We start from the raw sequence: 288,358 nt of genomic DNA on the forward strand, positions 1-288,358 counted from the left end.
CCCTACTTGGAAAAGAATGTAAAGTCTCGTCTGTTCTTAGTAGCAAAAGAACTGTCTCAAAAAGATGGAAAATTGATCTCATTTTACAGAATCTCGCATTTTACATAAAGTTTATAGTTGTACAGCTCTTCATGCTTCTCCTACAGATTTCATGTTTGATTCCTGGTCTGAGATATTGACAGCCAAAATAATTGGACAATATCAACGCGGTAGCTCCCGAAAATGTGTGGGACAACACTATGCAATGCAACTGTGACCACGGCTGGAGGCTCATATGGAACAAGTTTTAGACTGATTGGAAACCAGTCCCATTTGGATTCATTGTTTTGTTCGAGTTCTAAACAACTCCGATAGGGTCACTAAGCACTAAGGTCCAGTGCCCACGGGGCAACTGTTTCAAGACAGAGGTTGGAAACTAGTCATCTGCAACTGGTTTACAACCAAAATGAAACGTGTCTCCTCCCACGGGACGCGAGTGGTTGTGGATCAGTTGTGCTTATCTAATTGAGCAGTGCAATGTGGTTAACTATGTTGAGTCCCGACGAGGAAGACTTAATTTATTACTATAAGTACCGCAGGTTTCGTAGAGTTCAGAGGGAGCATTGGATCCATCCCTACTTGGAAAAGAATGTAAAGTCTCGTCTGTTCTTAGTAGCAAAAGAACTGTCTCAAAAAGATGGAAAATTGATCTCATTTTACAGAATCTCGCATTTTACATAAAGTTTATAGTTGTACAGCTCTTCATGCTTCTCCACTTCTCCTACAGATTTCATGTTTGATTCCTGGTCTGAGATATTGACAGCCAAAATAATTGGACAATATCAACGCGGTAGCTCCCGAAAATGTGTGGGACAACACTATGCAATGCAACTGTGACCACGGCTGGAGGCTCATATGGAACAAGTTTTAGACTGATTGGAAACCAGTCCCATTTGGATTTCCTTGTGGGCAGGCCCCCACTCTACTTCAAGGCCATGGTCGCAAAACAGTTGAGTGCGCAATCGGTTTAGTAATTCTAGTCTCAAAACAGTTGCCCCGTAGGCGCTGGGCCTAAACAAATCCAATCAAATTGCGACTTAATAGCGTGTAGACCTGAAAGCCGGAGTATTGTCTTGTGATATGAGATTCTAACCAAATTAACTGTTAGAGTTGAAACACCATACAATTTCCAGAACTATCTTTTTTTACGAATTTCACGGGACAATGAAAAAAATATGTTATATTCTTAAGAAATGGAAGATCATGCTCGTGTACAACATTATGTTCGAATATTATCCTTCCGATAAATGAACAAGAAGGGATTCAAAGAAAATTGGAACTTTATCGGCAGCTAATTTGGTATGGGGAAGGAGGGGTCCTCCATACCCCATTTTGTCCCCCCCCCCAGCTGAAACTTACTTCCTTCAAAATTCTTGTCAAAATTAAGATAAGCCTGCATAATTTAAATATCCAGAGAAACGGATCAGTTTTCTTTAGTGTATCTTTTCCTTTATGGTACTATTTGGCTCATTTTTCACTGTCATTTTCACTTGATTTGGGAAAATTGGCTTCAACTTTGCCCCCCCCCCCAGGATTTTTACGAGATTACGCCACTATTCATCGGAGGAGGAAAAGAGTGAAAGCTTGAACAGATTGGCTTGGACGAGGAGTGTGTGCAGAAATATTGGCCTCATACGGCATGGTGCGGCAATGAGTTGTTAGCTGTAGCAGATAAAAGAATCCTTTGCTTTTATTAAAATCTTGCTATTTTTTTTAAATAAATCATTTTTTATTTCTTTTCCATGTGTAATGCGTAACAAGTCAGCTGTAATAATTCAAAAGGTGTTAAGGCACATTAGTGTGAAAACTAGATTTACAGTTCCATCCCTCCTTTAGTCCAAACACTGTTCTCCTATTTTATCTAGCTCTGAAAATATTCAGAGGTTTCTTTTTTTCATAAATACGTTATATCTGTCTTCTTGCTGACAGACAGCTGGAAATCGGAGAATCTGGTATCAAAATTGTCTTTGTTCTATCTTCTATGCCAAGAAAAAATGCCCTGTAGAAACAGATGATCCTTATTAACAGTCAAAAATTTCACAACCCACTAATCGACTTTTTCACTTTCCTGTAAGACTGATATCTCGTAACACCTTTTGAATTATTGCAATCAAAGATGGACTTTCTCAGAGATGGCCTTGGATTTCATCTCTCATTAGTTTCATCAACTCGCTGCGTTAATTCTTTCTATTAGGGAGTTATATTACTGCTGACACATAATCGTGGCACTAGGCCACTTGAGGCCAACAGAGCTGTGCGTGCTCATCCTCTCCTACACTCTGTTCAGACTTTCGCACTTTGTTCCTTCTCAAGAAGCTCCTAATTCCTTTAAACCTATGGTCATGACCTCTTTCCACCGCAATCAGAGACGTTCTGCTTTTTATTTGGCCTCCTCATGACCTTTTTCCACCCCAATCAGGGACGTCCTGCTTTTTATTTGGCTCCCCCCCCGCATGACCCCTTTCCACCCCAATCGGGGACATCCTGCTTTTTATTTGATCCCAGCTGGAACGCCAGAAGCACAATTGTTGGCTACACATTGTCTTTTATACTTAAAATCTTGAATTACTTCACTCAGTCAGGTGAATTGGACAGAAAAAGCTGGATAAAGAAGTTATTTTTACAAACTCCTTTTCAAAAGTCTTAATTCATCCATTTAGAGCGTTCAAAATACACTTAAGTTATGTTCTGGTGGTTAGGGTTATATTTTTATGGGAAAGTCCTTTTCAAAATTCTTAATTCATCCATTTAGAGTGTGTTCTATAAAATACACTTAGGTTATGTTCTGATGGTTATGGTTATGTTCTTATACAGAAGTCTTTTTCAAAAGTTTTAATTAATCCATTTAGAGTGTATTCTAAAATACACTCAGGTTATGTTCTTATGCAAGTCCTTTTCAAAAAGCTTAATTCATCCATTTAGAGTCTGTTCTAAAATACACTTAGGTTATGTTCTGATGGTTATGGTTAGGTTATGTTCTTAGGCAAATTCTGGCATGAATGTGCTTGAAAACGAAATTTGAAAAAGTCTTCCTAGAAAATATCTCGAGAAAAGATGTCTCCCTTGAATATCTTTCTAAAAGAAAGATTTTAGAAATCATTTTATTTTACTGGTGCATTTTTGTTCCTAAATTCATGGCGCCATTAAACGATTAAATAAAATATCAATAAATATGAAGGAGTTGACAGAGAAATTTTCTTTTATCATAACCATGAAAAGTAGGATCTACTACATTTCCTTAGCTTATGTTTAATATTCGGTCAGTCAAAGAAGTACCTAAACTATTCGTTGACAATTTTTATGGAAAATATAACATATCTAACATATCTGCCTCGAACATCTAACATATCTGCCTAATCTCAAACTACATTTCCTTAGCTTATGTTTAATATTCGATCAGGCAAAGAAGTACCTAAACTATTCGTTGACAATTTTTATGGAAAATATAACATATCTAACATATCTGCCTCGAACATCTAACATATCTGCCTAATCTCAAACTACATTTCCTTAGCTTATGTTTAATATTCGATCAGGCAAAGAAGTACCTAAACTATTCGTTGACAATTTTTATGGAAAATATAACATATCTAATATATCTGCCTCGAACATCTAATATATCTGCCTCATCTCAAACTACATTTCCTTAGCTTATGTTTAATATTCGGTCAGTCAAAGAAGTACCTAAATTATTCGTTGACAATTTTTATGGAAAATATAACATATCTGCCTCGAACATCTAGCATATCTGCCTCATCTCAAACTACATTTCCTTAGCTTATGTTTAAAATTCGGCCAGTCAAAGAAGTACCTAAACTATTCGTTGACAATTTTTATGGAAAATATAACATATCTAACATATCTGCCTCGAACATCTAACATATCTGCCTCATCTCAAACTACATTTCCTTAGCTTATGTTTATATTCGATCAAGCAAAGAAGTACCTATACTATTCGTTGACAATGTTTATGGAAAATACAACATATCTAACATATCTGCCTCGAATATCTAACATATCTGCCTCATCTCAAACTACATTTCCTTAGCTTCTGTTTAATATTCGATCAGGCAAAGAAGTACCTAAACTATTCGTTGACAATTTTTATGGAAAATACAACATATCTAACATATCTGCCTCGAACATCTAACATATCTACCTCATCTCCGCATCACCACATCTTCCCACCAGATGCTACTGTGAATACCCGAATTATGCCAAAGCTGAAATTAGATCCGTAGAATTCAAGACAAATCAATATCGAAACTCGTTCGCTTCTTATTCTGTAGAAATGTATAATAAGTCAATGATTGATATATGTAGGCTATATCTGTGTTTTTGTATTTTTCTTTGTTTTCCTTTGACCATGTAAATTATCCTCTCGAAGCACACATGTTTCAGAGCCATAATTGACTACTATCATTACCATAGCTTCTAATATCATAATCTTAGTTCTTACACTTATTTCCTTTTCTTCCAAGCTTTTATCAACTTTGAAAAAATACCCTGAACCTTAACTGTTCCACTTTTTCAATCGCCACTGTATGCGACATTCATAATAATACTTCCTAGGTAAGTGCAGATATGTTTTGGTCAATTTTTGCGTTACCTGAAATCATCTCTTTAACCTCATTTACTCCTATTTCAAACGATTTAGCCTTCTTTAAATTCATGTCCTTTTGCTAAGATTTTCATCTAGAACACTCAAATTCCCTGTGCAATTAAGTCTAGAAGGGTGTTAACTTTGCATTTATTACCAAGTCTTCTCACAGTCTTTGCCATGTTCCTTAAGACAAACTCGTTCAATATAAATGGGGATAAGGCATAGTAGCCCTACTCAAGTCCTGACTCCTCGCATGCACTTGGATGCAAAAATAAAACGGGAAAAGTGGAGTTGACCCAATTTACCCCATTAAAATTCTGTGACAATTGTGGCTTTTGCTTTGCTCCCCCTCATTTCCCAACCATCATCACTAAGTCTGAGAATGTTGGAATACAATTCAACAACTTACAGCAAATGAAGGGAGATAATTTTTTTATTATGGAGGGAACTATTTCTTTAGTTTAACACCGGCTTCGTATAGATTGTATCCCCCTCCCCACACTAGAAAAATAACGTTCACCACCTATAATAATCCCTCCCCATGCCAAAAAAAGAATCTTTACCACCCATATCCTCCTTCCCAATGCCTGAAAAATAATCGTCACCACCCATATCATCCTTCCCTATGCCAGAAAATAACCTTCACTACCCATAGCCTCCTTCCCCATGCCTGAAAAATAATATTCGCCACCTATATCCTCCCTCCCCATACCAAAAAAATATTCTTCATCATCCATTAACCAGTTAACACACGTAAGCTCTTTAACATAACTCCTCAAGTTGTAGCATGAAGTGTGAGATGAGATGAGATATACATTTATTAAAAAAGAAAACAAACACTATTGTGATTCCTCCATTGTGATAAAACGTAAAGTTCGTCCTCATGTCTAGATTGGGTATTTTGACCTTATCTGTGAATTAGTAAAAGAAAGTTATGCAACCAGTGACAACAGCGGTAGAAAAAGGGTGTTATTAAAAATAAATTCGTGTAGTGATGCTGGGCTAGAATAGAAGTAATTGGCTTATGAATAGCTTATTAATAAAGATGACCCCAAATGGACCCACTGGGATGGGGAAGGAAGCGCCTGCCCTCCATTTATTATTAAAATTAACAGAAAGCAAATTTTATGTAAAATGACGCACTCCGTGTTCGACTGCCATTGGATAGTGTGCATGCAACATTCGTCATGCCCGTATCCAGGGGGAGGGAGAGGGTTTGACCCTCCCCCCCTGAATGTTTGTCTGACTCGTATAAACCTAACAAAAATGGACATAAAACAAATTTTGTATGCGTGTTTTGAGTTTTTTTTTTTGTAACCCCCCCCCCAAAAAAAAAAAAAAATTAGTAAAATACCCTCCAAAAAAATTCTGGGTACGGCCTTGATACGGGCCGCATCTATAAAATCCATTGGTCCCCAAAAACTCTAAGAATAGCAGCAGTGAGAATAGATGAAAGTATATAAAATATTATTTGAATAGTGGTGTACAGAAAACGTCAGAGAACTAATTTTACCACCTCCCGCTCCGTACCTGTGTTGCTGTGGTCATTTGAAGTGTCAGAGCAAGACCTGCTGTATGCTGACAAAAAGTAATCAGGAAACTCCTGACATAACGCATAAAAAAGACAATTCAAAAGCATGAGCGGTTTTTCCTATAACAAAAACAAAAACTACAAAATCCAAATCACATTTAATAAATAGTTTCAAATTCAAATAAAACTCAAAATGAAAATACTCCTATGAAAGATCTCCAGAAGTCAAAACACTCATTGCCACCAAGTAAATAATCGATTACGAGCATAAAATTCACTGGGATGCATAATACACAAATTGACATAAAACTTTTGATTGAGGCTCTATGATGCCACAAGATTTTGATTCTTTGGATGCTGGTCTAACGTACCAACAAGACTAATATACAATTACGTAGATATTTAACAATAATATAAAGGCGTAAACATTTATATTCCAAAAATTGGAACTGATAAGAGCGGAAACTTAAATTTCTCTGGGCAAAAATAACAACGGCATCTAACTACTTTGATTCAAAATACAATTTGTAAAAGAAGAACAGTTTTTTCCCATTCCAAGATAGTGTTGAAATAATGGGACTGGTTCCGATCCCTTCTCCTGTGGAGGTTCATGCATCAGTCGATCCAGCTTGCATGATTTAGGGCTAAAGGGTACCCATGACCAGGGAGGTACGCAGAGGGGAGGTGTTGGGACCTACCCCCCTTCAATCCAATTGTTCGATTTCTTGGCATCTCTTCGAACTATCAAAGATTTTTTTTGGCCTTTTCCCCTCCCAAAGTCTTTTTATTTACCAGAAAAATCACAAAGCAGTGATAAAAGCTAATTCAAAATATTTATTGTTTTTCTTTTTTTTTCCATTTTACTTTACTTTTAGAAGAAGATAAAATAAGAGCACAGTGTTGCCAAGTGCACCCGACTTTGCAAGGAAGGATACTCTTGCCAAAAGGGCGCGATAAGTTAAATTTGTATAAATTCTTAACTCTGCGTCCAAATGAGCCTTTGGGGTGAATAGCAAAGTGTATTATTGTATGTATGTTTCACCATCTTATATTATATATGAATATTTTATAATCAATGCCGAATAGTTTTCAAAGAAAACAAATCTACCCACATTCGTACAAATTCAAGGCTGGATCCAATAAACTTAGAAATTTTTAGTAAAATCCACGTTATACCAAATTAAAGTTAGGTTTTAGATATTTTAAGGTTGAGCTGGTTTGTATTCATTTAGATCTACTGTGAAAGGCTGCGATGTTAGAGGTAAAATTCGCTATTAATTCCGATTAAAGCTATGTCAAAGGCCTAAAGTTTCTTGTCTTATCAGTTCCCCAATTTGTTCGTGTTCTGCTATAGGCAGTTGACCGACCTATTCTAGAGAGCAGTTTCATCGGAATCATTCTAATGCAGCTTTTGTATGACTTGCTTCATTTTGAAAGTTCCGAAGGCCACCACCTCACTCAAGGCTGTATACAGGGTCAATACTCCCCTCCTCCGAAATGTTTGTTCGACTTGTAAAACGTAACTAAAAATGCATATAAATTGTTGATGCGTTTTTTTTCACCGCTGTTAAAAATGAGCCAAACTACAAATTCTTAGGATCACCTTCTACTTTTTCAGAAGAAACAATTTTTCATTAAAATCTTTCTTGAGATTTAGATAGAAATTTCATCTTTTTCCCTTTAAAGTATAATGGACATCAAAATAAAAAACGTTACCTTTTGGACCCCTCTTAGTTCTATTCAAAACCGCGATTTTTTTTTTAGGTTGTCTCAAAATTGTGAAATTTTAAGCTATTTGGTACCATCTGTTTTTAACATATTTTTTGCTGATTTTTCTTCAACGTTTCTCCTTTTTCAATTTAGTGCCCGCTACTGCCATAACTACAAATGGATTTTTTTTTATTCAAAAGGGAATTCCCAAATTTCCCTAAAATTTTTCAAAAACCTACAAAATTGTGTAAGTTTCCACATTAAAATTGTGTAAGTTTCCATATTTCTATAATTCTTCTTTATTTACTATTTTGTTTCTTTAAACACTATATAATCAAAAGTTAAGAAATAGGAGATTGTCCCCTCACCCAATTGACGTCCCCGCTTCCGACTATTACTTCCCATTTAACTTAATTTTTACGAAAAAATGGTATCAGAAATTATAATGACAAAAGAATCATAATTTTTATTTATGTTATCTTATATTCAAACTTCAAGAATATTTTATCAATATCGGCCTAATTTCTTGCTAGAATCAACCTAATATATCAACCAAACATTGACCTCGTTCATTAGCCAGGAGTCGGTACATATCTTAAAATAATATAGGCCTATTGTTACTAACGTAGTAAAAAATGACTTAAGTCAATTGCTTTTTTAAGTCCGTTGATTTTGAATTGAAGTTATCAAGTATTTTGAATTGAAGTTATCAAGTATTTTGGGCAGGTTAGGTTAGGTTAGGTACATCTGGTGTTCTTAAAACCCCCACTTTTAAAGTTTAGGATTACTTAAGAAGCGTTTTTTGGGTCTAGAAGGGTAGTACATGTCAGTTTGAATCGATCGATTTTTCAAATGGATAATTCGCTCAAAATTATACTTCTTCAATCATTTTTCTTGGAAAAATAATATTTGTTCGACAATATAAATAAATAAATACAATATGAAAATTAAAATGGAGAAAATTAAAAGTATAATAAAAAATAAAAAATCTAATTAGTTAAATCTGCCAATGCTAAAATAAAAAAATATATAATAATGATAATTTTTTCTCTAAAGTTTCGCTTATATTTCTTGAAATTGCTAACAATTCTTTAACATCATTTGTAAATTTCTGTTACTGTTTTGTTTTTTACCACAAACCTTGGGTTTGTTCGCAGTGAAAGATCGTATAATACACAGAACAATGTTGCCATATTTCATATGGGAAAAAAAGCAATTGCCGATCTAAATCCCCCCCCCCCCTCACGAACTTTTATATTACAATAAATTGAAATATACAATAATAGCAAATTACTCCGAAGAATACAGCGTATCAATTAAACAAGAAAAATGAAAATGCTGTGTTTGACACAATAAATAGCAATAGAAATTAATAATCTTCCATCAAAAAACTTCGAAATTCCTAATATATTACACACTTCGTACCTCACTATCTTCAATAAACATCTAAATTTCACAATATTCCTTCAATAACTCCATCGCAGCGCTATAATCTAAAAATAAAGCCAAGAATGTTGGTAACAGCTAGCCATAGTGCACCTTTCACTCGCCAGGAACTATAAGAGAGATAAATATTCAGAGATGGGGCGATTTTTGTCACCTTTTTGAGATTCCTTTCCTAGCCAAGAGATGGCGTAATTTTTGAAGATTAGTCCGAGTTATTTGGTCGTTTGGTTTCAACCGTAATGCTTCCAAATAACTTTTCTCTGCTTCAATTAATTGTCCATTTACGTGTAGCATGGCCCCAAGGTTCATATGGCTGGTAGGCTCCTGCAAAAAAAAATAGCATAAAATACAGGAAGGGGTAAATATATTTATTCGGGGGGGGGGGAGTTGCTAAAGAGAAGTCCAAACTTGTTTAAACACCAAATAATGGCAAATTATAGTAATTATTATCCCCTTTGAAAAGTGTTTTCGACATGCTAACCAACCATCCACTCCCTCCCTACCCAAAAAGCTTTTGTTTGCTTAAAAATGAGCACCGATTGGGCTAAGTATATTGTCAATATGATGATAATTTTATTAAAGTTCATTAAGCCATGCACAAAAACTTAACGATAATACAATATGAATCTTTAGCAAAAAGTCACGAAAGTGGCGAAAATTCACGAAATAAGTGGGAGGGAGCTAAATATGTTTTTATTAATCTATGCAAAGGCAAATTTTTCGTTTAAAAAAAATCAATGAACACATCACAAAAAGACATTTTTCAATGAAAATACCTCAAAAAGGTATTTTACAAAATATTAGGAGGGGGAACTAGGAAGATACATCACTTTCCTCGCCCCTATTGACGCCACTGCTTAGAATGTTTAGAAGTTTCTGCTTTTCAGAAATGCTTCAAATCCTCTTTTCGTGCTCAGATATAATCAGTAGTAAATAGAGCTTCTGAAATCAAAATTATTTTTGATGCATCTTGTCTACCTAAAAAACTTCCCTGTGCAAACAAATAGTCCTTAATAACCTTTTTTTTACTTAATAACGTAAAAAAAGTTACGTAAAATAACGTTTTTAATAACGTAAAAACTTAATAACTTAATAACGATTATTTTCACTCCACTTTAAAATTGATATAACATAAAGCCTTCTGAAACACTGTAGTGGAAACAAAATTAAGTGATCTAATGAAAATAATTGGAGCAAATACTTAGGAACTTTGAAGCAGCTAGAAGTGAACACAATGAAAGTGAACTTCTTTTTTAAGACCCTGGTATGAAAACACCTTTAGGATTTGGGACTTCTCATTCCTTCTTCTTTCTATTTTCGTAAGACATTGTTACTCTGTTGAAGCTAAGCACTACCTACCTTCTGTATGAGGATTGTTTACTAAATAGATGTCGTAATTTTAGGCCCGTTTCCGCTGTCCCAATTTTCTTGACTCACGGAAACGGAACTATTAACTAACAAAAAAAAATTCACTAATTAAACACGGTAACAATTACATTAATTGGGCGAAAAACTTAAATATGTAACCTTCAAATGGAGCTAAGACCCTGTGCCTCTGGTGGCACAATGAATTGACCTCCCTAGATTTTGAAAAATACATTTTTTTTTTTCATTGAAAAATAACCTTTTTGGTATTTTATTAAAAAAGTCAAAAAAATTGACCCCCTACATTAAAGGAAATCCCGCCCCATATTTTCAAGAACTGGCGCTACAGTCGACCTCAGCTTGAAAATCCGTAGCCCAAGGCTTGATCCCAGCTGCCGCAGGGCCGAGTATCTTAGTAGTCAAGATGCGTCGCCAATCCTCAGACTAGACTAGAGGTACTGGCTATCTTCAAAATGTTCCTGCCCCGTGACACTACTATATATATAAAATAAGGCACTGTGTAGATGTATTCCCACGGATATGGAAACAGGTCATAGTAGTCCCAATTAGGAAACAAGGTAAACCACCAGATCCAGTGGTGGATCCAGGGGAGCGCCTCCCCCCTCACGTCCTCTAAAGTAGTGTAATTTACTTAATTAACGCAATGTTGCGTTAATTAAACTTGCTCCTAACGCGTTTATCGGATCAACCTATTTTGCCCCCCCCCCCTAAAAAAAAGTCCTGGATCCGCCGCTGACCTGATCGAATAAATTCTTACAGATAGACACTCGCTCCTACGCTCGTTCTCAGGAAACAGCTTGAAAAGAAGCAAAACGACGTTCTACAATTGATCCTATATTTTCAACACAATTTGCCTATATTTGTGTTTTTTCGAGGCTGTCAACGTTGAGGGGTACCAACCACAAAAACTGAGTGTATGAATGGGCTTTCTCAAACACAAAGCAAAATATATCTTCAAGGCAATAAATTCAGCCTTGGGATGCTCAATTTGCTTTTAATAAAATATATTATATAAATTTTGATTTTTTTTTTTTACATTTTTACAGTGGAATAGTTGCAATTAGCGAATTATGAAAGCACTCGGCGAAATAGTTCTGAAAACCAACAAGAAATTACTTTAAATCTCAGATCATTTTTAAGGTTCTAAAACCGTTTAGATGAACTTTACCCTCCGGAATGACTTTGACATTATTGTACAAAATATTTCTAATTTCTCCAATGTCTTTTCAAGCAGTTTATTTAAGTATTCATCAATAAGAAAATGGATAAACGCGTGGGAAGTTTTTATTTTGGAACTTAAAGACTTTAAGCATGTCACCGTTTAATGATTCTTTCCAAATACATAAAAGAATTAATGAGAAATAAAAAGTAGCTGTATTTTTATTTCATTTATTTTTTGGTGGGTAGCTTCAACGAAAGTAGCTTTTGTTGAAGCTATTTTGAAGCAGGTTTGTTGAAGCAGGTTGAATTTATTTTGTTATTTAGTTATAGTTACATATTTCAAAAATATAAAGCAGATATAGCACCAATGCAATGATCATCAGGAAAAGAGAACAGGTTCGATATTATTACTGACTTTGTGAAACATCAGTTAATAGCATTATTCGTCACCAAACATAGTGCTTTGTGCTAATTGAGGAGTTTCCCACTTTTAAAAAGGCTACACCAGGTTGCGTACACCATGGGTGGAGTGGGGGTCTAAGAGAGGAAGCTGCCCCTTCCTCATCCCTAATCTCCTCCTCTTGGTCGTAGAAACTTAAGAGGATGCTCATTCGATCGGAAATTGAGAGTTCAAGTCCTTTTTTAAGTCAAAAGTCATTGGAGACCAACCAGCCTTTGCCCTAATACTGTTTTCTATAACTGGTCCTTATGTTACCCCTTAGGACATCTGATGGACATTTTGAGGTATCTATTTTGTATTTCCTTGTGACTGCTCAATTTTTCGTGTGGGGGAATTTCCCATGGGGGATTTGTCCGGGTGCAATTTTCCGCGGAGGGGGGGGGGATTTTCCGGCGGAAATTTTTTGCGCAGGGGTAAACACCGGCTCCCCAAAAATTCAAGTGGGCAAGTGTTGAATTTTGTAACAAGTAGATGGCATTTGTTTAGCTAAAAAATGCGAGTTGTTAGAAGAAAATATCCAAACGTTAGCCCATTTTTCTTCATATTACCTTTCCGGTAATATGATCTCGGTAATATGAATCGGTAATATCCCGGGATTTATCCGGGTGCAACTTTCCGCGGAGGGGGGGATTTTCCGGCGGACATTTTTTGCGCAGGGGTAAACACCGTCTCCCCAAAAATTCAAGTGGGCAAGTGTTGAATTTTGTAACAAGTAGATGGCATTTGTTTATCTAAAAAATGCGAGTTGTTAGAACAAAATATCCAAACGTTAGCCCATTTTTCTTCATATTACCTTTCCGAGGCAAAATCCTTCGATGGTCCTTCAAAGGATTCATTTATTTTTTCCCCTGGGTGTACATATAACACCGTGAATAAATTTTAAAGAGATTTCTGTTTGCAACTTATTTGGAACGGCATGTGAACAATGTTTCTAGATTGTTTTGCTTTTTTTCCTCTTTAACATAGATAGACTTATCTATCAACAAATGAAATGACATCATTTTTATACAATCCTAAAAAGGGCCTATCCCAGATTTGCCTCTCAATCACTAGGACTATCTGTCTTGGCTTTTTTCTACAATTAGCTATGCCTTGATGCCTACTGCAAAATACTTGATTTTGCTCTTGTTTGCTGTTGGTGATAAAATTTTATTTTCCAAACTATATCTCTAACTATAAAATCCAACTTACGAGGTTCGAAAAATTAGTTCGACTCCGTTTATCAGCTTTGTGTACACCACAGTTTATATAATTAGCAGTATGATCATTCTCTATCTCACCCATTATAAAAACCCGGACCGGGGTGCGAGTGCTCCGGAGAACGTTTTTGCAGATATAAACATAGGCGAAGTCAGATTAGCGGGAATGCAGGTTAGTCTGTTTACGTATTTTTACATCAAAGTGCATTGAAACTAAAATACAAACGGAAACAGGCTAACCCGCATTCCCGCTAATGCAGAAATAAGTGGGAGGAGCTTTTTGTTCACGAAGACCAGAAATGATCTGCGATAAGCTTACTGGGTATATTCTGTCTACTGTGGTGTACACATTTGTGTATCTAACCTATATGCTAAACAAAATTAGCAAATAATCTCAGAAAATAAATGTTTGGTCTGGTCCTAAAATAGAACCTAGATAATAAATCGTAGAAAATGTTTTATAAGATACCAATTCAAATAGATAGGCTATGGATACTCCAGACATGAAGGAAGGGGTCCAAAAACCTTCACATGGGGGTGGAGTCTAACAAACCTAAGGAGTAATATTAAGTACAGATATCGAAAATCTTTTGCGTTTCAGGTACTTGTCCATTATTCAGAAAACAACAAGAATTTGGATCTGCAATATCAGATAATAACCGGTTTATTGATGTCTGTACTCGGAAAGAATTAGCTTCGGCTTCGAGGAAAACAACATTGTAGCTATATTTTAATTAAATATTTGGTTTGTAGTTTGGTAAGGTTATGTTACACTTTGCATGGAGGCCCGCTGTACTTAGCCCCCAACCCCTAATGCGCAAATATACAGCCCGAACTATATATATATCCTACCTATCTCCCAAACGTCTCAGTTGTTTCAACCCGTTTACCTGTAAATTGTATCAACTTGGGTGTTTTCTGAATAATGGACAAGTACGGCTCTTTAATCCAAACATTTTCCCCTTTCAAATTTTCCTAGGCGGTTTCTATAATCACAAAGGGGGAACTACCCCCCCCCCCTATCCTGCTACATAAAAATAGAGAAACTTACATTAGGTCTCAGTTGAACGGCTTGTCGATAGAAATGCTCAGCTTCTGCGTTTCTACCAGCCTGTCGAAGCGTATTTGCAGCGTTAAATACTGTTTCATACTCAGACGGGGCTAATTGAGCTGCTATTATGTAGAGTTCAGCAGCTTCTGTATGTCTATCTGTTTCGCTTAGAAATTGACCTGAAAAAATGGGAAGTTATTGGTTATAGTCATTTCTTTTTTGCAATTAATTCTGAAAAAACGAAGTTTTTCTATGTTTGTAGATCTTAGAAAACTAGTGCTTTACTGAAAACACAAAACCGACACAACAAAACAGGATTAGGAGCAGAAAAACCCTTAAGTAGGCCACAGCAAATAAAAGACTAATTTATAAATCTCTTGATAGTCTTTTGCCGGCCATGAACTTAATAAATTTACGATACATCTTTAAATCTCTGCAAAACTCAAGCAAGCTTAATTTTCAGCAAAGCGTTAGTTTTTTTTATCAATCTACAAACATGGAAAAATATCAAGAGCTAGATTCCAATGGTGCAATCTTTATTTCGTTCCAACACCATATTCCAGCGGTTTCAGGCTCTTTTTCGAAATTCCCATAAATTTGTTTTCAAAATAACTTCTTACTACTAAGATTACTTAAAATTATAGTTACTTTTCCTGAGTCAACTAAAAATGTAAATATTTTCTCACAGGACAGTTTTTCCTTTAAAAGCGCGTTTTGAAAAGCTATTGAACATTGCAGCTATCATTGAACCATGATTTGGAACTCAGACAGATGATTTGGAACTCAGACTCTTACAGATGATGTTTTTCGGAAACTTACTCGCGTTATCATATGGAGATTCAATAAAAAGTGAACTCACGCCAGAAAATTGTAATTTCACAAAGTCCACTAAGATTATACTTAATGAATATTACTTTTGGGTATAATTTTGTATAACTAGTACTCAATTTTCATTAGCAAGCATGACAACTTTTTGGTAAGACATGAGAATAACTATGCAAAATAAAATAAAACAACATCAAAGTCACCATTTACATTTTTTCCGCTACAGACGCATTTAGCAGAGGCGTGGGTAGGTTTAGATTTTCAGCGTCTGGAGGCAGTGTTAGTTTTTGCCCCCCCCCCTCTTAACAAAATAAGTTGATCTATGTTTCGTGAAATATATGTTATGTCTAATCTTCAAAATCTCTTTTAAATCATTAATTTAATTCTAAACGGGGTTCCGACAGATGCTTTGCTCGGGGACGAGAGTGCCCCTTGCTTCCCCTCTAGCTACACCCACTGGTATTTAGGGCATATTTACGTATGAAAAAGAAATACAGATTACTTTTCTTGAAATAGTGTTTTCTTCTTATTGTTATTATTATTTATTCGGTGTAAAAATTAACGGTACTTGTGTAGAATCGGATAAGTGCGCGAAAAGTGAAGTTTCGTTAATGCTAGTGAAATAAAACAAAATAGGATGAAAATACAAGTTTATGAGCAAAATTGGGCTATATATTTGCGAATTAGGGGGGGGGGGGGTAAAGCAAAGCATATATTAGATACGTGTTTGTACATGTTGAACACAGTTTATAGAATTAGCAGTATGATCATTCCCTATGAGTATGATAATTAGGGGGGGGGGGTTAAAGCATAGCATATATTAGATACGTAACCTAACATAACCTAACTCAGCATAGGTAACTTTTATTCCCCTTAAACCCCAACAAACTAAAGTTTAAATATAGTTCCCGGAGTTAGAAACCGTTTATCTATACCTCACTAGTCAGCGGATGCCGTGTTTATCAATAACATGTTTGACATTTTGATGCTGTCTTTTATCGCGCACTTACCAGATCCTACACAAGTACCAAATTAACTAATCTGTTTACGGTTATGGACAGCTATCTAATGATGAACGCAAGTATACCAGTTAAAAAAGCTGCAAACCCCTAAGTACGTAACATCCTTCTTCGATAGCTTTCATGCAAAAAGAACTTGGATCTGTCGCGGAAACCTGAAATTTTCATTGAATTTTTCTTCGTTCAATAATAATAATTAGACGGGCCACATCCCGCTACGGCAATAAATAACGTCCGACTAAGAATACCCCGGGTTTTGACAGGTTGGGTGCCATTTCGAGCCGAGATCTCCCGAACCTATATGATCAGAACCCATACAGACAGACCACCTATTGTACAGCCTGACAGATACTATTGCGACGTGAAAAGTTTTGGAACAGCTCTATTGCAACTGGAAAAAAATTAGTTTAATAAGCAGGTGGAAAGGTAGTCAAATTAAAGGAAGGGCAAAAAAAAGGTTTTAATAAAATAATAATTCGATGTAAAATAAATTCCTGACAAACCGGAATAGCCACTACTCGTACCAATTTGTAAAACACTTTATACGTGCTACAATTTCAGTCGGAAAAAGAAAATCACAGATGGTCTAATGTTGACTTTTTTAAGGTTTAGTTGCACTTTAAAATGTCATCAAGAATAATATGTATTTTTGTAAATGGTAATAAGCCCAAAAAGCAAAAAGACTGGGCACTGTCATTAAACATGAAAGCAGTTGCTCAACTTGACATTTAAAAAGCCGTAATTGATGGGTATAGGCAGCTATTTTCCTTAAGGGGTGGGCAAGCAGCCAGATATAGAGCCAAATTTACCGTCTTTTATTAAAACTTTACACTCGCCTCTCATGAACTGCGAATTTTCTTAAGGGGATTGTACACCCTTACCTCCGTGCTAAGCCCAAACAGCCCATAAGAAACAAAACATATGTAAGGGTAGCTGAAATGTTTTTTTTTGTTTTGTTTTTTTTTTCAGCTAGAACCCAAATGTCCAATTGAAATTTTTTTTTTCTAAAAATCAAAGCTTGAGCACAAATTCTATTTTGCTACAGGAAAAAATTTTTACTAAAATTTAGGAAAATTGCTTTTTCAATGCTAAAATCGGAATTTATACATACTTATTAAACAGGTAACAAACTGAGATGGTGAAAAATAATAAAAAAAGAAAAAAAAATAGCTTCACTTTATTCTTTGGCATCGTTACTTCCATCTAATATCGTCAAACTTCAGTTATTTCTACAAATAAAAAGACTTTCTCGCCTTTTGATACTATCATTTATAACTTTAAAATAAAAAAAAAAAAAATAGCTTCATTCCATTCCTTGGCATCATTACTGCCATCTAATATCGTCAAACTTCAGTTATTTCTACAAATAAAAAGACTTTCTCGCCTTTTGATATTATCATTTATAACTTTAAACTGGACTTCTGCAAAACTTGTTATTTGACATCTTCCATTCGCGCTCCTATTCTAACGTGAATAACATACCTTACTGTTAAAGAACATATCTTCTAATTTAGAAAACTCTGGCTAAATTGAGCATCCAGCCTTAATTTATCAAAATTCAAATAAATATACTTCCAGCAGTAATGTGTTCAGCTCGACTGTTAATCCACCACAAGTTTAGAGCAGCGTTGTCTACGGCGGTACAATTGTACCGTTTTTTATGCAAATTTTTAGGTCCTGGTATAATTCGGTTCGTTTGGTTTTACTTGATCATTTCCGACTCGGATATCTGTTCAAGTTTGCAAAAAAAATTTCTTCTTGTTACGGCAAACTTTTAACCTGCTGTTCAGATGGTAAAAATTATTCTCTTGTGGTACAATTTTGGTCTGAAAACTAATACAATTTATTTTAAAGCATCGACAGCGGGTTTGGAACCGTGATTCTGACGCAATAACAGAGAATACATATATGAATTTCTGAGGCCAAGTTCGTATCAGGGGGATTGGGGGGTTTGACCCCCTCCTCCGGAATGTTTGTCTGACTCGTAAAAAACGTAACAAAAATGGATATAAACAATTTTTTGGCGTTTTTGAGTTTTTTGTTTATCCCCCCCCCCCCGGAAAAATCCGTGTGTAAAACACCCTCCCCCCAGAAAATATCCTGGATACGGCCCTGCCTGAGGCGGTTTGGTTGAAACATAGCCTATGGTTCATTTAATATTTTTCCCTTAAATTTTTTGGAAAAGAACATGAAATATGTGCCGATTTTTTTTTTTATTCTCAAAGATCTTTGCTCTTTGACGTTCTATTTAGGAAATTAAATAAAAAAAAACAAGTTTTTTTAAGTGAAAGTAAAAAGCGACGTTAAAACCTAAAACGAACAGAAATTATTCCGTATATGAAAAGGGCTGTCCCCTCCTCAACGCCTCGCTCTTTACGCTAAAGTTTTTTATTGTTTAAAAAAATAGAGTTGTGAGAAAGTCAAACTTTAAGCCAAGCTTCTGAATAATTTCTGTTCGTTTTAAGTTTTAACGTAGCTCTTTACTTTCAGTTAAAAAAAACTTGTTTTTTTTATTTAATTTTCGGACGTTTTTGAATTAGGCTAATGCAGGTTTTGATTTTGGCTTACCGTACATGAATAATTAAAACAAAATTGGCATACTAATTTTACTTTTATTTGGTCAAATGGCTTTCTTGAAAGTTGTTTACTTTATTTACGAACGTTTTTATTAGTAATAAATATACGTAACTTACGAATTAACTTACGTAGCGAACTTCTATATTCATATATTTTTAATACGTATATTAGGGGGTTCGCCGCCTACTCAATACCTCACTCTTTACGTTAAAGTTCGAATTTTATTCCAGTTCTTAAAAAATGACCGCTTAATCACAAAGGCCGTTAATTAGAATAAATAGCTCTTATAAGAGTACTAAAAAATATCTTTGGCTTAAAGAGCGAGGTATTGACTAAGGGGCGAACCCAATCATATGCGTAGTATTTTCTGTTCGTTTTAAGTTTTGGTGTTGCTCCTTACTTTCAGTTGAAAAACTTGTTGTTGTTTTTTTTTTTTTAATTTCTGATCTTTTTTTCAAATAATGCTGGGAAATCCGGCGCCCCCTTCATAGCAATGTCCCTTCCTCCATGAAAACTTCCTCCATGGAAAGATCCTCCCACATAACCCCCGACCTCCCCCAACTACCAGAAAAAATCATTCCTGAAAACGTCTGTTTACTTCCCAATAACCAATACTATATGTCAACATTGGGTAAAGTTCAAAACTATCAGCTCTCCCCCCGGAGAATTTGGGAGATTAAGTCATCCTAAAAGACATAGTTATCATATTTTCGACCATACTGAACACAATGGCTATCTCAAAATTTTGATCGGGTGACTTTGGTAAGAAAATTAGCGTGGGAGGGGGCCTAGTTGCCCTCCATTTTTTTGGTCACTGAAAAAGGGCACTATAACGTTTAATTTCCGTTCCAATGAGCCCTCCCACGATATTTTAGGACCCCTGGGTCGATACGATCACCCCTGGGGAAAAAAAACAAACAAAAAAACAAATAAACACGCATACGTGATCTTTCTTCTGGAAAAAATACAAAATTCTACATTTTCTCAGATAGGAGCTTGAAACCTCTACAGTAGTGTTCTCTGATACGCTGAATGTGATGGCGTGATTTTCATTAAGGTTCTATAACTTCTAGGGGGTATTTCCCCCTTTTTTGGAAAATCAGCCAAATTTTCTCAGGCGCGTAACTTTTGATGGGTAGGACACTTGATGAAACTTATATATTTGAAATCATAATCTGATTCTTTTGGTGTATCTATTGGTATCAACATCCGGTTTTTTTAGAGTTTCGGTTACTATTGAGCCTGGTCGCTCCTTACTTACAGTTCGTTACCACGAAATGTTTGATACAAAAGGTGTTATTTCAAAACTACACAGCTAGTTTCTCAGTTGGTGTTATTACTGTTAATGACAACGTTAGGATAACTTTCAGAGCCTGGATGTAAATGCTCCACTCGGCGCCATGAAATCGGTCGCATAGGCGCGACTTCCACCGCTAATTGAGAAAATATCCTCAATTTGGAAGTCTGTATGCGATTTTAGCGTGTCAGCATTTGTGCACGATATTCCGCGGTTTGGGCCTCGGGATAAACGAAATTTGATCAGCAAACTGAATTGCAGCATTATCGAGGTGGTAAACAATTAGAAGCAGTGTCATTCGATTCTCCAGTTTAAAGATGTATGTTTTGAAGCAATAAAAGAACGCAAGAAGTGATTTCAAAGAGGTAATAATGATGAGTAAAATGGTGTGAATAGACAATGTTGTAAGCTGACTATGTCTGAGATGCGGTTAGTATCTAGAGAAATTTTAAAAGCTATTATATTTCGTGACTAGACTCAATAAATTCGACTTCGATCACTTTTCAGAAACTATCATTACTAAAGAAAAAACAAAACTTTTATGGAGAGTTCATATTCAACGTAGACTAGAAAATTTACTGTAAACCCAGGTCATCGCCGGAAAAAATGCTGCAAATAGCATTATTCGTCAATTGCTTCAATAAACAATTTGTATTGCCGTTATGTTTACTCAAGATTTTGTTGTCGTCGAATTTTTTAAGCCATTAGCCTTTCAGTTAAATTATCACTTTCATCTTCTGTGGCTGTTGTTTACGAAAAACACCCAGAAAAGTTGCTAAAAAAAAGAATTGAAATGTTTTGGTTTGTCAATTTTTATAATAATTGAACTATAATCAGTGGTGTCATCTGGAGGGAAGGGGTTTTGCTATAGTTTTCCCATTAATTTTTTTACCCCCCCCCCCCCGCCTATACTCTAAAAACATTTTTGTTGGGGTATTTCAACACAAAAAGGACTTCTTTGGTTTTTTTCACTGGAAAATTAAAAAAACAACACATTTTTTTCCTCCTAGATTTTAATAATACGTTGTGCCCCCTCTTAAATTCCCACAAATTAACGCCAGTGAATAATTACCGAATTTGGAAACAAAATTGCCATGACAAGATAATATTTCTCCTGTGTAAATCTAGGATGGAATACATTTAATATAATTTGATTTTTACTGAATATATTCAGATCAAGATTGTAGCATAGGTTGGGGGCATGTAAAAATAAGCTGAAATGATACCGTAATTTTATTTTTGTTATGTTTTTTTTTGGGTGGGAGAGGAATGTTTATTTTGTGGCTTCTTCGTAGAATTGGAATTTTAAACAATGTTTGTTTTTAAATGGTGTAAAGTGGCCACCGTAAGTGGGGACCTCCTGTAGCGGTAGGACGTCCTCTCTGCGGGAGAGTATTTATTTATTTATTTTTTAGTGGTAGTAGTACAATAATGCGAAGACCACTCTTCGGCTGCTATTTTTTATGAATTTTAGAGTTGTATGTGGGATTTTAGTTTTTTTGTAAATGTTTTCTTTTTATTTTCCATTTTATTGATGCCACTGAGAGGAGAGGAGGTGGCATTAAAAAAATAATAGCAAAAAAAAAATTGCGGGGCATCTGTCATTGGTGTTGTGTAACCCCATGGGGTTACGTACAAAGTTGTTTCCTATATCAAAGGTTTGGATGCATGGCCAGAGTGATGGGTCTCAAATCTAATACAGAGAGAAGAAGGCAAGGTCGGAGGTGCAGGAGGTTTGGCAAGTGTCCGGAGTTAAGACCACCACCAATAGACGATACAGAAACTATTGGTGGGTGCAAGGATGGATCTACAGCAAAATCTTGGGGTGGGGCAATGTGAAAAGGGCGCTAATAATTGACCAAATTGACAAATTTATTTCAAGAAAAGTGAAAAAAAAACAAGGAATGAGGGTGCCAGAAAACATCTTGGGGGAGTGAGGTCTCTCTGCCCCCTGGATCCGTCAGCGGGTGGGTGTTCAGCAGGCTTTCTTTGCGTCTTTGGTACTTCTTTCGTGGCTCCATTTTTGACTCCATGCAACCTTGTCAAAGACATACGCAGGAGGGTGTTCCCCGGGTCCGAGCTCTCCCCACCCAAAATCCAAACCTTTCTTGACTTTCTGGGTAGGTTACTTTTTATTCAAATTATCAAATACAATTTATCATTTTATAATTACCCCCTCCCTGAATACCCCCCTAAAAATGCTGCAAACGTGTCCGATCCTTGTGTTTGGTTTTCCTAAGTGCCTAATGCCTCTTTGAGTGGACTTAATTAACTCTTTTCTATATTGAAAAATAATAAAAAAATAATTGTATCGTTGGGCACTTTTCAGAAACATTTCATCCATCCTACTGGAGAATCCAAACCACCCGACAGAATTTTTTCCTTTCAAGTTTTATATCTCTACACAAAATTTCAATTTTTTAGCGTTTGATTTCGTGCCCAGGAAAAGTCCAAACTATTCAGCACATAGAAAAATCTCGGCTACACCCACAGCTCATATATAATCTCCTTTTGCAGATCTTATCAATTAATAATCCCCTCGGGCACTTGAGAATTTCCTCGCAAGATTTTTAAGACTCTCCTATCAAAAATAATCCCCCCCCCCTCATGAAAACCCAAGCTTTCTCATCATGAATTGAAACACTAAATTTCAATGTAGCATTTCTATCATTGCGTATTCGTGTTTTAATGTCAAATAGAAACTTGCATGTTGGCAACTTGTAGTCACAGCGAGAGATCCTACTAGGCTACTAGTCATTTGTCTAATACAGCCAGTAGCGCTTGATGTACTAAACCAACTCTCAGCGGGAAAGCAATCCTGTTCATGGGTTAAGTGACATTTACGATCTTACTTAGATTAAATAAAAAAAAAACAAGTTTTTTAAACTGAAAGTAAGGAGCGACATTAAAACTTAAAACGAACAGAAATTATTCTGTATATGAAAGAGACTGTCCCCTCCTCAACGCCTCGCTCTTTACGCTAAAGTTTTTTATTGTTTTAAAAAATAAAGTTGTGTGACAGAGTCAAACTTTAGCGTAAAGAGCGAGGCGTTGAGGAGGGGACAGTCTCTTTCATATACAGAATAATTTTTGGTCGTTTTAAGTTTTAATGTCGCTCCTTACTTTCAGTTTAAAAAACTTGTTTTTTTTTTATTTAATTTTTGAACATTTTCAATTAATGCAGGTTTTGATCTTGGCTAACCGTACATGAATAATTAAAACAAAATTTTCATATTACTTTACTTTTATTTAGTTAAATGGCTTTATCGAAACTTGTTTAATTTTATCTACGAACGTTTTTATTAGTAATAAATATACGTAACTTACGAATTAACTTACGTAGCGACCTTCTATATTCATATATTTTTAATACGTTTATTAGGGGGTTCGCCAACTAGTCAATACCTCGCTCTTTAAGCGAAAATTCAAATTTTGTTCCAATTCTTTAGAAATGACCTCTTAATCACAAAGGCCGTTAATTAGAATAAATAATTCTGATGAAAGTACTAAAAAATCTTTGGCTTAAAGAGAGAGGCATTGACTACGGGGTGAACCCAATTATATATGTCATATTTTCTGTTCGTTTTAAGTTTCGATGTTGCTGCTGTTGCAGTTGAAATACTTGTTTTTTTACATTAAATTTATGATCTTTTTTTAAATAATGCTGGGAAGTCCGGCGTCCCCTTCATAGCAATGTCCCTTCCCCCATGAAAACGTCCTTCATGGAAAGATCCTCCCACATAACCCCTGACCTATCCCCCCCCCACTACCAGGAAAAATCTCCCCTGAAAACGTCTGTATACTTCCAAATAACTAATACTCTCTGTTAACATTGGGTGAAGCTCATAATTTTCAGCCGTCCCCCTGGGGCGTTCTGGGAACTGAGTCATCCTGTCGCATAGACCTGAAATGTTGCAAAACCGGCTAAACCAAATGGCTATCTTAAAATTTTGAGCAGTTGACTTTGGGAAAAAAATGAGAGTGGGAGGGGTCCCAGTCTCGCTCAAATCTTTGGTTTCAATTTAAAAGGCCACTATAAATTTCAATTTCCATTCCAATGAGCCCTTCCACCATTTCATAGGAAAACTGGGTCGAAACGAACACCCCTGGGAAAAAAAAAAAAAAAAAATAACAAACCACCCGTGATATTTCTTATGGCAAAAAATGCAAAATTACAAATTTTTTTAGATGGGAGATTGAAACCTAGAAATTACGGTTATCTGATACGCGGAATATGATGGTGTGATTTTAATTAAGGTTCTATAACTTTTAGGGGGTCTTCCCCCCTATTTTCAAAAATCAGCCAAATTTTCTCAGGCGCGTAACTTTTGAGGGGTCGGACTAAACTTGATGAAACTTATATATTTGAAATCAGTATTAAAATATGATTCTTTTGATCATCTATTTGTATCAAAATAACGTTTTATATAGGGTATATATAGGGTATATTGGGTATATAGGGTATATTGGGTATAAATATAGGGTATATTGAAACATATTCAGTGCTATAAATAAAAGTTCAAATGAGGATAAATCTTTTAATAGACAGTGATAAATTTTCACAAAAAATAATAGATATTTTTTACTTTATTTACTAGATATATGACGGTCACTGCATATGTGACCGAAATATCTAGTTTTTCTTGTGAAAATTTGTCACTGTCTATTAAAAGATTTATCCTCATTTGAACTTTTATTTATAGCACTGAATATGTTTCAATATTTGAATTAATGCAGGTTTTGATTTTGGCTCACCGTACATGAATAATTAAAACAAAATTTGCATATTATATTTGGTTAAATGGCTTTCTCGAAACTTGTTTAATTTTATTTACGAACGTTTTTATTAGTAATAAATATACGTAACCTAGAATTAACTTACGTAACGAACTTCTATATTCATAAATTTTTAACACGTATATTAGGGGGTTCGACCCCTAGTCAATACCCTGCTCTTTAAACTATAGTTCGAATTTTTTTTCCAGTTCTTTAAAAATAACCTCTTAATCACAATCAGTTGATCAGTTGAAAAACTTGTTTTTTTATTTAATTCCTGATCTTTTTCTTTAATAATGCTGGGAAATCCGGCGCCCCCGTCGTAGCCATGTCCCGTCCCCCATGAAAACGTCCTGCATGGTAAGATCCTTCCATATAGCCCCCGGCCCTCTCCTTCCCCACCTACCAGAAAAAAATCTCCTCTGAAAAAGTCTGTATACTTCCCAATAACCAATACTATATGTTAACATTGAGTAAAGTTCATAGCTTTCAGCCCTCCCCCTGGGGACTTTGGAAGATCAAGTCATCCTAAAAGACATTTTTATCATATTGTCGAATATGCTGAACAAAACGGCTATCTAAAAATTTGGATCGGGTGACTTTGAGAAAAAAATAGCGTGGGAGGGGGCCAAGTTACCCTCCATTTTTTGGGTCATTGATCACTTAAAAAGAGCACTATAACTTTAATTGTCGTTCCAATGAGCCCTCCCTTGATATTCTAGGACCTCAGGTTCGAAACGATAACCCCTGGGAAAAAAAACAAAAACAAAAAAACACAAATAAACACACAAATAAATAACCACGCATCCGTGATCTTTCTTCTGGCAAAAAATTGAAAATTCCACATTTTTGTAGATAGGAGTTTGAAACATCTACAGTAAGGTTCTCTGATACGCTGAATCTGATGGTATGATTCTCATTAAGGTTCTATGACTTATAGGGGGTGTTTCCCCCTTTTTTCGAAAATAAGGCAAATTTTCTCAGGCACGTAACTTTTGGTGGGTAAGATTAAACTTGATGAAACTTATATATTTGAAATCAGAATTAAAATCTGATTCTTTTGATGTATCTATTGGTATCAAAATTCCGTTTTTTAGAGTTTCGGTTACCATTGAGCCGGGTCGCTCCTTACTTACAGTTCGTTACCACGAACTGTTTGATAGAAGAGCATATGTTATCTTACTAGTTCACAAAAATTTGGAACTATAATCGATGAATCTTAGAAGTTAATTAGAAGAGCATATGTTATCTTACTAGTTCACAAAAATTTGGAAATATAATAGATGAATCTTAGAAGTTAGTTAGAAGGCAATATTATAATTTAGTTTTTAGTGTGAAGTTAATTTTTAAGATAGAAGAGCATATGTTATCTTATTAGTTCACAAAAATTTGGACCTATAATCGATGAATCTTATAAGTTAATTAGAATTAAATATTAGAATTTATTTATTAGTGTGCAGTTAATTTTTAATATAGAAGATCATATGTCATCTTAATATTTAAAAAAAATTTTGAACTATAATCGATGAATCTTAGAAGTTAATTAGAAGGCAATCTTAGAATTTAATTCTTAGTGTGCAGTTCATTTTTAATATAGAAGAGCATATGTTTTTTTATTGTTTAAAAAAATAGAGTTGTGAGAAAGTCAAACTTCAGCGTAAAGAGCGAGGCGTTGAGGAGGGGACAGCCCCCTTCATATACGGAATAATTTCTGTTCGTTTTAAGTTTTAACGTCGTTCCTTACTTTCAGTTTAAAAAACTTGTTTTTTTTATTTAATTTTTGAACGTTTTTGAATTAATGCAGGTTTTGATTTTGGCTCACCGTACATGAATAATTAAAACAAAATTTGCATATTATATTTGGTTAAATGGCTTTCTCGAAACTTGTTTAATTTTATTTACGAACGTTTTTATTAGTAATAAATATACGTAACCTAGAATTAACTTACGTAACGAACTTCTATATTCATAAATTTTTAACACGTATATTAGGGGGTTCGCCCCCTAGTCAATACTCTGCTCTTTAAACTATAGTTCGAATTTTTTTTCCAGTTCTTTAAAAATAACCTCTTAATCACAATCAGTTGATCAGTTGAAAAACTTGTTTTTTTTATTTAATTCCTGATCTTTTTCTTTAATAATGCTGGGAAATCAGGCGCCCCCTTCATAGCAATGTCCCTTCCCCCCTGAAAAATTCCTTCATGGAAAGATCCTTCCATATAGCCCCCGGCCCTCTCCTTCCCCACCTACCAGAAAAAAATCTCCTCTGAAAAAGTCTGTATACTTCCCAATAACCAATACTATATGTTAACATTGAGTAAAGTTCATAACTTTCAGCCCTCCCCCTGGGGACTTTGGAAAATCAAGTCATCCTAAAAGACATTTTTATCATATTTTCGACCATGCTGAACAAAATGGCTATCTCAAAATTTTGATTGGGTGACTTTGGGAAAAAAATTAGCGTGGGAGGGGGCCGAGTTGCCCTCCATTTTTTTTGGTGACTTAAAAAGGGCACTAGAACTTTTAATTTTCGTTCCAGTGAGCCCTCCCACGATATTCTAGGACCACTGGGTCGATACGATCACCCCTGGGAAAAAAAAAACAAACAAAAAACAACCAAACACTCAAATAAACACGCATCCGTGATCTTTCTTCTGGCAAAAAATAGAAAATTCCACATTTTTGTATATAAGAGCTTGAAACTTCTATTGTAGGGTTTTCTGATGCGCGGAATATGATGGTATTATTTTAATTACGATTCTAGAGTTTTTAGTGGGTCTTTCCCCCTTTTTTCAAAAATAAGCCAAATTTTCTCAGGCACTTAACTTGTGATGGGTAAGATTAAACTTAATGAAACTTATATATTTGAAATCAGAATTAAAATCTGATTCTTTTGATGTATCTATTGGTATCAAAATCCCGTTTTTTAGAGTTTCGGTTACCATTGAGCCGGGTCGCTCCTTACTTACAGTTCGTTACCACGAACTGTTTGATAGAAGAGCATATGTTATCTTACTAGTTCACAAAAATTTGGAACTATAATCGATGAATCTTAGAAGTTAATTAGAAGAGCATATGTTATCTTACTAGTTAACAAAAATTTGGAACTATAATCGATGAATCTTAGAAGTTATTTAGAAGGCAATCTTAGAATTTAGTTTTTAGTGTGCAGTTCATTTTTAATATAGAAGAGCATATGTTATATTATTAGTTCACAAAAATTTGGAACTATAATCGATGAATCTTAGAAGTTAATTAGAAGGCAATCTTAGAATTTAATTCTTAGTGTGCAGTTCATTTTTAATATAGAAGAGCATATGTCATCTTACTAGTTCACAAAAATTTGGAACTAAAATCTATGAATCTTAGAAGTTAATTAGAAGGCAATCTTAGAATTTAATTCTTAGTGTGCAGTTCATTTTTAATATAGAAGAGCATATGTTTTTTTATTGTTTAAAAAAATAGAGTTGTGAGAAAGTCAAACTTCAGCGTAAAGAGCGAGGCGTTGAGGAGGGGACAGCCCCCTTCATATACGGAATAATTTCTGTTCGTTTTAAGTTTTAACGTCGTTCCTTACTTTCAGTTTAAAAAACTTGTTTTTTTTATTTAATTTTTGAACGTTTTTGAATTAATGCAAGTTTTGATTTTGGCTCACCGTACATGAATAATTAAAACAAAATTTGCATATTATATTTGGTTAAATGGCTTTCTCGAAACTTGTTTAATTTTATTTACGAACGTTTTTATTAGTAATAAATATACGTAACCTAGAATTCACTTACGTAACGAACTTCTATATTCATAAATTTTTAACACGTATATTAGGGGGTTCGCCCCCTAGTCAATACTCTGCTCTTTAAACTATAGTTCGAATTTTTTTTCCAGTTCTTTAAAAATAACCTCTTAATCACAATCAGTTGATCAGTTGAAAAACTTGTTTTTTTTATTTAATTCCTGATCTTTTTCTTTAATAATGCTGGGAAATCAGGCGCCCCCTTCATAGCAATGTCCCTTCCCCCAGGCCCCCTTCTGTCCTGGGCAGATCCTTCCATATAGCCCCCGGCCCTCTCCTGCCCCACCTACCAGAAAAAAATCTCCTCTGAAAAAGTCTGTATACTTCCCAATAACCAATACTATATGTTAACATTGAGTAAAGTTCATAACTTTCAGCCCTCCCCCTGGGGACTTTGGAAGATCAAGTCATCCTAAAAGACATTTTTATCATATTTTCGACCATGCTGAACAAAATGGCTATCTCAAAATTTTGATTGGATGACTTTGGGAAAAAAATTAGCGTGGGAGGGGGCCTAGTTGCCCTCCATTTTTTTTTTTAAATGAAAAAGGGAAATATAAATTTTAATTTCGGTACAAATTCGCCATCCCACTATTTTATATGCCAACTGGGTCTATACTAAAACCCCTGGTAAAAACTAAACACAACACAAAAAAAAAAAAAACACCAAAAAAAAACCCATCCGTGATCTTTATTATGGCAAAAAATGGAAAATTCCACATTTTTGTAGATAGGAGCTTGAAACCTCTACACTTGGGTTCTCTGATACGCTGAATATGATGGTGTGATTTTCAGTAAGGTTCTATAGCTTTTAGGGGGTCTTTCCCCCTTTTTTCGAAAATCAGCCAACTTTTCTCAGGCACGTAACTTTTGATGGGTAAGATTAAACTTAATGAAACTTATATATTTGAAATCAGAATTAAAATCTGATTCTTTTGATGTATCTATTGGTATCAAAATCCCGTTTTTTAGAGTTTCGGTTACCATTGAGCCGGGTCGCTCCTTACTTACAGTTCGTTACCACGAACTGTTTGATAGAAGAGCATATGTTATCTTAATAGTTAACAAAAATTTGGAACTATAATCGATGAATCTTAGAAGTTAATTAGAAGAGCATATGTTATCTTACTAGTTCACAAAAATTTGGAACTATAATCGATGAATCTTAGAAGTTAGTTAGAAGGCAATCTTAGAATTTAGTTTTTAGTGTGCAGTTCATTTTTAATATAGAAGAGCATATGTTATCTTACTAGTTCACAAAAATTTGGAACTATAATCGATGAATCTTAGAAGTTAATTAGAAGGCAATCTTAGAATTTAATTCTTAGTGTGAAGTTCATTTTTAATATAGAAGAGCATATGTAATCTTACTAGTTCACAAAAATTTGGAACTATAATCGATGAATCTTAGAAGTTAATTAGAAGGCAATCTTAGAATTTAATTCTTAGTGTGCCGTTCATTTTTAATATAGAAGAGCATATGTTTTTTTATTGTTTAAAAAAATAGAGTTGTGAGAAAGTCAAACTTCAGCGTAAAGAGCGAGGCGTTGAGGAGGGGACAGCCCCCTTCATATACGGAATAATTTCTGTTCGTTTTAAGTTTTAACGTCGTTCCTTACTTTCAGTTTAAAAAACTTGTTTTTTTTATTTAATTTTTGAACGTTTTTGAATTAATGCAGGTTTTGATTTTGGCTCACCGTACATGAATAATTAAAACAAAATTTGCATATTATATTTGGTTAAATGGCTTTCTCGAAACTTGTTTAATTCTATTTACGAACGTTTTTATTAGTAATAAATAAACGTAACCTAGAATTAACTTACGTAACGAACTTCTATATTCATAAATTTTTAACACGTATATTAGGGGGTTCGCCCCCTAGTCAATACCCTACTCTTTAAACTATAGTTCGAATTTTTTTTCCAGTTCTTTAAAAATAACCTCTTAATCACAATCAGTTGATCAGTTGAAAAACTTGTTTTTTTTTATTTAATTCCTGATCTTTTTCTTTAATAATGCTGGGAAATCCGGCGCCCCCTTCATAGCCATGTCCCTTCCCCCCTGAAATCTTCCTTCATGGAAAGTTCCTTCCATATCGCCCCCGGCCCTCTCCTTCCCCACCTACCAGAAAAAAATCTCCTCTGAAAAAGTCTGTATACTTCCCAATAACCAATACTATATGTTAACATTGAGTAAAGTTCATAGCTTTCAGCCCTCCCCCTGGGGACTTTGGAAGATCAAGTCATCCTAAAAGACATTTTTATCATATTTTCGACCATGCTGAACAAAATGGCTATCTTAAAATTTTGATTGGGTGACTTTGGGAAAAAAATTAGCGTGGGAGGGGGCCTAGTTGCCCTCCATTTTTTTTGGTCAATTAAAAAGGGCACTATAACTTTTAATTTCCATTCCAATGAGTCCGCCCAAGATATTCTTGGACCACTGGTTCTATACGATCACCCCTGGGAAAAAAAAAAAACAAACAAACAAACAAACAAACAAACACACAAACAAATAAACACGCATCCGTGATCTTTCTTCTGGCAAAAAATGGAAAATTCCACATTTTTGTAGATAGGAGCTTGAAACCTCTACAGTAGGGTTCTCTGATACGCTGAATATGATGGTGTGATTTTCATTAAGGTTCTATAACTTTTAGTGGGTCTTTCCCCCTTTTTTCGAAAATCAGCCAAATTTTCTCAGGCACGTAACTTTTGATGGGTAAGATTAAACTTGATGAAACTTATATATTTGAAATCAGAATTAAAATCTGATTCTTTTGATGTATCTATTGGTATCAAAATCCCGTTTTTTAGAGTTTCGGTTACCATTGAGCCGGGTCGCTCCTTACTTACAGTTCGTTACCACGAACTGTTTGATGAAGATTTCACATATTATTTTCATACTGTGGTACAGAGTCAAATAGGTGCTTCTCCGAAAGATCTAGTTTGGTAAAGAATATGTTGGTGGAGCAATTTCGGCTGCAGTAATTCAAAAGACGTTTTGTAAATTAAAATATATCCATTGGCAGCTCTGGTCTCTCTAGCTCCCGGAGCGAAATTTATATTAGCCCCCCCCCGTCTTCCAAAAGTTTTGAGCCCATATTTTAACAAAATTTTCCGTCTATTTAAATCTGACTTTTCGTACTTTAGCCCCTGCAAAATGATAAATTAGCACGTCCCAATTAATTGTTTCAAATTTTTCGCGTTCTATGCTCATTAACGCTAAATCATTTAGTCGTTCTTGGTCCATAGTCAATCTGAGGTACGTTGATATTACTTTTAACTAAACGACCACTCATTACTTGCCACTAATACTGTCATTGCTAGGTTTTGCACCCCTAAAATTTCTGTGCCCTTGGCAAGTGTCCCCTCTGTCCCCCCAAAACCATTTCTGAATATATTCCTTCTCATGTTTTACATTCGGTCTCATTCCCACCACAGCGCTTGAAAACCTGGGAACTTTAATACAAAGTCGTATTGTAGAGGCTGCATCGAAGCTTTCAAAATCGAATTCAAGGCTCACCGTTTCATGGCCAAAACCATGGAATCCCAGAAGAGTATGCTTAACTTGTTTACTAAATGTTTTTATTTGCTTTTCGCATGTTCTGTTATTATGTTAATTTTTTATGTTCTGCAACGACAAGCTAGCGCTTTTTACACTAAAACACACCTTGGAATAAATAGTAGCGTCAATTGGCGGAGGGGCTCTGCCCCCTGGATTTTCTTACCCCCTAGGTTTTGAAAATATCTTTCTGTGGTACTTTCATTGAATATGCTTTTTTCGGCATTTTCATTAGAAAAAAATGAAGAATTAGCCCTCCTGCTATACATTGAAGAATACTTTTACCCCCTCCTTTATTTTCATAAATTGATGCCACTGGGTGCAAAGAAGGATCTTGTGATCCTGTTGAATCACTTCATATGATGACTTTTAAAAATCAAATTGCTAATTGTTTAAAATAAATACTCTACTAGCTGAAAATATACCCCTTCAGAATTCATTTTTTTTTTTTTTTATTTCGTTTCCAACAGATTTTATGTTCTCTTAGTTAATCTACTGCTGATCATTATTATTTTATTTCATTTAAGGGTAAATAAGTAAGATCTAATAATAGTTCTTAGACGGAGAGGGTAGTATCGATTATATCTTTGGCTCCTGAGCCCTGATACACACAATTGCATCAATTGAAGAAGATTGAGGGGGGCAAATTGCATTTTTGTTAAAAATGTAGTGGGGTAAATTTTGTGTTTTTTTTTTCGATCATTTCAATGAAACTAAGGAAAATGGGATTTTTCAATGAAAATACCTCGAAAAAAGTATTTTTCAAAATTTAAGGGGGCACGAACTCTCCCTTGACCTTCCCCAATTGACGCTACTGTATCTCCAATAGCAAGGCCATATCCAGTATTTTATTTTCGAGGGGGGGGGGGGTTACCACAAATAAAATTTGTTTATATCCATTTTTGTTACGTTTTTGCGAGTCAGACAAACATTTCGGGGTGGTTTTCCCAGATAAATTTATCTGATCATTACTAAATGTGCAATTTTGTTTAAAAGCCCATACATACGCGTTAGGATTGACAGTTAAAAATGGGCCCTTTACAAAGATTCCTATAAAAAATCGAATATCTATTTTTATAAAAGACGGAGAACGTGCAGGCAAGAGCTAGGAAAGGAGGCTCCTATGGTCCATAAACCCTTCTTCTAAAACAGGAATCCTAGTTACGGCAGGCTTGTGCAGTAATTGATTAAAGGGTGGGGCTAAAGTCATGGAAACGACAAAAACTGCATAAATTACAGAGGCATTGCAACAACAATAAAACTTTCCAGAACCTGCAACGACAGACCCTCCCACCCCTGAATACGTGCCTGCAGGCCATATCCATGGTTTTTGGAGGGGGGGGGGTGGTTACAAACGGATTTTTATTCGAGGGAAGGGTTTACAAAAAGACTTCAAAAAACGCATCGAAAATTTGGTATATGTACTTTTGTTACATTTTTACGAGCCGTACAAACATTTCGGGGGGGGGGGGTCAAACCCCTAACCCCCCTGGATACGGCATTTCGTGCCAAAGTTGTCCTAAGAAACCGTTTAATTAAGATTCTCGTGTTTTGCTGAAATATTAGCACACATTATCTAAGTGAAAATCGTCAACAACAGAAACTAAATAAGATCACGACAACAAGCAATTTGATCCAAGGTGAAAATTTAAAACCAAAGCTTCACCTGGCTATTAAGATTCTTCCGAAAACAGGAAAGGAACATGGGTAAGAGTATTAGCAGCCATGTGCGAAAACCAGAGAATTTGGCCAGATGTGTGTATTTAGGACTTATTAGAAAGACTTCCCAAACAACGTAGCTTTATAATAAACGCTATAACCGTCACGAACAAAGGTTATCTTTATCCTTTCAGAAGCTAAAATGATTATAGCTTCACTATTGTTTTCTCTTTTTGAGCTGCAAAACACAGGAATGGCTATTAATTGTTACAGCTAAATAAGACAGTTAGATCCATAAAGGTAATTTCCTAAAAATTAATACCCAAATCATTAACATGACCCGTGTAAGATTAAACTGTTTTATGAAATAAATTCACTTCATTCCACAATTAATCAGAGATATGATAGATAAGATAAGATAAGTTTTATTCTTCATTAAATACACATACAATATTACATGTTATTAATCCCTCAAAGGCAAACTGTTGCCGCTTAATATAAATTACTGTGCCTGTTCATGCATAAGTGTGTGCTCAAAGACATAGGAGACAACCTTTATGTATAATTTATTTCTATAAAATATGTGTTATGTGCCAGTCCAAAAGTCGTGATAGGCTGTGGAGTCGCTTGGAGTATAAACGTGTGCTCAAAGACATAGGGAACAACCTTTATATGTAATTTTATCTAAAAAATATGTGTTATGTGTTACTTACCATACTAATGATACATTATGGAGTCACTTAGATCATAAACGTGTGCTCAAGACATAGGGAACAGCCTTTATACATAATTTATATCAATAAAATATGTTTTACGTGTTACTCACCATAATGGTGATGAACTGTGGAGTCACTTAGAGCATAAAAGTGTGCTCAAAGACATAGGAAACTACCTTTATGTCTAACTTATATCTATGAAATACATATTATGTGTTACATCACCATGGTGGTGATAGACTTTGGAGTCGCTTGGGGCATAAACGTGTGCTCAAAGACATAGGAAACTAAATTTATGTCTAAATTATATCTATGAAATACATATTATGTGTTACATCACCATGGTGGTGATAGACTTTGGAGTCGCTTGGAGCATAAACGTGTGCTCAAAGACATAGGAAACTACCTTTATGTCTAAGTTACATCTATATAATATGTGTTATGCGTTACTCACCATAGTGGTGATAGACTGTGGAGTCGCTTGGAGCTAATTCCCTTGCTTTCGTGAACCATTCTTCAGCTTCAGCAGATTTACTCTGCAAAAGAAAAATAGCTAAATATCCACTTTAATTTATCCTTTTGTAGTAAATGCAGTCAATTTTACCTGCGACCCATAATCATCAGAGCCATGAATTCAAAAGATTCTAACTCTGTTCTCAAGTTCCGAACCTCGCCCATTCCCTAATTGTATGACTTGAAAACTCCTATGAAGACAGTTCTTCTACTTGTCTACCCTTGTTTAGAAAAAAGAGGAAGAAAAAAGGTCAAGCGGGGTTTAGAACCTGCTCCTCCTGGACTGAGAACCTTGATAAGTTGATAAGTTCCTGATTTATCTTCGAAGTTAAAAAACTGTGGTGTAGGAATGCAAGAACACTTTCTTGGGTTCCATTTTATTTGGGCTATAGATCCATTCCTGAAAATTTCGTTCGGGAAATATAATAATTTTATGAGCTCACAAGACGCCACTGTTAAGAAGGTGAGGGGCGTGGTTGTAGAAACTTAATGGATTCGGCACGCAGGGACATGTGCTAGAGAGGAACTTTTGGGCTTGAACCCTCCCCCAAAAAGGGGAGCCGTTTTATTTTAAAAATTTTTACTTCAACATCATTATATTTTTCATATACTGTAGTCCGTTTATTTTTGGCACTTGTATTCGAAGTTATGTCCCTCCCCAAAAACATAACCCTTTTTACGTGCCTATCAAGACCTTTCAAAGCGAGGCACCCGGGACAAGCTTCCCTGGATGTCGTCGCCAAGAGCGCCTTGGTTGGCGCTACCGGGGCTTCTTTATTTATGTTTGAGTCAGGAGGGGGGGATAATAACTTTTGTCCCTGGGCGCCACCAACCCTAGGAACGGCCCTGGTAAATATCTACACCAGTGGTTTTCAAACTTATTTAAACACTGTACCCCTTTTACCCACGAGACATATTTGGTATCCCTTCTTAGTTACCGGTACTAAGTAAACTATGCCATTCCTAGAGTTAAAAGATTGTTTTATTTCTTTGTTGGCCGGCCGCGTACCCCCTAAGAAACTTTGAGAACCCCCAAGAGGTATGCGTACCACAGTTTGAGAAACACTGATCTACCCACTAACCTATTTAGTTTATTTGGCAGCCTTGGAGAAAACGTCAAAGGGAGAATAGACAGAACTAGAGGTATGTAGGCATACCAATATGACTACTTTGGGGTTTCCATGTCTCCTCGATCCCGCAGAAAGTCCCCTGACGTTCCTCGACAAAGAGTGAGCTGCTTGTGAGTATACATAATCAATAATGAACCCAGGTCTCCTTCTTTAAGACTCAGCAGGTTATTCGTTTCATTCTCACTAATTTAGTCGGCCTTGCTAGCTAATGAGGTGGGGCTCTCACAGCCAAGCTTAGGACACTGAAATCACTCATGAAAGACTAGGGCACGGGACCCATTACTATAACAAGCCCAATAATCAACTACATCTGGTGGCAATAGAAATCACTTCACAACATGACCTACAAAAGAAGTGTTAAGTGTGCAGCCCCTGTGATTAATAGTTCAAAGTCCTTCATAACACTTTTTATTCCTCGTTTTAGTCATTTTTCGAATCTCAAAGATAAAAGTTTTAAGTGCCCAGTCACTTTCTAATTAGTTCAACCACTAAATTTATATTAGTAAAAAAAAAAAAACTGACACAAAGCTACAGTTTTAAAACTACAATCAGAAGCAATGTCGTTTTTATACTTAAAAGGGCTTCGGATACAAAAATCATTTTCAGAAGAAAATAAACTCCTACACGCTACTCACGTATTAAAATATATGTCATTTTAATGATTACATTCTAGGCTACAATCGGCTACAAACAATGTTTATGATAAATTCAAAACCCGAATTTCCGCATGGTTTTATGTCTTATACTCTTCGCCAAATTTAATGACGGACTTAAAGAAACTTCGGCAATTCTTTGCCACATACTAAAACATCAGACAAGAATATAAATTCTTTTAGTATCTAACTCACGATAATTATTTACCAACGCTTTTTTCATAAAAATTGTAACTACATTAACAAGGGCAAATCTTAAGGAAGACAAAGATGCATAATTCAAGTCTATTATTTTGTTGCGTTTTATTTTTGAAGCTTAAGAATTTTATAAGTTATCGTAAAGAAAAAGTTGTGTCTTCACTGCATGCGGTACATTTAATGGCTGATTTAATATAGATTCACATGCTCTAACTTTCCGTCTATGGCACTTTGTTACATTCAATGTTTATTAAAGAGACATATTTTATGTATAAACAGATTTATTCCAAAAAAGGATGCTCAAAATTTCGGGGTTTTATAGCGTCAAACCAAGAAAATGTGTGTCTTCACTGTATGCGGTACTTCTGACTGCTAGGCTATTTAATTGTTTAGACACGTTTTGTGCTGGATTAACTAAAGTATGCACGTGTGTTGGGTGTCAATGAAGTGGGATCTCAATATAAATTTACCATAGCCATCTCCACACAAGACAGGACAGGAAACAAGCACAGAAGCAGATCTGTTGGGCTGTCCTTTGCCTTAGCCTCGTAGCCTTATCTACATATAGTTCGATCTGGAGTTAAGGGCATACCTTCTCAAATCTTGAATACACCTAGTCCAATTGCAAAGTAAGAATTTTTTCATCAGGTATATTTTGTGAGATATGACCTAGCATCTACAGGACTAAAAACGGCTCTCAAAGAGGGGTCACCCTATTTCCGCCACCTTGTGTAAAGCACGGAGCCTCCCGTGCGCCCGCACACTTCCGTTGTGCGTGTCATATTCCTTACAGTGCTTGGCACAGTTCTACCACGCTTGGCACGCTTTCGCTATGCTTGGAACCCACCTGCTGTACGTGATTTCTGAAAGCCGGCGACCCCACCTATGTCCATTTAAAAACAGAGTGGCGAAGATGGGAAGAAAACGGATTTCGGAAAACCCATTGACGAAATTCCGTATCTCCAATCATTTCTGCTTTTCCAAAAACGATGGAAAACTTGCAAAAGCAGATAGTAGGTTTTGGCAGACGTCAGCCGGGCTATAACCAGTGGCGTCAATACAGGAAATGTAGGGGATGGGGGGGGGGATGCGCTTTTCAAAATATGGGGGGTGAGCTGTATCAGATATTGTGCTACTATATAGCGACTCGAATTCAAGAGAGTTCTATAGCTACGGTGCTATAGTAACCGTTAATAGACACGTAATTTTAGGCTTGATGATGTAACTGGACATTATCCATGCGAAAATACAAAATAAAAATCCATTTGTCAACGGAAATACCCCCATTTTTTTTTAACACAGAGGAGCGAAGATGATGGATGGGGAATCCCCCCAATTGACACCATTGGCTGTGACAATTCAAAAGACGACATGCCGCAGGTCATGAATTTTACTTGAGAGCGACAAAACTGAAAGAATACGTTTCGGGTTTTGGATTGTTAATGGCGAAGAACTATCTGTGCCAGAAAGATTTTATTGAACCTTGAATTAGCTTATTGCTTATTCAGAATATATAAAATTCATTAAGTTTAGTGTTACCCATCAAAAACTACGAGCCTGAGAAAATTTGCCTGCTTTTCTAAAAAGGGGGGAAACACGAGAAGAAAGATCACGGATGTGTGTTTATTTTAAAAAAAAATTCCAGGAGTGATCGTATCCAACCAATTGTCCTAGAATACCAGCAGAAGGTTCATTTGAACGCAAATTAAAAGGGCCCTTTTTAAGTGACCAGAAATATTAGAGCGCAGCTAGCCCTCCCACGCCCCCTTTTCCCCCAAAGTCGTCCGATCATTATTTTGAAATTGCCATTTCGTTCAAGCATAGTTGAAAGGTCCAAAATTGGGGATAGCATGACCCCCACGGCCCTGGGGAAAGGTCTGTAAGTTATTTTGTTTCCAGGGTGAATTTGCCAGAATTCCTATACGTAATTCTTTTTATTTGCCTTAATTTCTCTTTGCCGGCGCAATTTTACATGGGGAGATGTTAAGGGATGTTAAGTCCGGGGGAATTTTTACCAGTTTGGAATTGTCCAGAGAATCTATCCGTGAGGGGCGGGAATTCTACTGGAGAAATTCTCCATTGCGAAATTTTCTGCGGAAACAGCTTTGGACTAGGGGGGGGGGGGGGGGGGTCCCAGAAAAAAATTCATGGAGGGCGGGGGGGTCCGGCATGATTTGAAAAACTATCAGAAATTAAAGTCCTTTTCAAATAAAAGTGTGCTAAGAAGAATTTTTAGGGTGGAACCGTCCGCAAGAAATTTTCTGGAGGAATTTTTAGCGAGAATGGAATTTTCTGGGGAAAGTTTTATGGTAGGGGGGGGGATATTTTATGTGGGATATTTTTCTATTGAGGGATTTTCCGTTGGGGAATAAACTTCCCAAGGAGGGGGCAAGATTTCCCGGCATTATTTAAAACACCGATCCCAAATTAAAATATATATTTTTTTTTTAACCGAAAGTAAGGAGCAACATTAAAACTTAATACGAACAGAAATAATTACGTTTATGAGGGGGGAGGGTTGTCCCCTCCACAATACCTCACTCTTTACGCTAAAGTTTGACTTTTTGTTCCAATTCTTTAACTAAGACTCTTGAAACACAAGGGCCGTTTAATTAGAACTAAAAGAAGCCTTTTTAAAAGTAGTAAACAACTTAACGTGAAGAGCGAGATATTGAGGAGGGGCAACCCCCCTTATATACGTTATAATTTCTATTCGTTTTAAGTTTTAATGTTGCTCCTTACTTTCAGTTGAATTTTTTTTTATATTTAATTCTATGTCACAAACTGAACATTACAAATTTGTGTATTTTAGAAAAGGAAATTTTGAAAAAAATAGAACCTTCAGAAAACCTTTTGCAGACCCTTTTGCACTCCCTACAAGGTCTGCATAGCACCCTTGACTCGAAAATTTTTGTGGAGTAGGCCTATATTTAATATACGCATATTCAGCATGTTTGAGCTAGCGTATTTCTCTAAGCATCAGTCGCCACCACTCAAGAGCTTTATCATCCAATAAAGTTTGGAACAAGTGTATTTGTCCTCTCATTGTATATCTGCAAGGGCAAAAAATATTGTATTTTGTGAAACTGATATTTTAATTATGCTAGATACTAACAGGACCAGGAAGAATGCTGTTAATGTTGTCGAAGCTTTTTGAAACTTCTATTGTGATGAACTTTTATTGGCTCTTTTTATACATATATGTTAGCCTGCATATTGTATCTGTCTGTGTATTGTATTCTATTTGTGAAGACCAAGTTGAGATTATTGTCTTATCATTTTTATTATATTATGATGGCTTGATATAGACGTACGTATTTCAAGCCGGGGGGGGGGGTGGTAGAGAGGAACTGTCATTTCCTTTGACGGAATATGTTTTGACCCAAATATTTGGTGCTAATGATTTTGTCGAGGCATTGTTTGTGCATGTTTGTAATCAGGAAGACGGAGTGCCACTCTTCTGGCATTCTAGAGAGGCTTGCTGATTTTTTGTTGGGGTTGGAGGGGGGGGGGGGAGAACTTCTTCTAGGAAGTGTAAGAGTGTCTAAATAATTTATCTTATCCCCCCTCCCCCCAAAGGTTTAGATTAATTTTATCCGGAATTTTTCTTGTCTCCTTCCCCAGGCTCCTGCCTGGGAACCTTTGAAAAAAAAACACTAGAAAAAAAAACAAGAACCTTTTGAAAAAAATAGAACTACAAGCATGTTATCTGGATCTCAACATGCAGACAAGACTAATTGATCGACTTTATTTCATTTAATAGGGCAGGTTATAAATACTCCTTTGATAAAGAAGTGTCATAGTGTTTTTGTTTTCCCCAGAGGTGATCTTATCGACCCAGTGGTCCTAGAATATCGGGCGAGGGCTCATTGGAACGGAAATTTAAAGTTCTATTAAAATTAAATTCTATTAAATTAAAATTTCTATAGACATGTCTAAGAGCTCTATCTTAGAGGTATCAAGTTGTTATGTGCAAAAACATGAAAATTTGTGTTGTTTCTTTTAGAAAGTTGATCAAAGGAGGTCAATCATCATCCATGACCTCTTTTGAATCACGACAGCCATGGTCTTGCTTTGCCCCCAACTATAGGGCTACTTTACAATTTTCTTGGAAATAAGAAAAAAGCGAGCATTTTTTATTTACAGGGTCTTTATCCATTGTCACACTAGCAGATGCATGTCTATGCAGATGTTTATAGAAACATGTAGATACGTGCAGTTGGACAGGGACGTACACGGAGGGGAGGTCTCGGGACTTGCCCTCTCCGATCTCACCGATTGATTCAGAGGGAAGAGGACGCCCTCATTCCTTTTTTTTCTGTTTTCACTCTTTTTTAAAATAAATTCGTCAATTCGATCAGTCATTGGTGCCCTTGTCACATTACCCCCGCCCCCAAGATTTCGATCTGGATCCGTCCCTGTCCAATCCTAATCTTCCTTTGATTTTTGGACACTTTTTAGTAAAATTAAAAAAAAAATTCTTTTTATTATTGCCCCCCCCCTCTCAAAGAAAAAAAATTCTTACGTACCAGAGGTAGGGGATACGAGGCAAGGTTTGGACCAAATATGTTTCAGTACCTCTAGTTAATCTTTATGTCAAACCGAGGATCGTAATCAAACAGTTCGTTTTAACGAACTGTAAGTAAGGACCGACCCGGCTCAATAGTAACCGAAACTCTAAAAAACGAAATTTTGATACCAATATATTCATCAAAAGAATCAGATTTTTATGTTGATTTCAAATATATAAGTTTCATCAAGTTTAGTCTACCCATCAAAATTACGCGTCTGAGAAAATTTACCTTATTTTCGAAAAAAGGGGGAAACACCCTCTAAAAGTCATAGAACTTTAATGAAAATCCCACCGCCAGATTCAGCGTATCAGAGAACCCTATTGTAGAAGTTTCAAGCTCCTATCTGCAAAAATGTGGAATTTTGTATTTTTTGCAAAAATGTGGAATTTTGTATTTTTTGCCAGAAGAAAGATCACGGATGCATGTTTATTTGTTGTTTTTATTGTTTTTTCCAGGGGTAATCGTATCGACCCAGTGGTCCTAGAACCTCGTAGGATGGCTCATTCAAACGGAAATTAAAACATATAGTGCCCTTTTTAAGTGACCAAAAAATGGAGGGCAAATAGGCCCCCTCCCACGCTCAATTTTCCCAAAGTAACCCGATCAAAATTTTGAGATATTTATTTTGTTCAGCATGGTCAAAAATACAATAACTATGTCTTTGAAGATGACTTAAACCCCTCACAGTCCCCGGGGGAAGGTCTGCAAGTTATGAACTTTACCTAATGTTTCAATATAGTATTGAGAAGTATAGAGACATTTTCAGGGGGGATTTTTTCTAGTAGTTGGTGGGGGGGGGGGGTCGGGGGTTACGTGGGAGGATTGTTCCAAGGAAGAAGTTTTCATGGGGGAAGGGACATTGTTATGAAGGGGCCACCGGATTTTCAAGCATTATTTTAAAAAATGACCAGAAATTAAATAAAAAAACAACAATTTTTTCAACTGAAAGTAAGGAGCAACATCAAAACTTGAAACGAACAGAAATTATTATATATATGATTGGGTTCGCCCCCTAGTCATTACCTTGCTCTTTACGCTGAATTTTTTTTTTGTACTTTCATCATTTATTCTAATTAACGGCCTTTGTGATTAAGGGGTCATTCTTAAAGAATTGGAGCGAAATTTGAACTTTAGCGTAAAGAGCGAGGTATTGAATCTGGGGCGAACCCCCTAATATACGTTATAAAAATAAACGAATATTGAAGTTCGTTACGTCAGTTACGTCAGATCAAAATTTCGAAAAACCCATTTAGCCAAAAAAAGTAAAATTAACATGCAAATTTCGTTTTAATTATTCATGTACGGTGAGCCAAAATCAAAGCTGCATTAATTAAAAAACGTTCAGAAATTAAATAAAAAAACAATTTTTTTTTAACAGAAAGTAAGGAGGGACATTAAAACCGAACAGAAATTATTCCATATATAAAAGGATCCCCTCCTCGACGCCTCGCTCTTTCCGCTAAAGTTTGACCCTGTCTCACAACTTTATTTTTTTAAACAATAAAAAACTTTAACGTAAAGAGCGAGGCGTTGAGGAGGGTACAGCCCCTTTAATATATGGAATAATTTCCGTTCGTTTTGATGTCCCTCTTTACTTTCAGTTAAAAAAAAACTTGTTTTTTTATTTAACCCCGTAGAAAGGAGGCGCACTGTAAACTTAAACACTTATACATATACTTAAACACTCGTATGCGAATAGCCTTTTATTTATTGGCTAATATACTTGAATCAAATATACGCACAAGGGGAACATAAAATTAATTAACACGTATCAATCAATAACTAATGAGAAAATTAGACACTCTAGATAAAACTCATAATTAAACTCAAATAACTATTTAATTTAAGAAGATCGCGAATTAGTTTTAGACCATTTTAGGGGGGTCTTGACACAAAATGGTTGAGGTTCGATGATCTAGCTAAAATAAAATACATAATTTTATACACAACATGGAGAAAGAGGGGAACAGAATTATTCCGCAAAGGGATTTTGGAGTTTCAGCGGTCAATAATATTTACAGTTTAATCGCTTCACTGCACGCAATATTTTAGTTCCACAAGAGCAGCTTTATTCTTCAGACTAGGGTTCTTTCAGACTTCCTCAATCGATGCTTAAATCAAAGTTATAGGATATTACAAAAAAGGACAATAAAGTTTCTGAAACGTTGAGGTCCAAGGTATGAGACATTCCAAAATAATTTACTTCTGATGTTCTATTAGTTTTTTTTAGAAGAGTTTTTTTTCTATTAGTTTTTTCTATTGTTCTATTAGTTTTTTTTAGAAAGGGATCATCACCAAGTCCTTTTCCACAAATTCATATTTTCAAATGTGTCTTTTGTGCTCTTTTTTATGCAGCAAAAAAAAGAGTTTTTGTGCTGCAAATACAGGCTAATTAAAATCTATTTTTTAACTTGCCATTAAAAAGGCTATTTTTAACCTTTGATTAGCGGGCTCCGATCAAGACCGTCAATTGAGAGGGGCGAGGGGCAACATTTTAGATGGACCAAATCCAAATCACGCTAAACAAAGAGGCTAATTATATGAAACAAGACCATATCCAGGGGGTATTTAGGTTTACCCCCCTGAAATGTTTGTCTGACCCTCCAAAATTCATGTGTTATTTTGTATACCCCCCCCCCCGAACAAAAATCCTGGATACGGCCCTGCTATGAAAATTTACTGTAAATCACAGAGGGAACCATAACTATATTGTATTTTAATGGTCCGGGGCCGCATCTTTAAGAACTTTCCTTGATTCATTTTTCTTAATTTTAGGATTGCGTGCATATAGTATTCCTAATTAGAGGACATGTTAACGTACGTGAGATTTTTTTTTTTTTGGGGGGGGGGGATAAAAAAATTATTTTCTGATTTGAATACGACGCCCCGGAAATTCATGAAAACTTAGGCTTTCAGAGGGGGGGGGGGGAGCCACGACCATATCTTTCAGAACGTTTCTTTATTCTGTTTTCTCAATTTTAGGAGTGTGCGCCCATGGTATTCCTACTTAGTAAATCCTTATTCTGACCAGGAACGTACACAGATGTTTTTGGGGGAGGGGGAATAATAAAACAAGTTTTATTTAATAATTTGAATAAGATCCCCCATCCCACACGTACGTCACTAATTGTAACCTATTTAAGTGTGGCCCTGATAAGCATATATAAAAAACCTGGAATGAAAATTTACAGTAAATCACAGAAAATCATAAATAGGAAATTTCTGAGGTCTCGGGTCGAACCTTTAAGAACATCAAGGACGTATCCAGGGGGGGGGGGGAGGGGGTACTCGGTTTAAGCCCCCCCCCCCCCGAAAGGTTTGTCTGACTCGTTAAAACGTAACAAAATGGACATAAACAAATTTTGTATGCGTTTTTTTAGTTTTTTTTTTTGTAAACCTCCCCCCTAAAAAATAAGTAAAACTCACCCCCCCCCCCCAACGAAAATCCTGGATGCGCTTTTGAAGAACATTTCTGGATTAATTTTTCTCTATTTCCAGGATTTTGCGCATATGATATTCTCACTTAGGAAATAAATATTGTGACTGGCTGCAACTGTAACCATGAGAAGTCATATATAAAAATAAAAAAAAATTAATACTTTTGAAGGAAAAATAACCAAAGAATCTTACTTGACGGGCAAGAAGTTTGGCATATGTCAAATGAGCTGGTATATGATCAGGTTTTACCCGCAATGCTTCCTTATACCAATATTCTGCTTCCTCTAACTGATCAAGCTTGAAATAGGCTTCCCCAAGCATATTATATAAGCTCTGAAAAAAAAAAAAAAATAGTAAGAGTTTTTGTAATTTGGACGTTTTCTTCTAGATTTCATCATAAACACTTTAGTTACAAGCATCTATAATTTCAACAGACCGTTCAAAAAATGTTCAAGATGCATCTATGGTTTCAACAGACTGTCAAGAACAAGTAAATCAATATTATTTTAAATTTTAATATGAAAATGGATAATACTGCTGAAAAAATATTCCCATTAAACTAAACTTCTATAAAGACAGTATTCTTATAAAAAAATATTTCTATTTATATTAAGTTTTACTGGAGCAGGTATATGCCCAAGATCTTTTTTAGGAGTGGCGGTAATTTCAAACAAGGTCACAGAAAAAGGTAAATTATATGAAAAAATGACACATTATATGAAAACGGTCTTCTAAAAAAATATAGATAATTGATACTGAATATTACTTATTGATTAGGTGTCCTAGGCCATAGAGAAAAAAATATTGTTTGAACAACCCATTCCAAAACTTCACGAAAGTTCGGGCCATAGAATGGCTACGTACTCATTCCTAGGGATGGCCAATTTTTTGGAAGATTTTTCGGATATGTATTTAGGGGGTTACTCACTCTTTACGCCCAATAAGTCCTAAAAGGTTAATGTTCCCACCTGAAATATTTCGCACCAAACTTACGGCTGTAAATTGATCTGAAAGGACAAGATATTTACAACACAAGATTTACTAGCTTTAAGTGCTCAAGAACTGACACTATAGACAAGAGCTCAAGAACTTTCTTCGTTGTGCTGAAGAGCTCAAGAGCTCATTGTGGCCCTTTACGATACAGAGCTTTAAGTAAGAATAACAAGAAATTCCTAGTAAGGAATTAATTCCCAATTCCTTACTTGAGGTAGAGCTTCTGTGAAATTTAAATAGATGAAATAATTACGAAACTATAATCACAAAATACAAAATAATTACAAAAGATGTTTACAACACTAGATTTATTAGCTTTAAGTGCTCAAGAACTGACACTGTAGACAAGAGATCAAGAACTTTCTTCGTTGTGCTGATGCTCAAGAGCTCACTGTGACCCTTTACGATACAGAGCTTTAAGTAAGAATAACAAGAGGTAATTCCTTATTCCTTACTTGAGATAGAGCTTCTGTGAAATTCAAATAGATGAAATAAGTACAAAACTAAACGTAAGAGCTGATTCCTCACCTGAGGTTGATAGTGACTTGGCATTTTATGAATGGCATCACTGTATACTTCAATGGCTTTGTGATGTAGTCCTTCGTCAGCATATAATCTTCCTAGATTAAATAGCGCAGATATTTTCGTAGATTCGTGTGTTCGAGGGTCTTTCAGACCAGAGCCATCTATTTTAGAACATTTCAAGTACACTTCTACAGCCTCCTCCTTTTCCCCTAGAATGGTATTCGTTGCTAAATAGAATATCAGATATGAGGCCAATTGTATTAAAAACAAAAACTAAAATGGTACAGAAACAAGTCCGATCTTCAAACAAGTCCGACAATGGACAAGTCCGATCTTCAAACAAGTCCGATCTTCAAGGAATTAAACAGAAACTTAATAACATTACAAAACAAAATTCAACAGAATTTAAAAGACAAAAAGAGCTAAAGTAATGTGTGAAAACAACCAAATCGAAAGTGAAAAAAAATTTGAGTTTTTTTAGTAAAAGTCAAATTGAGATATGAATTATTATTAAAAAAGTAATAATTTAGGGGATAAACCTTTTTCGTATAATGTTACACCTATTAGTTATAAGGGGCTAGCCCCCGCGGAAGTGATACCATTTGTCTCCCAAGATATTTGTGACACCACTAACATGGTGGCGAGGAGAGGGGAGAGTTTCAAGTTCCTAGTGTTGGAGGGGGTAGAAGAATTGGTTAAAGACAGAAATGACTTTCCTTCCCATTGATATCAATGTTTTCATAACTGTGTTTTCGAATGACAGATGGCCATGTAGAACAGAAGAAGTTATTCCGACACATACGCATCTAAAAATTACAGGCCAGATTTGCATTTCCTGCCGTCTGATTCCTAATTTTTAGAATTTAACTGGAAAAAGAACAAAAAACTAGAAATAAAATTTTAATTAGTTATAAAACCAAGGGTTTTACTCTGAAAGTTTTCTAAAATCAAGGGAAACAATATATCTGAGATTCGTCATCCTTAGATGTTGCAAAATATAATCATATGCAAACCAGTACAATGATCTCTGCTCAACTTCCCGTATGTCAGGTCTGTTTGCGGCAGGCAAAGCCAACTTAACACCACGTAAAGCACGCCTCCACCCCACGTTGCGTGCGTCACCTGGTGTAAACGATTTAAGAAAGTAGACGACCCCTCGACACAGAAACTTTAATTTTTGCAGTTTTTTTCAGTCAAATTCTGAAAAAAGCTGTTACTGGGAATATCCCCAAAACTTCTTTTTTGTACTTGTGAATTTTTAAAAGTGGAATGGCCACATCTAGGCAAGTTACAGGGGGAGGGCTTTGAAGTTGCGCAAAAAGGCAAAGTTTCGAAAGTGAATAGCCTAGATCTTGTTTTATATCTATGAAAGCAATCTAAGTGTTTCCTTCATTGACTTAGATTGCATCTCATTATGTCCACAGATGTCAAAACAAAAGCACTCAGTGATCCATCTTCTTTTTTTATTTCTAAGCACAGCAAGTTTCTCAGGTCGGATGTGCCTGTGCCGTAAACTAAATAACAGATGAAATATGGTAGGCTACAATACCACTGGTATCCTAGCTAGCTGCAGCATTAATGAACAATGAGATTATTGGAAGCACATTTTCACTCATTTTTTTTTTTTTTTTTATTTATTATTTTTTTTTAATGGATACTCCCACACAGAAAAACCAAGAGGCTGGTAGTACCTTTCGCATCAAATGGTATTTCAAACCTGGGCTTTACTGTATCCGTCGCCTCGGCTGGTCATCTGACGATAAAACTTTTATTATATATTATATAAAATATAAAAAATAATATATAAGGGACTTGATTCAAACGCCATAATTGTAATGGCACAAAAGCTTACACAACATTTTGCATCTTGCCACAGCCTTTCCTATACAATAACAAAATTCGGTCTACATTTGTTCTCGTCTAACAAAATTCGGTCTACATTTGTTCACAACAACAGAAAGCCCGTGAACGTGACTATGACTAACTTCATCGTACGAAAAGGCTCTTAGTGTTCCTGCTTGTGTTTGAGTATCAATAATAAACTTTGAATACTAGCGGCAAATTTCAATGCATTTTTTTTTTTAAGAACCCCTTACAGACCCCACATAAATTAGAAGCTCGACTATTGTTTGTTTTTTTTCAAAACGCTAAGATGATCTGAAGAATTGGAAAATTAATTAATAACATGAGAACAAAAAAGGAACCTGGCGATTATTTCGCATAAGCAAAATAAAAAGCATCTTAGGTAATTTTTAACCAATTCTAAAATTATCACTTTTAACGCAGATACATTTTTATTTTTTATAAATTTACACAATTCTTATAAATTTATTTATTTATTTTATAGGTTTATTTTTTTATAGATTTACATAATTTACAGGTATTGCAACATAATCAAAAGAGAACCAATAAACTTCAAAACACTAGTTTTCACCAGGGGCTTCAATACATGAAAACGTAGAGTGGAGCAAAATGTGTTTTTCAAAATCTAGGGAGGGGGGCGGATAATTTTGCAATTTTTCTATTTTTCAAATGAAAACACCAAAAGCAGGGTGTTTTTTCGATAAGACGACCAAAAAAGAATAATGTTTCAGGTCTGGGGAGGGAAGAAAAACTGCCTGGGCTGAATCCATCCCAACCTCTTCCTTGATGTATACATAATGCACACGATCCCCCATAAGAAAAATGGATGTTCCACTGCACTTAATTGACCAATTTCAAATTTATTACTCAATCAATTCCATGATTGGAAAATAAAAATCAATGTTGAATTCAGCATCAGCGATCGGGAGGGGGGGGGGGCTTCAGTTCTGTCAAACAGACTTTTTTAATCCCCCTTCCAGGACGTAGTTCCCCTCTTCTAAAATAAATTCTTCATTTGAACGAGGAATAAACACCTTACCTCACTGTGCAGGGGCGGATCTAGAGCAAAATCTTGGGAGGGGCGGCAATGTGACAAGGGTGCCAATGAACAAAATTTTCGGGGGCCCAGTATGACAAATGTGCCAATAATTGACAAATTAATTGACCAAAAAGGGGCGACAGAAAAATCTTGGGGGGAGGATCCCCCCGGCCCCCTGGATCTGCAAGTGTCACTGTGAATAGATTTTTCGCCCTACAGCTTACCTAGAAGAGCGTAGACTAGACCAAGGTTTAGATGTGCCACTGCCATGCGTGGTCGGTAGTTGATGGCATTTTTATATGATGTAATAGCTTCATCGTATCTCTTCAATTCTTGGTATAATATTCCTCTGTAAAAAGAAAAAAATAACAATTAAACGGCATAAATGGTATACGCGATCAAGATTTAAGAGGTTTCATGGGTTAGCCAGTGGGCTTCAGTTAAGTTGATTCTTCTTGCTACTGTACCATTGCTGTTTTTTTTTATCAATATTAATTTTAATCCTCGGCAGAGAAGTAAATAATAGTCTAATTAACAATGCAACAGATTAAGTTTGAGTTTTCGCTCTTTTTTAGGCAAAAGGAACAGATTTAAGAGGTTTCAAGATAAATGGGTTGAGAAGTACCAAGAAAAAGATTTAAAGAGGTTTCATATTTAAGATGCCCTAAAAACAAGGTCTAGTAAAATTAAATTAAGTTAAGATGCTTCAGAGGTTTCACAGTAAAGAGGTCCTAGAGGTTTCAGATGTAAAAAGTATCAAGGAATTAGCTTACTTTCAAGGGCGGATCCAGGATTTTTTTTTTTCGGAGGGGGGGTTACTAATTTTTAACTCAGTTTTCGACTAATTTTACTGATTTTTACCTAGGTTTTACCAATTTTCGACTTATTTTTGACTCGGTCAAAAATTTCGGGGGGGGATGGTTCAAACCGGGTAACCCTCCTGGATACGGCCTTGTTACTTTGAATATAAATTTAACTCAGAGGATATCAAATAGCACATTACTACTACTAGAATACGGTCAAGAAATACTTTCCTACAGCTCAAGCTTTAGACTCAAGGGAACAGAGAAGTTGTTAAAAATCTTGCAACTCAAAATAGTTCTTTTTGATGGCTTAATAGACCGCTGGAGAACTATCAGGTTTTTAAAAGTAAGGTTATTTAGCTTCCTTTAGTTGCATATATTTAATTAACTAGCCTATGTGACCGACTTATGACCGACTAACAACTTCACAGATGTAAACCAATGAAATTAAACTACACTTTCGAACGCGGAACTATAGGAAAATAGCCCCTCTTTTCATTTTTGTTTTCGATTACAAGATCATAGCGATCCAAAAGATTTAATAATTTTAGTTTTTTTTTTGTGAAGTTGGAACAATCTGGAGATATGCCTTTTAACATTTAAAAATATCTATTGGAAGAGCCCAGACAGTGGAGCCATTTCACAAAAATTTAGAGGGGGGTTAAATGTTATTTTTCAAAATATAAGATGGCGCAGATTTGTCACTTTCTCCGATACAAAATACCCAAAAATGCAGTTTTCAATGAAAATACACCAAAAAAGTTTTTTTTTTTCAAAATCTAGAGGGGTACATGCCCTTCCCTGTCCCCCAACTGACACCACTAAGCCCTCTAGACCCTCTGAGTATCGCAAGTCCAAGAATTCATTTTAAAAATAATATACTTACAAATTATAATGAACGTCGGCCATGTTTGTGCGGTAGCTTAGAGCCTTTTTGTACGCCCATTCAGCTTCTGATTTCTTTCCCTGAGCGCTGAAAATATTTGCCAGGTTGCCATAGGCTAGAAAACAAAAGTTTGACATTGAGATTATCTTATACTAACAGCAGAAACTCAGCCAGGGACGCGTGTAGGGGGATGTCGGGACCTAGGCCCCCCGAAACACAAAAATTTTCAAATTTCTGGTCATTTCTAATTCAATTTCTTTTGTTAAATTATTAAGCCACCCCCAAAGAATCCCTGCGAACGTACCCGTGCTCATGAATTTGGTAAAAAAAGAAACAAAACTTATGGTATGCCTTAGACCTTTGCTCTTTTTTGAATTAAATAAAAAAAAACAAGTTTTTTTAACTGAAAGTAAGGAGCGACATTAAGACTTAAAACGAAATCTCTGTTCGTTTTAAGTTTTAACGTCGTTCCTTACTTTCAGTTAAAAAAACTTGTTTTTTTTACTTAATTTTTAAAGTTTTTGAATTAATACAGGTTTTGATTTTGGCTCACCGTACATGAATAATTACAACAAAATTTTCAAATTCATTTTACTTTTATTTGGTTAAATGGCTTTCTTGAAACTTGTTTAATTTTATTTACGAACGTTTTTATTAGCAATAAATATACGTAACTTACGAATTAACTTACGTAACGAACTTATATATTCATATATTCTTAAAGCGTATATTAGGGAATTCGCCCCCTAGTCAATACCTTGTTCTTTAAGCTAAATTTCGAATTTTGTTCCAATTCTTTAAAAATGACCCTTAATCACAAAGGCCGTTAATTAGAATAAATAGCTCTTATGAACGTACTAAAATATCTTTGGCTTAAAGAGCGAGGTATTGACTAGGGGGCGAACCCAATTATGTACGTAATATTTTCTGTTCGTTTTAAGTTGTGATGTTGCTCCTTACTTTCAGTTGAAAAACTTTTTTTTTTATTTAATTTCTGGTCTTTTTTTAAAGAATGCTGAGAAATCTGGCGCCCCCTTCATAGCAATTTCCCTTCTCCCATGAAACTTCCTTCATGGAAAGATCCTCCTACATTACACCCAACCCACCCCTCCCCCCACTACCAGAAAAAATCCCCCCTGAAAACGTCTTTATACTTCCCAATAACCAATACCATATGTTAACATTGGGTAAGATCCATAACTTTCCCCCCCCCGGGACTTCGGGGGATTAATTCATCCTAAAATGCATAGTTATCATATTTTCGACCATGCTGAACAAAATGGATATCTCAAAATTTTGATCGGGTGACTCTAGTAAAAAATGTGCGTTGGAGGGGGCCTAGTTGCCCTACATTTTTTTGGTCACTTAAAAAGGGCACTAAAACTTTTAATTTTCGCTCAAATAAGACCACCTATGATAATCAAAGATCACCGTGTCGATACGATCAACCGTGGGAAAAAAAAAACAAAAAAAACAAAAAAAAACAAATAAACACGCATCCGTGATCTTTCTTCTAGCAAAAAATGCAAACTTCCACATTTTTGTAGATAGGAGCTTGAAACCTCTACAGTAGAGTTCTCTGATACGCTGAATATGATGGTGTGAATTTCATTAAGGTTATATATCTTTTAGGGGGTCTTTCTCCCTTTTTTCGAAAATCAGCCAAATTTTCGTAACTTTTGATGGGTAGGACTAAAATCGATGAAACTTATATATTTGAAATCAGCATTAAAATCTGATTCTTTTGATGCATCTGTTGGTATCAAAATTTCAGTTGAAAAACTTGTTTTTTTATATTTAATTTCTGATTTTTTTTTAAATAATGATGAGAAATCCGGCACCCCCTTCATAGCAATGTCCCTTCCCCCGTGAAAACTTCTTTCATTAAAAGATCCTCCCATATAACCCCCGACCCACCCCCACCCCCCACTACCAGAAAAAATACCTCCAGAAAACGTCTGTATACTTCCCAATAACCAATACTATATGTTAACATTGGGTAAAGTTCATAACTTTCAGCCCTCCCCCTGGGGGCTTTGAGGGATTAAGTCATCCTAAAAGACATAGTTATAATAATTTTGACCATGCTGAACAAAATGGCTATCTCAAAATTTTGATCGGGTGACTTTGGGAAAAAAAATAGCGTGGGAGGGGGCCTAGTTGCCCTCCATTTTTTGGTCACTTAAAATGGGCACTAGGACTTTTAATTTCCATTCCAATAAGCCCTCTTACGATATTCTAGGACCACTGGATCAATACAATTACCCCTGGGAAAAAAAAAAAAAATAAATAAAAAGGCATCCGTGACCTTTCTTCTGGCAAAAAATGGAAAATTCACATTTTTGTAAATAGGAGCTTGAAACCTCTACAGTAGGGTTCTCTGATACGCTGAATATGATGGTGTGGTTTTCATTAACGTTCTATAACTTTTAGGGGGTCTTTCCCCCTTTTTTCGAAAATCAGCCAAATTTTGCGCGTAAAATTTGATGGGTAAGATTAAACTTGATGACACTTATATATTTGAAATCAAAATTAAAATCTGATTCCTTTGATGTATCTATTGGTATCAAAATTCTGTTTTTTAGAGTTTCGGTTACCATTGAGCCGGATAGCTCCTTACTTACAGTTCGTTACCACGAACTGTTTAAACGGGTCGTGGTAACGAACTGTAAGTACGGAGCGACTCGGCCCAGTAGCAACCGAATATTCAAAAGACGGAAATTTGATATTGATAGATACATCAAAAGAATCTGCTTATTTTGAGATTCATACATAAGATTCATTAAGCTTAGTGTTACCTATCAAAAGCTACATGCCTAAGAAAATTTGCCCGATTTCCGAAAAAAGAGGGAATCACCCCCTAAAATTCAAGGAATCTTAATGAAGATCACACCATCAGATTCAGCGTATCATAGAACCATACTGTAGAGTTCAAGCTCCCATCTGCAAAAATGTGGAATTTTGTATTTTCTGCCAGAAGAAAGATTACGGAGGTGTTTTTCTTTCCAGGGGTGATCGTGTCAAACCAATGGTCTAAGAATATCGGGAGACGGCTCATTCAAACGAAAATTGTACCCTTTTCTAGTACCCTTTTTAAGTGACCAAAAAGATTTGAGTTCAGATAGTTCCCTACCACGCCCCCTTTCCCGCAAAGTCGTTTGATAAAAATTTTTATAGAGCCACTTTGTTAAGGCATAGTTGAAAGGTCCAATAACTATGCTTTTGGGGATAACATTACCCCCCTCCCAGCTCCTGGGGAAAAGGGCCGTAAGTTATGAAAATTGTTCATTGTTTATGTATAGTATTCGTTATTGGGAAGTATTCGGACATTTTTGGGGGTTGGGGGGTATTTTAGGCGGGGGCTGGGTTTCCACGGGGAGAATTTTCCGTGAGGAGGGAAGTTTTCGGGGGTGATACTGAATTTTAAACCGGGGGAATTTGACAGAATTCCTACATGAAATTCTTTTTACTTGCCTTACTTTCTGTTTGCCTACTCAATTTTGCACGTGGAGATGTTCCAGAGGAAAAACCCGATGGAAATTTTTAGTTGGGTTGGAATTATCTGGAAGATTTTTCCTTGGGGGGTAGTATTTTTACGGAAAAATTCTCCATGGGGGGATTTCCCGGAGGGAATGTTCCGGAGGGAGGCATTTTACGCGGAATAAATTTTCCACGGAGAAGATTTCCGTAAGGGGAGAGAATTTTAACTGGAGGGAGAGCCAGGTTTCCTGGCATTATTTCAAAAAACCATCAGGAATCAAATAAAAGAAAACTTTATTAACTGCAAGTATAAGGAGCAGCATTAAAACTTAAAACGAACAAATTATTCCGTATATGAGGGGGGTTACCCACCCACCACCTCAATACCTCGCTTTTTAACCTAAAGTTTGACTGATTGTCCAAATTTTTTAAGAACAGCTCCTGAAACACAAGGGCCGTTTGATTAGAATAAGAAGCTTTTTTCGGTTTTTGTCAGACGCGGTAAACCCACACTGGATATGGCACTGGCATTGTGATGGTGCAGAACTGGCAAGACTATAGCAGTGGCGTCAATTGGGAGGAGGCGGAGGGGGCATGTGCCCTCTCTAGATTCTTTCCTCTTGATTTAAAAAAAAACACCTTTTGGTACTGGTGCGTTATAACGACATTCCTAAAGAAGTCAACTTTAGTTATTGCTAATGAAATAAAATAAAATAAGATGTATATATAATAGTTTAGAAACAAATTTGGGCTATATATTTGCACATTAGAGGGGGGGGGGTAAAGTATACCATATTATATACGTAACCTAACCTAACCTAGGTAACTCCCCCCTCCTAAACCCAAAAAGACAACTGTTTAAATATCGTAAACGCAATGAAAACTACGCTTTGCATTCCATTTCTCAATAGCGGTCTCTTGAAAATAACCCGTCTGGCGGGTTTTGTCTCTCATTAGTATATAGAAGTGTCGTTATTATGCACCAGTACCCACCATATTTTCGTTGAAAAGATAAAAAACAACATAATTTCCTCCTCCTCCCAGATTCTGAAAAAAATCCATTTGTCCCCTACCCCCAATTTTCTTGAACTGACGCAAATAAGATCTAGTAGGGATAACTAAGCGTAGAGAAAATCTAGGTGATCATCTTTTACATAAAATAATAAAAATCTAAATTATTAAATTTCAAAAATCGTAAACCCTAAGTTTTATCCGGAATAAAGTCCTAACCAGTAGACATGAATACACAAGTAAATTAATCTACCTTTTTATATATAATTATGTATAACTACATTTCCACCATGTTCAGCGAAAACCAAACATGTCAATAAGTTGTCGGGTAACCTGCATTTTAATCAATCCGTCCGTCTTATCTAGTAATTTTACTTTTATAAGTAATTTTAAATCATTTTTTTTTTGCAACTCATGGGATGAAACCGATTGACTTCTCAACCTTCCTTTTAGGCCTAAATACCACATTTCAAGAAGCCGTATCATTTGATGCGATATACACTTACGACAACCAGGGCCATAACCAGGGTTTTGTTCAGAGAGGGTTATTTTTTTTGGGAGGGGGGGGGGAATGTAAGCAAAAAAATAAAAAAAACGCATCAAAAATTTGTTTATATACATTTTGTTACAATTCTACGGGTAGAACAAACATTTCGGGGGGGGGGGGTTCTAACTCCCCCTGTATATGACCTTGACGACGGCATCACCATATACGTTTTGTGCGGTTAGTGATTTTTATTTGGTTCCTTTCTAAGAAAGACGAGGCTTTTCCATTCGGGAAAAACGGACGATTTATAACGTAATTTATGTATTTATAATTTATTATTTATTTATATGTTTTATTTATTTATACAATTTATATATTCATTATTTAAAATGTAATTTATACTTGCAATTAATTAAGAGCCACTATACAAAAAAGTTAACATCATGTTGTTTTCAAATTTAAAATGTATTATTTATTTTGGTTTCAATTATTTACTATTTATTTGTTAAACTTTGCTATTTATTAGATGCGATAAAATTTATTCAAAACTAATTAAACAGACATGAATGCACAGTAGGCTACTAATCCCCAAAAGGCTCTTAGGCCTATAGAGGGGAAGGGTATATTATGAGTTACTGAACCGCTAAATCGAAAAGAAAAAATTATAAATATAATAACTTTTCTAACCAAAAAAAAAAATAAAAAAAGAAGAAAAAGTTAAATTGATCAAATATTCAATTCTACACAAAAAAGGAAAAAGGAAAAAGATGCCGAAGAAGCCAAACGTTTTGTATAGTTTATAATTATTTATATATTTTATTTATTTATATAATTTATATGTTCATTATTTATAATGTAATTTACAAAAAGGTAAAGGTAAAGAATACGGCATTGGACTTTACAGTCCCTAGCGGCGGTGCTGATCTCCGTTTCGTGGCCCTTCAGTCAGGAAGTGCAATGGGGGGTTGGGAGACAGCCAACCTGTGCTTTCGCACGCCCTTCCTGTTTACCTTCCCCAGATTTCTCCAGGTAACCATTTAAAGCTTGGTTTACTCTAGCGGGGTTTACGGAGTCACACCACTGACCTCCGTCTCAAACCAAATATTTGGGTGCACTAGGATTCGAACCCTCGTCGTCTCGCACAAAGGATCCTAAGTCCAACTAATTATGAGTCACTATACAAAAAAGTTAACATCATGTTGTTTTCAAATTTCGAAATGTATTATTTATTTTGGTTTCAATTTGTTACAATTTTTTTGTTAAACTTTTCTACTTATTAGATGCGATTGAATTTATTCAAAATTAATTAAGCATACATATGAATGCACAGTACTAATCCCCAAAAGGCTCCTTGGCCTATAGATCGGGAGGGAAATATTACGAGTTACTGAAGCACTAAATCAAAAAGAAAAAAATATATAAATATAATAACTGTTCTAACCAAAAAAATTAAAAGAAGAAAAAGCTAAATAGATTAAATATTCAATTCTACACAAAAAATGAAAAAGGAAAAAGATGTCGAAGAAGCCAAAAGTTTGTTTATTATTTATTTATATATTTTATTTATTTATATAGTTTATATATTCATTATTTATAATGTAATTTACGCGTGCAATTAATTATGAGCCACTATACAAAAAAGTTAACATCATGTTGTTTTCAAATTTCAAAATGTATTATTTATTTTGGTTTCAATTTGTTACAATTTATTTGTCAAAACTTTGCTATTTATTGGATGTGATAAAATTTATTCAAAATTAATTAAACAGACATATGAATGCACAGTACTAATCCCCAAAAGGCTCATAGGCCTATAGAAGGGGGAGGGGAATATTACGAGTTACTGAAGCACTAAATCGAAAAGAAAAAAAAATCATAAATATAATAACTTTTCTAACCAAAAAAATGAAAAGAAAAAAAGTTAAATATATTAAATATTCAATTCTACACAAAAAAGGAAAAAAGGAAAAAAATGTCAAAGAAAAAGCTAAACGAGTGACAAATTCAAGCTAATTCGGGAATCTTGCTCCATGCAGTATGACTAGCCGTTGCAGGATTGAAATACGGAGGGAGTAGAAGCATGTTTTTTTGAGTGCTTATTTACCTTTGTACTATCTATTTTCAAGATAAAAAAAAAAAAAAAAAAAAAAAAAAAAAAAACAGGGCCCTTGTAAAGAAAGCATTTGATTGATTTATATTTGAGTCACATAGAAGCCAAAAACAATTGGTAAATTTTTTGTTGTTCATATTATTAACTAATGAATAAATTAAAAATACCATTTGATACCTTTTTTTATGCTCTTTACAAACATAATATTCAATTTTGTTGGAAATGTATTTTACCCCCCACCCCTATATATACCAATACAGGGTTTATATTATCACATTAGGGGGGGGGGGTTTAAGTTACCTCTCATTTACATAAAAAATAAAATTTACCCCCACCCCCCTAATGTGCAAATATATGTCCTGAATTGATTTATATAGGGGTAGGGGTAAAATTCATTTCCGCCAAAAATGATTATTATATTTAGAAAGAGCATAAAAAAAAACATCGAGTGGTATGTTTACTTTATTCATAAGTCAATGATATGAATAAATAAAAATTTACCAAAAAATTAACTACAATTATTCAATGCCCAGCGATTTTAGCTTCTAAAACACTTTGTTGCCCTTAAATTTCTATATTTATAATTATGATCATTAAAGGTCACAAATCTCTTCACTAAAAACAATTTCCACGCTCAAACCTACAGAATTTATGTCTTTTTTCTTTTATATTTTAGAATAAGACAGATCACCTTCTTTTCATTGCAAAATAGAGAAAAAGAAATAATACATGAAACTTGGCATATGACTTCTACAGTAGGCCCTGTAGCATTATCCCCTGTGAGAGTACCCTGGGATGAAATGTGCACTGCATTTACTTCAGCCCGATTAAAAACAAAAAAGAAACAAATTAAGAACAAAATTTAGAGATCTGGGTGGAAGGTAGGGACAGGGAAATTTTCGGGCCCTTCTTACTTGCATTATCAATCATTTAATTTATTTATTAGAATTATATTTTAGAGAAGCTATTGAGAGAAGTTTCATACTATCAAGACAACACCTATTCATGGAAGAAGGAACTTGAAACAAAAGCCTATTTTACGGTCCTCTGCTTTCGGTAGCAGTACCAATAATGGTAGTACCAAAAAGTACCAATAATACCTATTCATAGAAGAAGGCACTTGAAACAAAAGCCTATTTTACTGTCCTCTTCGCTTTCGGTAGCAGTGCCAATAATAAAATCCCATCAAAACACCCATCAATCCCAGTAATTCAGAGAGATAAATAAAAACCATCATTTCGCCGAGATTTACTTGCTTATGGAAACGTGTTTCATGTTTTTGCTTCGAAAATGCCTCTTTGAATTCTAATAAACATGAGACTGGAAGATAATATTGCTTGTTTTAGATTCCATATTGGAGTTTGATTGAAATTTGTAGGTGAATGCAAAACTTGAGGATGAAGTTTTTATAGAAATTATTTCATCGTAAATATTCTAAAATATTCATGGTAAATATTCCAAATTTAAATCACCAAGTAGTTTTGAAAACTAAAATTGATATGAAAAACAAAAATAGATAATAGTCTATTATCTTAGACTTATTTTATATGCTTTAGCCCAACTAAGGAAAAACGAAACTGAAACTCCATATCTGTCTGGATACATTTTATATTGTTCAATATCGTGTTTCCGTTTTGGCAAATCTTACTTCGTATAATTGTTAAGTATCCATGACACATCGCCAATCACGTGAGGTTATACAATGGGCAGCTGATGCCAGTATTTTTACAGGTTATTTTTATAATCAGATTCAGCTGTTTTTTTTATCATCATAAGGGGGTTAATATTGCTTTTTTTAGCCTGAAGCCTGAAGGCAAGCAAGCATTTCTCATTATATATGGATTGCATACAGTCAATCCGTTTTATTAGAAGGTGACAGATTGTATACTCAGATTGGAGAGTATACTGTTCTGTCTCAAAGCTGGAGGATTGAGTTGAAACTTTCAGGAAAAGTTATATCCGGGGGAAGAATGGGACTTAAGGGGCACATAATTTTGTGTCTGAAGGGAGGTACAAAGTATTTTTATCCAATCTTCAAAAAAGGGTATACGGTCCAGTCTTTTTTTTATGCCTTTCGTCATGATCTAATTGATTAAACCATGATCAATGATCTAATCATGATCTTAACAAGAGAAAAGGATTTAGAACCAAAACCCACAAAAGCTTGTGGTAGTATATGTATCAAAGTATACGAAGTCTAGAAAAGTAAATTCTAAATTTATTCTATCAAAGTTAAGTCACTCAAATTAAAACATTTAACTTCCGTTATGATTTAACCACTACAGTATTAACCCTGCCTGAAGAAAATTTTTCTTGAAATTCTAAATTAGGTAAAACAAAATTTAACCTAAAGGCTCGAATTTTAGAGAAGTAAATATGATTCGGAAGAAATAAAACTTTTACATATTTTGAGAACTAAACAAGAAAATGGAAAAAAGACCAGACAAATCGATTGGGCACTTTGAACTTACTGAAATTGGTTATTAATCTCAAATCGACAAATATGGAACATAATACCTTTCGGACAACCGCAGCCAAACTGCAAGATCAATTACCAAGAAGTTTGAGTTTTCATTAAAAACTTTGAACAACAGACCAAAACAAAACATTTGGTTCACTAACAGAGCACCGGATATTTCTAAAGCACTTCAGGAACTGCTTAAATTTTTGGGCAATGAAAGAATTAGATGAAAATTCAGGAGCTGCACTGAATAAAAATGTTTTAACTATCTTAAGGAAATTCATTTTTCAGAAAGCGTGAAAAAGAGCAATAAAAACTTACAATTTTAAGGAGCTCATGACCAGGTAAGCAGGCTAGGGGGGGGGGAGGTATCTCTGGATCTCCTCTCAATTCTCATAATCCTAAGAATTTTTCTATAATTTTTTCCTTTAAATTCAACCAATTTTGTTGGGTCGTTTTCAAGTTTGTCCCTATTCCCCAGAATATCAAGCCCTCCAAAATAAATTCCTGTGTATTTACCTACTTACAAAACTAACTGAATTTTACGATATTCCTTTAAACCAAAATTAATAGAATTGCAAGCTGAAAGAATAAAATTTTTACTTATCGGCCTAAAATTTCTATCCTCCCGATGTTTTCAAAACATATCACCTATAGCGACTTAGATCCTTCAAAACTAACGAATCGTTACTAATCTCGTAGAGGGGATAGTTAAGCCTACCTTATGTTTCCTTCCCAATGTTTGTCCAACAAAACATACCATGAAGTTATAAAGTACTAGCTAGATATAAACATAGGAGTCGAGCTTGAATAGTTTAGCCGTTTATGGAATAAAAGGAAGAAAGAACGATATTTTGATTCAAAGACAGAGGAAAAAATACCTTTTGGAGGATTAACCGCAATCCCAGCGCGGTATAATTTTTCTTCATTGCTCCAGTCAATATTCCGAGTCACAGTTCTAGCAAAAAACACAGAAATGAGAATAATTATTGCTGAGAGAAGAAATTTTTTTTTAGTTTCAGAACGACTCCACTTCCGCAGCAAATCACAACCATAGCCAATCATGAGGCAAAATCCCATGCTGGGTATATATAAAATTCTTTCTGCCACAACAAATCCCACATAAAAAAATAAATTGCTTGCAGGTATAAAAGGGACAATTACAATTAATAAGCATATCACAGCTATGTCAACACCATCATAAAAATAGTTGACACTTATATTCAGTTTTTCTAAGTCATAAGTTATCCGAAAGGGGGATTTCCGCCTTTCTCCAAGCTTTTCAAATAATATTTTCATAAAATATGCTAAAGAACAGTAAAACGCTAAAGTTAAATAGTTTCGTGTGTCATATATTGAATTCACAGTTGGTATACTTTCCATAGACCAATCGAAACTCAATAGGCTGGGGTTTAACAGTAGCCAAAAGTTAAAAACCGGAAGGTATAAAAACGTGCAAGCTCTTGTTATTATTGATTCACTGTCCGAAGCAGGATTGTCAGATGGAGAAAATTCTGGGGGTTTTGTTCCCATTATCAACAGCCTTCCTCCAATCAACGATAAAACCGCCAAGGCTACAGCCAATGTAGGCTCCATCAAACTTTTTGAAAATTTCTGAAAAAAAGAAAGAAAAATCATAAGCATAAGCCATTAATGGAAAGTCAACACATTAAATAGCAGGATATGCGACCGAGTGTATGTATAAGCCTGTTTAAATTTACACACACACATACCCATACGCAAACAAACACACACACACACATACCCATACACAAACAAACACACACACACACACACACACACATACATATATATATATATATATATATATATATATATATATATATATATATATATATATATATATATATATATATATATATATATATATATATATATATATATATATATATATATATATATATATATATATATATATATATATATTATATATTCTTGCCCTTTGGGTGGGAAGAGATTATTTTTCATGAGGAAGAGGGGTGGGGGGGAGTCAAAATCACAAAAAGAAATTTTAGCCCACTTTTTTTCAAGGAATCTTCCCTTGTTTGTGTAGGTATGAAAATATTTTTAAATTAGGTAACCGTTTTTCGAGCTTGGGACAGCCTTCCTGATGCAAACTTAAAAGCTAAATCCACAACTGCTATTGCAATTTTTCTATCCTTCATGATTTTGTGTAGTGACTGCTTTTTTACCAAATTCATTATTTTGATTTTTTCCTAAAAAAAAATTTCACTGTTAAAAAAATATAAATTTTTGTGCTGAATTTAAAAACTTCGTTAGATTTATTTAAAACATTCTTTTTTAGTTTACACTACCACTGGCATAATTGCTCAAACCCTTTCACAAACAGTGGCCTCATTTACGTGGAACAGATGGGTATTTGAGCCCCCCATGGATTTGGAAATATTTTTTTTTCATTTTGACTAAAAAGGCCTTTTTTATTTTCATTGAAATATCCAAAAAAAGCAACAAAATTGCTCTCCTCCTTAGATTTTGAAAACAAAAGTTCGATACAACCTACATTTCCGATATTTGACGCAACCGTTTACAGGAGATGGGTTTCCAGGTATTTTTCCCTTCCCCGAATTGTTTTAGCTTCATCATTAGTTACCTTTATAGAAATATTATAGTTATAGGTTATAGAAATATTTTTATTGGAGAATAAAAACATCACTCGATAAATCGAAATCTACTAGTTTTCCCTGTTAGCCGCAAAACGCAAGTTAAAAAACGAATTAAAAATGACTAAAAATAATTATTTTTCCTGTTCTAACTCTTATGAATTTAGCCCATTATCCAGCTATGTTATAAAAACTTCCTTTCAGCATTTGAAATTGGGAAACCATAAAGCACTGTTACATGTTCCATTTCAGTGCAATGAAAGTCTGAGTTTTTGTGATTATAATACCTATTTAGATGTAATTTTGAATTAAATTACTTCTAGTCTGTTTTTACAGATTTTTTTTTTCAAAGCAGAAATGCGTAAGCAGACATACATAAATTTGATGCGTTGCTTTACCTCGAGGTATGATGGGGAGACAATTTTCTTGAAATTTCTAATGTATACAAACTTGCACCCCCCCCCCTGATTGGTTTGAAGAACCCCTCAAAAATAAAAGATCCTATTTTGACCCGTTTCTCTAGGAGAAAGGGTTTGGCCCCCCGCCCGAAGGGTAAGACCTATTTAAACTTATGTAGAGAACGTATATTGTATTTCGTTTTTATAGCAAACCAGGAATGGTCATCTGTCATCCAAAATCAAAACACTTTATCTACACTTTTTTACGGTTTTCAAGCTAAAAATACTACATATGCAGGTTATTGGCCTTGCTGGATCGAAAGGCTAAGTCTCTGAGAATCTAAAACTTTTTCAAATGCTGACCAATGGTCTGCGTAGCGCAGGCACCGATCTTCTAGTTTTCTACTTTCGGCCGAGAGTGCAATGTGCGGTTGGGGGCAAATCATCCGAAGCTTCCCGTGTCCCCCCCCCACTTCTCAAGGCACTCATTTAGACCTGGGTCGACTCTGGCTGAGCTTACAAAGTCATACCGCTGACTCCCGTTCCAAACCAAATAACCAGCCAAATCAGGACTCGAGCCTTTGTCCTCACGGACAAAGGCTATCCGAGGCCGCAAATTGTTCCTTTTATGGTCTAATCTGGTTTTGAACAGTAGATACGTCACTCGATACCTTTTCTTATACTCTTGGATAATTCAATCATCGCTTCTAGGGAAAATTACATTTTGAGCCCTTAAAGGGCTAAAAGGGCCCAAAACTGCTTATAGTAACCAAATGTTAAAAATATGTTTCTAAAACAAAAGTGAAAATGATGTCACAGTAAAACGTCATTTTTTAGGGGTTTCTAGCTCTTTTTGAAATTTCTGCAAATTGGTTTTCAAAATAACATTTTACTGTTAAGACCAAGGAAAATAATAATTATCATTCCTGAATCAGCTACAAATGACAATTCTTTCTCACTAGTCATTTTTATTTTAAAAACATGTTTTTAACTTTTGGTTACTACGGGCTGTTTTGAGTCCTTTTAGCTCTTTAAGGGGTCAAGATGTAATTTTCCCTGGAAGCAATTATTGAATTATGAAAGAGCATAAAAAATGGCAATTTTAAATTGCCTATTGCCAATTTTAAATTTTCTTCTGGAAAAAATGTTCTGAAAAAAAAAAAAACCTAAAAGCTCTATAACTACTTGGCAAATTAAAATAAAGACTCGTGAAACGAGTGTAAGTCATGAAACCCAATTCCCCCCTCCCAAATTTCAATTTCTCATCATATTTCTGGGTAAAGCTAGAAGGCGTTGGTTGTTTTTCCCACAGAGGAATTTGAGTTCCTCTCTTGACAGTTTACCATATTTTTCCTGGAAAAAGTTTCAAGTGAATGTTAAGCTATCGATATTTCCTCAGAGAAGTATGTAACGCATCAGCTGCATGACCATATTAAAAATTTATATTGTTTATTATCAAAATAGCAGAAAGTTATGAATCTCCTTTAAGTTAGGGGCGTAATTTGCTATGGGGCAGGGGAGGGGGCAACAGCCCCCTCCAGACCTAAGTATGCCCTCTTCCAGACCTCAGTTCCCCCCATCTGAAATCTAGTTTCTGCAAAAAAAAACTTGTCAAAATTAAGATATGCCTGCATAATTCAAGTATCCAAAGAAACAAGTCAGTTTTCTTTTGTATATCTTTGCCTTTATGGTAATATATGACTCATTTTTTAGTTTTCACCGTCATTTTCACTTGACATGGGGAAGTTGGCTCCAACTTTGCTCCCTCCCATGATTTTGACGAAATTACGCGACTGCTTTGAGTGGAAAACAAAGAGATGTATCACGACAGAAAGTTGGAATTTGGTGTAAGTTAGCAAAAAGAACTAAAAGTAAGCACTTCCCTAAATTTATAGGATAATGATACTTATTAAAGTGCATCTTGAGATTTTATTCTTGAGTCTAAATTAGCATATACAGCAAACATAATGAATTCTTCCTTTAGGGTCTTCAGAGTATCCCCTACGAAGTTCTGTTGAAAAAAAATCCCAAATGCACAAAAATCGAGACACACAGCCTAAAAAGCAATTTTTTAAATGGAGTGCCCCATAAAACACTGGCAGTGCACATCTACGCGAAGGATGCTACTACTGCTGGTTTCAAGGCTGTCTGCTTCAATTTAACAATTTGACGGCTGAAATCCAAGCTTAACAAAATGGGGTTACTAATCCTGGTTTGAAGTATAACGGTATACTATTAGTAGCCTATGGTAGCCGATTTCACTGTAGGAGATACAAATTCCTGGGCGCATCAGATTCTTTGTGTCCACTGTGAGTATATTTATCTTGTCACAAACAGTGCTTACAACTGAATGCACTAATGTCACCTGATAGGTTTACACTCGACTAGAATGTTGAAATTTTCTTAAGCAAAAGGAACAAGATGGGTAACATGGGAATGAATAGTAAATCAGTACAATAGAAGATTAGGAGATTATTCCTATTTTGTTAGACTAACCATTAGTCACTGCAACTGCTTTCGAGCCCTTGACTACTGTAATTTGTTGCAAGGTACTGCAGCCCATTGACGGTTTTTAACATTAAAATCACACTGACATGTGGTTTAAAAATAATGCTTCTATTCTACAATGCATCGTGATAAGCTGAATTCCCAAGAAATAAATTCACCGAAGTTTAAAACGTTGATAATGAACCTTTAGAAAAAAAAGAGGTACTTGTCTGTTAGCCAGTAGAGACTCCAGAATTTGGATATATAAAATCAGACAAAAACCGGTTTATTGCTGTTTGTATACAGAGGCAATTAGCTTCGGCTCAGTGGAAAACTACATTGCAGCTATTTTTTAATAAATAATTAGTTGATATTTTGGTTAGGTTAGGTTACATTTTGCATGCAGCCCCGCTATACTTAACCCCCAACCCCTGCATTGCGCAAATATACAGCCCAAATTATGTAAATCCTATCTACCACCCAAGTGTTTCAGTTGTTTCAAGCCCTTATCTGTAGATCCAAATTCTCGAGTGTGTATTGGCTAACAGATAAGTACCGAAAAAGATAGTCAGGTGGTACCTAATGGTCACGTATACAGTTTTTACAGGGGAGGAGTGGTGATCCACTAGAGGGGTGAGGTGTTCGTCAAAAACAAAACGACGTGCGTTTCGTATAAAAATTATGAAAAAACTAACAGAAATCATATGGGAGCATTTTGTGGGAGGGCCGAAGCCCAACCGAGGTTTTGCCCAGTTGCCAAACGTTTGAACCAGGTTGCGTGTGCCACAAATGGTAGGGGTGTGGTGCATAGGAAGCTACGTGTCGTGGAGTACGTGACACTTCTAGATGTATGTCAGGTGTTGGAGATGTACGACAAATAACGAAGAACGAAAAAATTATTGAGGAGAAGACCCACACTAAAAGAGCAGGGTATTATGAAGGTAGCATTTCCGATGCAATGTATTTGATTTAGTGCAACAGAATTACCCCTGGCAAATATGTGTTGAGGACAACAAGAGGAGCATAGAGAAAATCCAGTTTAAACTTAACACTTGCTATAGAAAAGGTTGAGATAGGTGTTATTCCGGCATCATTGCTTCATTATTTGTATTGATAATTAATATCAGATAGCACTACATCCAGTGGCGTAATTTCGTCAAAGTTCTGGGGGGGACATAGTTGGGGCCAATTTTCCCATATCAAGTGAAAATGACAGTGAAAGCTGAAAAATCATCTATATATTACCATAAAGGCAAAGATATACTAAAGAAAACTGGCCTGTTTCTCTGGATACTTGAATTATACAGGCCTATCTTAGTTTTGACAAGATTTTTTTTTGCAGAAACTAGATTTCGGCTGGGGGGTGGGAGAGAAAATTGAGGTCTGGGAGGCAAACTTGGGTCTGGAGGTGGCAGTTTTCGCCTGCCCCATAGCAAATTACACCCCTGACTAGATCAGGTCAGGCACATGCGCAGAAATCTATTGAGGTGGTAGGAAAAAAAAACGACAAAAAACAGGCAGATTATTTAGAAAAACAAGAAATTATCCAAAGGATCGTAAAAATATTAACATTTCAGTGGGGTAGAGGGGGAAAGAGCCCTAAGTCTTCTCCCTCCAAGCGTATGAGCTTGCAGGGGATAATAGGAGACATACAAAAACAACCTAGGTCTTTTTGGCCAGAATAGGCCTGAGAGAATGAGAATACAAGTTAATTGTAGAACTGAAATAGCTCTTTTAGCCCAACTGTTCAGAGGACAATTTAATAAATGTCATAAAAAAAGTAAAAAAAATCAAGGGGAAGATTCATTGTTTTTTGTAAATTTTTACTATGGTTTTTAAACTTCAGTGTTTACATTATTGTATTAGCAGGTTAGAAGCAAATTATTTAATTATATTTTCTGATGCCCAATTATTTCCTATTATTGTGTTAAGAAAATAGGGAACACGCAATTTTATGCAATTTGTATTAGCCTACCATTAGTTCAGAAAGGAGCACTGTGTTAAGCCCTTTTATGTATTGCGAGCATTTAAGGGGTTAAATTTATTATTATATGTTATTTAAACTTGAAGGTAATAATATTAATAACAATTAAGCTATGCAAAAAAGTGGACTTGACCGCAAAATCTTCTGAAAAGGCGTTTCAGAAACGGTTCTTATCGGTTATAGCGCCCATGTTAAGTTCTTCATCTAAGTAGAACCTGTTTTTCTGACTAATCCTTATGAAATATCACAAAATATGATGAAAATATGATACTTTAGAAACAAATTTGAGCTATACATTTGCACATTAGAGGGGTGGGGGTAAAGTATAGCAGATCGGCATGCAAAATGTGCTAAGTACAATTATTCTGCATATTATGAGGTAAGAATTGTTTTCTAACTTCACACTGTCCAAATACTAAATAATTTTTTCTAATATTTTTATATCATAAACTACCATCAGTTCTTTCGTTTATTTAATATCTTGTTTACGACATTCTATGATTATCATTCAACGAATAATTGAAACATGAAGATACAGATGACTTACCTACAGCGATGAAATTTTGCAGTTATTTATCATCTATATTATGATTCTAGAAAATAACATATACATCAACAGATCAGTAAAAACTGTGGCTTCATAGTTTATAATATAAAGTTTTGATATCTTGCTGTAGCCAAGTTGTTATTAATAGTATATTATAAGATTCGATTTTATAGTTACAAAACTGAATATTCTTCGAAATAGGATTGGTTTTATCAAATTTTCAAATATTCACTTCTGCCAAGATTGGTGCTTTCCACTATTGCTAATGACGTCATAAATTGAAAACTTATTAATAGTTCAAATAGTTAGTTTGACTCACACAAACTGAAATCAGAATGAATATTTAAACAGTTAAAAGCTCGTAAAAGCAGGTAATGGGATCTCTTACTTTGGTGTGATTTACAATGAAGATTCGAAGACTGAGAAGGGGCATAATTGGAAAAAAAAGATACACAATGATAAATATCAATGCATTAATGATTCCGTGTTACCACAAAAAGAAGCTTTTCTCTCATTTTATTGAAGAAATAGATTTTCATGCTATGAAAAATAAAATGAAAAACCTAGAAAAAAAAACTGGGAGATACTGAAAATAACTCTGTCAGTTCTATAGCTCTAGGTCTGACAAGCACAACTGAATGTAGTCTGCAAACAAATTTCGAAGGTGACACTGGATATACATGACAAAATGAGAAAAAAAATAGGAAAAAGAATAAGCGAAGATATTTCCCGCCAGTGAAAAAAATTCCCTTATTTTACTGAAAAAACATTTTCCCTTTCTTTTTTCACTGTCTAGAAATTCCCTCGTTTGGTATTTTTGTTTTATTCTTTTTGTACTTATGCATTATCTGGTACACGACGCTATATGCTGTATAGGGAAATACTAAAGGAATCCAGTCAAACGGGTATTTGCAATAGATAAATAGATCGCAAAGTGTGGTTTGTCTCTGCGTTTACAATATTTAAATTATTGTGTTTTTTTTTGGGGGGGGGGGGGGGAGGAAAGATAACTAGGTTAGGTATTTAATATATGCTATACTTTACCCTCCACCCCCCCCCTTAATGTGCAAATATAGACCCCAAATTAGTTTCTAAACTATTATATTTTCATCCCATTTCATTTTATTTCATTAGCATTAACCAAATTTGACTTCTTTCGTGTACCATATAATGCATAAGTACCTTTTTTTCATTTTGCGAAGAAGTCGACAGAAATCATCCAACCTACAGTAAAAGATAGATGCAGCGTTTCTTAAACTAAAAATGGGTATATTTATTTAATACGGGTGAATATGATGAAAAATTTCCGGGTACTCCCGTACCGTACAATCCAGAACACACTCGAGAAGTCTTTCAAGAGCCTAAAATGTAAGGGCCATTGTATCAGGATCCGAATTTCACTGACACGCATGAACTTATTGTTCTTAACCGGATTTTGATAATTCGAACTCAAAATTGAGCAAAATTTTCGGACAAGATCGAGTATAAACTTACTCTACCGTTATAGAGTTTATAATACTCAAGTTCGATCATTACCCACTCATAAGACACGTCACCTATGCCGAAAAATTATTTTCCTTGTTTTTCAAAATGGGGTGGGGGTGGAGTGTTGAAACCTACTTTTTAAGGTTTTAGACCATGGTGACCTCAACACAGCACTTTTGATTTCAATTTGCCACCCTTTCTGAGGAGTTTGAAGCTCAACTTGAAAATTTTCGAAAATCCGTTTTCGCAATAATTGTTTACCCGAAGTATATATATATATATATATATATATATATATATATATATATATATATATATATATATATATATATATATATATATATATATATATATATATATGTATATATATATAATATACATATATATATATATATATATATATATATATATATATATATATATATATATATATATATATATATATATATATATATATATATATATATATATATATATATATATATATATATATATATATATATATATATATATATATATATATATATATATATATATATATATATATATATATATATATATATATATATATATATATATATATATATATATATATATATATATATATATATATATATATATATATATATATATATATATATATATATATATATATATATATATATACAAATATACGGAGCTATATAATACTTATCATTCCTAAGTCCCTTTTTAATGAAAAAATTTAGTACTTGTTAAGAATCCAGAAAACAAGCGAAGAATCGCATCTAGAATCTAATGAAATCCTAATGAAAACAGGTTTCCGCTGCCTTGTGAGGTATTGCTGACTCCGTGAAATAGTTTAAACTTTAGTTTTTTGGGGGGAAGGGGCAAAAAAAGGTACATAGGTTAGGTTAGGTTACGTACTTAATATATGCTATGATTTACCTCTATCCCCCCTAATTTGCAAATATATAGCCCATATTTGTTTCTGAACTATTATATTTTTTCGTACTTGGTTTTATTTCATTAGCATTAACGACACTTCACTTATCGCGTGTTTACTGGATTCTTAACAAGTACCAAAAACTTTTTCTCACTAGATATTTATTCCCAGACATGTTTTGAAAATTTCGGTTACTATGGGTAAACATAGTATGGGTAACAACGATTATTTACTATAATTTTTAAAAACGCGAATTTCGCATCTGAGAATTTCGGTTATATTTTATACAGGCTCTGTGAAACCGACCGTACACTTTCCTTATTAATTCAACGCACATTCAAGCCATTATTACTATTTGCAAAATATTGCAAAAGAAAAAAAAGTTCACGACTTCCTAGATTTACGAGAGAGTCAGTGAAGATCTTTATGCCAAGGGTAGTCATTTGAAGCCATCTAACATTTCTTTAACCAACCAGGAACAAAGTTCAATTATTTCTCACATAAAAGGAAGTCATAATCACGTCGTTTTATATTGATTTTGATGATAGGAACGAAATGGCAAATGCAAATGATCTTTATAATCGCATGCTTTTTGTGCATATAACGAGCGGGGACAACAAAAACCATTTAAATCGCGATCGTTAGAGCCAAGTAAGTGTCTACCAACAACGGAACTTCTAAATAAGCTATTTTTCCACAATCGTAAACACAACCAGATTGAAAATTTATTTTCTTTTGAATGAAACGTATATAATTTATTTTTATATCTTAGTAGCTTCTATTACTGCTGGACACCTACCTGTTATAATCATCCTTAAGGGAAAAAAATCACCAGCAGGGGTAAAAAGACGGTAAAGATCTAGATTAGGGGCTATTGAGAAAGAAACATTCTTACTTTATAATATGCAGAATAACTGAAGCTAACATATTTTGCATGTAGCCCCGCTATACTATAATCCCCGTCCCCTTAATGTGCAGATATATAGCCCAAATTGTAAATTTCTAATACATTTTGCCACCCGTCACCTTTGTTTTTCCGGTTCTTGTTTCGCCACATTTGATTCAATTTACTGGTACACGGGCTGAAACAAGAGAGACGCATTGAGAGAATACATGGCAAATATCTAATTTCGGTTATATGTTTACAAATTAGAGGGGGGTTGGGGTAAAGTATGGCGAGGCTGCACGCAAAATTTGTTAGCTACTTTTACTCTGGATATTATGAGGCAAGAATTGTTCTTTTAACATGTTTCCTTCTTAATAGCCCCTAATCTAGACCTTTACCGCAAATACTTTGTGATCGGGGGAAATGTTATGTACTGCTTTAATACTGCCCCCCCCCCCCCTAAATTCTTGTTTGTGTTCATCTATGTCAGTAAATTTGACTTTTCCCGCATCTGAAAATGTATAAGTGATTCAAATATTCCTTACCAGCCCTGAATATGTTCAAAACAGCCATACATATTCAGATGTTTACCTGAATATGTTCAAAAATACAGGAGTTACTTCTGTGGTGGATTTAAGCAAGACGAAGGGATGGTTTTGAAACTAACGCAAAATATGGGCGAGTTATAATCAAATATGAAACTATAGAAGCAATATCGGTATTTTGGAGGGGGGGCCTAATTCAAATAATTGGTTCTCATTGGATCAAATATTTGTTTCTCGATTATTTATTTTTTAAATAAATCCATATATGGTCTCATATGTAACATTTTACTGGATAAAAGTTGAATTTTAAGTCCATAGTCGAGATATTAGGCTATTACAGTTATTACATATATACATGTTATTTAAATCCCTTTCTGAGGTGAAAGTATTTTTTAATTTTTTTTTTTGTGGATATATTTGTTTATCCCTTCTCCATACCATGCCCTGGCATTTGAAGTGAATGTGGTTGTGCAATTTTTTTTATTAATAATTGATATTAAATGATACATATATATATATATATATATATATATATATATATATATATATATATATATATATATATATATATATATATATATATATATATATATATATATATATATATATATATATATATATATATATATATATATATATATATATTCCTTTCAATCTATGCAAATTTTAACATTTTGCTCGCTAAAAATATCGAGATCGGTGCCAAGGTACCACTTGGAGAGGATGTGGTTGTGTTAAGTTTTATGTTAATAATTCATATTAAATAAATAAAAGAAATAAAAATATACCCTTTAAATTTATGCAAAATTTAGCATATTGTTTGTCAAAAATATTGGGGTAGATACCAAGGAAATAGAGTGACATTCACTATAAAAGGACTTACGGGGGGAGAGGAAAATCTATGTTTATAGACAAACAAATCATAATCACCTTTATAAAACTTTACTGCATATGCTAGAAATTTTTGTTCGCTCACCAAGTTATCATTATCATTATTCCCTTGTTTTATCTTATCTGGATAATATATGAATAAATGAATAATTTCTTAATATATTGAATAATTTCATAATATATGAAAAATTAGCAAATCTTTTATAATGTGTCCGGCATTGTCCGGAAAACCAAGGGAAAACTTCAGCTAAATGACCAATAGGGAAATAGAAGAAAAAACAAGGAAACCAATAAAGATCTAACTCAAGAACAAAAAGTTGATAAAAAAAAAACTGTTCCGACACCACTTGCTTAATATCCTTAAACCCATAAGGATCAACAGGCTGTTTTTTCGCAGTCCGTACCCATACTGAAACTCATTAAGACAAGTTTGGTGTGCCGAACTGAAATCGAAATTTTCTCAAGTCCAACCAAAAACTTTCTTTAAAAAAAAACCTTGAATACATACCTTCTATATAATGCAAGCAATATATTTTTACCAGTGCACAAATAGGAAGTTTTTATTTGTTTTAAACGCAAATTTGCCCGTCACGCAGAGAAATACTGGTTGACATTCCCCTCGTTTTTCTCGGCTGATTAATTTTGTTATTCATTGATTATTTTTTCTTCTTTATCATATGTCAAATAATCTAGGTGGGCATATGCCCCCAATCAACACCCTCACCCCCAGATTGACGACGCTGATTCGACTACAAGGACGTTTAAAGCCATTATCCTAAGAAACAGAATACCCATTTTTCAGGGCATTCAACAATTAATGGTTACAAGGTACTATTGGCACAAATTTTTTTTTATTCAATATGTTAGTTCTGGAGAATAAGTGCAATGATTGAATCTTGGTAATGCCTACATAAAATTTTCAAAAAATCGGCGGTTTCTATTAAAACCAACAGGAAAAAATACGTTAGGAATAAGATACATACTTTTAATAATATTTCATAATTAAAGGTAACAAGGGGGCACCATTTCCTTCCTTTTCTTGTAATAATGTTGAGGAATGACTACGAGTCCTAGCAATATGTGAAATAATATCAATTATTATAACATCAAATAAAGCCTTTAATTTAATTTTAGTAATAATATCAAATATCAAATAAAGTAATAAACAAAATTATTTATAACGTATAAATAATTTTCATAAATAATTATAATAATATAAATAAATATAATAATAATAATTATAAAATATAAAATATAAATAATTTATTACAGTATAAATGAAGCCTAGTAATAATTAAATCAAATTGAGTCCTACTTATATGTGATATTAAAGAAATTGGAGATTTCCATTTTAATCAGCAAATCAAAAATAAAATATGTTAGTAGCAATGTCTGCACAGTGAGCAAAACACGGTTTATGCAAAATTCGCAATTGATCCTTATAATAGAAATGTTAATACCAATAACTACCTAACACTAAAATTGTCTCTCCTCCCTTCCTACCTTTCACTCTACCTCTTTCTCCATTATCAACCTCCAATATCAATCATTGAAATAAATCGCACATTGTCCAGTTTTGCCCATTTATTTGCCCATTCGATATTATTTCCAATTTGCCCATTTTTTTTGTCGAGCCATGAATGATTCCTGTTCCTCCCTTGGCATGTTTTAAGCAAATCATACTAACTATGTTCTGTCTGGGGCAATACATTTTCTGTCTGGGGCAATACATTCAAATCTCATCTAAAATCATTAAAAATATCACAAAACCGTGCAGTCAAGGCCACATATTGCCTCCCCACGACATACCCCTCAACAGACCTATACAGAGACACTGGAACAATTATCGAATATAATTCCTCAATGTCTTTCCAGGTACTTCGAACTTTGTAGCACAATTCATCAAGAAAGAGCTCTCCGCTGCAACCAGTATAATTTTATGTTACCGAGAAGAAGACTTACTAGGTCTCAACATTCTCCAGTTTATAGAAGTATTTCTGTATGGAACTCAATTAATGAATCTATTAAATCCATAAAACCATTTGGCACACTCCACAAACGATACCTCTCTTACACAGTATTTGATACTGCATGAGTTAATGTCTCAATTTTTCTTTTGTATCTTATCCTCTAACTCTCCTTCTTTGACTCCATCTCTTCTCAATTATTTCCTTTCTAATTCCTTATCCCTCTCTTATGTTATCAGCTCTCCTCTTTACATTTCGTAATGTGATATAAATTTGTTTACCAATATCAGGTGTGACTCGCACAAGCATTGCTTTGAATCGAAATGTTCATGTTAATTGTTTCGTTTGTTCATTTATTTAAAAATAAAAGGTTGATTGATTGAACTAATCTATATTTTGTTCTCTTGGACTTTTACCCTCTCCCATCCCCCCTTTCACTCTACCTCTTCTTCACACACCTCTCTTTTTCTTCTCCGTCACTCGTGGGTGCAGGTTTACTTCATAAGAGGAAGGTGAGACTAGCCAGGTTGTGACAAAAACTGTTTCAGTACCTCTAAGTCAAAGACTACCAAGCAAAACTCTATGTACTACTGACCGAAGATCTGGCTGACTTCGTATTCTTTAGACAGGAGGAGCGATGTGGGGGGGGGGATAAGATGCATAGAGAGAGAGCGAGAGAAGGAGAGAGAGAGAGAGAAAGAGGGAAATTGTGGACTAGTTAATCTGCCTTGCTTAAAGCATCCTTTAAGAGGACTAGGAATAAGTAATTTTGGGCACGAGATAAAACTGACATATTGGGAATACTACATGTCATTTGTTCCAATAATTAATATTAGAGCCTTGTTTAAAGCATGCCCATGGAGAACTTGGAGTTAATTGAATAACTATGCAGTCTTGTTTTTCATTCCTGATTAATTTTTCTACATACATTATTTTTTTGCAAAAAAATGCCACCTCTTCAATTTGAAAGCCATAACAAATGTTAAAGTTACCCATGACTGTATACTTCTGCATTTTCATTTTATTTAGAAATCCAAAGGCAGAGTAGTCAAAGACCTCATTAAAATTTTCAAAAAAGCGAATTACCCCCCTCCCCCTCATGGTCTCATGCCAGAGAATTTATTGACGTTGATCTAAGTTTGCGATTAAAAAAAAATGAAGAGTGTTTAGAATACCAGGTTTTCACTGGTTAAATAAAATCTGAAATTGAAAGGTGACTTACTTGAATGAAATCTGAAATGCTTCTCACTCTGGAATGAATGAATACGTCATAAACATAGCAGACAGCTAGAATTGTCACTCCATGCTCTTTGGTAAGCATAGAAAAGAGAGCACAACATATAGTGCAACCCAGGAACACATACTTCTTGACTAGAACAGATGGAGGAATTTGACTTCCCTCTCCGTAAACACTAGGTGTACTCCTTCCACTACCGCTTGGAGACTCACTCTAAAATAAGATTTAGTAGAACTAAATAGAAGACCTCAATTAATTTAGATACATATGCTGCAAAAGAAAACAATGGATGGAGAAGTTCGACAATGTGAAGATAGCCCAGTTATTATGCACCGCGCGAGCTTCGCGTTTTCAAAAATCGCGAAATTCGCGTTTTCAAAAATCATAGTAAAGAATTGTTGTTACCCATACTATGTTTACCCATAGTAACCGAAATTTTAAAAGCATGTCTGGGAATAAATATCTAATGAGAAAAAGTTTTTGGTACTTGTTAAGAATCCAGTAAACACGCGATAAGTGAAGTGTCGTTAATGCTAATGAAATAAAACAAAGTACGAAAAAATATAATAGTTCAGAAACAAATATGGGCTATATATTTGCAAATTAGGGGGGGAGAGGTAAATCATAGCATATATTAAGTAGGTAACCTAACCTAACCCATGTACCTTTTTTTGTCCCTTCCATCCCAAAAAACTAAAGTTTAAACTATTTCACGGAGTCAGCAATACATCATAAGGCAGCGGAAACCTGTTTTCATTAGGATTTCATTAGATTCTAGATGCGATTCTTCGCATGTTTTCTGGATTCTTAACAAGTAGTAAATTTTTTCATTAAAAAGGGACTTAGGAATGATAACTATTATATATATATATATATATATATATATATATATATATATATATATATATATATATATATATATATATATATATATATATATATATATATATATATATATATATATATATATATATATATATATATATATATATATATATATATATATATATATATATATATATATATATATATATATATATATATATATATATATATATATATATATATATATATATATATATATATATATATATATATATATATATATATATATATATATATATATATATATATATATATATATATATAAAGGTTTCAGGTTATATATATATAAAGGTTTTTATATATATAAAGGTTTCATATATATAAAGGTTTCAGGTTTCATGAAACCTGTGAATAATTATTCTGTATTTGTTTTTCAGATTAATTTTCCTATGCCCAAAAATGAAGCCTTATGGAGAAATATCGACCGCTCTTAGGGGGCTCCCAAACCACATGGTTGAGTTCAAACGTAAGCCGTATTCAAATCCAATGCTGTATTTCTATATTAAGACGCTGCGGGTCTGCAAAATACTTAAAAGATAAAAAATCATCCGCAGCACAAAAGAAGCTCAAGAAGTCCTCTGCTACAGCACAAAACCAAAATGCGATTGCGTGAGTAAGCCTATGGAACGTATCGTGCCCCGGTACGTAGAACCCCTGCTGTGGTTTGCCCCCTTCTTTTACATTGATATTTCCAGTAAAAAAAAAAATAGATTGGTGGGTGGGGGCACAAAAATTCTATGTCCAGACATTGACAGGCCTCGAAAAGTGATTACTTTGGCAGACAATCAACTTTTCAAAAGGCGGCCCACTGTTGACCACTCTCCTTATTATTTTTAATCACGGTCATCAAAAAAATTACTTATTGTAACATGAGGTGAGCAGGGTTGACGGCATAATACAGGTTCATAAAGAGCCAAGGACGAAGGGCCCTAAGTTTAGATAATGATTTAGAAGTATTTTAGCGTCTAATCAAGTATAAAACAGTGCTAAAAGAACACTGAACTTAGTAATCAAAAAGTGCTAAAGGAACACTTAGCTTTGTAACACAATACGAAAAAAACCGTTTGTATGTTTCGATACAAAAACTTAGTAAGGATTTAGGGTGATATATCACCAGCAGGATGGAGAAGGAGCATGCATAGCTGTGCTGGCCTCACGCAGCTTGTTACTACAGTAAATTGTCAGTAGTAGTAGAAGTAGTCGTATTACCAACAGACGCCACTTTAAGACTTTGTATGGGTAATAATGACTGAGACAATATAACTTATTATTCATCCTCAAGTAAATATGTTTCCTTATGCACCTTCCATGGGAAACATAAACGTTAAAGTTATGAAATCAGTTAATCACTTTTCGTCCGAACGAATAAACGTTCAAATGGGGATAAGTCCATTTATTCAGAGAGTGAAAAAAGGTACAAAAGTCTAGATATTTCAATCACCTATACAGCAATCGTCATCAGTAGAAATATCTAGACTTCTGTACCTGTTTTCACTGTTTAAATAAATGGAATTATCCCCATTTGAACGTTTATTTGTTCGTCACAGAAAGGCAGTGTTGTCTGGGAAAAGGATACCTAATTTAAGGTATTCCTTCGAAAATGTACTTTTCATAAATACTCTATCGCGCATTGATCATTATGTTTTAAATTACTGCCATTTTATTTAAACTGAAGCTGAATTAGTTGAGCAAAAATTCTTCTGATTCAAATTCTTCTAACCAATTCTTCTTCAAAACCCTTTTAAAAAATTAGCCATTAAGTCCTAATAACTTGCATCTTATTTAAAGTAAAGCTGAATTAGTTGAGCGAAGATTCTTCTTATCTATATTCTTTTAATTCTTCTAAAAATTCTGATCATTAAGTTTTAATTATTGGCATCTTATTTCAACTGAAGCTGAAATAGCTGACAAAAATTCTTCAAATCCAGATTCTCCTAATTCTTCTAAAAAAAAATACTCCTAAAAAATTGATGATTAAAATCTAAATAATTGGTCTTATTTAAACTGAAGCTAAACTAGTTTGGCGAAAATTCTTCTAATCCAGATTCTACCAATTCTTCTAAAAGTTGTTCTAAAAAAAATTGATCAGTAAGTCCTAAATTATTTGCATCTTACTTCAACTGAAACTGTAATAGTCCATTAAGTTCTAAATAACTGGCTTCTTATTTAAACTTAAACTAAATTTGTTGAGCTAAAATTCTTCTAATGCTTCTAAAAACTTGATCATTAAGTCCTTTGTTATTGGCATCTTATTTAAACTGAAGCCGAATTAGTTTAGCGAAAATTCTTCTAACTCTTCTAAAAAATATTTCTATAAAAAACTGATTATTATGTTCTAAATGATTGGCATCACATTTAGCCTAAACTGAAGCTGAATTAGTAGAGTGAATTTTCTCCTAATGGAGATTCTTCTAGTTCATTAAAGTTCTATTAAGTCCTAATTCATTAAAATTCATTAAGAATTTATTTTTAAGTTCTAAATAATTGACGTCTTATTTAGACAGAAGCTGCATTATTTAAGCGAAAATTCTTCTAATCTAAATTCTTCTAACTGTTCTAAGAAATTCTTCTAAAAATATCATCATTAAGTCCTTTATTATTGGCATCTTATTTAAACTGAAGCTGAATTAGTTGAGCGAAAATTCCTTTAATTGAGATTCTTCTATATTATTAAAATTTTAATTCATTAAAACTCATTAAAAGTCTATAATTAAGTTCAAAATAATTGAAATCTTATTTAGACTGAAGCTGAATTATTTAAGCAAAAATTCTTCTAATCCAAATTTTTCTAATTCTTTTAAAAAACTGATTATTAAGTTCTAAATTATTCGCATCTTATTTAAACTGAAGTTGAATTAGATGAGCAAAAAATCTTGTAATCCAGATTCTCCAAAAAATTGATCAAGTTCTAAATGATTGGTATCTTATTGAATCTAAACCTGATTTAATTGAGCGCAAATACTTCTATCCAGATTCTTCTAATTCTTCTAAAAAATTGAGCATTAAGTTCTAAATTATTAGCATCTTATTTAAATTGATGCTGAATTAGTTGAGCGAAAATTCTTCTAATCCATTAACCTACCAGAACAAATTTTTACATGAATTTTTACCGATCTACCAAAATATTTACACTACTTATAAGTCAGACGGTTTTTTTGCTCATTTAACTCATTTCATAACAAGGTTTGTGCTGATAACAATTACTTGATGATGTGTCGCTAGTTGTGGCAATTGGATAATTATTTGGTATGTGGGTGGCTATACAGCTCAACAGACACAAATGTTCCAGAAGTTATCGCCAAAATCTATTGTTTAATCTGGAATTAAAGCAGAACCGGACGTTCGCTAGTGCCAGAGACTAATTTCGTCTTTTCTTTAATAATTGATGTATTCTAGATACAGCTTCTTCTATTGAAAGACCACATACAGAGATATCTATCAGGCTCTTTCTACATTAGTATGTTGTCATGTGCGTTATGGATGTTTAAAAAATTGCTTGAACGTAACACAAATAAACAAATTTTGTGGTGTTCCAGGCTTCTTTTTCTTTAGTTTGGCAAACACCTCAACGGATAAGGTAACAAGGCCCTAGCCAAATAGGTGAGAAGGGGGGGAGAGGGATTCAAGGTTTTTTTTATAAAAATAAATAAATATAAAAAAAAAAATCAAGAAAATCTAAGAAAGTGAGTGTGATTTTTAGTCAGTTGAAAATTTTAACCCACATTGGTCAAATGCTCCCCGTAAGCTTGACTTAAATACGCTCCAAGACCACACTGGTTATACATGACTTTTGATAAAAAAAAAAAAAAAATTAAATAATTAAGAAAACCAAGAAAACTAGGGTAATTTTCAACCAGTTGAAAATTTTAAACAGCATTGGTCAAATGCTCCCCGTAAGTTTGAAGTAAATACGCTCTAAGACCACACTGGCTACACATGGCGTTTGCTGTAAAAAAAATAATAATAATACAAAACCGAAAAAATATGGGTAATTTTTGACCGGTTGAAAATTTCAAACAACATTGGTCAAATGCTCACCTTAATATATATATATATATATATATATATATATATATATATATATATATATATATATATATATATATATATATATATATATATATATATATATATATATATATATATATATATATATATATATATATATATATATATATATATATATATATATATATATATATATATATATATATATATATATATATATATATATATATATATAGAGTACCGGGCTTCACCGCCGGGCCCCGGCATTTGGCACGCGGCAGGCTTCTATATATGGATTCTCATTGTCACTTTTCTTCTAAACAAAGACAATTTGAGCCTTTTCTAGATGTCATGACGTCCAAATGGACGTTAAATTAGAAGTAGTACCATTTCAAAATCTCAGTTTCTTTTATTGGACCTTTGACTTTTGCCTCGGCTTGTCTTTTGTCATTATGAAAGACATGTCGCCAAACCGTTGTTTCTTTTAATTGTTCAAGTGGTGGGACAAAATCTACTTTTTCTTCCAGCGATTTATCATTTATAACAATTGTCACTTTTGATTTTTTGCGTCTTGTCTCATTTGCCAGTCCAGGTTTTTGATTTTCACCCATTGCGAATTTAAAATGTTTGGTTCATTTTACTTTGGCTTGTCTTTTTTCACTATGAAATACACATCGGCGGACTTTTTTTTTACAAAGGTATGGTAGGCATTGATGACCTTATCCATGTCAAAATCCCAAACCCAATCATCATCGCTATTATTTTCAATTTTGAAACGTTTTGATTCTCGCTGTCATTGATCTTCTAACCCTGTTTTTCTTTCTTCTTCATTTTGGATTTTCATTACTACAGACAATTTGCCAATGCCCTTTGCTTTAGCTGCCCTTACTGGCATCGTTATCATTTACAATGTTGTCACGTTTTGATTCTCGCTGTCCAGGTTGTTGATTTTCACCTATGTCTTCTAACCGCGTGTCTTTGCTCTTCATTTTCATTTTTGACTTGCTCAGATTCTCGGTGTCGCTTATCTTCTAACAGCGTGTGTCTTTGATCTTCATTTTCATTTTTGACACGCTCTAATTTTCGTTTTTGCATATCTTCTAACCGCCCGTGTCTTTGCTCTTCATTTTCGTTTTTGACTCGCTCAGATGTCGCCCTGTCTTCTAACCGCGTGTTTCTTAGCTCTTCATTGTCATTTTTGACTCGCTCAGATTCTCGTTTTCGCAAATCTTCTAACCACCCGTATCTTTGCTTCATTTTCATTTTTGAGGCGCTCTAATTCTCGATTTCGCGTATCTTCTAAGAGCCCGTGTCTTTGCTCTTCATTTTCATTTTTGACACGTTTTGATATTCGCTGTTGCATATCATCTAACCACATTTGTCAAAATACGGAGCCGTTTTTGTAAAAAAAAATACATACATGCACAAATATACAATTATTGCTCGGTTATAATATATATATATATATATATATATATATATATATATATATATATATATATATATATATATATATATATATATATATATATATATATATGTGTGTGTATATATGTATGTATTTACAAGTAAGAAATCCAAGAAAACGAGGGTGATTTTCAGCCAATCGAAAAACGGTTTGAAGAACAGTAGAAAACATTATTCTTTTTATTAAACGTCATGTAGGATAGTGTGGTCTAAGAACGTATTTGAATCATAGTTTACAAAGCAGTTACCAGAAGAAAAAGATTAAGCATAAACAAATGTGACACATCAACTATTGAATTGGCGGTGAGTTTTGTTCGTTTTCTATTTTTTTTCCTTTTTGAACAGAAAACCAACATATTTCTATTTTAATAAGGTGTTATTGCACACTTTAGTCTGATTCCGAGATTACATGTTTTTTTAGTTAGTTGATCAAAATTTTCTGTTACCCAAGAGACCACCTTAAAACACTAAAACATTTTTCTTAGTTTGACCCCACTTCTCTAAGGTATAGAAAAAACCTTTTTGGAGCAGAATGCTGGCATCAGGACCAGGGTTGCCACGTGTAGCATGAACGTGTTATTTTTCAACTACTTTATTACGACTAGCTCTGTAGCATATGCTCATGGTTACTAAAATAGTGCTAAAATAGAAAGAAAATATTATTTTAGCACTATTACAGTCAATTTTTTTTCTATAGCATCGAAAATCGCTGTGTAGCACGCACATTTGGGCAATTGTGGCATTTTAGGAACTGACCATGGTGGCACCTTTAATCGGGACTGCTCGATCGCTGACTTTTAAAATCTTTCGGGTTGCTATTTTGTCTTTCCCACCACACAATTCTCCTTTTTATGCTTTTTTCAAATATACTGATCGCTTCATTATATTTAGGGGGGAGTAAGTGAAGTAGTACACCTTTAGTAATAATACAAGTAAGTATTTATGACCATTTTAAGGTTGTTTGCAAAATTTCTGATTACCATTTTCTAACAAGGAAAACTTTAACAAGGTCACTTTAAGGACTCAAAATAAGCATTTTTCTGTTTTCTCAATTGCTAATGGAAATAGAAAAAAATAGCGTTTTTCAATACCCCTCCCCCCAAAGAGAAGGGGGAGAACTAAAATTTTTGTAAAAAAATCGTAATAACAAGAGGCCTTTACCTTTAACTTCGGGTGAGTACCACTTCCATGGATGGAAATTGTTCTAAAAATCAAATATTTTCTATATGCTAAAAAAGCTAACAAGAAAAATATCGATGCACCAATGTCAGCTCTCCCAACAACGCCAGCAACCGCTTCGGTATGAATGGGGTGAGAAGCGAAGATGGCACCACTTATAGCGCATGGGAATGTCTTTCTAAAAATCGTTCTTGCAAACTTCGTAAAAAGAGCTGTCGCAACTGTATGCAATATTATATTCACTAAATGGAATCCGAATGGTTTTAAGTCATGGAGAAGAACATTTAAGCGGAAAGAAAGAACAGTTAGAGGGCGATAGCTTTTATGGGAGCCACTGTGGGTTAATGGGGTTCCCCAGAAGTCGTCAACGAAAATCTGTGAAAGTGGTGTCGACGGTTGGACATCAGGGTTGGTTTTAATGGCTCGACTGAAAAAAAGAAAAGAATTGGTAAGCAAGACAAGTATTGTACCTAAAAGATGCATATTTTAGTTTTAGAGATCAAGAACACTTTTTTCCCAACATAAATGACGAAAAACCAAACGAACATGGAAGTAGCCAATTAAAACGTTTCTTTTTTCTGGAGACAGATTCATCTTCTTTTACACATATTGTTGGAAGATTTCCTCGTTAGCTTTGAAATCGAAGTTCAAATCTTAAACAAAAAAAATTAACTTGAAAAAAACTATAGCACGACATTGGTTTTGATATTTGAAATCATTTTTTTAGACTGGAGTTAGAAGTAATTCTAAGCGTAAAAGAAGAACAACTTAAAAAAACAATGGAAGCGACTGATTGAAAAGAAAACAGTTAAAAAAAAGTAGAGGGCGATGCTAAAACTTAAAACAAAAAGGAACTTCCCTGAAAGCGGGGACACTCCTCTACCCACCCAGCCACCTAATATTAGCGCTAAATTATCGGTAGTTGTATGATATAGCCCCTACCTAATATTCTTGAAATATGTTTCTCTGACACTCAACCCTAATGAAATATACCAGAGTATGATAAAAATATAGCCTAATACTTTATAAACAAATTTGGGCTATATATTTGCACATTAGGTGATGGGGGTAGGCTAAAGTATAGTGGGTCTGCATTCCCAGTATGTTAGGTACAATTATTCTGCTTATTATGAAGTAAGAATTGTTTTCGTACTTCACACCGTTGAAATACTTTACTCCCCCCCCCTTAATGTCCAAATATATAGCCCAAATTATATATTTTCCATCTATCCTGTCACTTCTCTTTGTCCTGTCTCACGTTAAGCTTAAAGAAACTAACGAAAAAAAACGGTTCTATAATGCGCCAATGAATGAACAACTTGAGCGGTAGGGGCTATATCATATAAGTACCAAATTATTTGCTTTACTCAAAATTCGATATGCTAGTTCTAACAGGTAGGAGCCCGACAAGTGGATGGAAGGCAATACTTCAAAGAAAATACCAAAATCATGCAAATACTATCAAAAATGTAAATAAGTACACGAACAATTGCGCAAATTTGAAGATTCAGGGGTGATTAGGCCCAAAGCCCCTCCCCCAACCCTATGTACGTCCTCGACTCCTAAAACAGCTAATTAAGAAGATTTGTGTTTTCTAAATATTCGAATAGCATACACTATTGAAAATGTCGTTTTCAATTAAACTTTTTTTTAGTTACACCAAATTTTTATTTGTGTTCTACATTATTTTTATTTGCCATGTCCGCAGTACTTATGCCATAACTTTTTTCTTCCATAGACGTTGAAACTTCTAAGCATATCAGAGTTGATAATCTGAAGCAATTTGAAAGGGTTACTCTGTACCATTACCGGTTCGCTAACTCCGCGATAATAGACCGAAAAAAAAAATCTCACTGGCTTCAAAAGTAATCATTAAACAATTAGCAAATTCTCAAAGATCCCATACCGGTTTTCCACAGGACATGGGCGCCCATAGGCTGAATTTTAGGGGGGGGGGGCTTACCTGGTCTTATCGGCACTTCGTTTTGAGCTTATAGGTAAATCAAACTGACAATCCACAGTCATTTGTTTTTTGTCTTTTTTTTTTTTTTTTTTAGTAAACCCTATGTTTGTTTCGGTTATTGAGAAGGTATGGGGGTTATCAATTCTAGTAATGTCTTTTTTTGCTCGTTTTGTTTTTGAATCGACAATTTACTGTAATTTTCGTTTATTTTAAGCTTTATTTAGTTGTTGATAGTGATTTGTGGTAGTTTTACGCTTGGAAGATTATTTGACTTTATTTCTGCCCATTTTTGACTCAATAGAGCTCTACATTTCTTTGAAAACTTATTCTGTGGAAAGTTTTTTTTTTATTAAATGACACCGTCATTCATCCAGAAGAGGGGGGTTGGCGCCCCCCCTCTTATGGGTGCCCATGCCCCAGGAAAAATGTGCTTATTTTAAAAGCTGAATGTCGTAGTTTTCAAACTGTGGTATGCGTGCCCCTTGGGGGTACGCACAATTTTTTCGAGGATCCGTGGCCGACCAACATAACTATGTTATTTATATGGTTTAGGTTGTACTACCATGCTAAAGAAAAGGCATAAGTCGAATGTCATATTCAGAGTTATATTTGTATGTCACTTCTGGTGCGGATTTTTTCTAACCGCAAGGATTCAGATATGAATTATTCCGTTCAGGTATGTAGATCCGATTTTTTTTTGGGGGGGGGGATAATAAGAAACAGCATTTGTTTTAGGCTATATATCTCTCAATGGCACTTGTGCGAAATACAAGTCAAAATTGCACACAATTAAAAAAAAAGTAAATTTGTTCATAGTGTGATCAAAGCTAGACAAGAAAAACAAATTAAAGCCTCTCTTATTTAAGGCATCTAACAAGGAACATGTCAAGGGGGAGGGGGATTTAACAAGTTATAACTCCCCCCCCCCTCTCCCCGCTCGAAACTTTTTGTCTGACTCGTAAAAAGTAACAAAAATGCTTATAAACAAATGTTTTATGCGTATTATAAAGTTTCTTGTACCCCCCCTCCCCTGAATTAAAATCCTTGATTCGGTCTTGCCTCTGGCATACTTTCTCTGTGTTTTCTCTTCTTTTCTTTTTTTTTAACAAAATCGAGCTTCGTCCGTAAAGCTGGATATCGTAAAAGTGCAATCAGTGGTGGATCCAAGGTTTGGGGAACGGGATGAAAACTGTCTAGAATTTTTATGACCTTAAATAAAGGAGCATTTTCAACGAGTCCCAAAAAATGACCAAACCCCCTCAAATGCAAAATTCACATTTTTGAAAAATTTTTCGAAGTTCGCATGCCAATCTAGGATGAAATTGTGAAGGCCTCTACGTTCGGCCTAGTTCAGTAATATTATTTTGCTATATTTTTGCATTCAAGTCATCAAAAATTCGATCAGAAACAACAAATTCACATACACCCTGTAAATTCAGATGTTATAAGAATGCCACTTACAGTTATTAATATAATGTTTTGCCCTATCTTCCCGAGAAATGTTTTCCTTCTTTTGGAAGGGAAAATCCACAAGGTCAACAAACAGCTTTTAAAACCGAAACCATGGAACACCAATGAAGAAGGTCATGCGGACCAGACCTCCAAAAATAGCGCATGTAAATTATTGAGACCATTCTGCGGCCTGATAATTTGGAGGACTTGACAGCAACTTCACTGGCGGCCCTTTTAGGAACAATGAATAGAAAACATTATGACATAGACATTATCACATTATGACGTGTTTACATTTTATGTCATTCTGTCACGATCCTTTCAGAGCTGAATTCTGCATGTGTCACCGCGGTTGCCACTAGATAAAAAAATTAACCAAAAGGAAATTTCCCTTTGGTTGATATATATATATATATATATATATATATATATATATATATATATATATATATATATTATAAGTATTTTAAAATATTATTTTGATCCGATTATTATTCATATGGCCACGCTGTGTAGCGCCAAATCTACTATAAAGATCAGACAGGGAGGGTTTAATATGGTGCAATCAAAGAAAAAGAGTTATAATCTCTTTAAGCTGTTTTCATTTGAAGCATCGACTCAACAACATCAAACTTGTTTGAAGACAGCGCGTTTTTTGATCGACAATAGCAAGTATTAACATAAGAATTCTCTCTTTCAAAGACTAATCTTTCGAATATGCATAAAGCTTTAATAGATTTTTGCGATATAAGATACTTTTTATCGGTCCTATAATCACTGTGTTATTATCCGTCAGATTTGGAATTATTTCCAAGCGTGGCTGTAAGGAACAAAAAAGACGGGGCAACGTATAAAAAATTAAAGAGAAAAAACTGATAGGGAATACTTAATCGAAAGACTTGACAGGGATTTAATTTAAAGTATTTCGGTAAGAAACTTTCTTCTAGTGTAGAAAAAAAGCATGAAGGTCACAAGCAACATAGATCAAATCAAATATATAAAATTTAATTCTAATATTTTAAGCCCCGTGTTAAACAGATTATTTTCGTAATAGGACAAGGATTATGGCAAAGGGGTATGTTCCTCTGATATCCAATTTTTAAAAAGATGCATCAAAACAATTTTCAAAATTAAGATTTCAAAAGCCACGTAGTTTTTGTTTACCTTCATGCGTTTAGCTGTAGATTAAAATATATTGCACGAGCTGTGCAAGTTTGAGCCATTTTTACTTTATTTATCAGCTCGAATTTTATTGGAATTTCGACTAAGAAAACTGGTCTATAAATTACTGTCCGCATCCTCCGTACACAGTGGCGGTTCTGGCCTCTTTTGCGCCCGGGGTAAAATTTTAATTTAGTACTCCCCCCTGCCCCCAGAAATTTTCAGGTTAAATTTCAACAAAATTTTCATTTGCTAACAACATTATTTTCAATTTTTAATTAATTAATAATTTACTTTTTAATTATTATTACCTTAATTTAATAATAATTATTATTTAATTGTTTTTATTTATTTCATTTTATTAATTAATTAAAAATTTAGTTTTTAATTCATATTATCTTGATTTAATTATTATTATTATTGAACTATTTTTATTTTCATTTATTTCTGAAAAAATAATTAATAATTTAATAATTACTTTGATTAATTAACTATATCCCTCTTCTTTATTTTAATAAAAATAAATTTTCAAATTTACAAATCATTAAAACCGAAGGATTATTTATTTGAAATGTTGCGCCACCAAAAATTTCTGTACCCGGAGCAAGTATCCCCTCTGTCCCCCCTAATCCTGAAACTGTGTACATATGATTTAAACCATAAAGAGAATTGAACTGTCGTAAGCATTGAGCCTATAGCTTTTTCAAGCCATTATAATTAAAATCTTAATTTTCTTAGAAAAATTCGCGAAATTACTTGATAAGCAGCCAATAATGTGCTGGACATGAATTCTTTAGATTTAACATTGCTTCATGAAATAGGAAAAAGCAAATGATATTACTGTTATCCTCAGCAAAAGTTAAGATAACCCTCGAAAAAGTTTGAGTCGATGCATTCATATATGTTTTCAATCTTACCGGGATTTCTGAAAGTTATATAAGTTTTGTGTTCTCGAAGAAGAAACAATGTTCCTGGGTACAGCCCCTTCTCCTTCAAAAATGGGGTCCACAAAAGGGCCAAGACACAATTTTCTTTTGCTGGGGGGGGGGGGGCTCAAAACCTGTATCCTAAGTCTAAGAGACAAGATTACTCCAAAGTAACAGGAAAAAGAGAAAACGAAAATTGGTTCCCTCCAAAACGGGCCTGAAAAAGGGGTCAACAAACTTTTTCTCATTGCCACTTCTCATGGAAGGATGGTCACAGAAACTTGAGAGAGGGCTCATTCGACAGTAAAATGAAAGTTCTAGTCCCCTTCTTAGGACCCCACAATTGGTTTGAGAGCAACCAACCTCCCTCCGGTGCTTTTTCCTGCTGCCCGGCCACCGTAAGTCCCATGATACTTCGTCCAATTTTCAAATAGTCATTAGTCTAAGAAGTATATTTCCAGGGTCAAATAACCCCCGCAGCCCAAGGGACGATGGCCCAAAGTTATGTGAATTAGCCGTTGTTCACAGACAGGTTTTAGTTGAAAAGCAATAAAGGATACTTCGCTAAGTCAATATTCCCAGAAGTTTCATAAAGGTAGCCTGGGGAATAAATCTCGAATTTTAAAATAGAGGAGGGAGCAGAGAAGGGATATGCATATTTGGTCTCAATCTGCTCAAAAGTGTTGCTACTTTAAGCCCCTTTGGTATTTAGAATATATTCACAGCGAAGTAGCAATGTAAATTGAATTGGAACTATCGAGGTCACCCTATCGAATTGAAAATTACATAATGTGTTGGAGGATTGAATTGACTTAAATTTTGAGTCAGCGGAGATGGCAGAGGTAAATATAATCAAGTAATCCCTCCCGAGTGTATGTGCGGTCAATAGTATGTTTCACGTCATTGTAAAACAAGTCGCTCAAACATTATCTTTCTATTTAAAATTAGTAAATTCTTAGTGTTCCAGTCCATTTTTGTCATTCCATGAATCCTTATTTTGTATTGTATCCTTACTAAACGGACGAAGAAGTTCGTTTTATTGGGGGAGTGAATTTAGTAACTAACCCGCTCCAACTTGTCTTTCTATTATAGGCTTTGATCTCCGTTTTATTTTCATTTTTTCGCTCATTGAATTTCTACTGGTTGATTAGTTTAGTATGCACGTTTTGAGAAATTAGCCAAAGAATAAGGAGCTTGTCCCCGAATGGGGTGAGAGGAGGTCATAAGGAAGGATATAAGGGAAACTGGAACCTCTTGGGAGTGCGTAAAGAGGTAGATTTTGAATAAGTTCGGATGGAGACTAATGTTCATAGCTGTTTTGGCATCAGGTGGCTTGGTGCTCTAGTGAGTTATTAATAGTAGTAGTATAATTGATTAGCACCGCTAAATAAAAGTTCAAAAAGGGATACAATCCTTTTAATAGATAGTGTTTCACAAATAGTGATAGAAATTAACAAAAAATACCAGATATTTCGGTCACATATGCAGTGACCGTCGTCAGTAGTAAAACTGAGTTTTACTACCCATGACGTTCACTGCATATGTGACCGAAATATCTAGTATTTTTTTGTGAATTCCTATCACTGTTTGTGAAGCACTGTCTATTAAAAGGATTTTATCCCTTTTTGAACTTTTATTTATTGTCATGGAAAGGCAGTGTGGTCTCCGAAATTATCGACTAGCACGACTTTCCTGTTCAAGCTTCATTCATTCATTCATTTATCTCTCTCTCGCTCTCTCTCTCTCTCTCTCTCTCTCTCTCTCTCTCTCTCTCTCTCTCTCTCTCTCTCTCTCTCTCTCTCTCTCTCTCTCTCTCTCTCTCTCTCTCTCTCTCTCTCTCTCTCTCTCTCTCTCTCTCTCTCTCTTTTCCAGTAGCCATAAATGAGCAGCGGTACTTTTTGTCATTTTCTGCAATAGAATTGTTGCAGTGAAGTAATTTATCTTTTAGCGTGCTTTGAACAAAACCGGCATCAACGGACAGGTAGACAAATGAACCCAAGGTTGAATGCAAAAAGCCTTAACATTGAATATAGTTTAGCACATATAAGTCACAGTGATGTGATGGATCACCTGTTTAAGCAATTGTCGGAGGTTTTTTGGCTAGGAAAGAACTACAGGAAGCATTATCTGAGCATACATTGTCATAGAGAAGTCAATAAAAAGTTAAGAACAGTGAATTAAAATTATGAGGTATTAAAGCAAAATAAAAAGCTGACAACTTTCTCATAAGAGCCATTGAATAATGGCGCAGATCAATCTTGCTTTGTCATTGCAGTTTCTTCTTAATCTCCTCCTTTCTCAGCAGTGTTGCAAAAACACAAACAAATGTTCCAAAAGATAGCTAAATAAAAATTAGTTCCTGGCGTTTAGCTTGAATTTGCATTTGCCAGTCGGATTTGTAATGACTACTACTACTACTAACTCACCGCAACACCAAGCCGCCTGATGCCAACACAGCTACGCACGCTCCTCCTACACCCCAATCTATTCAAAACCTCCCTCTTTACACCCTCCCAAGAAGTTCAAATTTCCCTTAAATCGTTTCTTACGACATCCTCCCATCCCTTTCGCGGCGACCCGCTTTTCGCTGGGCCCTAGACGGGACACTCATTGGCAATCTGTCATTCTTCATCCAAAGAACATGTCCTAGCCATCTCCTTCTCATCTTTTCTCGGATTACAGACATAGAAAGCAGGATGGAATCACATTTTTCGTACAGCTTACTGTTTAAAACACGATCAGTCGGACGGGTATCCAAACCCTCCTCTGTTTCCGGAGCACACAGAACATTTCTTGACCAATGTCATCACTGTAACGTCCAATATTCTAATCATAGATCGCAGACTTATCTTCCTATTCTTCCTAACTTTTTTTCAACTGTGAAAAAAAAGTAAAATGAAAGACAAAGAAGACCACGCACTGGGCCTTTGTTATTCTACTTTTAACATATTCACTGCACCCACCATCTTTACTAATAATATTACCTAGGTAGGCTAATTGAAGCAGTCCACTTGATCGACCTTCTCATTACCCAATATTACTTCTTTACCTTCACTTATTTTTAGTCTTAGCAACTTACTCTTCTTCACATCAATTTTCGAACCTATTCTTACACCCTGAACTCGCAAAAACTCTAAAAGTGCATTCATTTTGCTAACATTTTAATCTAAGGTGCTTAAAACTTCAACATAATCTAAGTCTATGAGAGTTTTATTTCCCTATTTGATTCATTGTTCTCTCATTCCGTTTTCTGTGTTCCTTAGGACAAGTTCAACAAAATGATCCATGTAAATGGGGATAGAACGCAACCCTGATTAACTTCTGATTTAATACGAAGTCAGCTAATAACCTCATTACCTATCTTAACCGCAGCAATGTTATTCTGGACCATATCACTAATCACTTTAATGTATCTATCTGGTATACCATACAAGGATAGAACAGCTAAAGCTTTCTATCAACTGAATCAAACGCTTGCTCATATTCTACAAAACTCAGGACTAAAGCCGTTTAATGTTAAGCCGTTTAGCCGTTTGAGTTTAAAACTCAGGCCGTTTGATGACTCTGGCACTTCTCAATTATTAATCTGAGAGTGGAAATTTGGTCGACGCATCCTTTAACCTTCCTGAAAGCATAATGTTCATCTCTTAAACTTTATCTACGACACATAAAAAATATCATCATACTAAGTAATTTTTCCTACAGAAACCAGGCTAACGTCTCTAAATTACCAAAATCACTTTTATCACCTTTCTTATGGAGGGGGTTAATTAGCGTAGAGTTTTCCTAAAATCGCTAGGTACTTCCATTTTTTCAAAAATGATATTAATAATCTTGAGTAACTTATCTGTAACCTCACAACCACCATATTAAAAAAAAAACAACTCATTTACCTCACTGTCAGCACCTGAGGCCTATTATTTTTTAATCATTTTATTACTGTCACTAATTTTTCCTCTGAAAATAAATCTTCCTTCACATCCAAAGTGTCACAAAATGTTTCATTCTTTTCAGTATTTTTTCCTGTAACCCTATCACGGTTTAGAACATTCTCAAAATGTTCTGCCCATCGTTCTTTAACATTTCCCTTCTCACTAATTGTGGCTCGGCTCCTATCTTTAGCTGGGACAAGTCCAGATTGACCATTCCCTCTCAATTTATTAAAATGCCAGCACAATATTTTACTATTATGCTGTCTGGCTGCATCTTCCAGATCATCGACAATTTTACCCATGGCCTCCACTTCACATCTCCTTAACTCACATTTTAATACTTTCTCCACTTTCTTTACATTCCGCTTATTTTCCTATGATCCATCACTCAAATAATTCTTGAACAAGCCCCACCTCCTCTCTATTAAACATAAAGCATTTTCACCAATATCCCTAGCTGCGTTTTTAGCTTTCTTCTCTAAGACACCATCAGCGACTTCGCAAACTATTTTTTTTTCATATTTCCATCCATCTTCTATGTTGTCAAATTTTAAACTATCAAGTTTAGCATTCAACTGTTCCTGGAAAGTTTATTTCATATTCTCGTCCTGGAGTCTACCAACGTCACAGCTTCCCGGAAGTTAGTCACCCCTCCGAAATTTTAAACTATCGAGTTTAGTATTCAACTGTCCCTGGAAAGTGCATTTCATTTCTCGTCCTGGAGCCTACCAACGTCACAGCTTCCTGGAAGTTAGTCACCCCTCCGAAATTCTTTGAATCAACCCTAGACCTTACTAGATGATGATCTTTACTTTTAACATCAATAACACCACTCCTACATACCCTAGCATCTCGTACTGACCCTGACAGTATTCGGTTTACAATAATATAATCAATAAGGTTAGCTGTCTTACCATCATGTGCATACTATGTTAACATATGGGCCATTTTATGACCAAATACTGAATTTGTTATAACTAGATTGTTATACCTACAAAATTACAGCAGTCTGAAGCCATTACTGTTTTCTTGTCCTACGAAAAATTTACCTTGGTTATTATGCGATCTATCCCTATTTCTACCGACTTGGGTAATAAAATCCCTAATAAAAATACCATATTTCTACCTAGGACCCAGCCTATATGTTCCTGCAGAAGTAAGCAAAATTCATCTGAGTCACTACTATATCCATTAGTCGGTTCAAAGGGGGGATATACTACTATTACTGATACCTTGCACTTTTTAGTCATAAAATATGAGACTGGCATTCTATTGTTAACACCTTTCCAACCTAAACAAAACTTTGTAGCTCCCTGATTCATCATGAGCCCTTCTCCCTGCCTATGCACACCAGCATTCCTGTCTGGGTTAACAAATTCTATATCACCTAATTTCAGGTTTCCGCCTAGGGATATGAATTTTCGAAATTCCTGATAAGTCCAGTTCGAAGCGTTGAATTCTTCAGTCAAAATGTCGACGCGATAGTTGTTTTTTAACGTCGCAATTTTTTATAGTTCTAAATAATTGAAATTATTATAACCTCAGTAAAAGCAAAGATATAAGAACAAGTCCAGGACGGGAACTAACACATCTTCTCAAGTCCACACGAAGCGCATAAGCCGCCTTATACAGCAAGAACTCCCTGGGACCTCCAGTTGAATGGAGGCTTCATACAATCCTGACCCCATCTAGGTCACAACATGGACCCAGGCCGACCGAGTCCGTTGATTTTTGAATTAAAATCAAGTTGCCATCAAGCCTGGGCTAGTTCGAGAAAAATGCCAAAATAGATAGTCTGAGTGAGAGGCAAAGCTGGCATAAGCCTTTTTCAGGATTGTGCTCTCACACTTGGCGGTACTCTTCTATCAACAAGAATCGAAATCCTGCACAGACAACCTCATGCCTATTACCTCCAATTCATTATGTAGTCATGGCTACAAAAATTATGTTACTACAGGTGGGGGGGGGGGGGCATGTCTAACACACAGATTCTGTGATATTCTTCTTGTTTTATTATTTGCTTGTCTATTCACCAGTTGATTTATTTCCTGTACTTAACCAACAACTAAGCGAAATAACCAATTCCGTTAAATCCATCATTACTGTTCATTTTTCTACACAGAGATATTCAATAATTAATGAGTGTTTAGTGCTACTTTGTCAGGCAATATTGCCCATTATCCCCACAATCGAATCATGAACTCAAAAGCTTAGCGCATGTCAAGACACAGACTCTGTAGCGTTCATCTTATTTGCTTGTCTATTCACCAGCTGATTTATTTCAAGTACTTAACCAATAACTAAGCGAAAAAACCGAATCCGTTAAATGCATCATTACTGTTTTGTTTTTCTACATGGAGTAATTGAAGAAAATAAAACTTAGTTAAAAACAGGAGAAGAGATTACAGGTATTTCTGGTTTTTTGAAGCCTTATTTAGGAATGGTATCAGTCGCTCCTTGAGCCTGCTTATTGCCAATAAAAATTTGCCTAATTAGCCAAGATTTTCACCTCAAATGAGAGCCGGCTTTATCTTGTCCCTTGAGGCAGTGTATAACAGATGCGTTGTTGAATAGCTATCGACTAAGAGCAAGTGTTGAGGTTGGCATTTTCTTTTAGCATTTATTAAAATTTCATTGGCTTACTATTAGCCTTCTGTTTTGGAATGTTGATCGAGGCCGTATCCAGGGGGGTTAGAGGGTTGGACCCCCCCTCGAAATATTTGTCGGAATCGTAAAAACGTAACAAAAAGGAATATAAAACAAATTTTTTATGCGTTAAAAAAAATGAAAGCCCCCCGCCCCCCGAAAAAATCCTGGATATGGTCCTGATGTTGATAAATATCTGTCTTTTCTTTCTGTTTTGGCTGGAAAATCTTCGATAGCTCAAGAGGTTGCTTCTCCATCTGGTGAATATTTCCTTGCATTTCGTGAAATATCTGTAGCTTCTAGTTTTAAATTTGAGAACGTACTGTATTCTAGTAAAAAAGAAGTTACGATCTACGTATATATCAATAAGTAATCATTTATTTTACAAGTAGGCTTTGACAACATATCATGGCGTCTTTTTTTTAGTCAGTGCAAAAACCCCACATCAAAAGAGAATTTCGGACTACTAGAGCCAAGCATAACTTGAATAGGGCTGCCCTTCACTAAAGTCAATTTTGCCGTGGAAAGAATTTATTGTTGTGAAAATACTGTAACTTCATTGAGGATGTATAACCAAGAAGGAGATAGACGTTTCAGTTAAAAGCTAGGGTTAAAAAAAGGCCAAAAAGGATGTTTTGGTAAATAGGTTTTAAATGAAGCTTGTCTACTTTCTCTCCTATCTAAAAAAAATGTCGGTCATACCTCCTCCCTAGGTGAAATCCAGACTATAACCATCAAGCTTAAATGTAGGGTTGGGGGCTTGATGCTTGTGCCTCTCCTGAATTGTTGACATTTTTTAGAATGATTTCTCAAGCAATTTTCACATTTCTAATGAACACCTATTTTTGCCTTTAAATTTTTTATCCTCTCCCCGCGCTCCCGAAGGAAACTCTTGCTTATATACCTGATATTCACTAGCTGCGATCCCAGAGAATCCTCTACTAAGAAGCGGACCGAAACAACTTGTCCTTAATAGCAATGAAACACATAAAATACATTTCTTAGTTTTTTTTTTACTCTCGTGTATCATTTATGTTATGTAACATAAAGCCATTTAAGTTATTGCAGCCGAGAACCTCAATATGTTTTTTAGTCGAGCGTTGGCGCTGGATGGCAACCATATACTGTTAACAAAAAAACTGTTACCAAAATATCCAAATATTTTGGATATCCAAAATATATATCCAATATATAAATATCCAAAATATTCATAAGTTCATTAGAATCATTAGGTTTTATTCACATTCCTTCATTGTTTGGATTAATTCAACCAAGTGTACTATCTAAAGCCATAACAACAAAATAACAACTCGAATCTAATACAGAATGTCATGTTTAGATTTTTTTTTATTGATGGCATGGATCCAACCTTCCCTTGAAAAATCCCGTCTTTTTTTAGTTCCCCATGATTTATCCAGTAGGACTGCTTTGAGCCGTCAAATAAATTCCTGGAAGCTTGTCTGTAATATTTATTTAGCTAAGATCTCCGAAAATAGGATAGCTCTCTCCATAAACTGAATATGTCGTTCATCAGTAGGAAATCATTTATACCGACAATGAATTCACAGCGGCTAACAGCCATATAGTCGCAGATCAGTTGTTCTGTCAACATTTCGCAGCACGAGATCTCGTAGATATTAACCACTTGACGCTGACGGGCTGCCTTTAAAAGAATGAACACAGTACCCTTTGGTATAAACCCTGCGGGTCCTTTACAAGCAATATTGTGATGTCATCAATAAGATCAAGAATTGCACACTCAGCTTCAACTTGATTTACGCACCTTTCAAACACGGTACGAAAACTACAATAAAAAAATTGTTACAAAGCTATATCTCGGAGTTGAAAACAGGGCACGAATGTCAGAAAGGTCGGTCAGGGTTATGTGAGGAACTTGTGTGACAAACCTATACACTCACTGACAGAGGTTTTTGCAGAGAACAAGGCTGGAGAATAGCATCAGTCTGAAAAAGGTCCTCAAATTTTTTAGGAGGTTATAAAATTTTGGTAGCCATGTGCAGTTTTCGTCTTCCTAGAGGAGGTACTATATCCTATTGGCTTTCATCCCCCCTCACTATGACGGTGAAGCGAAAGTTTCCCCCCTCACTTTTTGGTGAGCCAATGTATGAATGATTATATTTGATACCTTTAAAGCCGTATCTACCCTACAGAGACTTATCCGACGTTCTTCGATGAATATAGAGTAGATCTATCTGAAGCGGCCCCTAAAATCCATAAGAAAACCCCACTTCTGCGTAAAGAAAGCCAATTTCTGCTTCATAATGAGTACCCTTTCCCAAACATCAATCTTGGTACAATGCCATTTGAATCGAAAATAACCAAAATAGTAATTCGTAGGGAGTTAATAAGAAATTTTGCAGAAATCATAAAAATATCCAGATTTTGAGGGAAGGGGCACGAGCCTCATTCTTTTTTCCTCCTGATCTATCCGTGCCTTCTGGCACGGATAGATAAGGAACAAAATCGTATGACCTTCGGACGATAACCTTGACCCTGTCCCTCCTCCCTATAGGCGTATCTCTGCCTTAGGAACGCTTTTCGCTGCCAAGCTATATTCACAACAGTGACCGGCGTCTACCCCCGCCCCCCCGTGGAAAATAAGGCTTTCCAAATTTGAGAATTTTATTTGAGTTTTGTTTCCGTAGGGAGAAGGAATTTTGATACTTGTTTAAGACAAAGAAAAGTGACAGAATATATGGGGAATATATAATTTGGGCTATGTATTTGCACATAAGGGGCAGTTTGAAGCCAGAAAACAATTCTTACTTCATAATATGCAGAATAAGTGTACCTAACACATTTTGCATGCAGACCCGCTATGCTTCACCCCCCCCCCCCCCCCTCCCAATGTGCAAATATATAGCCCAAATTTGTTCCTAAAGTAACGAAGAAACTAATGAAGAAACCGGTTTGTTTTCGTGTTTTACACATCGTAAACTTGATTGAGCGGCGTATAATAGCCTGCACAAGAACCTAAATTTTTCATGGAGAGAGAGCCGGAGTCCCTGGTATTATTTAAAAACGACCAGAAACTAAATTAAAATCACATTTTTTCAACTGGAAGTAAGGAGCAACATCAAAACTTAAAACGAACATAAATTATCATGTATATGAAAGGAGTTGCCCCTTCCACATGACCTTGCTCTTTATGCTCAAGTTTTGAATTTTTGTCCTAATTCTTTAAGAACGATTCCTGAAACACAATGACTGTTTAATTAGAATTAATTTTAAAAAAACTTTTCCCACAAGACAAGTTTTTCAAAGGAAAGTAAATAGCTCCATTAAGCCAAGAATGAGCAAAAACAAACAAACAAATGACCGTGGATTGTCAGTTTAATTGACATATACTGATATTTCTTGCTTAAGGTTTGGATAATTTTTCATTTATGAAAGTAAGAAAGGTGAAAACACTCAAAACGTATTTTGTTTTCAGTAAAGCGCAAATTGTGTTCTGGTCACTGCCTATGAATAATAAGCTGTGTTTTAAACAAGAACTTGCTCTTTACGCTAAAATTTTGACTACGTTTTGACGTAATAATTTAGGTTCGCTTTAAGGTCTGCTCCTTACTCTCAGTTGAAAAACTTGTTTTTTTTTATTTAATTACTTACAGATAGTATTTGTTAATGGGAAACATGAGAAAAGTAAAGAGCCTCGTTAAACCAAAAATGAGCAGAAACAAAGTCAAATAATCTTCAGAATGAAAACTATGGAGTCTAATAGACAAAAATATATTAATAATTTTTTTCTATGAAAAAGACTATGTCAATAAAAATGAACAGAAATTAATTAAAAAAAATTTTTTCTACAAAACAAGCTTGTCAAACAATAGTAAAGAGCCTCATTAAGCCAAAAATGAGTAAAAATAAATTCAAATAATTTTCCAAGCGTAAAACTACCACGTAAAACCCAAACCGAACATAAATAACAATAAATAACAGATTCAAACTCAAAACGAGCAAAAATTCATGAGTAGGTCTGACAACCCCCACACTTCCTCAAGACTAGAACAAAATTTGCACTTTACTAAAAACAAAATACATTTTAAATGTTTTCATTTTTTTTCACTTTAATAAATGAAGAAGTATTAAGACTATAGGGAATAAATATCAATATATGTATATTAAACTGACAATACACGGTTATTATTATTATTATTTTTTTTTTTAATAAAGTGCAAATTATGTTCTGGTCTTGAAAAGACATGGTTGTTGTTAGCCCTACACCTTTTAATTTTTGCTCGTTTTGACTTTGAATAGGCTATCTATTATAATTTCAGCTAGTTTTGAGTTTCAATTATTTATTAAGGGTGATTTGAGGTAGTTTTACATTTGGAAGATAAGAAAGACTAACTTGTAGAATTTGAAAACGCTTTTGTCCGTAAAAACTTAAACAATAAGAATTTGTTGGTTCCCAAAACCAACTATCGTTTCAAAGGAAAGCTAAACCTACTTAAACTTTTTGATGTCATATCGGTCATATGTTTTTGGCTTAGTTTTGATGATTGTTTGCCTATACTTTTTCTTCTTCAATTTTTATAATTTGGCACCCGCTACTGCTACAAGTTACAAAAGTTCCTACGGAAGTTCAACAAAAATGGATTTGCGGATTTTATTTCTAAGTTTTTAAGATCCTTTTGGTCTGTAAATTCCTCTTTTTCCCGTTCCTTAGCACTTTTCAACGAAACTAAAAAAAAAAAACTAAAATAAAAATCTCAAATTTGGAAACATTATTTTCCATGGGGGGGTTATTTTCCGTGGGGGAGTCTTTTCTGGGAGGGGGGGGGGTAAACGTCTAGACCCATTTAGAACATCTTTTATTTATCATTGTACACGTACAGGGGAATGTTTTTTCGGGGAAATGACTCACTGAGGAGGGAAGGGAGGGGAGAATGCGATCAAATAGGAAAAAACAACAGTTAGTATATAGGTCACGATCTTCTGAAAAATAAACACGTTCTCGAATAAGAATACGCATACCAGGTCGGTGTAAAATTTACAGTTCACTGCACATGTCACATAAGCGAGTCAGTTTCGCCAGGGTCCCACATGTCAGCGAGGCATCATCTGGCAACATTCAACATAAATGATGTGTTACATTAATTTCAGTTTAAACTGAAATTTCAGTTACAAAAGAAGCTTGTGAGATTGGAAGGATTGCCACGTAGCTGAAAGCTACCGACAAATACACAAAAGAAAATTCAGTTGTAAAAATATGTAATTTTGTTTGACGAAAAGCATCGAAAGGTTGTCTGGAAGAGGGCGAAAATGAAAGACGGATGGGGGAGATAATACAAATTTTGTAAGGAAAAACGAAAAACCCGCTACTATAAGTATTCAAGAGGTAACAGATAAATTATGCTAGGCCGTTTCTAAACAGCCAACCTTAGGATAGCTAGAGACATAATCTTTTCGAACGGTATGCATTATTTACTAGCGCCAGGAATAAACAGAACGTGGATTGAATTCACAAAAAAAAATAAAATATTTCATTGGTTCTACCCCTATTGGGGGTTGAACCGGGTATACTTCATAGAAATCAGGTTGTAGAGTGACCTACAAAAATCGGGTTCGAATCCGATTGAGTACCTATTGTCATTGTCATATCTAGACCTAGACGGTAAAGTGTCTCGCAAAAAGAGATATAAATAGGCTAAAGCACATTTCCTAGACAAACTTGAAGCCGCACGGGTAAATATTCCAGAACATATTGAAAGTGAGCTCTTTGAAAACATGCTGAAATACTTTTTTTTATATAAAGCAGTTCCCCTTTTTTGCTAAGTGTGTAAGTACCCTCTAAAGTACAGCGCTATCTGTATTGAATACCCTTTAAAGCATCCTCTAAAGAATTTTGGGGTTTATGCAACTTAAAGATAATGTCATGCAAAAATGCACAAAAAAATATTTCATAATTTTATGTTATCAATCGATAACATCGTAAAACTTAATATTGAGTATCTTAGATTTCTAACAAAGAATCAAACAGTTCGTGGTAACGAATTGTTTGATTCAGAACTGTTTCAAACTGTTTGAGTAGGGAGCGACCCGGCTAAATCAAAATTTCTAGTGCCCTTTTTAAGTGACCAAAAAAATTGGAGGGCAACTTGGCCCCCTCCCACGCTTATTTTTTCCCAAAATAACCCAATCAAAATTTTGAGATAGCTATTTCGTTTATATTAGTCGAAAATCTAAAAATATGTCTTTGCGGATGACTTAATCTCCTAAAGTATTAAGGGGAAGGGCTGGAAGTTATTAACTTTGCCCATTACTTACATATAATATTGGTTAATGGAGAATATGCAGACGTTTCAGGAGGAATTTTTTTCTGATGGGGGGGGGGGTTGGAGCAGGAGGCTACGGGGGAGAATCTTTCCATGGATGATGTTTCCTTAGGGGAAGGGACATCTCTATGAAGGAGGCGCGGGATTTCCCAGCATTATTTCAAAACGATCCGAAATTAAATAAAAAAACACTAGTTTTTTCAACTGAAAGTAAGGAGCAAAATTAAAACTTAAAACAAACAGAAATCATTACGTATATGAGGGGGTTCGCTCCCTAGTCAATACCTTGCCCTTTTCTCTAAAGTTTTTTTTAGTAGTTTCAAAAGAGCTATCTATTCTAATTAATTATTCATGTATGGTGAGCCAAAATAAAAGCTACATTAATTCAAAAACGTTCAGAAATTAAATAAAAAAACAAGTTTTTTAAATGAAAGTAAGGAGCGACATTAAAACTTAAAACGAACAGAAATTATTCCGTATATGAAAGGGGCTGTCCCCTCCTCAATACCTCGCTCTTTACGCTAAAGTTTGAATCTGTCACACAACTTTATTTTTTAAAACAATAAAAACTTTAGCGTAAAGAGCGAGGTATTGAGGAGGGGACAGCCCCTTTCATATACGGAATAATTTATGTTCTTTTTAAGTTATAATATCGCTCCTTACTTTCAGTTAAAAAACTTGTTTTTTTTATTTAATAATAAACAAGCACACATATTTGTGTGTGTCCCTCATGTACATTTGTGTCCCTCACTGTACATGAAAAGAACATGGTAGAAAAAAATCATGAGAATTCAGGAGGGCCAGACATGATCCTTACCATATTTCCACCTTTGTATTTGAAGATTGCTTAACCTTATCTTTACCGAGTGACACGGATTTTTTTTTTTAAGACAAAGCAGAAAGTAAGCAAAGTTTGGTTAGTCCAAATATGACTAATTAAACAATTAAATACAATCATTTCAACAAGCTTAATTCTAGTACTGTTTAGAATTGGTCGCTGGTTGTTAAGAAAATTTTGGGTTCTTAGGATGATTACTTGTTCATACAGAGTAGTTCGAAGTCCACCTGTTTGCTATAATTAGTCCTCATTTAGTTACAACAGTTGGAACATAACTTTGAATTTTTAAAACTAGGTTAAATTCAGGTACATTCACAAAAGGGACTGCCCAGACTGAGCGAACCCACGAAATTAAAAAGTTAAAGCATAAGAAAGGAGTCGAGTTTGTGCTAAAGTTTTTCGTGATATATATATAAAAGTTAAAAAGATAAACGTTAAAGTTAAAAAGTTATAGCACAAGGGATGAGTTGAGTCTGTGCTAAAGTTTTTCGTGATATATATAAAAGTTAAACATAAAAAGATAAACACTAAGTTAAAAAGTTCAAGCACAAAGGAAGAGTCGAGTCTGTGCTGAAGTTTTTCATGATATATATATATATATATATATATATATATATATATATATATATATATATATATATATATATATATATATATATATATATATATATATATATATATATATATATATATATATATATATATATTTATATATATATATATATATATATATATATATATATATATATATATATATATATATATATATATATATATATATATATATATATATATATATATATATATATATATATATATATATATATATATATATATATATAACAGTTAAAATTAAAAGGATAAACGTTAAAGTTAAAGCATAAGGAAAGAGTCGAGTCTGTGCTAAATTTTTGTGATATATATATAAAGGTTAAAGTTAGAAAGTTTGTTTTTTAGGGGCAAACAGTTAAAAAAAATTAAAAAGTTAAAGCACGAGGGAAGAGCCGAGTCTTTGTTAAAGTTTTTCGTGATATATATATATATTTGAGAACTTAAGATGAAGTATGTTGGGGATATTTTACGCTCCAAAAAGCAATATCCATTTAACTAGACCAAACTTTGGTTCTTCAATCTAGACTTTTTGGATCGGCGTAGTTACAGGGCTCTATAGCCTCCATAAAAGCGGGATCTTCTAGTCGTTTTGAGACAGCATACGGCCATAGCATAAATATTATTTTATAATGTTATAATATATTATAATGTTATATTATTATGTTATAATTATTTATGAATATTGATTTATTTTAAAAAATAATATTAAAAATCTATTAAAATTATAACATCAATATGGATATATTATATTATTAATATTTAAATATCATTAAATTTAATAGTTATGCTGTGGCCTAAGTCTTATTCAGTTTATAACATTCGAAATACTTCCTGGAAAGAACTGAATTTTATTGAGGAATAGCATCGGCTATTCGAACGTATACAGGAATAGCTTTAAAGAATTACAGAATAATAAAAGCGAGATGGTGTGCGTGTAACTGAACCACAAGCAACTGAACCACCGTGTAACTGAGCCATCGTGCAACTGAACCCCCATATAACCGAACCCCCGTGCAACTGAACCCTCGTGTAACTGAACCTTCGGGCACCTGAACCTCCGGGCACCTGAACCCCATTTAACTAAACCCTAGTGTAACTAAACCCCCGTGCAACTCAACCCCATTTAACTGAACCCCCCTGTAACTAAACCCCGTGTAACTGAACCCCCGTGCAACTGAACCTCCGTGCAACTGAACCACCGTTCAACTGAACCACCGTGCAACTGAACCACAAGTGCAACTGAACCACAAGTGCAACTGACACACCGTGTAACTGAACCATCGTGCAACTGAATCACCGTGCAACTGAACCCTCGTGTAACTGAACCATCGCTTAACTGAACCACTGCACCGAAGCAGATAATTAACCTTTTTCAAGCCAAACGATAAACAGCTACGAGCGTAGAAAATACCACAAAATGAAAACAACAAAATAAGCAAAGTGGTAAAAAAAAATTACAGTATGTAGACGGTGAGAGGTGCCGTTTACCCCCCCCCCTCCCCTGCAAAAAACATCCCTTTAGGAAAATACCCCGCGGAAGATAACACCTCATGGAAAATACCCCCTCCCAGAAAATACCTACCAGTGGAAAATCCCCCCCCCCCGAAAAAAAACCTCTTGCGGTTGGTTAGTCTCCAATCACTTTCGTCTTATAAAAAAGACTAGAAATGCCTGGGGATTATCAAACAATTTCTCCCTCCGTCCTCCTTTCGTCTCTCCCTTAGAGCTAATTCTGTATTTATTTGAAGGCTCAATGAGAGCTGAGATGTTTTGGCATCAAAATGCACACTTTGAGGTATCTCCCTCTCTTCCTAGCTATAAAACAATCAGATAACCCCATTGCAGAAGTTTCAGTTCCTTTTTAAGTCTTTTTGATTTGTCTATTGCTTACAGGTTCATTTGTCATTGGGAAACACACGGAACTTTTTTGTGTGGGAGTTTTCTGGAGGATCTTTCACGAGAAGAAAGTATTTGCACGGAGGGGGGGGGGGCAAGATTTACACATAAATTCCTCTTTTCCACTTCCCTTAGAACTTCTCAATTAAACTAAAAAATAACACGACTCAAAGATGATTTTTAAATTTTGAAAACCGTAAATTCCACGATGGGAGTATTTTCCAGGTGATGAGGTTTCCGTGGGTGGAGGAGGGAAATTTTCCGTGTGGGAGGGGGATAAACGCTTAGACCTGTAGAAAGTGACAGGGTGAAGGGAACCCCCATTAACAGACATAAAAAAAGAGAAATAAATCTGGATTTAAGAGTTTATGACGTCCAATTTTCTTTGTTTTTGTGACAACAAAACAGAGCATTTTTATGCATCATCTTGACAGTAATTTATATAAAGACTGAAAAAAGCAAACAATTCCAACAAGATTGAACATGTAAAGATTCTAACTTGTGTTTTACCCAATGTAAGTACGGCGGTTGAGTTGCACGAGGGTTCAGTTATATGGGGGTTTAGTCATATGGGGTTGAGTTGCACGAGGGTTCAGTTAAAGGGGGTTCAGTTGCATGAGGGTTCAGTAGCACGAGGATCAGTTGCACGAGGGTTCAGTTGCACGGTGGTTCAGTTTCACGGTGGTTCAATTGCACGGTGGTTCAGTTGCACGATGGTTCAGTTGCACGGTGGTTCAGTTACAGGGTTCAGTTGCTTGGGGTTTAGTTACACGGTGCTTCAGTTACAATGGAACCAAGCGAGATTTTCAAGCTTCTCTTGGGAATTCTTTCTTGTTCGAGAATTGGAATAAAGATAAGTCTGGAAGCAATGGTGTATAAGAACGGGCTTATTTTAATACACACCAAAATTGCTAAAAAAAAAACTAAAAGAACTAAACTAAAAACTAAAAGAACTAAACTAAAAACTAAAAAAATTAAAAGAACTAAACTAAAAAGTAAAAAAACTAAAAGAACTAAAGTAAAAACTAAAAAAACTAAAAAACTAAAACTAAAAAAAAACTAAGCATCCTAAAAGATACAGAAAATTACTAAAAATACCTAAATTTGGTGCTAATTATTGTGTAGTTTGTTTAGCTAGAGGTAGACATTTTTTTCTCAAATATTTCTGATTCTGATCTTCCCAGCCTCATATAAAATAAAAATGCACTTGTATAAGTACAACCAATGGATATAAATTCATTATAGAAACCTGTATCACTTTTTATTTTCTAAAAATAGAGGGTGAGAGGCAGTGTCTTATCCAAGGTTTTTTTTTCCGGGGGTATTTTACACAAAGGTTTTTTTTGAGGTATACAAAAACCTCAGAAAACTCATAAAAATTGTTTATATCGATTTTTGTTACGTTTTTACGAGTCAGACAAACATTTGGTGGGGGGGATCAAATCCCTTAACCCCCCCCCCCCCTCTTGATACTGTCTTGGTGAGAGGCCCTTTCGTTTTTTGGCATGGTGATACGCAAATGCCGAAAATAAAGCAATGCTCGTATAAATTTTATGCTAACTACGACAGAGACCATGAGAGGATTCCATACCCGGTTATATCAGTCCCAGTGACTACTCAGAAAATTTGAAAACACTGACCTAAAAACACCTCTTTCCTGGCATTAAAACCCCACGAAAAATTCCTCAACCCCCTTACTAAAACGTTCTATTAGCTGCTATTCCCCAAGTAGTTGGACTTGGGTAGCTTTAATACTTAAATTAATTATTGGACAAGATGTTTTGCTTATTAAGAACTAATTTAACTAATTTTCTTACCAAGTAGCGCATGGAAGTACCCCATTTGAAACGATGTTTGCCATGCGTGGCGCGAAGAGATAAGTGTTAACAGAAGTTTTTCACGCGTGGTCAAACAGTTTGTGCTCCAATATGCGGTACACCACGTTGTGGAAAGTGGTTAACCTCCCGAATGAAACTACTACAGGGGCTTTTCGAGTATCAGTTGTTTTTGTTTCGATTAAATTTATTTCTTCCTCCTAACTTGTTTCTGTTAACAATTATGGCTCTTGTGTGATTTTGTTCAGGCTTGATAGCCAAAACTGTTGTCAGGCAGGTACAATTTTCACTACGCCTAAGTTAGCACAATGGTGTTATAACGTCTCGAAGCATCTTCCGACACATAACATTATAGTGCTAGCTACTTATGAATTTCAACTACTATAAGGTTGAAATTTAGCTTTCAGCAAAATCAAGTGCAATAAAATTTGCATTTTTGATAACTTTTTATTTTTTATATTCAATGCCGGTTTTCTTCGAGGCTAATTTAAAGGAAGTTCCTACTTTAATCGAACATAAAACTTTGCGCACAGGATGAAAGGTCTTAACTGCAGTTTTTTCCAAAATGCGCTATAAATCCAAAAGATTCTTCAACAAAGAGTTCGCAAAAGTTTCTTTTCTGCAAAAGATCTACAAAAGTTTTGTGAAGAGTTTAGCACAAGTTTGTCACGTGTGCTCGGACGGATCATCCGGGCAAGCATCTTTCAGCACCCGGGCAAGAATGGCAGTTGGTGCCTCCCGGTCAACAAATACAATATAGATATCATATTATGGTTATTTTACTTCTCTAAAGACTAAATCCATTTATTGCATTTTTATCTAACTGTTTTATTATCATTAAAATTTTTTTATGTTCCTAATATGTGCAATAAGGTTCAATAAAAACTCTAAGATTCCGCGTAACAGTACTTTATTGATGACACAGGACACAGTACACATATAATTTAAATTATTTATAATCAATTTTTTCCTTTAGATTAGAATTCAACTTTACATACTTTTCTCGAAGTAAATGTCTTTATAATGTCTTCCTATGAAAGCTTTGAAACCATATCATGTTCTTATGTGGATTAAACTAAAGTTAGTCAACCGCTGCTAGGTCGCCCCCTTTCTAACATGGTTTTAATTAACTTCAACTTGCCCAAGCTTCTTTCATCAGTATGAACTTTACAGGCATAGTTAAATAGATCTTCAAGGCAAACTTGATCAAATCAAAAAGTGCCTTGCGATCCGGTGTCCCTACGAACCAGTGCCCGGGGCAGACTGTCCCTCTTGTCCCACCCATAGATTCGTCCCTGCACGCGTGGTAGAAGAATTGTCACTCCTAGATGTAGGCTACACCAGGTGACGCAAAGTGCCAAGGCATAAAGGTGAAAATGGAAGCCCCCTTGCCCATCCCTAGATCCGTCCCTGCGTGGTAGAAGAATTGTCACTCCTAGATGTAGACTACACCACGTGACGCAAAGTTCCAAAACATATAGGGGAAACTGGAAGTAGAAAGACATAAATGGGAGACTGGCCATAATTGGGATAAATATATTTTTTATGGTCATTATTAGCGCCAATATTTAGGCTGTCTCTAGCAAGAACACATCCAAAGTTTTTGCTCGGGGAGGGGGTGGGGGTGTTTTTGGGGGCGTTTTACACAAAAAAACTTCAAAAAATGCATCCAAATTTGTCTATAAGCATTTTTGTTACGTTTTTGGTGGCGGGGGGGGGGGGCCAAACCCAGTAACCCCCCTAGATACGGCCTTGGTCTCTGACTAAAAGTTACATAACATAGTTTTACATACTTAAGGACATGAAGTCACATTATTCAGCAACAAGACTATAGTTTTTGTAGATTTTGAATCAATGAACAAAAAAAACTTGTCCCGCGAAAAGCTGTGTTTTTGCTGGTTATACAAGGCCCGTTTTTTAGCACTAAGATCTTACATCTTTCTACAAAGATTATCGTTTTTTAACTCATCTTTCTTCTAAGATCTTACAGCTCACTGATGTTAGCAAAAAGTGGGAAGACCGCCACTGTTTTGCCATATAGAACAATGACGAGAGAACTTTGATGATCTACTCATCATTGTTCTCAAACCGCTGATCAGAGCAGAATGATGAAAGACGTTTGCAGAAAAACGACCAAAGATGTAAGATATTTGTTCAAAGATTTCACTTTTAAGCGTTTTCTCACAAACGTTTTAAGATCTTAGCACATTGATGAGTGAAAAAACGCCCCTATACTTTCTTTCGATTTGGACTTGGTTAAGAGAGAAAAAAAAAGCGAATCACATATACGAATAAAATTGGAATCATGAGAAAAATCGTTAAAATCTTTGAGTTTCCAGGGGAGGGCAAGGACCCTGAGAACCCTGTGTTTGTATCTTGCCTGAGACTAGCTAAGATACTACCAACAGTAGTTTATGTAAAAATAAATACGTTCAAAGATTAAACTGGTTATATATAACGTCTGACAAAAAGCGAAGAAAAACATATGAAAATAATATAAAAAACATATCAAACCTATCAGAAACCAAAACGAGGGTTATTTTTAGCCAACGAAAATATAAAGCAGGTATTTCGCTAAAGACTTTCTACTGTCAAACCGTGCTCAACACTCAAAAAAGGGAAGAAAAACATATCAAAATAAATATAAAACAGGTATTTCGCTAAAGACTTGTGCAAACCGTGCTCCTGCAAAGCCGTGGTTTCTCAATGATTTACAATATTTAAACGATTGTTTTTTGGGGTTTAAGGGGGGAAAAGGTACCTAGGTTAGGTTGCGTATTTAATATATGCTATGCTTTACCCCCACCCCACCCCCTAATGTGCAATTATATAGCCCGAAATAATTTATAAACTATTATATATTCAGACTATTTTATTTTATTTCATTAGCATTAACCAAACTTGACTTTTTAGAAATGTCCATATAATGCACCAGTACATAGAATAGGCCTACACTTTTTTTTGTTTTAAGCTTTAATGTCATTAATTATTCCCATTCGCTAAACCTTTTTCTGGAATTTATGTTTTTTGTTATACTAAGTATTATCCTAAACGGCCTTTGTTAATGTATGTACCCTCCCCCCTCCCACTCAGTAGTACCAATCGGGGGTAGAGAGGAGATTGGGCGCCATCCTCCCACCTAGATTTCAAAAAATACTTTTTTGTATTTGCATTGAAAAAATCAAAACAATAACAAAATTGTCCTTCTCCTAGATTTCGAAAAATATATTTACCCGCCCACCTTGCATTTTTGTGAATTGTCACCACTGTCCTGACTCTTCACAACAAAGTTTTAATCCTGGTTTAGCTTTAGTCATCTCAGAGCACCATAACAAAAAGCACCAGAGCACCATCTGTATTTTAGAAAAGGCAAAAGCTGGAATTTTACAAGCAGCGGGGAGGGCATTTACTTTTCTCTTTGTCTGCCAAAACAACTCAATATAGATAGCTCTATCGAATACTATTGCTTTGTAAAGAATACATTGCCTATAGTAATCTCCACCTAAAGGCATCAAGGACCGTAGAATCGTAACATGTAATTTGCCTGCATTCAAAGCAGAAGGGGGCTTCACCATCATTAATTGCTTCACATCCATGTTGGTGGAACAGGTTTCCAATAGTGATATAGGACACGATTATCATTTTATTACCATTTGCTATCGCAGTCGAATGGCTCTTTGTCTCATCATAGATCTGAGTTAAATCGACATGGTTCAACAAGTGGTTTCTCGTGTAAAACGATTTTGTCTCTGGTAGTGAAAAAACCTTAATTTTTAATGCTTGTGTCGCTCCAGAAATGGAAACAATGTACACGTTTTAAAGCGGTCCTTACACGATGCATAACATTTGGTGGTAGCATTGTCAAGGTCGTTGGTGCACGAAAGCCTAACCTTTAGGGAGGTATTGGAAGATATTTCTCTGAGGTTGTGAGTCTGATTCTTCAAAAGTGTTTATAGGTTCAACATTTTCTTGGGGAGTTGGAGCTTTGGGCCGATTCCAGGGAGACGGATGACTCATTTTACCTTACCCAGGACTTGGAGCAGTTAAGGTTCAACGTTTTGGTTGTGTTTTTAGGTTCAAAGTTTTCTTGGGGAGAGAGAGGGGGTCGGAGCTTTGGGTCAATTCTAGGGAGTGGAAAACTTAAAGCAGTTTTAGGTTCAACGTTTTGGGGGTACATTTTTAGGTTCAATCTTTTTTTGGGGGGAGGGGGGGGGCTTGGAGCTTTAGGCCAGTTCTAGGGAGACGGAAGACTGCTTTTTACCTTACTCAGCACTTGGAGCAGCTTAATTTCATGATGAAACCGTTATACTCCATGGTGTACCCTTTTCCAAATGACTCCTGAGCATTACGCTGATCCAGTAATGACTGTTTACTCTGATCTTTGTTCTGGTTGATAATTAAATTTTTAAAAAAGTTTTTTCAACTGAAAGTAAGGAGCAACAACAAAACGTAAAACGAACAGAAAATATTCCGCTTGTGAAGGGGCTGTCTTCTCCTCAATCCTTCGATCTTCAAGCTAAAGCTTTTTAGTATTTTAAAATGCTTCTTATTCCAATTAAACAGCCCTTGTATTTCAGGAGTCGCTCTTAAAAATTCGGACAAAAGTCAAACTTTAGCGTAAACAGCGAGGTATTGAGGAACGGGCAGCCCCCCTGACAAACAGAATGATTTCTGTTGGTTTTAGGTTTCAATATTGCTGCTTACTTTCAGCTGAAACAGCTTCATGGAAAATTTTCCCCACGAAAAATTCCCCCATGAAAATTCCTCCCACGTAAAATCCCCCCGGACAACTCCATCTTCGCTGAAAATTCCCCCAAAAAATTTCCTGCGGACAATTCCACATGGAAAATACTTCTTAGTATACTTTCATTTAAAATACCCGTGTTTTTTTATTTTGTTTCTGTTGGTTTTTTAGATCATGCCGCAAATCCCCCCTACGTCAAAAATTGTCCCCAGAAATTTCCCCATTGAGAATTTCTCCCGCGGAAAATCCCTCTGGGGAATTTCTCTACGAAAAATCTCCCATTCCCGCGGAAAAATCCCCCGGACAACTCCAACACCGCTGAAAATTTTATCCGGACAATTATCCCGGAGTATCTTCATGCTTCACATGTAAAACCGAGTCGCAAACGAGAAAGCAAAACGAATAAAAAGGATTTCGTGTAGGAATTCTGGCAAATTTCCCGGTGTAAAATTTCCCTAGAAGTTCGGGTGAGGATTCTGGGTCATTTTGGAGCGTTCCCTTGCCCACTGCCTATAACTTGGTTCCAACATTTGGTACAAAACATTAAAAAAAAAAAAAAATGCTGCAGGAACTTAAAAACGGATCGTACCTTGTACCTTAGCCATAAGCTGCTTGAAAACTGAGCGGTGACCGATTTTGGCCAAATTCAGTTCTCCATAACTTTCCAATCAACATAAATTACGAGTTAAACATTTTACAGATCTACTAGTATGTCGAAGTATCAAATAAAGTACAGCGATTAGGCAAAACTAAAAATCTTTTCCTCTATTTTCGGTTATTTAGAAATTTTGCAAAACTTTAAAAAGATCATCAATGTTTAAAATAGATTTCAAATAAATAGGTTATTATAGCCAATATCTCGACAAATCTGGACCGTTGGCTGGTCACGAACGAAGTCAATAGAATAAAAAGCCTATCATAACTAATAAATATGTACTTTTCGGGCTAAGTTAATTTCGTTTTGGGTCTTCAGATTTTTCTTTGTCTTATTTTTTTTCCCCTTAGAGCGTGTTAGTTACTTATCTGAAGTAAAAAATGCATTACATTTAAGAGCTGAAAATTTAGCAGTTTTGTCAAATGAACAGACATCAGTTTTCGATGAACATTGTTTAATGATGGCATCTTAAGCCATATAGAACATTTCCGAGTCATTTTAAACTCTTTTGAAAAAGGTCAGCCTAATTCACCCGAATAAAAATTCCCCTTCAGTTAGTTATTAAATAAAAAAAAACAAGCTTTTTAAACTGAAAGTAAGGAGCGACATTAAAACTTAAAACGAACAGAAATTATTCCGTATATGAAAGGGGCTGTTCCCTCCTCAAAGCCTCGCTCTTTACTCTAAAGTTTTTTATTGTTTTAGAAAATAGAGTTGTGAGAAAGAGTCAAACTTAAGCTTAAAGAGCGAGGCGTTGAGGAGGGGACAGCCCCTTTCATTTACGGAATAATTTCTGTTGGTTTTAAGTTTTAATGTCGCTCCTTACTTTTATTTTAAAAAACCTGTTTTTTTTATTTAATTTCTGATCGTTTTTTAGTTAATGCAGCTTTTATTTTGGCTCACCGTCATTGAATAAGTAAACAAAATTTGTGTAAAAATTTTACTTTTCTTTTGCTAAATGGATCTCTAAATTTGGTTATGACGTAATTTACAAATTAACTTACGTAACTAACTTCTATATTCGTATATTTTTCTTCTGGCAAAAAACACAAAGTTGCAGATTTTTGCAGATATGAGCTTGAAACCTATGTAATAGGGTTTTCGGATACGCTAAATCTGACGATGTTATTTTCATTAAAACTCTTTCACTTGTAGGGGATGTTTCCCCCCTCTTTAAAAAATCGGGTAAGTTTTCTCAGGCGTTTAGCCTTTGATGAGTAATACTAAACGTAATAAAGTTTATATATTTAGAATCAGCATTATAAACACATTCTTTTGATACATTTATTGACATCAAAATTCCGTTTTTAAAAGTTTCGATTACTATTGAGCCGTATCGCTTGTTTTTTTTTATTACGTATATGTTATTACGTATATGAGGGGGTTCTCCCCTTAGTCAATACCACACTCTTTACGTTAAAAGTAAAAAAAATTGATTCACAAACCCCTGAATCACAAAGGCCGTTTAATTAGAATAGATAGCTCTTTTGAAAGCACTAAAAAAAACTGTAGCGTAAAGTGCGAGGTATTGACTTGGGGTAGAACCCCCTCACATACGTTATAATTTCTGTTCTTTTTAAGTTTTAATGCTGCTTCTTACTTTCAGTTGAAAAAACTTGTTTTTTTTTTTATTTAATTTCTGATCATTTTTTAAATAATGCTTGGAAATAAGGCGCCCCCTTCATAGAAATGTCCCTTACCCCAAAGAAACATCCTCCAGGGAAAGATTCTCCAGAGTAACCCCCTCCTCTCCAGAAAAAAATCCTTCCTGAAAAGTCTGTATACTTCCCAATAACCAATAAATAATGCTGGCAAGTCCGGCGCCCCCTTCATGGCAATTTCCCTTCTCCCATGAAAACTTCCTTCATGGACAGATCCTCCAACATAACCCCCGACCCACCCACCCCCCACTACCAGAATAAAAACCTCCTGAAAACTTCTGTATACTTCCCAATAACCAATACTATATGTTAACATTGGGTAAAGTTCATAGCTTTTAGCCCTCCCCCTGGGGACTTCGGGGGATTAAATCATCCTAAAAGACATAATTATCATATTTTCGACATTGCTGAACAAAATGGCTATCTCAAAATTTGATCGGGTGACTTTGGGAAAAAAATAAGCTTGGGAGGGGGCCTAGTTGCCCTCCATTTTTTTTGTCAATTAAAAATGGAACTAGAACTTTTAATTTCCGTACGAACGAGCCCTCCCTAGATATTCTACGACCACTGGGTCGATACGATCACCCCTGGGAAAAAAAACAAAAAAAACAAATAAACACGCATCTGTGATCTTTCTTCTGGCAAAAAATGCAACATTCCACATTTTTGTAGATAGGAACTTGAAACCTCTACAGTAGGGTTCTCTGACACGCTGAATATGATGGTGTGATTTTCATTAAGGTTCTATAAGTTTTAGGGGGTCTTTCCCCCTTTTTTTGAAAATCAGCCAAATTTTCTCAGGTGCTTAACTTTTGATGGGTAGCAATAAACTTGATGAAAGTTATATATTTGAAATCAGCATTGAAATCTGATTCTTTTGATGTATCTATTGGTATCAAAAACCCGTTTTCTAGAGTTTCGGTTACCATTGAGCCGGGTCGCTCCTTACTTACAGTTCGTTACCACGAACTGTTTGATTTTTAACCGAATGAACTTATATTATGCAAATAAATGTAGACCTAAAAATTTTATGTTTCAAAATTTTCATTAAATTTTGGAGGGATCATTTTTTATGTGTTTGGTATCACTTTCACCCAGATCGCCTATTTCCTTCCCTCTCGCCACTCTTCCCGAAGTATAGACCCTTAAAATGAAAATGACGCGTGTGTGCCTGGCTCATTAAACAGTTCGTAGTAACGAACTGTAAGTAAGGAGCGACCTGGCTCAATGGTAACCGAAACTCTAAAAAACAGAATTTTGATACCAATAGATACATCAAAAGAATCAGATTTTTATGCTGATTTCAAATCAGCATAAAAATAAAAAGTTTAGTCTTATCCATCAAAAGTTACGCCTGAGAAAACTTTCCTTATTTTCGAAAAAAGGGGAAACACTCCCTAAAAGTCATAGAACTTTAATGGAAATCACACCATCAGATTCAGCATATCAGAGAACCCTACTATAGAAGTTTCAATTTCCTATCTGCAAAAATGTCAAATTTTGTAGTTTTTGCCAGGAGAAAGATCACGGATGCGTGTTTAGCCTATTTGCTTTTTTGTTGTTTTTTTTCCCAGGGGTGATCGTATCGAACCAATGGTCCTAGAATATTGCGGAAGGGCTCATTCAAACGGAAATTAAAAGTTCTAGTGGTGTTTTTAAGTGACCAAAAAATGGTGGGCGACTAGGCCCCCTCCCATGCTCATTTTTTCCCAAAGTCACCCGATCAAAATTTTGAGATAGCCATTTTGTTCAGCATGGTCAAAAAATACAATAACCATGTCTTTGAGGATGACTTAATCCCCCACAGTCCCCAGGGGAAGGCCTGCAAGTTATGAACTTTGCCCAATGTTTACGTATAGTATTGGTTATTGGGAAGTATACAGAAGTTTTCAGGTTTTTTTTTTGGTAATTGGGGGGGGGGGGGTATCGGGTGTTACGGGGGAGGATCTTACCATGGAGGAAGTTTTTATGGGGGAAGGGACATTGCTATGAAGGGGCGCCGGATTTCCCAGCATTATTAAAAAAAAAACGATCAGAAATTAAATAATAAAAAAAAAATCAACTAAAAGTAAGAAGCAACATCAAAATTTAAAACCGAACAGAAATTAATACGTAAATGACTGGGTTCGCCCCCTAGTTATTACCTCGCTCTTTACACTAAAGTTTGTTTTGTACTTTCATCAGAGCTATTTATTCTAATTAACGGCCTTTGTGATTAAGGGGTTATTCTTAAAGAATTGGAACAAAATTTGAACTAAGCGTAAAGAGTGAGGTATTGACTAGTGGGCGAACCCCCTAATATACGTAATAAAAATATACGAATATAGAAGTTTGTTACGTAAGTTAATCCGTAAGCTACGTCAGAACAAAATTTCGAGAAAGCCATTTAGCAAAAAAAGTAAAATTAATATGCACATTTAGTTTTAATTATTCATTTACGGTGAGCCAAAATAAAAGCTGCATTAACTTAAAAACGTTCAGAAATTAAATATGAAAAACAAGTTTTTTTTTTTAACTGAAGGTAAGGAGCGACATTAAAACTTAAAACGAACAGAAATTATTCCGTATATGAAAGGGGCTGCCCCCTCCTCAACCCCTCGCTCTTTACGCTAAAGTTTGACTCAGGCTCACAGCTTTGTTTTTTAAAACAATAAAAAGCTTTAGCATAAAGAGCGAGGGGTTGAGGAGGGGGCAGCCCCTTTCATATACGGAATAACTTCTGTTCGTTTTAATTTTTAATGTCGCTCCTTACTTTCAGTTAAAAAACTTGTTTGTTTTTTTATTTAATACTATCAAAAGGTACATATCAGACTACTATAAAGGTACATATACTGCTACTAATACTGCTGCTATTACTGTTACTACACCTTCTACTACCACCGCAACTACTGTGATGCTAGTACTATTAAGTCTAAGTCTATGAAGGTAAAATTTTATAGAATTTTGATAGCAAATTCGAACTAAAAAACGACACTATATGCATTTAGATTGTCAAAATAGCGTATCTTAAGAATTGATTTGTGTATTTAAGTTGGAACTCTCAGAGAATACTTAAAAGAAAAATAAGTACGAATACCTTAATACATTTTCCTGTTCTCAAGTTAAACCTATCCTATTCTCAAGTAGAAAGAGTATTGAACCTATCAATTTAAATCAATAATAAATCATATTGAGACATTAATTTAATGTTATAATAAGCACAAAACTGTTCAAAAACTATAGGACAAAAACTGAGCTTTTTTGTCCTTAGTGATTACTTCAAATATTTTCTTTTTTTCCTTATCTGTTTTTGTCAGTAGGGCTTTACGGATATAGTGCTTCATGTTTTAGGTTCACTAAACTAAAACTGACCACAGATGATCAAGCCTACTGCAGATTCCTTTCACCTGCTCCAATCCATTTTGCAATAGTCGAACATTTTCTTCATCTTTGACAAAATCAAGGAAACATTGTAGAGACAGTTTCTCAACACCTTCAGGGTTCATTCCTACCCCTAATCGAGATAAAAATTTACAAGAAATGTGAAAAATTCGACAGCACTCAATTCTTCATACGGTTGTCTAAGGAACATTTCAACTTGTTGCTGAAGTTCTCTAGTCTTGTGCGCAATTGACGGCATTAGGTCCCTTATATCTGATATAGTCACTGGGACAGAGTTTTTCATACCCATAGCATTCAACTCCAAGAGTTTCAGAAAAAGAACCACAAATTTTGTGAATGATTCTCTAAACTCCTTGAAAAAGGCACAAAACTGATATACTTGTTTTGTCTTCTGTTTTATTTTGCATTTTAAACTCATTGTAATTTTCAATCAATGAAATAGCGTCATCTATTGTAATTTGAACAAGCTTTAGCTTGCCCCCCACTTCATTTTAACATTTGTTGATGAAGGTTTTGCGTCATTAGGGCTTTCTTTGTCCTTGGCAATTTCTTTAACAGCTTTGTTTTTCTTTCCTTTTGCGTTTTTAGTTCCTTCTGCAGTTGGATCGCCCTCTACTCCATTTTCAAAATTTACTGATGAAGGTTTTGTGTCACTGGGGTATGAAACGAAAGATCCCATTTCTGTTAAATCTTTCCTTACGACATCCTTCAACCCTATCTAATCTTTGGCAGTCTTGACATCTTTGGAAATCTGTCATCCTTTATCTGCAGTACTTGTCCTAACCATCTCAACTTTTCTCTCATTATAGCCCTAGAAAGCGGGATTGAAGCACTATTTGTTTGAACCACATTGAACCTACTATTTGAAATACTGTCAGTCAGTCGGGAACCCAAACAATCCATAGGCAATTTCTCTGGAAAACATCTAGTAATTTTTCCTTCGTTTGCCGTAGTGCCCACACTTCAGAACCATACTTGACCAATGTCATCACTGTAGCTGTCAAAATTTTAAACTTGGTTCTCATATTATCTTCCATTCCTTTCAAACTCTTTTCAACTGTGAAAAAACACGCTGGGCCTTGGCTATTCTACTTTTAACATTTTCACTTTATCCGCTATCTTTGCTAACCATACTACACAGGTAAGTGAAGCTATCCACTTGGTTCTTAGTCTCGTTATCCAGCATCCCCCCTTCATCTTCACTTATCCTTTATGTTCTTATTCTTCGCTCGTAAACTTTATGTAATTATGTAAAATTATAAAATTATGTAAAATTATGTAATTATGTATTTTGCATTATGATATTCAGATTATTATATGATATTCTAAAAACTTGCTAAGGAATCATAAACCTTAAAGAATAGTGGGATGAGGCGAAGATACGTCTCAAAAATGAACCAATAGAACTCATAATCATAATATGTTACGATGATGTCTCTTTCTCTCTGTGATTGCATCCTAACAGTTGAACTGCTTTTTGTGATGACTAAGTGGATTTGTTCGTATTATTTTATGTTTCTTGTTTTTTTTTTAAGTTTTTCAAATTACATAAGATGCACATTTTTCTACTGTATTTTTTATTTTTATTGCTTTTTTAAGTAATTATTGCGCCCAAGCATTCAATATGATTTTTTTGTACCTGAAAGTATAATAGACATTTGAGCATTAATTTCCTCGGAAGGGAAAAAAATTGAAAATATAGGAAACATACGAGTGAAGGCTATGAAAAATGTAAGAAATTACAGGGTAAATCGTGAAAAACTCATATTATTCGTTGGAAGGGCACATGCCAGGAGCCTCCTACTTGTGACTCATCATTTTCTTATGCTTGCATAAGGGGTGAAATTTTTGAACAAGGCACTTGTGAGCAAGACTCATAGTTTATGCCCCTACTTGGTTGGGGGCATAAAAATTTGAAATCTAAAGTCTAAATTACATTTTTTGTACAAAGAAGTCCCAAGTTGAATGTTTGCTGCTTTATTTCATTTTTAATACCCAATTTTTGAAATGATATTTAAGATACCAGCTCGTCCCTGTGTACCCTATATTGATACTTTCTTAACAAGTTGTGAAAACATTAGTATTCACATTTATTGTCTGTATTTGTTTCCGTTTGAAAATGACAAATGTTTACAATAAAATATTGCATTTCTTATTCATACTTAATCGTTAAGACTCGGAAAAACAAATTACAGATTTATCCCAATATTGCACGTTTTGGGAAAAGGTCTTGGATGGCTGCAATACGAGATCTAGCGAACAGGTGCATGCCTAGGAAGAGGTTCAAGCTCTTTTTGAAACTGAAATCTCTGTTGAAAGCCCTGGAATGGCTGAATAGGATCAAAAAATTAAGAGAGAAAAAACGGGTTTATATTAGATAAAGCAGTGGATGAACAAATATGACAATTTTTTCTTAATTTTTTATTGGAAAAGCAGAGTGAACTAAGAAATTACTTGCGTATAGCCTACGGGTGGCAAAAGGCAAATTCAATTTTATTATTTTTGAATTTAGCAAAAAAAACATGCTAATATAATTACGCAAAAAAGAAATTTGAAAATTGTAAAAATAATTGTAAAAATTACAAACACATGCAACAAGGCTAATCACACAAAAAAGTTAAAGTCGCTAAATTTAAACTCTGCGTTGAAAGATAAACGCTTTTAGAGATTTCAAATTGTAAAAGAAATAGATTTTTGTAAACAATTTTTTTTTTGTTCCACTGCTTTATTTAAATCAAACCCATTTTCTCTCTCATAGTTTTTTTTTTGTAAATGGAAAAGCAGTGTGGCCTCAGAAATTATTTCTGAATAGGATCCATAAACACTCATTGTGCACACGCTGCGTGCTCGTCATAGGACCTATCTTATGCAGGGTCGTCTTATATGTTTAAGAAATACGTGTTTCTTATTCCTTCCCCTCGTTTTATTCTGTCAACGTTTTCGCCTTTTTACTTCATGAAATAATGTTCAATTTTATAAAATAAATATTGTCAGAGGATTCAGTAGGCTTTATTGTTTATCTTATTAATAAAGATTAAGCTTACAAACCGTTGTTTACCATATATCTAGGCGCAGATTGGATTTTAAAACTTGTAAGGGTACTGGTACATTATATCTAACCCACCGCTATACACGAAAGAAGTGAAATTTGGTTAATGCTAACGAAATAAAATAAAATAGGATGAATACATAATAGTTTAGAAACAAATTTGGGCTATATATTTGCACATTAGGGGGGTGGGGTATAGCATAGCATATATTAGCATATACGCAACCTAACCTAGGTACCTCCCCCCCCCACTAAACCCCAAAAAAAAACAGTTTAAATATTACAAACGGAATGATAATACACACTTTGCAATCAGTTTAGATAGCAAATAGGAAAGTACCTATATATATATATATATATATATATATATATATATATAGATATATATCACTCAGTGTTATAAAAATTGAAAACACCTTTTTTAAAGCTATTGTCTTGACTCCCGTCGGGCAAGCTGAAAAGAGGTACCACAGTAATTTCAAACTATTTTTCTTTGATTTTGTTACAACGTTCCTGTCGGAAATTATATTACCTTTATTATTGTTCCTTCAAACCAAAATTGATATTCTTTAGATAGTGCAATCATTGGTTTATATTAAACGGTAAAATAGTATAAAAGCGCTTTATAAAATAATAATAAAAAAAAAATTATATTTTGAATATGAAGTACCCAGAAATTCGGGGAAATCTTGCACTTCAGGAGGTGGCCCGAGCTTCCCCCGCCTGCTTACGCACTTGCAAAATGATAATTGATTGAAAAACAAGAAGTTACAGGAAGAATATAAGGGGTACAAGAAACTTATAGAAATTTGCTAGTCAAACTATTCAAACCCCCCTCCACAACCAACGAGGAATGTTTTCCCTGTGAAGTCTTTTTTTTTTTGGGGGGGGGGGGGCGTGTGTCAGCCCATGCTCCTTGAATCTCCAGATGTGGACCCCTCTTGCCCCCCCCCCCATAAAAATGCTGGAGCTAAGCCTCTCTGTATGTCAGACTAAATCGGAGCTAAGCCTCTGTATGTCAGACTACATCGCCATGTTTTAGCAAATCAATATGCTAAGATCGCTTACATTCTGACAGGAAACGATTTTAACGACAATCTGAGGATTCTGATCTTACTTCTCAAGTTCTCAAGCCGTTTTTAGTAAATATATTTCTTTATTCTACTGTGATCAGTGGTAAAAGAACTTTGATACGATTGTCATCAAAATTCTCCGTTCAATGTTCTATTTGACAGAAATATTTCATTTTTTTTTGCCAAGATCAATGAGTTGTAAGATCTTACCACTTTGGTGAAGCAAAAACGAGGCCAATGTCTCATTCTTTAAGGATTAAAAAGTATTTATGCATCATTTAATTCCAAATGAAAACTAAATAAAATCCCCGCGCATCAAGACCAGGTAGTTTTAAATAAATTCCAGATAAAAAAAATAACTATAAAAATCTCTACAAAAAAGTTTAGGGGAAAATAAATGGCAAATTTTTCGATTAACTCACCAATGAGATAGCAAGAAAAGAAATGTCTTCAGCATCAGATTTTCAACCTGAACCCAAATATAACATTCATTTGCGTCGAAAATGAGCTTTACCGACCAACCACCCACCCCTCCTAATGGGCAAATATATACCCTTGATTGTATACATGCAATAAATGTTCCATTACTTTGACAAACCGGTAAATCAATTTGAAGAAAAGTGTGACTTACCGTGAACTTAGTACATATACACGACTGAGGGTATATATTTTTGTCATAGGGGGGGGGGGGTTGTTGAGTTCATTTCTGACGCAAATGAATGTTATATTGGATTCAGTATGAAATTATGATTCTAAATGTTTGTCTATTACTTGGCTATCTCATTAGTGAGTTGATCAGAAAATTCCGTGAAAGATAAGAAATTTCAGCAATTTAACCTCCCCCTCCCCAGGATAATTCCCCGCTGCTCAACCCCCTCGCTCCCAAAATAAAAACGAAATGTTTATATGGATCCGGTGTTTTGTGATTTTATTGCCCCAAATTCTCATTCAACCTTATAGAATAAAAGCTATCAGAACTCTTAAAACTACGGTCCAAGGTTTTGCTAATCTCATGCGACATTTGCAACAATTCCAAATTCTCTCCCAGTAGTAAACAAGCAAATAATGGCAGGAGAATTGCAAAACATCAAATAAAATACTATTTTATTCTTTAAGAGCTCCGCCCATTTCCTAGTTACAGCCAATCAGTAATGAAAGGGTTGGTCGGATGCATTTATGCTAGTTGCGCAATATTCATAAAAAAAAAATCAGTTAAATTAAAATTGGTAGATTTACATTTTCTTGGCAACCGTCAAAGTGAAATTGTCAAAAAATTTAATATTTGAATTGTTGATGAGATACGGGTTGCACAGTATTTTTCAAAGAAATAACAAGATTAAATAGTCCGGGTCTCGAAACTCGAATACAGTGATGTAACGAAACAAAATTACTTATTTTTTAAGGACACTTAAATGTCGATTCTTTGTACTTGTATTAGTTTTAGCATTTTTGCAGTGTTATGGAACTAGGAGTTTCGTTTAGCTGCAGCAATTCAAAAGCCGGTATATTACACATAAATTTTACAAAAGAGCGAACGTTTCGGGTTTTACGACTGATATTGACGTCACTTGTACGTTATCTGAAGATTTTTGACGATGTCGGAAAGAATTTACCTAGCCTTCAAAATAAAATATACATTATTCTTATATCAAAGGCTAAAAATGCCAACTGTTTCTGTATATTAGAAAAGGCGATGCAACTTATTTTGCAAACAATAGGACCTCCTAATTGTCTTGACACTCTAGGAACACGGATTAGAATAACCGACCGAACATAATTTGCTTAATAGGATGGGTAATGAACTGTGGCATTAATTCAAGAAAATATAGGGGGGGGTCGGATATTTATTAAAATCTGGGGTGCAATTTTGTTTTTTCGATTTTTTCAGTGAAAATATGAAAGAGAGAATTTTTCAGCAAACATACCTAAATAAGTTATTTATTAAAATCTATGGGGAGGCAAAACACCTAGAGGGGAGCACCCTCTAATTGGCATTCCTGGTTATAAATACAACTTTAAAAAGTGTCAGATAATGCCTTTTGAATTACCACACTGAGCTATACTCAAGGGTCTGTGATGTTTGATAGGGTTTCGATGTCTTTTGTGTTTGACTTGTTTTTGATGTCTTATCAAAGAGAAAAGAGAGAGCCTACTTGCGAGCAATATTGTAATTCAAAACATATCGTCATTTTTATAAACTCAAAATCTCGTACAAAAGAACCAATGGGCTTTTGTGGTTTTTTTGACGACCCAAAATTTGACTTACGAACAACAGGTAAAAACAAAAATGGGTAAGAAAAGCTGGGTTATTTGCCTAACCTTACTGACTTACACTTAAAGGATAATGTAATGGGCTAAAAAAACCATAACGACCGACGTCACAAAAATAAACCAATGAAACAAAAACATATTTTTAACGCAGAAATATTAGAATAGTAATCTCTATGACATATAAATAGTAACTATTCTGAAGTGGTGGGGCCAAAGTGAAAAAGTCATAGCCTGAAATCTTGAATCCTGAGCAGGGTTGCCACTTGCCATCCCTAGTGATTTATCACTATTTCTAGTGATTTTTATGGTATTTGTCGGTTATTGGAAATACATTCAAGAATTACGCTTAGGTTAAATCTCAGAAACCGGTTTCATAGCTACAAAAACAAGTGATGGATGATACAATGCATTGGACTTATATAATTGGGGCTATATATTTTCACATTAAGAAAAGGGGGGTTAGGTTAAGTTAGGTTGGGTTTTACCTCATGTTTTGTTATATTTCATTAGGATTAACCTAACTTCTCTTCTTGGGTGTGTTTCCAAAAACCGACAAGTACCATTTTTATATTGCCTAAACAAAACAAAAAACTACTAAATCAGCACATAAATCACTAGGTTATAAAAACAAAATCACTAAATCAAACAAAAAATCATTAAAATCTTGTGATTTTTTTCACCGGCTGGCAACCTTGATCCTGCGATCACTTTTATCTATAAATCCGAATCTCACAACCCAATAGTTTTCTTAATATTTCAAAATCTCTGGCGTTTATGAAATGCAGTATAGGAAAACTGAAATATTTCAAATACTTCTGTTTTCCTAAATATTGTACGAAAATCTTTGAAAATTTAAACAGAAAAAGGCCCGTTCACAATGGGATTTTACTAATTACTAGCTAGCACAAATTTGAGCTTATATCAGAACTTTTTCCTAAATTTTTCTGCCAAATATAAAATTCTATGAAAAATCTGATTTGCTCAAATTAGCGCAAGCTAAATCTCAATTAGTAAAATATCATTGTGAATTGGCCTAAGAAAAATGAAAAGGTGTGTTGTCTCTTTTACATCTCAAGAGGTGACTGAGAGAAATGAATATTAATTTGAGCTCAAGCACGTACACAAGATTTTTTTTCTGGGGTGGGGCCACCCGTGGGAAGGGTAATAACAAATTAACGAATTATATTTGAAAGTCTGAATAAGAAGTGCCCAAAAATTCAGGAATATTTAGGACCTCGTGGAGGCCCGGCACCGAGACCTTTCTGTTACGTACATCCCTGCGTGAGCAGGTCACCGCTGAGAAAAGTTTCATTAAATAGCAGGTAATCTGCAACCTAACTTCATATTTAATCTTTTGGACTGTTTTGCCCTTTTTTTGACGATTTATTCCCAGACTGGGACTAGGCTATTAGCTACTAAAACTGGGAAATTTATTTCGTGATTGATTTATTTCGTGCAAACTAATGATGCCGAAGCAAACCGTCGAAGCAACAAGATACAAGAAACACAGTTTGTGGAACAAGAGAATGCCCTCTACATTCTCGATAAAAGAAACAACATCAAAATATGACATCTCTTAAGATGCTCACTATGACTTTGAGGCTGGACATGGGCCAAAATTTGCTCCCTTCTACCTCCAAACTACCTAGGAAAATCTTACAGATGAAACTGGGAAATAATTGAGAAAGACCAGAAAGAATAATAAGAATTCCATGAATTTATCTAAGAAACAACAGGCGGCGTTTCCGAACGGCATAAATTATAAAAGAAAAAAGCTAGGTGGCTAGGGTTAAATTTATTTTGGATTTTAAAGATAAATACTTCATATTTCATAACAAGTCAGTTTTACATGAAGATACAATTTCAAATTCTGAGAGGGCAGTACTGTATGTGTCCTTTCTTAAACAATGATTGCACAATGTGTATTTTAGATGTAGCAGCACATCGGGTAAAGCCATTATTTGCGTTTCTTCTAGCCTATAAGTTTATGAAACAGCTACTTGTGCAAAACAGCTTAATTTCAGCCAGTTTCAGTCTCACATAAGCCTGGAACACAAGTTTTCCTATTTCCGAAGAGAACTAGGACCAGATACGCCCAATGAAACTTTTTTTGGAGGAGGAGGAAAGGAAAATTGGAAAAAAAAAACACAAAAAGGAAAAATGTAGGAAATTATAGGGAAATCATAAAAAATATTGACGTTTTAGAGGTCCAGGCCTCGAAATAATCATTTTAAACTTTATCAAACCTTAATATATAAAAATTGTGCACTATTTAGATTTATTTCAAGTCTTATTCATGGGAGCTCAATCCCCAAGTAGAATTTGGGGAATACAACTAGGGTATCTAGCAGTGGCATTAATTAGGAGAAGAGGGGCAGGAGAACATACCCCCCTAGATTAAAAAAAAAATACTTTTTTGTAGTTTCGTTGGAAAGTGGCCTTTTGGTATTTTTGTTAAAAAAAAAAAACACCCCTAGATTCTAGAAATACAATTCCCCCCTCTACTAACACATTCGTGAATTGACACCATTGGTGTCTAGTCCCTTAAAATTGGCAACCATGCATACAGCTTTACTTTTTTTCCATCAAACCTATCACAAATAAACCAGCTGTACAATCAAACCCATTATCTTATTTATTTAGGGCTTAAGATAATTCAAATAAGGGGTTGAGGCATAATGGTTGACGACTGTTCTTTATCAGAACACGAAAGGATTGGATTTCGGGGTATTGGTTTTGCACAAGTCCTAGTAGAAAGCGACCCGTGTTACCCGATTAGGCCAAATTAGAAAAGCAAGCATTGGTAAAAAAAAAAATCCGTTAAAACGTATCGTTTTTTAATCTGATTCTAAATAAACAGCTTCCGTCGAAGTTAGAATTACCTGCAAAAGCTAAAATCTACAAGAACGTTCACCTTTGCTCAAAAGAACGTAAAAAAGGGGAAACTCCCTCAAGAGTGCGATGTAATCTAGATAGAAAAATAACACCCGTGAATGCAAGATTTTCGAGACTTTTCGAGTCATATTTTAAATCCCATATCCCAAATTTAAAATCCCATATTTTAAATTTTAAATCCCATATTTTAAATCATTTTTTTTTTTTTTTTAAAGAAACTTTCCTGTTTATTTTTCTTTTAAGCGATCGTACTAGGTCGCAACGATTATTATGATCATCGTAGTAATACAATTTTTTTTTCGTGCAATCGTATTGAATCGGGAGTCATGGCGAGCTAAAAAGAAGTCTTTGGGCGGGTCTTTGAATTAAGGGCTGGAATTTGGTCTCTTGGTGAAAGAGGAAAGTACATGGATAAAATTAAAAAAAAAAGTGTTCGTGGTCCTGCAGTGTATGTGGACGTGCAGATACTCAATATTGTAGACCAAACGCTTTTTTGTTCCTTTTTACTTAGTATATGTTGCTGAAGTATTTATTTATGTTTTAAAAGTCGTCATCATTCAATTATTTTATTTTTTGACATGGCCCTGTGACTTTTCCAATATATATATATATATATATATATATATATATATATATATATATATATATATATATATATATATATATATATATATATATATATATATATATATATATATATATATATATATATATATATATATATATATAAATTATGTAGCAATTACTAGTGCAAAACTGCTCAAATTTGAAACACTTTGCATACTTAGCTGGTTGCTTGGTGTTGTTAGCATTTTGAATTTCATGCCCCCTCTTCTTAAAAAAAAACATTTCGTTAAATATTTAATTTAATAATTACGGATTTACCAGCACTTACCTACTTCCTTTCGTAGGTGGAAATAGGATGCTAATTTCAAGGCAGTTAAATTGACACGCAGGTTACACAGAAGCCTATTATTAAAACGGCGCCATGGCTCTATAAAGAACAGCAAAAACGTCGACAAACGTTGCTTCAGGCATATTTTATTCCACATAAAAGGCTAGGAAATTTTAAGAATTAGCAAAATATATTCTTTACAATGCAATTACATAGGTGGAGTTGAAAAGGATTTTAAGCCAATTATAGAGCATAAAATTTGAGGAGGGATAATTTTAGATCCATAAAAGCCATACGAAGCATGACATCAGTCATGTTTCTTCAACTCTGAATTGCACCTAAAGACTAGGTAGACCGATTTTTGGCGAAGAATGGCTTTAACAGGTCGAATACCTAATGCACACAACCACTCAACACAAATGAATACCAACAACTATTAGAGGTAATTAAATACAGTCCATTGTCCTTGTAAAATAAATTGTCTTAATGCCTAATGACAACGTGAAACGAGTCATGGAGTCTCTTTGCCAAACTGTTAGAGCCTTTACTTTATTTTGGTTGGCAATGCAAAGCAATAGCAAAAAAAAGTTAGTTAGGTTTTCACGATCAACTTTGAGGCTTTGCTTAACAGTATAGGAAGTTTTACTTCATTCCTCGAGAAAGTTTCCTTTCAATAGTTTTTCATACTCTTTGGCGGAGGAGACACAATCAGGGGCGAATCTACAGTATTTTCACTGGAGGGCAAGAGGGGTCCATATCCGGATGTTCAAGGAGCATGGGCTATATAATAACTTTTTCTCCACATTATTGGAGGGGCAATTTTCTCTTTGAAAGAAAAGGTTTTTGTTGTCTGTCAGTCGTTGGCATCAAATCATGATATTTAGGACGGGCTGAATATATTTTTATATATCGAGAGGGGGGGGGGCAAACTTTCATTTTTTAATGAAAATAAAAAAAAATGCATTTTTCAACAACTAAAAAAATGATTATTTTTTTTCGAAATCTAGTGAAGGGCAAAAAATCTAACGGGCACAGGCCTCCCTTTCAATTGACGCCACTCCTGCCAGGGATGAATATAAGTTACAATCGAAAGCGATCAGCTATGTTGAACGTGGGGCAAAACTGAAGAAACGAAGCCATTCGCACTTTGTGACACACAATTTGCAGACCCTTGGCTTAATCACAGTGCAATACAGCTTTCTTCTACCAAAACTTAGTACTTAGACAAAAATTCGACTCTGAGTTGAGGATGCACCTCCCCCGATCTCCACACCGAAAGTCCAATATCAAACTCAGACGTTATTTATCTACTATAGTTTCTGAGATACGTCAGAGTATCTACAGAGGTAAGAAGGGATTTTACACGCTTTCCACAGAAACCTAAGCACGGACATACAACTTAGTAACTACGTTCAGAAGAAGACGACGTGACGGAAGACAGAAAGAAGACGGGATTCAGTTTCTGCTGAGGACGCCAGATGCAACCTAGCGCTGTCGTGTAGACAAGGCAATAGAAAATAAAATATGAGCAAAACTTAAGTTTGCTTAACTTAAATTAATTTCAAGTCGTATCTTCACCGTAAATTGGCGGCAATGTGTATCTTTGGTTAAAGGTCAGAACGGCACATTTGTACGGTAAGACCTGTCTAAGCGGAAATTCTTAAATATTTTTTCTGCTTTAAATAAGCTTAGTAACACCAACAGCAAAATTAGTGAAAAATTATTTAAAGTTGGGTTAAAATTACTACACAAACAAAATATGCTCTAACTCTTTAAGCTTTCCGACAATGTTATAATACAACCCATTTCTAACGCCTTAGCTTAAAAAAATTGTAAGAGAAAGCGCTTTATTCCAAGCAAAAAACCAGGATTATCCTTCTTAACACCACAATATACCATAATTAAATTAAGGTTGTATGAAGAATAATATATTGATTTTAAATCTTCGAGTACAGACATTATTTTGCAAGATGTTTCGCAGCACCATCTTTTCGTCAGGTTTCTTAAAGTAAAAGAAATAAAGATAGAAAAATGACGAAACATTACTTTTGTTATAAAAAATCTTTAAATCTAAAGAACCACACTGATAATGTATAATTGTTTCAATAACGGAAGCAATTCGTTCCTTTTGAGTTTCTTCCTCTGGTGTTAAAATTGTATCATTTGTATTTTCTGTTATATAATTTGTTTTTTTGTCAGCTCTTGACGTTTCCGTTCTATAAAGCATATGAAGTTTTGTACGAGCTATTAAGTTGGTCTTCGGAGTCTAGTAATGTTGGTATATCGCTGCATTTAAAATTGGTTGCTTTTAAAGCAAAAAAGTTAGAGAAATAAGGTAAAAGTTTTTCAGAAAAGCTTTCAATTACTGAAAAGTTTTCACGCAGAAAAACAGAGTGAAATAAAACCGGAAAGGCGATAACATTTAGCCAAGTTTTATACAAAGGCTCGCGAACAGGAGCTAATTGGGGGGAAGGGCATAATTGGGGGGAAGGGCATAGTAAAAATGCAAATTATATACAAGTATGGAAGCTACTATAGATATCATGACATCGGAGGGCCCGGCTATGGGGCTAACCGTTCGCGTATGTTGCCGGTTATGGATATATCTTAGTATAAAATTAATGGTTACCCAAATGATGCTTTGCGTCACAATGAATTCAGAAGTTTTGATTGTGGACGGTTGATATTACATTATGAATACCAATGATTTAAACATTGACTGAATTCTTTATGTCTTATACCTTTTTGAAATAAATTTTATTTACAAATGTTTCATCGTTGCCTTTGCAATTCTGTAATTTAAAATACTCATTTCAGGCAAATAATTTTACTAATGAAGTTGTCTGCTAGAAGTGTACTCAAGTATTTATTTCAGGATAGGTGAGAGGTTGGGAGAGGTTGGGAGAGGTGATTAAAAGAGAAAAGAGGAGGTAGATTATACAAAATCACAATGCAGAAAATCATGAATTTTGTGTATACGGGCCCCGAGACTTCTCCTACGTATTTGCCTGTTATTAATTTTTTGGAAATGAATCTTTCAAAAAACATGTTTCAGAATTGCAAATACATACTTCAAAATATTTGCAGCCAGAATAAAAGGCAAAGAAATGAAAATTTATCCTGTATATTCAAAAGCTTGCTCTATGTTTGTAACGTGTTGAAAACCTATATTCTTCAATATATCATAGTATAAAATATAATCCATTGGACCACGTTTCTTCTTTTAAACGGCTTATAATTAGAGCCTAGATACTTACCGAACTGAGATATTTACAACCTCTCCTGTAGAGTTAAACATTAGTTTGTGTTCGTTGCATTTTCAGAGCTTAGCGAAGGCTTTAAAATTGTGTACTCAGTGACGCTGTTTGATGATTAACTACTTTGTCAGGCCCACAAACGATTGTACGAAAGAATGTTTCTGATTCTTTAGGCATATCAGTTGGTTATGACAATAGAACTTTTCAGAAAGAGATTGGCTACAAAACGCAAACAACAAAAAAAACATGTTTGAGGATCCAGGATATAAAATATGCGATCTAAGGGGGGGGGGACTCACTTGACGCTAATGTACACCAAGAGGGACAGAGCCAGCAGGGTCAGAGGCAAAAATTCCTTTGCAATGCCAGTGAGCCCCCTTGCTCTGATTAAGGTCTGTTAAGGATATTCCCAGAGGAAGGCTATTCCAAGTTTCACATAGGCTTTACATCGATTTCTGAACGTTAAGGGGGTGCTGAATTCCAGAAATCACGTACGTCAGGTGGTGCGTGCCAAGCGTGGTGGAAATGTGCTAAGGATTGCGGGACCGTGCAACGCGTGGCAGAATTGCGGCACACATGGCACTCCAACATTTTATGCAACAGGTGGCGATAAGTTAGCAGACCCTCAAAGGGCGGGGCCTCACTGATCCTCCTCAAATCGCAACACAAATCCTACCTCAGGGAGCTCATCATTTTTATCATCCGAATGTGCTTAGTTTTGAGTAGTCTATTTCTTAGAGCTCCAAATGAAAAACCTATCTGATATTTTCGTAATTTTACGACCGAGCGTCAATGAAGTATTTTAATCTTTTTGCAAAGATTGTCTTACTTTTCAGTGTATATGTGGCTAATGTGGCAATTCCCAATTTTTAATTAGCCTACTCAGACCCGTCGACAAAAAAGGCACCGAGACACAGAACGAAGATATAGATTCAAAAGAGACCCCCGCATTAGGGAAATTACACAGACAAGATTAGAAATTACCAGAGGAGTCTCGATATCTCAAGGGGCGTACGTGCATGGTTTATATGTTTTTGATCGCACCGAAAAATATATTTAGTTTCGTCTACTCTTCATGTGTTTCAATTTAAAGATAGAGGCGGTTCTGGCCTCTCTTGCGCCGGCACGAAATCTTGATTAGTGCCCCCCCCTCCTGTGTCCCAAAATTTTCATTCACTAATGAAATTTTGCCAACTGCATCCTAGACTTTATTTTGATATAAGTTAGAAATTACAAAATGATTTTGTTTACGTCGTTAAGATTTATGCGCCCTGGGGCAAGAACCCCCTCTACCTGAAGCCACTTCTTTTTAAGGATTCCTTAGCAATATAATGAGGTCTTACCACAATGAAAAATATCGGCAGGCTCCCATCAAAAAATTCTTGACTTGACTAAGCAAAGCAAAAGTAGTGGGAACATTCAATGTCATAAACAACAAAAAATGAGTCTTAAAACGAAAGTAGAATTACTTTAAAACTTAAAAATAACAGAAACGATCCTACATATGAGGGAGACTGACGCTCACCGCAGCCTCCCACACTTTACGATAAATCTGACTATTGCTCTCCTAAAAGCGTTTCAGTGTGCAGCAGATACAGCCAGGTGGAAATGGCAAAGCTTAGGTATCGATTAACTTTCATAACACTTCAGCCAAATATTTTAATGTTTGGAGAAATTGCAACTAAATGGTTCCCTACCATTATCCAAGTGATGTGACGAAGAAGTTAGAGCATATCGAATTTAAGCGTAAAGAGTGGGGTGTTAAGGCGAATTACTTTTGATCTGAAGGACCTCCTAGCGTAAATTTGGAAATGTAGGAATTTCACGTACACACCTGCGCTCATTTGTCTTAGGCAAGTCGATGAGGCTTATTTACCTCTCAATGTATTTTTTCGTTTCTTACAGTTTAACCTTGGAGTAGAGGAAGGGTTGGTACTTGTGTATTATACGGCCAACACTGAAGTTTACGCTGTGAAAAACTCGAGAACAAACCGGTTTCTTCGTTAGTTTCTTTCAGCTTAGCGTGAGACAAGACCAAGATAAGGGACAGAATGTATGGGAAATATATAGTTTGGGCTATATATAGTTGAACATTACGGGGATGGGGGGTGGTGATGGCGGTAAAGTATTTGGACAGCTTCAAGTTAGAAAACAATTTTACAGAAAACAACTTTATAATATGCAGAATGATTGTACCTAACACATTTTGCATTCAGACCCGCTATACTTTACCCCCTCCCCCCCCCCAAAGTGCAAATATATAGCCCAAACTTATTTCTAAAGTATTATATTTTCATTATATTTTATGATATTTCATTAGGATTGAGCGTCAAAGAAACATGTTCTAATTAAATGAAGCACTTGGGTGTTTGCCGTATAATACACAAGTACCGAGGCGTTAACTAAAATCCATAAAATTCCTTGGTTAGGGGCAAAGTACAGGTAGCCTCATTTTTAAATAGTTTCTCCACCACAGAAATGTTCAGAAGAAAATTTTGATTTGTGGGATCCACTTAACCTCCTACAAAATGGAATACCTGATTTTTATCCAAAAATTTGTGTTTCACGAAGAGAGCCTCATAGGCTTTGCGGATGAGGGATGACAGATTGTCAAAGACCGTCATTTTCGGCCATCCATCTAGGGTGAAACGAAAAGCAGGTCGTTCCAAATGAGGTGGAAAGAGGTCGTAATGTAAATGGAAATAAGTTAAAGAAAATTGGAACTTCAGTATTTTTACAAAAGAATTTTTCGGGGAGGGGGGTTAAAAAACTACAAAACGCATCAAATATTTGTTTATATTCATTTTGTTACGTTTTTTTTACAGAGTCGGACAAACATTTTGGGAAGGGAGGGGGTTCAAACCCCCTACCCCTCCTCCCTGGCCTTGCAAATAACTCAACTTTAAACAATCCATGTTGACAAAAGCACCGTCAGAGCTAATTTTCCGGTCTTCCCAATATACAAGTGCAACGCATTACCCCCTTTTTTTATGAAGGTTGTCGTGTGTGATGAAGACATACCATTCAATTTAAGCTAAGGAGCCGACAGTAGAACCAATGGTGACCACAGTAACTGATTTCACAGTAACTATAAAAATGTCGGAATATTTGGATTGCCTTTGTGTAGGCCGACAAAGAGAATCCCGTTAAGGGGTTTGAAGTCAATATGCATATGTCAACTACTACTTGACAAAACTTGTGTTTGCTTTATGTAATGAAATATCAATGAAGAGTGTGTTGCTCATTTTAGCAAAAATACTAAAATAAGCCTCATGCATAACCGAAGTAGTGGGGGAGGGGGGTAAAGCCGTCTGATATGCCCAAAACTGTATATCTTAATTTACTAGTTATGTTTCAAATGGTTTTTTTTTATGTTATGTTTTCTTTTTTGCACCCTTTTGAGATTGTTCAAAGGGCGAAGGGCAGGGGACTTCAAAGCTTCTCGATTGGTCTAAAAGTTTAAGTTTTCATTTTTAAAGATTTCCCCTTTAATTTTGTTCTAAATTTCTCATACAATTTGTCTGCTTTTGGCACTCAGAACCCCAGAGTGGTCCCAATTGTAAATTTTAATCACAGTTCCTATGTCTTTTCCACATATTTTCCTCCTACATACGCATATGCCATTTAACTCTCAAAAATAGGCGCTTGGTCAGAGCTTAATTTCAAAGACGGGCACAATACTTCTGGGAGAAGGGCATGTTTCAAAAACAAGCGAATTACACAAAAAGAATGAGAACCTATTGGGGGAACGTGAAGATTCCAGGGGAATGGGCTAAGGTTTAAAATCCGCCTCTCTTAACACAGGCCTGATGTAGAATAAATAAATAAAACTCTTTGCGAATATATCAGACCGAATGATGGGTGTTAGATAAAGATAAATGTCCCAGTAAATGACTTGAAAAAAAAAAAAAAAAAATTACAATATATCTGCAGACACTTATCTAAACCGCCTCAACATTTGGAAAAATGGCTTCATTAAAGATATGATTTTACTAATCCAAAGAGGGGGGGGGGACAATACACCAAAGATACGCTCTTTATAAACCCCCGTGAAGGCCACGATCTATTGTCTTCCTATAATACCTAGATTTGTTCCCCAAATTTTCATCAAACTTAATTAAACCCACTGACAATATTTAGTTTATGGACGAACTTGCCACAGATTTTGTGAAAAAGATGCATTTTGTTTAAAAACCAAATATGAAAATGCAATTAGTCCCTAATTTTCTCGTTCCTTTCTTTTTTTTGGATGAGAGAATATTTAAAAACATAACAAGTTACCTTGGGGGAGAGGGGAGTGGAGAAAAATTAGAAAAGATACGGGTTTAAATTATAATGGTACTTGTGCATTATAATTACACCAGCGCTATACACGAAAGAAGTCAAGTTTGGTTAATGCTAATGGAATAAAATAAAATTGGATGAATATATAATAGTTTAGAAACAAATTCGGGCTATATATTTTCACATTAGGGGGTGGGGGTAAGCATAGCTTAAATTAAATACGTAACCTAATCTAACGTAGGTACCTCCCCCACCCCTAAACCCCCAAAAACAATCGTTTAAATATTGCAAACTCAATTAGAAACCCCGCTTTGCCATCAATTTATCTAGCAAATGCCCGTTTGTCTGCTTTCATGTCTGGTTTCCTTATACAGTCTATAGCACTGATTTAGTTATAATGCACAAATACCAGTATGATTTGCTCCTTGTTTCCCACTTTTAATAAAAGTTTATACGTAAATTTTCTCCGGTAATTTGTCGTACTTCTTCTACGTCACAGGTTTTGCAGAATAGGATATCAAGAAAAATGTCGAAAAGAATCTAGTTAAAACAGAAAGGATATATTGATCACACGCCAATAAATGTTTTTGACTTAAACAACCAACTAGCCCGGATCAGTATTGCCAAATTAGGCATAATTTCGCCATTCGGGCGCATTTGTGAGGTGATGACACATTAAATTCTTCCAATCAGCGCATTTCCAAAGGGATTTTGTCGAAAACATAGCAGCTTTGATGCATTTTCTCTTAAAAAATGGTGCTTTTGGCGCATTTTCGTTTTTTTTCGCTGCGCTACTTCATACCAGATATCTAGTAACGCTGGTCAATCCTATCTTTCCATGTTTGACAAACTGAACATTCGTCAAACTGTGTCTATATTCAAAACAATACGTTAAACGCACTTTTTGTTGCACAGAAACTAAATCAGTGAAATAAAGATGAAAAACAGTGATATTAGTATACAATTCTGTTGGTTTATACTACCAACATTGATCGACTATTTGAGACAAAGGTTACCGATTTAAAATATTTATTATTATTTATTAAATTGTCTTTAAAACCTTCAGCTGACATGTTTTAAAATCTTATCTTAAATATTTCAAAAAGCAAAACTAGAAGTAACTAAACATATGATTTCAACAAAAGTAATATACAAGTGGCAACCCTGGTTGTAACTGATTAAAAACAATTTCAAATCGTGTTTTCATGATTCGTCTAAAGTAATGGATTCACAATATAAAACTTCTGTTCAAAAAGTCTGGTTTACTCACGCTGGTTTTTAATAGAAATCTTTGAAGCTATCTAACTCATCCGCCTGAATATCTGATAATGTTGGTAAATAGGAGTTAAATTGCAGTCCAAAACCTTTACAAAAAGCCACTTTTCAACAAGCTTGTAAAATATTCGTATCAAGAAAATTACCACCATTAGACAAGAAATGAATTGAGTATGCCACAGAATTTGACATTTTACAATGGATTTTGAAGTTGACGGTAGTAAATAAAAGGTTTAAGATGCGTGTTTTACTCTTAGGGTTAATAAAGTGTAGGCTATCCCTAGTTGATGTAACTCAATCGTATTCCTTCTTCGTTTTCGTTAGGATGAAGCGGAGAGTTCCTTTTTTGGGTCTTCCATCAAATTTTTCTTGGAAGTGTATTTTAATACCTAACTTCTAAGAATAAGTTTAAATTTATTGAGCTTCCAATGCCGAGAGGGCTTCCACTTTGAGAAATCACGTACACCAAGTAGCACGTGCCAAGCATGGCGTAAATGTACTATGCATGGAGGAAAATGAGCCAAGCAAGACAGAAATTGTGCCAAGCATGGCAGAACTGTGTGGCACAAGTGGCGTTCTGATGTTACATCAGGTGACGGAAAGTGCCCCCCCCCCTCACTCAATGGTATATAGATCTACATTTTGTCGTAAAATCTACATTTTATTTTAATAGTGCAAATAGATATCCACATTTGATCATATAATTGGTTTCCCCTCTGAGGAGGGATGAAAACACACATTATAGGTATAATTTTATTTCTTGACTTTATCAATGTTAATAATTAAGCCAAGCTGTAGGCCTTTCCTCAGCTCAAACGACTGTTTCAACGGTTTTGTAGCTTGACGAAACTTTCAATGACAGTCTTCCTGTGGCAACTAAAACACCAGGCCTAGTAATGAGTCTACTTATAGCTATTTACTTACAATCACAAGTAAAATTTGTCTGCTTTTGCTAGAGTTGTAATTTCTATTTATGGTTGCAAGCTCTTGAGGGAAGGGATAATGCTAGTTTTTCTGTTTCAATTAAAGAAATGTTCAGTTTTTTTCCGTGCAGGCATTAAACGCAGTAACTTCTGTTGTTCAACGGCTGTCAAAACACAGCTTGTATATCAGCCGACTTCTGTGAAGTAAACATTAAGAGTGTTCTTTGGACTACTGCCTCATTGCAAAGAATAATTCATCACAGAACAATGCTTGTTCAAGTTCATTTATTTACAATCACAAAAAAACGCGAAAATTAGACACTCCCGCCACCCAGCAGGATCCACGGCCTAAAAACAAGGAAAGAGAAAAGATAAAAAAAAGGGAACTTTTTAGGCAAATAAAGTCCTTAGCTCTGTTAGATTATTGGATTGCTGTAAAAAAAAAAAAAAAACTTCACCCGTTGCTAATTTGATGCTGCTACCTAAGACAGTTTGGCTTTATTCGAGATAGAAATTAATTTCCGAGGAAATATTTCTGATTTTCTTGCAAGAAAACAACCGCAGAGATGTCTGTTCCGACCAGGTTTGCCACACTGTGAGAAACAAAATCACTAAATTTTAGTGATTTTGTGGTTGATTTAGTGATTTTCTTCAGTAATCTAGTGATATATATGCTAATTTACTGATTATTTTGTTTAGGCAATGTAAAAAATCGCTAGAAATAGTGATAAATCACTAAGGGTGGTAATTCTGGTTCCGACTTTGGTTGTATAATCTTAATTCCACGAAACGTTGAAACATTAAGATCTATGACAAAGGATGGGAATTTTCACCAAAACCTCATGGGTTCCCACGTGTCTAAAAATCCTGTATGGCAGAAAAAAAAACGCAGATACTGCACAGACCCAAAGATTAGGCCTACAATGATAAGCTAAAAATTATACAGTAAATTAGCCAGCTCCGGAGGCAGCCACATAATTTTTAGGGGACGCGAAGTTTTAAATAAAAAACTTTTCCAGAAAAAATTTCCAAATACTATAAAATTTGGTTATGTTTATACATTTTTGCTCAGCCACTAAGGGTTAGGCCTCCTACGAGCATCCAAGTCCTTTCCTTCCTTTTTCTATTATAAGCTATTATTCAGCTTTTATTCAGCTATTATTAATCAGCTTATGGGTTATTTTCAGCTTTTTCCTTCCTTTTTCTATTATAAGCTATTATTCAGCTTTTATTCAGCTATTATTAATCAGCTTATGGGTTATTTTCAGTAATATTCTCAGCTTCAAAAAAGCCTCGATTATTTATTTTATTAAACTTTAATTTTAGAATTAGAAAGATTCGAATTTATTTTACTGTAAAACTTGGTGTAGTCCCGTGAATCCCAACTTGGGGCGGGTCTGTGCATGCCTATAGTTTCCACGTGCTATTGCAGATTTCTGAATTCCTATAAGGTTAATATTAGTGTCAATAGGTTATATCCATGATTCCCAACGTGGAGCGCAGGCCTCACCGGTGGGGCACGGCAATATTTTTGTGAGTCATGCACAGGAAGCGCATCCTTCGGCTGACTATACTTTAGAGCCTGAATTTTGAAAAAAAAAAATTCATGTGAACGGAGTCACATTCAAATGTACTTAAAGAGCGAAATGACACATGATAGTATTACAATGACAATATACATTGTATAAAAGGTGTTGTATTCGGACAATATTTTTCATTAGTATATATATACCAAGTTAACGGTCTTATAAGCTTCCTTAAGGTGAATATACGCAAAATTTTGAATAACAAATTTTGAATATCATTAGGAGGGCATCAGGATTTTAGAAATGCCTAAGTGGGACATAGGCCAAAATCGCTTGGGAACCACTGCAAGGGCGGATCCAGGATTTTTTTTCGGGGGGCGGGGTTACTCATTTTTGACTCAGTTTTGACTAATTTTACTGATTTTTACCTAGGTTTTACTAATTTTCGATTTATTTCCGACTCGGTCAAAAATTTCGGGGGGGGGGGGTTCAAACCGGGTAACCCCCCCCCCCTGGATACGGCCTTGAACCACTGATTCCCATATAGTCTAATTTACCATCCCTATGCCCTTCCATGGAAGTGGGGTAGGTCTGTACTCCTTAGAAATAAACTATTCTTAGGACGGTAGAAACCGCGGATATGTTAGTAATTTTAATTGATTATGCATTTACTTGTGTATTTTAGAACTCTTGTTGAAGCTAACATGCTATACAGGTTTTATTATGTATTTTTGTTTTCTTTTTTTTTTGCCATTTCAATAAGCCTACGGACCGCAATAATGATCACTTTTGGATAATCACGGCTTTTTTAAGAATTTTATTTATCCTAATTTTTGGTTTCTTTTGCAGTTATATTTCCATTAAGTCCATTTTCTCTCCTTCTCTGATTCCAAATTCGTGCGGAAAGCATGATGGTTTGATTTTCCGGGAAACCAAGCAAAGGATTAATTAAAATCTTTAAAATAAATAATCACAAAACTTCATTAGTTTTAAAATATTCCTTTCTGAGGGTGAAAACGTAACAAAAATGACCAAGAACAAATGTTTGATGTGTTTTTCAAAGTTTTTTTGCATCACCCCCTGAAAAATTCCTTCTATACACCCCCCCCCCCCCGAACAAAAAATCCTGAATACAACCCTGCTAAGGGTTGCCACTCACCAAGGGGAAACGAATGTTGCTGAACATTGAACTTTCTTTCATGTAATACAGAAAAGAAAATAATATTAATTTCTCATCTTTGCTCATTCTCTTTAGCTTTCATATTTATCTTTCCTTTAAGGACAACCGTGCAGTTGCAGCGACCCTCCATTAGTCGAATCTTTGGGGAATTACAAAACTCTGATTGAAAAGGACAAGAAGTCACAGTAAAATCCAAACATTCGTTGTTATCAGAAGAGGGAACTATAGAACATCATTGTTCCTACTTTACCACGTTGTGATAGCGACCTATTCCGAAGAGCCTCGCCCACCTGGGATAGAATTCTACTTTATCTACTTGTGGCTATCTTGGAAAGGGGTTAGGTTAGGAAAAATAAAACTTTCAGGGATGGGTCTTCAGCAAGGCCGTATCCAGGGGGGGAGGGTTACCCGGTTTGAACCCCCTCCCCTCGACATTTTTGACCGAGTCGAAAATAAGTCGAAAATTAGTAAAACCTAGATAAAAAGTAGTAAAATTAGTCGAAAACTGAGTAAAAAATTAATACCCCCCCCCCCCCGAAAAAATCCTGGATCCGCCCTTGGTCTCCAGGCTAAAGTATGTCCCCGAAGGTATTTTGAAGTACCTACCTCCACTGCTCCCTCTAGAGGGTCCTGACTGATGATTTAAAAATATGTGTGTTATAAAAGTGGAACCTTTCAAAATAGATCTTCTGCTTAAAAAGAAGTACAAAAAATTGTTTTCAGCTGCATAACTTTGCTCAATCCCAATTTATAAGGTTTTAAAGACATGCAAATACATTTTGTAAATTTTGAAAAAAAAGCATTGATATGGCTTAAAATTCTACTCAAATAACAGGAGTTGCATTTACAGAACTAAAGCCAGAGAAAAGGGAAATAATAACTGAAAATTAAGGTAGACTGTTGTTTTGTCAAAATTTCAATAGGTACCTGTCATGTAGGCAAATTTCAGGACACTCTTTGAGGGAGAAAAAGTGGAGGTAGGTACTTCAAAATACCTTCCCGGGACAGTCAAAAACCAACTTACTGTTTTTGAATGCCAAGCAACAAAACCTAACAACCTAACAAAACCACAACAGCAGTAGGCCTAAGACATGGTGTGCGGTTTTGGCAGATCTTCATTCACTGCCTCACCTCGCTAGAAAGCGCGATTTAAGACGAATCGAAGACCTAGGCTTTTAAACACTGTATATACATTTATACAGTACAATCATTCCCTATCTCAAGCATTATACAAAACCGGACCAAGATGCAAGTGCTCTGGAGAACATTTAAAGAAGTATAAACATAAGCGACATTAGATTTTTTCATGGGTAGACAAGTCAGAACGTGAAACGTGAGTTTCACGTTCACGTTCAAGTTTCACGTTCTCTTGAACGTGAAACTTGGCTTCACCTTTGTAACACAAAACTTTAAAGAATTTAAATTTAAATAAATTTGTTCCAATAAATATATATATATATATAAATATTGGGATATTGGGCATGCCAATGCACCACAATTATGCAATTGGACCGAAGTTTCTACCAACATACAAATAGCAAGCCAAATTATTGATCCTTATAGAAAAAAACCGGAAAGATATAAAATATTTTTTTCATGAAAATGACTAGCCTATGTCAATAAAAATCGAACAGAAATAAATTAAAAAAAACTTTTTCCACAAAACAAGTTTTTCAAAGAAAAGTAAGAGCTCCATTAAGCCAAAATGGGCAGAAATGAAGTCAAGTAATCATCCAAGCGTAAAACTACCACAAATCACTATCAATAAATAAATTAAACTCAAAACAAACAGAAATTAGGATAAATAGCTGAGTTAATCTCGAAACGAGCAAAAATTAACGTTAGTAGGGCTGATAACCCCCATGCCCTCTCAAGACCAGAACATAATTTAGGCTTTTCGTTTTCAGTATTTTGTATTTCGTTTCAGTAAAGCGCAAATTATGCTCTGGTCTTGAGAAGGCACGGGGGTTATCAGCCCTACTAATTTTAATTTTTGTTCGTTTCGAGTTTGACTCGGATATTTATTCTAATTTCTGTTCGTTTTGATTATCATTTATTTATTGACAGTGATTTGTGGTAGTTTTAGTCGTAAGTCAAAATATGAACAACGAAAAATTTACTTAGATGATTACTAACAGGGCCGTATTCAGGATTTTTTTTTGGGAGGGGGGGTAGAAACGCGTAGAAAAATTAATTCATTTTTGTTACATTTTTACGAGTCGGACAAACATTTCGAGGGGGGGGGGGATTCAGACCCCTAATCCTTCCCTGGATACGGCCATGGCTACTAACACACGGCCTAAAATAGCAAACTATACTACTGGTAAATATATACCAAATCATATTATTGAGTTTCAAATAAAGTGATTATACCATTCGATGCCTCTTTTTATGCTGATTACGAATATAACAGCCATTTCTATCGCAAATGAATTTTAGCCCCCCCCCCCTTTATATGTCAATTCAGGATATATATTTGCACATATGGGGGTTAGGTTAGGTTAGGGGGGGGACTGAAAATAATTTCCGATAGAAATGCTTATTATATTCGTAATCAGCATAAAAAAAGGCATCGAAAGGTGTATTCACTTTATTCCTAACTCAATAATATGATTTGGTAATATATTTACCAAACTACTTACCAGTCATCATAGGCAAAGTCTGCATCCAAAGTATTCAAATACAAGAGAAAAGCAAGGACGGAGCAAAGAAGCACAATGCGATCCATAGATCCATTAGGCCTGCATTGTTTCCTAACAGATTTTAATGTTTCTAATTTTTCACACAACTGTTCATGATACCCAAATATACAATACTGATATGCAACAGACTGAGCTTTACACATGTTTGAAACAACACTACTCTTAATGAATGCTTAAGAGGGAACATCTAGCTAAGACGGTTGTTGTACACTGCCTGCCGGCCAACAACTGTCTTATATCTACCCGCCCACTTTGAAGCTTTAACCTGATGAAAGGGGTCGGAAGAACCATTCGGAAACATCGACCAGAATTTACCTGGAGATGATCATTTAAGTCAACATCAATCAAAACCCTCACCAATCATCCAAGTTAATGAAAGGATTACAAAAAAAGATATCGAACTTATTGCTGTTTATTTAATCATGAACCAAGGAAGCTATTTACTTCAAATATAATAACTGATTACAGTAACAAGCACTACACCCGGTGGCGTCAATTCGCGAAAATCTATGGGGGCAAACTTATTGTTTTTAGTTTTTCTCCAGTGAAAATGCCAGAAAAGGTGGTTTCACAGAAAATACCCCCCCCCCCCAAAAAGTTACATTTCAAAATAAATGTGGGGGGGGGGGTAAAAAGTCCAAAGATCCCTTTTCCTCAATTGACGCTTCTGACTACACCAACGTTGCAATTGCTTCTCAAAGCGAAAAAATTATGGGCCATAGTTTTTTTTCTCTTTCTATTGTCCTGATGCGACTTCTTTTCTTTTATCCTTCTTAGCCTTTTTTCGTTCTGTGACCAATGTCTTCTTTCCTTTTTTTTTCTCTATGCCCACCGTTTAATGTTGTGTTCCTGTCAACTGTTGAATGTAAAATTTTGTGTCTCTCGTAACTTGTGTTAAACGTATCAACTGTCGATTTATTGACTCATCATGTGATCAGGGGCGTCAACATGAGGAAGACAACAATGGCGTCAATTTACGAAAATGTAGGGGAGGGGCAATATTAATTTTTATAAACCTAGGGGGGCAATTCCGTTGTTCTTCTCAATTTTCTCAATGAGAATACCAGAAAAAAAATTAGTATTTTCAATAAAAAAAGAAGGTGTTTTTCAAAATATAGAGGGGACGGCGAAAACCCAGACCCCCCTTAGATTTTGAAAATATCTCTTTTTTTGTATTTTCATGAAACATGCCTTTTCTTGGTGTTTTCCTTGAAATATTTATTTTTCTGGCATTTCCATTGAAAAATTTGAAAAAAAACAACTGTCCCCTCCAAGGTTTTGAAAAACAAACTTTGGCCCCTCCCCTTCATTCATGTGAAGTGACATCCCTGCATTTGATAATAAATAAGTAAATTTCGCCAGGTGCGGATCCAGTAGAAGGTGAGGGGGGCCCTAGCCACCCAAGATTTTTTCCTGTACCTTTATTCCTTTTTTTGTTTTTTACTTTTTTTAAATAATCTTGTCAATTTAGTAAATTACTGGCGCCCTTGTCACATCCCCGTAAGATTTTGCTCTAGATCCGCCTTTGAATTTGGCTCCCCTATTTCCCTGACAATTCAGCCTTTTATGGGTTGTTTTTACTCATTTATCGTTTATATTATTGATTGTGTTTTAATCTATTTATTACATCTCAACCCCACTTCCAAAAAACCTTAGTTCAATGTTTGCAGCGTCATTAGTAACTCGACAGAGCCAGATAATACCTAGAGTAATTCCTCTGCTCGAATCTTTCTATCCCTCAGCCTTATTAAGAGTTTCCAACTTTGTTTCATACGAAAAATTTATGTATATATACACACATATATATATATATATATATATATATATATATATATATATATATATATATATATATATATATATATATATATATATATATATTTCGAACAGGATGGTGGTCATGGAAATTGTGTCTTAGTAAAGAGCTATACTTGCCCCATAATACGCTAAATGTAGGAAGGAGGAGAACACGTTATGCAAAAGACTCTGTTATTACGATGACTTGAAAATTTGTATGAGAAAGTTTGAATAATGTAGAAAAAAAATATAAAAATCTTCAAAAGACACGTACTGGATATGACCCGTTAACTGAATCTATTTGCCTCTCTCCCAATCAGTGACCCTTTCAATTCTTTCTCAAACAGTAAAATGTTCTTTTTTTACTACCCCAGCCCAGGGTCATCCTGAAAATGTTCGTTCGTCTTTTTTTTTAAGATCCTTTTCCAGTTGGAAACGAATCCTGTTCCTGTTGCGTCGAAGTACCGTCTTTATAGGCTTGAAATGCCATTTCACGAAACCAGTCCCAAAGGCACTATGCAACACTTTCAAACATTTCATGGTAACGAACAGTAAGTAAGTAAGCTCAGTAAGTAAGCGAACAGTTAGCTCAATAGTAACCGAAACTCTAAAAAACGGAATTTTTATACCAATAGATACATCAAAAGAATTGGATTTTTATGCCAATTTCAAATATATAAGTTTCATCGACTTTAGTGTTACCCATTAAAAGTAATGCGCCTGCGAAAATTTGCCTTATTTTTGAAAGAAGGGGGAACACCCCGTAAAAGTCATAGAACCTTAATGAAAGTCACACCATCGGATTCAGCGTATCAGAGAACCCTAATGTAGAGGATTTCAAGCCCCTATCTGCAAAAATGTGGAATTTTGTATTTTTGCCAGAAGAAAGATCACAGATGCGTGTTTATTTGTTTTTTTGTTTCTTTTCCCCAGGAATGATCGTATCGATCTAGTGATCCTAGAATATCACAGGAGGGCTCATTTGAATGGAAATTAAAAGTTCTAGTGCCCTTTTTAAGTGACCAAAAAATGGAGGGCAACCAGGCCCCCTCCCACACTCATTTTTTTTCCAAAGTCACCCGATCAAAACTTTGAGATATCTATTTTGTTCAACATGGTCGAAAACATAATAATTATGTCTTTGAGGATGATTTAATCCCCCGCAGTCCCCGGGGGAAGGGCTGCAAGTTATGAACTTAGCCCAATGTTTACATAAAGGCTATTGGGAAGTATACAGAGATTTTCAGGGTGGATTTTTTCAGGTAGTGGGAGGGGTAGGGCTGGGGGTTACGTATGAGGATTTTTCCATGGCGGAAGTGTTCATGGGGGAAGGGAAATTGCTATGAAGGGGGCGCCAAATTTCCTTGCATTATTTAAACAAATGATCAGAAATTAAATAAAAAAATTTTTTTTTTCGCTGAAAGTAAGGAGCAACATAAAACTTAAAACGAACAGAAATCATTACGTATATTATTGGGTTCGGCCCCTAATCAATACCTCGCTCTTTACGCTAAATTTATTTTAGTCATTTCATAAGAGCTATTTATTCTAATTAACGGCCTTTGTGATTAAGGGGTCATTCTTAAAGAATTGGAACAAAAATTCGAACTTTAACATAAAGAGCGAGGTATTGACTAGGGGGCGAACCCCATAATATACGTAATAAAAACATACGAACATAGAAGTTCGTTAAGTAAGTTAATTATTAAGTTACCTATATTTATTACTAATAAAAAAGTTCGTAAGTAAAATTAAACAACTTTCGAGAAAGCCATTTAGCCAGAAAGCCATTTCGAGAAAAAGTAAAGTTAATATACAAATTTCGTTTTAATTATTCATGTACGGTGAGCCAAAATCAAAACCTGCACTAATTAAAAAACGTTCAGAAATTAAATAAAAAGCACGTATTTTTTTAACTGAAAGTAAGCAGCGACATTTAAACATAAAACAAACAAAAATTATTCCGTATTTGAAAGGGGCTGTCTCCTCCTCATCAGTAGAAGTGACCCTAGTACTCGTGACGGGACTCCTTATATGGGCATAGAATACTGACGGGACTCCATATAAGGGCATAGCCTCCCTAGGGAGAACACGTGGTTAATGGGGTCAATGACCTCTTTTTCCAAGGTCGATTTATTTGATGTTTCTATGTGTAATAACTCCGGAACGAAGGTTGCACATGCGCATTGAATTCTAACGGGAAACAATGTTATTGATCTAGGACTCGAGGGGGAAGTGAATTTCCGAGAAATTGATTGCGTAACCTAATCTAACCTCATGAGCTCGTGACGGGACTCCATATATGGGCATAGAATACTGACGTGACTCCAATTTGGGGCATAGACTAATTTCTTGACTCCCAATTTTTGAAGTTACAACTGACGGAACCCCAATTTTGAGCATGGACAACTGACGGATCTCCATGTATTGACATGGGATCCTAATATATCAACACGTATTTGAAAAGAATACAAACGAGACTCCATATATGGGCATGGAATACTGACCCTACACCATATATGGGCATAGACTCCGAACCCCACACCAAATATGGGCATAGCCTCCCTAGGGAGAACACGTGGTTAATGGGGTCAATGACCTAAATTTCCAAGGTCAATTTATTTGATGTTTGTATGTGTAATAACTCCGGAACGAAGGTTGCACATGCGCATTAACGGGAACAATGTTATTGATCTAGGACTCGAGGGGAGAGGATTTCCGAGAAATTGATTGCGTAACCTAATCTAACCTCATGAGCTCGTGACGGGACTCCATATATGGGCATAGACTACTGACGGGACTCCATATATGGGCAAAGAATACTGACGGGGCTCCATATATGGTCAAAGACTAATGACGGGACTCCATATATGGGCATAGAATACTGACGTGACTCCATTTATGGTCAGAAAATACTTACGGGACTCCATATATGGGCATAGAATACAGACGGGACTCCATATATGGACATAGACTACTGACCCTACACCATATATGGGCATAGACTCCGAACCCCACACCAAATATGGGCATAGCCTCCCTGGGGAGAACACGTGGTTAATGGGGTCAATGACCTAAATTTCCAAGGTCGATGTTGTTGTTGTTGTAAGTGCATGCTCTCAGCGAATGTTATGAGTTTCCCGGAATTTGGAACACCTGTGCTGTCGACCTCAATTCACCTATCGTGAATCAATTATTCCCCTTAGAAACAACAAATTAATTCCCCTTTCTTGACAGATCAATCAACCAATGACATCATCTGTCAGACTTTAAAAATTTTCGCATAGAAACGATTCTCCAGGACAATTAATATCTTTGCCTCGGAAACAACTCTTTTGGTCGAACTCCAAAGGATATTAATAGCCAAAGGCCATGGAAACAATTCTCCAAGAAACATCTTAGCGATGAATTATTTTAGCGCGGGAATCCGGTTTCTTATTAATTTGAAATGCATTAGCGCATAGATGTCAAAAACAAAAGGAACACGCTGAATTACGTTTGGGGATTATTTGGGCGAAACTGTATTAGACAGGTTATGGAATTATTTCGGCGAAACAGTTAGAGACATTTTAAAAGATGATTTTTGAAGATATTTTAGAAGAGAATTTAATGTTGAAACTCTGTGGTCATTATAATACACAAGTTTCATATAAACAGTGTTGTGAGGTCCTCTAACCCAACCCCAAAGGGTTCCAATCCTCCTACCCCAACCCGGAAGGAAGCCCCCGGTCCTCAAAGGCCCCCCAAGCTTCCAAAAGGCCACCGGCGCCCCCAAAGGCCAACCCAGACCCTCAAAGACCATCCCCGGGCCCCCCAAAGGCCCATCGAGCTCCGAAAGGACCAACGGGGTCCCAAAGGCCCTCCACCGGTCCCCAAATGTCCCCCAGGCCCCCAACTGCCCCCCCCCGGACCCCAAAGGCCCTCCCTGTGCCCCAAAGACCCTCCCTGTGCCCCAAAGGCCCTCCCCCGGCCCCCAAAGGTCCCCCGGACCAGAGAAGCGCCGCCGGGATGCGCCGTGGGCCAAAGAAGCGCCGCAGGATGTGCTGCAGGGATGCGCCGCGGGTCAGGAAAGCGCCGCAGGGGATGCGCCACGGGGAGGCCCCGCAGGAAAGCGCCGCAGGATGCGCCGCAGGGATGCGCCGCAAAAAAAAAGTAAACTAAAAAGTAAAAATTCCGAAATGTTATCCCCCAAACGCCATCCTCAGACCCCCAAAGGCCCTCCCCTGGTCCTCAAAGGTCCCCCGGGCTCCCAAAGGGCCAACCGCCCCCAAGGGTCCCCCGGGCCCCCCAAAGGTCCTCCCCCGGTCCCCAAAGGTCCATTGGGCTCCCAAAAGACCACCCGACCCTCAAGGGCCCCGGACCCCCAAACGCCCTCCCTGGGCCCCAAAGGTCCTCCCCCGGTCCCCATACATGCACACAAAAACTTACACACACACAAAAACTTACACACACACACAAAAACTTACACACACACACGAAAACATACACACACACACGAAAACTTACACACACACGCCAAAACTTACACACACAAAAACTAACACACACACACACACAAAAACTTACACATGCACACAAAAACTTAAATTCACACAAAAACTTAAATGAACACAAAAACTTACACACACACACACACAAAACTTACACACACACACACACGAAAACTTACACACACACGCCAAAAATTACACACACACAAAAATTACACACACACACAAAAACTTACACATGAACACAAAAAAAACTCACACACACACACACACACACAAACACAAACACACAAACACAAACAAAAAAAAAACAAAAACAAAAAAAAACACGAAAACTTAAACACACACACCAAAAATAAAACACACAAAAACTTACACACACACACATACACACACAAACTTATACACACACACACACAAAAACTTACACACACACAAAAACATACACAGACACACAAACACACACACACACACAAACTTACACACACACACACAAAAAACTTACATCCACACACAAAAGCTTAGACACACAAAAACTTACACACACACACACACAAAAAATAACACACACACAAGAAAACTAACATTCACAAAAAAACTTACATTAACACAAAAACTTACACACACAAAAACTAACACAAACTCACAAAAAATTACACACACACACAAAAACTTAAACACACACACACATGAAAACTTACACACACACTCCAAAACTTACACACTCACGCCAAAACTTACACACAAGCACAAAAAATTACACACACACACACACACAAAAACTTACACACACACACGCGAAAACTTACATGCACACAAAAACTTACATGCACACAAAAACTTAGACACACACACACACAAAACTTACACACACACACACACGTAAACTAACATACACACTCAAAAAGTTACACACACACAAAAAATGACACACACACACACACAAACAAATACAAAAAAACTAACACATGAAAACAAAAAAAACACACACACACACTCACAAAAACTTTCACACACACGCACACACACAAAAATTACACACACACACACACGAAAACATACACACACACGCCAAAACTAAAACACACACAAACTTACACACACACACACACACACAAAAACTTACACATGCACACGAAAACTTACATGCACACAAAAACTTACATGCACACAAAAACTTACACACACACACACACACATAAAACTTACACACACAACACACGAAAACTCACACACACGCCAAAACTTACACACACACAAAAACTTACACACACACACACACACAAAAACTTACACAACTAGCTAAGGGTAAGTGGTTTAAATATGAGCCATTCTGTTGCGAAAACACACAAAAGTTAGAAAAAATACAAAATAATCCTTTATTACCTCTGCAAAACGGCTAAAAATGAAGAATTCATACACATTTTCAACTAGCTAAAGTTTTTTTTTGTGTGTGTGTGTACGTTTGTGTGTGTGTGTATGTGTGTAAGTTTTTGTGTGCATGTCTGTTTTTGTGTGCATGTTAGTTTTCGTGTGCATGTGTAAGTTTTTGTGTGTGTGTGTGTGTGTGTGTGTGTGTATTTGTTTTTGTGTTTTTATTTTTGTTCGTGTGCTTTTTTTTGTTCGTGTGCGTGTGTTTGTAAGTTTTAGTTTGTGTGCGTGTGTGATAGTTTTGTGTGTGTGTGTGTGTGTGTGTAATTTTTTGTGTTAATGTCAGTTTTGTGTGATTGTAAGATATAGTGAGAATGTGTATGTTTGTGTGTGTGTGTGTGTGTGTGTAATTTTTTGGGTGTGTGTAAGTTTTTGAGTGTGTGTGTAAGTTATAGTGTGTGTGTGTAAGTTTTCATTTGTGTGTGTTTTATTGTTTGTGTGTGTGTGTGTAAGTTTTAGTGTGTGTGTGTAAGTTTTAGTGTGTGTGTGTAAGTTTTTGTGTGTGAGTGTAAGATTTTGTGAGTGTGTGTAAGTTTTTGTGTGCATGTAAGTTTTTATGTGCATGTAAGTTTTCGTGTGCATGTGTAAGTTTTTTGTGTGTATTTGTGTGTGTTTGTGTGTGTTCGTTATTTGTCGTGTGTGTGTGTGTGTAAGTTTTTGTGTGTGTGTGTAAGTTTTTGTGCGTGTGTGTAAGTTTTAGTGTGTGTGAAAGTTTTTGTGTACATGTAAGTTTTTGTGTGAATGTAAGTTTTTGAGTGTGTGTGTAAGTTTTTGAGTGTGGGTGTAAGTTTTTGTGTGTGTGTAAGTTTTTGTGTGTGTAATTTTTTGTGTGTGTAAGTTTTTGACGTGTGTGTGTGTAAGTTTTCGTGTGTGTGTGTGTCTGTAAGTTTTTGTGTGCATGTAAGTTTTCATGTGCTTGTGTTTGTTGTTGTGTGTACGTTCGTGTGTTAGTTTTGTGGTTTGTGTCAGTTTTTGTGTGTGTGTGTATGTTTTTGTGCGTGTGTGTAAGTTTTGTGTGTGTGTGTAATTTGTGTTGTGAGTGTAAGTTTTTGTGTGAATGTAAGTTTTCGTGTGCATGTAAGTTTTTGATTGTGGGTGTAAGTTTTTGTGTGGGTTTGTTAGTTTTTGTGTGTCTAAGCTTTTGTGTGTGGGTGTAAGTTTTTGTGTGTGTTTGTTAGTTTGTGTGTGTTTGTGTGTGTGTGTAAGTTTTTTGTGTGTCATTTTTAGCCGTTTTGCAGAGGTAATAAAGGAATATTTTGTATTTTTTCTAACTTTTGTGTGTTTTCGCAACAGAATGGCTCATATTTAAAACACTTACCCTTAGCTAGTTGAAAATGTGTATGAATTCTTCATTTTTAGCCGTTTTGCAGAGGTAATAAAGGATTATTTTGTATTTTTTCTAACTTTTGTGTGTTTTCGCAACAGAATGGCTCATATTTAAAACACTTACCCTTAGCTAGTTGAAAATGTGTAAGAATTCTTCATTTTTACCCGTATTGCAGAGGTAATAAAGGAATATTTTGTATTTTTTCTAACTTTTGTGTGTTTTCGCAACAGAATGGCTCATATTTAAAAAACTAACCCTTAGCTAGTTGAAAATGTGTATGAATTCTTCATTTATATCCATTTGGCAGAGGTAATATAGTAATTTTTTTTTTTTTTTCGTACTTGTGTGTGTTTTCGCAACAGAATGGCTCATATTTAAAACACTCACCCTTAGCTAGTTGAAAATGTGTATGAATTCTTCATTTTTAGCCGTTTTTCAGAAGTAATAAAGGACTATTTTGTATTTTTTCTAACTTTTGTGTGTTTTCGCAACAGAATGGCCCATATTTAAAACACTCACCCTTAGCTAGTTTAAAATGTGTATGAATTCTTCATTTTTAGCCGTATTGCAGAGGTAATAAAGGAACATTTTGCATTTTTTCTAACTTTTGTGTGTTTACGCAACAGAATGGCTCATATTTAAAACATTTACCCTTAGCTAGTTGAAAATGTGTATGAATTCTTCATTTTTAGCCGTATTGCAGAGGTAATAAAGGAACATTTTGTTTTTTTTCTAACTTTTGTGTTTTCGCAAAAGAATGGCTCATATTTAAAACACTTACCCATAGCTAGTTGAAAATGTGTATGAATTCTTCATTTTTAGACGTTTTGCAGAGGTAATAAAGGATTATTTTGTATTTTTTCTAACTTTTGTGTGTTTTCGCAGCAGAATGGCTCATATTTAAAACACTTACCCTTAGCTAGTTGTGTAAGTTTTGGCGTGTGTGTGTGAGTTTTCGTGTGTTTGTGTGTGTAAGTTTTGTGTGTGTGTGTGTGTGTGTGTGTAAGTTTTTGTGTGAATGTAAGTTTTTGTGTGCATGTAAGTTTTCGTGTGAATGTGTAAGTTTTTGTGTGTGTGTGTGTGTTTGTAAGTTTTTGTGTGTGTAAGATGTGGAGTGTGTGTGTTAGTTTTCGTGTGTGTGTGTGTTAGTTTTGTGTGTGTGTGTGCAAGTTTTTGTGCGTGTGTGTGTGAGTTTTTTTTGTGTTCAAGTGTAAGTTTTTGTGTGTGTGTGTGTGTATAAGTTTGTGTGTGTGTGTAAGTTTTGAAGTGTATGTGTGAGTTTTTGTGTGTGTGTGTGTGTAAGTTTTGTGTGTGTGTGTGTGTGTGTAAGTTTTTGTGTGCATGTTAGTTTGTGTGTGCATGTAAGTTTTCGTGTGTTTGTGTATGTTAGTTTTTGTGTTTATGTGTGTGTGTGTTTAAGTTTTTGTGTGTGTGTGTGTGTCTGTTTTTGCGTGTGTGTGTAAGTTTTTAAGTGTGTGTGTTTGTTTTATTGTGTGTGTGTGTTTAAGTTTTTTTGTGTGTGTCTTTTATTGTTTTTGAGTTTGTGTAAGTTTTTGTTTGTTTTTTAGTATTTGTGTGAATTTTATTTTGTTTGTTCTTTTTATTTTTTGTGTGTTGGTCTAAGTTTTTGTGTGTGTGTGTGTAAGTTTTTGTGTGTCTAAGCTTTTGTGTGTGGATGTAAGTTTTTTGTGTGTGTGTGTGTAAGTTTGTGTGTGTGTGTGTGTGTGTGTAAGTTTTTGTGTGTGTAAGTTTTGTGTGTGTGTGTGTGTGTAAGTTTGTGTGTGTGTGTGTGTGTGTGTGTAGGTTTGTGTGTGTGTTAGTTTTTGCGTGTGTGTGTGTAAGTTTTAGTGTGTGTGTGTGTGTAAGTTTTGTGTGTGTGTGTGTGTGTAAGTTTTCGTGCGTGTGTGTGTGTGTGAGTTTTTTGTTTGTTCATTTTTAAGTTTTTGTGTGTGTGTGTGTGTGTGTATGTTTTTGTGTGTGTGTATTTTTTTTCGTGTGTATGTTTGTTTTCGGTTGTGTGTGTGTGGGTGTTATTTTTTTGCGTGTGTTTTTTTTAGTTTTTTTGTGATTGTATGTTTTTTTGTGATTTTATGTTTTCGTGTTCTTGTGTTAGTTTTTGTGTGTGTTTGTGTGTGTAAGTTTTTGTGTGTAAGTTTTTGAGTGTGTGTGTAAGTTTTAGTGTGTGTGTGTAAGTTTTCGTGTGTGTGTGTAAGTTTTTGTGTGTGTGTGTAAGTTTTTGTGTGTGTGTAAGTTTTTGTGTGCATGTATGGGGACCGGGGGAGGACCTTTGGGGCCCAGGGAGGGCGTTTGGGGGTCCGGGGCCCTTGAGGGCCGGGTGGTCTTTTGGGAGCCCGGGGGACCTTTGAGTACCAGGGGAGGGCCTTTGGGGGTCTGAGGATGGCGTTTGGGGGATAACATTTCGAAATTTTTACTTTTTAGTTTACTTTTTTTTTTGCGGCGCATCCCTGCGGTGCATCCTGCGGCACTTTCCTGTGGTGCCTCCCTGCGGCGCATCCCCTGCGGCGCTTTCCTGACCCCCGGCGCATCCCTGCGGCACATCCTGCGGCGCTTCCCTGGCCCACGGCGCATCCCGGCGGCACTTCTCTGGTCCGGGGGACCTTTGGTGGCCGGGGGAGGGCCTTTGGGGCACAGGGAGGGTCTTTGGGGCACAGGGAGGGCCTTTGGGGGTCCGGGGGGCAGTTGGGGGCCTGGGGGACATTTGGGGACCGGTGGAGGGCCTTTGGGACCCCGTTGGTCCTTTGGGAGCTCGATGGGCCTTTGGGGGGCCCGGGGATGGCCTTGGGGGGTCTGGGTGGGCCTTTGGGGGCGCCGGTGGCCCTTTGAGAGCTTGGGAGGCCTTTGAGGTCCGGGGGCTTCCTTCGGGGTTGGGGTAGGAGGATTGGAACCCTTTGGGGTTGGGTTAGAGGACCTCACAACACTGTTCAAATGAAACTTGTGTATTATAACGACCACATAGTTTCAACATTAAATTCTCTTCTAAAATCTCTTCAAAAATCATCTTTTAAAATGTCTCTAACTGTTTCGCCGAAATAGTTCCATAACCTGTCTAAAACAGTTTCGCCCAAATAATCCCTAAACGTAATCAAGCGTGTTCCTTTTGTTTTTGGCATCTCTGCGCTAATACATTTCAAATTAATATGAAACCTGATTCCCGCGCTAAAACAATTCATCGCTAAGATGTTTCTTGGAGAATTGTTTCCATGGCCTTTGGCTATTAATATCCTTTGGAGTTCGACCAAAAGAGTTGTTTCCGAGGCAAAGACATTAATGACTTGGATCTATTCCTGGAGAATCGTTTCTATGCGAAAATTTTTAAAGTCTGACAGATGATGTCATTGGTTGATTGATCTGTCAAGAAAGGGGAATTAATTTGTTGTTTCTAAGGGGAATTATTGATTCACGATAGGTGAATTGAGGTCGACAGCACAGGTGTTCCAAATTCCGGGAAACTCATAACATTCGCTGAGAGCGTGGACTTACAACAACAACAACATCGACCTTGGAAATTTAGGTCATTGACCCCATTAACCACGTGTTCTCCCCAGGGAGGCTATGCCCATATTTGGTGTGGGGTTCGGAGTCTATGCCCATATTTGGTGTGGGGTTAGTATTCCATGCCCATATATGGAGTCCCGTCAGTATTCTATGCCCATATATGGAGTCCCGTCAGTATTCTATGCCCATAAATGGAGTCCCGTCAGTATTCTATGCCCATATATGGAGTCCCGTCAGTATTCTATGCCCATATATGGAGCCCCGTCAGTAGTCTTTGCCCATATATGGAGTCCCGTCAGTATTCCATGCCCATATATAGAGTCCCGTCACGAGCTCATGAGGTTAGATTAGGTTACGCAATCCCATTTCTCGGAAATTCACTTCCCCCTCGAGTCCTAGATCAATAACATTGTTCCCGTTAGAATTCAATGCGCATGTGCAACCTTCGTTCCGGAGTTATTACACATAGAAACATCAAATAAATCGACCTTGGAAATTTAGGTCATTGACCCCATTAACCACGTGTTCTCCCTAGGGAGGCTATGCCCATATTTGGTGTGGGGTTCGGAGTCTATGCCCATATATGGTGTAGGGTCAGTATTCTATGTCCATATATGGAGTCCTGTCAGTTTTCTATGCACATATATGGAGTCCCGTCAGTATTATATGCCCATAAATGGAGTCCCGTCAGTATTCTATGCCCATATATGGAGAACCGTCAGTATCCTATGCCCATATATGGTGACACGTCAGTATTCCTTGCCCATATTTGGAGTCCCGTCAGTATGCTATGCCCATATATGGAGTCCCGTCACGAGCTAATGAGGTTAGGTTAGGTTACGAAATCAATTTCTCAGAAATTCACTTCCCCCTCGAGTCCTAGATCAATAACATTGTTTCCTGTTAGAATTCAATGCGCATGTGCAACCTTCGTTCCGGAGTTATTACACATAGAAACATCAAATAAATCGACCTTGGAAAAAGAGGTCATTGACCCCATTAACCACGTGTTCTCCCTAGGGAGGCTATGCCCATATATGGAGTCCCGTCAGTATTCTATGCCCATATAAGGAGTCCCGTCACGAGTACTAGGGTCACTTCTACTCTCATCGCCTCGCTCTTTACGCTAAAGTTCTTTATTGTTTTAAAAAATAAAGTTGAGAGACAGAGTCAAACTTTAGCGTGAAGAGCGAGGCGTTGAGGAGGGGACAGCCCCTTTCGAATACGGAATAATTTTTGCTTGTTTTAAGTTTTAATGTCGCTCCTTACTTTCAGTTAAAAAAACTTGCTTTTTTAATTTTTTTTGGCGGGGAGAGGGGGTACAATAAAACGTAAGAAAAATACATTTTTATGCATTTATATTACGCTTTTGCAAGTCAGAAAACATTTCGGGGAGAAAGGAGGTTCAAGCCCCCTAACTCATACCCTGAATATAGCCTGGGTCATATGTAGAAGCTTATTATAAATCCTTCCTTGTACAAACAACTGTTTGTCGATAAAAGTCGAAAGTCCAAAACGTGTTTCTGAATTTGTTTGCTCCACTTTATATTTGTGTAACATGCCTCATTTTGAATTACTGCAGCAAAAATTCGGATAAAAGTCGAAAAGTCCAAAACGTGTTTCTGATTTTTTTTTTTTTTCGCTTCACTCTATTTTTGTGTAACATACCTTCTTTTGAATTGGTGCAGCAAAATTTACTACATCAGTAATAACTGCAACTACTGCAGCAAAAATTCAGATAAAAGTCGAAAAGCCCAAAAAGTGTTTCTGAATTTTTTCGCTCCACCGTAAATTTGTGTAGCACACCTTCTTTTGAATTACTGCAGCAAAAATTTGGATGAAGTGCAGCAAAATTTAGTGCATCAGTAATTACTGGAATTACTGCAGCAAAAATTCCGATAAAAGTCGAAAATCGCAAAACGTGTTTCTGAATTTTGTCGCTCCACTCTAAATTTGTGTAACCCACCTTCTTTTGAATTACTGCAGCACAAATTTGGATGAAGTGCAGCAAAATTTAGTGCATCAGTAATTACTGGAATTACTACAGCAAAAATTCCGATAAAAGTTGAAAATCGCAAAACGCGTTTCTGAATTTTTTCGCTCCACTGTAAATTTGTGTAGTATTCCTCCTTCTGTGTTACTGCAGCAAAATTCGAATGGAGAAAATGCATATAATATGTCCATTAAACTCTATTTGATTGGCAGATGGGCCACCACAAGGGATTTATCATTCTTGGGTGATCTTTTTTGAGTATGAAAAAACAGATTATAATAAATATTAAGCGTCAAGAAATTTATACTGACAAGTAAAAAATTCGAAGAGTAGATTCATATCATTACTTCTGTATTTCTCTTGTTTCAATTTTGTCATTTCGCGTCTATATTGATAATTTACGATGAAAGTTTGGACAAAATATACATTATATTGCTCATTTGAAACATGTTTCTCGATTGAAGATTTTAAGATTTTACGTTTAATGGCATCTGATTGAAATTATTATTCAATTATCTGCCTTAATACCTTTTAGTGACATAATAAAATATCATAAGGTGCTTGAAAATATTTAGAACTTGCTTATATCTTAAAACCAACACTGTGTTTATTATTTTCTTTTAATATGGCTTCAAGATAAGTTTACAAAACAAACATAAAATTTGCGCGCAACAAGTAAATATTGTTTCAAAATGGTCATAAAAGTAAATCAAAGAAAAAACAATACATCGGTTGTAGAATACCTAAATAAATCAAAAATATCCTTTTCTTCATTAAAACCAATAAAAATATTCATTTTGAAAATTATCTGGAGATATATACTGCCCACAAATCTATTTAAATCAAAACAACACATGTGAAAATCTTATTTATCAGAGAGTCTTAAACTCTTCGAGAATGAGATCAAAGTAAAGGTTAAATTTTGGTAGAGTTTTTTTTTCAAAATTGGTTTTATTTTCTGAGAAGGTGGCAATGGGGTTCACGAATCATCCAAAAGTTAAATCCAATCATATTATCATAAATTTTGCACCAAAATGGCTATTGGATTCAAAATTTAGCATTTTTCAGTTCATCTATCGCCATTTTTGGAACTTTGTCATTTTTGTCATCTCATTTTAATGCCAGGTTGATATGCTCTCCATGATTAATGAGTCTCAACACTAACAATTTGATAAGGTCAAGTATGGTATTTAATGAAAAAAAACAAACAATAAAGCTAAGGAAACGTTGCTAGGCATATTCCCCCTGGAAAATCCTCCCTAAAAAATTACCCGGAACCTCCCCTACCCCTTTGAGAACCTTCCGGAAATTACCTCCCGTGAAAATTCCCCCACATGAAAAATTGAACAGCCACAGAGAAAGTATGACAAATAAAAATAATGAAGAAAAGTAGGAATTTTGGAATATCCTACCAGCAATCAAAAATATAGGCAGAAATGTGTGGTGTAGTATATCATATAGCAGTTTAAGATGAAGGTTAAGGTAAGATAAGATATAAGATAAGGTCGCGTGTGATGTCGCCCCCGAAAGCAAACTTAATAGATATCTTGAAGCTTTTGAACTAACAGATATCTCATGATTTTGATTCGATGTCATAGGGGTTAGATGAGGGCTGGATAGAAGAAAAGGAAGGGAGAGGGAGTCTTCCTTCTGCTTGAGCTACCTGATTGTCCTCTGGTAGCCTTCGACCTTGAAAAAGGACACTATAACTTTCATTTTCAAATCGAATGAGCTCCTTCCTAAGTTTCTAACATATACCCTTCCTTTTGAAGTGGATGGGAAAAACATTTTGTTTTGGGCTGCATTTTAAGAGGAATCAATATTTTTTTTTAAATTATACTTCTGCATTGGGTTTCCCTCTGCCCAAGGTTTAATATAATTCTCAGGCAAATTGAAAAAACCGACCTTTTTTGACCCCCCTTTGTTAGAGGAGGGACCAATTTCAAAGGGACCACTCCTTTGAATGATTTTTGTCCATAAGTCCATTTGACCCAAAGACAAACGGCTGTAAGTTTCAAATTGATAAGGAAGAAAAGTTTTTATGGCTCATTTCAGGACCCTCACCCCCCCCTTTACCACAGCAAAATGTTGATGATCTTTTTGACCAAAAACCGGCTATAAAGAAAAGGCTCCAAGACGGCTCTGGGGACTATCCAATCACGTTTGACCTTTAAAACGACACTAGAACTCTCAATTTTCGGTAAAATCAGCATTCTCCGGAGTTTCTCAGACCACAAGGGGGGTTGAGGATGTGGGAGTACCTCTCCTATACGGAGTAAGTTTTGCTCGTTTTAGGGTTTGATTTCGCTCGTTATTTCATGTAATAATACTTGTTACTGTTGGTTTAATAGCAGAAAAGGGGTTATGTTTGGTCTTGTTTGTCTTATCAGCTAGGAGCTCCTAGGGATCGTTTACTAGGCCAAGATGTCAAAATAAATTTCGCTAAGGGTATTCTCTGGAAACGGCATGTGTAGCTGAGTAAATCAAAAGAAGCTATGTACATTCGTAATTTCCCATGAACTGATGAGGTGTGAGTTGAAACTTCTAAGGAGTGTTAGATGTCGATTGGACCTCAAATTTTCAATTAATGGAGGAAGCAGAGGTAAATCGAAAGACTCTATGTGCACCCAATTATCGAAATAATTAGGTCATAGTCCCCTTTTTTTTGCAGAAATATAGTAGTCCCGTGATATTGCTATGTTTTAATTCAATTCAATTAATTAAAATTGAATTAAATTGAAAAAAAACTCTGTATAAAAAAATTATGATTTGAATAACATGGAGACAAAGCTTAAGTCAGAACCAAGCAAATTTAAAATTGACAGAACTCCTTATTCCAAATAAGGAAGCGATAGTTTAAATAAGAAAGTTTTCAGGAAGTCATTAAACCCTGTTCACAAAAAAATGGGTTGTATATCGTCTATTAGGCGTATATCAGAAGATTTTCAGTCCGAAGCACCTTTAAGTGGCTGTTTTCTTCTTCTTTTTAGTGTCCCTATGGACTTAGCCGTAACTATACTTTATGATACCAGTTCACCCCTTGCGATCGGAAACGCGTCCCCTAGGCGATATATCAGAAGATTTTCAGTCCGAAGCACCTTTAAGAGTTTTTTTTTTATTTTAGATAATATGGAATCAAACTCTAAATCAGAAGCAAACTTAAAATTGACAGAACTTCTCATTCCGAATAAGGTCTGAAGTACTTTTAAGAGTAATTTCATTGGTTTTTTTTTTATTATTTCAATAACATGGAGTCAAACTCCAATTCGGAATGAAGAAAATTTAAGAGCAACAGAACTCCTTCTTTTAAGTAAGTAAGCAATTTAATTTCTTTAAATTTTATCTTACCCTGCTATGATCTCTCAAAATGAACAGAAATTATCTCATATATGAGGGAGGCCGCCCCCTCTTTAACACCTTGGTCGTTACACCAAAGTTTTTATTGCTTTCAAAAATCTTTATTATTCCAATTCAATGGCCCTTGTGTTTCAGCATTCTTTCTTATTTAGGGCGTTCATATGGATTGAAAATTCTGCGAGACCTTTGATCTTCTACGCGGCCAGAGCCATCGCGACCTCTACATTAAGGCTCTCTGATGTTTAAATAAACTGAAACATTGCATATTAATAGAAAATTAGAAATACAGCCATTTAAAATCACTGAAAACAAAGTTGCTGGTAAAGTTTGTCACCCCTCCCCCTCCTAAGAAATTTTCTGATGAGACTCGTGACGTCCCGTCTTTTAATTTTCCATCTTTGTGCCTGTAGACCTGTGAATATAATATAGTATGCTGCACATAAAATGGTTAGACATCAATTTCTGCCCCCTTCCCTAGAATTAATTCTGTATTTATCTGAAGGCTCAATAAGAGTTAGAATGTTTTGGCATTAAAATGCACTCTTTGAGGCAACTACCTCCTCCCCCAGCCTTTAAAATGATCCATCGCCTCTCCTTCCTAATAGCTGATGATACGCACTTACACATCATAGCATGTAATCTTATGAAATATGAAGAAAATTAGCTTAGTTAAATGAAGCTTTAAAATAAATGTTAGACATCACTTTCTGCAATAAGTAGGGAGGTATCCCCCACAGCCCCCTTACTTAGGCTTAGTCCAAATGAAGAAGGTTGAGAGATAAATTAACAACCCCCCATGTCCTTGCTATATTTATCTGAAGACTCATGGAGATTTGGGAGATCGGAAATGCGCTCTTACATCTGGCATTCAATGCCTGCCTATACAATGACCAACCGCCCCTTCTTCATAATGGCTTATGTACAAGTATACGCAATTCTTCGTTCTTTTTATTTGTATTATTCTCTATTTGGCTGCTCAATTTCATATTTGGGGATAATTTTCTTGGGGGGAGGATTTCAGGGGGAATGTTTCGGGGGATTTTCCGGAAATTTTTATGGGGAGAAGTACGAAAAACAAAATAATAACAACAATAATTAAAACAATGACAACCTTCAAAATAATTAAGCCCACGTAGGCCTGCAAAGAGCCGAGGCTGGGCCGCGGGGACAAACAAATTTATCGTGATGCTTTATCCTAAAATATTTTCATTGTTATTATTAATATGAAGACGTCATTTTTATTATTATTATGACGCAAATGAAGGTGGAAGGGCCTAGCAGTGGCTGTGAGTATTGGAAGCAAAGAACTACACGTAATAGTAAAATGGTATTTCCCTGTAACTTTGTTTTCAGGCAGTGTTTCAACTTTTCTCGTCAAACAGCCAGTCAAACTTCAGCGATTTTACTTATCTTCCTTTTTTTGTCGGGATATACATTGGGAATTCGAAAATAGATCTTCCGAAAAACAGGTGGAAGTGGAAACACTGTTTTCAGGTTGTGTATCATGGCTCGTTTTCCTGCCTTGTGGCTTTGAAGAAATCACTCAGTATTCAAGCGGTTACTGTTAAGCTATTTATACGAGTTTTAATCAGGCGCATAGACATAAGCTTTCTTTGATAGATCCATTGAGGGGGGGGATTTCACCAGAATAGATTGATAATACTACAATTGCGTGATATTGGTGAGTAAATCGTGTTTGCCTGACTGAATTATTATGAAGTGACCTATTTAGCAAAAAAAAAAAAAAATACAATAATAATAATAACAAATTATTGTCTGTATCGGTGTTGTTAGATGTGAATTATGTTTGTTGATTTTTTTTCCTTTTTTGTCTATTATCTCTCTGTTCGTTTCATAACTAAGAAAAAAAAAATCACAAGTCAAGTTTTTCGAAGGAAAAAAAAGAGCGGAAAGTACAGAGACAAGCAGAAATGAAGTCAAATAATAATTCAAATGTAAAACCAACGTAATTCAACAATTAAATAAATGATACCCAAAGCTCGAGTGGTCTAAAGCAGGGTTGCCACCCTTGCTCACTTTCGTAGTTTTTGTACTCTTTTTTACCTCATTTCACTCTTTCCCTCGACAGACATAAGAATTGCACTCTTTTTGCCAATTTTTTAGCTAAAATCACTCTTTTTTCACTTTTTTACGAGGTGAAGATAGAAAAAGTTCTAGCGAAATAAAAAAATTCAAATTAAATCATTCGATTGCAAAAAATAAAACTGCTAGCCGGTGTGATCTCTTTTATCTATGCCTGTGCCTTCCGCTAGATCTCCAGTCGTCTTTCCAGCATTTCCAACTATTTAAAAAGAAGTAGATCAAAGTCAAATTATCAAGTGGAAACGTGGATATTGTAAATTCAAATTCAATAAAAACAAGGTCAAAACTGTATGGTGCAACCATTCTGCTTGGAAATGGGAAAGTGAGCATGCAGTAAGGTGATGGAGAAGGGCCGACCAAAACAAACCTTTTCGAAGTCTACTTCTGCAAAGACTTTACCCCTATGCCCCATTTCAAAGCATGAATGGCCCATCCCGGCTTGTGATAGAGTTTTTTTTTTCTGAAATAGTCTTATCTTACCAGTCAGGTGCCCAAGAACTTTTTTGGATGGGGCCCATGCTATCAAAATGACAGAAAAGGGTATATTATGAGAATATGGGGTAAAATTGTAACTTAGGGACTTCTTGTTATCCTGAAAAGTAGTTGATTTAGGTGAATGACACTTTCAGAAATAAATCCAGGGCCAAAAATATAACCTGGGAAGATATTGATGAGTCATTATGTCTACTCTATTTTTATTTCTTGGGATTAGAGGATTGCATGCATGACAGGTTTTGCAGAGGGTGAAAGCCAAGAATATTTTCTCTATAGGCCTGAACCTGAAACTATATTAATTCAGACAAAAATGATGAAGACGAAACTTTATCTAAATATTTTATGAAGCAACTATAGTTCTGTTAAAGGTCTAAGATTAAAATTAAAACATACAAATTTATAGCAGAGTATTAAATTTTAGCCCTAATAATAACAAGGGTAGCGTTCGATTCTTTTGATAGAAGAGCTTTAGTAAAGGTTTTATCCGTGTATGGTATACCAGACAAATACATTAAAGTGATTAGTGATATGTACGAGAATAACACTGCTGCGGTTAAGGTAGGAAATGAGGTTAGCAGCTGTTTTTGTATTAAATCAGGAGTTAAGCAAGATTGTGTTCTATCCCCCTTTATTTGGATTATTTTGATGGACTTTGTCTTAAGGAGCAAAGGAAAGGACATGGGAGACCACGGAATCAAATGGGGAGGAAAACGTCTCCTGGACTTAGATTATGCTGATGATTTAAGCATCCTAGATGAAAGTGTGAGCAAAATGAATGAAGATTTAGAGGTTTTGCGAGTACAGGGTGCTAGAATAGGTTTGAAAAATAATGTAAGGAAGACTAAGTCACTAAGGCTAGGAATAAGTGAAGATAAAAAGGTGACGTTGGGTAATGAAAAGATTGATCAGGTGGGCAGCTTCACTTACCTTGGTAATATTATTAGTAAAGATGGTGGGAGCAGTGAAGATGTTAAAAATAGAATAGCCAAGGCAGTAGAATAGATCCATGCAGTTCTATGATGCCCCCGTACAAACAGGTTTTTTCTAGTAGTTACATGTCATCACACTCTTTGCCAAGAGGAACGACGCAATTTCAAATTTCAATGTCTTTTTTTTTTTTTAAAGATAATCAAACTCTTTGCCAAGAGGAACGACGCAATTTAAAAGTTCAATGTCTTTTTTTTTAGTTCAAAAAACCGGTGTCTCTTATTTTTTACTCGACTATTATTTTCTGTATATAATCAGGTTCCATATTTGATTCTCAATCAGTTTCGAAATGAGTAAGAGACTTTAATTAAAAGAGAATAGTTTTTATTTTCAAGGATATTAGTAGATGAAAAAAAATGAGGGATGCTTTTACATTATTGGAGATTAATGATGGAGCTAACAACAGTGATGTAATTAATTCTTTAGTTTACGAGATTTGAGAATTTTTTTTGCTAAGAGGTATTAACGTAAAAGTATTGAGATGGTTAAGAATGCCTTACGGGGTAATTAAAGAACGGGGTGCTTACATCAGATACTTAATAGATTTGACGATTACAAGAGACATTGCTAGAGTCAAATATATTTGGTGTTGGTGATATTATGACCCTCCAAGTCCCCTGAGGAAAGGGCTGCACAGTGTATCGGTATCGGACGTATTATTTTTGGGCGTATTGCTATCGCAGCTATCTATACAGATTTTTAGTAGCTCGTATAAAAGATATTACTCATATCTACGTTCTTCCTATAAATTCAACCATCAGCAACTTCGATTTTAAATTTTACAGGCTTAAATTCCAATCTGCTTAAACTCGTAAAAAAAGCCAGTCCTGGATAGAGCCTAAGCTATCTATATTTTAAATACGATGAATAAAAAATAACACAATTTGGTCTGTTTGATATTTATTCAGAATATTACTGAGGGCATCGGTCACCCCTCCCCAAAACCAAAAGCTAACGTAGGATAAAATAAAAAAAAAAGTTTTTTTATTTTTAAATTATGAAAGTCACGATTTTAAAAATTATAGGCTTAAATTTCAATCTGCTTAAACTCTTAAAAAATAACGACAGTCCTATATGGAGACTAAGTTATCTATATTTTAAATACGATGCATACAAAAATAACACAATTTTGACTATTAGGTCCATTTGATATTAATTTTAAATACGATGAATAAAAAAACACAATTTTGACTATTAGGTCCGTTTGATATTTATTAAGAATATTAATTATGGCGCCGTTCCCCCCTCCCCAAAACCAAAGCTCACGTAGGATAAAATTTATTATTTATTTTTCAATTATAAAAATCACTATTTTAAAAATTATAGGATTAAATTTAAATCTGCTTAAAGTCTTAAAAAAACTACAGTCCTAGATAGAGCCTAAGCTATCAATATTTTAAATACTATGCATAAAAAACACAATTTTGACTATTAGGTCCGTTTGATATTTATTCAGAGTATTAATGGGGGCGCTGTTCCCCCTCCCCCGAACCAAAGCTCACACAGGATAAAATAAAAAAATGTTATGTCTTTTTCAATTATGAAAGTCACGATTTTAAAACTTATAGGCTTAAATTTCAATCTGCTTAAACTCATAAAAAAGAACGCCAGTCGTATATGGAGCCTAGGCTATCTATATTTTAAATACGTTGCATAAAAAATAACATAATTTTTAATATTAGTTACATTTTATATTTAAGATCAATAAGACGCATAAAAAATAACACAATTTAGAATATTATTACCGATATTCCTAGTGTATTTATTTATATGGAGGCTAAAGTCAATAATCCAAACACCAACCCGATAGCTATGTCACCAAGAAAAAATTTAATAAAAAATTAATAAAATTAAGACAAGATTTTAAAACTTAATTGATACATTTAAAATAAGATTAAACTCTTACTAAAGAAAGACAGTCCTAGATAGAGCCTAAGCTATTAATATTTTAAATACGTTGCATAAAAAATAACACGGTTTTGACTATTAGTTCTGTTTTTTTTTTTTTTAGAATATTAATGGGGGGACAGTTCCCCCCACCCCAAAACCAAAGCTAACACAGGATAAAACAAAAAAATTGTATGTCTTTTTTCAATTATGAACGTCAATATTTTAAAAATTATATTATTAAATTTCAATCTGCTTAAAATCGTAAAAAAGAACACCAGTCTTAGATGGAGCCTAAGCTATCTATATTTTAAATACGATGCATAAAAAAGTAACACAATTTTGACTATTAGACCCGTTTGATATTAATTTTAAATAAGATTCATAAAAAAATAACACACTTTTGACTATTAGGTCCTTTTGATATCTTTTCAGAATATTAATATTCCTCACCCCCCTCCGCCATACTAAAAACCATCCCAACACATTAAATAGATTGTGAATATTTAAATGAGACGCATTGCTCGTTAATCAATTTTTAGTATTAAATATGATATATTTCTGCAGGCTTGTTAAGAACCGTTTTAGCCAAAATACCCTATACCTGAACAGCTGTCAAAAAGCGTTTGAATTATGTGTTATATATGTTGTCCGCTTTCAATCAGAAACTCAATCTGATAAGATAGTTAAAAGTAGTTATAAGAAAATTTGAACTTATAGAGAAAGTCGAGGTGTTGAGTAGGAGGGAACCCCCCCTCATATCAGTAATTATTTTGGTTCATTTAAGTTTTTAGTGTTTCTCCTTACTTTCAGTGGAAAAGATTTTTGAATATTTCTAATGAACTAAAACATAGAGCGCTACAAACATAAGAATCAACTTTAGATGGAAAATTTATCTTTAAAAGTGGGTTTTTTATTTCATTAATAAATTTTTCTTCTTTTTTTTTTTTTATGGTGTAAGTGGATTCATGAAATTACTCTCCCCCTTAAAAACGACCGAGATGGAACGATACCACATCGATGCAAGCTACCAAAATACATGGTGAAAATATCACTTTACACATTGACAACGATTCGAGTGAAACAAGAAAACAGTTAAAGGACACTTCTAAAAACACAGAAAAAGGACAAACATACCCTTCTGTATAATGTTAGAGATGTGAGATGCTTTAGTCTATTAAATCACGCAATGAAATACACTGTTATATCATTATACCCCGTGATATCATTATGCTAAGCATTCCAAAACACGAAAATTCTTCAACGACCAAAGAGATTTTTTTTTTTAATGTTTCTGTACATTGTGATTTAGAAATTAAAGGTTATTAAATGTTTCACAAGTTCAAAACGGTTAATAGTTTTTTTTTTAGAGTTTCGGTTACTATTGAGCCTTACGTGCCTGAAATCATGAATTAGAATATTTAATTAGCTGTTTGGGTTTTCAGACACCATAGCTAGTTGAAACTCTACATAAATATCTTCATTTTTAACCTAATTACGTATAGTTTAAATAATTCTAGGAGGATGAAGTATTTTTCTACTTAACAACTGCATTAATAACTTCCAAGATGATAGGACAGTATGACACAGAATTTATCATTACCGAGAGTTCAATAACTCCCCCCGCAATAACTTCCAGTTGTTTTATGTCTCCCCCATACCATGAATTCAGATGATTTTAAGACTCATCTCAATACTCATAACTCCATTCAACCTTGAGCGAATGTATACAAGTTTGATTAAGTATTTCTCTGATTAACAACTACATTAATAGCCTCCAAGATGATAGGACTGTTTGACACCGAATTTATCAGTTTGAAAAAATCATCTTGCGGTGTTATATTCGAATGTTCTTTTTTATTATTTTCTATTGATCTAGAAGAAATCTACTGTTATCATTGGCTAGTGAAATATAATCTGTTTTAGTATGATAAAAGCTTGTGGAGTACTACATTACGTTATATAAACAGACTGGGATTCTATGATAGAGTGATTACACCACTTAATAATACTAGTCAGGAACTGAGAAATGTCCAGGAGGAAGTCAGTGAAATGTGCAGCTTTTTAGGAGCTGAAGCGCTCTATGTAAAGGGCAATGTACCTACAGATAAAGTTTTAATTCAAAAGTGTGACCCTAGGATTCCACTTTTCAATCTAGAAGAGTTTAAGTGTCCTAAATTTGAAGGGTGCTATCACCGTCCTGAAAACGAGGTTAGGTTCTTCGCACAGTGGATACCTAATAACATACCTGATCGGGATAAATCCATAAGACATGTTAAAAACTATCCTATATCATGGGACCATCGTTTGTGGATGTTTAAGAGTGAACTCTAAGTACTCTTTTTATGTAAACATTTGTTGTTGTTGTTTTTTTTTTTCTCAAAAAAAAAATCTGTTAATACATTTAAGCAATAAATATCTTTAAGCTTAACCCCTTCATGTTCTTTAGAATAGTATTTATTCAGATGACTACCGACTCAATACTGGATACAACCTGATAACCAAATTCAATATTTGTTATCTACCAGAAACTTCATGGAAAATGAACATCTCAACATTAAATATTTTAACGCTTGATCATTTTCAGACTGAAAAGATCAAAAGATATAAAAACTTTTTCTATCTTCTACGGAAAAATTTACAATAGAACTTTAAATTTCTTTATGTGTTGATGAACTTAAAAACTGATGTGGAAGATTTTTATTTTTCTCTGGAGAAATTAGAATTGAAATGTAAGTTCTTTAATAAAATTCGGAATTGAGTTAACTTGTCATGATCACAGAATAACTTTTTCTATCTTCTACGAAAAATTTGGATCACTACTTTAAATTTTTCCATCTCTTTGAGAAAATCTGAACTGAAATGAAAAATTTTTAGTTTCTCTGGGAAAAAAAATAGAATTGATCTGTAAGTTATTTCTTTTTTCATTGAGAAAATTCAGAAGAGAACTTGAACTTTTCTTCATCTCGTTGAGAAAATTAGAAATTAAAGGAAGCTTTTTATCTTCCTGGAAAATATTCACATTCATAGTATAACTTTTCTTATCTTCTACACTAAAATTTAGAAAATTACTTTAAAGTTGTTTATGTCTTTCGGAAAAATTACAGAATTAAAGGGGAGCTCCTTATCTTCATAGTGAAATATTCATGATCAATGTGTAACTTTTTATATCTTCTACGAAAAATTTGTATGAACGCTTTAAATCTATGACTTTGGGGAAAAATCTGAATTGAAGTGGAACCTTTTTATATTATTTGGAAAAATATAATTGATCAATAAATAATTTCTTTTTTTATTGAGAAAACTCAGAAGAGAAGTTAAACTTTTCTTCACTTCCTTGAGAAAATTTAAAATTGAAGTACAACTTTGTCTTTCGGGAAAATATTCACACTGGAGTTTTTATCTTCATTGAAAATATTCACAATCAAAGTACAACTTTTTCTTGCAAAATACAAAATACTTTTTACAAAACCAAAAGATTTCTAACAATAATAAAAATAGTTCTTACAGAATATAAAAGCTCAAACAAAATCCAAAGCAGTTCATAAAAAACAGAAATAATTCTTAAAAAATACAAAAAGTCTTAAGAAATCCAAAATAGTTCTTACAAAACAAAAATTATTCGTAATAAATACAAAAATACTTTACACAAACCCACAATAGTTCTAACAGAATATAAAATACTTGGTGCAAAATACCAAATACTTGCTTCAAGACACTAAATTTCTAACAACATCCCAAATAGTTATTATAACATACAAAAAATTCAAACTTATTCCAAAAATAATTCTTGCAAATCATAAACAATTATTGCAAAATACAAAAAGTTGTAAGAAAATCGAAAATAGTTCTTAAACAACAAAAACTATTCTTAAAAATAGAAAAAACCATTTACACAAATCCACAATATTTCTAACAGAATTAAAAATAGCTTCTGCAAAATATGAAATACTTGTCACAAATCACGAAAATTCTAAAAACACCGAAAGTACTTCTTACAGAATACAAGAAGTTCAAACAAATCCCAAAAATAGTTCTTAAAAAAAACAAAAATCATTCTTACGAAATACAAAAATATTTTAGACAAATCCAAAATAGTACTAACAGAATAAAAAATAGTTGTTGCAAAACTTGAAATACTTGTTACAAAACAAAAATATTTGTTAAAACATCAAAAATAGTTCTTAGAGAATATAAAAAGTTCAAACAAAATCAAAATTGTTCTTACGAAACATAAATAATTCTTAAAAAATGTAAAAAGTTATAAGAAATCCAAAATAGTTCTTACAAAACAAATATTATTCGTAGTAAATACAAAAATACTTTAAACAAATCCACATTAGTTCTAACATAATAAAAAAAATACTTGGTGCAAAATACCAAATACTTGCTTCAAGACACTAAATTTCTAACAACATCCCAAATAGTTATTATAGCATACAAAAAATTCAAACATATTCCAAAAATAATTCTTACAAAGCAGAAACAATTCTTGCAATATACAAAAAGTTGTAAGAAAATCAAAAATAGTTCTTAAACAACAAAAACTATTCTTAAAAATAGAAAAAATCCTTTACACAAATCCAAAATAGTTATAAAGAGTTAAGAATATCTTCTGCAAAATATGAAATACGTGTCACAAATCACGGAAATTCTAACAACAAAGAAAGTATTTATTACAGGATACTAAAATTTCAAACAAAATCCGAAAATAGTTCTTAAAAAACAAAAATTATTCTCACGAAATACAAAAATATTATAGACAAATCCAAAATAGTACTAACAGACTAAAAAATAGTTGTTGCAAAATTCGAAATACTTGTTACAAAACAAAACGATTTGTATGCCTTTCCTTGGCACCTTTCCAAACGAGCAGGGACTCCCCACTGGTTCCTACACATTGCAAAAAAGTGAGCAGTACGAAAACTCCACGTTTTCAACCCTACTTGTTTTTTAGGGACCACTCGGGAGAGATATGTAAAGTCTACAGAGCTTTATTTCATTTTTTTATGGTTCATTTAGACCCGGTTCCGTGCGCGCACGTAACCTGCTCTAAATGAACCTTAAAAAATTGAAATAAAGCTATGTCGACTTTACATATCTCTCCCGATTGGTCCCTAAAAAACCAGTCTGGTTGAAAACGTGGAGTTTTCGTACTGCTCACTTTTTTGCAATGTGTAGGAACCAGTGGGGAGTCCCCGCTCGGTTGGAAAGGTGCCAAGGAAAGGCATACAAATCTTTTTGTTTTGTAACAAGTATTTCGAATTTTGCAACAACTATTTTTTATTCTGTTAGTACTATTTTGGATTTGTCTAAAATATTTTTGTATTTAGTGAGAATAATTTTTGTTTTTTAAGAACTATTTTCTGATTTTGTTTGAAGTTTTTGTATCCTGTAAGAACTACTTTCGGTGTTGTTAGAATTTCCGTGCTTTGTGACAAACTCTTTAGAACTATTTTGGATTTGTGGAAAGGATTTTTTCTATTTTTAAGAATAGTTTTTGTTGTTTAAGAACTATTTTTGATTTTCTTACAACTTTTTGTATATTGAAAGAATTGTTTCTGCTTTGTAAGAATTATTTTTGGACTATGTTTGAATTTTTTGTATGCTATAATAACTATTTGTGATGTTGTTAGAAATTTATTGTCTTGAAGCAAGTATTTGGTATTTTGCACCAAGTATTTTTTTTATTCTGTTAGAAATAATGTGGATTTGTGTAAAGTATTTTTGTATTTACTACGAATAATTTTTGTTTTGTAAGAACTATTTTGGATTTCTTAGAACTTTTTATATTTTTTAAGAATTATTTATGTTTCTTAAGAACAATTTTGATTTTGTTTGAACTTTTTATATTATCTAAGAACTATTTTTGATGTTTTAATAAATATTTTTGTTTTGTAACAAGTATTTCAAGTTTTGCAAAAACTATTTTTTATTCTGTTAGTACTATTTTGGATTTGTCTAAAATATTTTTGTATTTCTTAAGAATGATTTATGTTTTTTAAGAACTATTTTTGGGGTTTGTTTGAACTTCTTGTATTCTGTAAGAAGTACTTTCGGTGTTGTTAGAATTTTCGTGCTTTGTGACAAGTATTTCATATTTTGCAGAAGCTATTTTTAATTCTGTTAAAACTATTTTGGATTTGTGTAAAGGATTTTTCTATTTTTAAGAATAGTTTTTGTTGTTTAAGAACTATTTTCGATTTTCTTACAACTTTTTGTATTTTGCAAGAATTGTTTCTGCTTTGCAAGAATTATTTTTGGAATAAGTTTGAATTTTTTGTATGTTATAATAACTATTTGGGATGTTGTTAGAAATTTAGTGTCTTGAAGCAAGTATTTGGTATTTTGCACCAAGTATTTTATATTCTGTTAGAACTATTGTGGGTTTGTGTAAAGTATTTTTGTATTTATTACGAATAATTTTTGTTTTGTAAGAACTATTTTGGATTTTTTAAAACTTTTTGTATTTTTTAAGAATTATTTCTTTTTTGTAAGAAATGCTTTGTATTTTGTTTGAGCTTTTATATTCTGTAAGAACTATTTTTATTATTGTTAGAAATCTTATGGTTTTGTAACAAGTATTTTATATTTTGCAAGAAAATGTTATACTTTGATTGTGAGTATTTTCAATGAAGATAAAAAAATCAAGTGTGAATATTTTAACGAAAGACAAAGTTGTACTTCAATTTAAAATTTTCTCAAGGAAGTGAAGAAAAGTTTAACTTCTCTTCTGAGTTTTCTCAATAAAAAAAGAAATTAGTTATTGATCAATTATATTTTTACAAATAATATAAAAATGTTCCACTTCAATTCAGATTTTTCACCAAAGACATAGATTTAAAGATTTCATCAAAATTTTTTGTAGAAGATATAAAAAGTTACACCTTGATCATGAATATTTAACTATGACGATATGGAGCTCCACTTTAATTCTTTAATTTTTCCGAAAGACATAAACAAATTTAAAGTAATTTTCTAAATTTTAGTGTAGAAGATAGGAAAAGTTATACTATGAATATTAATATTTTCCAGGAATATAAAAAGCTTCATTTAATTTCTAATTTTCTCAACGAGGTGAAGAAAAGTTCAAGTTCTCTTCTGACTTTTCTCAATGAAAAAGAAATAACTTATAGATCATGTAAATTTAGTCCCAGAGAAACTAAATATTTGTCACGTCAGATCAGATTTTCTCAAAGGGACTGAAAAATTTTAATTATTGATCAAATTATTTAGTAGAAGATAGTAAATGCTATTCTATGATCATTAACTTTTAAATCAATTAAGACTTTTATTATATAACTTTCATTTCAATTCTAATTTATCAAGAGAAAAATAAAAATATTCCACATCAGTTCTTAAGTTCATCAACACATAAAGAAATTTAAAGTTCTATTCTAAATTTTTCCGTAGAAGATAGAAAAAGTTTTTATATCTTTTGATCTTTTCAGTCTGAAAATGATCAAGCGGTAAAAAAGTTAATGTTGAGCTGTTCATTTTCCATGAAGTTTCTGGTAGATAACAAATATTGAATTTGGTTCTCGGGTTGTATCCAGTATTGAGTCAGTAGTCATCTGAATAAATACTATTCTAAAGAACATGAAGGGGTTAAGATTAAATATATTTATTGCTTAAATGTATTAACAGATTTTTTTTTTTGAGAAAAAAAACAACAACAACAAATGTTTACATAAAAATACTACTTAGAGTTCACTCTTAAACATCCACAAACGATGGTCCCATGATATAAGATAGTTTTTAACATGTCATTGATTTATCCCGATCAGGTATGTTATTAGGTATCCACTGTGCGAAGAACCTAACCTCGTCTTCAGGACGGTGATAGCCCCTTCAAATTTAGGACACTTAAACTCTTCTAGATTGAAAAGTGGAATCCTAGGGTCACACTTTTGAATTAAAACTTTATCTGTAGGTACATTGCCCTTTACATAGAGCGCTTCAACTCCGAAAAAGCTGCAAATTTCACTGACTTCCTCCTGGACATTTCTCAGTTCCTGACTAGTATTATTAAGTGGTGTAATCACTCTATCATAGAATCCCAGTCTGTTTATGTAACGTAATGTAGTACTCCACAAGCTTTTATCATACTCAAACAGATTATAGTTCACTAACCAATGATAACAGTCGATTTCTTCAAGATCAATAGACAATAATAAAAAAGCACCTTCGAATATAACACCGCAAGATGATTTTTTCAAACTGATAAATTTGGTGTCAAACAGTCCTATCATCTTGGAGGCTGTTAATGTAGGTGTTAAGAAAAGAAATATTTCTTCAACTCTTATACAGACGCTCAAGGTTGAATTGATTTATGAGTATTGAGATGAGTCTTAAAAACCTCTGAATTCCTTGTGGAGAGGAGTCATAAAACCCCTGGACGTCATTGCGGGGGGAGTTATTGAACTCTCGGTAACTGATAAATTCTGTGTCATACTGTCCTATCATCTTGGAAGTTATTAATGCAGTTGTTAAGTAGAAAAATACTTCATCCTCCTAGAATTATTTAAACTATACGCACTTAGGTTAAAAATGAAGATATTTATGCAGAGTTTCAACTAGCTATGGTGTCTGAAAACCCAAACAGCTAATTAAATATTCTATTTCATGATTTCAGGCACGTAAGGCTCAATAGTAACCGAAACTCTAAAAAAAACAATCTATTAACCGTTTTTAAATTTTTCAAAATTTAGTAACCGTTAATTTAAATAACACAATGTACAGAAACATTAAAAAAAAAAATATATTTGTTCGTTTAAGCATTTTCGTGTTTTGTAATTATTAGAATAACGATATAACGGGGTATAACGATATCACAGGGTATTTCATTGAGTGATTTAATATAATAAAGCGTCTCACATCTCTACCATTATACAGAAGGGTATGTTTGTCCTTTTTCTGTGTTTTTAGAAGTTCCCTTAACTGTTTTCTTGTTTCAGTCGAATCGTTGTCAATGTGTAAAGGGATATTTTCACCATGTATTTTGGTAGCTTGCATCGATGTGGTATCGTTCCATCTCGGTCGTTTTTCAGGGGGAGAGTAATCTTATTAATCCACTTACTCCATAAAAAAAAAAAAATAATAAAAATTTATTAAGGAAAAAAAAACCCCTATTTTAAATATAAATTGTCCCACTAAAGTTGATTATGATGTTTGTAGTGCTATATTTTTTATTGTATTGTAAATATTCAAAAAACAAATCCACTGGAAGTAAGGAGAAACACTAAAAACTTAAAATGAACCAACATTATTACGTATATGAGGGGGGTTCCCTCCTCTTCAACACCTCGCCTTTCACTCTAAGTTCAAATTTTCGTATAACTACTGTTAAATATCTTATAAGATTTAGTTTATGATTGAAAGAGGACCACATATCTAAAACATAATTCAAACGCTTTTTGACAGCGGTTCAGGTATAGGGTATTTTGGCTAAAACGGTTCTTAACAAGCTTGCAGAAATATATCATATTTAAGACTAAAAATTGATTAACGAGAAATGAGTCTACTTTAAATATGAACAATATATTTAATGTTTTGGGTTGGGTTTTAGTTTTGCGGAGGGGGGGTGAGGAATATTAATATTCTGAAAAGATATCAAAAGGATCTAATAGTCAAAATTGTGTTATTTTTTTATGCATCGTATTTAAAATTAATATCAAACGGGTCTAATAGTCAAAATTGTGTTATTTTTTATACATCGTATTTAAAATATAAATAGCTTAGGCTCCATCTAGGACTGGTGTTCTTTTTTACGAGTTTAAGCAGATTGAAATTTAAGCCAATAAGTTTTAAAATCATGACGTTCATAATTGAAAAAGACATACAATTTTTTTCTTTTATCATGTGTGAGCTTTGGTTTTGAGGGAGGGGGAACGGTGCCCCCCCTTTAATATTCTGAATAAAAAACAAACAGAACTAATAGTCAAAACAGTGTTATTTTTTATACATCGTATTTAAAATATAAATAGCTTAGGCTCCATCTAGGACTGTCGTTCTTTTTTACGAGTTTAAGCAGATTGAAATTTAAGCCTATAAGTTTTAAAATCGTGACGTTCATAATTTAAAAAGATATGCAATTTTTTATTTTATTAATAGCGAGCTTTGGTTTTGGGGTAGGAGGGAATGGCGCCCCCATTAATAATCTGAATAAATATCTTACTGACATAATAGTATAAATTGTGTTATTTTCTATGCATCGTATTTAAAATTAATATCAAATGTAACTAATAGTCAAAATTCTGTTATTTTTTATGCAACGTATTTAAAATATATATAGCCTAGGCTCCATATACGACTGGCGTTCTTTTTTAAGAGTTTAAGCAGATTGAAATTTAAGCCTATAAGTTTTAAAATCGTGACGTTCATAATTGAAAAAGACATAACATTTTTTTTCTTTTATCCTGTGTGAGCTTTGGTTCTGGGGAGGGGGAACAGCGCCCCAATTAATACTCTGAATAAATATCAAACGGACCTAATAGTCAAAATTGTGTTTTTTATGCATCGTATTTAAAATATTGATAGCTTAGGCTCTATCTAGGACTGTCGTTTTTTTTAAGAAATTAAGCAGATTTAAATTTAATACTATAATTTTTAAAATAGTGATGTTTATAATTTAAAAATAAATTATAAAGTTTTATACATCGTCAGCGTTGGTTTTGGGGAGGGGGAACGGCGCCCTCATTAATATTCTGAATAAATATCAAACAGACCTAATAGTCAAAATTGTGTTTTTTTATTCATCGTATTTAAAATTAATATCAAATGGACCTAATACTCAAAATTGTGTTATTTTTGTATGCAACGTATTTAAAATATAGATAGCTTAGGCTCCATATAGGACTGTCGTTCTTTTTTAAGAGGTTAAGCAGATTGAAATTTAAGACTATAATTTTTAAAATCGTGACGTTCATAATTTAAAAAGACAAACAATTTTATTTTTATTTTATCCTACGTGAGCTTTGGTTTTGGGGAGGGGGGAACGGCGCCCTCATTAATATTCTGAATAAATATCAAACAGACCAAATTGTGTTATTTTTTATGCATCGTATTTAAAATATAGATAGCTTAGGCTCTATCCAGGACTGGCTTTTTTTACGAGTTTAAGCAGATTGGAATTTAAGCCTGTAAAATTTAAAATCGAAGTTGCTGATGGTTGAATTTATAGGAAGAACGTAGATATGAGTAATATCTTTTATACGAGCTACTAAAAATCTGTATAGATATCTGCGATAGCAATACGCCCAAAAATAATACGTCCGATACCGATACACTGTGCAGCCCTGTCCTCAGGGGACTTGGAGGGTCATAATATCACCAACACCAAATATATTTGACTCTAGCAATGTCTCTTGTAATCGTCAAATCTATTAAGTATCTGATGTAAGCACCCCATTCTTTAATTACCCCGTAAGGCATTCTTAACCATCGCAATACTTTTACGTTAATACCTCTTCGCAAAAAAAATTCGCAAATCTCGTAAACTAAAGAAGTAATTACATCACTGTTGTTAGCTCCATCATTAATCTCCAATAATGTAAATGCACCCCTCATTTTTTTCCTCTACTAATATCATTGCAAATAAAAACTATTCTATTTGAATTCAAGTCTCTTACTAATTTCAAAACTGATTGAGAATCAAATATGGAACCTGATTATATACAAAAAATAATAGGCGAGTAAAAAAGAAGAGACACCGGTTTTTTGAACTAAAAAAAAGACATTGAACTTTGAAATTGCGTCGTTCCTCTTGGCAAAGAGTGTGATGATCTGTAAAAAAAAAAAAGACATTGAACTGTGAAATTGCGTCGTTCCTCTTGGCAAAGAGTGTGATGATCTGTAACTACTAGAAAAAACCTGTTTGTACGTGGGCATCATAGAACTGCATGGATCTATTCTACTCAAGGCTCAGGGTGTTTTTTCACAGTTAAAAAGAAGTTTGGAAGAATAGGAAGATATGTCTGCTAACCAAGATTAGAATATTAAAAGCTACAGTGATGACGCTGGTCAAATATGACTCTGAAGAAATGGCGCTCCAAAATGTGGATGAAGATTCGTTAGATGCTTTCCATAGAAATGGCGTAAGGACTGTTCTGAGCGCCAAGCTGACTGACTGTATGTAAAACAATAGGCTATACGAAAAATGTGGTTGAATACCGCTCTCTAGGACTATTAATGAAAGAAAGGTTGAGGTAGCTACGGCACGTTGTGCGGATGAAGGATGACAGATTGCCAAAGATTCTTCTTTTTGGCCAACCATCTAGGGCTAGACGGAAAGGAGGTCGTCCTCGTCTGGGGTGTGGACGATGTCATAAAGAAAAATTTAAAGGAAATGGGAACTTCGTGGGCGGGTGTAAAAAGGGAGGCTTTGAATAGATTGGGGTGGAGGAGGATCGTGCGTAGCTGTGTTGGTCTCAGACGGCTTGGTGCTGCGGTGAGTTGTTGTTAGTAGTAGTAGTAGTAGTAGTAGTAGTAGTAGTAGTAGTTATTATTTAACTCAGTATTTAGAGATTCATTCAAGTAGGGCACCCTCCTGCCTTCATTTTAAATACATTTGAACAATTTAAGGGCAATATGTTTAATGATCACAGGATAACTTATAATTATTTTTAAATGACGTAAGAGGGATCAGAACAATGAGAGGGGCTGCACGCAAGTTTTTGACTGGTACTCTTTTGTGCAAAAATCACCTTTTTGGGTCTTGATATGCACTCTTTTGAGACGTCAGCAGTTGGCAGCCCTGGTATAAAGAAATGTCCAAACCAGTGTTGCCAGATTTAGCATAATTATGCTGGACGTAACATAATTATAATTCTCCTAAAGATAGCGCAATCGTAGCAATATCAAAGAAAATGTAAACCAACTTATGGCATCACATCTAAAAACAAACAAACTTGATACTTTTGAATTGTATTTGTCATTCGGTCCATCTATATGCTGATGCTGCTACTACAACTCAGAAACGAAATATTGTAGAAGAATTTGCGAGGATGGTTGTGAGGATGGTCTTCAGTTTGCAGAAAGGAAGACTCGATCAAAATGACTATACATTTATGTGGAGAAAAATCTGGGAAACAAGGAACTTCACTGACAAAAGTTTTTTTTTCAAATATCGCAGAACTAGAAAAGAGGGCCCTATCCCTACAAGTAGTAATGTATCTATATATTTGAAATATACATGGAGTTGCACAAGAATATGCAGTACAGTTTGACGTGCACATTGTAAAAACCTTTTATACCTATAAAGTGGTCAAACACGTTTTGAGGGTATAATTAAGATTATATAATGCAATCAGCCTGGTTATTGCTATATATTTGAATTGCATATGGAATTGCACAAGAATATGCAGTAAAGTTTGACGTGCACATACATGTCCACTATGTATGAACACACTGGGCAGCTGCTCATCATGTGAGAATTGCACAATGATTGATGAGTATGATGAAAAGTGTAGATAATGCAACCCGTGTAAATTGCATAGAGGATATGCTGTACAAACTAAATATTGTAATTCCAGTCTTGAAGAGGTGTGTGACTCTCATCCTAGAGGGCACCTATGCTACAATTGGCACTAAGCCCAATAAGCCCACTGATTGACAATAAGCCCACTGATTTTTATTTGGCTGTGACGGAATATGACTCGCCACTTGAGGACACTGTTTGTGACATTGCTTCAAATAAGCAAATTGAAACATGTAAATTCTATAGAATGAATGAGAATAGTATCATTGACTATACAAAGAGATAAGACAGGAGTGAAGTTACACCCTACTGTAGAAAATGCGAACCTGACATTGCAGTACATCAGGATCAGTATGCTGTGAATTCGGATAATCTACCTGCATTAGTTCTTGTCGACAAATACCTATACCAAGTAGAAGATGAAATCTAAAGAGTAGAAAAGTCGTTTTTATCATGTATATAAATTTTTTAATTTATTAATAAACAATTTCACATACATTTTTATAACATTTTATTCGTAGGGCACTAAAATCAATATTAAACACGCTTGTAAGTATATTTTACACTAGAAAGCCGTTCAATCGAGGTAAGTCAACTTAGATGTCGAGAAACTGCTTGTAAGTATAGCCACGACATCTGAACAAGAAAAAGAGTAGTGCATGAAAGCCACATGTCTTAGTCGTTAAATCCTGTATTCTTTGTTGATTTTGAATAATAGTTTTCCCACTGCTTTCAATAAAGTTGCTAATGTGTAGAATTTATAGGATAGGCCAAGAGGATCAAAAAATTCTATATTCTTCGCTGTTTGAAAGATGCATAGCCAATGGCTTGTCTTCAAAGTCGATGGACTGCTATTAACAATGATTAGGGTATTGTTAACACTTGGAATTTTTTCAACGAAGTCTAATGGTATGCAATAGGACTTGTACTGGGACATGTATGGATCCATACTAAATACGTTGATTATTTGGCTTGTGTTCATGGTGCTAGGTCTAGTAGAACACTGCCATCGGGTGTGATTTCCCAATAGGTTTCGAATTGACTCAATGATATTAGCGTGATACTCTCATTCACAGTATTGGCAAATATACACTCTAAACGTACATTCCTTGTTCGTACTATGCTCATATCTTGGGTCTCTACCAGGTCCAAAACAATTACACCATGAGTTTTTGAAAATAATGAAGCGGTTATTCCATTTTCAAATAGTTGGGAGTCATGATCTAGGGATTGCATGGTCAACTCGTACAGAGTTCAATAGGATTTTTTGTCAAATTATAGAGTGTACAGTGGAATATCATTCACTATGCACACAAGGTTAGATAGACCGAAAAAATTTAAATCATGGGGGGATTCAGTCCAGGATCCAACGGCACTGCTACTCTTCACAAAGGCCAAAGCCAATTTTGATGGGATTTCTCCATTGATAAATGATGAATCGGTATAGCTACGAGAGCCGGTGGCAATGTGACGTTGATTGGTGATCGTATGGAGGACAAGAAGTTTAATGTTTGTTGCCATTGGCTCTTAGCTTTTCCACTGCCAATGCAACAGAGCTGATAATGACATTTGCATCGGGTGCTGCAGGAAGTGTTTTTCTCAAAATGAAATTCGATGGGGCCAGTTGCAACTTTATGTCAATCTTGACATTGGGGGGTAACCATTGGGATATATTGAATATCTCATGATTTTTTTATTATTCTTTTATTTTCCAACCATATGATACTCCTGGCTCACTGCAGTAGTCAACTCGCCGTCAGTATCAATACCTGATCGATTTTCATAACCCAATGATTGTCCTCTCAACTCCTTGTATACGTTTGGTGTCATCATCATAAATTGTATGTAACTTGCATAGTTGGATAAATTATTGCTAGTGCTCACCAATGTTCCATTAATAAATAAATTAATTTGTTTGAACAGGTTTTGTATAATACAGTTTTCTTCGGATAGACCATCAGCATCAGTTGGAGCTGTATTATCTGACTTTTTCTTCACCGCAACATTTAAATCAATAAATGGTGATGACAAATCAATGAAATATTCTTCTTTGGAAATATTTGAAAGTGTATATTTTCCGAGAGGGGTTGTTGGGGGTGAAATTGTTTATAGTAGCCATACTTGACACTGACATCAACATTTTCAGCATTGAATAGATTCAATGAGGAACTGATTGATGGATGTGATTCCTTGTGAGGGAGATAAGTCATCTTAACAGAAGAAATCCTTGTTGATGTCCTTCGCTTACCGCCTGGGTGGAGACTGATGAGTGAATGACGCGCACGCATCCTTTTCAATCCCTTCCCATTTTGCTGAGATTTTAATTGCTCACCAACGGCTCTTGCTGAAGATCTAATTTTTTCTTTAACACTCTCCTTGAAATTCTTTCCCGATCCCCAGTCCTGTAGTGTTGAGGCAGCCAAATTTGATGCAGCAGGTACAAGATATTTTCTGGCAAGGGGTAGTTCAGAACAAAATAGCCAAGCAAACCAGCTACCAATACCATAGCCAGACATTGTAGTATGACCCTTGTAGTAGTCCAATCCATTGCATATTTGACGTGGACTCAAAGCACCAACACAGCAATCGAAATCGGGACAGACAAGCGGAATTCTTCTATTGTTCATTTTAAGTGATGGTGCTCGTGTCGCCGACAATGGGTCGAAAATGACATGTAATCACTGCTAAGCCTTTTGTTATTGCTAGAGGATCACCCAATTCACTTCTTAGTGTTAACTGACAGAGTTCCAAATACGAAGTGTTTACAGGAACATATTGAAGATGTTGTATATTATAGTGATGAACAAGTTCATGAGTTGTTTTTAGTTCAAGAACACGTAGGAGGGGTACATTTGAATTACCAACTCTCGATGTTTCCACAAAGGATGCATAGAGAAATATGCAAGAGTCCGAGGCGAAACCGAGTGGATAATCAGCAAAAATAACTTGATCCATCCCGTAAACGGTGCCAGCGTTTTTCCCATTGATCATATTCTGTTTAAAGCCAGGAACATCTCTCAGATTGTCATTGAGAATAATTATTTCAGTGACAACAGGTGAAGTAAGTTATATCCTATCATCTTCCATATAATAATAAAAATGCAATGTACCATTCCTACAATACGAGATTTTCCTATTGATTGTATGACACAAATCTGTCATATTATCGTATTCAATATATTTCAATATAACACGTGGATATTCGTTAGATTTAACTGCTTCAACCCATTCATAGTCGACAAAGAGTGACCAATCGAATGGTATAACTTTTATATCATACACACGATCCTTTCTCAGGATGTCATAGGTATTTTTGAGAATACAGTCGACAAGAGCCACTTTATTTGGACCGTCAAATTTGATGGCGGGTGAGAGTTTTGTTCGAACATACCTTGTCTTATTCAAGTCGTTGTAGAGAGGATCGGAAACATTGGACATAAATGTTACATAGAAATCATTGGGCATTGTCAATATCTTCAGCACCGATCCAAGAATCAAAATAAGAGTTGTATCCTGGCCACCGAACAAGTAACTGTTTCTTACCCCTGTGATTACGAGTCTTTAATATCTTTTCAATTTGATAGATTTCGCTATTATTTTTAACTTTTTGTAGTTCATAGTCATAAAAGCCCCCGAGAATGTCTTCATCTTTGGTATCGCGCAAACGATAAGTTATGGGTTTAGTGTCTAGGATTTTTGCCACTTTAAAAAGTTCTGTGGACCACAAGTAATTCCCCTTTTCAAAAACATTAGTTGTTCTATTAATTCGAACAGTATCAACAACATTGAATTTATCTTTCTTTTTGACAATCGTTTCATTGGAATATTGTCTAAGAAAGGTTTCAATTGTATCATGATCAGAATAATGAAATTCCGTTGGGGTTGACTTGGACAATGATCAATGAGGTCGTTGATTATAAATCAACATGTTTTTATCTAAATCCTGAATAAAAGCAGATATATTTTTCAATGTACAATATCTTGAAATTAAAAGTCAAATAGTTCTTATCAATCGTTCAGCCAATGCAGCCTTTATAGGACTATGACTATGATAGAGCAGTCTACTATATTTCGTTTCTACTTTTGCAACATGGGGATTAACAAATTCACTACCGCGATCCGTTTGAGTTTTTTTTTATACGAATCCTGTTCGAGAATACTTTCTATAGCCTGAGCAACTTGAATGCCTATCTTTGACCCCAATGGAATTGCATATGCATAACGAATATAAACACTGGTTGCAAGTAGAATATACTTGTACGGTGTATTGTGACGTTGTTGAATCTCATTTAGAGTTGGGAGTTCTGCTTGCATTATATGAAATGGGAAAAAGGCTTTAGTTTTTCGATAATGATTAGCACGAAGTCTATGATTTCTATGCAGAGTGTAACTTGATTCATTTTGTAGATAGTCTTGTACACTTTTAGTGTGAACACCAGTGACTTTGGAAAGAGTGGTGGGGGAGCTTAAACTCCCCACTTCACCAATATTTTCATAAACACCTTTCAGAACTTAAACCATTTTGAATGTAAACACGTAGTGTAACGTCCGCTACCCTTTTGTATACAAGTTGTGGTTGGTGCGGGGGGTGGTGGTGACATGATACGTTTTCGCTTTTTTCTAGCTATTAATGGTGTGCTCCTCCTCGCAGCCATTGTCAAGTCAAACTCAAAACGAGCAGAAATTAACCTGAGTAGGGTTCTAAACCCTATGCTTTCTAAAAGACAGAATTTAGTTTGTACTTTACTGAAAAATTTCAAATGAATTTACTGAAAAAAATGTGCATTGTCAGTTTAATATACATATATATATATATATATATATATATATATATATATATATATATATATATATATATATATATATATATATATATATATATATATATATATATATATATATATATATATATATATATATATATATATATATATATATATATATATATATTGATATTTATTCCTTAAAATCTTAATTAATTTTTGATTTCTTAAAGTTATAAAAGTAAAAAACATTTAAAAGAATTTTTTCAGTGAAGTACAAATTATATTCTGGGTTTTAGAAATCATAGGGCTTAGAACCCTTCTCAGATTAATTTCTGCTCATTTTGAATTTGTCTTATTTTAATTTTTGTTTGTTTTTTGTTTCATTTATTTATTGGTACTGATTTATGGTAGTTGTACGCTTGTTAAATTATTTGATTGTGCTTTTGTTCATGTATGGTTTAATGGGGTTCTTTACTTTTTTTTGAAAAACTTATTTTGTGGAAAAAGTTTTTTTTTATTAATTTTTGTTCGTTTTATATTGACATAGTCTTTTTCAGGGAGAAAGACTGAGCCTCTTCTGAAGTTAAACAGCCATCCATTCCATAAATAATTGAAAGGGCAATAGCCCTTTCAAGTTCCAATCGAATGGACTTTTTTTGAAATTTGTACGACAACACTTTCTATAAAAACATTATGTTCCCCCTGGGCATAAATTACAATCTTGGCTCTGAGGGCTCTGAGAGTTTGTCATGCTCAAAGACCTAATTTCCAGAACTTTCAACAACGTTCAACAAAATGGCTATCTCAAAATTTTGATTGGATGTTTTTGGGGAAATTGAGGGCGTGAGAGGGGGGTTAGTTAAAAAGTTAAAAAGAGCACTAGTCCTCTCAATTTCCAATTGAATGAGCCTCTTTTGAAATTTCTACGAAAACTCTATCCGTACAAATCTTATTTGTCGCAAGGTCTAAACTTACAACCTTTGCCCTGGGAGCTCTGTGCGGTTTGCCATCCTCAAATACATAATTTCCAGAACTTTCAACATCGTTCAAAAAAAGGACTGTCTCAAAATTTGATTGGATGTGTTTGTGAAAATGGTGGATGTGAGAGGGTGTTAGATGCCCTTCAATCACTTTCCACTATTAAAAAGGCACTAGCCCTTTAATTTCCAATCGAATGAGCTTTTTTTGAAGTGTGTACAACATCGCTTTCTATAAAAACCTTATATGCCTCAGGGCACAACTTTCAACACTTGCCCTGAGGGCTGGGGAGGAGGGGGGGGGGGTCATCCTGAAAGACATAAGTACCAGAACTTTCAACTACGTTGAAAGAAATGGCTTTCTCAAAATTTTGATTGTAGGTGTTTGGGAAAATGGTGAGCGTGAGAGGGAGTTAGTTGCCCTCCAATCATTTTCAACTATTAAAAAGGGCACTAGCCATTTCAATTTCCAATTGAATGAGCCCTTTTTGAAGTTTCTTCGACAACGCTTTCTATAAAACCTTATATGGCCCAGGGCATAACTAACAACCATTGCCCTGAGGGATGTGGGGGAGGGGCTTTCATCCTCAAAGACCTAATTTACAAAACTTTTAACTACGTTCAACAAAAGCGAAATTTTGATTGGATGTGTTTTTGGAATAGGTGGGCGTGAGAGGGGGGTTAGTCGCCCTCCAATCACTTTCGACTATTAAAAAGGGCACTAGCCCTTTGAATTTCCAACCGAATAAGCCCTTTTTCAAGTTTCTACGACAAAGCTTTCAATGAAAACCCTATATGCCCACAAGGCCTAACTTGTGACTCTTGCCCTGAACACTGTGGGAGAATTTCCTGCTCAAAAACATAAATCCCAGAAATTTCAACTGCGTTGAACAAAAAAACTATTTCAAAACTTTTATTGGATGTGTTTGGGGGAAAGGTGGGCTTGGAAGGGGTGTTAGTTGCCTTTCAATCAGGTTCGATTATTAAAAAGGGCACTAGCCATTTCAATTTTCAATCGAATGAGTCCTTTTTGAAGCTTCTACGACAACGCTTTCTATAAAAACCTTAAATGCCCCCATGATATAACTTACAACCCTCGTCCTGAGGGCTCTGGGGGGTTGTCATCCTCAAATACCAAATTTCCAGAACTTTCAGCTGCTTTGAACAAAATGGCTATCTCAAAATTTTTATTGGATGTGTTCGGGGAAAATGTGGGCGTGAGAGGGGGGTTAGTTGCTCTTCAATCACTTTCGACTATTAAAAGAGGCACTAGTCGTTTGAATTTCCAATCAAATGAGCCCTTTTTAAAGTTTGTACGACAAAGATTTCAATAAAAATATTATATACCGCAGGGCTTAACTTACAACCTTAACCCTGAGGGCTCTGGGGATTACGTTTCATCCTCAAAGACGTAATTTCCAGAACTTTCAGCTACTTTGAACAAAATGTCTATCTTAAAACTTTAATTGGATGTTTTTGGAGAAATGGTGGGCGTAAGAGGGGGGTTAGTTACCCTCCAATCACTTTCGAATATTAAAAAGGGAACTCGCCCTCTCAATTTCCAATTAAATGAGCCCCTTTTGAAGTTTCGTAGGATAACGCTATCTATGAAAGCCTTATATGCCAGCAGGGAATAACTTAAAAGCTTTGCCCTGGGGGCTCTGAGGGGTTTGTCATCCTCAAATACATAATTTCCGGAACTTTCAACTACGTTGAACAAAATGGCTACCTCTAAACTTTGATTGAGTGTGTTTGGGAAAATGATGGACGTGAGAGGGAGGTTAATTGCTCTCCATTCACTCTCGAATATTAAAAAGCGCACTAGCCTTTTCAATTTCCAATCAAATGAGCCCCTTTTGAATTTTCTACGACAAAACTTTGTATAAAAAACCTATATGCCCCCAGGACATAACTTACAACCCTTGTCCTGAGGGCTCTGAGGGGGTAATCAGTGTTTTGTCATGGTTTACCTTGTCACAGTTACATTCTCTTAATTTTTCAAAGTTCATTTTGAATTTCTTTCATTGAAATGCAAGAGTTGGAATATTTCAGTAGTGGTTTGTTGTGGTTTACCTTATCACAGTTAAATTCTCTCGATTTTTCTAAGTTCATTTTGAATTTCTTTCATTGAAATGCAAGAGTTAGAATATTTCAGTAGTGTTTTGTTGTGGTTTACCTTGTCACAGTTATATTTTCTTGATTTTTCAAAGTTCATTTCGGTTTTCTTTCATTGAAATGCAAGAGTTGGAATATTTCAGTAGTGTTTTGTTGTGCTTTACCTTGTCACAGTTACATTCTCTTGATTTTTCAAAGTTCATTTTGGATTTCTTTCGTTGAAATGCAAGAGTTGGATTATTTCAGTAGTGTTTTGTCGTGGTTTACTTTGTCACAGTTACATTCTTTTGATTTTTCAAGTTAGGTTAGGTTAGCCTACGTACGCGCGCGTACGTAGGCTAACCTAACTTAACTTGATCTAGTCTAACCTAACCATACTCGCCGGAAAATCCCCCATGTCGACTTTGTACCATGCTTTAGTTAGGTTAAGTTAGCTTATCATGAGCGCTCATGATAAGCTAACCTAACCTAACTTAAACATGGAGAAATGTTTACTAGCTAACCTAACCTAACTTAGCTAACCTTACCTAGCCAAACACCAACCCAGACATGTAAACAAATAGATTCAGACATAGAAACAGAGAAAGACATTCGGTTTAGACATTCAAATCAACAAAGATAAATTCTTGGACTTGTAAAAAAACAACCCAGATACAAAACATTAGTGAAATATTCCAACTCTTGCATTTCAACGAAAGAAATCTAAGATGAACTTTGAAAAAATCAATAGAATGTAACTGTGACAAGGTAAACCATGACAAAACACTACTGAAATATTCCAACTCTTGTATTTGAATGAATGAAATCCAAAATGAGCTTTGAAAAATCAGGAGAACGTAACAGTGACTAGGTAAACCATAACAAAACACCACTGAAATTTTCCAACTCTTGCATTTCAATGAATGAAATTCAAAATGAACTTTGAACAATCAAGAGAATGTAACAGTGACAAGGTAAACCACGATAAAACACTATTGAAATATTTCCAACTCTTACATTTCAACGAAAGATTTTCAAAATGAACTTTGAAAAATCAAAAGAATGTAGCAGTGACAAGGTAAACCACAACAAAACACTACTGAAGTATTTCCAACTCTTGCATTTCAACGAAAGAAATTCTAAATGAACTTTGAAAAATTATGAGAATGTAACTCTGACTAGGTAAACCACACCAAAACACTACTGAAATAATCCAAGTGTTGCATTTCAACGAAAGAAATACAAAATGAACTTTGAAAAATCAAGAGAATGTAAGTGTGGCAAGGTAAACCACGAGAAAACACTATTGAAATATTCCAACTCTTGCATTTCAATGAAAGAAATCCAAAATGAACTTTGAAAAATCAAGAGAATGTAACTTTGACTAGGTAAACCACAACAAAACACTACTGAAATGTTCCAACTCTTGCATTTCAATGAAAGAAATCCAAAATGAACTTTGAAAAATCAAGAAAATGTAAGTGTGACAAGGTAAACCACAACAAAACACTACTGAAATATTCCAACTCTTGCATTTCAATGAAAGAAATCCATAATGAACTTTGAAAAATCAAGAGAATGTAACTGTGACAAAGTAAACCACGACAAAACACTACTGAAATATTCCAACTCTTGCATTTCAACGAAAGAAATTCAAAATGAACTTTGAAAAATAAAGCAAATGTAACTTTGACAAGTTAAACCACAACAAAACACTATTGAAATATTCCAGCTTTTGTATTTCAATGAAAGAAATCCAAAATGAACTTTGAAAAATCAAGAGAGTGTAACTGTGAGAAGCTAAAGCCCAACAAAACACTATTGAAATATTCCAACTCTTGAATTTCAATGAAAGAAATTCAAAATGAACTTTGAAAAATTAAGAGAATGTAACTGTGACAAGGTAAACCACAACAAAACATTACTGAAATATCCCAACTCTTGCATTTCAACGAGAGAAATTCAAAATGAACTTTGAAAAATTAAGAGAATGTAACTCTGACAAGGTAAACCATGACAAAACACTACTGTAATAATCCAACTCTTGCATTTCAACGAAGGAAATCGACAATGAAATTTGAAAAATCAAGAGAATGTAACTGTGACAAGGTAAACCACGACAAAACACTACTGAAATACTCCAACTCTTGCATTTCAAGGAAAAAAATTCAAAATTAACTTTGAAAAATAAAGATAATCTAACTGTGACAAGGTAAACCATAATAAAACACCATTGAAATATTCAAACTCTTGCATTTCAAAGAAAGAAATTCAAAGTGAACTTTGAAAAATTAAGAGAATGTAACTGTGACAAGGTAAACCATGAAAAAACACTACTGAAATATTCCAACTCTTGCATTTCAATGAAAAAAATCCAAAATGAACTTTGAAAAATAAAGGGAATGTAACTGTGACACGCTAAACCACGACAAAACACTACATAAATATTCCAACTCTTGCATTTCAATGAAAAAAATCCAAAATGAACTTTGAAAAATCAAGAGAATGTAACTGTGACAAGGTAAACCGCGACAAAACACTACTGAAATATTCCAACTCTTGCATTTCAATGGAAGAAATCCAAAATGAACTTTGAAAAATCAAGAGAATGTAACTCTGACACGGTAAACCACGACAAAACACAACTGAAATATTCCAACTCTTGCATTTCAACGAAAGAAATCCAAAAATGAACTTTAAAAAATTAAGAGAATGTAACTGTGACAAAGTAAACCACGACAAAACACTACTGAAATATTCCAACTCTTGCATTTCACGAAAGAAATTCAAAATGAACTTTGAAAAATCAAGAGAATGTAACTGTGACAAGGTAAACCACGATAAACACTACTGAAATATTCCAACTCTTGCATTTCACGAAAGAAATTCAAAATGAACTTTGAAAAATCAAGAGAATGTAACTGTGACAAGGTAAACCACGACAAAAAACAACTGAAATATTCCAACTCTTGCATTTCAAAGAAAGAAATCCAAAATTAAATTTGAAAAATCAATATAATGTAAGTGTGACAAGTTAAACGACGACAAAACACTACTGAAATATTCCAACTCTTGCATTTCAATGAAAGAAATCCATAATGAACTTTGAAAAATCAAGAGAATGTAACTGTGACAAAGTAAACCACGACAAAACACTACTGAAATATTCCAACTCTTGCATTTCAACAAAGAAATCCAAAATGAACTTTGAAAAATTAAGAGAATGTAAGTGTGACAAGGTAAACCACGACAAAACACTACTGAAATATTCCAACTCTTCCATTTCAATGAAAGAAATCCAAAATGAACTTTAAAATACCAAGAGAATGTAACTGTGAGAAGGTAAACCACAACAAAACACTACTGAAATATTACAACTCTTTCATTTCAACGAAAGAAATTCAAAATGAACTTTGAAAAATTAATAAAATGTAACTGTGACAAGGTAAACCACAACAAAACACTACTGAAATATTCCAACTCTTGTATTTCAACGAAAGAAATTCAAAATGAACTTTGAAAAATTAAGAGAATGTAACTGTGACAAGGTAAACCATGACAAAACACTACTGAAATATTCCAACTCTTGCATTTCAACGAATGAAATCCAAAATGAACTTTGAAAAATCAATAGAATGTAACTGCGACATGGTAAACCACAACAAAACAATACTGAAATATTCCAACTCTTGCATTTCAACTCAAGAAATTAAAATGAACTTTGAAAAAATTAAGAGAATGTAACTGTGACAAGGTAAACCATGACAAAACAGTACTGAAATATTCCAACTCTTGCATTTCAATGAAAAAAATCAAAAATGAACTTTGAAAAATAAAGGGAATGTAACTGTGACACGCTAAACCACGACAAAACACTACATAAATATTCCAACTCTTGCATTTCAATGAAAAAAATCCAAAATGAACTTTGAAAAATCAAGAGAATGTAACTGTGACAAGGTAAACCGCGACAAAACACTACTGAAATATTCCAACTCTTGCATTTCAATGGAAGAAATCCAAAATGAACTTTGAAAAATCAAGAGAATGTAACTGTGACACGGTAAACCACGACAAAACACAACTGAAATATTCCAACTCTTGCATTTCAACGAAAGAAATCCAAAAATGAACTTTAAAAAATTAAGAGAATGTAACTGTGACAAGGTAAACCACGACAAAACACTACTGAAATATTCAAACTCTTGAATTTCACGAAAGAAATTCAAAATGAACTTTGAAAAATCAAGAGAATGTAACTGTGACAAGGTAAACCACGATAAACACTACTGAAATATTCCAACTCTTGCATTTCACGAAAGAAATTCAAAATTAACTTTGAAAAATCAAGAGAATGTAACTGTGACAAGGTAAACCACGACAAAACACAACTGAAATATTCCAAATCTTGCATTTCAACGAAAGAAATCCAAAATGAACTTTGAAAAATCAAGAGAATGTAACTGTGACAAGGTAAACCACGATAAACACTACTGAAATATTCCAACTCTTGCGTTTCACGAAAGAAATTCAAAATGAACTTTGAAAAATCAAGAGAATGTAACTGTGACAAGGTAAACCACGACAAGACACTACTGAAATATTCCAACTCTTGCATTTCAACGAAAGAAATTCAAAATGAACTTTGAAAAAACAAGAGAATGTAACTGTGACAAGGTGAACGATGACAAAACACTACTGAAATATTCCAACTCTTGCATTTCGATGAAAGAAATCCACAATGAACTTTGAAAATCAAGTAAATGTAACTGTGACAAGGTAAACCACAACAAAAAACTACTGAAATAATCCAACTCTTGCATTTCAATGAAAGAAATTCAAAATGAACTTTGAAAAATCAAGAAAATGTAACTGTGACAAGGTGAACCACAACAAAACGCTACTGAAATATTCCAACTCTTGCATTTCAAGGAAAGAAATTCAAAATGAAATTTGAAAAATTAAGAGAATGCAACTTTGACAAGTTAAACAGTGACAAACATAATCTGAGATAATCCGACACTTGTCATTCAACGATTGAAATCCAAAATAATCTTGGAATAGTCAAAACAATGATGCATAGACATGGTGTTGCGCGAAAATAATCACTAGAAATAATACCATTCATACCGTTCAATGTAAGAAATTCTATCTTAAATTTTGAAAATAGTTAGAATGTAACTCTGATAAGGTGAACTACAACGAAACACTACTGAAATATTCCAACTCATGCATTTCAATGAAAGAAATTCAAAATGAACTTTGAAAAATCAAGAGATTGTAACTGTTACAAGGTAAACCACAACAAAACGCTACTGAAATATTCCAACTCTTGCATTTCAACGAAAGAAATTCAAAATAAACTTTGAAAAATCAAGAAAATGTAACTGTGAGAAGGTAAACCACAACAAAACAATACTGAAATATTCCAACTCATGCATTTCAACGAAAGAAATTCAAAATGAAGTTTGAAAAATTAAGAGAATGTAACTGTGACAAGGTAAGCCATGACAAAACACTACTGAAATATTCCAACTCTTGCATTTCAACGAAAGAAATCCAAAATGAACTTGGCAGTTTCTGAGATATTGCAAATCCGCTCTTTTGACCTCCTGGATCCACATACGATTTTTTATTTACTTCAACACCCCCTAAACATGCGCTGAAAGTCTCATCGTAATACCTTCAGCCATTCCAGAGATATTGCAGATCCGCCAACCCTTTGACAACCTTGGATGGTCATAGTGTCTTATGATTTAGTTTTACATCCCGTCCAACTTTCCCCGAAAGTTTTTATTTAATACCCTTTTCCATTCCTGAGATATTCGATCTATGCCATTTTGAAAACCTGGATGCATTTAATCACTTTGGATTTTGTTCAATTGTGGTAGTAGCAGTAGCAGTAGCGGGAGGAGTAGCAGTCGCAATCCCAGTGGTAGTAGTAGTAACCAATATTCCTATTTGCAGTCACAAGCAGTGGCAAGTAGTCACAGTCGCAAGCAGTTGCATTCGCAGTCGCAAGTAGTTGCATTTACAAATAGTCGCAAGCAGTCACAACTGCAATTGCATGTAGTCACAGTTGCAGTCACAAGTAGTCACAGTTACAGTCACAAGCAGTTGCAGTCACAGTCGCAGTCATAGTTGCTTGTAATTTCTTTCGTAAGTAGTCGCAACTACAGTTGCAAGTAGTCATCGCTTAGTCGCAATCAGTCGCAAGTAGCTGTAGTTGCATTTACAATTAGTCACAGTCACCAGTAGTCGCAGACACAATCTTTATTACTCATAGTCACAAGTAGTTGCAGTCCCAAGTAGTCGCAGCAGTAGTAGTAGCAGTTGTAGTAGTAGTAGTAACAGTAGTAGTTGTAGTAGTAGTAGTAGTAGTAGTAGTAGTAGAAATAGTAGCAGTTGTAGTAGTAGTAGAAGTAGTAGTAAAAGTAGTAGTAGCATTAATAATAGTAGTAGCAATACTAGCATTGAAAGTTTCAACATAATACTCTTAGCAATTTCTAAGATACTACAGATACACCTTTTTGATAACCTGGATGCACTTAGTATCTTTTGATATAGTTCAAAATCCCACTCAATATTCCCTGAAGTTTCATTTTAATACCCTTACCCTTTTTGGATATACCTGGAATCAAACACCTCCCCTTTTCCCAATAATGAATCCTATATGTAAACTGTTGGTAAATTACATAGCTTACAACCCTTACCCCAGGGGCTATGAGGGGCCATGTCATTCCTGGATGCAAGTTATTGGACCTTCTGACTATTTTGCAAAAAAAAAAATAGCTATCCCAAAATTTTGATCGGATGTCTTTGGGAGATAGTAGCTAAAAAGGGCGTGGGTATGGGTTGGTTGCCCTAAAATCATTTTGGCTCTTATAAAGGGCACTATAAAATTTCTATTTCCGATCGTGTAGTCCCCCTCTGAAGTTTTCACGACGATTACTTTCATAAAAAGTGGCTTGAAAAAAAAAAAAAATCAGTAATACATAGAGCCCACTTGGCTCTTTACATGATCTTACATGTTTTTCAGTAAATAAATAAACCCAAAGTAATGAGGGGTAGGAAGAGAAGAAGAAGAAGACAAGATAGTGTTTTTTCGCATTTTAGGTGCGCTGTCGACCACGACACCTGCGTGCGCTACACACTTCGTACAAGCAGCTCACCAGCTCTGATGTTCTATAACCAGAAATTTTTGCAGGTCGCTTAAGAATGAAACGAACAAAGTGAGAAAAAAACTACTGTTTTGCTATATTATTTATAAAATTTTAATTACGGAATTATGAGTGGTAGGAAGAGAAGAAGAAGAAGAATAAAAGATAGTCTTTTTGCATTTAAGGAGCGCTGTCCACCACGACACCCGCGAGCGCATCACAATTCGCACAAGCAGCTTACCAGCTCAAATGTTGTATGACCAGACATTGTTGTAGGTCATTTAAGCATAAAAAGAACGAAGAAAAAAAAACAATTTTATAGCATTATTTTATAAAATTGTAATTACGGAAGTAAGGAGGGTAGGAAGAGAAGAATAAAAAACGATATTTTTTTGCGCTTAAGGTGCACTGTCCACCGAGGCGCCTGTTTGCGCTGCATACTTCGTACATGCAGCTCACCAGTTCAGATATTGCAGGTCATTTAAGAATGAAAAGAACGAAGTAAAAAAAAGAAATAAATACTGTTTTACTACAATTGTCTATAAAATTGTAATTCAAGAGAAAAAAAAGGCAAAATAGTAGTACATTCAAAAAGAATCGTAGAGATCGGAAGACATTGTTGCGTCCAACATAGATCAATTTCCTCTTAAGAATGTTGAACAGCCGGCATAACTATGGAAATGTCATTATCTGATGCCTCTTAATAATGGTAACCTCCTCCAAGCAAAGGCGTTCAATTAAAAATAAAATAAGCTGGGTCTCAATTTTCATGAAGTAGTACAACTGGAATTACTCTAAGTTGAACGTCATAATGCGCTGATTGTGTTATGGTCTTGATCACTTCCTCGAGAAATAAACAAGTTGAAGACAAAATACTACATAATTATTTTGATTAATTTAAGTTTTTGTGCAAGAAACAAAAGTGCCATCACTGATGGCCCCTTTTTGAAAAGTTCCATCTTGGACAAGTTTATAGTACAAGTTTTGAATAGAATCATTTTGCCACAAACGCGTTATGCTACTTCGTATATATATACACTACATTGTAGGTATATAATAATTAAATATTTTAGTTGGTATTTTGGTTAGGCTAGAAACCACTTAATATAAAGCGTTCTAGGGGGGGGGGGAGAGGCTGATTTTCATAATTCTCTGTTATAGTTTCCATAATTTTGTTACTAAACTGTTTTATTTCCATCATACTTAGCTATATTTCATTAGGATTAACCTAACTTCACTTCTTGAGTGTGGTGGGTATAAGAGACAAGTAGCAAGAGATGCATATTTCTGTAACTAAATGTCTGCATTAGCTATTTAAATCTATTAATAGCCTGCATTTTAAGTTCCATCGAAAATAATAGACCAATAACAAAAAGATGTTATACAGTTTCTTTAAGTCACGTCAATAAGTTCGCAGTTTTGTAATTGTTTAAATAGGGGCCGTAACACGACAAAAAAAAGGATGGCATTTCTCCAATTCTGTTGTAAGGGATCATCAGGTGTTTCACAACAAAAACTTTATTGCCTAAAATAACATAAAATTTTCGTAGGATCAGTCTCATTTGCAGGTTTTCAAATCGTTCGCCTAGGCTGCGAAAATGTTTTATTGCAGAAAATTGCAGCTTACTAAGTCGGTCGGCGTTGCGGTAATCATACGTAAAAATAATTAGGTGTGTATTCGACAAGTTAAGACTTACAGCAAATAACGAATTAGGAAAAATAAAAACAACTTGGTCTAGACATGTGTATGAGCTAATTAGGCTTTTTTCTTAAACAAGGTCATGAGAATTTTTTTTCCTTGCAAAAAAGTGCCATTAGAGAAAAACTGACTTTGTTAGGAAGCAAGCAATTAAATTATTTTAACAGTCATAAAATCTCCAAGTTTGGATATAGCACAGAATTCAAGAGAAAAAACGGGTATAATTTAAATAAAACAGTGGGAAAAACAAACAAAAACTGATAAACTTTAAATAATAAAAATCCGAATATTTTGACTCCACATTCCGGAGCCTTTATCAACGGGAAAAAAGTTTAAATTAAACGCAACATATAAAAAAAAAGACAAAAAAAGCACATAAAAAACCACTTTATTAAGACATGAGTTTTATTTATTCGTTTGTTTCGTTTTTGTTTTGTTTTTGTTTGTGTGCATGTTTTTGTTCTGTATTTTTCTTTACATGTTGCGTTCAAGCTAATTTACCTTTAATTTTTTTCCCGTTGATAAAGGCTCCCGGACGCGGAGTCGAAATATTCTGAATTTTATTGTTTAAAGTTTTGTTGAGGTTGTTGTTTTATTTTGTTTCACTGTTTTATCTAAATTTTACCCTTTTTATCTCTCTTAAATTCTTTAAATGGAAAATCAGTGTGGTCTAAGAAATTATTGGTTACTGTAAGATATGCTTTTTTGCTACAGTACATGAGCCTCTTACAATATAAAAAATACTAGTAAAGCAAAGAGTGGCTACAAATACAGCAATAATAAAAATCCAGTACCCAAGAAAAAAACGAATGCACAAAGACACAAAACAAATCAAATGATCAAAGGAAAAATTAAGTAGCGTGAATACGGGTCCCTGCAGTTTGTGTTGGATGGATATTGCCTTCTTCTTATGCAAAATTTCTGTGAGCACACATGAGCCAGGGCAAAGCAAACGAGAGCAATCCAGTATCATATTTCTACCGTTTCTTCAGTAACCTTGAAATAAAAAAAAAACTCAATAGATTTTTAATATTCAGAAGTCACATCCAAACAACCAATATACGAATTTTAATAATAAGCAAATATGTAATTATTTTTGTTCTCGAAATTCATGGTCCTATCAATGATGACATTGACTTGCCGCTTATCTTGGAGATTAGATACAGTGGTGGTCACTAAAGTGCGGCTCACGTGCCGCAAGCAGCTCTTCTTCTTCAGGGCCTTAATTGAGTCTCTGGTAAAAAAAATCGAGGTGCGGGCGTACAAGTCGCACCAAGGGTATCGGTCGGTTATCATCTGAAAGGTACACGGCACGGGAGAGACTCGCGATTTTGGGAGCAGAGCTTCTGATATCTCTGAATTTTTTCTGAATCCCTGAATTTCTTAGGTTTTTCCCAAAAGAAAATTTGGCTCCTCAATTCTCCGAAAAACCCCATACCTCCTAGTATGTTTCAGAAACTCAGGTTTGGTTCTTCCCAAAAACAACTTTTCTCCAGGTGCCTTCGGAACTCTTTGCAAGTTTGTATTCTTGAATTTATTAATGGTTTTATTCATCCTGATCTTATTTGCCAAATTAAACAAAATAATGTATAAACAAAACAGTATAGTACATTTTTCGTAAAACTAATCACTTATGGCTTCCAATAACTCAGGTTAAAAATTATCAGGTTACATGTATATATCCCTTAATTGAAAAGCTAGGATTATTTTCGTTAGTTTAAAAATTTTGTCAAAGGTAGTGAGTAAAGAGAGATAGTCTTCCCCTATATTATCTTTTTAGTTTTTGTCCCCCAAAGACTTCTTATAGAACGAATGGTCGTAGAAACTCGGGAGGGGCTCATTCAATAGGAGCTTGAAGGCTGTAGTTCTCTTTAGAGAGATAAAAGTGATTGAAGGGTAACCCTCCACTCTCGTGCCTTTGTTTAACTACCCTTCTCCACGTAACCTTCAAGAAATCCGATCAGAATATCCAAATAGCCATTTTTCTCAGAATAGTCAGTCCAATAAATTCGGCTCAAGGAATTGTTTACAAATAGGTTTCATAATAGAAAAAAGGGGCATGTTTGATATTGACTATCTGATTGACTCAAATTCTTAGGAACCGTTCCGTGGGCCAATAAGACCCCACATTTTGTTGTAGGAGGGGGACAGGGCCCGGAAGAGTTCCAAAAGACTGGTTGTCCCTTATCAGTTTGAAACTTATAGTCATAAGTCCCTGAGACAAGAGGAAATTAATGTAAAAAAAGTTAATGCTGGCGGTAAGAGCCACTGAAAATAGGCACGAAGAAGCACCAAAAAAGTTTTCCAATTGGCTCAAAATATCGTTAGGAGTAGTAATCAATGTTATACTTTGCTTGCCTGTATAGCAATCTCCATGTTATTTGCTTGCCTGTATAGGACCATGTTATTTGCTTGCCTGTATAGGAATTCCACATTCCATGGCACCTTTCCATGCCAGATTACCAGACTAGTTATTAGGAAAGGTTTTTTAGGGAAAGCTGTCAATCACCCATGTGTTATCCACAGTTCCATTTTTGAAGTCTGTGGAAACAGTTTGACGTGTTCGGTGAGATTACGTTCCTTTGCGTTTGATAGACATTTGTAAAAAAGGGGTAATTAGTGATTGGATAATTTTTTAACGTGAAATCTCTGAATAAAACATTTTTGGAGCATGTACTTGACGATGGATAAAAGGGTTAAGGTGATTAGCAATTATGAGCAAGGATCCCCCCACTGGTTCCTGGCAGTAGGCTGCGCATATCAAATTGCTGTACTGTGGGTTAGGTAACATGATTAAACACGCTTTTACAATCGGAATTCATTGATTGACATTTGCAAAAAAGGGATAATTAGTGATTGGATAATTTTTTAACGTTAAGGGTCAATTTTGGAGGGAAAACCAAAAATACTCAGAATCGAAAATAAATGGGATCTGCCTCAAGGCGAAGGCTCAGAGGCTCGTAGTCCCCCCATTTCTGAGGGCAGGGGAGGGGGGGGTCAATTGTTTAGGAAAAGTAAAAAATACTCAAAATCAAAAATAAATGGGAGATGCCGCAAGGGGACGGCTCAGCGGCCCTGCCTTCCTCAATTTCTGAGGGCAGGGGAGGGGGGGGGTCAAATTTGGAGGGTAAGCCCAAAAAACACAGAATCGAAAATAAATGGGTTCTGCCACAAGGGGAAGGCTCAGACGCCCCTCCTTCCCCCATTTCTGAGGGCAGGGGGGGTCAATTTTGGAGGGAAAACCAAAAATACTCAGAATCGAAAATAAACGGGATCTGCCTCAAGGAAAAGGCTCAGAGGCCCCTCCTTCCCCCATTTCTGAGGGCGGGGGAGGGGGGAGTCAATTTTGGAGGGGAAACCAAAAATACTCAGAAACGAAAATAAATGGGATCTGCCTCAAGGGCAAGGCTCAGAGGCCCCTCCTTCCCCCACTGCGGCGGGCGGGGGGGGGTCAATTTTGGAGGGAAAACCAAAAATACTCAGAATCGAAAATAAACGGGATTTGGATTTCTTTCGTTGAAATGCAAGAGTTGGAATATTTCAGTAGTGACTTGTTGTACTTTACCTTGTCACAGTTACATTCTCTTGATTTTTTGAAGTTCATTTTGAATTTCCGTCGTGAAATGCAAGAGTTGGAATATTTCAGTAGTGTTTTGTTGTGCTTTACCTTGTCACAGTTACATTCTGTTGATTTTCATAGTTCATTTTGAATTTCTTTCATTGAAATGCAAGAGTTGGAATATTTCAGTAGTGTTTTGTTGTGCTTTACCTTGTCACAGTTACATTCTCTTAATGTTTCAAAGATCATTTTGAATTTCTTTCGTGAAATGCAAGAATTGGAATATTTCAGTAGTGTCTTGTCGTGGTTTACCTTGTCACAGCTACATTCTCATGATTTTTCAAAGTTCATTTTGAATTTCTGTCGTGAAATGCAAGAGTTGGAATATTTCAGTAGTGACTTGTTGTGCTTTACCTTGTCACAGTTACATTCTCTTGATTTTTCGAAGTTCATTTTGAATTTCTGTCGTGAAATGCAAGAGTTGGAATACTTCAGTAGTGTTTTGTTGTGCTTTACCTTGTCACAGTTACATTCTGTTGATTTTCATAGTTCATTTTGTATTTCTTTCATTGAAATATAAGAGTTGGAATATTTCAGTAGTGTTTTGTTGTGCTTTACCTTGTCACAGTTACATTCTCTTAATTTTTCAAAGTTCATTTTGAATTTCTTTCGCGAAATGCAAGAGTTGGAATATTTCAGTAGTGACTTGTTGTGGTTTACCTTGTCACAGCTACATTCTCATGATTTTTCAAAGTTCATTTTGGATTTCTTTCGTTGAAATGCAAGAGTTGGAATATTTCAGTAGTGACTTGTTGTGCTTTACCTTGTCACAGTTACATTCTCTTGATTTTTCGAAGTTCATTTTGAATTTCTGTCGTGAAATGCAAGAGTTGGAATATTTCAGTAGTGTTTTGTTGTGCTTTACCTTGTCACCGTTACATTCTCTTAATTTTTCAAAGTTCATTTTGAATTTCTTTCGTGAAATGCAAGAATTGGAATATTTCAGTCGTGTCTTGTCGTGGTTTACCTTGTCATAGCTTAATTCTCATGATTTTTCAAAGTTCATTTTGAATTTCTGTCGTGAAATGCAAGAGTTGGAATATTTCAGTAGTGACTTGTTGTGCTTTACCTTGTCACAGTTACATTCTCTTGATTTTTCGAAGTTCATTTTGAATTTCTGTCGTGAAATGCAAGAGTTGGAATATTTCAGTAGTGTTTTGTTGTGCTTTACCTTGTTACAGTTACATTCTGTTGATTTTCATAGTTCATTTTGAATTTCTTTCATTGAAATGCAAGAGTTGGAATATTTCAGTAGTGTTTTGTTGTGCTTTACCTTGTCACAGTTACATTCTGTTGATTTTCATAGTTCATTTTGAATTTCTTTCATTCAAATGCAAGAGTTGGAATATTTCAGTAGTGTTTTGTTGTGCTTTACTTTGTCACAGTTACATTCTCTTAATTTTTCAAAGTTCATTTTGAATTTCTTTCGCGAAATGCAAGAATTGGAATATTTTAGTAGTGTCTTGTCATGGTTTACCTTGTCACAGCTGCATTCTCATGATTTTTCAAAGTTCATTTTGGATTTCTTTCGTTGAAATGCAAGAGTTGGAATATTTCAGTAGTGACTTGTTGTGCTTTACCTTGTCACAGTTACATTCTCTTGATTTTTCGAAGTTTATTTTGAATTTCTGTCGTGAAATGCAAGAGTTAGAATATTTCAGTAGAGTTTTGTTGTGCTTTACCTTGTCACAGTTACATTCTGTTGATTTTCAGAGTTCATTTTGAATTTCTTTCATTGAAATGCAAGAGTTGGAATATTTCAGTAGTGTTTTGTTGTGCTTTACCTTGTCACACTTAAATTCTCTTAATTTTTCAAAGTTCATTTTGAATTTCTTTCGTGAAATGCAAGAATTGGAATATTTCAGTCGTGTCTTGTCCTGGTTTACCTTGTCATAGCTTCATTCTCATGATTTTTCAAAGTTCATTTTGAATTTCTGTCGTGAAATGCAAGAGTTGGAATATTTCAGTAGTGACTTGTTGTGCTTTACCTTGTCAAAGTTACATTCTCTTGATTTTTCGTAGTTCATTTTGAATTTCTGTAGTGAAATGCAAGATTTGGAATATGTCAGTTGTGTTTTGTTGTGCTTTACCTTGTCACAGTTACATTCTGTTGATTTTCCTAATACATTTTGATTTTATTTCATTGAAATGCAAGAGTTGGAATATTTCAGTAGTGTTTTGTTGTGCTTTACCTTGTCACAGTTACATTCTGTTGATTTTCATAGTTCATTTTGAATTTCTTTCATTCAAATGCAAGAGTTGGAATATTTCAGTAGTGTTTTGTTGTGCTTTACCTTGTCACAGTTACATTCTCTTGATTTTTCAAAGTTCATTTTGAATTTCTTTCATTGAAATGCAAGAATTGGAATATTTTAGTAGTGTCTTGTCATGGTTTACCTTGTCACAGCTACATTCTCTTGATTTTTCAAAGTTCATTTTGGATTTCTTTCTTTGAAATGCAAGAGTTGGAATATTTCAGTAGTGACTTGTTGTGCTTTACCTTGTCACAGTTACATTCTCTTGATTTTTCGAAGTTTATTTTGAATTTCTGTCGTGAAATGCAAGAGTGGGAATATTTCAGTAGTGTTTTGTTGTGCTTTACCTTGTCACAGTTACATTCTGTTGATTTTCAAAGTTCATTTTAAATTTCTTTCGTTGAAATGCAAGAGTTGGAATATTTCAGTAGTGTTTTTTTGTGCTACCTTGTCAAAGTTACATTCTCTTAATTTTTCAAAGTTCATTTTGAATTTATTTCGTGAAATGCAAGAATTGGAATATTTCAGTAGTGTCTTGTCGTGGTTTACCTTGTCACAGCTACATTCTCATGATTTTTCAAAGTTCATTTTGAATTTCTGTCGGGAAATGCAAGAGTTGGAATATTTCAGTAGTGACTTGTTGTGCTTTACTTTGTCACAGTTACATTCTCTTGATTTTTCTAAGTTCATTTTGAATTTCTGTCGTGAAATGCAAGAGTTGGAATATTTCAGTAGTGTTTTGTTGTGCTTTACCTTGTCACACTTACATTCTGTTGATTTTCATAGTTTATTTTGAATTTCTTTCATTGAAATGCAAGAGTTGGAATATTTCAGTAGTGTTTTGTTGTGCTTTACCTTGTCACAGTTACATTCTGTTGATTTTCATAGCTCATTTTGAATTTCGTTCATTGAAAAGCAAGAGTTGGAATATTTCAGTAGTGTTTTGTTGTGCTTTACCTTGTCACAGTTACATTCTGTTGATTTTCATAGTTCATTTTGAATTTCTTTCATTGAAATGCAAGAGTTGGAATATTTCAGTAGATTTTTGTTGTGCTTTACCTTGTCAGAGTTACATTCTCTTAATTTTTCAAAGTTCATTTTGAATTTTTTTCGTGAAATGCAAGAATTGGAATATTTCAGTAGTGTCTTGTCGTGGTTTACCATGTCAAAGCTACATTCTCATGATTTTTTAAAGTTCATTTTGAATTTCTGTCGTGAAATGCAAGAGTTGGAATATTTCAGTAGTGACTTGTTGTGCTTTACCTTGTCACAGTTACATTCTCTTAATTTTTCAAAGTTCATTTTGAATTTCTTTCGTGAAATGCAAGAATTGGAATATTTCAGTAGTGTCTTGTCGTGGTTTACCTTGTCACAGCTACATTCTCATGATTTTTCAAAATTCATTTTGAATTTTTTTCAGTAAGGACACTCGATATCCTAAAAGTGTTTGATTCAAACTTTTACCTTGAGCATCTATGCTGTTAGCAGAATTTCAAAAAAGGAACGTTTATGAGTGCTGGCGTTTCTGATGAAATAATTAAGGTCGTATGATCAATTTAATTTATTTTTTAATTCAGTAGTTTTTCAGTAGGGACACTCGATATCCTAAAAGTGTCTGATTAAAACTTTTACCTTGATCATCGATATTGTTAGCAGAATTTCAAAAAGGATCGTTTATGAGGGCTGGCGTATCTGATAAAATAATTTAGTTCGTATGATCAATTTAATTGATTTTTTAATTCAGTAGTTTTTCAGTAAGGACACTCGATATCCTAAAAGTGTTTGATTCAAACTTTTACCTTGAGCATCGATGTCATTAGCAGAATTTCAAAAAAGTATCGTTTATGAGTTCTGGAGTATCAGATGAAATTATTTTGCTCATATGATCAATTTAATTTATTTTTTTAATTCAGTAGTTTTTTAGTAACGACACTCGATATTATAAAAGTGTTTGATTCAAACTTTTACCTTGTGAATCGATGCTGTTAGAAGAATTTCAAAAGGATCGTTTATGAGTGCTGGCGTATCTGATGAAATAATTTAGGTCGTATGATCAATTTAATTTCTTTTTTAATTCAGTAGTTTTTTTCAGTAAGGACACTCGATATCCTAAAAATGTTTGATTCAAACTTTTACCTTGAGAATCGATGTTGTTGGATCCCAGTCCACCAGCTTGAATGGCGGAAATCCACTAGCTCAGTATTGAGGTCTTAGTCCACCAGCCTGAATGGTGGAAATACACTAGCTGAGACTTGGGGTCTTAGTCCACCAGCCTGAATGGTTGAAATTCACTAATTCAGAATTGGGGTCTTAGTCCACCAGCCTGAATGGTTGAAATTCACTAGCTCAGAATTGGGGTCTTAGTCAGTGTTCAGATTGGAGCGTTGACACAGACACAGAGACGACACACACACAGAGACGAAACACACACAGAGACGACACATACACAGAGGTGACACACATATAGAGACGACAAACATACAGAGAATAGACAAAAACAGAGACTACACACTCACATAGAGACGACACACACACACACACAAAGACAACAAACACAGAGGCAACACCCACACAGATACGACATACTCACAGATACGACACACACACAGAGTCCACGCAAACACAGAGGAAAAACCCACAGGGACGACAGACACAAAGAGAAGAATCGCGCATAGAAAGGACAAACCCACAGAACCGAAACAAAGAGATGACACACACACAAAGACGAAACACACACACGGAGTCAACGCAAACAGAGAGACAAGACATGGCGTATCAGATGAAATAATTTAGGTCGTATGATCAATTTAATTTTTTTTTTTAATACTGTAGTTTTTTTAGTAATGACACTCAATACAACGCGCACACAGAGAGAACACACGCACAGATACTAAACATACATAGAGACGACACATGCATAGAGACAACACACACACACACACACACAAACACACACACACAAACACACACACACACAAACACAGAGACACACACACATACACACACACACACACACACACACACACATACACACACACACACAAACACAGAGACGACACTCATACAGAGACGACACACACACAGAGACGAAACACACACAGAGACGACATAAAGTGACGAATTACACATAGAAACTACACATTCACACACATACAGACATACGACACACACACTGAGACAAGACACATAGAGAGACGACACACACACACACACAGACGACAAACACATAGATACGAGAGAAAAAAATATACGACTCACACCCGGAGAGGACAAACGCACAGACATGACACACAAACAGAGACGAAAGACACAAACATAGAGACTACACACACACAGAGACGACACACACACAGAGACGACATATACACAGAGGCGACACACACATAGAGACGACAAACATACAGAGAAGACACAAAAAACAGAGACGACACACTCACATAGAGACGACACACACACACACACACACACACACACATACACACACACACACACACACACACACACACACACACACACACACACACACACACACACACACACACACACACACACACACACACACACACACACACACACACACACACACACACACACACACACACACACACACACACACACACACACACACACACACACACACACACACACACACACACACACACAGACACACATACACACACACACACACACACACACACAAACACACACACACACAAACACACACACACACGCAAACACACACAAACACACACACACACACACACACACACACAAAGACAACAAACAAAGAGAAAATATGCAAAGTCGACATAGCTTTATTTCATTTTTTAAGGTTAATTTAGACGAGGTTACGTACGTGCACGTAACCTCGTCTAAATTAACCTTAAAAAATGAAATAAAGCTATGTCGATATTCTCAAGGTAAAAGTTTGAATCAAACACTTTTAGGATATCGAGTGTCCTTACTGAAAAAAACTACTGAATTAAAAAATAAATTAAATTGATCATACAACCTAAATTATTTCATCAGATACGCCAGCACTCATAAACGATCATTTTTTAAATTCTGCTAAAAACATAGATGCTAAAGGTAAAAGTTTGAATCAAACACTTTTAGGATATCGAGTGTCCTTACTGAAAAACTACTGAATTAAAAAATAAATTAAATTGATCATATGACCTAAATTATTTCATCAGATACGCCAGCACTCATAAACGATTTTTTTTTGAAATTCTGCTAATAACATCGATGCTCAAGGTAAAAGTTTGAATCAAACACTTTTAGGATATCGAGTGTCCTTACTGAAAAACTACTGAATTAAAAAATAAATTAAAAAGATCATACGAACTAAATTATTTCATCAGATACGCCAGCCCTCATAAACGATCCGTTTTGAAATTCTGCTAACAATATCGATGCTCAAGGTAAAAGTTTTAATCAGACACTTTTAGGATATCGAGTGTCCTTTCTGAAAAACTACTGAATAAAAAAATAAATCAACTTGATCATTCGTCCTAAATTATCTAATCAAATACACCAACACTCATAACGTTCCTTTTTTGAAATTCTGCTAACAACATATATAATCAATGTAAAAATTTGAATCAAGCCCTTTTAGGATATCGAGTGTCCTTACTGAAAAACATTCAAAATGAATTTTTAAAAATCATGAGAATGTAGCTGTTACAAGTTAAACCACTACAAGACACTACTGAAATATTCCAATTCTTGCATTTCACGAAAGAAATTCAAAATGAACTTTGAAAAATTAAGAGAATGTAACTGTGACAAGGTAAAGCACAACAAAACACTACTGAAATATTCCAACTCTTGCATTTCAATGAAAGAAATTCAAAATGAACTAGGAAAATCAACAGAATGTAACTGTGACAAGGTAAAGCACAACAAAACACTACTGAAATATTCCAACTCTTGCATTTCACGACAGAAATTCAAAATGAACTTGGAAAAATCAAGAGAATGTAACTGTGACAAGGTAAAGCACAGCAATTCACTACTGAAATATTCCAACTCTTGCATTTCAACGAAAGAAATTCAAAATGAACTTTGAAAAATCATGAGAATGTAGCCGTGACAAGGTAAACCACGACAAGACACTACTGAAATATTCCAATTCTTGCATTTCACGACAGAAATTTAAAATGAACTTTTAAAAATTAAGAGAATGTAACTGTGACAAGGTAAAGCACAACAAAACACTACTGAAATATTCCAACTCTTGCATTTCAATGAAAGAAATTCAAAATGAACTATGAAAATCAACACAATGTAACTGTGACAAGGTAAAGCACAACAAAACACAACTTAAATATTCCAACTCTTGCATTTCACGACAGAAATTCAAAATGAACTTCGAAAAATCAAGAGAATGTAACTGTGACAAGGTAAAGCACAACAAGTCACTACTGAAATATTCCAACTCTTGCATTTCACGACAGAAATTCAAAATGAACTTTGAAAAACCATGAGAATGTAGCTGTGACAAGGTAAACCACGACAAGACACTACTGAAATATTCCAATTCTTGCATTTCACGAAAGAAATTCCAAATGAACTTTGAAAAATTAAGAGAATGTAACTGTGACAAGGTAAAGCACAACAAAACACTACTGAAATATTCCAACTCTTGCATTTCAATGAAAGAAATTCAAAATGAACTATGAAAATCAACAGAATGTAACTGTGACAAGGTAAAGCACAACAAAACACTACTGAAATATTCCAACTCTTGCATTTCACGACAGAAATTCAAAATGAACTTCGAAAAATCAAGAGAATGTAACTGTGACAAGGTAAAGCACAACAAGTCACTACTGAAATATTCCAACTCTTGCATTTCACGACAGAAATTCAAAATGAACTTTGAAAAATCATGAGAATGTAGCCGTGAGAAGGTAAACCACGACAAGACACTACTGAAATATTCCAATTCTTGCATTTCACGAAAGAAATTAAAAATGAACTTTTAAAAATTAAGAGAATGTAACTGTGACAAGGTAAAGCACAACAAAACACTAATGAAATATTACAACTCTTGCATTTCAATAAAAGAAATTCAAAATGAACTATGAAAATCAACAGAATGTAACTGTAACAAGGTAAAGCACAACAAAACACTACTGAAATATTCCAACTCTTGCATTTCAATGAAAGAAATACAAAAGGAAATATGAAAATCAACAGAATGTAACTGTGACAAGGTAAAGCACAACAAAAACACTACTGAAATATTCCATCTCTTGCATTTCGGGACAGAAATTCAAAATGAGCTTCGAAAAATCAAGAGAATGTAACTGTGACAAGGTAAAGCACAACAAGTCACTACTGAAATATTCCAACTCTTGCATTTTACGACAGAAATTCAAAATAAACTATGAAAATCAACAGAATGTAACTGTGACAAGGTAAAGCACAACAAAACACTACTGAAATATTCCAACTCTTGCATTTCACGGCAGAAATTCAAAAGGAACTTCGAAAAATCAAGAGAATGTAACTGTGACAAGGTAAAGCACAAAAAAACACTACTGAAATATTCCAACTCTTGCATTTCAATGAACAAAATTCAAAATGAACTATGAAAATCAACAGAATTTAACTTTGACAATGTAAATCACAACAAAACACTAATGAAATATTACAAATCTTGCATTTCAATGAAAGAAATTAAAAATGAACTATGAAAATAAATAGACTGTAACTGTGACAAGGTAAAGCACAACGAAACACTACTGAAATATTCCAACTCTTGCATTTCGCGACAGAAATTCAAAATGAACTTCAAAAAATCAAGAGAATGTAACTGTGACAAGGTAAAGCACAACAAGTCACTACTGAAATATTCCAACTCTAGCATTTCACGACAGAAATTCAAAATGAACTTTGAAAAATCATGAGAATGTAGCTGTGACAAGGTAAACCACGACAAGACACTACTGAAATATTCCAATTCTTGCATTTCACGAAAGAAATTCAAAATGAACTTTGAAAAATTAAGAGAATGTAACTGTGACAAGGTAAAGCACAACAAAACACTACTGAAATATTCCAACTCTTGCATTTCAATGAAAGAAATTCAAAATGAACTATGAAAATCAACAGAATGTAACTGTGACAAGGTAAAGCACAACAAAACACTACTGAAATATTCCAACTCTTGCATTTCACGACAGAAATTCAAAATGAACTTCGAAAAATCAAGAGAATGTAACTGTGACAAGGTAAAGCACAACAAGTCACTACTGAAATATTCCAACTCTTGCATTTCAACGAAAGAAATCCAAAATGAACTTTGAAAAATCATGAGAATGTAGCTGTGACAAGGTAAACCACGACAAGACACTACTGAAATATTCCATTTCTTGCACTTCGTGAAAGAAATTCAAAATAAACTTTAAAAATTTAAGAGAATGTAACTGTGACAAGGTAAAGCACAACAAAGCACTACTGAAATATTCCAACTCTTGCATTTCAATGAAAGAAATTCAAAATGAACTATGAAAATCAAGAGAATGTAACTGTGACAAGTTAAAGCGCAAAAAAACACTCCTGAAATATTCAAACTCTTGCATTTCAATGAAAGAAATTCAAAATGAACTATGAAAATCAACAGAATGTAACTGTGACACGGTAAAGCACAACAAAACACTACTGAAATACTCCAACTCTTGCATTTCAATTGTAAGAAATTCAAAATGAACTATGAAAATCAACAGAATGTAACTGTGACAAGGTAAAGCACAACAAAACACTACTGAAATATTCCAACTCTTGCATTTCACGACAGAAAATCAAAATGAACTTCGAAAAATCAAGAGAATGTAACTGTGAAAAGGTAAAGCACAACAAGACACTACTGAAATATTCCAACTGTTGCATTTCACGACGGAAATTAAAAATGAACTTTGAAAAATCATGAGAATGTAGCTGTGACAAGATAAACCACGACAAGACACTACTGAAATATTCCAATTCTTGCATTTCACGAAAGAAATTCAAAATGAACATTGAAAAATTAAGAGAATATAACTGTGACAAGGTAAAGCACAACAAAACACTACTGAAATATTCCAACTCTTGCATTTCAATGAAAGAAATTCAAAATGAACTATAAAAATCAACAGAATGTAACTGTGACAAGGTAAAGCACAACAAAACACTACTGAAATATTCCAACTCTCGCATTTCACGACAGAAATTCAAAATGAACTTCGAAAAATCAAGAGAATGGAACTGTGACAAGGTAAAGCACAACAAGTCACTACTGAAATATTCCAACTCTTGCATTTCAACGAAAGAAATTCAAATCCCGTTTATTTTCGATTCTGAGTATTTTTGGTTGTCCCGCAAACATTAACCCCCCCCCCCTGCCCACAGATATGGGGGAAGGAGGAGCCGCTGAGTCGTCCCCTTGCGACCGATCCCATGTATTGTTGATTATGAGTATTTTGGGTTGTGCATCCAAAATTGACCCCCCTCCCCTTCCCTCAGAATTTGGGGCAGGAGGGGCTGCTGAGCCTTCCCCTTGAGGCAGATCCCGTTTATTTTCGATCCTGAGTATTTTTGGTTTTCCCTCCAAAATTGACCCCCCCCTCCCCGGTCCTCAGTATTGGTGGCAAGATGGGCCGCTGAGCCTTCTCCTTGAGGCAGTTCCCAGTTATTTTCGATTCTGTGGCTTTTTAGCTTTCCCTCAAAAACTGACCCCCCCCCCTCCTCGGCTCTCAGAAATGGTGGAACGAAGGGCCTCTGAGCCTTCTCCTTGACGCTGATCCCATTTATTTTCGATTCTGAGTATTTTTGGTTTTCCCTCCAAAATTGACCCTTCACGTTAAAAAATTATCCAATCACTAATTACCCCTTTTTTGCAAATGTCAATCAATGAATTCCGATTGTAAAAGCGTGTTTAATCATGTTACCTAACCCACAGTACAGCAATTTGATATGCGTAGCCTACTGCCAGGAACCAGTGGGGGGATGCTTGCTCGTAATTGATAATCACCTTAAACCTTTTATCCATCGTCAAGTACATGCTCCAAAAATATTTTATTCAGAGATTTCACGTTAAAAAATTATCCAATCACTAATTACCCCTTTTTTGCAAATGTCTATCAAACGCCAAGGAACGTAATCTCACCGAACACGTCAAACTGTTTCCACCGACTTCAAAAATGGAACTGTGGATAACACACGGATGATAGACAGCTTTCCCTAAAAAACCTTTCCTAATAACTAGTCTGGTAATCTGGCATGGAAAGGTGCCATGGAATGTGGAATTCCTATACAGGCAAGCAAATAACATGGTCCTATACAGGCAAGCAAATAACATGGAGATTGCTATACAGGCAAGCAAAGTATAACATTGATTACTACTGTTAGGACCTAACGGACCTAACTAAAGCACAAGGACCTAACGTCAAAATAACGGACCTAACAGATCTAACTATAGCACAAGGACCTAACGTCAAAATATCGTCGAAATAACGGACCTAACGGACCTATCTATAGCACAAGAACCTAACGTCAAAATAACGTCAAAATAACGGACCTAACTTTAGCACAAGGGCATAACGTCAAAATATCGTCAAAATAACGTCAAATAACGGACCTAAATGTAGCACAAGGAAATAACGTCAAAATATCGTTAGGTCCTTGTGCTAAGAAGACCGCAATAAAGAAAGAAAAACAGAAAAAAATGTTGGTTCTCATAAAACAAGGAATTTTTTTCTAAACAGCTTGAAATATCCACCCGTAAACTCCTGGACAAAGTGGACCCTAATATGCGAAAAACACTTTTAGTTTAGGGGCGTGGAATCACCCAAAAATCGGCCCGGAAAAGCACTAAAATCGTTTTTTCTGATTGGTTTGAAACATAAATGCCTAAGTCCTTGGTCATGAAGAACCATATGCACACGAAAACATTGAAAGAATTAGGTTAGTAGAGTCCTATGTTCCATTTCTAGCACGCCATGTTCCTTCTTGTGCTATTCTAGCCGACTATGTTCCTTCCCATGTTATTTGGGCACGCTATGTTCCTTCCCATGCTATTCTAGCACGCTATGTTCCTTCCCGTGCTATTCTAAGGGTTTATGTTCCCTCCCATGCTATTCTAAGGGCTTATGGTCCTTCCCATGCTATTCTAAGGGTTTATGTTCCCTCCCATGTTATTCTAAGTATTTATGCTCCCTCTCATGCTATTCCAAGGGTTTTTGGTTCCTCTCATGCTATTCTATGAGCTTATGTTCCCTCCCAATCTCTTATAAGGTTTTCTGTTACCTCCTAGGCTATTCTAAATACTCATGCTCCATCCTTTGTTATTATAAGCGTGAATGTTCCATCTTATGATCTTATAAGAGCTTGAATTCCTTCCCATTGTAATATAAGGGTTTATGTTCCCTCCCATGCTATTCTATCGCGCTATATTCCTTCCTATGCTATTCTAAGGGTTTATGTTCCCTCCCATGCTCTTCTATAGCGCTATTTTCCTTCCTATGTTATTCTTTGGGACTTCTACACGTGATTAAACACGTTTTGAAAATAAGTGCTATTTTCTTATGTCCCGCTGATACCTTTCCAAACAAGCGGGGATTTCCCTCCGGTTACTAAACATTGCAAAAAAGCTGGTAAGCATTTTTACATTCAACCATACATTCATGCCTGTGAGATTAGAGTTACACGTGGACATTGCGAAAAAAGCTGGCAAGCATTTTTACATTCAACCATACATTCACGCCTGTGAGATTAGAGTTACACGTGGACATTGAGAAAAAAGATGGCAAGCATTTTTACATTCAACAATACATTCACACCTGTGAGATTAGAGTTATACGTGGACATTGCGAAAAAAGCTGGCAAGCATTCTTACATTCAACCATACATTCACGCCTGTGAGATTAGAGTTAAACGTTGACATTGTGAAAAAAGCTGGGAAGCACTTTTACATCCAGCCATACATTCACGCCTGTGAGATTAGAGTTACATGTGGACATTGTGAAAAAAGCTGGCAAGCATTTTTACATTCAACCATACATTCACGCCTGTGAGATTAGAGTGACACGTGGACATTTCGAAAAAAGCTGGCAAGCATTTTTACATTCAACCATACATTCACGCCTGTGAGATTAGAGTTACACGTAGACATTGCGAAAAAAGCTGGCAAGCATTTTTACATTCAACCATACATTCACGCCTACAAGAAAATGAAATAATTTAGGTCGAATGATCAATTTAATTTTTTTTTAATGCAGTAGTTTTTAGTAAGGACACTCGATATCCTAAAAGTGTTTGATTCAAACTTTTACCTTGAGCATCGATGTTTTTAGCAGAATTTCAAAAGGATCGTTCATAAGTGCTGGCATATCTGATGAAATAATTTAGGTCATATGATCAATTTAATTTATTTTTTTAATGCAGTAGTTTTTTAGTAAGGACACTCGATATCCTAAAAGTGTCTGTTTCAAACTTTTACCTTGATAATCGATGTTGTTAGCAGAATTTCAAAAGGATCGTTTATGAGTGCTGACCTGTCTTGGATGAACTAATTCATGTCGCATGATAGTTTATTTTTTTTAATGCAGTAGTTTTTAGTAAGGACACTCAATATCCTAAAAGTGTTTGATTCAAACTTTTACCTTGAGAATCGATGTTGTTAGAAGAATTTCAAAAGTATCGTTTATGAGTTCTCGCATATCTGATGAAATAATTTAGGTCTTATGATCAATTTAATTTTTTTTTAAAGCAGTAGTATTTTATTAAGGACGCTCGATATCCTAAAAGTGTTTGATTCCAACTTTCCACTTGAGAATCGATGTTGTTAGCAGAATTTCAAATGGATCGTTTATGAGTGCTGGCTTATCTTATGAAATAATTTAGGTCGTATGATAAATTTTTTTTTTTTTTAATGCAGTAGTTTTTCAGTAAGGACACTCGATATGCTAAAAGTGTTTGATTCAAACTTTTACCTTGAGCATTGATGTTCACACACACACACCATCACACACACACACAGAGACGACACACACACACACAGAGATGACACACACACACAGAGACGAAACACACATAGATACGACACTCGCACAGTGAGACGAGACACACACACAGAGACAATACACACAGAGACAACACACACACACAGAGACGACACACACATAGCGAAGACACACGCACAGAGACGACACGCACACCGAGATGACACACACACAGACACAGAGAGAGAAGACACACACACATAGACGACACACACACAGAGACGACACACACACAGAGATAACACACACACAGAAAGGACGCACACACACAGAGACAACACACACACAGAGATGACACACACACAGAGACGATACACACATAGAGACAACACACACAAAGAGACGACACACACACAGATACGAAACACACATAGAGACGATACACGCACAGAGATGACACACACACAAAGACAACAAGCACAGAGACAACACGCACACAGAGATAACACACACACAGAGAGACGACACACACACATAGCGACGACACACTCACAGCGACGACACAAACACAGAGACGACAACACACAGAGAGAAGATACACGCACAGAGACGACACCCACACAGATACGACACACACACACACAGAGAGACGACACACAACCAGAGACGACACACACAAAGTGACGATTTACACATAGAGACAACACACACACACAGACGACACACACACAGAGACGACACACATAGAGAGACGACACACACTCGGAGTGACGACAAACACACAGAGACAACACACACAAAGAGAAGACACACACACTGATACAGACACTCCCCCACAACCCTCAGGGCAAGGATTATAAGTTATGCCCTGGGGGCATATAAGGTTTTTATTGAAATCTTTGTCGTAGAAACTTGAAAAAGGGCTCATTCGATTTGAAAGTCAAAGGACTAATACCATTTTTAATAGTCAAAAGTGGCAACTAACCCCCCTCTCTCGCCTACCTTTTCCCAAAACACGTCCAATCAAAATTTTTAGATAGCCATTTTATTCAACGTAGTTAAAAGTTTAGGAAATTAGTTCTTTAAGGTTGAAAACCCCTCCCCCCATAGCCCTCACGGCAGGGGTTGTAAGGTATGCCCTGGGGGCACATAAATTTTTTATTGAAAGCGTTGTCGTAGAAACTTCAAAAGGGCTGATTCAATTGGAAAATGAAGGGGCTAGTGTCTTTTTAATAGTTGAAAGTGATTTAATAGTGACAAACGCCCCTCTCACGCCCACCATTTTCCCAAACACATCCAATCAAAATTTTGAGATATCCATTTTGTTCAACGTAGTTGAAAGTTTTGGAAATTAGGTCTTTTAGGATGATAAACCCCTCAGAGCCCTCAGTGCAAGGGTTGTAGGTTATGCCCTGTGCGCATATAAGGTTTATATAGAAAGTTGTTGTATATGATTTATAGAATAGATTTTAGTCTTCCTCAAATCCAATTTTTATATGTTTAAAAACTAAATATTGACTTAAGATTAAATTAAAATGCAATGTGATAATGCTAATTCCCAATAAGGCATCTCAGCAGTATCCCAAGAACGACTGAGGGTATTATGTTCAAACGTTTGGGGCTACTTCTGCTCTTAAAATTTAACCAAATCCAAATAGTGTAAGCGTATCCAACCTATCAAAGAAAGTAAACAGATTTTCTTGCGAATGGTATCAAGTTTTCCATTACAAGTCAACTAGAGGAATTATGAAACGAAATTAAACAGTACTATTTATGTCCAGATTTTTAAAAGGGTGTATGCTGTTAAAAATTGCTGAAAAATTTTCTCCGGCACACAAATAGCAGGCCAAAATATAAAGTCTTCGAAAATGAAAAGATTCAAAGTATTATTTTCTTTTTCCCTGAAAAGACTATGTCAATATAAAACGAACAGAAATTAATTAAAAAAACGTTTTCCACAAAATAAGTTTTTCAAAGAAATGTAAAGAACTCCATTAAACAAAAAATGAGATAAATGTTTTTACTTTTATAACTTTAATAAATTAAAATAATATTAACATTTTGATTACTAAATATCAGTATATGCATATTAAACTGACAATGCACATTCATTTGTATTTTTTCAGTAAACTGCAAATTTTGTTCTGGCCATGGGAAGGCATAGGGGTTTTGCGCCCAATTTATGTTAATTTCTGCTCGTTTTGAGTTTGACTCGTTTAATTATTGTAATTTCTGTTCGTTTTGGGTTTCATTTATTTATCATTGCTGATTTTTGGTAGTTTCACGCTTGATTATTTGATTTTATTTTTGCTTATTATATGTTTAATGGAGTCCTTTACTTTTCTTTGAAAACTTATTTTGTAGAAAAAGTTTTTTTAATTAATTTTAGTAACAGAGTGATTAAATTCTTTATCAGCATCTTTTGTAGGCTACAAATAATAAGATGAAGTCTTAGAAATTGATTGATACACAAATAGAAATAGGTTTTTATTTATTTATTTATATTTATTTATGCGGCTGTATCAATGATACTTTATGGTTGCTTATAGACACTATGCAGCTGTCCCAGTGAAACTTTATGGCAGGTTATCGACACTGCATAGTTTAATGCATGTATTAAATCACTAATTTTCACACATTGGAAGGATAAACACCTGCATCGTATTTAGAAAAAAAGTGAATCTGAATTATTCAAAGAAAGTGTGTACACATGATAAAATCATTCTTGCGTTGAATGCTGACAAAGATCGATATTTGAACTATGAAACAAGCTTTAATAGAGATCTTATTGGAAATGTATGTGTGCGTTGTCATGACAGCGAAAAGCTAAATTTCTTTGGACTACCGAAACTATTCAAGATTGCTTATGATGGATATGCTAGAGTGAGAACACCAGAAATGATTGTGCTAAAAGAGAATGCCAACATAAAAATAATATTTGATGAAGATGGGCAGCTTCTTGCTAATGGTTTTGGTAGCGAGTTACCTGTTGATAGATTCTATTGCCATCGTTCTGGTATTAGTATTAAAATGAAAGCAAAGGGGAAAAGAAAGGCCAACTGCTGCACAAATGTAATAAATCATATCTTGTCTACGTGCCAGAACTGTTACCTGTGTAAACACAATGTGAGAATAGACAGTGAAATCGTTAGCAAAATAACAAGGGCATTTGCAGACAATATCACTAATGAATATGACGATAAATTGATGGAAAATAAGGCGCAAGTGAACATTATTACTACTATTGATTATATACCCAATGAACCTAATAATACCAAAGATGAAACCAATATTGAACCTGTAGGTGACATCCCAGTAAAAATTGTGTATGACTCAAAATGGAATAGTGATTATTCTACTGGTTACGAAGTAAGAAAAGTGAGTAGCTACACTATCAAGAGAGAACATGATGAAATATTTTATGGAGCAGATTCAAAATGTCCTAAGTTGTTCAGTGATATTAATAATGTACAATAATGTATGTAACATATTTTTATGTTAATATTCAACATATTGTTATTTCAATAAAAATATTTTATGTATTACTTTTTTTATATTACCATTATTTTTAGGGTACGCTAGCAAGTCAAACGTTTAGAATGTTTATTAAAAAGTCAGAGATGTAAGAAAAGGAATTTTCAGAGACACAGTTACTACTAGCAGGTTCATAACACCATTAACTGTTGGCTGAGTATCGAAACTTATAGAAAAAGTACTTTTGTATAGAACAAATTCAACTATACAGCTATTTCTTAGTATCAAAAGGATCTTACAACATTTCACTGAATCGAGAGATGATTTAATCCCTCTGATACTTAGATTTTGATAATGTTATCCGATGTATCTGATGAAAGATATTGGATTTATTCACTCTGATACTTAGATGCTGATAATGTATTTATTCACTCTGATGCTTAGATTTTTTATTTCGTCTAATGTATCGGACAAAGGAAGTTGATAAAGAATTTATTCCCTGTAATATATAGATTTTGAAAATTTTATCCAAAGTATCCGACAAATGATGTTGATAAAGAATTTATTAAATCCGATACTTAAATTTAGTCAATTTTTATCTGATGTATCTGACAAAGATGTTGATAGAAAAAAATTTATTCACTCTGATACTTAGACTTTATCAATGTTATCCCATGTACCTGACAATAGATGTTGATACAGGATTTAATCACTCTGACACTTAGGTTTTGATAATGTTAACTGACATATCCGGCAAAGTATGTTGATAAAGAATCTATTTGCTCTGATACTTAGAGTTGATCAATTTTATCTTGATATATCCGACAAAAGGTGTCGATAAAGAATTTATTCATTCTGATACTTAGATTTTCACCATGTTAACCTATCTATCCGAAATATAATGTATGCGAATTCCTTTTCTTACATCTCCGATGTTTTAATAGACATTCTAAACGTTTGATATGCTAGCATACTCTAAAAATAATGAACACATAACAATGTAATGCATAATATATTTTTAATGAAATAATGTCATGTAGAATATTAATACAAAAAAAACTATATTATTATACATTGTTAATATCAATGAACAACTTTGGACATTTTGAATCTGCTCCATAAAATAGTTGCCCATGCTCTCTCTTGATACTGTAGCTATTGTCTTCTCTTAGTTCGTAATCAGTAGAATAATCATTATTCAATTTTGAGTCATACACAATTTTTACTGGTGTGTCAACGACAGGTTCATAATGCGTTTCGTCTTTGGTATTATTTGGTTCATTGACTGTTTGATCAATGATGGTAGTAACCTTTGCTGGCACTTTGTTTTTATCGATTCATCTTTATATTCCTTAATGATATTTTCTACCAAAGCCTTTTTTATTTTCCTGGCAATTTTACTGTCTATTAAAACATTATTTTTAAACAGGTAACAGTTCCGGCACGTAGACAAGATATGGTTTATGATATTAGTAGAAGAGTAGGCCTTTCTTTTCGCCTTTGCTTCCATTCGAATGCTAATACCTAAAAGATGAAGATGGGATCTATCAATAGGTAGCTTGTTACCATAACCATTAACAAGAAGATGCCCCTCTTCATCAACTATTATTTTTATGTTGGCATTCACTTTGAGTGCAATCATCTCTGGAAACGTTACTTTTGTATATCCAGAATTTATACAATGGAAATTCTTGGGTACTCCAAAGAAATCTAAACTCTCACTGTCATGACAAAGCATGCATACGTTCTCGATAGTGCTGCCACTTGTACTTGTTTCATAGTTCCAATACTTCTACTTGTCAGCACTCAATGCTGCAATAACACTATCATGTGAACACATTTTTACTGGGGGGTTATCCACAGGTTCAATATGCATTTCATCTTTGCTATTATTAGGTTCATTGACTGTTTGATCAATGGTAGTGATGTTTGCTGGCACTTTGTTTTTCCTTGATTCATGTTTATATTCCTTAGTGATATTTTCTCCCAATGCCCTTTTTGTTTTTCTGGCAATTTCACTGTCTATTATCACATTATTTTTACACAGGTAAAAGTTCCGGCACGTAGAAAAAGTGTGGTATATGATATTAGTAGAAGAGTAGGGCTTTCTTTTCCCCTTTGCTTTTATTTGAATGCTAATAGCTGAAAGATGACGATAGGTTCTATCAACAGGTAGCATGTTACCAGAAGCAGTAGCAAGAAGATACCTCTCTTCATCAACTGTTATTTTTATGTTAGCATTCTCTTTGGGTGCTAACTTCTCTGGAAATGATACTTTCGCATATCCACCATTTGTGCAATGGAATTGTTTTGGTACTACAAAAAATTGAATTCCTTGCTGTCATGACAACGCACGCATACTGTTCCGATAGTGCTACCACTTGTACTTGTTTCATAGTTCAAATACTTCTCCTTGTCAGCATTCAATGCTACAATAACACTATTATGTGAACACACTTTCTTAAAATGCTTCATATTCACTGTTTTTAAAGATATGAATTATGAGTTTATCCCTCCACTGCTTAAAAAATACTGATTTAATACATGCAATAAACTAGGTAGTGTCGATAGCTTACCATAGAGTACCAGTGGGAAAGCCGCGTCGTGACTATGAGCAAGCATAGAGTACGATTGGTAGAGCCGCAAATATATTTCATGTTATTTTAAGATACGTGAAAAAAGTTGAATAATTTCTAACTCCAAAATAAAATTCAGTCCAAAAAATGATATTACAAATGTAGTTTTCCTGATAGTAATGGTAATAACTAAATATTTGAACTATTCCCATTTTGCACTCGAAAGATATTAACTTTGAAAATCTTCTATTTTAATTATGTTTTATCTCATTCGAAGACATGTAAAAAAAAGTTGTATGTCTTTTTCAATTATGAACGTCACGATTTTAAAACTATAGGCTTAAATTTCAATCTGCTTAAACTCATAAAAAAGAACGCCAGTCCTAGATTGAGCCTAAGCTAGATATATTTAAAATACAATTCATAAAAAAATAACACAATTTTGACTATTAGGTCCATTTGTTATTATTCATAATATTAATGGGGAGCGTTGTTCCCCCTCCACAATACCAAAGCCCACGCAGGATAAAAGAAAAAAATTGTATGTCTCTTTCAATTATGAACGTCACGATTTTAAAACTTATAGGCTTAAATTTCAATGTGCTTAAAATCATAAAAAAGAACACCGGTCCTAGATTGAGCCTAAGATAGATATATTTTAAATACGATGCATAAAAAAATAACACAATTTTGACTATTAGGTCCGTTTGTTATTTATTCAGAATATCTATGGGGAGTGCCGTTCCTCCATTCCACAATACCAAAGCCCACGCAGGATAAAAGAAAAAAATTGTATGTCTCTTTCAATTATGAACGTCACGATTTTAAAACTTATAGGCTTAAATTTCAATGTGCTTAAATTCATAAAAAAGAACACCGGTCCTAGGTGGAGCCTAAGATAGATATATTTTAAATACAATGCATAAAAAAATAACACAGTTTTGACTATTAGTTCCATTTGTTATTTATTCAGAATGTTAATGGGGAGCGCCGTTATGAACGTCACAATTTTAAAACTTATAGGCTTAAATTTAAATCTGCTTAAACTCATAAAAAAGAATGCCAGTCCTAGGTGGAGCCTAAGCTAGATATATTTTAAATACAATGCATAAAAAATAACCCAATTTTGACTGTTAGGTCCGTTTGTTATTTATTCAGAATATTAAGGGGGAGCGCCGTTCCCCCCTCCGCAATCCCAAAGCCTACGCAGGATAAAAGAAAACAAATTGTAATCTTTTTCAATTATGAAGGTATGAGATATTTTTGCAAGCTAGTTAAGAATCGTTTTAGGCAAAATGCCCTATACCTGAACGGCTGTCACAAAGTTCTTGTATTATCCATTGGTCATGTAGCCCGTTGTCAATCAGAAACCCAATATGATAAGATAGTTAAATTTAAATATACGAAAAAGATCTGTTTATATTTTGATAATACAAGAATAAAAAAATATACACTTACCAAGATCCTTTTGGAATTCCCCATTTCAATACAAATAAATTAACAAGAAAGGCTATCTATTCAAGTTGTTTTTTTTTCAAACTGACCTAGAAAAACTAATTGCACCTTAATTTATATAGAAAAAACACGATTGTATGACCTCTGGCCGAAAGTAGTATTTTTACAGAAAGACCAATAAACCTTTGAATACGTTATACCATACTCTTTAGTTATGGCTATTGAACCTAGAAACCTGTCTCGTAAGCCATGTACCGTCTGCAATGCCGTATCGAGGGGGGTTACCCGGTTTGACCCCCCCCCCTCGTAATTTTTGACCGAGTCGAAAATTAGTAAAACCTAGGTAAAAATCAGGAAAATTAGTCGAAAACTGAGTCAAAAATTAGTACCCCCCCCCCTGAAAAAAATCCTGGATCCCCCCTTGACCTTCTGTTGTACTAGCCCGTGGTGAGGCATTTCCCATTGAAACTGCACTGTATATGGTGTATATGGAGTATCCAAACCCTGAAATCACTGGTCTCGGTACTAGATGGCGTACTACTTATGTATTTCTTAATAGATGTACTTGTCTATTATAGCGACCACAGCCGAGAAGTAAAGCTAGGTCAAGTCACATGTCTCAATCTGTTTCACCCCAAATAATCCTCTAAAATGTCTTAAACTGTTTCACCCAAATAATCTTCTAAAATGTCTTAAACTGTTTCGCACGAATAATCCCCTAAAATGTCTCAAACTGTTTCGCTCAAATAATCCCCTAAAATGTCAATTAATCTCTGACGATTCCTTTGTTCTGGCAACTCTGCACTATTACATTGAATTTCCTATGAAGCCTATTGATTTTTCTGTAATGAATTCATACACAATCGAAGCTCTATCAGTTCAATGTAATTCATTGTCTTTATCAATTACACATCATCATATTACGCAAATCATAGGCAGTTCGCTAGCGCTGCCTAAGTAAAGAACGATGTGGGCACAATGTGTTTTTTTTTCCCTCCATACCAGGGCACTTCGTATTAAAGGAGTTGTTTTAGAAACTTCGAAAAGGACTCATTCGATAGGAAATTGGAGTGGATAGTACCCTTTTTAGTAGCCGAAAATGATCAGAAAGCAACTGCCCCCCCCCACGCCTCTCATTCCTCCAAACACCTCCCACCAAAATTTTGAGATAGCCATTCTGTTCAGCGTAGTTGATTTCCAGATAGAAAATATATTTTTGAGGAGGACACTCCCCCACAACCCTCGGGGCGATGGTTTTAAGTTATGCCCTGGCGGCATATAAGGTTTTTATAGAAGATGTTGTCGTAGAAACTTCAAAAAAGGCTCATTCGGTTGGTGATTTAAAGGGCTAGTGCCCTTTTTAATAGTCGAAAGTGATTGGAGGGCAACTAGCCCCCCCCCCCAACGCCCATCATTTCCCCAAACACATCCAATCAAAATTTTGAGATAGCCATTTTGTTCAGCGTAGTTAATTTCCAGATAGAAAATATGTTTTGAGGAGGACAATCCCCCATAGCCCTCAGGGAAAGGGTTTCAAGTTATGCCCTAGGGGCATAGAAGGTTTTTAAAGAAGGCATTGTCGTAGAAACTTAAAAAAAGCTCATTCGATTGGAAATTCAAAGGGCTAGTGCTGTTTTTAATAGTCAAAAGTAATTGGAGGGCAACTAGCCCCCCCCCCCCACGACCATCATTTCCCCCCATACATCTAATCAAAATTTTGAAATCGCCTTTTGTTCAGCGTAGTTAATTTCCAGATAGAAAAAACATTTTTGAGGAGGACACTCACCCACAACCCTCAGTTCAAGGATTATAATTTATGCCCTGGTGGCAGATATGTTTTTTTATTTAAGTCTTTGTCCTAGAAAATTGAAAACGAGATCATTGTATTTGAAATTCAAAGGGCTAGTACCCTTTTTTATAGTCGAAAGTGATTTGAGGGCAACTAACCCCCCTCTCACGCCCACCTTTTCCCCAAACACATCAAATCAAAATTTTTAGATAGCCATTTTATTCGACGTAGTTGAAAGTTTTGGAAATTAGGTCTTTAAGAATGACAACCCCACAGCCCTCAGGGCAAGGGTTGTAAGTTATGCCCTGGGGGCATATAATGTTTTTACTGAAAGGCAACTAGCCCCCTCCCCCCACGCCCATCCTTCCCTCAAACACATCCAATCAAAATTTTGAGATGCCCATTTTCTTCAGCGTAGTTGATTTCCAGATATAAAATATGTTTTTGAGCAGTACACTCCCCCACAACCCTCAAGGCAAGGGTTTTAAGTTATGCCCTGGAGCATAATAGGTTTTTATAGAAGGCGTTGTCTTAGAAACTTCAAAAAGGGCTCATTTGATTGGAAATTCAAAGGGCTAGTTCCCTTTTTAATAGTTGAAAGTGATTGGAGGGCAACTAACCCCCCCCCCCCGCACCAATCATTCCCCCAAACACATCCAATCAAAATTTCGAGATAGGCATTTTGTTTAGCGTAGGTGATTTCCCGCCAGAAAATTTATTTTTGAGGAGGATACTCCCCCACAACCCTCAGGGCAAGGGTTTTAAGTTATGCTCTGGGAGTATATAAGGTTTTTATAGAAGGCGTTGTCGTAGAAACTTCAAAACAGGCTCATTCGACTGGAAATTCAAAGGGCACGTGCCCTTTTTAACAGTCGAAAGTGATTTGAGGGCAACTAGCCCCCCCCTTCCCCGCCCATCATTCCCCCAAACGCATCCAATAAAAATTTTGAGACAGCCATTTTGTTGAGCGTAGTTGATTTCCCGATAGAAAATATGTTTTTGAGGAGGAAACTCCCCCACAACCCTCAGGGCAAGGGATTTAAGTTATGCTCTGGGGGCATATAAGGTTTTTATAGAAGGCGTTGTCGTAGAAACTTCAAAACAGGCTCATTCGATTGGAAATTTCAAAGGGCTAATGACCTTTTTAATAGTCGAATGTGATTGGAGGGTAATTCCCCACACCCATCATTCCCCAAAACACATACAATCAAAATTTTGAGATAGCCATTTTGTTGAGCGTAGGCTACTTGACTTCCAGATAGAAAATATGTTTTTGAGGAGGACACTCCCCCACAACCCTCAGGGCAAGGGTTTTAAGTTGTGCCCTGGGGGCATATAAGGTTTTTATAGACGGCGTGTCATAGAAACTTCAAAAGGGGTTCATTCGATTTGAAATTCAAAGGGCTAGTGCCCTTTTTAATAGTCGAAAGTGATTGGAGGGCAACTAGCCCCCCCCCCGGTCCATCATTCCTCCAAACACATCCAATCAATATTTTGAGTTAGTCATTTTGTTCAGCGTAGTTGATTTGCTGATAGAAAATATGTTTTTGAGGAGGACACTCCCCCACAACCCTCAGGGCAAGGGTTTTAAGTTATGCCCTGGGGGCATATAAGGTTCAGAATGGTACGCGAGTTAACCCGGAAAAAAGAGGCGCAAACATCAGTGATCCTGGACAAAGACGGAAATGAGATTAGCGATTCAAAGATGAAATTTGAAAGATGGAAAGAATTCGTTAACGATAAACTGAATCCACCAGTAGCTGCAGATCCTGAAATACTAACCCGATTCCCCATAACCGACCATGAACTCAGACCACCACCCCCACTCAAGTCAGAAACCGAGTCAGCAATCAAGTCGCTCAAACAAGGAAAAGCTCCTGGCCCAGACGCAGTCACCGCTGAACTCATTAACGTCGAATCGGATGATGTAACTGATCTGTACCACGCCATTTTATCTGCTGTGTGCAAAACCAGCCACGTACCCGGTCAGTGGCACAAGGCTTCCATTGTACCTATTCACAAAAAGGGATCAAAGAAAGAGTGCGGAAACTACCTTCCGATCAGCCTCACGAGCCATCAGTCATGTGTCCTGACAAAAGTCCTACTCCGACGCTTACAAGCAATAACTGCCTTCGCCATTGGAGAATATCAGGCCGGCTTCCACCCTGGAAGATCCACAATCGATCAGATATTCGTCGTTCGACAACTCGTGGAACGATATATCGAATTCAACCAAGAACTCTACCAACTATTCGTTGATTTTCGTCAGGCATTTGACCTGATTTGGCGCGAAGGACTCTGGAAAAACCTCCTTCACTACGGGATCCCTTATGAGATAGTCCAAGTAATCAAGAGTTTGTACGACCAGCTCCGAGGCCAAGTAATAACCGTTGATGGGCTGTCAGAAGAGTTCACAACTTCGTCAGGACCACTCCAGGGTTGCATCTTATCACCACATCTCTTCAACCTCTTTCTAAATGTCATTCTGTCACTGATGCAGTCGGAATATGGCGCAACAATAGGAGGTCTGCTGATAGACAGTTTTGTCTACGCTGATGATATTGTTGAGCTAGCCAGCTCTACACAAGAACTGCAGGCACAAGCTGATAAACTTTACGATACCACTAAGCCGTTTGGGATGGAGATCAATACCAGCAAGACCAAAGTCTTGGTAACTACGAGACGTAAACTAGACAACCCGCCCATTATCACCACAGGCGGGAAACAGGTTGAAACAATTGACCACTTCCTATACCCTAGTAGCCTACTCTCCTCAGATGATTGCCATGGCTCTGACGTGAAACGTCGATTTGCACTTGCTAGCTCTAGCTTCCGAAGACTAGCCAACCTCTGGAAAAGCAACCACCTAGCCAATAAACTCAAAATGCGCCTATTCAACAGTTTTGTAATCCCCATAGTTATTTATGGATGCAAAAAATGGACTCTGACAACCGAAGATGAAAGAAAACTTCTAGCTTTTGAGATGAGATGCATCCGTCGCATTGCTAGAATCAAATACACTGACCAAATCACAAATGTGGAAGTACGCCAAAGGCTCTAGTCAACTGAAACATTCTAAGTAAAGTCAAGGAGCAACAACTGCGCTGGTTCGGCCACATCAAGCAAATGGAGCCAAGCCGCCTCCCGAAAATCACCCTTGAAGGATCCCCTCCATGGCCTTCATCCACGAGGCAGACCACGAAAACGATGGATGGAGAACTTCCACTTCGACAATGTTAAGATAGCCCAGTTGTCACGTATCGCACCAGATCCCTTACGTACCGAGCCCTTACGCATGAGCTAGCAAGAGGAGTGGCCCCAAAACGTCCCACGAGGGTGGCCGGGACCTAATTAAGTAAAGTAAGTACTTCGTATCGAAGGAGTTGTCGTGGGAACCTCGAAAGGGGCTCATTCAATTGAAAATAGAAAGGGCTGATGCCCTTTTTAATGGTCGAAAGTGATTGGAGGGCAACTAATCCTCTTTCAACTCCCACCCTCCCACGCCCACCCTCCCATTTGCCCATTATGTTTTAAAACAAAATGTTGCCTTAAGATTAAATCAAAGTACACTGTGATAATGCTAATTCCCAATAAGGCATCTCAGCAGTATCCCAAGAGCGACTGAGGGTATTATATTCAAACTTTCGGGGCTACTTCTTTCTTGAAATTTAACCAAATCAAAATAGCGTAAGTGTATCCAAGCTATCAAAGAGAGTAAGCAGATTTTTTTGCGAATGGTATCAAGTTTTCCTTCTCAGTTCAAATAGAGGAGGTATGAAACTATATTAAAAAGTACTATTTGTGTCCGGATTATTAAAATGGTGTATGTTGTTAAAAATTGCTGAAATTTTTTCACCAGCATACAAATAGCAGGCCAAACTATAAAGTCTTAAAAAACGAAAAGATTTAAAGTGTTATTTTCTTTTTCCCTAAAAAAACTATGATATAACGAACAAAAATTAATTAAAAAAAACTTTTTCCACAAAATAAGTTTTTCGAAGAAAAGTAAAGAACTCCATTAAATAAAAATGAGCAAAAATAAAATAAAATAACCTACCAAGCGTGAAACTACCACAAATCAGCGTCGATAAATAAATGAAACCTGAAACGAACAGAAATTACAATAAATAACCGATTCAAACTCAAAACGAGCAGAAATTAGAATAACTTGGTCGCAAACCCCTATGCCTTCCCAAGGCCAGAACAAAATTTGCACTTTACTGAAAAAATAAGAATGAATGTGAATTGTCAGTTTAATATAAATATACTTATATTTTGTAATAAAAATGTTAATATTATTTGATTTATTAAAGTTATAAAAGTAAAAACATTTGTATTTTTTCAGTAAAGAGCAAATTTTGTTCTGGCCTTGGGAGGGCATAGGGGTTTTGTGCCCAACTTATGTTAATCTCTGCTCGTTTTCAGTTTGAATCGGTTAATTATTGTAATTTCTGTTCGGCTTGGGTTTCATTTATTTATTGATGCTGATTTGTGGTAGTTTCACGCTTGGTAGATTATTTGATTTCATTTTTGTTCCTTTTTTTAATGGAGCTCTTTACTTTTCTTTGAAAAACTTATTTGTGGAAAAAGATTTCTTAATTAATTTAAGTTAATGATTCCCAGAAATCTAGTCTGATGTAACATCAGGTAAGATTCAATGAGCGTGTGGTCTTGTATTGGTCGTATTGTAGCCCTCTGATTGGCCTAGAAATAGGCGTATGATCTTGTACTCATTGGAAGTCAACCCCCCTCCCTACTTATGGGACGCTGAAAAAGGTGCAAAACCTTTTTATCCGATTGACTTCAAAATTTCATGAATTGGTACCTTGGCTAAGTGGACCAAAACTTTGTTGGGAGGGAGAAATGGGCTAGTGGGGCTGGAAGTGGGCCAAAATATTGTTGTCTCCAATCAGTTAGATTCTGTATTGTGAAACTTTAAACTTTTAACATTATTATGGGTGCTGCAGGGTGACAGCTCCCCTTTAATGGCAAAATAATATTAGATGTTCTCCGTATTGAGACTCCTTTTTGCACCCTCCCCCCTACCCCAAATAAAAATTCTGGAGCTACTTCCCTGCAAAACAGTGTATCAGTGCCTTGTGTGTGTTACAGTTGCAGCAATAGCTGTTAAAGTTGCAACCAAGTCAAGAACGGCCCATAGTAACTGAAAGTTAAAGACACGTTTTGAAACAAACTGCCCAGATACAAAACATACATTTTGAAGCTATCCAACCGCAAATTTTTTTTTCGGTTATTCTTAGAAGTAAAGGTTTTTTGAGAAAAAAAAATGTATCGGAATTTTGAAAACGTGCCTGAAAACACTCGAAAACGGAGTTGGTTCGAAATGAAAATGTACCAGTTGAATTACCATGATCAAAAACTGTGTTCAGCAGATTTACAGTCCCCGCTTAAAAAAAGAAAAGAAAAATCACCCTTTTTGCACGGGTACTACTGACGTGTCTGCTTGTTTTCAAACCAATGACCATGTAATATTGGGGGAGGGCTCATTTGTACAGAAAACCTAATATCGAGTGCCCTTCAATAACTAAGAAAAGAGATATTGCCGCATAAAAGGGGTGTTCTCTGCCATTTTGTGCCACCAGACACTAGTTTTGCCCAAAGAGGGTCAAAATGCCAGAAAGTTGCCTGAAAAATAACCCTGCAAGAAAATTATCCTGAAAGATGACCAATCGATTTCTCATGGTATACGTTATACAGGAAGTTTTGGGCTTTTATCTGGAAAAACGGTTCTATAGGCATGCAGATCAAGCTCCAGAGTATAACGTGAATGCCGCAGTGAGTTCCGTATTTATTCATTCGCCAGCTGATGATGAAGAGAACGCCGCAGTGACTACCAACGACGTTGGTAGATCATCAGAATTTGATAACCTTTTTTTAGTAACAAAAGAGATCGTGGCACAGCAAAGTGGTGTTTTCTGTCATTTTGTATTACTGAACGTCAATTTTTGCCCAAAGTGGGTCAAACTAAAAGCGACTGCACATTATAAGACAAATAATCAATTTGCTATGGCTTAGAACCCACAAATGAAGGCTTTGAGCCCTCACCTTAGAAAAAATCGATTACTTTTTATGTTATATTACTTTATAATAAACAGAATTTAAGCTATTACAAATATAAATTACTACGCTAGAGAAAAACATTGAATATTTGCTAGCGCGTAGCGATTACTTACATAAACATTCCTAAAAATATCCTAAATTAATAAATCAATTAAAAAAAATTCACCATCTTCCACACACCTCCAGGGCAACAATCACCATCAAAATACAACTTCAGACATTCACCACCCCTTCCGCCCATTCCTCCTTCGAGCCCTACCCCCAACTCCCCCCCCCCCCAAAAAAAAACAACAATCAAACGAAAAAAAAAACAACTAACTAATTCTTTAAAAATAATACCCTATTAATCTATTTTTATACTGTGGGAGGTGCTCAGCTGCCCTAACACTCACAGGAAGCGAATTCCATACAGAAGGACCAAGATACTTCAGAGCAAAACCAGATCTCACACTTTTAAAATTCGCTTTTTTGCATGGTTAGCATACAATCCCTTATTTATCTCCTTTTTTCGCCAAGATTGGCATGATATTGTAAGGTCACAGAGGTATAATGGATCATTTAAGAGCTACCGTCTTTGTATACGTGCGTCCTACAAATTAGCGTCCATCGTAAAACACGATATGGCAACATATGGCACTATTTTTGGTGCCAATCCTAGAGCGGAAAGGCTGGGAAATATAACAAGGGTACCATTGTAATCTCTATGGTCAAAAACCCTTGACCGGAGATTTACAATCCCTCTCTTACATACTCCACCTCCCCACCCTCTTAGTATTTGAAAACTAAAAAACAGCTTCTAAAAAATGGGTACTTGTGCATTATATCCTACACACGAAAGAAGTCAAGTTTGGTTAATGCTAATAAAATAAAATAGGATGAAAATTTAATAATTTAGAACCAAATTTTGGCTATATATTTGCACGTTAGGGGGTGGGGGGTAAAGCATAGCACATATTACTTACGTAACCTAACCTAGGTATCTTCCTCCCCCCCCCCTAAACCCCAAAAAACAACAGTTTAAATATTGTAAACGTAATAAGAAATCACGGTTTGCGATCCATTTATCCATTAAGAATACCCGTTTGACTGGTTTCCTGTTATATTTCCTTGTACAGTCTATAGCACTGTGTAGGATATAATGCACAAGTACCAAAAACGGTACTCATGCATTATGTGGGCCTCTCGGGTTAACCACTATAGAATAGGCAATGATAAAACCCGTTTTTGACATGTTTACGGCTATAGACTAGGCAATGATAGCGTGGTTTTCATTGCGTATACGATATTAAACTGTGTTTTTTTGGGATTTAGGGGAGGGGAAGGTACCTAGGTTAGATTACGTGTTTAATACATGCTATGCTTTACCCCCCCCCCCCCTAATGAGCAAATATATAGCCCAAGTTTGTTTCTAAACTATTATATATTCATTCAATTTTATTATATTTCATTAGCATTAACCAAAATTGACTTTTTAGAAAGGCCCGCATAATGCAAGAGTACCCCAAAAACTGCCTAATGAAAAAAAGTTGTTTAATTATACTCATTTTCATGCAAATAATCGAATTTTTGTATGTGGCTTTGTGCCAGTTTGGCGTCGCTTTACCTCATACGTCCTTTTACCTCATACTTTGGTAAATTTACTAAAAAAAACCTCCAAAAAGCTCAACTTCTATTCAGTCACAACTTTATTCATAAGTTGGATTTTAATTTAGCTTTAGTTCACTCCACCACCCTGAAAATACCCTTTTGAAAAATATTGTCTTTTGCAATACATTACATAGATCGTCAGTTCTTAACCCCCTCCACGGGCATACACACTAAAAAATTAGTGATAGTGTGACTGAGCAATCAAGAACATACCATTCTGAATTTTGATGCCGTCGGTGCTTTTAAGCAGGTTTCGTTACTGAATATAAAATCTCTATTACCAGTAATAAAAAACCAGTTGTTGTACGTGCATCGATTAACTTCGATCGTGTACTTAGACACAAATTTATTATGGCTATATTTCATTGAACATTTTTTCCTCCAGTTCTAGAAAAGCAAAAACTGTTTTATCATTTCTGTTATCAGAGACATCATTTGAGTGCGTATATACATATCAATTTCTGTCAATAGCCATCATCCCTTTACGGCAAATTACCAAATGAGGGGCCTTCATTCCTTTGAATGGTGTATAAGGAGTCACTGAAAAACAACTTTTAGTCTAGACAAATTAGCGATTATCGTCAAGTCCAAAAATTAGCTAATTGGGTATATTTGCAACAACGCTTTTAAACACAAACTCACGAAAGAAAGCAACACGATATCTAGGAGAAGCCCCAAAGGCAAGTTACTCCCGAAGGGTATAATTGGTAGATGACATGTTTGGCAATCGTGTTTTTTTTTTTTTTTTCAAAGGTAGATATCAATATATGATGTCTTGTATGGATTGGCTGATCTTGAAGGCGTGATTTTAAGAAAATATAAATTTCTGTTGTGGATTTTCTAAAATTTCAAATATACCATGCAAAGAAGTAAAATTTTCAACTCTGCAGGCCAAGGGTGGATACAGAATTAATTTGTTGGGGGTGCACTAGCGAAGCTCGGACACCCCCATTGGAATTTCTCTCCCGTTCAACCCTGTAATCAGTGCAGCTTTCCAAACTTGAGGGTTGGCACACGCCCCAAGAACCTCCCTCTGGATCCGCCCCTGCTGCAGGGACAAATGATTATATTAGCCTGAATATAACAAATTTCTAAAATTTCTTCTACAAATTTCTAAAGACATTTCCAAAAAAAAAAATGAACAAATATAATATACTGATCCCCACGAAGGGTCCGTGGCATGTAAAAGAAGGGGAAAATACACATTTTACTTAAACACAAGCTCATAAAAAGTAAACAAAAAAGGGAAAAACGAAGAGAGAGAGAGAGAGAGAAAGGGAGAGAGAGAGAGAGAGAGAGAGGTAATGATTCCAGCAGTTTACAAGAGTTAATTCTGATTACTCATTAAAAACTAGACCGACAACCAATGCCAAAAGATCAATCAAAAACTAAAAATTATCAAAGGATCTACTTTATAAGCTTCTTTTAGGTCACAAAATTTACCATGGTGACTAGGGGCATTCTATTTACTTCTCCCAAATTTGTCTCTCTTGTCTCGTAGACACCCCTCCCCCCCTCTCTCTCTCTCTCTTTCTTTTTTCAACTTTTTTTTGAATGGGAAGCAGGAGATACAGGTTTTTTTTCCAGAAGTCTTTCAGCCAATTCTCCAACTAAACCTAATCTCCTACCCCTAGGAAAAGTGTGTGTAAATAACCTTAAATACATTGATACAACAATAAAACACCAGCCTTTATCATTTCCTCAAACCCATTCATCCAGTGGCATAAAAACGGGTGCGGACCGCCCTATGCGACACTTTTCAGGGAGAGGCACGGGGAGAAAAGAACTGAAAGAGCGAAGGGCAAAAAGAGCTTTCCTAACAAGCTTTGTTGCAAAATATATGCTAGAGAAATTAGCTGTCAAAAAAGAAAAACAGGCCCATAGCAGCCAAAGCTGTGGATGGAGAATATGCCTCCCAACCGCAGACCCACACGCAATGGGTCATAAACCTGGAGTTCACGATATTAATTTATTTTTGATATTATTTGTGTAAATAATTACTTCACTCTGTTGGATAATGCTCATAAAAAAAAAAATAAAAAATCTACACATCGAAAAGTGTTAATGCTATTCCCGTCATTTTCTAAAATAGTCAGTATTAAGGCATAGAATGGAGGGAGGTGGTTGTTTGGTAAACTATGAAATAGGCGGACACTTAGAGTTCGCCCCGGGTGGCATCTATGCTAGTTAAGCCAGTGCATCCATCCAGTAATCCAATCTGGCATAGCTGTAACCTGGATATTTTTGCGGTAAATTTTTCGTTATTCATATTATTGACTTACGAATAAAATAAACAAACCATTCGATGCCTTTTATGCTCTTTCCAAATATAATAATCATTTTTGTCGGAAATGAATTTTACCCCCCCCCCCCTCTATATACCAAATCAGGGTATGTATTTGCATATTAGGGGGGTGGGGGGAAAGTTTAAACTTACATCTCATTTACATCAGAGATAAAATTTACCCCCACCCCCTAATGTGCAAACATATACCCTGAATTGGAATATCTAGGGGTTGGGTAAAATTCATCTCCGACAAAAATGATTATTAATGTTGGAAAGAGCATAAAAAAGGCATCGTATGTTTCAAGGGCGGATCCAGGATTTTTTTCGGGGGGGGGGTTACTAATTTTTGACTTTTTCGGGGGGGGGGGTTACTAATTTTTGACTCAGTTTCCGATTAATTTTACAGATTTTTACCTAGGTTTTACTAATTTTCGACTTATTTTCGGCTCGGTCAAAAATTTCGGGTGGGGGGGGGGGTTCAAACCGGGTACCCCCCCCCCCCCCCCCCGCCCCTGGATACGGCCTTGGTATGTTTTACCTTATTCGTAAGTTAATAATATGAATAACGGAAAATTTACCGTTTTTGCTTTCTAAGCGAGATTTTTTTTTCAATCTTTTGGACACTAGGATACTTGTGAGCGCAAATGAGACACATTTCGCTAGTTCATTATTATTATTTTTTGGTCAAGCACCTTTTCCATTCCTGTTAGAACTCTAGACGAATGTTTTGCTTTAATCAAGTTCTGCTTATGCCCTCAACATTGTCAGCTCTGGCTCAAACCCAGACTTTATGAAAGCACTTTTAATGATCTTCTTACATTTTTGATTATTTTAGCCCCCTACAAACTACTGATCGCTTCAGTGCCACAAAATGTCAAATTTCCCATCTTTCAAACACTTCGTGGAACTGCAGCATTCGTTACTGATAAAGAGTTACGTAGTTCATACGAAATAAACGGTTTATATATAAACAGAAATAAACGGTTATTTATTTTTTGGGGAGTCTTTTTCTCGGGTACTGATTTCCCTCTTGCTGTCTCATTGCTGATTCAAAAAAAGAAAAAATATCTTTTTTGTACATCGTCAGATGGGGTGTCTGCTGTGGTGTGGTGAGTGATTAATATTATGTCCATTATATTTTTTCTCTCTTTCTTATTTGTCAGGTCTTCTTTGATTGATTATCAATTTAATTCCTTTATTATTTCTTTAGTTGTTTTATCTGTGCAAAACGAGCTTTTATCTCTGCCAGATATTCGTATATTTAGTATATTATTTATACATGATTAAAAAATGTATGAAAATTAACATACATAGAAAAATATTTTGAAGCTTCATTCAAACAAGTTGATTCACTTGATGTTTGATAAAATTATGTACAGTGATGCATAGTTTTGCTTCAGCTATTACGGAGGAGGTTCAGTGGTCATTGTGCAGAGGGGGTGCCCGATGCCTCAAAAAGTGCATTTTTACGCAAAAATTGTATTGCTCTCTCTGAGCCAATAGATAAATTTATTTTTTCTGAGATAAAAAAAAAACCCTACTCAGCTTCTCGAAGTCACGAAGCTAGTTATGGAACTCTATATGAGAATACCACTTGTATTCAATTTTTTTTTTTTTTTTTTTTGCAGTTCTTATTTTTCTTTACAATGAACAAAATATAAAGGAACCTGTTTCTCCAGTAAAGTACTGCAATTATTCTGGGGCAAGCACGTACTCAGAAAGAGGGGCTTATACCTTGTCGAAATTCTAAGTTTTTCCAAATTTCTAGTCACTTCTTATAGTTAGTATAGACCACTGAAGGGAAATTTATGCAGTAGGTTCATCCTGAAAAACACTTGTCTACTGCAGTCTCGACGCGTATAAAAGGTCCTCTTATTTTGTATGTGTAAACGAGCCAGTGTATATTCCTCCCTCAGTAGTTCGATCAACTTTAAACAATGTTGCGAATTTGTATTATTCATAATATTACAATGTTTCAGAATTGTGTTAAGATTATTTAAAATTATTCAATCATTCTAGTTACCAAGTTCTTTGTCAGTTTCTTATCAAACTTTGTTTTGTCCAGGGCGTGTTTGTAGCCAGAGGGAGGGGGTATGGCCCTCACTAGATCTACCAGTGGCCTTGCTTGTATAATTTTCTGTAGCTTAATTATTTAGCTTTGGGTTAAGTTTTTTTTAATTATCTCCTTAATGAGCTCCTTACTACTAGGAAAAATAAAAATAAAACCAATATCAATAAACATATGTGAAAAAAGGAAGTGACTAAATTTAGTTTAGCTGCGATTCTGCATTCATGCTTGATGAAAGTATGTACAGTGATGTATAATTGCACATGAGCAATTATGGAGGAGGGCCGGTAGATCTTTCTCCAGATGGGGGGGGGGTGTGCTTGGAGGCTCAAAAGTGTGGTTCTATGCCCCAATTTTGAAACGATCCGCGAGCCTTTGGATAAATATAGAAGAAGGTCTTGAGGAGGGGGTATAAACCAATCTCTAATCCTTCTTGTTACCCGGAAATATTTTTGTCTATCTCTGTGGTAGCTGAAAGTTTCACTATATTCGATAGGTTCTTAGGTTAAATCTCTTATAAGCATTGACATTAAGTTTATATGCATCTACATACATAACTTTCGTTCTACTGCTGTCTTTAAAAATTATAAAGCTTGCACTAAAATAATGGCCAATTTCGGAAGTTTTTCTCTTTCCATTAACTTTATTCAGCTCAAGCTTTATGAGACAAAATATAGACAATTTGAAGCAGTATAGTTTGGTATAGAAGAAACAAGTTTGTCTATTCCAGCAGTGTAAAACTGAGGCGCTCTGCAGGTGGCTTACTCGTTGAGCTAGTTGAAGATACTTTTGGCATTGTCTTGGTTGAGGAGCTGTCATCCTCATTACCAACTGTCGAGGTACTTGAAGAAGCTGTTGTCACTTAGTGAAAATTTCAGTGAGTATGCAGAATCACCTAGCTAAGCTTTTTTAATGCTGGATGTGCAACAGGAAATTACACACTATCATGAAATAAAAACTGAAGCTCATCCGCTGAACCGTTCCAGGTGATCATAAGTCACTTGACAATGTAAATTTCTATCTACTGAAATTATTTCTCTGAAGCAACAGCTTTGTCTGAAATCGATGAAGCCACGAATAGATTAATGAACTATCACTGCAATAGGCCCTGTGAGAAATTTGTAGTTCGAGAATTGCCAGCAATTTGTAGACGTAAAAATGACTCAGTTGAAACTCGTATGTTTTCGTATTAGACCATTTCTGTATCATACGCTATAACGTACTCGAACATAAGGCTGCCGCTTCTGTCACAAAAATAAAGAAAGCACACTCAAACTTATAAATATTTTACGTCTATATATAGGTCTATGACGTTCATTTGCCGAGAATTTTACAGTTACGATTTATTTGTAACTTTGAACGACACTTGAATGGTCCTTTGGCAAGTTCTAATTGTAACATTGCCGTAAAGACCAGGTCTTTAAGACATCTCCTTACATTTAAAAAAGTAGCGCCATAAGCGCACAAATTAAAACCATTTGTGAAGCTCACGTTAGGAGGCACAATCCTTAATGCAGGATATAGTAGTATTTTGTATGTCCTCTGGGTCATTAGGAATAATTTTAAATCCGAACGAATGTCTTGCTTTGTCAACACTACAATAATCCACTTAACAAAAATAGACGATTAACTCTTCATTAGCAGATACATCAAGCAAAACCTAAGCTTCAGGTGACAAATAAAATATATTTGAACCCAAGGAGGGACCAAGGGTGGATCCATGATTTTTTTCAGGGAGGGGGGGGGGCAAAATAAGTTGATCCGACAAAAAAAATTTAGGGGGAGCGCAAAATAGGTTGATCCGATAAACTTGCGTTAGGAGCAAGTTTAATTAACGCAAACTTGGGTTAATTAAGTAAATTACACTACTTTAGACTACACTAGGGGGGGGGGGCGCCCTCCTATCCCCTCTGGATCTGCCACTGGGAGGGACCTGGAGACTTTTCTTTCTTTCATTATTAGATCATAATACAATTTTCTTGTAAAAACTCAGAAACAGTGGCCTAAAACTGACTTTTTCGGCATTTCAGACCCCATTTCGGAAAAAAAAACTGATCACCTTTAATTTGGGTTTTCGAAAAATCCATGAAAAAAAGTTTATGTTACAAAACTAATTTGATAGAAATCTCCAGAACAACGAACTTTTGTATAACACTTACTACAAAAATCATACGACTACGTGTCACCAACCTAAGGCTCCCGAGATGCATCTCATCCCTCTCATTAGTAAATAAACTTCCTCTTAAACACCCTAAACCGACTATACCTGAAAAGAAAATGCCTCACTCTATTACCTATAATTATAAGTAGCAGAAGAAAACGTAGTAATGGAGAAGAAGAAAAAGAAAACAAGAATAATTTAATATTAAAGAAGAATGAAATTAAACATTAAGCTCTTCAAGGCTCATAGGTTAGATCTGAAGGCAAAAATTAGCATAATGTGTCAAATGCACTTTTTTTGCACATCTTTCAGAAGACGGCAAAATTTTAATCAGTGTTCATCATAATTTGGGATTTCAAAACGACAGTGTTTCTTTCTCAGAATTACTATCTAAGTCGGAAATTTAAATACCTGCAGTTTACAGATCTGACTTTTGGATAATTGGTTAGAGTGAACGAGTGCCATAACAACGATACATAAAGTAATTGGGTTGGAGAAACTGCTGCGTAAGGCTTTGTAAGAATTTTCCTGCTCAAGCTAATTTCCAGAGAGACAAGTTTGCCGGAACATGATCAAATACTCTTGGCAATTTTGTCAATTATCAATAAACGAGAGCTTCCAACATCCTGTCTGTATGTTATTCCTTCATACTTCATAAATTTCCACGGAAAATTGTAATGATTTAAACGTCATGTTCACTATTTTTCTACTTACCTACCGATGGGCTAAATTCTAAAAACTTTGAATTTAGTGTATTGGCTAGTAAACGAATACTTTCATATCCAGTAATCAGGCAGCAATATTTTCTTGTAGTGAAACAACATTGCAACTTAGCATCTGCGTGTTGTCACTTACAGGTCGCAGATACTTATGCTAATTCAACTGACATTTTTTCATATTTATTTTTAAAATCAGGAAGTTAAATTAAGCGGGGATTTTAGTACAGATCCTTGTTGAGCCCCTCGAAAAACTGAGATCGGTTCTCAGAGGTAATCCCCAGTCAGTCGTAACTTTCACAAAACTGGCTGACTACCAGAAAAACAACAGAGCTGCAACGTGTGGATTAGCCCTACACTCAAGCAATTTCAGAAACCCGCGAGACCAGAGTTGCCAACTGCCGACGTAAAAAAATAGTGAAAATCAAGGCCAAAAAAGAGTGCATGTTGTTAAAAGCAGGTGCAACTCAAAAAATTTGCGCAGCCCCTTTCCCTGTTCTGACCATTCTTACGCCATTTACACATCATTATCAGTAATTCTTCGATCGATAAACATATTGTCTTAAAATTTTTCAAATGTATTTAAAATAAAGTTATGAGATCAAACTCTAAATAATAAGTTAGATAATGATTATTATTCTTTTTTTAGCTTATAAGGTAATACTCTACTTGAAATTTGCAGGCATTTATTTTGATTGCTTAGATCTTTAACTGAACTCTAGTTGACTACATCCAATTTTTAGTCAAAGTTTTGTCTCCAATTTATCTAAACGTTTTGAAAGGAATATAAGAGGTCCAAGTAACTAGGGCCGTAGCCTGAACTGTAGCTGACTTCACTGTAGTCAAGTCAAGTACCGTACCTTAGCACAGCGAAAAAGAAAATGGAAGCAGAAACAAAACGGATTTATCCTAATTCAAAACAGCACACAAAATTGCGTGCTTATTGTATTTATATTTGCAATTTATCAAGTTGTGCCTCAGTGTCACATCCAATCAAAATTTTGAGATATCCATTTTGTTCAGCGTAGTTGATTTCCTAATAGAAAATATGTTTCTGAGGAGGACACTCCCCCACAACCCTCAGGGCAAGGGTTTTAAGTTATTGCCCTGGAGGCATATAAGGTTTTTATAGAAGGTGTTGTCACAGAAACTTCAAAAAAAGCTCATTCGATTGGAAATTCAAAGAACTAGTGCCCTTTTTAATAGTCGAAAGTTGATTGTTTATTTAACTAATATCAAGCCATATAAGATACTTGGAACTTGGCCTTTCTGAATACTTGAATACTTGGTCTTTCTTTCATTACTATAATGAAAGAAAGGCTGAGATGGCAAGTATATGTTCTGTGAATGTAGGATGACAGATTACTGAATATTGTCCGTTTTTTGTTATAACCTGGGGGCATATATGGTTCTTATGAAAGGAACACTCATTTAAACTTCAGAAAGGGTTCATTTGATTGGAAATTAAAATTTCTATTTCACGTTTTAAGCGTCAAAGTATATTGGAGGGTAACCAGCTCCCCCCCAAACCCTTTTTTCCCAAATACATCCAATAAAAATTTTAAGATAACTATTTTGTTAAATATAGTTCAAATATCATATAACAAAAAATCCGGTGTCGACACACACAACTCCCCAGGGTCCGGGGACAGCCGTTGTAAGTTATTCCCTGGGGGTATATATGGGTGTTATTGAAGGGAGGCTGATAATAACTTCAAAGCGGGCTCATTTGATTGGAAATTGAAAGTTCTAGTTCACTTTTTAAGAGTTAAAAGAGACTAGAGGGCACCTAGCCCCCCTCTCCATGCCCTATTTTCCTCAAACCCATCTGATAAGAACTTTGAGAGAGCTTTTTTTTAAATAGTTCAAAGAAGTAGTGTTATATCAATCTATTCAACGGGGCAGTCCCCTTGCATTCCAACGGGGCAGTCCCCTCATATAGCTATAACGATTACAAGCGGGGTGTCTCCCTATATAGCTATAACAGTTTCAAGCGGGCAGTCCCCCCATGTAGCTACAACAATTACAAGCGGGCAGTCCCCTCATATAGCTATAACGATTACAAGCGGGGTGTCTCCCTATATAGCTATAACAGTTTCAAGCGCAGTGTACCACCATACAAGCAGACAGTGTAATGACCGGAATTCAACCACCGTGAAAATTCGTGATGTTTCTGTTCAAAGTGCGTGATGTTTTCATGCTAGTAATTCGTTTCCTTTGTTTGAAGTTGTGAAATTCTTTTGTACCACCATACAAGCAGACAGTGTAATGACCGGAATTCAACCACCGTGAAAATTCGTGATGTTTCTGTTCAAAGTGCGTGATGTTTTCATGCTAGTAATTCGTTTCCTTTGTTTGAAGTTGTGAAATTCTTTTTGTAATTTAATTTGTTAGGCGTTGTTGACTTGTTTAACCTTGAACTAATTTACATAAATTAATTTATTATTAATTAATTTACATAATTACATTAATTTACATAATTAAATTAATTTACATAATTAAATTAATTTACATAATTACATTTTTTTTTTTTTTTTTTTTTTACTTTTTTTAACTTTTTTTTTAACTTTTTTTAACTTTTTTTTTAACTTTTCTTTTACTTTTTTTTTACTTTTTTAAACTTTTTTTTAACTTTTTTTTTAGATTTTTTACATTCTAAGTATCTTCCCATTGATTTTTATGAAATTTGTGTTTGATGTAGGAATCGAACGTGAGACCAGTGATTTCCTAAGGTAAAAGAACGACACGTTAATCGACTGAACCAACAAGCCATTGAACATATTATGATTTTAGAAATACATTCAATGAATTGTTTCTGGGACATTGCCCGACTGATGTTAAGCGTGACAATATCGTAACAGGTTCATTCCATTGAACTGGAACAAGTTCAAGCACATTCGATTTATCAATTGTATTTTTGATAGGTGTTAAAGACGGTTCGTGAAAATCTCAAGGTTTTTTCTGATATTTTGGACAATTGCCTTAACTTGAGAGTAGTTTGTTAGAAAAGCGTCGTTGATAATTAAAAAATTGGATGCTAAGCTCAGACAAACAAAAGGATTGTAACACCTGATTGGCTCGTATATTTTGCATGATATTTCTAAAGTTAATTAAGATGAAGAAATGTCGGAGTGTAGATTTGACATCACCAGGCACGTGCGAGGGAAATTTTTTGTTAATGGGGGGCTTAAAAAGGCAAAAATGGGTGAACTACATGAGTTTGTAAGACGGTTCGTGAAAATCCCAAGGTTTTTTTCTGATTTTTTGGACAATTGCCTTAACCTTAAGAGTAGTTTGTTAGAAATGCGTCGTTGATAATTAAAAAATAGGATGCTAAACTCAGAAAAACAAAAGGATTGTAACACCTGATTGGCTCGTATATTTTGCATGATATTTGTAAAGTCAATTAAGATGAAGAAATGTCGGAGTGTAGGTTTGACATCACCAGGCACGTGTGCCTGGTGATGGTGATTTGTGTGTGTAAGTTTTTTTGTGTCTAAGTTTTTGTGTGTGTGTAAGTTTTTTTTGTGTGTGTGTGTTAGTTTTTGTGTGTTAGTTTTTTGTGTGTGTGTGAGTATTTTTTTTTGTGTGTATGTAAGTTTTTGTGTGTGTGTAAGTATTTTTTTTGTATGTGTAAGTTTTTGTGTGATTAAGTTTTTGTGTGTGTGTGTAAGTTTTTGTGTGTTTCTGCAAGTTTCTGTGCGTGTGTGTAAGTTTTTGTGTGTGTATAAATGTTTTTTGTGTGTGTGTAAGTTTTTGTGTGTGTGTAAGTTTTTGTGTGTGTGTTAGTTTTTGTGTGTGTGTAAGTTTTTGTGTGTGTGTAATTTTTTGTGTGTGTTTAAGTTTTGGTTTGTGTTTTAGTTTTTGTGTGTTTGTAAGTTTTTTTGTGTGTGTGTAAGTTTTTTTTTTTTTTGTTTATTTTTTTGTTTGTTTTTAAATTTTTGTGTTTGTGTAAGTTTTTGTGTGTGTCTAAGTTTTTTTGTGTGTGTTTGTTTTTTTTTGTTTGTTTTTAAGTTTTTTTTTGTTTGTGTGTTTGTTTGTTTTTTTTTATGTGTGTGTTAGTTTTTTTGTGTGTGTGTGTTTTTTTTTTTTGTTTAAGGTTTTGGTTTTGTTTATTATTTTGTTTGTTTTTAAGTTTTTTTTTGGGTTTGTTTTTTTTTTTTTTTTTTTAAGTTTTTTTTTGTGTGTGTAATTTTTTGTGTGTTTTTTATTTTTTTCGTTTTTTTTAGAGTGTTTATTTTTGTAATTTTTTTTTTTTTTTTAATTTAGTTTTTTTGTGTAAGTATTTGTTTTTTTGTGTGTTAGTTTTTGTGTGTGTGTAAGTATTTTTTTGTGTGTGTAAGTTTTTGTGTGCGTAAGTTTTTGTGTGTGTGTAAGTTTTTGTGTGTGTGTGTAAGTTTCTGTGCGTGTGTGTAAGTTTTTGTGTGTGTATAAATGTTTTTTGTGTGTGTGTAAGTTTTTGTTTGTGTGTAATTTTTTTTGGGTGTGTATGATTTTGAATGTTTGTAAGTTTGTTTTTCTCATGATGTTTTTTTGTGTGTTTTATTTTTTTTTTGCTTGTAAGTGTTTGTGTGTGTGTTATTTTGATTGTTTGTGTAAGTTTTTGTGTGTGTGTGTGTAAGTTTTTGTTTGTGTGTATTTTTTTGGTTTTTTTTTAGTTTTTGTGTGTGTGTGTAATTTTTCTTGTGTGTGTGTAAGTTTTTGTGTCTGTGTAAGTTTTTGTGTGTGTGTAAGTTTTTGTGTCTGTGTGAGTTTTTTTGTGTGTGTGTGAGTTTTTTTTGTATGTGTAAGTTTTTGTGTGTGTGTGTAAGTTTTTTTTTGTGTGTGTTAGTTTTTTTTTGTGTGTAAGTTTGTGTTTGTGTGTTAGTTTTTTTGTTTGTGTGTAAGTTTTTATGTGTGTGTAAGTTTTTGTGTGTGTGTAAGTTTGTGTTTGTGTGTAAGTTTTTGTGTGTGTGTAATTTTTTGTGTGTTTGTAAGTTTTTGTGTGTAAGTTTTTTCGTGTGTGTGTGTAAGTTTTTTTTTTTTTGTGTGTGAAAATCTCAATACCTCTCGGACACCACCCCTCACTATAGAGAGAGAGAGAAAGTGGAGTAAACGGTCATCTAGTGTCTACAAACTACTCTCAAGTTAAGGCAATTGTCCAAAAAATCAGAAAAAAACTTGGGATTTTCACGAACCGTCTTATAAACTCATGTAGTTCACCCATTTTTGCCTTTTTAAACCCCCCACCAACAAAAAATTTCCCTTGCACGTGCCTGGTGATGTAAAACCTACACTCCGACATTTCTTCATCTTAATTGACTTTAGAAATATCATGCAAAATATACGAGCCAATCAGGTGTTACAATCCTTTTGTTTGTCTGAGATTAGCATCCGATTTTTAATTGTCAACGACGCATTTCTAACAAACTACTCTCAAGTTAAGGCAATTGTCCAAAAAATCAGAAAAAACCTTGGGATTTTCACAAACCGTCTTACAAACTCATGTAGTTCACCCATTTTTGCCTTTTTAAGCCCCCCACCAGCAAAAAATTTCCCTCGCACGTGCCTGGTGATGTAAAACCTACACTCCGACATTTCTTCATCTTAATTGACTTTAGAAATATCATGCAAAATATACGAGCCAATCAGGTGTTTCAATCCTTTTGTTTGTCTGAGTTTAGCATCCGATTTTTTAATTATCAACGACGCATTTCTAACAAACTACTCTCAAGTTAAGGCAATTGTCCAAAAAATCAGAAAAAACCTTGAGATTTTCACGAACCGTCTTTAACACCTATCAAAAATACAATTGATAAATCGAATGTGCTTGAACTTGTTCCAGTTCAATGGAATGAACCTGTTACGATATTGTGACGCTTAACATCAGTTGGGCAATGTCCCAGAAACAATTCATTGAATGTATTTCTAAAATCATAATATGTTCAATGACTTGTTGGCTCAGTCGATTAACGTGTCGTTTTTTTAGCTTAGGAAATCACTGGTCTCACGTTCTATTCCTGCATCAAACCCAAATTTCATGAAAAATCAATGGGAAGATACTTAGAATGTAAAAAATCTAAAAAAAAAGTTAAAAAAAAGTTAAAAAAAGTAAAAAAAAAAAAAAATAAAAAAATAATGAAATTATGTAAATTAATGTAATTATGTAAATTAATGTAATTATGTAAATTAATTAATAATAAATTAATTTATGTAAATTAGTTCAAGGTTAAACATAAGTCAACCACGCCTAACAAATTAAATTACAAAAAGAATTTCACAACTTCAAACAAAAGAAACGAATTACTAGCATGAAAACATCACGCACTTTGAACAGAAACATCACGAAGTTTCACGGGGGTTGAATTCTGGTCATTACACTGTCTGCTTGTATGGTGGTACAAAAGAATTTCACAACTTCAAACAAAGGAAACGAATTACTAGCATGAAAACATCACGCACTTTGAACAGAAACATCACGAATTTTCACGGTGGTTGAATTCCGGTCATTACACTGTCTGCTTGTATGGTGGTACACTGCGCTTGAAACTGTTATAGCTATGTAGGGAGACACCCCGCTTGTAATCGTTATAGCTATATGAGGGGACTGCCCGCTTGTAATCGTTGTAGCTACATGGGGGGACTGTCCGCTTGAAACTGTTATAGCTATATAGGGAGACACCCCGCTTGTAATCGTTATAGCTATATGAGGGGACTGCCCCGTTGGAATGCAAGGGGACTGCCCCGTTGAATAGATTGATATAACACTACTCAAAGACCATATAACGAAAACTCAGGGGTTAACACAGCCCCCAGGGTTCCAGGGCAGGTGTTGTAAGTTATGCCCTGGGGAATATAAGGTTCTTATTGAAGGGATGCGAATGTGACTGAAAACTATATGCGTCTTGAACATTCTTGGAAAGTATAACAACATCAAATTGAATATTTGATGCATAATGATATTAATTGTTCAAAGATCCATCAGTTCAAGAATTTATTTCACTGTAATTGTATTTTTATTTTCAATGCTGTAAGAACTGGAAAAGAAAAATATTTGTAATATAATCCGTATTCAGTTAAGCACCAATGACGCAGTAGGTTTTGGTTTTTATTTACAGTTAGGAAAGGAGGCAGTATCCAAACACTTGTTTTTAGGGAAACTATATTCGTCTTTAACAACTTTAAAAAGAGCTAACTAATTAAACTGAATATTTGATGTAGAATGATATTAATTGCTGAAAGCTCATCAGTTCAAAATGTTACTATAATTTTAATGTTTATTTTCAGTATTAAGTACAAAAGAAAAGATTTGTCATAAAATTGGTTATCAGTAAAGCGCCAATGACGCAGTAAGTTTTAGACTTTTACGGTGAGGAGGTCATACCCAAACTCTTGTTTGTGGTGATTTTTGTTCGTTTCAAGCTTGATTTGCATTAATATACATTAATATTAATTTACATTAATATCTATTGTATGTTTGTTTGCATTGATTGTTTATTTAATTTCTGTTCGTTTTAAGTTTCATTTGTACTTCAATAGAAAAATATTTTTTTCGTCTTAAGCTTCATTTTCATATTCAATCCCAAGCATTACTCGCTTTAAGATCTATTTATTCATTTATATTTTTACTTTTTGTATGTTTTTGCTATGATTGTTTATTTAATTTCTGTTCTTTTTGGGTTTCATTTATTCTTTAATAGTAATTTCGGGTCGTTTTGAGTTTGAATTTTAAAAGCTATTTGTATCTGCTGAGCTTAAGTTTAAAATGGCCTTTAATTTTCATTGAAAAACTTATTTTTTGGAAAAAGTTTTTTTTTAATTAATTAAATAAAAAAACAAGCTTTCTCAACTGAAAGTAAGGAGCAACATTAATACTTCAACCGAACAAAAATTACAACATATATGAAGGGGTTGCCTGCTCCTCAACACCTCACTCTTTACGCTAAAGTTTAAATTTTGTCCCAATTCTTTAAAAAAAACTCCTGAAACACAAGGGTCGTTTAAGTAAAGCAACAAGAAGCTTTTTTATAAGGACTAAAAAACTTTAGCGTGAAGAACGAGATGTTGGGGAAGGGGTGACCCTCTTCAAATACGTAGTAATTTCTGTTCGTTTTAAGTTTTAATGTTGCTCCTTACTTTCAGTTGAAAAAACTTCCTGTTTTGGGGGTCAAACTTCCTGGTAAGATAAGATGTTTATTTCAGAAAAAATGGGAGTCACATGTATACTTTGACTATTTATAATAGACATTGGCTTAGAGAAATGAAGTCTTTGCTCGACTTTACCGGACCGAGAATGGGATCTAGAGGTTTTAATTTGGTCGTTGATTTAGAATTGACTAAGCTCCATCTTCGCACCGATTTTCACATTTTTGCAAAGACAGGTTATGCCTAATAGCTTTCAACTTACTTGTGTGAAACTTGATTTGAGTTTACCACGTTTTTACTGGTTATCTATGCTTTGATCTACTTCTAGGTAAAGGGTTGAAAAAGCAAGAAAGACGCCTGGGGGATGGCCCAGGAATAGATAGCAAAGATCATACCGGCTAGCTGTTCTATCTTTTGCACTTAAATTGTTTAATCTAAATTTTTTATTTCGCTTAAAACTTTTTTTATCATCATTTCATAAAAGTGTGCAAAAAAGAGTGCAAAGAGCGAGTAATGGACAAAAAGAGTGCAAATCCGGTCCGTGGTGTGAAAGAGTGCAATGAAAAAAAAGAGTGCATTTCACACGAAAAGTATGCAAGTTGGCAACCCTGCGTAAGACTCCTAAGCGGAGTCAAACACAGCCGAGATTCATATTCGTTTATTTAAATAGCAATTGTAGCATTCAAAAATGAGCGCTAAATTATGCTATCACAAAAGATTTAGAAAATGAGAAAAAAAGATCACTTGATAAATACGCTTACAAAATGTGGCAAAAAGGAGTTTATAAATCTGTTCGTACGGCACATAACGGGTCGTAGTTTATTGTGATGCCTAGTAATTCCGCTGATGTGTACAGATGGTGGAAAAATAGATCGTGTTTCTCGTTGGATAATAGCGTTTTCCCAAATTCCATTATTAAATCATGTCTTCGAGCGAATAATGTGGGCAATTTCAAAAGCATTTTTGTACTTGCTGAAGCGGGGTCCAAGTATTACTTTAGTAACACGTTTTTGGACATCTTCTAGTTCTGCTGACATGCAAGTAGTGTTTTGGGTTTGGGGATCTCAAACAGGGCAGCAACACTCGAGGATAGGCCTGATGTAGGTTGTATATGCCAGTAGGGGTTTACGATCAGAGAAGTTCAGCCTGCGCATACTTGTTAAACTCTGGATTGAGTAGTGATCTTTGCGTGCAATATTGTCAACATACAGCCTAAACGAGCAATCGTCTGTAAGTGTTACACCTAGGATCGTTGCAGAGAAAAGAGTTGGAAACGGCACATTTGGGGTTATAATGTCCCGCTTGAGCGGATTGAAGTTTAGAACTTTCGATTTCTGTTCATTCACTTGTAGGCCATTTGATTGACACTGGGTGATGAAGTACGTGAAGAAAGTGTGGTCAAACTGCTTCTTTGCTACCACGTTCTGTACTGTATACTTGAGATCTTGAGAAGTGCAAATAAATCGTCAACGAACTTGAAATGCTCTTCGAATTCCTCTAGGATTGGGTTGATAGCGGTAAGGAATAAAAGAGCAGCTAGTTTTATTCCTTGGGGACAGCCACAGATTAGTTCTGTTTCCTTCTTCATAGGAATAAGACCCACATAACCTTCAACTGCCTGGCCAAATTTTGTTTTATATTGGCCATTCAAACTTTTGACATAGGTAGGGGCTCTATTTTCTTAACAAGGTAAGTTTCTCGTATTTCTCCTCCATAATGTGAAGCTGGTAGCATTTAATCTTTTACTAACTGGAAGTGGGACTAGCTTACGATTTCTCATAAAGTTGTCCCACAAGTATATGAGAAGGAAGTAATCAAAAATAAAACTAAGAAATACAGTGGTAATGTTATCTAAGACTAGAGGGGCCATTAATGAGGAGAATAATTTTAGTTTCAAGAGTCTTGAGCTCCTATTAAAAGATGGATGAAATTACGTAAGAAATAAAATTAAAGGAAGAGATAAACCATTTAGGAGGCATATTGAACACTAAAGATTAGTTTTGCAGTAATCTGAGACTGAGAGGCTACGTTCAGTTTATTGCAAAATGTTCAAATTCATTAGGAAATATTTGGGGCTAAAGTAGTTCCGACAGCCCATTGTGGCTAACTGTTTTGGGGATCAGAAAATTGGAATAGTTACTGATATGGCATTTTAAAAATTTACATTGTGTCATATTACGCAATGTAGTTGTTGCAAAGGAGCCTATTGACCAGGGAATCGGCAAATTAAGCCAATATATTTTTTTAAATATTATGAGTACTTACTTACTTGTACTTGTTGCATGTTCAAGCCGCATCCAGACTCATCGTGGCGCCCAGCAGATGACGACATGTCTCCTTCCGTAGGTTTCGCTCGGGGGTGGCAGGTTCCACCATTTCCAGCCACTGGCGATCCCAGCGACGGCCGTATTTTCGGAATCCTCCAATTGGCTCCAAATCAGACTTAACGGTTGCTAGCCACGTGTTCTTTTGGCCTCCTGCCCTCTTCTTCCATGCCGGTAGTGGTAGACATTTGAGACATTTTTCGCTTATATGGTCATCTGATCTCCACATTGCGTGGCCAAACCCTCTCAGTCTCCTGTACTTAACAATGTCAGAGACAAGTGGGCGATCCCCACATCTTCTCCTTACTTCTTCATTCGAGATTCTATCTGAGAGGCGGATACCCAGGATATAGCGCAGGCATTTGTGGTTGAATATATTCAAGCTCAACGCTTCGGCTGCTTTAAGTGACCACGTTTCACATCCATAGAGAAGGACAGAGAGAACCATAGCTTCATAAACTCGGAGCTTGGTGCGTAGTGATATTTCGCTCCGCTTCCAGAGATACTTCCGTAATTCAAGGAAGACACTCCAGGCTGACAATATGTGGCTCTGGATTTCTTCTGAAGATTCGCTGGCAGGGTTTACCATCGATGCGAGGTATTTGAACGACTGAACGTCCTCTATCTGATTACCATTTAGGGCCACAGGGGTTTCAGCCATCCCATCTGTTCGCATAGATTTTGTTTTTAGTTGGCTTATTTGGAGACCAGTCGAGAGTGCCTTGACTGCAACGTCATTTATCATAGCATGGGCTTCTGCATCAGATTCAGCAAGCATTTCCACATCGTCAGCATAGTCAAGATCTGTGACGAAGAAGGACGGGCTCACTGCAACGCCTTTATACTTGTCCAGGACCCTGAGGATCCAATCGATGACGAAGTTGAACAAAATTGGTGAAAGGACACCGCCTTGACGGACAGCTTCTTCGATCAGGGCCAGATCTGAAAGATCGCTATCGACTTTTACCCGGTCCTTTGTTTCAGCATAGTATGCCTTGAGCAGATTGATGATCTTCTCAGGCACACCGTCCTCTCTCATTGCTTCCCATACTGCATCACGATGGACCGAATCAAACGCGGTAATGAAGTCTATGAAGATTTGGATTGTTTCCTGCTGGTGTTTAAACCGGTGTTCAAGTATCTGTCGAAGGCTAAAAATCTGGTCATAGCAACCCATGCCCGGCCGGAATCCTGCTTGGTTGGGTCGCGTTCGGCTGTTTCTGGTGTCTCTGAATCTATTTAAAAGTATGACTGCGAACAGCTTGGCAGCAATGGGGATAAGGGATAAACCTCGGTAGTTTTTGCAGTCCATTCGACTGCATTCGACTACTATGAATAACCAGGAAAAGAGAATCTCTCTTGGTGTATTTATAAAGTATGAACGGTCCAAGAAAACCAAATACCTGGGAACCTCAACACAATATTTCTGTTTGTTGCAGAAAGTATATTCCAAGCAGAAAACATTGATTTAATACTTGTGGTCCCACCCAACTAAGAAAATAGCTGTAAAGACGAAGATAAATCGTATTAAAAGAGGTCATTTTGAGCAACGAGTCGAGCATTTACTTGGTTTTCCCTTATAGTACAACACGTCGTCCCTGAAAGCCACAGATGGTTACAGTCTCTATGTGTCTAATCAATCCTCCATAAAAAAACAACACCCAGAGTCCCGATACGAGACATCATCAGCAACACTCATATTCCACTCTGTCAAAAGCAGATATATGATTTCAGAAAATTAGTGAAAAAGCACCACATGATTGGGTTTAGTCATTCTTGTAGAAGGCTGGACGACACTGTCTCAGAGCAAATGCCAAAAAACGCACCTCTTATCCACTGGAAGAGAAAGAAGGATGAACGAACGAAATCTTAGCTAAATACACAAAAGAAAGAACTGGAATGGAGTCAATTAGTGGGTTCCGAGGTCATGCCAAGAAACGCGACAGCCCAACGTCGTTTTGTCATATAATTTTGTCGATTTTGGGCTAAAAGGTCCAAATTTTATTCAAACTATAAACGTCATCTAACACAAAAGTGTCATTTTGGCAACCATGCTTTTACTCGAAAACCATGTTTTAGCTTTTCATTTTGAATTGTCACGGTACTATTGAATAGTCCTTGTTTGAATTAAATATATAAAAGAAGTGTTTTCTACTGAAAGTAAGGAGCAACATTAAAACTTTAAACGAAAAGAAATTATTCTGTATATGAGGGGGGCTGCTCCCTCCTCAATACCCCTCTCCTCATGCTAAAGTTTTTAATAACTTTTTAAAAAGCTTTTGGTTCTAATTTTACGGCCCTTGTGTTTCAGGAATCGTTCTTAAAGAATTGAGACGAAAGGTCGTACTATAGCGTAAAGAAAGTATTGAGGAGGGGGCAGCCCCCCTCATATATGGAATAATTTCTGTTCGTTTTTTATGTTTGATTTCTGAAAAAAAAACAGCTTTTCAAATAATCCCAGGAAATCTGACCCCCTCCCCTCCGTGGAACATCATCCTCACGAAAAATTCCTCCATAGAAAGTTGCTCCCACGTAAAATTATTCCGGCAGGAAATTACCACGGACAATTCCATCCTCGCTGCGAATTAAATAAAAAAAAACAAGTTTTTTTTAACTGAAAGTAAGGAGCGACATTAAAACTCAAATCCAACAGAAATTATTCCGTATATGAAAGGAGCTGTCCCCTCATCAACGCCTCGCTCTTTACGCTAAAGTGTTTTATTGTTTAAAAAATAGAGTTGTGAGAAAGTCAAACTTTAGCGTGAAGAGGTGGCGTTGAGGAGGGGACAGCTCTTTTCATATACGGAATTATTTCTGTTCGTTTTAAGTTATATTATCACTCCTTTCTTTCAGTTAAAAAAAATTGTTTTTTTTATTCAATTTTTGATCGTTTTTGAATTAATGCAGGTTTTGATTTGGCTCACCGTAAATGAATAATTAAAACAAAATTTTCACATTAGTCTTACTTTTATTTGATTAAATGGCTTTCTTGAAACTTGTTTAATTTTATTTATGAACGTTTTTATTAGTAATAAATATACATAATTTACGAATTAACTTACGTAACGAACTTCTATATTCAAATATTTTTAATATGTATATTAGGGGGCTCATCCCCTAGTCAATACCTCGCTCTTTGCTCTAAAATTCAAGTTTTGTTCCAATTCTTTAAAAATGACTCCTTAATCACAAAGGCCGTTAGCTAGAATTTCTGATCGTTTTTTTATATAATGCTGGAAAATCCGGCACCCCCTTCATAGCAATGTCTCTTCCCCCATGAAAACTTCCTCCATGGAAAGATACTCCCACATAGCCCCCAACCCACACCCTCTACTACCAGAATAAATCCCCCCTGAAAACTTCTGTATACTTCCCAATAACCAATACTATATATTTAAACATTGAGTAAAGTTCATAACTTTCAGCCTTTCCCCCGGAGACTTTGGGGGATTAAGTCATCCTAAAAGACATAGTTATTCTATTTTCGACCATGCCGAACAAAATGGCTATCTAAAAATTTTGATCGGGTGACTTTGGAAAAAAAATGAACGTGGGAGGGGGCCTAGTTGCCCTCCAATCTTGTTGGTCACTTAAAAAGGGCTCTAGAACAATTAATTTCCGTTCAAATGAGCCCTACCACGATATTCTAGGACCACTGAATCAATACTATCACCCCTGGGAACAAAAAAAAACAACAAAAAAACAAATAAACACGCATCCTTGATCTTTCTTCTGGCAAAAAATACAAAATTCCACATTTTTGCAGATAGGAGCTTGAAACCTCTACAGTAGGGTTTTCTGATACGCTGAATCCGATTGTGTGATTTCCATTAAGATTATATAAGTTATAGGGGCTATTTCGCTTTTTTTCGAAAATCAGGCAAATTTTCTCAGGCGCATAAATTTTGATGGCCTTGGACTAAACTTGATGAAACTTATATATTAGAAATCACGCATTAAAATCTGATTCTTTTGATGTATCTATTGGTATCAAAATTTCGTTTTTTAGAGTTTCGGTTACCATTGAGCCGGGTCGCTCACAGTTCGTTACCACGAACTGTTTGATTCCCTTCAGCTTACGATTGCTTACGATTCCGCCTGAAAAAATACACTTTAGCATAATTTCATTTGAAGAAAGAGTTGTTTTTATTTAACTCCTGACCCTTTTTAAGATCACGGGGGAATCCCCCCCCCCTGTGTGGAAATATTTCCCAGACCCCTTCCCCCCCAATGAAAAGTTCTCACCCTCCCACAAGAGGATTCCACCTTCTGAAAATTTCCCCCAAAGCATCTCCACATATAAAACGGGGTCACCAACGAAAAAGTGAGACATACAAAATGAATTTCACATATGAATTTGGGCCAATCCCCCCCCGCCCCCGAGTAAAACTTCCCCTGGGAAGTTCACCACCAAAAACTTCCATTCCAATGGAAAATTCTCCCCGTAGAAAATCCATCCCCAGAAAATCCCCCCTCCCCTGAAAAATGTCGGTACGTTTCCCTATAACAAATGCTATATGTATAGAATGGGCAAATTTCATAACTTGCGGCCCTTCCTTTGGTGGTTCTGGGGGGTCATGTCATCTTCAAAGACATAGTTATTGTACCTTTTAGATAAAGGCTACTGAAAAAAATGACAATTTTAAAATTTTGATCAGACGACTTTCGGAAAAAGGCGTGGGAGGGGGGGGGGTAGTTGCCCTTTAATGTTTTTGGTCACTTAAAAAAGGCACTACAGCTTTTAATTTTCGTTCGAATGAGTCCTCTCTTAATATTCTAGGACCACTGGTTCAACAAGATAACCCTGGGAAAAACAAAAAACAAACAAACAAACAAACAAAAATCAGAAAAACACGCATGCGTGGTCTTTCTTCTAGCAAAAAATACAAAATTCCCCATTTTTGTAGATAATGGGGTGGAACCTCTAAAGTAGGGTGTTCTGATACGCTGAATCTGATGGTGCTATTTCTCATTAAGATTCTTTGACTTTAGGGGATGTTTCTCCACTTTTTCCAAAAATCTGGCAAATTTTCTCAGGCTCGTAGCCTTTGATTAGTAACACTGAACTTGATATTTTTCAACTATTCTTTTGACCTGTGTTCCTTAAATTATAGACTGTTTAAATTGTTTTAATGTCAGTTAAACGATTTTATATATGATTTTTGAGTTTTTTTTATCTATTTTTCTATTGAGTCGCTTTTTCTTTTGTCTCTAAAGTACTAATTCAGTATTTGTCCTTGTGACAGCCAAACTGACAATCAATTCCATCTTGTCTTATTTTTTCATTTTTCTCTCTTTATTTTAGACTGCAAAAAAGGAGTTGGGAAGATAATGGGACAAATATAAATATTTTAGAGATAGAGACGATAATTAAGAACGAACACGGGCCATGGCCTGAAACATCATCATGGGAAGAGCTAGAGGGCTAAGCCACCATTCAATCACCAGAACCCGTAAAATATGTGCCGAAAAGGAAATAATAGTTCCAGAGAATGGGTACAAAATTTAAAATTTTTCAGTCATCTTGATAACCCTAAGAAATTCTTGGATCTTGAACCCTATCAGAGAAAAACTTAAATGGTGTCTTTTTCCTTAGTTCTTTCAACCAAATGATGTCCCTAGTAAAAACGGTTAGAAAAACGGTTCTCATAACCACCGAAATCGTTCATACACCTTTTCACCCCTTTAGAAATGGTGACCTGTCTGTAGGGACTGCTAAAAAAGAAAACAAGTAACGGTACTCTCCCATTATGCGGGCCTCTCGGGTTAATCACTATAGAGTGGGCAATGATAAAACCCGGTTTTGACGTCTTAACTGTTATAGAGCAGCCAATGATAGCAAGGTTTTCATTGCGTATACGATATTAAACTGTGGTTTTTTGGGGTTTAAGGGGGGGGGCGGTACCTAGGTTAGGTTAGGTATTTAATGTATGCAATGCTTTACCCCTCGCCCCCCTAATGTGCAAATATATAGCCCAAATCTGTTTCTAAACTATTATATATTCATCCTATTTTATTTTATTTCATTAGCATTAACCAAACTTGACTTTTTAGAGAGGCCCGCATAATGGGATAGTACCCAAGTAACTGCAGTCAGGCAAGTGATTTCATTCTCTAAATCGAAAATAGAGAGTTGTCAATCCCTGAAGCCGCATTTTATTTTCTTGTAGAGATGGCATACAATTTCGCATGCAAACATCTCTCGGAATACTTATTTTACGTAATTAGAGAAGCTAAAAAACTACTAGTTTTTGCCATTCATATACAGTGACAACTAAAATTGGCCCAAGACACGATACCGAGTTTTTCCAACTTGATAATGGTGGAACAGAGCGCGCTGTAACTGTACAGAAAAAATTCAGATAACGATTTTTAAGCATGCAAATAGTTAAAACTTGTCTTTGAGATAATAAATATAGGAGGTAATGACAGAAGTCTAGAATCACAAAGGGTGGTCGGTTGCCTAAAGGTTGTAGACCGGATGTAAAGGATAGTTAGATTTAGCGAAACACTAAGCCTTGTATTTTTACCAAATAATACATATCAGAAATGATTATCGCTAACGTCTTTATTTAGTCCAAATGGTTTTTACAATCGTAAAATTGCGGTTATCCAAGCTAGTTTCCGCTTATCTGTAATTGTCCAGCCGGCACATTGAATAAACTTTAGAAATCCGAGTAAATTAGCTGCCGGAATCATACTTGCATAAAAAGGGACAAAGTGGACACTTCCTCCATAAGACTGGTTTAAATGTATTGCTCTAAGATGATTTTGGAATTTTGCAGAAAATTTCTCAATTTCTTCGAAAAGTAAGAACTGGGTGTGACCAAAGAATTACAAGCAATGCCGTTTCTTAAAATGTGGTATCTAATACCATTTACAATTACATTACGATACCATTTCTTTAAATCGCTGAAATCTTTACCGCTCCCTCTCTCTCTTCCTTCTTCTCTCTCTGTCACTCCCTTCTCCTCTCTCTCTCTCTGTCTGTATTATTTATTTACTGGTTTATTCATTGTTTATGGGTTATTGACTATGATTTATTGTTCATCAGTTCGTTTAACAGTGTGTCTTCCCCTCCTTTGTAGGCCATAGACCCTTTGTGGGGATAAGGGCCTTGTAATTGTAAGATTTTCTTTTTGTTGGAGAATGAATGAATCTGATCTATCTTTCCTTGGGTGCCAATTCACGAAAATGTAAGGGTGACAATTTATTGATTAGGAGGAAAGTTTGTTGTCTATTTATTTTTCCTATGAACAAACGAAAAAAAAAGGTACTTTCAAGATCTAGAGGGGACAACTGCTCCCACTACCCCCGCCCCAACTAGCACCCGTGTATCTATCTGTATGTCTAATGATGTGATTGGACAAAATTTGTTTTTTTCTTCTGGGAATGTGTTTTGATCTTGGACGGCCGTGAATACTGTTAAGTATAAAGGTAGATCAAGGCCTATCCCGGACTTTTGTTCCGGAGGGGGGAATTTTTGTTCGGGGGATTTTATAAAGAAAATATACAAAATGCATAAAAAATTCGAACATATGCATTTTTTATTTTTCCCGAATCGGAAAAAATTTTGCGGGAAGGGGCTCAAACCCAGTAACCCCCTGGATACGGCTTTGAGGTAGATAAATAAGTATAGGAATATATTAGTAGAGCTCAATAGAGAATTTACTTCTGCAAATGCTGGCGATAAGGGCTACCGACTAAAACTCAAGGGAGCCTTGGTCAGGGGTGTCGTTTGGGGATGCAAGGGGGGCAGTTGCCTCCCCCAATAATGTGAAGAAGAAAGTTATTGTACATCCCATGCCCTTTGACTATCCGAATATGGACCCCTCTTGCCCCCCCCCTCATAAAAATGCTGGAGATTCACCCTGTCCTTGGTGTCTATTTCATAGGAATTACCTGACAGTCATGGGTCCACTTATACATCATTCAATCCTATTTAGGTGGATCAACATTTTTAATATAAAGTTGTACGATAAATAATCGGTTCTATGATATATAATACTGGCCTTTCTAGGCCTAGACCCTTTTGTCTTACGGAGTAACGCTATATTTATAATTTCTTTTTTGATCGTGGTAAACAAATAGAAACTAAAAAAAAATCGGAATGAATAACATGAAACGAAATTCAAGAAATTAGATATTATTTTTTAAGCCTGGTAAATAGTGTTAGCAAGAATCAAAACGAAACTGTTCAAGCTCTAAACTGAAAGGAAAATTTGAAAGATTTTGGGATTTCAGACTTACGTAGAAATACATCTTCGAGATCTTAAATAAAAAATTCTGAGTCTATTCCAAATTTCTAAGAAGCAGCGCTGGAAAGGTCATTCTGAAAATACAAAATACCTATTTTTTTACCTGACATTTCTGAAGTTCATCAAAAAGATTTTGATAAGGATAAATTGATTCTAAAAACCATAAAATGGTGTAGAGTGATAGATTAGCACAGACTTCCCCTAAAGGGCTTAACAGAACCATTTTTTTTACCATTCATTAAAAGTGCTGAATGAGTGAAATATCGGATCTGATTCAGGCCTTTTATACCAAACACCATAACATGCAGTTAAAAGCCAAAAATCTGATCATACCGAGGGGATGAAAGGGGTTTAAATATTGCTTGATTTCTGAATATGATGATTACACTGATCAAGCACCTAAGATGAAAAACGACTAAAGATGAGCATCGTAAGATTGGAGAAAAGTGAAAGATACAAATGAAAGTGTATGAAGTCAAAGAGACGAGGAAACGGATTAAATGACGAATGGTTAGCATAAAAGGCGCGATTTCTAGCCTTATCATACACCTTTAAAAGTGATTTAGAAAGAATGAAAAAGTTGTCATCCAGGCTTTCATCCAGTTGTCATCAGGCAATAAGGGACCCGCAATTTACTTGAGGAATGAATGAGAATTTCAGTATCAAACTAAGACAAATACATTTAAGCACCTTAAAATTTCTCAAAACACCTTAACACCGAAAGCACCTTCATAAAATACGTTAAAAATACTTCACGTTAAAATTCTTATTGCCAAGCTTCAATTTTACCAAGTCTGTCTGGTACTTAATAAAAGATTTTTATCGAGAAGAATACCTGCAAATGTAACGATTCATTGGCCTACAAATAGAATCAATTGAAGGATTAGTTTCTAATGACTGACGACAAGCTTGAGAAACTCTTGAGAAAATTAAGAAACTTAACTTAAAAACATTTAGGACAAGGCAGTTTGCAGTGAACCACAGTCACAGTACTACTCTTTAACACATATCAACACCTTAAATTAATTAAACAAACCTCAGACGCTGGAGTTATTGGATATCAGTCCAACTCTATGAGTAAGCATCCTAGCTGGGATTTTGGTCTCCAGATGCAATCCATTTTATGGGGATGGGGGTTAAAATGTATGTTATCAGGTGATTTACCAGAATATATGATTGTATTTAAAAAAAGACTTTATGGAAAGTAATAGTTCAAAGTCTCAGTTGTGATTCCATGGATTGGGGTACAATGTGACCTTAGTAGGGAGGGACCCCCAAATTCTTCTCATCATGGAAACATTTGGCTAATTTGGCTCATTGAGCCTCAACTAAACTTTGCCAAAAGCAAGAGTAAGATGTGTCTTTTGGGGTTTCATATCCCTTCCGATTTTTGTAAGAAGAGTTGGATCATGAATTCTCGTCATCACAAGATCTACCAAAACGGATTGTCATATACCAACATATTTTGGAGGGGAGTAAGAGGAAGCGCCCTAGTTTTGCATTTTGGGAATGCTCACTCAATCTAACCAATTGTATGGGAGAGGGTGCCTAAATTCTGTCACTGGGATATTTACCTGAAGCGGTTGCCGGGGGTTAAAGAAATTGGTGGTAATATAACAGCTTGTTATCAAGGTCTTTTTATCTGGCAGACTGAATTTCTTCAAATGGTATAAAAATTGTGCTTAGAGAATAATTCGTTTTCAGTGAAATACAAATGACACGGGGGGTTTGAGATAGACGGTAGCCGAAATTAAATTTGTGGAAATTTCTGTTCATTTTAATTTTGACTTCTTTTAAAGGTTCATTTCGGCTCGAATCAAGTTTTAGTGTCGTTCTTTACTCTTCATTTAAAACCTTTGTTTTAAAAACAAATTTAGTTTTTCTTTGTTGTAATATTTGCAGTAGCATCTGTAACAGTCGTGTTAATCTCAGGATCCAGGAGAGAGTTATAACCAAGTTCAATTTTACCTTCCTCAACTTTACCAATGTTAACGCCGTCGCTTCCACCTTCCCTTGCCCATTTCTAAGATCACCATCCCTGTTGTCATAGGATTCTGTCTCAAACGATCACATCATACGCTACTATATTGTGATGGTGCTTGGTGATGTATCATCCGTAACCGTCACAAGTACCGTACCGTATCCTGAACTCTTCCCCTTTCTCCATCACTGACAGTGCAATTGATAGGGATTGAATTGAGTAAATTACTTTAAGAGCATTGATAGTGCCTATATGGTCCCTGAATAGAATCGCTCGTAGGGAGGGAGGCAAACGGGACAGTTGCCTCGGGCGCCGTGGCTTGGGAGGTGCCGTGGCTGGGGAATTGCCCGCTTTAATCCAATTTTTAACTTTGGTTCGTTTTTTTGCTTATTTTCGAGTCGGATGGGGCGCTGTAATTAATTTTGCCCCGGTCAACACCAACCCGAGGAACGTCTCTGTCCCTGAATTACGCTGGTTCGATACAAGTGTAACATTGATGTGCATCATGCTTTAATTTGAAATTAAGGGAACCTGGGACCCGTCTATAGGGCCTCAGCTATCCACATTACTGATATTTAAACGATTCCGATTTCGACGAGGCTTAAACTGATTAAGCCGAGGAAAAATTATTTCACCATTAGATTCCAGCAACTAAATTCAATCACTGCTTATCTTAGCATTAAAGTTCTTTATATCTAATAACTGATCAGTTAAATCTCCCTGAAGGGTCCACCTTCGAACAAAATATATTAGACCGGGGAATGAGAGGCATAGAAAGAAACACACACACACAAAACCAAGAGACGCATATACTCTACGTTTCTGCGCTAGCAAATAGATAATGATAACGCTCCAAAAAACAAAATAGAAATAATAATGCACAGGAGACAGACGGTAAGAGCAGTAGTAGTGACGGAACGAGCAGCATCCGCTGTAGTACCGATAGTATTATTCCTGGTGGGGCAGTAGTGACAATAGCAGCAACACTTATAGCCGTGGTTTTAGTAGTAATTACAAGAGTAGCTGTGTGGTAGCAGTAGTGGTCGTGATGGGAGTTGTCGTAGCGCGAGTAATAATGACAGAAAAAGCGATGATAGAAGTATTATGAGTGGTAGTAGCAATAGCGGTTGTGATTGGAATAGTCGAGGCAGGAGCAGATGATTCTCTCAAGGAGACCAGGAACTATTTCCCCATTTTCTCAGATTAATTAAAAAAAAATCCTGAAACGAAATTTTTCAATGAAAAGTGAAGAGCCACATTAAACTTAAAACCAGCAGAAATAAACTCCTATGACAATTCAAACTCAAAACGATCTGAAATTACTATTAAAGAATAAATGAAACCCAAAACGAACATAAATAAAATAAACATAGCAAACATACAGATAACAGATATTGACATAAAGGAATAACTAAATCTTAAAATGAGTGAAAATTAAATTGAATATTTAAGTGAAACTTAAAACGAACAAAAATTACTCCAGGAGTTTGGCTACTGCCCCCTTCCCCCTCCTCCAACCGTAAAAGTCTAAGTCTAAGGCCTATTGCGCCATTTGCGTTTTATTGAAAACTATATGTGTCTTAAACAGTCCCTGGAAAGAACTAATAAAAATAAACTATATATTTATATATAATGATATCAATTGCTGAAAAACAGAAATCCAAGATTTTATTCCACTGTAGTTTTTGTTTTCTAATGTTGTAAATACAAAAAGAATATTTGTAACATAATTTGTTTTTTAGTACAGTGCAAATGACACAATAAGCTTTAGACATTTATGGTTAGGGGATGGGGGAGGTGACAATAGCCAAACTCTTTTATTAGTGATTTTTGTTCACTTTAAGTTTGACTTGAATATTCTCTTGTAAGATTTACTTATTCATTTATATTAGTACCTGTTATCTGCATGTCAGCTATAATTGTTCAGTTATTTTCTGTACGTTTTCGGTTTCATTTATTTTAAAACAGTAATTTCTGATCGTTTTAAGTTTAGATTATTATAGGAATGTATTTCTGCTGGTCTTATATGACTCTTTACTTGTCTTTGAAAATTATTTTCATAATGTTTTTTTTTTTTTTAATTGATTTCTGTTCGTTTTTGAGTGCCAAAGTTTTGTTGATTGGTCAGCCTAATGAAGATTTCGCCGGTTTTTTACGTCTCTGGCAAAAGAATTGAATTATCTGATTCTTCTTTATTGGTCCTGCACTGTAAAAAAAAAATTGTTTGAGATTCAACAAAAATTGTTTGAGATTCAACAAAAATTGTTTGTAACAGCAAGATTGGAATTTCAACAGCTTAAATTAAATATTAGAGACCATTTTGGAATTCCATTACCATTATTGAATATCCAATATATTGAGAAACAAAACTGTTGGACTCCTATACCCGAATTGAATTTTCAAACACAAAATTTAAGCATGTAAATAGTGTTAAATATTTGGGCTTTGGTCTTGATTTTAATTTAAGTTGGAAATCACATTGTCATCTTGTGGCAGTTAAGATTTAAAGAGGGTTGGGTGTGATAAGAAGACTGAAAATTCAAATACTGTTAAATGTTTTATATTCACTATATTTTTCTATCGTTAAACGTTATTGATACTCTTGTTGCTAGCTATGAGCCAGTAGTTTTACTCAACGTTTTAGAAAGGTCCAAATTTTATACAATAAAATAGTTCGTATTTTAGGTAATTACATTCAGTTTGAAAATAGCAGGTTGAATTGCTTTACAAGTTTGAAAATTTTAAATATTTATCAGTTACGGGATTACCAGTTAGCAATTTTTATTTATCAATGTTTGAATAAGTGTTCACCGGAGGTATTTTGGGAATTTTTTAAAGCTAACTCATGTTATCACTGTTATGAGACTAGAAATGCGAATGACCTTGCATCTGAGCTTCAGAATACTCAACGTATTTCAATTCTGCGTCGTTTTGCGGGACCGGGAGTAGGGAATTCCCTTCCGGATGCTATTGGACAAGCTGATAATGTAAGCCAGCTCAAGAGTAGACTGAAGCGTTACCTATTGGGTTATAATCTGAATGATTAGAAATTTAAATTTGATTAATGTTTGGTATGAAAATTGTTTGGACAGATAATGGTCGCATTTTCGTGAAATTACCCAGCCAAAGCGCACGGAGTCGGCTCTATAGCCTAGCTGATACTTATTGATTTTGTATTAGTTGATTTAGTTAGATGTATCTCATTTTTTTTTTTTACCTGTGTTGTTGCTTTTTTTTTTTTTTTTGTGTGGATGTTTTAAGGATTATATGCGATATTTATAACTTGCGATTTCTAGAGTGTAATACTTTTAGATTAGGAGATGTTATTTATGTTTATTTAGTTAAAGTGCTGATTTTCCCCCGTAAAGAGATAGTTTTTATGTGGATGTAGAGCTTTATAATAATGGATTTGTAGCCATCGTAAACAAACCTTCGGGTTTTTGTAGATGGCTGCTGTAAATTTGTTTGTATTTTTTATGCTAAATAAATTAATTTGAATTTGAAAACATTACTCTTACTCCGTCCCTTTACTCTTACTCCAGTTTTTTCGAAGTTATATCAACGCTTTTTAGCTGAGTGGTTGAAAGTAAAAATAATCCCAAATGTTGACCAAAGACAATTCGGAAACCTACGTTCTACATCTACTACCCACTATCTTGCTCACCTTATGAACACAATATGCAACACACTCGAAAAACCCAATACTTGGCTCAATGTTATCGCTTTTGACTTGCAAAAAGCTTTTGATTTAATCAACCACAATATACTATTAGAAAAGCTATCTAATGACTTTCAAGTTGACCCTTATTTAATTAGAATAATTGCGTCTTTCCTCTCTAACAGAACGCAAGTCGTGAATTACCTGAATGTATATTCTGATCCCCTCCCAATTTATAATGGTGTGCCCCAAGGAACCCTCTTAGGTCCAATTTTATTTCTTACAATGATAAATAACCTTGGTGTTTATTTCCCGGATAGATGGAAATTTGTTGATGATCTAACTGTCTTAGAGACATGTTCCACAAATTCTATAAGCAACCCAATGTACATATTGGAATCGATATCAGCCGAAGCTCTTACTGATGATATGAAAGTCAACCCTTTAAAGTCAACTGTTCTTACTATTAATTTCCTTAAAACTCCTCCTTCTTTCTCCTGTCCAATCCCCCTGAAATGTCCGTTACCACTATGAAATTACTGGGCGTTACCATCTCCAGCGACTTAAAATGGGATTGTCATATTAATGACTTCTTAAAATGTGCAAATGCGACATTATCCCTCCTTAAACTCCTTAAAAAATTTAAATTCTCTAAATTGCACTATTTAAGGATTTTACCGTCATTTGTACGCCCAACTCTTGAGTACGCCTGTCTTGTTTTGCATCCTGGCACTTCCATTGAATTGTCGGACAGAATAGAAGCAGTACAAAAAAGGTGCCTAAGAATTATCTTCAATGAGGGTAAAGTACATTATATTTCCCTTCTTAGGAGAAATAATCTTGTCACCCTTAAGGAAAGGAGAGCAAAAATTACCTTGCGTTTTGCTAACAATGCCCTTCATAACCCTCGAACAACTCCCCTTTTCCCCGGTCAATATTCACCCCTTCGACCCCGCCTCCCGCGGGCGGTGTCAACAATAACCCCCCTTCTCGCCCCCATAAGAGTTTGCACGGTAAGATATAGAAGATCTTTTATCCCTTACATAGTTGACATTTTCAACCAGTAAATCTCCGCTGCCACCCCCCCTCACTCACTCTTTACCTCATAGTTATTAATTTTAATGCCCATTTTGTAAATTTGGGGGTTTTATATTTATTTTTTTTATTCACCAACTAAATTTTTTTTTTGTTTTAATTATAATTTTGCCCCTTGTTAATTTTACGAGTTTTTTTTTTTTTTGGGGGGGGGGGCATTTTTGCTGACTTGAAATTGGCCTTCTAATTTTATGAGTTTACTTTGTACTTTTTTTTGTTTTTAACGTTTTTACGTAAGTAGTAATCAAGGTTGTACTTCTGCTGCCCTTATAGCAATCTCCATGTTATTCTGATGCCAATATAGCAATTTCTACATTATTCTATAGAAGCTTGACACCTTTTCAAAGAGATTCAGAGCTCACTCACATGACCTTCTGGATTTGCTCGGAGGTATAGCAATTTCAACATTATTCTATAGAAACTCGACACCATTTCAAAGAGAGTGAGAGCCCCTTCACATGGCCTAATACTTTGGGTGGACTAAGCTCCATCATGTACTAGGTAGAAATTGCGTAATATGTTATGAAAGACAACTTTTTCTGACATAATTTACAAAGGTTAGATTTCCATTTCATGGTATATATGTCTTTTAGGGCAAATCCATATCAGAAAACTAGCGCGTCTTGTTTAGCTGTTAATATATACGATATTTTTTTGTAAATATTCAACTTTCAGATTATAATTTTCAACAGTTCTAAGAGTTCATTCAATCTACTAATATCAATATTTTTTGCAATCATTTACATAGATATGGAATATTCTAAGCGACTTCTGGTGATTAAAATTTTCTCATTATTATAATAAAAAGAAAATGTCTTGTCATTGATTTAAGGAAGAATTACCTTCCTTACGCTTTTTTTTTCACCGTGCTGTTAGCTCTTTTAAAAAGCTTCCTTCTTTTTAATATTAAACGGTCCATGTATTTCAATTTTAGTAAATATTCAAAAAAAGAGAGGTATGTTTACTTTGATTTTGGCTCGTTGTATATGAAAAATTAAAATAGAATTTGCATATTAGTTTCGGCAGATATGAAAGGTCTGTGTTACGATCATAATTCTTTAGTTTTAATTATTTCGTTCAAAATGTGGCTTTTCACATTATCAAAAATAGAGTTTCCACTCTAAAAGTATCAGTGTCTAATCCTCTTAACAATACAGCAATTTCCAAACAGGCCTTTACAGGCGTTATCTGAAATTATTAATACTATATATTGAAGGATAGCGACAAGGGTCTCCTTGACAAATAGATTCTTTTTAGGGTCAAATTAAAGGTAAGTAAAGCCGTCGGACCTCAGGTCTAAACTTAAGGATGGGAATATAGGTGGGACCTACAATTTATTCACCGGTAATATTGAACTATGTTATTTTAGGAGAAAATTCTTAGTACTTTCCGAACCTTAGTGGGTAATATCTTGGTTCATTGTCATAAATTGAAACCTGTTTCTGTGATCTTCGTCCTCCAAAGTGAAATTTTGAAAGATGTATGTGTTAAACTATTAATCTTTTATAGCATATTCCAGACTATGTAGCATACTAGGAGCCCATGGTTGTTCAGTATAATGAGTGTATTTTCACGAAGGAATATTTGAGCAGACAAATATTGATTTGTAAAAAGTAGCAGGCATTTTAAAGTGCTAATAGTTATAGCACTACAAACACCAGAATTGACTTTATGGATTAAATTATATTATGAGATGTTTTTGAACCCCCCCCCCTCCCTCATTCTGGATAAGTAAGAATTGAGCTAGCTAATTAAATTACGTCATTTTTTCAACTTTTTGGAGTTTGATATTGAAGGGGTAGTACTCTCCCGTAAGCTAAATAATTTGAAAACTGAAAATGATTTTTATTTTAGAGCACTGTTGATCAATCATCAAAGCAAAAACGAGCAAAAGTTAATGATATCACATCGCTGCAAGCTGCAAGACCATCAGTGATCAGATATGCTATCTCCAATAAAAGTTCGATGGACCAGCCAGGAGCCTCTATTCAACCTGGCAGGACATTCAAGTCAGCCTCATCTGATGAAGATAGAGGGAACAATCGTCTTCATGCTTTACCAGAGACTTCGGATGTACAAGTGCAGCCAGAATTTGTAAATGTATATAATTTTTTTTTCTTTCCGTATTTTCAAAAATAAGACAAATTTTCTCAAGCGCGTAACTTTTGACGAGTAAAACTTAAATTTGTTTCTAAACTATTCTATAATAATGCTATTTCATTTTCTTTCATTAACCAAATTAGCAGTATATAAAAGAATGGTTATAACACTGGAGTAGCAAATAGCTTATCGTACTTTTCTATAGATTTATAAAACTTTACCTGTAATTTCTCTTTTAAGCAAGATGTTTTCTAATGCAAAAAATCCATTATTTCTTTAAACAAAATCTATATATAAACAAAAAAAAACTATTATTTCACTGTTGGCAGTTGAACAACCGTTCTTAAACTAAGATATGTTTTTGCACTTAGCTTTGTGCGTATCCGGTTCCTATCAAATGTCCCATCAGAAAACTTGAATGTTAATCCGATAGGTAAATTTTGAATTTTAATCATTCGTTACAAAGTAGGTTTCAAATAACCGGATGTTTTTTTATTTTAGATAAGCTATTCACATAGGAAAAAAGTTTTTAATAATTTCCAAATATGTCATCGCAGTTATGTCAAAAAAACATTATTTGGGCGAAACCGTTTTGGTCATTTCAAGCAATTATTTCGACGAAACAGTTAGGGACATTTTAAAAGATGTTTTCGAAAAGGATTTGAGGCTTAAACTCTAGGGTCGTGATAATAAACAATTTCTATTTTAAAAGTGTTGTGAAGTCCGATACCCCAACACGAAAGGGCTCAGATCCACCTCCCCCGAAGGAAGCCCCCGGGTGTGTGAGTGTGTGTGTGTGTGTGCGTGTTTGTGTGTGTGCGTGTGTGTGTGTGTGTGTGTGTGTGTGTATTATTAACAAAATTTGTAATTTATTATGCATTGTTTTGTAAATAATGCTATAAGCAAAAATTTGTAACTTATTATGCATTTGTTTGATAAATTCGAATCCAATTGAGAAAAAAAAAAGTTTGATAAAAAAAAAGTGTGTTATAATTGTGATATAACTTTCATCAAAAAAAAAAAAACTTAATACGTTCAGTTTCTAGTTTCAGGGGGAAGCTGTGAAAACTTCTGCCTTCCTTGGTACGGGACTTCAAAGTATCACTGATAATTGTCCCCTCTCGCCAGATGATGTTAGTGAAGGTACATTATTTGATATCCCCCTGGATTTTCAATTTACAGCTGAAGAAGTGAACAGTCTTATGAAAATTGTTGGACCTCATTCTTCCGGGACACTTTTAACTATAACTTTACTTTTAGTGAATTAGATCCTGTACAAATAGGTACAGGGCATGAAAATAGTGCTATGTTCCCAGAATTGCGTGAATTTTATTTGTTAAGAGTCTGCTCTAAGTCACTTACAAATATATAGGGTAGATTTTAACCCCCTCCCCCCCCGAGGAAAACGCGGGCATTATTTTAACTGACCCAGTGAATGTTCTCCATAGCTACATCGACAGAATTCGAGCGCAAATTGAGGTTCAGATTCAGAAATGGGGGAGTCAAGGGGGAGTTAAAGCATCAGTAAATCAAAAAGTTTATTTACAAAAGGGAACATCCGGGGATATTTCATACTTTCATTTTTCAACTGGCAACCAGACTTTTTACCCAGGTGTAAATGAATTTGAAGATAAACTTTTCAGTTGGGTGAATAAACAAATTTCGAATTTGGACACGTTTAATGAGAGTGGAAGTGGGTCCACAATTTTATACATTGAACACATGGATCTGAATCTCAGTAGATTTAAAAAAAACTTTATTTTAAGGGGGGCGGGTAAAAGAATAAAATGCCACCCAGATTTGTCGGCTACCAAAGGGGTTCAGGGTTTCAATTTTGACACGGGGCTGCAATGCTTTAAATATGCATTTTTAGCAGCAGTCCATAAAACATTAAAAAATGAGTCATCAATGAAAAATCTCGACGGACTTGCTCGCGACGGTGGAAAAAATTTTCCTAAAGTAAATTTTGATTGTTTAGAAGGAAAGTATCCGATGTCCTTGAAAGAAATAACCTTATTTGAAAAAGCAAATGAAAATCTTGGGTTGGGGGTGGTTGTTCTCCAGTATGACACTGAGCTTGTAGATGGGGGAAAGAAACCAAATAAAAAAAGGTTTTGTATTTAGTGAGGACACCGTCAGTAGATAATGTTAAAAATTGGGTTTGGGTTATTTAAGAGACCCCAAAAGATGTAAATTCCTATGGTCATTTTTTCCCCGTTACAGCAATAAGTCGACTCTTATCCCAAGGTGTGAAGAAAGGGGAACGTCTCTATTGCCCCATGTGCCTTTTTCCATTTAGAACTGAAAAAAAATTCTCAGATCACATGGGGCATTGAAAAATTCATGGAAATCGATGAATAGAAACGCCGGAAGAAGGCAAGGATACTTTACAATTTAAAAATTATCAAAACTCCCTGCTACAAGTTGATAAAGTGTGTTTGGATTGTGAAACAAGACTGGTTGAGGTATCAGACCCATCAATGCCAAATATAGTCAAGGAATACAAACTAGTTGCGTGTTCCTATGCGCATGCTCTTCGCGATTACAACACTAAAATGCAATTGGAAGAGTTTTTTTTTACTATGGATGAGGAGGGCAGCATGCAAAAGTTATTGGTATCTTTAATAAAAACCGCAAACGGCGCAATTTCACGATTGCGTCACACCAATTACCCAATGACATTGTCAGATAAAGAGCAACTGGCACTAGAAAAGGGGACAATTTGCTGGGTTTGTAGGGGTGCTCTTGCTCCAAAAGACGCGGTTCAGGATCACGAACACCTTATTTATCCCAATTCAACAGGAAAAAGTAACTTTCAAGGGTGGGCTCACAATTCATGTAATTTAAAAATTAAACAGCAACTTTTTCTCCTGGTTTTTATACATAATGCTAACTACGATCTAAAGTATGTGCTACCAGCATTGGCGCATCTTCAAACAGTTGATGATGCATGGGTGATAGACAGCTTTTCCTACAAAATCAGACCTAAATCATCGGAAAAGTTGCTTGTTTTGGAATTTATGTGGAAATTTGTTGAAGCCGACGTTGAGTACACGAATAAAATTCGCTTTTTAGATTCCTACAGTTTTTTCCCTAAATCATTGAGCGAATTAATTTAGGTACAGAAAAACGATGACGGCTGCAATGCTTTCCCCCTTCTCAAGCAACAATTTCCAATTGATTTACATGATTTGTTAACGGTCAAGGGCATATATCCTTATGACTATTATTGTTCCATGTCGAGATTCGCCGAGGAAACTATTCCTCCAATTGAATCGTTTTATGATAGTTATCACGATCGTAGTTGCACCCCCGAGGAATACAGTTTTGCTAAAAAAGTTTGGGCAGAGGGAGGGTGTAAAAATGAGTTTGACTACTGCAAGCTGTATTTGTCGAGTGACGTGTTAACTCTGTTAGACATTATGTGTAAAAATACGGACAAAATCTATGAGGAATTTAATCTTGATTTGGGCTATTATTTTTCATCTCCTCATCTAGTGATGGACCCCATCCTAAAAAGTAGTGGGGAAAAAATTGGGCTAATCACAGACATTGATCAGCATCTGTTCATAGAAAGGTCAATGAGGGGTGGTTTTGTTTTTCACGGGGATCGTATCTTGGAAACTGATCCAACAGGAGAGAAGACGGGGACAAAATCGGATGCAGTTTTCCTTGATATGAATTCTCTCTACCCCTCGGCCATGTCCAATTATGCGCTACCTTGCGGTGACTATAAATGGCTCAATGACCCTCAAGCTCCCCATTTCCCCAACATTGACAGTGTTGAGGAGAATGGGCCGGTTGGATGGTTTTTTGAAATTGATGGGGAGATACCAGTCGAGCTTCACGATTCAGTAAAGGATTTTGTTTTCCCATGCATCAATATACCTGTGACAAAGGACCCTTTGAGTGCCCAAGTTAAGTGTTTAGTTAAGATGTACGGAATGCATTGGAAACCTACAAAACAAACACATTTTCCCGACTATCTAACGAAAGAGGACAAAGTTATGTATCAAGTATCTTCAAAATGTAAGTGCAAGAAAGGTTCCAGCGTACAAAAACTTCACCGAGAACTCCAGTTTAGTCAAAACTCCTATTTGAAAACGTTTGTTGACACTTTTGTCAACAAACGTTCTGAAGCACAGACGAAGGCTGAAAAAGAAATTTATAAGCTCATTTTGAATTCGGCTTTCGGAAAAATGTATGAGAGTGTTCTCAAAAGGAATCGTTGTGACATCGTGACCGATCCCAAAAAATGTGCTCGAATTATTGCCGATCCAAATTACACCTCCTTCACAATCCTTGGCCCGGACATGGTACTATTGAATAGGAAAAAATACGCATTGTCTTGAATAAAAATATTGCTGCAGGCAGTGCCATCTTGGAGATCTCTAAAAAGCTCAAGTTGGAATTCTACTACAATGTGGCTAGGGTACAGTGGCCGGAAAAGGGGCAAGTAGAGGTCTGCTACGGGGACACGGATTCTCTACTGTTAAAAGTAAAAACCACAAATCTAATTGATGATTTGGCGCACGGTGAAATTATCAGCTCACGGAGAGACTACAATGATGGGGGTATTATTGCCCATGATATTTTAAACGGTCTAGCGCACAAAATTATTTTTTTTATAGAATATGACCGAGGTCGTGACATTATTTCCATTGGTGAGTTTTTAGGTTTAAAGCTGTACTCTATGTGATAACATAGCAAGGACCTCAAGTCACGTTGTAAAGGAGTACCCACGCGCTATGTAGATGAGAATTTTAACATGGACATCTATAGGAATCCTATTGTTCAAAATACAATTCCACGAGCCAAATTGCAGGCAATTCGTTTTCTCAAATACAGGAACTTTACTGTAAATATAGAAAAAATTGCCATGAGTACCATTTCCGACAAGGTCTATGTTTGTCAAGATGGTGTGACTACCCTCCCTCTTGCACACTATTTAACTTCAGACCGGGCCGAATGTGTTACCCATAGGGAAAGTCTCGGTTTAAATAAAGTCCTGTAAATTATTTCCTAAAACCTTAGGGGGGGGCCTCGCGGCCCGGAGGGGGGGGGGCTCCCGGCCCAGGGAAGGGGGGTAGCCGCCAGCGGGGGGCGCACCGCCACTATCAAAGTTATCCTTTTTTACTTAGAGCAGATTTTTATGCTTTTGTAAATGTTTCATTCAAAAAAAAAAAAAAAAAGAAGTGATATATTTTTTAAAGTGCTTTAATCTAATGTTGTATTTTTTTTTATATAAATAAAAAAAAAAAAAGTGAATTTATTTAAGTGTTTTTTCTCTGTGTGCCTATGTAAATGTTGTATTTTTTTTTATTATAAATAAATTTAAAAAGTGTATTTTTTCATGTTTAATGTGCATTTTTTAATGTATTGTTACTTTTTTTTATGCATATAATAAAAGAAAATATTATTCTTTATTCGTCTTCTTATTATTATTATTATTCTTGAACAGAGTAGTAGGGAAATTATTTAGTCATTAGACAATTATGGTCTACAGTTAGTTGTCCAGGTGAACTGTTGAAGGGAACATGTATCAATTTAAAACACCATTCAGATCGTTTCTGTGTAGGCCCTCAATGTGGCGCAAAACAACACTCTTAACTAAAATAATTAAAAATTGCGATAAAATGTTTGTGGAAAAGCCAAAAAAAATCTACTATTGTTACAGTATTTGGCAGGAGTCATACGATAAAATAACAGCAATTGGTTGCCACCACCATGGGATTGGTGCAGATACAGTTCATACAGGAACTTGATGTTTTCAGCATTATTGAACCAAACTCTTGGCTGATCATTGACGATCTGGCTGAATCTATTGAACAATGGTCCCAGGAAATGCTACAATTGTTCACTGTTCGTTCTCATCATGAACAGATTTCCGTTACTCTGGTTCTACACAATCTCTTTTTTTTCAGAGCAAATGTATGCGAACACTTGCATTGAACTGCACCTACTATATCATCTACAGAGTTGTTCGTGATTCCAGCTCGCTAATAACCCTCAATAAACAAATCTATCCAGGTGCCCCTAAATTTCTGCTCTCAGCATACAATCAGGCAACTAATAAACCCTACGGTTATATCCTATTAGATCTTAATCAAAATACACCCGAGGATCTGCGTGTAGTCACAGATATTTTCGACAATGAAATTACAGTATATCTCCCCGTGAACACTAAAAAGACCTATTAGTCACTATCATGACACTGAAGAAACTACATGAAAATAGACATTTGTTTTCAGTTCTAAGCACATCAAAACCTCAGCTTAGAAAAGCAATACTCAAACACGGTATTGACAATGATTTCATTAATCTAATATCTGAACTTTGTTTAAATTTGACCGAGGGTAATGTTCAATTGCCAGAAGATGTTAAGCAACAGGTAAAGCAAAATCGCTTTGTTGTACATACATTCGCCTCTCAAAAGAATGCAAAGAATTCTAAAACGAAATGAATTCTTCAGGCAGGCGGTAGCTTTTTCACACTTTTACTGCCAATAATTGCAGGACTTGTAAACAGTTTTCTCTAGATGGCAAAACCCTATAAATTTACTCCAATAGAACTCGCTCTCTCACCCGTGGAACACAATGAGAACAATCTGAGTAAATTACTTGACAATGAAAATATTGAGGATGATAAAAAACTGCTTTTACTTCAAGATGCACTTCGCCGAGTGGAAAAACACAAGTCCTATCGATCGAAGCCCACTGCTGCTGCTGATCCCAAAAAAAATCATCTTCTCAAGAGTCTGCTGCTGGAACACAATTAAATAAGGAGTATTTTGTTTAATTTTTTTCGAAAATTTGAATTCTACTCCCCCAATCATTTGTTCAAAAACCTAAACGACTCCTAGCCTATCTCATGGAAAGTGGTCATATTCAAGTTGAGAGCAATGGGAAAAGGATTATAATTCAGGGCAAGAGCTATACTCTACTTGATTTAATCTATGACATGGTTACAAATCGCAAAGGACTATCATCATTTGACACTCATCTATACAACTTTCTAAGTACAATAAACTTCTCCAGAAGTCTTATTGGCAATAGACAGATTCTAAAAAAATTAAATGAACATGCATCATCATCAACATTGACACCATTAAAATATGAAGAAGAAGAAAAAGATTTTAAATCAATTTTGGAAAATACTAGCTCACCACTGATAGCTAGACAAAAGCGAAGACGTATCAAGTCAACGTCACCAATACCACCAGCAGCCAGTATACAAAAGGGTAGCAGATGTTACACAACGAGCTTACGTTCAAAATTGTTGAAGTTCTCAAAGGGGTTTATGAAAATATAGATGACGCGGGGGGTTTAAGTTCCTCCACCACTCTTTCCAAAGTCACTGGTGTTCACACTAAAAGTGTACAAGACTATCTACAAAATGAATCAAGTTACACTTTGCATAGAAATCATAGACTTCGTGCCAATCAATATCGAAAAACTAAAGCCTTTTACCCATTGCATATAATGCAAGCAGATCTCCTGACTCTAGATGAGCTTCAAAGACGTCACAATACGCCGTACAAGTACATTCTACTTGCAATCAGTGTCTATAGTCGCTATGCATATGCAATTCCATTGCGATCAAAGAGAGGTGTTGAAGTTGCTCAGGCCATTGAAAGTATTCTCGAAAAGGATTCATATAAAAAATTCAAACGGATCGCGGTAGTGAATTTGTTAATCCCCATGTTGCAAAAGTACTAGAGAAATAGAGTTCGCAACTCTATCATCGCCATAGTCCCATAACGGCCGTATTGATTAAACCATTCATAAGAACTTCTCGACTTTTAATTTCAAGATATTGTAGATTGAAAAATACATCGACTTTTATTCATGATCTAGATAAAATCATGTTCATTTATAAACAACGACCTCATCGATCATTGTCCAACTCTATGCCAACGAAAGTTCATCATTCTTATCGTGACACAATTGACACATATCTTAAAGAGTATTCCAATGAATCGGTTGTCAAGAAGAAAAATAAATTCAATGTTGGTGATACTGTTCGAATTAATAGAACAACTAATGTTTTTGAAAAGGGGAATTACTTGTGGTCCACCGAACTTTTTAAAGTGGCAAAAATCCTAGACACCAAACCCATAACTTATCGTCTGCGTGATACTAAAGATGATGAGATTCTCGGTGGCTCTTATGACTATGAATTGCAAAAAGTTAAAAATGCTAGTGAAATCTATCAAATTGAAAAGATATTAAAAACACGTACTCGCAGGGGCAAGAAACGGTTACTTGTTCGGTGGCTAGGATACAACTCTGATTTTGATTCTTGGATCAGTGTTGAAGATATTGACAATGCCCAATGATTTCTATGTAAATTTAATGTCCAACGTTTTCGATCCTCTCTACAATGACTTGAATATAACAAATGATTTTGGGACAAAACTCTCCCCCGCCATCAAATTTGACGTTGCGTATGAAGTGGCTCTTGTCGACTGTATTCTCAAAAATACCTATGACATCCTGAGAAAGGATCGTGTGTATGATATAAAAGTTATACCATTCGATTGGACTATGAATGGGTTGAGCTATGTCGACTATGAATGGGTTGAAGCACTTAAACCTAGTGACTATCCACATGCCAAATTAAAATATATTGAATATGATAATATGGGTTATTTGTGTCGTACAATCAATAGAAAAATCTCATATCGTAGGAATGGTACATTCCATTTTCATTATTCATTGGAACATGATAGGATTTACATTACCTCACCTGTTGACACTGAAATAATTATTCTCAATGATAATCTGAGAGATATTCTTGACTTTAAACAAAATATGATCAATGGCAAAAATGCTGGCACCGTTTACGGGAAGGATCAAGTTATTTATGCTGATTATCCAACTGGTTTCGCCTCGGAATCTTGCATATTTCTCTATGCATCCTTTGTGGAAACGTCGAGAGTCGGTAATTCAATTGTCCCCCTCCTACGTGTTCATGAACGAAAAACAACTCATGAACTTGTTCATCACTATAATATAAAGCATCTTCAGTATGTTTCTGTAAACACTTCGTATTTGGAACTCCGTCAGTTAACACTAAGAAGTGAATTGGGTGATCCTCTAGCAATAACAAAAGGCTTAGCAGTGATTACATGTAATTTTCGACCCATTGTCAACGAAGGCACAATCACCTAAAATGAACAATAGAAGAATTCCATTTGTCTATCCCGATATTGATTGTTATGTTGGAGCTTTGAGTCCACGTCAAATAGGCAATGGATTGGACTATTACAAGGGTCGTACTACAATGTCTTGCTATGATCTTGGTAGCTGGTTTGCAAAGCTATTTCGTTCTGCACTACCCCTTGCCAGAAAATATCTTGTGCCAGCTGCATCAAATTTTGGTGCCTCCACAGTACAGGACTGGGGGTCGGGCAAGAATTTCAAGGAGAGTGTTAAGGAAAATATTAGATCTTCAGCAAGAGCCGTTGGTGAGCAACTAAAATCTCGACAAAATGGGGAGGGATTGAAAAGGATGCGTTTGCGTCATTCACTCATCAGGCTCCACCCAGGCAGGAAGCAAAGGACATCAACAAGGACTTTGAGGAATAAAACAACGAAGGTCAATAAGAAGAAAAAGAAAAAGATTGTTAGATCAAAGAAGGATTTCTTCTCTTAAGATGACTTATCTCCCCTACAAGGAATCATATCCATCAATCAGTTCCTCATTGAATCTAATCAATGCTGAAGATGTTGATGTCACGGTCAAGTATTGCTACTATGAACAGTTTCATCCCCGACAACCCCTCTCGGAGAATATATACTTTCAAATATTTTCCAATGAAGACTATTTCAATGATTTGTCGTCAACATTTATTGATTTAAATGTTGTGGTGAAGAAAAAGTCAGATAATACAACTCCAAAGGCGGGAGATGGTCTCTCTTAAAAAAGCTGTATTCTACACAACCTATTCAAACAAACTATTGTATTTATTAATGGAACATTGGTGAGCACTAGCAATAATTTATCAAACTATGCAAGTTACATACAATTTATGATGATGACGCCAAAGGCGTACAAGGAGATGAGAGGACAATCATTGGGCTATGAATATCGATCAGGTGTTGATACTGATGGTGAGTTGACTACTGCAGTGACCCAGGAGTATCATCTAGTTGGAAAATTAAATCATGAGATATTCAATATATCCTAATGGCTACCCACCAATATCAAGATTGACATAAAGTTAGAGATGGCCCCATTGAATTTCATTTTGAGAAAAACACTTCCTGCAGCACCCGATGCAAATGTTATAATCACATCGCAATTCTCCAAATCCAAAAACAACAGGTTATGAGCTATTTTGCATTGGCAGTGAAAAAGCTAAGAGCCAACGGTAACAACATTAAACTTCTTATCCCCCATACAATCACCAATCAACGTCACATTGCCGCCGGTTCTCGTAGCTATAGCGATTCATCATTTATCAATGGAGAAATCCCCTCAAAATTGGCTTTGGCCTTTGTGAATAGTGGGATTGCCGTTGGATCCTGGACTGAATCCCCCCATGATTTAAATTTTTTCGGTCTATCTAGCCTTGTGTGCAAAGTGAATGGTATTCCACTGTACACTCTATCATTTGACAAAAAATCCTATAGAACTCTGTATGAGTTGACCATCAATCCCTAGATCATGACTCTCAACTATTTGAAAATGGTATAACCGATTCAATGTTTTCAAAAAATCATGGGGTTATTGTTTTGGACTTGTCCGGCACACAGGATATGAGTATAGTACGAAGAGGGAATGTACGTTTAGAGTGTACATTTACCAATGCTCTGGCTAAGAGGATCGAACTATTATTATTCAGCTAATTTGAAACCTATTGGGAAATACCACCTAATTACGGTTTTCTGCTAGACCGTTCACAATCTACACAAATCAAATAATTGACGTATTTGATATCACTTCATACACATCCCATCACAATTCCTTCAGCATATAATTGGACTTCATTGATCAAATTAACAGCGTTGGAAGTTCCCTTATCATTGTACATGGCAGTCCATCAACATTGAAGACCGGTCATTGGCAATACATCTTTCAAACAGAGAAGAATATTGAATTTTTTGATCTTCTTGGCCTATCGTATAAATTCTATGCTCCGTACATTAGCAACTTTATTGAAAGCAGTGGGAAAACCATTATTCAAAATCAACGAAGAGTGCAGGATTTAACGACTAAGACATGTGGCTTTCATGCACTACTCGTTTTCATGTTCAGATGCCGTGGCTATACCTTCAAGCAGTTTCTCAACATCTACGTTGACTTACCTCTATTTAACGAATTTCTTGTGTATAATATACTTAAAATTTTATTTAATTTTTATTTTTGTGCCCTAATAATAAATTGTTATAATTTTTTTTTTGAAATTTTTTATTAATAAAAAAAAAATTTATATACATGATAAAACGACTTTTCTACTCTTTAGATTTCATCCAATACTAGATATTTGTCGACAACAACTAGGGCAGGTAGATTATCTGAATTCACAGTGTACTGATCCTGATGTATTGCAATGTCAGGGTCACATTTTCTACAGTAGAGTGTGACTTCACTCTTGTCGTATCTCTTTGTATAGTCAATGATACTATTCTCATTCATTCTATAGAATTCACATGTTTAAATTTGCTTATTTGAAGCAATTTCATAAACAGTGTCCTCAAGTATCGAATCACCTTCCGTCACAGCCAAATAAAAATCAGTGGGCTGATAATCATAACACCCATTGTCTTCCCAACGATGACGTAGAAACCATATTCTTTTGTTGTTCCAACAGTTGAACCGCTGACCTGGTTCCTCCTCCCAGAACAATCTAAAACCACGACGATACCAATCTCGTAGCAATGAACTAAAATCACGGTTAGGATTCTTTCCAATCATACCGGGATATGTACTCTCCCACTGCTTACATTTATCATAGTGACAATTGGAGCATGGGTGACCTCTAGGATGAGAGTCACACACCCCTTCAAGACAGGAATTACAACCTTTAATTTGTACAGCATATCCTCTATGCAATTTACACGGGTTGCATAATCTACACTTTTGATCATACTCATCAATCATTGTGCAATTCTCACATGATGACCAGCTGCCCAGTGTGTACATACATAACGGACATGTATGGAACAGTTTGTCGCGTGTTAACACTCTCACTGTCACAGTGAAACTGAGCTAGCAACAACAAGAATTGTCTGGGATAAAAAGAGAGAGAGAGGAGTAAATCATCCTTGAGCACCATCTTTCTCATGAAAAAAAAAAGTCCTAAATTTCTAATCTAATGTTTAAAATCATATCCACAATATCATTTTGCCGTGTCGTGATCAATATATCAGTAAATTGCGTAAATGCATTTGGAACATAACGTAGAAGCTTCATGCAATATTCTAATGATGGAGAATCAGTTTTCATTATATCGACAAGCATTCCCCGAGAAAATATCTTCCTTTGAATAGACAACTCTAGAAAATTGTCATTTAGAATCAAATATTTTTCCATAAGAACTAGATTACCCATGATTCGCTCTTTCTCGAATCTACCCATTTTTTACAGTCCTAACTCTCTCACAACCAACTTCAGACTAACCAGAATTTTTTTCTACTCTAAAAAATATACGCTAGTCTACTATAGAAAGAAAAAAATACCTCTAATTTAGAAACAATTTTATTGAACATAATTACAATAATAATCACTGATGCATTTTGTTCTCATCAATATATTTCGATAGGACATCTAATGCTGACCGAAGTTTATTTATATGGAGAATATTCAATTTTCCAGCAAAACATAGCTGCTCCTCCTGCTTAAATTTGCTTAATGATATCACGTATCTAGCATACATAGTGTCCCATTCAAGACATAGTCTACAACCAGCGGTTATTTCCACGGCCACATTGGGTACTCGTATATCGTTGCCACTGTTGTCGGCTCCATCATTAATCTCCAATAATGTAAATGCACCACTCATTTTTCTTTACTAATATCTTCTCAAATAAACTATTCTCTTTGAATTCAATTCTCTTACTAATATGAATTGTAAAGAAAACTATTCCTTTTATTCAAATCCCAATCACCAATCAAGTTATACTCACTCTCTTTGAAAAAGGTGAAGAGCTTCTATAGAATAATGTTGAAATTGCTATACCTCCGAGCAAATCCAGAAGGTCATGTGAGGGAGCTCTGAATCTCTTTGAAAAGGTGTCAAGCTTCTATAGAATAATGTAGAAATTGCTATAGGGGCATCAGAATAACATGGAGATTGCTATAGGGGCAGCAGAAGTATAACCTTGATTACTACTTACGTATTTGACATTGACCCTTTTATAATTTTCTGTTGTTGTTTGATTGTTTGTTTTTGTTGTTCTTTCTTCGCTGTATTTGAGGCTAAAGTGCGAATTCGGCCCTTTTGGGCTTGTGATAGCAATTTTTCAGCAATAAATCTTATCTTACAAAATGATGGATTTTAAGATCCTTATTGGATTTCCATCTTGTATGTTGGATTTCCTGTACTTTAATTGGATTTCCATCGCTATCGTTGTTCAATTTATTAGGCCTAAGATCTTGTTGAACAATAAACTAGTTGGATGTTCTAACAGCAGTCAGGAATTATCCTTAATGACCTGTTTCAGATATAAGCCCGGACAGGTCTTTCTCCTACTCAGAGGCAGACTTTTCCGCTCATCATGAAGTTTAGTGGAATCGTCGGTTTCCAGCAAAATCCAAGTAATCATACTACATAAACAATCCCGTAAAGTATTATATTAACATTTATTAAGTCCGATCTTGTGTTTATTGAGAAAAGGTCAAAAAAATATTGTTTCTCTTCTGTTACTGTAACTATTCCGTAAGCCATAAGTGTTTAAAAAATTCATACGATATTGTTCCATTGCTCCAAAATATTATTTATAAGAACAAAATGATTGTACATAAATTTATGCATGTTCATAAGAATATTTGTACACAAATTCACTTTAAACGGCACCATAGTCAAATTCAATATGATACTCAAGAAATTTAAATCTACTGTTGAAGTTCAAACCATTTTGATTAATATAACCTATTTGCGTCGACAATTAAATTTTTTCTATTGAAAAGTACATAAATCTTAATAATTTCAGCAATTTTATGGAACTCAATAAGCAAGTCACAATTTCAACAGAAAAAATGGATTTTTTTGGCTTGTTTGAATCAAATAAACAAGTCACAATTCCAACAGAAAAATTGGATTTTTTCATACTTGTTTGAATTCGAGCAAAACATTTTGTTGGGAATCAATTTCCTTTTTTAGTGTACACTGTAAAAAAGAAATTTGATTTCCAACCAAATGTTTTGCTCAAATTCAAACGAGTAAAAAAAAATCTAATTTTTCTATTGGAATTGTGACTTGCTTATTTAACTAAAAAATTATTCAAAATATTAAGATTTGTCCACTTATCAGAAGAAAAAAAAAATTTTCGACGCAAATAGGTTATATTAATCAAAATGGTTTAGACCGTAGATTGAAATTTATTAAATATCATATTAAATTTGACAATGGGACCATTTGAACGATGAATGTTATCGGGGGGGGGGGGGTGTCCACAGGGAAAATTTTGTACGAGGAAGGAAGTTTCCAGCCCAGAAAAATTCCACACAGAAGTGGGCATTTCCTGGCATGATTTAAAAAAAACGGTCAGAAATTTAATCCTAAAAGCAAGTTTTTCCTACTGAAAGTAAGGAGTAATGTCGCAACGGAAAATCAACTGAAATTTATTTTGTTTATGAAGGGGGCTACCCCTTCCTCAATGTCGCTCTTTATGGCAAAGTTTGGCGTTTTGTTACAATTCTTTAAGAACGACTGCTCAAACATATGGTACCTTGAGTTTGAATGAAAAGTATCTTACAGTATTTGGACTGTGTGAAGTTAGAAAACAATTGTTACATCACAATATGCAGAATAACTGTACCGAACACATTTTGCATCCAGATCTAATATAATTTAACCCCACCCCCGCCCGCGTAATGTGCAAATATGTAGCCCAAATTTGTTTCTAAAGTATTATCTTTTCATCATATTTTGTGATATTTCAGTAGGATTAGTCAGAAAAATAGGCTCTACTTAGATGAAGAATTTAACAAAGGCGCTATAACATATAAGTACCATATATATATATAAATATATATATATATATATATATATATATATATATATATATATATATATATATATATATATATATACATATATATATATATATTGAGGACCATTCCTGGCAGCTGTTAGAACATCCAACTAGTTTATTGTTCAACAAGATTGTAGACCTTATAAATTGAACGACAGTGATGAAAATCAAATTAAAGAGCAGGAAATTAAACAAACAAGATGGAAATCCAATAAGGATCTTAAAATCCAACTTATTATGTTTAAAAATTAGTTTCAGGCATGGCAATCCAACATTTTTGTTTCTCAACAGATTGAATATTCAATAATGATAATGGAATTCCAAAATGGTCTCTAATATCCAATTTAAGCTGTTGAAATTCCAATATTGCTGTTGATTAACATTACAAACAGTTTTTGTTGAACCTCAAACAACTTTGTTTATAGTGTACTATTTGGGAGAAGTTTTTGTTGTAATTTTTGGAGTATTTATTTGATATTTATTGATGCTTTCGAAACTAGAAAGGGAATCATAAAAACTAGATATTAAATTGTTGTCTTAGGAGGTTGAACAGCGCTGGCAATGGATATCCAATGAAGAACTGGAAATCCTACAAAATATGGTCGATGGTTCAAAACTAGGAGGAGAAGCCGAATAATAAAACCTAGAAATTAGATTGTAGGCCTAATAAATTGAAAAACGCTAGTGATGGAAATCCAATTAAAGAACAGGAAATCCAACAAACAAGATGGAAATCCAATAAGGATCTTCAAATCCATGTTGAGTTTCATAATTCAATTCGGGTATGGGAATCCAACATTTTTGTTTTTCAACAAAATGGATATTCAATAATGATCATGGAATTCCAAAATGGTCTCTAGTATTCAATTTCAGATGCTGAAATTCCATTTTTGTTGTTCATAAACATTACAATTTTTTTTTTTTAATCTCAAACTGTTTTTTTTACAGTGTAAGTAGTGTCTTATAATTTATTTGAACGTCACCCTCAACGTTCTCAAAAACTTTCGAACGAGTGCCATTAACCGTTTCTGGGGCATTGCAGATACGCCCTTCCAACAACCAAGATACGCATAGTATATTTTGATTGACCTCACCATTCTCTTGACTATACCAGGATGCACATATTTGTATTTTGATTGAATTCAACATTCCCCTCAACATTCTCTGAAAGTTTCAATTAACGCCCTTACCTGTTCCTGAGTTATTGCACAGATACCATTTGGACAACCAGGATACACATGATGTCTTTTGATTTAATTCAACAAAACATCCGATATTTCCTTTCAACGCCCCCTTCAACAATCTCTGAATGTTTCAAATTGATACCTTTCCCTAACTACCCTAGCAATATTGAAGATATGCCGTTTCTACAGCTTCAATGCATAATGTTTTTTTATTTTTGTGTTAATCCCCCTTAGCATTCCATGAGAGTTTAAACGTAATGCCCGTAGCCGCTTCTGAGACCAATATAAATAAGTTCAGATGTGCCCTTTGGACAGCCGTTCTTTTTTCAATATTTCTCTTAACATGCCTTTAAAATTTCAACTTTATACCCTTAGCCGTTCCTGAGATATTGGTGTTGTGTCCTTTTGACAACCCTCCTGCAAGTAGCACGTTTTGATTTTGCTTTACATCTCTCTCAACATTTTCTATAAGTTTTACCTTAATACCTTTAGCCTTCTTGGGAGACTTAGGATCAAAGATACCCCCCTTTCTCAATAACCAGCCTTGTATATAAACAATGGGCAACCCATATAACTTCCAATACTTGCCCCAGTGACTGTGGTGAGCTATGTCATCCCCTGATGACAAAGACATTGTTATTTGACTATTTTGAACAAGATGGCTATTCCTTAATTTTGACCACGTATCTTTGAAGGGAGGGCAGCTAAAAAGAAATAGGAGGGGGACTGGTTGCCCTTCAACCCCTTTTCAACATCCCCCTCAACATGTCCTGAAAGTTTAAACTTATTGCACTCAGTATTTTCTTAGATATCGGACATACGCCTTTTTGATAAACTGGATGCACATAGTATCTCTTGGTTTAATTTAAAATGCCAGATAACATTCCCCGAAGTTTTACCTTAATACCCTTAGCCTTTCAGAACACACCCAGATTCAAAGATTCCCCCTTTTCCTAATGATAAATATTGCATTAAAAAGGGACAAATTTCAAAATTTACAATCCTTGCCCTGGGGACTGTGGGGAGCGTTTCATCCCCGAAGGGCATACTTACTAGACTTTTAGCCTATATCAAAGAAAATCACGTTTTCAAAATTTTGATCAGTGTCGAGGGAGAGGGCATCAAAAAGGAAAAGGGGGGCTGATTGCTCTCCAACAGCTCTTCGACATCCCCCTTAACATACCCTGAACATTTCAACTTAATACCCTGAGCCGTTCCTTAGATAATTCTTATACGCTCTCTTGACAACCAGCATGCATATAGTGTGTTTTGATTGTGGTCGGCAGCTCTTTCAAAAGCTAAGGGGGCTATGACATCCCAATAGGCACATTTATTTGACCATTAGACTTTTCTGAACAAAATGCTATTTCAAAGTCTTGGTCGAATGTTTTTGGAGGTAGGGCAGCTAAAAATACTATGGGAGGGGACTGGCAGTCCTCACACCACTTTTCAATGTCCTTTAACATGTCCTGAAAGTTCCAATAGCTATTAGACCTTTTGAATTGTTTGAACAAAGAGACAGTTCGAGAATTTTGATCAGTGTTGAGCAGAAGGAGCATCTAAAAACGCAAAGAGAAGGGAAGGGGTTGATTGTCCTCCAATCCTTCTTCAACATCCCCTCGGTATACCTTGAAAGTTTCAGCTGAATACTCTCAGCCGTTCTTTAGACATTGCTTATTTCCTCTTTTCACAATCAGCAAGTACAAAGTGTGTTTTAATTGTGTTTGGCATCTCTCTCAAGATTTCCTTGAAGTTTCACCTTAATACCCTAAACCTTTTTGTAGACTCAGGATTTAAAATGCCCTCTTTTCCAATAAATAACCTTATATGGAAATTTTTATAGCTTACAGCCTTTCCCTGGGGGTCTGGAGGATTTGTCAACCTTGGAGGCATAGTTATTTGTCCTTTGGAATATTTTGAATAAAATGGCTATATCAAAATTCTGATCAGATACATTCGAGAAAGAAGGGAGAGCGGGGGGGGGGCTGGTTACCCTCAGATCACTTCTATCTCTTAATGGACACTAGAACTTCCAATTTCCAATCAAATGAGCCCCCTCCAAAGTCTATACGACCACCCCTTCCATTAAAAGCTTTTTAGGTCAACAACGGGCAACTTGCATAGCTTAAAGCCCTTGACCCGGGTACTTTGAGTGGTTTTTTCAACCCCAGAGGCATAGTTATTTGACCTACGGATTATTTTGAACAAAATTGCTGTCTCAAAGTTTGAGAAGATAGACGTGGGGAAAAGGACATGGGGGCTAGTTGCCCTCCGATCACATTTCACTATTGGAAAACGCACTAGAACTTTCTATTTCCGATCAAATCAGCCCCTTTAAAGTTTATACGACCACCCCTTCCATAAAAATTTTATAGGTTAACGATGGACAACTTGCATAACTTAAAGCCCTTACCCCGGGGCTGTGGGGGTTTTGTCGCCTGGCGGCTTAGTTATTTAACCTTTGGCCTTTTTTCAATAAGATAGCTTTCTCAAAATTTTTATCGGATGTATTTTGGGGGAAAAAAGGGTGTGCAGGGCTGGTTGCCCTCTGATCACTTTTGACTCTTAAAAAGGCCACTAGAACTTTCAATTTTCAACCAAATGAGCCCTATTCAAAGCTTATACGGCCACACCTTCCACAAAAACTCTATATGCTAACAATGGAAAATTCCATAGCTTAAAGCCCTTCCCCCAGAGCTGTGGGGGGTTTTGTCAGCCCCAGAGGCATAGTTATTTGTCCTTTGGAATATTTTGAACAAAATGGCTATCTCAAAATTTTAATCTGATGCATTTTGGGAAGAAAGAGTATGTGGGGGGGGGGGCTGGGGCTTACCCCCTAATTGAAAAGGGGGCTTACCCCCTTTTCAATTAGTTTTATGAATTCTGATTCTTAGGAGGGACAGCTATTTCCTTCTAGTAATTTCCGTGAGGCTATGGAAAATCCCAAGAATAAACTCAATAAAGTAACAAATCTTTTCTTCTCGCAATTCTGTTTAAAAGTAGCTTTTTCTTATGATGGAATAAAAATAGACATCTTCTGATTTCTCACCCTCTTTTTACTCACAGAAATGCTGTCTCTCGGTCTCCTCTTCTCATGTGAAAACAAAAATGGCATCTCTCAACACGGTAAGGATTAACTAATTAATTTACAGTGCAAAGCAGTGCCAAAGGCTTTTTTTCTAAACCCAAGTCTATAAAGTATAAATTCATGCAGATGAAAAATAGCGATTAAAACTCTGCTTTGAATTCAAGCAATCAATTTATTTGGACATACTAATTAATAAGCTATTTATAAAAAAGAACTTGAAATAAAAACTTTACCGGTTTTTACCTCTGCTTTTATTCGCTATTTTTCATGTTTTTTTCACAGTTATTGCGACAAAGGATGCTAATTGTGAAGATAAACTATGCCAATTTTTCTCCCAAATTCAGCGATAGCAAGAACTATCGCAATTTGTATTCTTAGCATTGGTATTGGACACTCGTAGTTTTTTCTAACTCTGTTACAAATATCATACATCAAATTTGAATGATACGAGCTTATGGTCTGATGTGAAAGATTGAGGCAACGAAGGTAGATTACTAATTAGGTACAAGTCAACCGCGCCTGTCGCTAATTAAAAAAAATCCTTGTCGCTTGATAGCACAAACTAATTCACATCTAATGGAGTTTCGCCAACTCTAATTATATTTGTTTGTTAACCTTTTTTCATTTGGAAAAATTGTCTTACATTTGTTTGTACATTCAAAACAAGATTGGCCAACTTTTTAAATGTTTTGTTTTTTCTTCACCTTTTTACGTGGTTATTCAAGTTAATGTTTAAAATATCATGCATGCAACCCCCCTCATTTTAGCCAATGGACATAGATCTTTTTGTGGGAACACCCACATTGTATTTATCCCCTCGTTTATGAATAAACTCAATTTTATCTAAATTATCTTCAAGTGTACTCGCCAGGGGTGCCACCCCTAGTGATTTATCACTATTTCTAGCGATTTTTATGTTGCCTAAGCAAAAAATGACTAAATCAGCACATAAATCACTAGATTATTTAAGAAAATCACTAAATCAACCAAAAAATCACTAGAATCTTGTGACTTTTTCACCGGGTGACAACTCTGGTTCTAGTCCTGTTGAAACATCCTCCTGCTAAACTAGTTACACCACACACCATTCTTACTTCATTTTTATCAGCACTACTTCACTAAATGTCCTATTATAGGCACCTTTAATTTAATTCAAGTGTCATTGGTTCTTAGATAATTATTAAATAAAAAAAAAGTTTTTTTAACTGAAAGTAAGGAACGACGTTAAAACTTAAAACGAAAATAATTTATTCCTTATTTGAATGGGGCTGTCCCCTCCTCACCGCATCGATCTTTACTATATAGTTTTTTTTTTGTTTAAAAAAAATTGATTTTTTAGAAAGTCAAACTTTAGCGTAAAGAGCGAGGCGTTGAGGAGGGGACAGCCCCTTCATATACAGAATAATTTCTGTTCGTTTTAAGTTTTAACGCCGTTCCTTACTTTCAGTTAAAAAAAAACTTGTTTTTTTTATTTAATTTTTGAACGTTTTTGAATTAATGCAGGTTTTGATTTTGGCTCACCGTACATGAATAATTAAAACAAAATTTGCGTATTATATTTGGTTAAATGGCTTTCTCGAAACTTGTTTAATTTTATTTAGGAACGTTTTTATTAGTAATAAATATACGTAACTTAGAATTAACTTACGTAACGAACTTCTATATTCATAAATTTTTAACACGTATATTAGAGGGTTCGCCCCCTAGTCAATACCCTGCTCTTTAAACTATGTTCGAATTTTTTCCAGTTCTTTAAAAATGACCTCTTAATCACAATCAGTTGATCAGTTGAAAAACTTGTTTTTTTTTATTTAATTCCTGATCTTTTTCT

At 35.2% G+C, this 288,358-nt stretch overlaps 1 protein-coding gene and 1 long non-coding RNA gene across 2 annotated transcripts; one reads left to right on the forward strand and one right to left on the reverse strand.

Moving 5' to 3' along the window:
* Nucleotides 1-6,114: 6,114 nt before the first annotated feature.
* Nucleotides 6,115-144,025, reverse strand: LOC148953300 (protein O-mannosyl-transferase TMTC2-like). Its single transcript, XM_089088472.1, has 11 exons — nt 143,782-144,025; nt 84,493-84,937; nt 76,957-77,184; nt 61,859-62,591; nt 51,429-51,543; nt 49,964-50,088; nt 46,841-47,046; nt 45,512-45,652; nt 35,268-35,349; nt 14,587-14,765; nt 6,115-9,653 (listed from the first exon to the last, which is right to left on the reverse strand). The coding sequence occupies exons 1-11, from the start codon at nt 143,982-143,984 to the stop codon at nt 9,480-9,482; spliced, it is 2,631 nt and encodes an 876-aa protein (XP_088944598.1). The 5' UTR covers nt 143,985-144,025; the 3' UTR covers nt 6,115-9,479.
* LOC148953301 (uncharacterized) lies at nt 20,617-76,090 on the forward strand. The gene is made up of 2 exons (XR_016141706.1): nt 20,617-20,733; nt 75,643-76,090. It is a non-coding gene; the product is annotated as an uncharacterized LOC148953301 (long non-coding RNA).
* Nucleotides 144,026-288,358: the final 144,333 nt, after the last annotated feature.

Source organism: Artemia sp. Qi Xiang Cuo, chromosome 4, assembly GCF_049724085.1.
Source record: "Artemia sp. Qi Xiang Cuo chromosome 4, ASM4972408v1, whole genome shotgun sequence".
NCBI lineage: Eukaryota > Metazoa > Arthropoda > Branchiopoda > Anostraca > Artemiidae > Artemia > Artemia sp. Qi Xiang Cuo.

Coding starts and splice junctions, on each gene's coding strand:
- LOC148953300 (XM_089088472.1), bottom strand. CDS start 143,984: ATGTGTAAAGCTCAGTCTGTTGCATATCAGTATTGTATATTTGGGTAT. Junction 62,592..76,956: donor GCATTTCAGATTTCATTCAA/GTAAGTCACCTT, acceptor TCTTTTTTTCAG/AAATTTTCAAAAAGTTTGAT. Junction 9,654..14,586: donor CCGTTCAACTGAGACCTAAT/GTAAGTTTCTCT, acceptor TTTTTTTTGCAG/GAGCCTACCAGCCATATGAA.